The sequence below is a fragment of the Taudactylus pleione genome, unplaced genomic scaffold, assembly GCF_031769625.1.
Source record: "Taudactylus pleione unplaced genomic scaffold, aTauple2 ptg000095l, whole genome shotgun sequence".
NCBI classification, from domain to species: Eukaryota; Metazoa; Chordata; class Amphibia; order Anura; family Myobatrachidae; genus Taudactylus; species Taudactylus pleione.
Window position 1 is genome coordinate 22,199,081 of NW_028284497.1, and position 288,358 is coordinate 22,487,438.

At 42.5% G+C, this 288,358-nt stretch overlaps 2 protein-coding genes and 1 long non-coding RNA gene across 4 annotated transcripts; 2 read left to right on the top strand and 1 right to left on the bottom strand.

Annotated features, from left to right (window-relative positions):
- Positions 1-30,642: 30,642 nt before the first annotated feature.
- LOC148526672 (kelch domain-containing protein 3-like) lies at positions 30,643-119,300 on the bottom strand. Its single transcript, XM_088470260.1, has 19 exons — positions 119,098-119,300; positions 118,483-118,555; positions 107,828-107,900; positions 106,509-106,551; positions 99,800-99,878; positions 96,683-96,771; positions 89,872-90,018; positions 83,759-83,810; positions 83,564-83,664; positions 82,045-82,130; positions 78,722-78,803; positions 68,113-68,198; positions 60,122-60,209; positions 59,797-59,845; positions 59,130-59,214; positions 54,482-54,585; positions 40,493-40,577; positions 36,972-37,076; positions 30,643-30,968 (listed from the first exon to the last, which is right to left on the bottom strand). Exons 2-19 carry the CDS (start codon positions 118,542-118,544, stop codon positions 30,864-30,866), a joined length of 1,521 nt encoding a protein of 506 aa, XP_088326386.1. The 5' UTR covers positions 118,545-118,555; positions 119,098-119,300; the 3' UTR covers positions 30,643-30,863.
- An 811-nt stretch (positions 119,301-120,111) lies between these two features.
- LOC148526673 (uncharacterized) lies at positions 120,112-125,672 on the top strand. Its single transcript, XR_015878236.1, has 3 exons — positions 120,112-120,249; positions 120,354-120,489; positions 125,504-125,672. It is a non-coding gene; the product is annotated as an uncharacterized LOC148526673 (long non-coding RNA).
- Positions 125,673-139,371: 13,699 nt separating this feature from the next.
- LOC148526674 (solute carrier family 71 member 2-like) lies at positions 139,372-193,642 on the top strand. 2 transcript variants are annotated; one of them, XM_088470060.1, is made up of 12 exons: positions 139,372-140,023; positions 163,954-164,049; positions 165,291-165,353; positions 180,755-180,882; positions 181,240-181,354; positions 182,176-182,394; positions 185,730-185,843; positions 187,342-187,413; positions 187,826-187,938; positions 188,239-188,336; positions 191,369-191,529; positions 191,621-193,642. In XM_088470060.1, the coding sequence occupies exons 1-12, from the start codon at positions 139,952-139,954 to the stop codon at positions 191,831-191,833; spliced, it is 1,464 nt and encodes a 487-aa protein (XP_088326186.1). In that variant the 5' UTR covers positions 139,372-139,951; the 3' UTR covers positions 191,834-193,642. The 2 variants fall into 2 exon arrangements, with proteins under 2 accessions (XP_088326186.1, XP_088326187.1); XM_088470061.1 differs by having other exon boundaries at positions 139,866-140,023; positions 163,957-164,049.
- Positions 193,643-288,358: the final 94,716 nt, after the last annotated feature.

A 288,358-nucleotide genomic window follows, 5' to 3' on the forward strand; every position in this document is an offset into this window, starting at 1 on the left:
GCAGGGGCTTGCTTTCTCATCAGTTTAAGGAAAGCTGATCGGTCTGTCTCTGCAGATTTCTATGGTGACACATGAAGGCAAATGTGTCCGGAAGTAGGATGGAGTCTGAGCCCAATCCCAAACAGCTGAATGACACCCGCTTTGAGTCAAGCCCTTAGCTTTCATACATGCACTAAATCTGTGAAATTAGTTGACGTGTATTTTCTTCATTACTCTTGGGAAAAAGGATAGCCGCAAAATAAAATTGTACAGCTGGTGGAAGTTTTTGTGCTGAATATAAAGGTTTTTTTATTTTTTTACTTACAATAAAAGCAACTTCTAGACTAGAGAAAAATCTGCCTCCAAAACCATTCAAAGACCTCATTGCGTTTATGATGGAAGTCATTGTCACTAAGGAAGATCTTTGTTAGACATGGAGTTAAGAGAACAAGATCTCTTACAAGTGTGGATGTAAATGATAATTCTCATTCGCAATGAGATTTTTATAGTGAGGAGTCTAGTGAAAAGGAAGAAACCCTTAGAAAATCACTTGGAATATTTGCTGTAAAACAAATCTTTGGGGATGACTGAAAACACAATGTCCATATGCACAGATCTTCTTTTGAGGAGTGCAGCTCTAAGTACAGTTTTCTTGGCACATCCAGTGCTATTGTAATGGCTAAAAATTGAAAGCGGTGAAAAAATGTTAGTCTAATGCTATGATACTAGAATACATGTATCCATTTGATGAAGAGATGCAGAAATAGAGCCAGGTACCTAAACGAGATATAGCTATAGCATGTCTGCTGCAATTACAATTCCTATTCAAGATGGGGGTCTGCTTAGAGAGATCTTAATAAGAAAATGGAAATTGCTTTATTAAAAAAAAAAAAAACACTTGATTGGCTAATAAAGTATCCCCTCCCCTTTTCAGCTTTTTTGTTAACATTCCTTTTTCATCCATCTGAGGGATGCCATTACTTCTGGGTTATGCATAGTGAGGTGTGGAGGCTGACACTAGCCAAATGAAAACTGTTTCCCACCCCCTATATAATCCCTCCCCTGCCTTGGAGTAAGGCACTGGCTAGGTCCGAGCTTTTAGTTAGGTTTTATTTCTTTATTTTGATGATTGGTTTGGGTGCTTAGTTCTTTGCAACAGACGACGAGCACTAGCAGAGTGGGAGTTATATAGATTCGAGGTCTGTGTGAATTTGTATCCCACCCTAAAGATGACCCCTGAGAGAGTCGCCAAACTACAGAGTCCCTGTGTCTCTTTCCAAGCCGGGCACGCATCTGAGGGGGCCTCTGGCAAAGAGAAGGTAAGCTTATTTCATAATGCCATTCTGCCATCATGTACTGCTTCCTAGCACACTGATTTTTAGCAGATTGGCCAGGCTTGTTATTACTCGCATGCACTGTAGAGCCAGCATGTCTCGCACCTCCCCGGGGCTTCCACATCACCATGCTGCTTTGTCCCAGACAATTTCCTTGTTGCGCCTTCGGAGGGATTTTGGTATATCTCGCAAGTAATGGCATACCCCAGAAAGAAATTGAATTTTTACTCACCGTAAAATCTCTTCCTTGGAGTCCATCTGGGGGTTGCAAAGATTCCTCCCTTGTTTGGTTTCATACTAGATACCAGTTGGTCTCTGATTTCTCCTTCCATTTGTCTTTTTCCAGCTTTGTTAAACATTTAGACTGAGTTTATGGTGGAAGTGGAGGGCTTATTTAGGGGGTGGGAGCCAGTTTTCAATTAGCTAGTGTCCGACTTCACACCTCACTATACATAACCCAGAAGTATATATAACCCAAGGAAGATATTTTACGGTGAGAAAATATAATTTTTGCTGTTATAACTTGGAACTGTTATGTATTTTTATTTATTAATGCTATTCTCTAACAAACTACATTATGTGCCAAAAAAAAACATTTTCAATATTTGTAACAAAAAAATAAAAATATTGACCCACTGCTATATCCATATTGATGCCTCATGAATAAAACAATTTTTTTCACAAGTCAGCTATGGTAGTACAGGTTGAGTCTCCCATATCCAAAATGTTTGGGACCAGGGGTATTTTGGATATTATAATACTCAATATTTTGGAATATTTGCATAATGAGATCCTGGGGATGGGACTCAAATCTAAACACAGAAAACACTTATGTTTTATATACACCTTATACACACAGTCTTCAGGTAATTTTATACAATATTCAATAATTTTGTGCCTCAAACAAAGTTTGTGTACATACATGAAATTTATTTGTTTCATATACACCTTATAACCACAGCCTGAAGGTAATTTTATACAATATTTTTAATAATTGTGTGCCTTAAAGAAAGTTTGTGTACATTGAACCATTAAAAAGCAAAGTTTTCACCTTCTGTCATGTTAAATAATTCTGTTTTTCAGAATATCCATTATTTTGGAATATTTGGATATGGGAGACTCAATCAGTATTTTGGAGACCGCCTGTGTGCAGTTAGGCTGTGTTACATGAATGAGTCTGTCTCTGCAACCTCCCTCAGGTAAGTAATTTAATTCCAAACCAAGGGCACAAAATGAAAACCAACAGAACATTCTAAGCAGATCCAAGCAAAGAATATTTCCAAGTCCATCATAAAAAAAAAAAAGGAGAAAATGTGGAAAAACAGGCCATCCTCAAATGTCTGGGCGAGAATAACTGTAATAAGGGCAAGTAAATCTTCAGACTCTGGCCTGCATGCTGAGGCCAGAGTCTGAAGATTTACTGGCCGCGGCTATGGATGTGAGACAGCCATTCTGAGTAACCCGGCTGAACAGATCTTTAGTAAGAAATCGTCCTTTCCCAGTATTCAAATTAGTTACATGGCTAATTTGAGCGGTGGAACAATGAGTTTGGTATCATCTTCCCTGATAATATAAATGAGGATAAGGAACAGATTCATATTTGGGAGGAAGAACTCTTGCAGTTGAAACAGTGTCTTTTTTTTTTTTTTTTAACAGACCAGGACTTTGTGGGAGATGACCACATTCGAGAACTATATAAAACAGAAAATTAGCCCTAGGGGCTTGAGACCAAAGGTCTTTCCTTTTGTTTGAACTTGCCACTGAGAATTTAAAGGTGGAATGGGAAGATGTGCTGAAAGTGCACCCAAGAGCTCATGTTATTACTTATTAAGCCTGACCATTTATTGTTGGATCAATATACAAAAGAAATTGGACAACTGACCAATAGAATAAAAATGCATGAATAGGAAGCCAAGTTTCAGCAGACCTTTGAGAAGTATAAGAAAGAACTTGCAGTGTATGAATTAGAAATAACTGAACGCAAGAGAAATACATTTGCCCAGGATAAACGGGATTATTCTCTTAACCATGTCTTTAGATGAAATTCTAAGAGCATCAACAAAGCTGGGGTAGCAGTGAGGAAATCTGCACAGGGGTACAGTATACTTCCATAGACCAGGAATTGAGGGGTTCGATCATTCATTCCAACTGAGGGATAATGTACCCTCAACTTCCTTCAGGGATTTTTTAGATTTATGCCAAGGTCCACCATTAGATCAAAGATCTCCAAGCGAAAGATCAGGAGGGCAGAGAAATATCCAAAATCTGGACAAATGGGATATGCAAGAAACTCACAAGTACCAGCAACATACACAGGTGAAAAAGAAAATAGAACCTGCGGAGGATGGTCATGACAGATTGAGGATTGTTAAGGGTATGTTTATTCCACAGATTAATAGATGTCTTCTGGTAGGCACATTTATAGATCCGGGTATCCAGATTAGATAGGTTGGTGATAAGTTTACAATATTGTTTTTACTCAACAACTCAAGTAAAGAGGAACAAATAGCCCTTAAAGAGATCCAGTCATGGGATGATGTAGTGCTGAAACTTTCCAACAAGGTAGGGAATGTAGTGCTCTGGGCAAAATAATACAAAGTGGAGGCGATGAAACCACTGAAGGATATAACCTGTAACAGGAGCCTAACAACATTCAACTCACTGGAAGACTTCAAGAGGCAGTATGACAGCATCATTGACACAGCTTTTCAAAGGAGTTATCACTAAAGCGGAATATCAATTCCTAAAGGTGGAGGACCCAGTGGTAGCGACATTTTACAGGTTACCAAAGATCCATAAGAATGCGACCCTACCACTGGGACGTCCAATAGTGTCAGGAATTAAAAGCTTGACACAACAAGCAAGTCAAATCCTGGCCTCTCACCTGAGGAAATTTGTGATTAATTTGCCCTCTTATATACAGGACTCCATGGGCATAAAGGTGTCCTATTGGTGACATGCGACGTAGGTTTGCTTTATACGAGTATCCAACATAAGAGGGGTATACAATCAATACAGCACTTTCTTGAAAAAGAAAGGATGTCGGAATTTGGTCAATTCCTTTTAAACTTACTGACATTTGTTTTAACAAAGAAATTCTTTGTCTTCAATGATCAATTCTATTTACAGGTTAGGGACATGGCAATGAGGGCAGCTTTTGCCCCTACTTATGCTAACCTCTACCTAGGTTGGTGGGAGGAGTCTGTAGTATTCAGTGAGGTACAGCAAGAGTACACCCACCACATACTAATTTGGATGAGGTATATTGAAGACCTAATAGTATGGGATGGCCCTCAGGACAAATTCATGAAGTTCAACCTTCTGAATGATAACGACTTGTATCTTAAGCTCACCTACGAGATAAGTAATTCTGAGGTTACATTTTTGGACTTAATACGGAGGATGGCCAGATCTCAACAGATTTATATAGGAAACTAATAGTAGTCTTCACAAAACTAGTGCGTACTCCCACCCCACCGCCCCCCCCAATTTTGAAGGGGATTGCAAAGGAAAGTTCCTTAGTCTCAACGAATTGTTCCGACAATTTGCAATATTCCATCAGAACTGACTATTAAAGAGGGGTATATAGTAAAAAAGCCATCAACAAAGCATGATATGAAGCAAACCAAAGGAACAGAAATTCTTTCCTATATTCCAATAAGACTAAAACTAAGGAATCTGAAGTTATCAGATTTATAGGAGATTTCTTTAATGAATGGCAACATATCCAATACCTATAATACAGAAGTACTGGTCTGTACTTACATTGGATCCAGACCTCGTAAAAGCTCTTGGACCAAAAGCTTTGATTACTTGGACATGTTCAGCTAATATGAAAGATAAATTGGTCCTTAACCATTTCAGCAAGAGTAGGTGTAGGAGACCAACAGTGAAAGGGTCATTCAAATGTGGAGGCTACAAGGCCTGCAATTATGTGATGCATACCACAGAGTTCAGAGATAAGTACAACAACAGGCACATTATATGTGATTTTATTAATTGTAATACATCTGGGGTAGTTTACTATATCACATGTCCATGTAAAAAGCGATATATTGGTATGACTACGAGACCCCTGAAACAAAGAGTAGTTGAACATGTTGGTAGTGTGAATCTCTCCAAATTTGTCCTAGAGTTTCTCAAACAACTGCCTTCTATAGCAAGACACTTTTATCATCAACATCGGGGTATACACGGTGTAGAGAAAATACACCTAGGCATTAGAAGGGGTAATATCACCCAGGAATTGCGTAAAAGGGAGAGTCATTGGATTTTTCTATTGGGTGGATTACAGCCAATTGGACTAAATGAAAACATTAATTTTGGAGTATTTCTCAAGTAATTATGATCTTTTTATCAAACATAAGAATTTGACTCTTCATAATATATATTTGAGGAGCCTACATCTTAGATGATAATGTATGGAAAGGGGTTTATTAAACATATGAGTCACAAATTTAGTTGATTTAATCCATATTATTTATTAACACATTTTATTAGTGTGGTGATATAAGGTTTACACTGAGTGGTGTTTTAAAGTTTTTGCATGTATTTTCAATGGAGTAGGTTATGTACACTTGACTACATTAATTGTCACTTTTGACTATTATTAATCATTTATAAATACATTTTTTTACATATACATTGTATTATACAGTTTACACTTTTTTATACACTTAGTTTATATACATTTATTTCACATATAATTATAACTGTAATATTCCTAGTCACACTACACGTAGAAGGAATAATACTGGATACAATAATGGTTACATGTGTCACTGCCAAGGCTAAAGGCCATTACTCCTAATTCTTCTAGATATCTCTGCTGCTTTTGACACTGTTGACCACTCTCCTCTCGTACAAACACTACAATCTGTAGGTCTTAAGGACAAAGCTCTTTCTTTGTACTCTTCCTACCTATCTGATCACTCTTTTACTGTTCGTTTTTCTGATTCTGCCGCCTCTTCGCTACCTCTATCAATTGGAGTACCGCAAGGCTCTGTCTTAGGTCCTCTGCTATTCTCAGTCTATACCATCTCTCTTGGCAAAATACTCCACTCTATTGGATTTCAGTACCATCTGTATGCGGATGATACTCTAATCTACCTATCCTCCCCAGATTTATCACCATCTGTATTTGTTCACGTCACTGAATGTCTTTCTGCCATTTCATCTTGGATGTCATCTCACCACTTGAAACTTAATATTTCTAAAACAGAATTAATTATATTTCCACCGGCCAATAACAGTTACCAACCTGATCTCTCGATCACTGTTGATAACTTGACAATCCACCCTGCCCCACAAGCTCGTTGCTTAGGTGTCATACTTGACTCTGAACTGTCCTTTGTTCCCCACATTCAATCTGTCTCAAAATCATGTTACATACATATACAAAATTCGACCATATCTCACACAAGACACTGCAAAAACTAATCCATGCACTCATTATTCCCCGCATTGACTATTGCAATAGTCTCCTTACTGGTCTTCCCAGTCGCCTTTACAATCCATTATGAATGCAGCTGCGAGGCTCATCTTCCTTGCCAAACGTTCATAGTCTGCTGCCCCGCTCTGTCAGTCCCTCCATTGGTTGCTGGTTTTCTACAGTATTCAATATAAAATACTTTTACTTACACATAAGGCTATTAACCAAACCACACCAACATACATCTCTTCACTCATCTCAAAATATCTCCCAACCCGACCTCTCTGCTCAGCACAAGATCTGCATCTCTCATTCCCCACTCATTACTTGCTCCCATTCACGGTTACAGGACTTTCTTCGGGCTGCACCCACTCTATGGAATGCCCTACCATGCACAATCAGACTTTCCTCTAGTCTCCAATCCTTCAAGTGTTCCCTGAAAACTCACCTCTTCAGTCAAGCTTATCAGTTTCCAGAACCACCCACATTATCTTCATAGCTTCCATATCTAATTACATCCCCTTTCACAGTCCACACACAGCCTCACATATTGTCTTTTTTTCACATCCTCCTGATATTTGGCCAACATTCCTGTGTGACTGGATCATGCAGACCACCAAGAAACTCTGCATTCTAGCTGGACCAAAATGCAGTATATAGCACCTATCCGTGTGTATTAATGCCTATTTCCCTATAGATTGTAAGCTTGCGAGCAGGGCCTTCCTAACTATATATCTGTCCGTTATTTCCCAGTTTTGTTCTATATATGTTTCCAATTGTAATTGAATATGCAACAGAATATGGTGCACTATATATGAAACTATTAATAAATAAATGTTTAATTTGGAGCATTTTAACTAATCTAATGTCACAATATAGATTTGCAAATTCCATACTTAAGGGTATATGTATGATTATTAGTTATGATTAACTATTATATATCTGTAAACTATTTGGTAGGCTTATTATACTAATTGTAACAATTCAATATTGGGGTTATAAAATAAGACAATCCCCATTATAGGTGAATAACTATTAAGAATATATATCTTTATGTGACTGCACAATTGATATTAATTTTAGTCACAGCAGAGGATCACAATTGTTATCCTGGTTTTGTCACTAATTCTTAATGCCTACATAATAGTCACACTACAAAATAGCCAATCAGAGCGCTGACAGCACTCATTGGTTGGGTAAAGTATTTATTCTCTTGGCTGGATCTATACTATTGTAGTTCCCCTTTTTTGGTATCTTTATAATAACAATACAACAGCCAACCACAGCGCTGACAGGCGCAGCTCATGTCTTAGAGGCTGTCAATAGCTGGATACTTACCATTGTAGTTCCCTCCTCCATTACCTGTATCTCTATAATAGAAGGAGGATAGCCAATCAGAGTGCTGACAGGCAGAGCTCATTGGCTTAGAGAGCTGACAATAGTGGTCTCAGAGGCTGATTGGTGAGAAACCAGGATATAGACTAATGCAACCCGGTAGTTGGGTTGATCCAATGATTAAGCTGACATAGCGAAACGCGCATCAGGACGGCACGGGGCACGCGCTGCACAGTGTGTCCTGTGTGTTTCTAATTTGTGTTTCCACTAAGCCACACTAATATGTTGAACTGTCTAATGAATGTTTAATGCAGTTGTTGCTGATAGGGATAGATGCATCACCATACCCGCAATACTTATGTCAGGAGACACGGGTGATCTATGGTGTGACTGACATGCGTTACCCACTGACACAGATTTATTTAGATAACAAATCTGCAGGTGTGTAACTTTATTAGCTGCATTACCAGCAATTGGCGAGGATGGGACATAATAAGATTTTCATGTAACATCCTATCAGGCATTGATATATATGTATGTTTGAATAGCCCTATTGGGGCAACTACTTGCTCTCATCATATAAATAGTAGTATTAATCTGGAATTATACTGAATTTCAACTAGAAAGTAAATAAATGTGTGATTGATACAGGTTATTGTCCAGATACAATTTTGTTACAATTTGATTTTACAACTAGGTGTATTCATACTACCTATTCATATAGGCAATGTATGTGATATTCCTTGCTAAGTACTACAAGTGCCAGAATCTGCATTAACCCCCATGCACCAGCAGCTGTATAGGCAATGCATGTGATATTTCTTGCCATCCTGCAAACCACAACTCCTGATCTATATTTGCACTAATGCAAAAGTAGCTGGGTATTTAAAGTATGTGTATAATTTTGTGAATGGCCAAATATTCTCTGTAAAGCGCTGCGGAATATGTGTGCGCTATATAAATAACTGGTAATAATAATTTTGTACATGTTTGTAATTGGGTTTGTTTAAATGTATGGGAATGTTTTATGACTTGCTAGCAATAGTCATTACCTGTGTTTGGATGGGGATCACTGAAGCACAGTTTATAGTGTCATACTGCCTGTTTACTTAAACTTAGAGCAATGTATGTCCACTGATCAATTTGCATTTCAATCCAATGACCAATTGGCTCAGATTAGGGCAGTGTCTTAATCAGCCATACTAGTTCTTAACATTCAGTCTTAGGGCAGCTTGATGTGGTTATGCATTAAGTGTGGTTAAAATAAAGTGTGATTTCTGAACAGTTAAAAAAACAGTTGAAAAACAGTGAACAACATCTATTACCAGATAATTACAAAACCATTACTTAACATTGTGTTTTTTATATTAGGAGAAAAAAATGCTTCACAAACTTCTATTTCTTATCTCACTACATGGAATCATCTCTAAGGCTTACTACATCCTTTACTCTCCCTGAAGCTCATCCTTCTGGACATATTGCTACCTCATTAATCTTCTCTCCTCTTACAAACACACATGAGCTTTTAAATTATCTATACACATTGACAATGACATCCACAACCTGTCGCCATAAAAATCTATCATACAAATCCCACCAATATATTTATATCTCTCTCCTTCTGCTTCTATTAGCTGATGACATCAAATCCAGGCTCAACACACATGCCACACCCACAACGAGCTATAAATCCAGCTAACCTCATAAGCATTGCATGCCTCCCTTCACCCTCCAAGTCACTAAAATGTGCCTTATGGAATGCACGCTCTGTCTGCAACAAACTAACATCCATCCATGACCTCTTTTAATACTTCAGGGTCCATAGGGGGAACACAGGGTTGACCTTGGGGTATAGCTGGATCTACGGGCACCACGCAGTTAAAGCTTTAGCTGCTCCCAGGATGCACTTGGGTCCATCCTCCTCTATACCCCGCCCCCGAGCCACAGGCACCTCAGTTTGAGTTGGTGCCCGGCCGGAGTTGGGTCACCCTGCGCAGGGGGGCTGCAGGAGCTGCCCCCAAAAGCTTTTTTATTTATTTTTTTTAACGGCTCTTTAGTGGCAGCGAAGAGATGTCTATACAGATGCCCACGCTGCCGCTCTTATTCCCCGCTGACGCCACTAGACCACCAGGGATTTCAATGGCAAGCAGGAAGCCGGCAGCCCTGGGGTTAATTGCTAGCCAGGGGAGGAAGCCTTGCCTGTTTAGCGTCTCCTCCCCTCAGCTCAGCGTACCTTTCAGCACGTAGTCTGGCGTCACTGAGCTGCTAGTGACTTTTGCTAGTGCTGCCTGTCTGTGCTTATTTCTACTTGCTGTCAGCTTATACCTATCCCTTTACTTCTCCTACAAGCCCTACAGGTGTGTGGGGGAGGGGCGTTTCTACAGACCTCACCTATATAAATCACATATTTTTGAGGTCCGTCACATACAGTTGTGTGCTACACAGTACCATATTGTGGGCTGTTGTTCAGCACACTGGTGAGTGCGCTTGATTCGGCTCTGTTGCCAGATATATTTATTTATATAATATATTTTGTCATGTCGGATGAGGAGATTGAGCACTCCGTGGCTCCGGTGTTGGTCTCCTGCGGACGCTGTTCTGCAGGAGTGGATAGGGAGGATTTGTCACAGGATGGCCTGTGTAGACGGTGCCAGGTGGTTCCTGGCCCATCAACCACCACCTATAACGCAGGAACCACCATGGGCGATGTTTTCTCAGGTGCTGGTGTCTATTGCGGACCGTCTGTCGGTCCCGACTGCGGTTCCTGCTAGGGCGTTGCCCCAGCCGTCCCTCCCCCATTCCCCGGGTGTCCCGCAATTATTGCGTAGCCCCCCCGGGTCTGTCTGTTGGTCCTTATGCGGGTTGCCTATGTATATACAGGATTCCCCTGTGACGCAGCAGTCTGTGGTGCCCTTCCAGGCCCCTATGGCGGCTCCTCCACCCTGGGTGGATGTGCTCTCCAACTCCGTACAAAATTTGGCGGCCACGTCTTCGGCTTTTCAGTCAATGTTGCAGACTGACATGCCTTCTAGGGCATCAAAACGCACACTAATGGTGCAGGCGGCACATGTATCAGACTCAGAGGGGTCCTCAGATGATGGGGAGGTTCCTGACGACACTGACTCGGACACATCGGTCCAGGAAGTGGATACCAAGTCGTACATTAATGCGTGAGCACTGATTAGGGCGGTGTGAGCCATTCTCCTAATAGAGGATGAGGCACCAGCTCCTAAGTGGAAGTATCCTAGTTTTAAAAAAAACTAAGGTGGCTTCTGCGGTGTTTCCCCTGTCTGATTAGTTGACGGATCATATGGCGGTGGCTTGGCAGGCGCCCAGTAAGAGATTCCTACCTCAGAAGCGGTTGGCTTCTAATTACCCCTTTCCTGAGGCACACTGTAAAAAATGGGAAACTCCACCGGCGGTGGATTCTCACGTCACCCGTTTAATACGGAGCGCTACTTTGCCATTACCGTCTATATCCTCACTGAAGGATCCCACGGACAGGAAAGTTGAGACTTGCTTAAAGTCCATTTACTCCCTCTCGGGCAGTGGCCCGACCGTCCATGGCCATCTCCTGGGTGGCCAAGGCCATTGAGGGATGGCCCAATGCATTGGAGGATACCTTTCCGGACGACACCCCGGATGTCCAGAGGGCGTTGTTTGGACAGATGAGGGATGCTGCTTCCTACATTGGAGAAGCCTCTTTGGATGCTAGTCTGCTGACTTCTCGAGTATCGGCTGCAGCAGTGTCTGCCGATCCTTATGGCTGAGGTCCTGGAGAGCGGACTCAGATTCAAAGAAGGGCCTGGAGGCCTTACCTTTCAATGGAGAATTACTATTTGGTCCAGATTTGGACAAAATAGTGGATACCCTGGCTAAATCCAAGTCAGCTTTCCTCCCTTCAGCGGCAACACCTGCCAAGGTCCGGAGCTTGGCTTTTCGTTCCTTTCGGGTTCAGGGTAAGGCAAGAGGTCAGTCCTTTCCGAGACAGTCGGCGGCTAAGACCACCTCTAAACCCAAGAAGCAAGCCTGGAGTGCTCGGCGCCCTTCTTCCAAGCAGGAAGATAAACCTGCGGCCTGATGGGACGGGCCTCCCTCTGGGGGACCTCAGAGTGGGAGGCCGACTTCTCCAATTCGCCCAGTGTTGGCACAATACCACCACGTATGCCTGGGCTCGAGAAGTAGTCTCTCAGGGGTACGCCCTGTCTTTTCGGGTCAGGCCGCCCCACCAGTTTTTTTGCATGAGTTCTTCTCTGGACGAGACCAAAGCTTCCCAGATTCAGGTGGCTATACAATCCTTGCTACAAGCAGGGGTCATTGTTCCCATTCCGCATTCTCAACGCGGGACAGGGTACTATTCTACTCTGGGCTTCTGTACCAGAAACAATGGTTCTCATCGCCCTATCCTGAATTTGATGTCTCTGAACAAATACCTCAGGGTTCCCAAGTTCAGGATGGAAACGTTACGTTCCATCATTCTGGCGATGGAACCCGGGGATTACATGGTCTCCCTGGATATCCAGGACACCTATCTTCATGTGCCCATAGCAGCGGCACACCAGAGGTGTCTGAGGTTTGCTATCCTGCAACATCACTACCAGTTTTGGGCGTTGCCTTTTGGCCTTTCCACGGCTCCGAGGGTGTTCACCAAGGTGATGGCAATTATGGCTGCCCACCTTCGGGGCCAGGGCATACGGCTGATGCCGTATCTGGATGATCTTCTCCTGCTGGCGGGCTCCCCGGAGGTGGTACTTTGACATCTCCACCTGACCATTGCTTGTCTTCAGGCACACGGGTGGTTGATAAATTGGAAGAAGTCTTCTCTGATCCCATCACAACGGATGGTTCATTTGGGAGCCCTTCTGGATTCTCATCAGCAAAGGATTTTCCTGACTCCGGAAAAGGTGTCTTCCCTACAACTGCGGATACACAGTTGCCTGAGCAGTGCCAGGGTGTCGGTACACTCGGCCATGAGAGTCCTAGGGTCCATGGTGTCAGCTTTCGACATGGTGGAATTTGCCCAGTTCCATTCCAGGCCCCTGCAGGGGCAGATTCTATCAGAGTGGAACGAGTTGCCTCACCGGATCCGATCCCAGACACTGGTCTTGTCCTCGGAAGTGCGCCAGTCTCTAGCTTGGTGGCTTCAGCCAGCTCATCTCATCGAGGGTCGCCCCTTTTGGATCCCGGACTGGGTTCTGCTCACAACAGATGCCAGTCTCCGGGGTTGGGGGGCAGTGACTGGCACGTTGTCTCTTCAGGGCCATTGGTCTATGGAGGAAGCAGTTCTTCCCATAAACGTGCTGGAGCTGTGGGCCGTGTACAGGGCTCTGCTGTAGTCAGGCACCGCTCTTCACGGAAGGGCAGTGCGGGTGCAATCCGACAACGCCACCATGGTGGCGTACATCAATCACCAGGGAGGAACTCGCAGCCGAGCTGCAATGTCAGAGGTGTCTCAGATCTTGGCTTGGGCGGAGCACCTCCTTCCAGCAATCTTGGCAGTCTTCATCCCGGGAGTCCTCAATTGGGAGGCAGACTTCCTCAGCCGTCACGACGTGCATCCCGGGGAATGGTCGCTTCACCTAGAGGTGTTTCAACTTCTCGTGGACAGATAGGGACTGTCGGAGTTGGACCTGATGGCCTCTCGTCACAATTACAAGTTACCCGTGTACGGCTCAAGGACAAGGGACGCAGGCGCAAGCCTGGTGGACGCACTGACGGTGAAATGGACATTTCACCTAGCGTATCTGTTCCCTCCGATCTCCCTGCTCCCTCGGGTACTAAGAAAAATCAAACAGGACGGGGGCACGTTTCTGCTGGTGACTCCATCGTGGCCCAGACGTCCTTGGTACTCCGACCTCAGGAGCTTGTCCGTCGACGCTCCGTTCCTTCTACCTCAGCGTCGGGACCTGCTGTCTCAGGGGCCTTGCCTTTACCCAGATCTGGGTCGGCTGTCTTTGATGGCGTGGCTCTTGAGACAGCCGTTCTAAGGTTCCGGGGCTTTTCAAGCTCTGTCATCGGTACCATGCTGAGGGCGCGTAAACCGGCCTCTGCACGGATTTACCACAGAGTGTGGCACACTTATTTTCAGTGGTGTGAGTCCAGAAACTTTGATCCTCAGGTGTTCAGGGTTTCTAGGATTTTCGCATTTCTGCAGCCAGGTCTTGACCTGGGCTTACGTCTTGCTTCCTGAAGGTTCATGTATCAGCTCTATCTGTGGTTCCAACGTAGAATCGCTACACTGCCTGACGTTCATACCTTTTTCCAGGGTGTTCTTAGAATCCAGCCTCCCTTTGTGCCTCCAGTGGCTCCGTGCGACTTGGCAGTGGTTCTTCGGGTCCTGCAGGGACCTCCTTTTGAACCTCTTGAGTTGGTTGACCTCAAGTGGTTAACAATTAAGACTGTGTTTCTCCTGGCAATTGCTTCGGCCAGGAGAGTATCCAAGTTGGGGGCACTTTCCTGTAGTCCCCCCTTCTTAATTTTTCACCAGGACAGAGCAGTGCTTCGCACTTGTCCTGAGTTTTTGCCTAAAGTTGTCTCTAAGTTCCACATCAATCAGGAACTGGTGGTGCCAGCTTTTCAGTCCCCTGATCTTACAGCTGGCGAGGCTTCGTTGGACGTTGTCCGTGCTCTAAGAATTTATGTTGATCGGACCGCTTCTATTAGACGGTCCGATTCGTTGTTTGTCCTCTTTGGTTTTCATAAGAGGGGTTAGCCTGCCAACAAACAAACCTTAGCCTGTTGGCTTTGTTCTGTTATTAGGGAGGCTTATGTACAGGAAGGTTTACCTGTTCCAGCCTCTGTTAAGGCTCATTCCACTCGGTCTGTGGGTCCTTCTTGGGCTGCTAGACGTGGTGCCTCCGCTGTTCAGCTGTGCAAGGCAGCCACTTGGTCTTCCATTCAGATGTTTTTGAGGTTTTATGCGTTTGACACCTTTGCCTCTCAGGATGCATCCTTTGGGCGCAGGATTCTCTTTTCTGCACAGGAGCGTCCCCGCCCTTAGTTGAACTGCTTTGGGACATCCCCCAAGGTCAACCCTGTGGACCCCCTATGGACCCTGAAGTAGAAAACAAGAGATATGGTAAGAACTTACCTTTGTTATCTGTTTCTACAAAGTCCATAGGGTCCACAGGGCGCCCGCCCTGACGCACCTGGCTTCGAAAGGGCTGTGTTGCTGGTCACCGGTTTTCCGTCGCACTTTTCTGTGAGTATGGTTTTCTTGTGTGTTCCAGTCTTCCTTCTATCTGTTTAGTCTCCTCCTCTGGCCTGGGCTGCTTACCAACTGAGGTGCCTGTGGCTCAGGGACGGGGTATAGAGGAGGATGGACCCAAGTGCATCCTGGGAGCAGCTAAAGCTTTAACTGCTTGGTGCCTGTGGATCCGGATCCAGCTATACCCCAAGGTCAACCCTGTGGACCCTATGGACTTCATAGAAACAGAGATAACAAAGGTAAGTTCTTACCATATCTCTTGTTATTTCAACTAACCTCAACCTTCTTGCAATAACAGAAACATGGCTCACACAATCAGACACTGTCTCTCCTGCTGCACTTTCATATGGTAACCTACACTTCTCGCACACCTTCAGGCCTGGTAATTGTAAAGGAGGTGGGGTAGGAATATTACTCTCCCAATCTGTTTCATACACAGTTCTCCCACAGGTACCTTCACTCACATTTACATAATTTGAAGTACACTGTATCAGGACTTTCACCCCTTTCTCTGTGCGAGTTGCTGTTATCTATCGCCCACCTAGGCCACCTCAACAATTTCTGGAACATTTTTCTGCCTGGCTCCCTCACTTCCTATCATCAGACATCTCCACCATCGTTATGGGTGATTTCAATATCCCCATTGATAGTCTACAATCTCCTCATGCCTCCCGACTACTCTCTCTAACCCTCATCTCTTGGCCTCTCCCAATGGACTGACTCGGCTACTCATCAGGAGGGCCACTGCCTTGATCTTGTATTCACTCGACTATGCTCAGTTTCTGATTTCACTAATGCTCCTTTCCCTCTCTCAGATCACAACCTTATCACCTGCACACTCTTCTCCATTACATCAATGTCCTTGAAATTAACCAAACCTAAACCTAAAACCCACAGAAATATTGATGCTATTAACTTTCAACAACTATCTACCTCTCTACAACAACAACTCTCACCTATTTCTACATTCACTTCTCCTGAGACTGCGGCATCACACCTAAACCAGATTCTAGAAAAAGTTCTCGATGAAGTAGCTCCAGCTACCCATCACACACCACGTAGAGTTAGACGTCAACCGTGGCATTCTAACCTAACAAGGCATCTGCAAAAAAACTCATGTAAAGTTGAACGTCAGTGGCGAAAGTCTCATACTCCAACTGACTTCCTCACATATAAGACTATCTACAACTCTTATCGTGTTTGGACACTGCCAAACAAACACATTTCCAATCTCTTATCTCTGCTCAAGCCTCTAACCCCATGCGACTTTTTAATACATTTAAACTGCTTCTTACCCCTCCTTCATCCAAACCACCTGCTACTATCTGTACACAAGATTTTGCTTCCTATTTTAGGGACAAGATTGATGAGATCCGAAATGAAATGGTATGCTCTTCTTCAGCTAGTGACTTGCTCAATTCCCTACCTGAATTCTCTGGCCCATTTTCTTCATTCGATCTCACAAACAAAGTATCTTCCCTCTTCTCATCCTCCTACTCTATTACCTCTACTCTAGATCCTTTACCCTCACAAATCAGTAAAGCTCTGTCTCCTGTGCTTATCCCAACCCTAAGTAAAATCTGTAATCTCTTTCTCTCTACTGGCAACTTTCCATTACTGTTCAAGCATGCAGTGATTACTCCTATTCTGAAATAACAAACTCTGACCCCAACACACTCTCAAATTACCGTCCTATCTCCCAGCTCCCACGCCCCTCCAAGCTACTTGAGAGACTTGTCTACACCCGCCTCACACACTTTCTTAACTCACATAACTTATTGGACCCACTTCAGTCCGACTTCCGTTCCCAACACTCCACAGAGACCGCACTGATTAAGGTAGTAAATGATCTGGTCACTGCCAAGGCTAAAGGCCATTACTCACTCCTAATTCTTCTAGATCTCTCTGCTGCTTTTGACACGGTTGACCATTCTCTTCTCATACAAACACTACAATCCCTAGGTCTTAAGGACACAGCTCTTTCTTGGTTCTCTTCCTACCTATCTGATCGCTCTTTTACTGTTGGTTTTTCTGATTCTGCCTCCTCTTCACTACCTCTATCAGTTGGAGTACTGCAAGGCGCTGTCTTAGGGCCTCTGTTATTCTCAATCTATACCTCCTCTCTTGGCAAGCTAATCAGCTCTTTTGGATTTCAGTACCATCTGTATGCGGATGATACTCAAATCTACCTATCTTTCCCAGATTTATCACCATCTGTATTGGTCCGTGTCACTGAATGTCTTTCTGCAATTTCATCTTGAATGTCATTTCGCCACCTGAAACTTAATATTTCTAAAACAGAATTAATTATATTTCCACTAGCCAATGACAGTTACCAACCTGATCTCTCTATCACTGTTGATAACTCAACAATCCACCCTGCCCCACAAGCTCGCTGCCTTGGTGTCATCCTTGACTCTGAACTGTCCTTTGTTCCCTACATTCAATCTGTCTCAAAATCATGTTACATACAGCTAAAAAACATATCCAAAATTTGACCATATCTCACACAAGTATGGGACCTGCAGAATCCCTTATTGAGAGACAACAGTTCAATTAAATTTTCTGGATTTAAATTGGATACTCTGAAATCCAAAAAATCTTCAAACGACAGAATTAATCAGTTCCTAATGAGGGAGTAATTATATGCAGTATATCAACGTGTGGGATTTGTATAGTTCCTAATTAAGCATTATGGAGACAATGTAATATAATGCCTTAAACTGGGGGATAAATTTAATTTCTGAGAACAGTCTCTCATACGGTAGAATAAAATCAATTCCAGTTGTGGAAGTAATTAAGTGGATGTGAGGTATATGCATTATAAACCACCCACGGGAATGAACTCCTGAGGGAAAGAAGATGACTGAATATATGATCTGACACATCAGGCGGACGGGCATATGTTCATATTATTTGGTGACCACTATTCCATCAGTGGCATGTACTGTAGTCTGTTAAGCGTTTGTGAGCAAGAATAATGGTATACTGAGACCATATAATTTGATCACATTTTAAACATCCAACTTTAATTATTCAATAGTAAGGCACATACATTTATGATTGACAAATAAATTAACTGCAATTGTGGAAAACAACGGTTTTTAATTATTTTATTATACAGGTATAATAATATAAATATTTTGCTGACCTTATTTTAGGGATTCAATAAAGGTTATGTTTTAAATCTATTATGGGTCACTATATGATCTATAATTATCAGTCTGTGAGTGCCCCATAACAGGACAACTTTCTTTTTGCTTTAACTGTATCTATCTTTATTCCTGGGTCCACCTCCCCTTTAAATTAATCAGGTATCTAACTATAATTTGAATACTGGGGAAGGACTATTTGTTGTTAAAGGTCTGTGCGGATATTCCTTTGGTTTTTTTGTGGGCCAAGGCACTAGACAGGATGGAATGTGCTGGACAGGCACCACCAGAGCGAGCAGCTCCACTGGAAGGAGAATGGTACTGTAAGGGATCGTGACATGGAGAGCTCACCCTCCATGTGTTAAATACCATGATAAGAGCTCATAAGATTAAATATTTCTGTGTTTCTTACAATACCAAATCATCTCGTCTATAAAGGAAGTCCTCTTCAGATAGCACAGCTACTACATATATTGGCTTGGTAGAATAATAGCAATTAAAAATAATATATTTCTAAGACTTCTCTACCTATTCCAAACATTGCCAATAAGTGTACCAGAAGTTTTTTCTCAGCTTCATATGTTGTTTGGGCAGTTTGTGTGGGAGAATAACAAATGACAGTTGAGGTTTCTAAGATATTAAATCATATTTCTTAGCTGCTCATCTAAATCCGTCATAGGTTACCTCGACAGCCTGAGATGGGTAGAATTAGAGACAGCCACTTGCAATTTGGCCTTCTCTCTATGTTGAGAATTTCCCCAAAACAACGCCACTTGTTTGTCTCCTCGCATCCTGTATTCATCTTTACCTATAATATTTAAGATTACTGTTCTGGTCAATTTAAACTTGTCTCCTGTCCCTACCCCTCAGAGATACAATCCATTCTAACCTCTTGGGTTATCTGTACTCCACTGATTTGTGGTAGATATCCTGTAAGTTGACTCATCATATGTCTGGTGATTTTACAAGCGATAAGGAGAGGGGGAGAGTCCCTTTGCACTGGATAAATTCATTTGAACCAGAATCACTGAAAAATTCTAGAAAGATAAAATACTAGCTGGAGTACCCGGCGTTTCCCGAGATTTTAAGAATGTTTGTTTACACATCATCCTCCAACCAACCTCTCCTTAGGCAGGCCTCACGAAAAGTGTGACAAACTTCCCCATCAACAGTCCTAAAGTCTTCTAAGGAAGTAGGAGCTGTAACGGTGTAAAGCAAACTTCGGAGATAGAAGCATTCAAAATTTGTAGGATGTGCAGTGTAAACACGGTCAAGAGCATCTGTTGCTCTGATACCAGGATGACCATCTACAACGACTCCCTGTTTTCTGTGAAAAAAAACATTTTTCTAGAAGCGTTCCATGTGTAATATTTTGGCAGCTCATAGTACAGCAGGGTCCTTGTAAAGTCATCATTTTGATACAGTTGAAAGAAAGAAGTCAATGTTGTTGCGTAATTTGGTAGTCAGAGAGCTGAGAATGCTGGGAAAGCCTGCTAAAGCTCTCTTCGACAATAAACATTAAGATCATGACAACACAACACTTGCTCCGAGGGCCTACCCATATACCGTGAGGCCCCACAATGAGCATCCAGCAAAAATTGTGTTTTGTTTTGTTTTTTTTAGTTGCCTCCACCGTGTTTTAATACGCTCGTATGTAAAATGTCACGATCTTCGCTTGTAAACTGTGGATTTGTATAGAAAGACAGAAGGACAAATTTTCGCTTTTATATAGTAGAGAAGATAGAAAAGAAAAAATAGTAGATAAGCTAAATCCTTTTCTAATTCCGTACCTGAACTGTAGAGGGTGAATGCTATGCAAAAATTGTGGTTTTTCATTAATTAAAAATGAACCATAATTAATTTCGATTTCAAATCTTTTTTTTAGTTGCCTCTGCCGTGTTTTAATACGCTCGTATGTAAAATTTCACGATCATGGCTTGTAAACTGGATTTGTATAGAAAGACAGAAGGACACATTTTCACTTTTATATAGTAGAAATAAGGGTACTGGTTTTTGTGGTGCGCCCCTAGAGTTTAAATGCACAAAAGAAGAAAAAAAAAACTCTTTGTGGGGGCACTCTTAAAGAATATACAGTAATTAAAAAAATGACATTTATTGATATGCATTAAAAGCTATACACAGCATCACAATAGCGCTTTAAAGATTAAACACATACAAATAAAGTGAAATCAATCATATGAGGTAAAAAAATACCTCAATTAAGATGTCCATTCGGACACTCCTGCACTGATTGGGATGAAACCAACGCGAGATGGTCCAGTTGGATCCTGGCCAGGTTTTAGGGGGGGTTAGGAACTGCCGCTGGTGTGCGCTGGGCAGAACTTTGACCCCGGGAGTCTGTTCTGAACTTTCCACTGGATGGATTTAGATGAAAACTTCACAAAGTGGTAACATTGGATCCCAGAAGACATACTAGGGGCTTGAGGTCCCAGCCGGACCTGCTGTTTGTATAAGCTGGGCAGAACTTTTAAGCGGGGAGCTTGCTCTGAGCCTTCCACTGGATGGATTTGGATGAACACTTCACAGAGGGATGGCAATTGGTCTGAGATGTCTAATTGAGTGATTGAGGTCCAGGTCGGATCTCACTGCGGAGTGCGCCGGGCAGAACTTTGACCCAGGGACCTGTGCTGGGCCTTCCACTGGATGGATTTGGATGGCATCACATAATAAAACTCAATAACTTGAAGATTTAAACCTGGGCGACACCGGTTACTTCAGCTAGTATATTAATGAAAAAAGTGAAAGTCAATACAGGTTAGGTCTCCCATATCCAAAATGCTTGGGACCAGGGGTATTTTGGATATCAGAATATTCCGTATTTTGGAATATTTGCATACCATAATGAAATATCTTGGGAATGGGACCCAAATATACTCACAGAATGCATTTATGTGTTAAATACACCTTATACAATTTTATACAATATTTTTTATAATTTTTTGCATTAAAAGTTTGTGTACGTACATGAAATTCATTTATGTTTCATATACACCTTATACACACAGCCTGAAGGTTATTTTATACTGTAAAGAATAAACAAAGAAACGTATGGAAAATGGGCGATATCTCTTGTATGCACAAGGACTGCTCTTATGATATCAAAATAAATATTTATCTTCAAAAAATTAAAAAAAAATTTCTGTTCCTGTTGCGATTTTTGATTATTCAGCAAGCCCCGACGGTTTGTCCAAATATGTAATTAAAGAATAATGAACAATGTGTGGTATCCTTTATAGTAGAAACCTCTGAAAAAAAATATACTGTATATGAAAACAATGCAGATAAATATAACTTTTCTAGTTGTAATATATATTATTCAATGATTTACCATTTGAGACCCCATACAAGTGATTGTAATTTGTCCAGTGTCTCCACTTGTGATTAGATTAGGATATATTAACCTATACGAATATATCTATATTAAGTGTCGTTTCTTGGTAGCCAAAGATCTTATGTTCCAGATACAGATGTAGAAATAATGCCCAGGAAAATCACCTTCAATAAGGAATTGTTAAACTGGTCCAACTTGTCCGTCTGGATCGCCTTATTAGTATAAATACAGTAACTCAAGTAGATCACGTTAGGAGCACTTGTATAGAAATAGTTATTATGTCCTTCGCTTTGTCTGGACCACACATACTTGGGTGCAGAGCAATTCACGAATACAGCCCCAATGCTGAACGGGATGCTGATAAGTAATGACAATCAAGTAGCCGGCCAACCCGCACACTACTCACCGATCTCCCTGTTGGATGTATCGATCAGGTCTATTCCCAGTGTTGTTGGCTCAGAGTGATCACAAATGGGTCCGTATAATCTCCTGGTGATCCCCAGCCCGGGGTGATAATACACGAAAACCGGCAGTCCACAGTGGGGCAGATGGAAGGAAACATAGTGGCACGGATGCAGGATTGGTGGGGTGAGGGAATAACAAACTAGCACAGTTAGAAGACTACACAGCTGTAGGGTTTGGGGAAGACTTTTACGCCACCTTTCTCTATAGTGATGCCCTGGGGTGGCTGAGCAGTACTGGTTTGGGCAGGGGCTGGCTGGCAACTTTTAGCCTGGGGGGAAAATGCATGCAGGTGGCCCTGGCAGAGGAGTAGCGTGTAGCCAGGGTGCCCGGAGCACGTGCGTGCTACGGCGCCCCTCAAGTGTTCCAGGGAGGAGGTGGGTCCATATAGAATTAATGTAAAGTTAGAATAAAGATTAGGGGCAGCCTCCTGTAGTGGTGCCCATATGCAGTGCCCCCTGTGCCCCAGGAGAGGACCCCCTTATGCAGGCCTCCAGTAGTGATTCCCCTATGCAGTGCTCCTTATACAGTGCCCCCAGTAGTGGTCCCCCCTGTGCAGTGCCCCCAGTAGTAAGCCCCTTATGTAGTGCCCCCAGTAGTGGTACCCCCTATGCAGTGCCCCCAGTAGTGGTCCCCTCTTTGTAGCGCTCCCAGTAGTAGTAGTTCCCCCCCCCCCCTGTAGTGCCCCCGTAGTGCTCTCCCCTTGTACTGCCCCCAGTAGTGGTCTCCCTTGTAGTGCCCGCCTCCCCCCCCACTAGACACACTTAATAAAATAAATAAACACCTGAATCACCGCTCCTGCCGCCGCCGTCCGCTCCTCAGTTCGTCCTCCCGGGCCAGGCCGCTCTGCATTATGGGAGAGACGTCATGACGTCTCTCCCTTTACCCACTGCAGGAGCTGGAAGATGGAGCGGCTCCTGCAGTGGGCGCAGCAGCAGCTAATGAGAGTCTGGCACACTCTCATTGGCTGCCACTCAAAACAAACACAGCTGCCGGCGCTGGCGGCTGTGTGTTAGTCACTGTGTAGCGCTGACCGAACTCCGTCCGGTCAGCGCTACACCCGTGGTGCAGCTGTGTCACTAAGGCCTGGGGGGCACATGGCACCCTGCCCCCCGGCCCAGCCTGCCACTTTGTTTGGGGGTGTCCTGCACTCTAGATTTTAACCCCAGTATGTTAGGGACCTGCCCTAAAGAGGTTACCTGGATGTGGTGGGTAGGTCCATAACCTTGGCCATGATTATGCTAAAAACCTATTTATTTATTGAAAAATTTTATTGTAGAATGTATTATTTATATATAATTAGTAATGTTGGAGTTGTGCACTTGTAATTTTTCTTTTTCTGTCTTCAGTTAGGAGACTACAAAGCTGTAGGGAAGATAGAGTAGCATGGAGGCGCAGATAGTGTACATGCATAGACAGAGTATGATCGTTTTAGAAATTAGGGAGCTGAATGTGTATGAGATGGATGTATGGAGTGAGAAGGATGTTGGAACCCAGTGGGATTGTTGTGGTGAACGAATTGGAAGATTGTGGGCACTGAGTAGCATGTGTGTGCCAAATAATTGCTCAGACCTCAGTTGCATAGGCTGCATGTGTGTATTCCAATGAGTACACAATTTTGTGAATTAGCAGCTCCACCATTTTGTGAGTGACAGCAATCTCACTCTGTGAGAGTGCTGAATCTGCAGTTAACCACATGGTGTCATGGCGCACCATATCTGTATTGCGCAAGGTACATGTCCATTAAGGCGTCAGGGTAAATAATCGGAATTTCATTGCTTTTTTGAGTTTGAGTGGCAGAAATTCAGTAGGTTTTGTGAAAATTCAGATCATGTCTAAGCAGCCTTAATTGGACATGTGAAACCGTAAGGTTTTTTTTCTCAGTGGAATTTCAATGCTTTTTTTAAAAAATGTATTAACTATCAGGGTTTGGAGGAGCAAACCGGGCCACCTGCAGGGGAGAAAGGACACAATATGGTACACTAGCCCAAGTGGAGCAGGGGCTGGCACACAGGAGGTGTTTTGGGGGTGCAGGGTGAGAGACGGCTGCGGGCAGGGCTGCGGGTGTGCAGGGAACCGGAAGCAACAGTGGGCGACAGAGGGCTCACCAGCACTGGGCGTGCATCTGAAAAAAATAAAATCAATAAGACACAGATGCATGGATGTATCAGTGAGATCCATCTATGCATCTATGTTAAAAATTGAATGTGTAAAATAAATAAAGGACGTCACCCTCTTCCCCCTCCCCCCAAAAGGACAACCAGCTCTGAGCTTTTCACTGCCGGTCCTGGTTGTCAAAATACAGGGGACAAAAGAATTAGGGGTCCCCTGTATTTAGTGCAACCAGCACTGGTTGCACAGTATAGCCACCTCAGCCTTAACTAGTTTCTCTTCACAGCAAAGTTTCTTGAGATCCTTCTTTGCTGTGAAAAGAAACTAGTTAAGGCTGAGGTGGCTATACTGTGCGTTTGAAATTGGAGCAGCTGATATAGTACCTTGCTGGCCTTTGCTATCCATATCAAGGCTGAGGTGGTCAAATTGTGCATTTGCTTCGGAGCAGGTGAAAAATAACTTTGTTGGATACCGCATCCTAATTTTCTCACAAATAGGACATAGCAGTGACGGAGCAGCCGCCCCAATTGCATCTTACGGCGGCCAGCCGCAAGTGGCACGTCTTTGGATATATGCGAGTACCCTTTAGCACTGATGAGTGCGGGCAATGTAGGTTTGCGGTAGCTAAGGACAATACGGATGGGGAGAATCAGTGGCAAACCTTGAAGGACATCATTAATTGGGTCCTGAAAAACGTCTGAGGCACCAAATATTAATAATGGCCTGAGTGGGTATTAAACGCCATCTACCACTCCTTCCTCTTTCTGATGCATATAAGATTGTAGGCATCATAGAGATCACAAAGCATAGAGTCATCCTTGTGGTACTCTAGCACTAGGGACCAGATCAATGGTACAGTTATAGTTCCAATACGGAGGCAAGGTGTCACAACTCATTGATGGATAGTGGATGCAGCCCATTATTAGGAATTAGTGAGACTGAGTATAGTGGCACAGAGCCTAATGTCCTGGCGGTATTCACCAGGGACCCCCAAAGGGAGCTTTGAACCTTACTGCATCTGACACAGGTCACGGCCCTCAGACTTTGTTCCTTTGTACAGGTGCTTGTGTTCTCTGGATTACAGCGAAGTACAATGTAGTTGACCAGCCGGGTCAGAACCAAATGGACAAGACTATACCAGGGAGCAGATGTTAACAGGTCACGGAGGAAAGCCAAGGTAAAAACTGGAATACCCTATACCAGGGAGGAGACAGACTGAGGTCACAAATGAAGCCAAGGTCACAAAAGAGCAGTAGTAATCACTGGGACTACTGGAGTATGGTTTGGGAGTCTATACTCTGGCACCTGCCCAGGGACTCCCTTATATAGGGAGGAGCTCAATTCTAGCGCCAAATGTGACGTCATGATTGGCATGTCTATCCCTTTAAATTTCCTTGCAGTTCGGAGTGCGCAGTTCGGAGTGCAAAGCCAGGGCCACCTGCACTTGCAGCCACCAAGAAGGAAAGAGAGGAGATGCCAGGAGCCGGGACACTAGCAACAGGTGCCGGGGACTCCCCGTCTGCTGCCCTACACCAACCATGACCCCCAGCTCTGCCGAACCCAATAAGTGGGCGCCAGTTTCGGCCACGTGGTGACACAAGGCATTCCACCTTCCTTGTGGAGAAGACATCAGAAAAGTCATGGTAATGTGAAGGAAGACTTTTGGGTACCTGCTGAATTACCTTAACAGGTAAGGACAAACAAGAATCTGCACAATCTGTACTCCAACAAGTAACTTCTCCCAGCTTCCAATCTATGGTAGGGTTATGCTGAGAAAGCCACCATTGACAAGAGAAACTGTGGGACAATCAGGAGAAAGGAAATACCCTCGAAATGCAGTGACCTTATGGATAAGCAGATGGTTGGAGTATGATGCGTGATCATGCCAGCAATCAAAGGACTACCATCCAATCCACAAACAAACAGTGACAGCTGGATTTATTTGGATCAAGGAAATATTCAAGGTCTTAGCAAACCCGATGTCCACAAAATTTCCAGCAGCGTCATTGTCAATAAAGACTGAAATGTCGGTGGAACACTTGTAATGGATCTGAGCTGATACTAGGAGGGAGTTATTGGAAGAGATTAACTGTAAGTCTAAATGGACCTCCTTACTCATTAGGCTTGGTCTTTTCTTGGCTTGTTAGGGCAGGAACAAGTCCTATGACCCTTGCCTCCACAATATAGACAAAGGCCAAGAAAGCGTCTCCTCAATTTCTCTTCCACTGACAACCTATATGCCCTGAGTTGCATAGGTTTAGAAGAGTCTACCAAAGCTGGAGTGAAATAAATAAACCAAGTGAATGTTGATAATTCTTTCTCCAATTTTATCTTCTTTAAATGTCTATCAAATGTAATTGCTAATTGCATAGACCCCTGAAGGGAATCTGGAATCGGGTATTGCAGTAAGAAATCCCTAATCTGATCCGATAAGCCAATACAAAACTGATTTCTTAGTGCAGAATCATTCCACTCACATTCGGCTGACCAGTGCCTGAATTTAGAACAATACTCCTCTGCAGTTCTCCGGCCCCTTTTGAGGGAACGTAAGTGAGACTTGGCAGATGCAACCCGGTCAGGATAATCATAAAGTAAGCTGAAGGCTTGAAAAAATGCCTATGGACTAGAAGGCAGAGTGGGGCTTTAGCTGAAAGCCTGAGTTTCGGGGTCCCCCTGGAGTATGACCCAGAAGAAAGGGACCTCAATCTGAAATATAACTCTCTTTAAAGTTCCAAAATAATCTCTGGTCTAAAGAAGCACGATCCAGAAATTTAATTTTAGGTTCAATTATGAAACCATGGGATACTGGAGTGGATTTCATAGCTTCCTCTTGAGCAGCTAAATGATGTGACAGGTCTTGAATGACCCGAGACAATGTCTGTAGCTGATTCTTCAATACCTGGGCTGGATTCTGGGTTGGATCCATAGGGAAAAACACCAACAGTCAGAAAAATATGGGCAGTTATAATGTAATGCACACCTACAATAGATCACCATATTACTAATAATGGTTTTCACCTAGAACAGCCGCCTTTTCCGAGTGAAGTTCACCCAGAACTAGGATGCCACCAGGATTTAACACAGGTACAAAAGAGTCAATGTGGAAACTAGGCAGCATAAGGAATGGGTTGAGGTGGGAACAGAAATAAAGCAGAAGAGAATCCAGGTTCAGAAAAAGGTAGATTATCAGGCACATGCAGGACTGGCAAATACAGAGTGCAGACAGCGATTCCTAAAAACAGGAAACAAGTAGAAACTCAAGAATGGCGGTAAAGAACTAGAATACTGCAGCAGAGCAGGTGACTTCTGGCAGATCAAAAGCTATAACCGACAAAGTACCAAGACCTGACTGTGCTTTAACTATTCAGGGAGCCAATCAGAACCCCAGAACAGAGACAGGCCCCTTGCAATTCATTACACTGCAGCTAAGTAGCTGCACATACAGAGACAGGCACCTTACAATTACTTACATTGCAGCTGAGTAGCTGCACATACAGAAACAGGCACCTTACACTTACAGTGCAGCTGAGTAGCTGCAGGTACAAAGAATGCATCCCAGCTTTTTAATAACAGCCAGGACGAACAGGCAGTGTGGCCACAGAGAGTCTCTTTTGCTTAGCAACCATCCATTGCGACCTCTGTGACGTGATGTCCTGCTTGCTTAGCAACGACCAGGACCTACCAGATCTGTGAGCTTCTGTAGCACCTCCTAACAAAGAGTAGAGGTTTTTGGCCTGTACACTTCCCAGTGTTTTTTTTTTAAATGCCAAGGGACTGAAGAATGAAGGTTTAATAGGAACTGCAGCTTGTGGCAGGCAGAGTGAAAGAACGAGCTGGAGGTGTCCAAATACATTAGATCATCAATGAGAAAGTAAGTATGGATTACATTCTGAGATAGGGCGATTAAACAGTTTTTTAATCAGTTCTGTGTGTGATCCTAACATTATAATAATGGTCATGAACAGAGTATAATTTTGCTTGGTTATTGCTATATGTAATTGCTTCTCTCTTATCCAAAGGTTATATTTAAATAAGGAATAATTAAACTAACACTTATTTTCTGTTACTGATTTAGAGTCACACAAATTATTCCAGAACAAAGCAGACTTGTGGAAGGTGTGAAAATCCTAGTGTGCGACCCCTTTAAAGTGGACATTGCTCCCAAGGGTGAAGATAACATGTATCCTGGTAATTAGCTCGGTGACAATTGTACCTAGTGGTGCTGAAAGAAAAATATTAGAGGTTGTTTTTTTTTGTGTATTCTGGTTTTGCATGTAGTAAAGAAGACTTTGATCATATGTTTAGTAAATATAACTGTAAAATATTTACTGCAACAAGTGTGCTCCCCCATTAAGGAGCATAGAACCAGCTTTACTAAAGGACTATTTAAAAATCATCTTCATTAGGGGCTATAAATAAATATCTAACCATGCATTTTGCCGTAGTCTGCACTGCCGAGATAAAACTTATTGAAACTTAACGTAAATACACCAGTTTTTGCCACCCTAATACCAATTACATTTGTATACAGCCACCATCGGCAACTCTATTATTTGTGATCAATTGTACATTTCCCAAAATAAGAAACAAGTAGCTTGCCATTAATCATCAGTATGAAAGAATGCTTTTCTGTGTCAGTAATAAAATGTGATATGTGTACATTTTTCGGAATTGTTGAAATGTCGACATATGAAATGGCGAATTCTTAGGCTGCAGGATGGAAGGGCTAGGAGGAGGGTTAGTTTAAAGTTAGGGTTAGTGTTACTGCCAGAACCACCACATCATCAGCCGAAACTCACTGTAAGCTGTCCGCTGGACCTGCAAGTCACCAGGAACGTTTTGCCAACATTCTAATCCTATCGAAATTTCATCAGTGTTGACATGAGGAATGTCTTGGTGGTCATCATATCAACATGGTCATAATGTCGAAATATCTGGCATGTCGACATTATGACCATGTCGATATGATGAATTTTGTTAAAAAATATACCCAACCCAACTGGGGGCAGTGTTATAAATTCCTTTGGTTGTTGTGTATGATTTTATTTGTGCTTTGCAGTGTATAATCTTATGGTCGTTGATCTGAAGTTTGTCTATAGTTTTTATTTATGCTTTGAAATCAAATTGCATCTGAAATATCAGGCTGTATATGGAGTATTTACAATATAGGAACCAATAAATGCCCGATACACAAATTAAGCATGGCAACCTAGAGGAAAAGTCTTGTTTACCTACTGCTGGTCCTGCTACACTGTGGGGCAAATGTAATAGCCTGCACAATGAAAGCATTGGCAAGTTTCCGGCAAGTCTGCCTGATGTTTTAAAAGGGCCCCTGTCTCTTGCAGGGGCACAAGTTCATACCAGGAGCCTGGAGGCAAGATAGTTGTTGGTGTTCGCATTTATTACCAACAACCCAATCCAGCAGGATTTAGATACACACTCCTCCCATATCCCACATTCACTGCCAAGACCCCAGCACCTAGACACACTCCACCCCCCTCACTATCAACAGCACCCAGACATACACTGACCCCTCACCCCATTCACTGCTAACACTGCAGGAGCACCCACCCAGACACACGCTGTCCTCCTGCCAACACTCCAACAGCACCCAGAGACACACACTCACCCAATTAACTATTAACACCCCAGTACACAGACACTACCTGTTGCTGATCAGGGTCTTCTGGTCTTGCTTTTTGTTTATCCCACGACAACAGAAGAAGTAGCAGGTATCACGTGTGAGAGGTAAGAACCAACAAAGCAGGGAGGGAACATGGATTTCAGCCTCTGCCCCGCCCCTTTTATATACATTGGTGTGGTTTCCGTGCTGGAGATCCATCTCTAAGCTGGGACCAGACTGTGGGGTGGGGCCCTGGGAGAGGGAGGACTGTGTTACATGCCATCTGCGGTCCCTGCTGATTCCTACTCTGAAGCGCATAAAGCAGAACCTGGAGCAATGGAGGAGTTTAGGGTGTCTCCTTCAGGGCTCGTGCCCAGAGGCGACCACCTACCATTGTCTCCGGTTGTTGTTGTCCATTGTGTTCTCTGGCTAATATGAAGCCTGTTTCTAAAAAGGTTTAGTAACACAGTTACAATGGGCTAAATAGTCCCTGGACAGTCTTTTTCCAAAGCTTTATCCTCATTACATGTATTTAATTTAAAGCAAGAAGTAGAGTGTTTTCAGCCCTGTAATGTCTGTTGTGCATCATTTAACAAACACTACTTATTATGATACAAGTCTGTGAAAAACATACTGTTGCATTGGTGTGCTCGTATTTTTATTTTCTGTGCATACAGTTTTATTTCATTTTAAAAGGATTTCAAAATTGATGCTGCTATGAATATAAAATATGTAGCACAAACTGACCCTTTTTGGTAAGTGTTAGATTGATAAGAAGTACAAACCACACAATTTTTTTGATTACTATAAAGTAAAAAATAACGGAATTAACTTGCTGCCTTTACCACTGACATGAATGCGTTTTTTTCAAAGTCTTTACATTCCTTTGAACTGCTGCATGATTGAAATCAATTGCTGATTGCGTTTTTCAATCATTTGCTCTTCTTCTTTCAACTTTTTCTGTTGCAGAAGAATTTCCTCCTAAGGAGCAATTAAAATACATTTGTGAATTATGATATACTTGTATATTATACAGGCTGTGCAGCGTTTAAAGGTTTTGCATTTGTTTCCTTGTTACACACATGCACACCTACACAAAGTAGATCAGACAGTTTAAGAAAATGTACAGTACATCTCAAATATTCACAGCAGGGGCGTTTTATGAGAGGAGGGGACCTGTGTGCAGCCTTTGTGCGGGCCCCCTTCTCTCCTCTACGGCAGCGCAGTAGACTCTGGGTTGGTGCCATAGTCTACTGCGCATGTGCAGGTCTCTGGGAACATGGTCCCCGTGCTATGTTTCAGGAGACATCTATAGTGCGCCACCGCACCATTTTCCCTGTGACTTCAGTCTGCAGAACCGGTCAATGCGGGACTCCCAGAGAGGTAAGCAAACTAATTATATGGATGCAGGGTGTGCACCCATTATAGACATGCCAGTGATTCACAGGGGGTATTGTTATTAAGCCTTTTTTCATCCAATGATAATATATCTACAGTATAGGTTGAGTCTCCCATATCCAAAATGCTTGGGACCAGGGGTATTTTGGATATCGGAATATTCCGTATTTTGGAATATTTGTATAATACTGAAATTTCTTAGGAATAGGGCCCGAATCTAAACACAGAATGCATTTATGTATTATATACACCTTATACACACAGCCTGAAGGTAATTATATACAATATTTTCAATAATTTTGTGGCTCAAAGAAAGTTTGTGTACATACGTGAAATTCATTTATTTTTCATATTCATATACACCTTATACACCCAGCCTATAGGTCATTTTATACTATATTTTTAATAAATGTCTGCCTTAGACAAAGTTTGTGTACATTGAACCATCAAAAAGCAAAGGTTTCACTATCTCAGTCATGCTAAAAATATTCAGTATTTCGGAATATTTGGATATGGGAGACTCAGCCTGTACTACTATTACTACACACACTGATGCAGAGTTTGTAGCGTAACTTGTGTGAAATTGCACTCTGCATGCTCGTAAGAGCTGTTGCAGACATCCGGCACTTGCAACTCCTTAGTGGGGTAGGGGGCCACCCGATTAGTACTAAGGGTGTTTGCACACAAATGCAGCTCATGCATAAACACACATGTACACCCGATAGCAGGTATATCGTCTCCACTTGTTATAGGGCATGTGCAAAGACACTCTGATGATGACTTGGCACATATGCCCCCAACCTTTCCCCCCATCCATGGGCCTCCGTGTCCCTTGGGTGGGATGACAGGGCAGTACCAGAAAAAGCGGGACTGTCCCACCGAAATCATCATGTTTGGGGAGTATGCCACTGTGACCTGGCTGAAGTGCTCACCAATAGACCTAGCGACAGAGAGGTCTAAGGGGACACATGGCCCGGGCTTCCAAGAAGCCCTGGCAGAATCTTCCCCAGATCCCCATTAAAAAAAACTGCCAGCCGAGCTACCTGCTCTACACCGCGGATGCTTCACTTTGCAAGTGAGGAGCAGCACCGCGGTGACAGGCAGCAACAGCTGAGACAGCTCCTTCCATGCAGGGACAGATGGCACTGGGGCTGCTTGATGCAGTGCTTTTCTTTTCTTTATTATACAGTATCCGGGGGCCAGGGCTTAACAGGGCTGGCTCTGGTGTATTAACAGCCAACCTAGACTAGATATAGTAGTGCTATACTTTCTGGTGGCAGGCCCCTCCCCAGAGACCGCCACCTTACAGCATGATCATCCCTCTTCCTCCTATCCGAATATCTGGTGTGCACCGCTGCTTGAACTTCACCACAGGTGCCACTACTGGTAGGTAGTAATAGCCATGGCCAGATTAAGTCTTCGGGGGACCTGAGGAACTTAAGACAGGGGGGTCCTACCTCTCTTGTCAGCGCTGCCCCCCTGACTGTGCCCGCTGTTTGTCTCCGGCCCGCACGTCCATGTGGCAGCAGCAGTGCAAGTCCTACCTGCACTCCGAGAGGGAAACCGACATAATATATCCACAAATTATACTATAAAAGAAATATGTGTAACCTCCAGGTGGCGCTAAATCTAATCAATATGCAAACAAACAGAAATAAAACTATTACTTCTCTTGCAGAACGTTTTTTTCAAATGAAGTTTCAAACATGTAGGGAAAAACAGAAGACACAATATAGCGTAATATTGTAACACATATTAATAAATGTATTTTATCATTAGGCACAAATATAGCCAGCACATAAAAACATGAAAAACATAGCACATAAGATGGACAATAATATGGAGTAACCATAGGCCTGCGTACCGAAATCAAGATGTTGGAAGGCGTTGTGTATGTACCGCTGGCACTCCGGATAATGCCAAATACGGTGTCTAACAAGCAGAAGTTCTGGTCCATAGGTCCTTAGGCTCCCTCCCATAGTAATAGTAGTCCTGCAGTCCTTAACGCGTTTCGAGCCTGTAGGCTCTTCATCAGAAGAATCCTTCTGATGAAGAGTCTGACTGGTTGCAGAACCTGGGTGGAGGCAAGCTGCACAGGATAAGAACCTATACCAGCATGAACAACTCTTCTGAGGTCCTTAGAAATCTCCTTTGTTCGTGGCATGATACACTTCCACAAACGTGTTGTGAACATTAGACTTTGATAGATCCCTGTTCTTTTAAAAGACAGGTTGTCCACTCATACCTTTATTCATCCCATAGATTGAAAATACCTGACTTTAATTTCACCTGCAAAATATCTGCTAAGCCTAAAGTTTTACATACTTTTGCCACTCACAGATATGTGATATTGGATCATTTTCCTCAATAAAAAAAATGAGTATTTTTGTCTCATTTGTTTGATTTGGTTCTCTTCATCTACTTTTAGGACTGAAAATCTGTGGTGGTTTTAGGGCAAATTTCAGCAGAAAAATAGAAAATTCTGAAGGGTTCACAAACTTTCAAGCACCACTGTATACTGTGATTTGGGGGCACAGTGCATCATACAATGTGATTTGGGACACAGTGCAGCATATACTGTGATTTGGGGGTACAGTCAGGCTTGCCTACCCTCCCGATGTGGTCGAGAGCCTTCCGAATATCGGGTGCCGCTCCCGGCCCCCCGGAAAGGCAGGCAAGCCTCCCGGCAGCCGCCAACTCTCCCCCCAGATTAAACTAGAAACCCCTACAGCTGATTCACGTCATCATGGCCCCGCCCCCTGCTTCACAATGCCAGTTTTGATTGTGGATTGTAGTAAATAGGGGCCAAAGAGTCTTTTTCTTGTCAAATCCCCTAATACTTCTAACAGCTTAAAAAAGGACTAATACATGTATTGTTAAGTTATATTTATCAGGTTGATGTACCTTATTTTATCTGTCTGAGTTACCCCTCTATATTGCACTATTTGTATATTGAAGGTGTTGTATATACTCTACAGATATAGGGGCTAATTCAGAGATGTACGCTAACCCGATGGTTAGCGCACATCTCCGATTGTGCCGGTCCCATACTGTGCATGTGCAGTATTGGTCCTGCATGTTCACATGCAGAGCGGCAGCAGACTGTCAGTGATTGACAGTCTGCTGCCGTTTCTGGGTGGGAAGAAGGCGACAACACCCTCCTCTGTGTCGCCGCCACTGGGAGGGAGGGAAGAGGCCAGGATCTTCGTTGGCTGACGGAGATTTCTTGGCCTCTTTCGAGCAACTGCGTTCGTTGGCTTGAGTATCCCCATTGTCACTCAAGCCGGCAGTGGATCATGCAGATGTTGCAATGTTGTGTCCATGGACACAGATCAGATCAGCAATGCATGCAGAAGGTGTGATGCCTCCTGGTGTATTACCATAATAGTGCTATCGCAGCTGCTACCATGGTAGCAGCTACGATAGCAATAGCGTGGAACTTTGAATCACCCCTATTGTGCATAAGTAAAAAAAAAAAAAATTAAAGACTTTCCAAACTTAATCACTCATTACTGTTCCTATTCTGGGGTAAAATACATTACAGAATTTCATAAGAAAAACCATGGTGTTCTTAGTTTTAATGTATCTTTATTCATTCTCAAGTTTTAACTGAGTTTTCTTTTGCAGGTAGTGACATTAATGACAATGGCTGAGATTTTCTTGATATTTGAAAAACCAAGCACATGTGCTATTGCAAATGATTTCAACCAAAGTCACCTAAATAAGCCACCCATTACTTACAGTGAAGTTGTCAAACTCCTTGCCAAATTTAAAGAAAGCGAATCAGCTGTAGATTAACCAAAAAGTGGACGACCAAACACTATTACAGATGAAGCAACAACTGCTGTGTTGTCATAATTTTCAAAAAGTCCACAATGTAGCACTCGTTGTCTGTCTCATGAATGGGGTGTTAGTCGTACGGCCATTTTGAGAATTTTGTCTACACACAAATGACATCCCTACAAGATTCAGATTTTGAAAAACCTGACTGAGGATGACCCAGACTTGTGAAGTTTGTACAATGGTTAACACAGCAATTTCAACTGAACCCCCATTTTCCACACCAGGTATTGTCTAGTGATGAGGCAAATTTCTTCGTTAATGGTGAGGTAAACAATCAGAACCACAGGTACTGGTCAGAGATAAACCCTTACTGGATGGATGCCTGTAGGGTTGTAGCCTCGGCAAAAAAGTGGGGTACCTGTATTGTGGGTATTGTGAGACCATTCTTCATTGGTGGGTCATTAACAGCAGCACATTACAAGAGGTTGTTAGATGAAGAGATTTTTCTCTAATTGTTATCTGAGGATGGGTCATATCCTAATTTCTTTTAGCAAAATGGTGACCCACATCAATATGGACTCATTGTCAATGAATATCTTGATGCACAGTTCCCCCAAAGGTGGATTGGCCATAGAGGTCTAGCCCAGTGGCCACCAAGATCCCCAGATTTAACTCCATTGAATTTCTTTTTGTGGGGTTACCTGAAGGTACATGTTTAAACTGCGAAGATACAACATTGTTATCATCTGCAACAACTAATTGTTGATGCTTTTGCTCAGATTCAGTCAGACATGTTGGTCAAGGTTCATCAGGAATGGGAAAAGAGAATAACCTTAACACTGCAACATGGTGGACAGCATTTCAAACATATCCTATAAACTTTATATTAAAACTCAAGAATGAATAAAGATATGTTGAAACAAAGAACACCATTGTTTTCCTTATGACATTTTGTCACATGACTACCTTCCCAATTAAGAATTGAATCGAAGATGGCCAACTTCGAGATGACTGCCATACTGGTGACAAACCCTAAACAATTCCCCCCACTCCCATATGTGTAGACACAGGATTAATATATACTTACTCATTTACATTTTATAAGGGTGTTTCCACACTTATGAACCACCCTGTATTATGTATCTTTTTTTGCGAATGGGCAAAATAGCACTGCAAAACTATATGCATCATCAATTATCCCCACCAACACAGTTACCCAATTAGCCACTTGAAATGACCACAAGTAAAATATAAAATGCAGAACAATATAAAATGACATGCATATTATAGGCGGGATGTAGTCAGCATCCCAGCGTGCGGGTAGCTGACGGTCTAAATACTGGCTCCGGAATCCCGACAGCTGTATTCCGACCGCCGGCATCCCAAAGGTAAGTATTGGGGGTTAGGGTTAGGCACTGGGGGGAGGTTAGGTTTAGGCACCAGGGAGGGAAGGTTAGGGTAGAGGTCAGTGTTAGTGGTAGTATACTTACCTATTGGTGTCGGGATTCTGACTGTCGGGATGTTGCTGTCTGTATTCTGACCAGCGGCATCCCGACCGCCGGCAACCCGAAGGTAAGTATCGGGGTTAGGGGAGGGTTAGGTACTAGGGGGGGAGGTTAGGTTTAGGCACCGGTTAGGAAGGGTTAGGGCAGAGGTTAGTGGTAGTATAACTTACCTACGGGTGTCGGGATTCTGACTGTCAGGAAGCTGCTGTCGGTATTGTGACCAACCGCTGGGAACCCATACCCGTCCCTTATAGGCTAAATGAGCTCTGACAATAATATATTTAAAAAATCAACTTACTCTTAGTTTACAAATTTCTCTCCTTTCTTTGTCATTTTCATCTGCTCTTGCTTTCAGCCATGCTTCATTTTGTAGCTTATGTTTTTCCAACATCTCCTGGAATTCCTAAACATGATTATACTGTATGAATAAGTAACAGATATTTCTGGGCATAGAGCTTGACCAAATTATATACAGTATAAATAAATAATAACACTACACATCATTTTTCATCTCACAAATCACATACTGTATTTGTTTCTAAAAGATGTACTTTTCAGATATTATTTTTTTAAATCAGTTAATGTTAGTTATCATGTCACATGGCTAGTTGGAAGATAAACATGATGATATGTAATGATAAATAATAAATTTAAAATAAAACAGCCAAAGCAATAGTCTGTTTAAATTGCCAATTCCATGTCTCTTTATTTACTTGTATTCCTTTATGACATATGTGGAGTCAATCAGTCAATCACTGTACATGGGACGTAAAGGAGCCAATAATCAATCAAGCACCAACTAATGTCTAAATAACCCCCATATAGTGAAACCATGTGGTCCAAAGAAGGCAAAAAAGGGAATACAAGCCAGTAAGGATAAAGCTGTGCAGAGGAAATATATTAGATGTACACCATTTTATCCTAAGGTGAGATAAATAACCAAAAGTGTCAACAACCTGCAGTAGTCTTTCCACCAAGCCATCCGCATCAGTCAAGAACAGAACCATGTAGTCAGCATAAAGAGCTATGGTACGACAGCTTCATCCAGAAATGCAGGGATTAGGTCGGATCAGAGAAGCTAACAGTTCTGTGGCCAACACAAACAGCGTTGGGGAGAGTGGGCAGCTTTGTCTAGTACCCCTACCCAATCCGAGCCATAATATGACCATTAACATAGATTCAGGTAGTTTAGGCGGAATATAACAATTTGACCAACTGAATAAAGTTAGACCCAAGACTAAATCTATACAGAACCTTCAAAAGATAGACGCAATCCACTGAGTCAAAGTCCTTGGCACATTCAAGGACCCCACAACTGCCCCGTTCTAAGTTGCATCGGACATCTGTAGTAGGTAAAACAACTTGCGTAGATTCTGGGTGGTAGGTTTACCAGACATGAAGCCCTTTTGGTCATGACGTACAATTTACACAATAATGTTATTCAATCTAATGGCAAGAATCTTAGTGAATAACTAAACATTTGTAGAAAGTAAAGAAATAGGTCTGTATGAATCTGTCAGAAGAGGCTCTTTACAAGGTATGAGGGAAACAATAATCAAAGCCTCAGATATGGAAGAAGCGCACTGGCTCCATTGAGATCATGAAAAGTTTCCAAGAGGCTGGGGACAAAACAAATTCAAAATTTTTTATAAACCTCTGCAGGGACCCCATACACACCCACTGCCGTGGAATTTGGGAAAGAGGTCAGGGCCAAGTCTAGCTCCTCTAAAGTATGGAGTGCATCAAGATTTTTATTTTGGTCACAGATCCCCTCTTTATTGTGTAAGAGTGTTCTGGTGTACAATTGTTCTTCCTTCTCCTCTTTCCTTCTCCTGCCTTGAGGCCTGTTAACTAAACTGAAGTCCTATGGCTAGGGGCGGGGTATATATGGAGAAGGTCCTGGGGCATCCTGGGGGCTGGAGCTTTAACTGTTTGGTGCCTGGTCTTCCAACCATAATATCCCCTATGGTATCCCTGTGAACCCTATGGACCTCAAAGAAAAGGAGTTATCTAGGTAAGTCTACCATAACTCTAACTTTCCTCTGCAGACATGGCCAATCATCCCTATGTGGCACACTGTGAGAAGCAAGGAATCAATAATGTGGTACAAAATGTCGACATTCAGAATGTTGACGTGGTCATAATGTCGACATTACCTGAATGTATAACATTTGGCATGTTGACATAGCCCTAAAATTAAACACAAACATGGACTGTAGACATTTAACTTGTCAGCATTATGTCCATTCGCAGCAGTAAGAAATTCAGTTTCACCTGAGTGTACTGAAATACACATACAGTTACAGGTGTTCCAAAAGAAGCTCATTCATGCTATGTGTAAACAAGTAAAATGACCACAAAAGTGATAATTTCCCTCCTATAGCAGGAGCCGGGGCCATTCTGTGCATGCACATACAGCAGACCACTCATGTGCGGTGGCCATTGACAGGGTGGGTTCCTAAGGAACCCTCTCCCGATAATTTTTGCAAATTTGTAGCCCATAACTTACTATAGGTTACCATCATCTGGAGATGGCGTTATCCTATCGGGGCCACTTCCGGAATGCTTCACATTTGTCTATAGGCGGCTGCTGCTGGAAATTGAGGGACTGCAGCAGATATCGGAGAAGGGAGATATCCTTCACACATTCTGGGATCCTTAATATTTACAGATATCCCCTGAAAACAGGTGTTTTCAAGGAATATCCTGCAAATATTTGATTAATAGGACCCTAAGAAAGAATGTGTAAATGACTAGAGAAGGATGTGTTCAATTTCACTGGCAAAAAATATTCTTTAGTAAATTTTGGTTATGCCATGTGCAAATTTTTCTGAGAAATATATAACCACAATTATGTATTGCTCTATGTCCAATCTTTATCTTGTTACTATACCTTCAGACTTCTATATTTTTGTAACTATATGCCTATATATTCTATATGCTACCTAGTTTAAATAGCGAACTCTGTTGACTGGATTGTTTTCTGTTTGCTTATGACCTCCTTTGATTGTGCATCAAGTATCTTGAGTCCTCCACAATTCTTAATTAGCCCCAGTGTCCTAAACAATAGATTTATAGTTATTTTTTTCCGATTGTAAAAATTACCTTTATAGTCACATATTTTTCCTCTTTTAATACAGTACTCTTCTAAGAACATATCTTTTTTTCTTTGTAATGTTATGTGAATTTTCATTATTAGTGGATGGGAAAACATGGGTTGCCAGTTAATGTTTGTAATAATTCTACAGTGTAATTTTAAACAAGGAAAACATATCACCACCAGCAGGCCAGGTCTTAGAGTAATCTTTATCTCTTTCGGAATTTTGTGGCAAATATGTAGTATGTATTATTTTTCAACTTTAACTGTGCTTTTATTGCTGATACCTTTATCAATATAGAGTAGTCACTCTCACTCTCTAAATCTGTTTCTACTGATTCATGCCATAACAGATGTACTATAGGGTGACTATTGATAGTGATATTAAATTATTATTCTGGAGTATTCAAAAAAGGTTGAGTCATCAATCTATATCATCAACACCACCACCACGAGTGACTTCCACACTATTGAATAAATAGAAATAAAAGCATAGCCACACCACATTACATTTTATCAGCCTGGAACAGAAGCATGGAAAACTGCTTGTGACTGAATGGCCATTGAGAAGTCTCACTTATTGCTTGTCATAGTCGCTATTGCGATATCAGTTGCGATCCGTACTGAATCAGGCCCACTGTCACAACTCATTTTAAAGTACACAATTTTTAAAATTAGTGGTATGGCTGTTAATATAGTTGGATAGGGAAAAAACTACAAACCTGTTGCTGAATCTTGTACTGTCTGATGAATTCCTCTTTTTCTTGATAGAAAGCAGATTGTTCCTGTGCAAAGTTTGCTCTTTCACTAAAGGCACAATAGTAAAGGAAAATTGACAAAAAAGGTACTGTAAGTGTTTTAATATCCACCTATTTTATATTAATTAAATGAAGATACATATTCCTCTCTCTCGATATATTAATGACATGAAGATACATATTCCTCTCTCTCGATACAGATAGATATTATTTATTTTTATTTTACTTACTGCCAAAATAAATCTCAAGTAGGAACAATATAATTATCTTCAGGTGTCTCTCAGTGAAGTGAAAAATGTAGTAAGCTTGTTCAATGTAATAAACTTAGGGCTTACCGTATTCAGTTAGTCCCGCTTATCTAGGATTTCTTTTCTGGTCTCCTGAGACCCGAAAATAAATCCACTTTAACTATGCAGTTATCGGGTGATAAATGCCAGTTAGCGCACAGGTCTGTGAACTTATCACAGATCCTGTGCGTTAACACCCGATAACCTGTCTTAACGCACATGTTTAACGTGTGTTAACAAGGCTATCTAGCAAATGCGTGAGGCTAATTGAATATCCCCAGGCGTTAAAGCCGAGGCTACCTTCCATTATTACCTGCGGTATTTACAGCGGGTAATTAAGTTCTACCCCTATATCATAAAATTATTTATCAATGACACCAGAAACAAAAGAGAATGGACTAAGAGCCTGATTCAGCAAGGAATGCAAAGGAGAGAACGCACCCACTCGGCCGATGTTTTTGCACTGTGCAGGCGTATGCGTTGCACTGCCCGTGCGCAAACTAGCCAGTGCGATCGGGTTATGGTATGCAGACTACACGTAGTGTACGCAGACCCTCCGATATTGATTGACAGGAAGTGCTGTTTGTGGGTGGTGACGGGGGCTTGTCAGGCGAACGCAGGCGTTATAGCGCCGTTCTAGGGGGCGTACATAATTAAGGCAGTGCAGCGGCATACACAGCCATACCGTAAGCTGTACACAGGAAGCGGCCAAAGTCCTGCGGCTGGTCAGGTCAACCACTATTGTGAGTATGGGTCCCATGGTTCTCGGTGTTACTGATGTTTACGCTATCTTGCGTACTGATCAGGCTGTGAATAAAGGGAGATGGGCGGTTTAATATGGGGCTGGGAGTCTCCATCTTGTGCTGCACTCTCCGTGCGTATGCAATGTTAGCATATTCTCTCAGTGAACGGGTGCGTGAGTCTGCTAGCATGCGTTCCTTGCTGAATCAAGTTAATACAGCCAACAATTTACCTGGTCTTCCAAAGGAAGAAGTGTACAGCATGTATAGACATATCTTAGCTGTAAAAATATTTTTTTATTTCTAGTCCATGTATAAAAATAGATTAAATAAAGTGTGAAAAACAAATCTAACGGAGCTTGAAAATTCTGTCAGATACAGGAATACTTCAGTAAAAAATTTGCTAAAAAGCATAAACTGTATAATACATCATATAAACATTAGAATTATCTAAATTAAAATAAATCCTCCCTCCCCCATATGGTATAAGTGCAATGGGAGTAGTGGTTCAGCTATAGCTAATATAAATAATGACTAAATGCATTTCACAAAACTTCTCATTAAAATAACCACATAAGAAGCCTGCTTGAAGTGCCAAATAAAAAGGTCTACAGTCTGTTATTGGAAAAATTGTCTTGAATAACATTTTCTAAATGAGTCTGTCCAGTTGTTTTCTGTCACTTCTTGTTACCAGACAGGAACTAGGTAAAAGAGAAAACAGAAGGATGCAACCAAGGAGTATAGTAAGAAGAATGATGTGAGCTAGGATGTTAGGGCCTGATTCAGAGCCGGACGCTATTTGGGCTCGCTCGTTCAGAAAAAGGGGCCAGCTATTTACATTGACCGCTCGCTCTTTGCGGTCTGTTGACGCCTCTGTCTGAGCGAGCGAACGAAACATGCGCTCGCTATTTTGTAAAGACGCCCCTTTGCCGTTGGCATCAGATGTCATCTCCGCTATTTATTAGATTAGTCGAGTACATCGAAAGGCGTCTGAACTGCTCGCAGTGCTTGTGGTTGGATTTTCCTACCGCAATCATGCGAACAGTTCAGGCTAAGAGACAACCAAGTGACGTGGCCGATGACGCTGCTTTGTTAATTATGCACACCCTTAAAACGCCCGTTTTGACCGTTTGGCACGCCTGCGTTCGGATCACCACTCCCCGTTTTCAAGCACCTTCCCCTGTTACCACCCACAAACGCCTCATCCTGTCACTCAAATTAGCAGGCACTCGCTATTTTGCGAGCATACGATTTCCGACCGCACTGACTGGTTGGCGCATGCGCATTACGACCCATACGCATGCGCACATGTGCGAAAATCGCTCGGAGCGAACGAGCAGCCGCTTACGAGCGGCTCTGAATCAGGCCCTTAGACAGTAGCTACTTACAGCAGTGGATGTACCAGAGTGCAATGGTGTTTTAGACCCGTTATGGTAAGTTTCCACTAGAGCACAGCTGCTGGGTTGTGTCTTCTAAATGTGAGGTGTATATCTGTGCTCAACAATAGAAGAATATTCCCCGCAGATAAGTAAGAGGAGGTGTTTATTATCATTTAAAACATCTAGCATAAGACTGCGCCACATTTAGCTCAACATTCCTTAGTGTTTAACAACGTTTCATCATATCCAACGAATAATCTTCAGGAATGTTTGATGTGAGGAGGTACTGAGAAAAACTTCTTAACTATTTATCTTAAATACAGGACCATTCAATAAGTAGGTACAAAAAGTGATAGTTTCTCAAACAGATAAATCTGATCAACAACATGCATTAGGTTAAGTTTAAGTCTGTCCAATATTGGTTTCTCATCTTACTTTCCACCATCTCCACTAGAATCAAACAACCTGATGTAATAAGATGACCCATACTACCTGTACATTCAAATTAATGTGAGGCGCATAAAATGTATAAACTCCAGTATTTTATCTACTGTATTAGAGATACAGGCTATTGTAGCACACATACCCTTTAATGGAGGAAGCAAACAAATACAACAACATAAAACATAGATTTTGATAGTGCTGAGGAAATAGTTTAAAAATAAAATGTGTTGTGCACTGATTTTTAAATAATGAAAATACTAACTGGAAAATTTACGAAACAATAACAGTTTTCGAAAACATCAAATACCGGTAATACATTATTTATCTTGAAAAAACGGAGTGCCAGGCCTATAGGACACACAAGTATAGATTTCAGGAGAAAAACGGTTTTGCATGATCTTCTGAGTCCACCCAGCACTACAGACCGTGGTGGAATTTGCACGTGCTGGGCTCATTTGCAAATATATTCTTTGGGCCCCCTCTCTTATAGACCCACACTGAGGGTCTGATTCAGACCCGCTCGCGAGCGCTGAGCACTCGCAAGCGAATCGATGGTGCCCTAGTGCGCATGCGCACGACGGAGGGAGCTCCGCCGTGCGCATGCGCGAGACCCAGATAGCGACAGGCAAGCTGTCGCTCCAGGTCTCGCACCAAAGGGGGCGTGCTGTCGATGTTGAGTGACAGCACGCCCCTTTGGTGGGCGTGCCAGGGGCATGGCTGCCAGACAGAGGCGTTCCCATGGGAACGCCTACCGTCTGGGTCCGGCCCCACTGACATCACTAGTGATGTCAGTGGGAGTGATTTTGACTCTGCTAGAGCCAAAATCACTCCAGGGCTTGCGGTCACCGAGACCCTACCGCAGGGTCTCGACGCAAGCCCGATGGTCGCGATGGTCTTGACCATCGCAACCATCATCATGGATGCTCGCATAAGCTGTGGGTGGTAACCCACAGCTATGCGAGCGTCCAGGAGGACGCTCCAAAAAAAATAAAAAAATCCCTGATTCAGAGCGTCCGGCTCTGAATCAGGCCCTGAGTTCATAATATGGCATATGGTAGTGCACCATGTGACTGCCAAACAATACAGGCAGCATCCCAGTGTCTTATAATAAGCTGTGCCCCCTTTAATTAAATAATAATAGTTTGTGTCCTTTTTAATAATAAATTATTATTCAAAATATATTAATAATAATAACAATAATATAAATATGTGCCCCTTTTAATCAAATTATAATAATCTGTGAACACTTTAAACTCCCCAGGGTCTGATGTCAGCAGCACTGCTCGGAGGCTCCACAGATGGGTCTACTAGGAGAGGGTGACGGGCAGAGGTAGGGGGTGATGGGCAGACGGTGACTTAGAGAGGCAGGGGGTGAAGGGGAACGGGTAATAGACAGAGGCAAAGGATGACAGGCAGAGGTAGAGGGTGATGGGCATAGACTTATGGGAAAAGGCAGAAGGTGATGGGGAGAGAGTGATGGGCCGACGATGACTTGGAAAGGCAGAGGGTACTGGCGTGTAGCAGCCACTGACAGCCAACAGGGTGCCAGCTGCCGGCGCTGCAGATCATCAGTGATGATGATCTGATCGCTGGCAGCTGCACCGGCAGTAGTTCAGCCCCAGGCTCCTGTCCATCTAGGAATAATGTTTTTCTTGCCTAACTAGGTGGAGTATTACCGTGTTTGAGGAGCACACAATACCTGCACATTAGCAAAGCTCATACATAAAAACTTTAGTCATGGATTGATACACTAAAAAATGTCTGAACATTCCAGATTTCTATTTCTGTTGTGTTTCTACCCATAAGCATTCAGGGCTCCATTTAGAAATGGATTTCCCTGACTGTATAGACATGTAGATACATAGCCTATGAGCAGAGTTTAATAGAAACATTTTCATTGTAGCAACTACTGTACGATGACAATCAGTAGAACTAGATTACTGTTTATTTTTGAAACAACAAAACAGCATACTCCCAATATTGAACACAGAGGGACTGGTATGGGACCTAAATCATTCAAGCTATATTTTATTTAAAGGATTCTGTCTAATTAACAATTTACAATACGTAGAAAGTTAAAATACATCAAAATAATCCGGCCCTGCTATGGGCTGTGTCAAAAGCTGTCATGCGTGGCCACATCATTGCATACATATCTCGGAAAAATAAAGATCAGAGAGAAAAAATACTAATACTTAACCGAAATCTAAGTAAGGCCTACCACACATACTTACAGGACCCGAACGAGACAAATAAAACCATATACACTCAACATAAACAATTATTAGAGACCTTTATTTCTAATGAGGCTCAAATGAAAGTTTCTTACACCAAAAATAGATACTTCAGATGGGGAGGTAAGGCGGGCAAATTATTATCCTATATGGTTCGTCAACAAGCCAAAAGATGATATATTCCTAGATTAAAACATTCAGGAACCTACATCACCTCGCAGTCAGATATAACTTCTCAATTCCACTCATATTTTTCTACACTCTATACAGCCTCTCCAGACTATCCTCAATTATCAAAATCTTTACTTGCTGAAGCAAACCTTCCTAAATTAGAAACCTCCCAGAGAGATCTAATGGAGGCTGACATAAACAGCAGTGGAAATCCGTGAAGCCATTGGGGCCCTAAAACTTAACAAATCACCAGGGCCAGACGGGTTTAGTAGCGAATAATATAAACTTCTCTGTGATGAATTAACCCCAACCCTTATCTCTCTTTTTCAACTTATTCTAAAAGGACAAGCACATAATCCAAACTTTAATGAAGCCCACACCATATTACTACCCAAACCTAATAAAGATGAGGTACTAGTAGAATCATACCGCCCTATCACACTCTTAAATCAAGATTTTAAACTGCCAGCAAAAATCACTGCCTCCCACTTACAAACATTACTGCCTTCTCTCCTGACACACCACCAACTAGGTTTTACCAGCACACGTCACTCAGTGTCAGGCATTAGGTCAGCCATCTCCGCTATCATTGCCTCTAAAAACTCTAAATCTACACAAAACGTATTACTGAGTCTTGATGCGGAGAGGGCATTCCATAAAATAGCCTGGTCACATCTTTATCGTGTATTAGAAGAAAGGGAATTCGGACCATATTTTATTAACCTCATCCGATTTTTTTACACCAACCCTAAAACTAAATTAATAATTAATGACTCGATGAGTACTCCAGTCGAGTTGGCTAGGGGCACAAGACAGGGATGTCCACTGTCCCCCCTTCTGTTCAACTTGGCACTGGATCCTTTACTATGCATACTGCAATCTCTAAATAGCTTTAAGGGTATTTCTATAGGCTCCAATTCTCTTAAGATCTTGGCATTCGCAGACTATCTACTGCTTTTCTTTTCCAATCCCCAAGAAAGCTTGCAAGCAGTGTTTTCTAAGATTCCCAATTCGGGTTAATTTCAGGTTTCACAATCAACGTTCAAAAATCGTTAGCTATGTCATTATCTCAGGAATTATGTCCCCGTTGGGCTAATAATCTCAACCTTACATGGTCTCCTTCTTGTATCCCCTATCTAGGAATTCATTTACCAAAAAACATATCTCTTCTGTATTCTTTTAATATAACTAAGATAATATCAAAAATCACCCTAATTAAAAAACTGGCAAAACCTACAACTCTCCTTTCTGGGGCGTGCCCAACTCATAAAAATGATAACTTTTCCAAAACTTCTCTATCCTCTACAAGTCCTACCCTTGGTAATATCTAATAAAGATGAACAAGCATTAAATGCAGCTTTCCGCAGATTCATATGGAATGGTAATAAACCAAGAATTAGTCTTACAATTCTCCAAAAAAGTAAAAAAGAAGGAGGTATACATTTTCCCCACATTGCCTTCTATAACCAGGCAGCCATACGCCGTTACATTAAGGATTGGATCAACTCTACCAATCAATATGCCAACTCAGAGCTAGAACAACAGCTCATACCCGATACTCATCTGGTGACATTCTTACATTTGGCAAAAAAATACATTTCTCCCGATGCTTTGGATAACCCAATACTAACCTCCACAAGATCAGTATGGTTTAAAATAAGAAAATCTTGGAATCTAAATCCGTATCTGTCACTCTTCCTCCCATTATGGGGTAACACAGTTTTTCAAGATGGTCAGGCAAATTACCCTTTCCGTTCTTGGTCAAAAGCAGGACTATCCTCAATTAGATGCATAGTAGACTCTTCCCAGCACACATCATTAAATTTTTCACAAGCAGTAGAAAAATATGATTTCTTAAAACGCCAAACCTTTGCCTTTTTCCAATCCAAACATTATGTTGACAGGGTTCTTCAAAATCTCTCATTAAATGACTGGAATAACTTAATAGATTTAGCCTTTATCCGACCTAACCATGTCCCCAGATCGAGCTCTTCTTTTTATTCTCTCGTATGTGCACCCTCCTTCTCTTGTGAGCATCGCACAGGTATAACGGTATGGTTGGAACATTTTCCTCATCTACAATTATCTGACATATTAAACACTCTTTCATAATCGTTAAAGACATTACCAGCGACCACATATAGAGAAATGATATTCAAGTTATTCTATAGAGGTTATTTATCTCCTTCCCGTTCACATACAATTGGTTTGTCTAACTAGTCTTCCTGTGCCAAATGCAACACTTCTCCTGCCACCTTGTTTCATTGTGTCTGGGGCTGCTATCAGATTAAACAATTCTGGTTGCAAATAGAACAATTTATATCTTCAAATATCTCTCAAACATTTACTTTGACCACAGAATGGGCAGTGCTGGGATTTCTTGACCCTTGTACTCTCCTAACAATGGGTAAACGAAAAATCATCACTATAATATCCAACGTAGCCCGAAAGAGTATCTTGCAACAATGGCTCTCCCCTCATCCTCCTTCTCTTGGTATATTCAAAGACAAACTCTTTTTTTATATTTAAAATGGATTGGGTAGAAGCCTCCCTCCAAAAGAGCTCCGAGTACAAAAGTTCTTTGAAACATGGGAATATGTTATCTACTTACAACATAATGACATCAAAAACCTCATACTCACATGCTTCCAACCCACAAAATGGTTACAATCTCAATTAGCTAATGACAACCATAGATCTCAATCATGAAGTATGGCATGTGATTCCTGACTTTTTATTATCATACATCATGGTTAGTCCCGTGTCCTAGACCCGCCGCATCAACTTGACCTACCCTTCGCTCTTTCAATCACCCCTCCCCCCTAACTATATCTTTATTCCCTTACCCTATCCCAATCTCCTCCTCTTCTTTTCTTCCCTTCCTCTTCTTTTCCTTTTCCTCTTTCCCCCCCCCCAAAAAAACTTTCTTATCTCTAACAAAACAAAACAGTTGACCACTCAACTTATTCATATCTTTATTGATAAATCATTGTTTTTGTTATGCTTATCAACAAAAATTATAAAATTGAAGACACAGTTTAAAAAAATTTTTTCATGCTAACTGTTCTCATGAGGAATGTGTAGTAAGTCATGATCTTTTTCTTTTGGTTTGTTTGACTACTATGATAACACAAATTATAACAAAAGTTTATCAATCTTAATTTCATCTTTGTATACTGGTAATCTCAAATACAATATGATTATAGTCTCTGTAACTATAAGAGTAAGTTTATCCGGTATCATACCTTATTGAATGTTTTGTATCTTATATTTCCTCGTGAATGTAAAATTTTCTTTGTCTCAATAAAAAAAATATTGATATAAAGAAAAAGAAAGTTAAAATATAAAAAATTACCATTCTCATCAAATAAAGTAGTGATGTAGTGAAATGTCAATAATCCTGTCCGTTTTAATCAACGATTTCAATTAACAAAATGGCCAGTTGGTGGCACTAGAGGACAATTCTAACCATAAATTTAGTAAATTACACGTGTTATAAGAAAACTCTTTTTGTGACTACAAAATGCAGCAATGGATTCATGTATGCCTATATTTAGTTTGGATGTCATAGAACAGGTTTTAAGTAGCTAACAAAATCAAGTTAAAGTAACCGTACAATCTGAAAATACAGAAGTATTATCTATTTTGAAAAACTATGATATGCGATAGGGTCATCAATGTTTTTGATCCACCTTTGAGAATGCAATAAAATTAAGTCTCTTTGCGGGAAGCAAAATATTCTGAGGCCCTGGGTATATGGATGGAGAACTAGCTGGGAATCCAGATTTGCACAGCACGTACAGTACTATTGAAAATGCAACATTTTGTACACTCACAGACGCTGTCATTTTTATGTGCAAAATCTGTATGTGTCCCAAAAACCAGGCACATTTGTGTATGCAATAAATTAGATTTAATTTGTGGGTATTAAAGAGATTCAAGCTAAATATTGCATTTAGGATGTTCCCTGAAAAGATTTTAATCCTAAAGATTAAACTAGTATGAGTAGGGCCCTATGCCCTTTGTCTTCTCTGCATAATTATGCTAAATGTTAACTTTAATTATATAGCTATGTGAATTTATATATTGTCTGTATTAGTCTGTACTTATATTTCTTGTCCGTTTAATCCCCTTGTGCGAGCTACGGAACCCTAGTTGAGCCTTACAAATAAAAGATAATAAATTAAACAGTAATAATAAAAAGAACTTGATTTTTAAACATTGTATAAGGTTTAAATCAGACATCAGCATAAACTTTCAATGGACACTTTATGAACCTTTTAAGTGCACTTTTTACAGGACCTCATTTCAAGGCGCACAATGACCAATGTATTAAAAATTACACCTACAATTTAGACTGAACAGTAAAGGTGCACATCCACTAGGTGATTTTAATGAGCGATTGAACGATTACGACATCGTAATCTTTCAATCACTTATTAATCATGCACAAATCGTGGCCTATAATGTTGGAAACAAACAACGATGCGCGCTCCCGCTGGTCGTTTCCGACATCAATCATCGTCTGAACATGCCGGTCAATCTGCTGATAATGACAGATTGGCCATGTTCAGGGATGAGGGAGGGTGCCTACACTGAACGACATATCGTTCAGTGTAGGCACAGCAGGGGAAGAGGAACGACTGTACGATTACAATGTTGTAATCGTACTGTCGTTGTCCCATCGACTAGTGGATGTGCACCTTTACAGTGCTATTTATCAGCAGGAACATGCAGGAACTCAGGGCCTGATTCAGACCCGGTCGCAAGCGCTGAGCGCTCGCAACCGGGTCGATGGTGGCCCAGAGCGCATGTGCGCAACGGAGCCGGCTTCGTCGTGCGCATGCGCGAGACCCGGATAGCGACGGGCAATCCATCGCTCCGGGTCTTGCACCAAAGGGGGCGTGCTGTCGATGTTGAGTGACAGCACACCCCCTTTGCTGGGCGGGCCGGGGGGTGGCTGCCCAGACGGAGGCATTCCCATGAGAACTACTACCGTATGGGGGTGGCCCCACTGACATCACAAATGATGTCAGTGGGAGAGCTTTCAGCTCTGTTTGAGCCGAAAGCTCTCTGGGGCTTTCGGCCACGAGACCTTACCACAATGGTCTCGTTGCCAGCCTGATGGTCGCAATGGTCTTGACTCTTGACCATTGCGACCATCATCATGGCGGCTCGCATCAGCTGTGAGAGGCAACCCACAGCAATGCAAGCGGCCAGGAGGCCGCTCCATAAAAAAATAAAAGATGCCCTGATTCAGAGCGAGCACTCTGTCAGAGCGTCCGTCTCTGAATCAGGGCCTCAGTTCCTGAACCTCTCATTAACTATGACGTAATGTCCTGGGCCAATCCATGCGCAGTCTCACAATAGTAAGTGTAGATTGATTTTACAAACGAGATGACAGTATTACTTACTTATACATATATATTCAGAATTTTTTTTTTTTGCAGCCAACATTAGCTGCACTTTAAAAATTGCCTTTACAATACCTACAAAACAATTCCTTTTAAAGAAATACATTTCATAATCATGAGATGATTATTGAAAACAAGATTCTGTGGGAGATTTATCAAATTAGAGATCAGCTTCTAACTGTCATATTATAGCAGTTGCGTAACTAGGGCAGGGCCGCTGCGGCTCGTGCCCTGGGTGCCGTTGGACAAGCGGTGTGCCGCCGGCTTCGGTCCAGACACGTCCTAGTCAGCCAGTGTAGTGCAGACCTCAGTGCGTGCGGTCCACACTACACTGTTACACACACATTGCTGCCGGCGCTGGGAAGTACAGTCGTACTACCCGGCTACGATGTGTGTGTTTCAGCAGCCAATGTGAGTCAGACAGACTCTCATTGGCTGCAGCGCCCACTGCCGGAGCCGGGCTGGAGCTCACTCATGAGCTCCGCCTTCTGGCTCCTGCAGTGGGTGATGGGATGTCTCTCCCATAGTACCGAGCGGAACCCAGTGGGAGGACAGAGGAGCAGACAGCGGCGGTCGCAGCAGGAGCGAGGATTCAGGTAAGTGAAGTCAGTGTTATGTATGTGTATGTATGTCTGTCTGTGTGTTTTCTGCACTACGGAAGGCACTGTATAAGGGGCAACTCATAGGGGGATCACTACTGGGAGCCTTCATAAAGGGGTCCACTACTGGGGGCACTATATAAGGGGCACAGCATGAGGGGGGATCACTACTGGGGGCCTGCATAGGGGGACTCAATATTGGGGGCACTGTATAAGGGGTGCTACTGGGGACCTGCATAAGAGGGACCACTACTGGGTAAACTGCATGCTGGGGGTACTGTACAAGGGGCATTACTGGGGGCCTGCATAGGGGGACTGTATAAATTGCACTGCATAGGGGGGCACTGTATAAGGGTGCACTACTGGATGCACTGTATAAAGAGCACTACTGGGGGCATTGTATAAGGGTGCACTACTGGGGCACTGTATAAAGGGTACTACTACATGGGGCACTGCTACAGTGGGCATTGCAAGAGGGGCAATACTACTCAGGGCATTAAGGTGCATATGGAATGGTAAGGAATGTTCCCAGAGTGACGAGAAAGGGGTGTGTGCAATGTTGACACGCTCCATTTTCATGGCCACACCCCTTGTGGCATATGGCCACACCCAGTTTTTGGTGTGTGCACATAGGGGGGGGCCTCCATTTTTCAATTTGCCCTGGGCTCCATATACCCTACTTATGCCACTGTATTATAGGCTGTGCTAGAAAAATTACAGTTAGAAGCTGATTGGTTACTATGAGCAACTTCTCCACTTTATCTCTCCATGTATGAGTTGATATGATTTATCATAGACTGCCAAGATGTGTCTGCCATCCATCCATCATGCTGCTATAATTCTTCAGTGTGACATCACAAGTATGAAAAAAATTGAGTTGGAATTTGAATTGTATGTGTACCTCCTCCATTGCTCTCCACTACATGGATCTATTGCTCCTCCTCTCAATACTTACCCCAACTAACCCACATAGATTAACATCGCTCACATCACACAGCCATGTACCTGCTTAATTTAACTTCTCTCCTTTTCCTGCCACTTCCACCACAATTCTCTTCAAACTCCTCCTCCATTGAGCATATCGTTTCTTCCTCTGACATCACTATTTCCCACTCTCTGCATTCCTTCTTATCTGTATGCATCTATAAACTGTTTTACCGGCTGCAATGAACTTAACGCCCTACAAAAGTTGAAAAAAATCTCCACACAATCAATTTTTATTCTCGTTTGTTCTCACTCATTGTAATTATTGTTTGAAACTTAGCAGGCTCTGGGAGGTCAGAACACTCCAGGGGAGATCATTCTCCAATGCTGAGCTCATTCTTTGTCATGCTTACCTACTAATCTTGCTGACAATTTTTGCTGTATATGAAACTTTGGGTGGGATGTATCAATTTTCTCAAGGAAATTCCAATACATCACACTGTCATTTGCCTGCATATCGGCATTTTTGATCTCCAGTAGGCAGGAATACTTACCTTCCGGGACAGCTCTTGCAAATAGAAACCCATAGGCTTCTATAGGCAATACAATCTATAGAGAGCGTTGCCTATTGGGCAGAAGTTCCGTAAAGTTACGCTTTCAGGAGCTTGCTGCATATGGACACATTGCAGACCTAAACAATCCTGTGGGTCTTGCTGTGCCGCAAGTCCACTGTGGATTTCCCCAATTTCTGCAGCGGACTCTTTTTAATACTTATGGGGATCCATATGCATTACTATTTTTGGATGCTTTACCACAGTTTTTAAATTGATACATCTTGCCACTTGTGTTCTATTCCGCACCTCTCTACTATGTTCATTACCTAAATACTATTCATTTTACTATACTTTTCCGTTCTGCCCTATGACTTTCTGTACCGTGTTTACCCTCTCTGTTCAGATAAAGGAGCAATGTACAGTACTGCCATCTACTGTATGTACCTCTTGAACTTTTTGTCCCTAACTGTTTCCTTTACACCAGTGTTTCCTTGTAGAATCAAATACACCTTCAATCTCACATATCATCTCAGCATTAATGACACCCAAAACTGTCATTCCTCCTCCTGATCTATCCTTTCCTGTGTGTCCAGTTCTCTCTCTGCTATATACTAATGGATGTACTAACACTACCTAAATCTCAACATACTGTACCTAGCATCTCTAATTTGCTCTTCCTATATCTCTATCACAGTGGATAACATCACACTCTCCTAATGTCCGTTTTTAATCCACCCTATTTTTTACTTCCCAAACCTCTCACCCTCAACTACAAAGCTCTCAGCCACTTGTTCCTCCCTACATATCGGACCTCATCTCACTTCACATTCCCTCATTCCCCCTTTTATCAGCCTCACGACTCCCCATTAGGTTGTAAACTGTAACGATCAAGGTCCTCTGCCCTACTGTCTACTTGTCCACTTCAGCCTTTGTCCACCTATATGTTCTAGCATTATTCATCTTGTAATACGCTTTATGATTGAGCAATATTTTGCCTATTATACTTTTTTTGCATAAAGTCATCTTGAACTATCTGCATTTGCATGTTCTGTATTTTGCTTATAGAACCCTTACATTTTATGTATTAACTTCTATCTGCCCACTGAAAGGCGTTGCAGGTTTTATGACCCATTATAAGTAAACAATAATGCTAATGATATGGCAAAATATAGTTAGCAAAAATGTTACATATTAAAGTGATACTTACAGATCAAATTTTTCAAATTCAGAGTCTAACAAGGCAAAAGAGGATTTCATTTTGGCTATAGCTTGGCAGCGTACAAACATGAAACTGCTTTCTTTCTCTTCCCTCTAGAAGAATTTATATGACAAAGAAATATGCATGAAAGATTGCAAGAAACAAGCGTAATGTTCATGAACATAAATGTAAAAAAAATGTTTGTATACAATTTAAAAAATTAACCAAAATTTTAATTTGTGCAAATAAACCCACCTGCCCCAGAATAGCAAAACTACACCTGGCAAAAGAATGTCCAGGCCCCCACTGTGATAAATGCTTCCCCCTCCTGACAGGCTTGCTGTGTTACTCCAAAGCTTGGAGTTGAAGAGCAAAGCTGGGTACACACCTGAACGACGGATCGGAAGTCTATCTGGCGGGCCACTGATACAATGATTTGGTAAGTGATCTGCACATACAAATTGTGAGTACACACTCACCAATCCGCCTCCTGACATGTCTGGCCACAGGAACTGGTAGTAACGTCATTGTCGGAGGTACCTGTGGCCGGCATACGGGTCGGTCGGTGGGTCATTCGTACACACAGGCAGATGTACCGTTTTCTATCTGCAAGCTATATCTGCATCTGCCATGCTGCACAGCTGATGTGATAAGTCTATGAACAACATAATTCATAGACATATTGGCGGTACACACGAGCGGATATACTTAGCGATATATCATTAATCAGCTTTACAAGCAATATTTTGCAATATTTCAGTGTTTCCCTAAATGTGCGCCCTGGGTTCATGGTGTGGCCTAAAGAGGCCAGCCAGTGTATTGTTTTTGTCTGGAAAATATTTATTTTGCACATGTGGGAGAGGGGTTGCCGGCATGGAGTGGCAGGAGGCTAGCAATGCGCGGGGGAGGGCTATCACTGTAAAGCAACAAACAGCTGAGGCTGCCTGTTGCTGAATGGGATCCTACAACACAGTGCATTGTTGGAGATCAGACAGGAAGTGTCTGATCTAATCTGAGGAGCGATGCTGCAGAATGCTGCTGATGATCATAACTAAAGGTTAGTAAGGGGGGGACATGGAGAGGGGCAAATGGAGAGACATGGAAGGGGCAAAGGGAGAGACATGGAGCAGAGCAGTAACTAGACGGGCACTGTATAAGAGGAACCTACAAGTGAGAATGATAATAAACAGAAAATTGACAGGCCATGGTACAGGGCGCGCTACCCTAGTTACGGCTCTGACATAGAGGGGGCAATGGGAGATACATGGAGGGGGCAAATGGAAAGACATGGAAAAGGCAAAGGGTAGAGAGATGGAGGGGGCAAAGGGAGAGACATTAAGGGGGCAATAGGGAAGAGATGGAGGGGCAAGAGGAGAGAGACAGAGGGTGTAATAGGCACGAAAAGCACAGTTTTTTTTTTCTTTTTACTCTCTCTTTTAAATACTTATTATGTTATTTTGACCCAACTACTTAAAACAGTGCTCGACAAAACCCGGGGGCCAGGTCGCCATGGTGACCAGATTTGACTGCCTGGCAACCAGATTTGAGGGCAACCCCCTGCCGCCGCTAGTGTAGTGCAGACCGCGAGCGCGGTCCACACTACAGAGTAACAAACACACAGCCGCCAGCGGCAGGTGTGTGTTTGTTATAGCAGCCGATGAGAGTCAGACAGGCTCTCATTGGCTGCTGCATCCACGGAGGGAGCCGGCTGGAGCTACTCAAGGTCTCCGCTTTATGGCTTCCCCCACAGTGGGTGATGAGAGAGACGTCATTACGTCTCTCCCATAGTGCAGAGCGGGCCGGGAGGAGCAGATAGCGGCGGTCGGTGGCAGGAGCGGGGATCAGGTAAGTTGGGGGTTTTTTGGGGGGTTTTTTGTGTGTAAGGGGCACTGCATAGGGGGTTGCACTGAATAGGAGGGGTGGCCGCTACTGGGGCACTGTATAAGGGGGGGTGCTACTAGGGCACTGTATAGTGGGGACACTGCATAGGGGGACTACTACTGGTAGCAATGGGGGGGACTTCTACTGGGGGCAATGCATAGTGGGGACCACTACTGGGGGCACTGTATAAGGGGCACTACTGGGGTACTGTATAGGGGCACTACTGTAGGCACTGCATAGGAGTGCTCAAAGCATATTCTTGCAACTGGGTCCACCACTCTCTAGTTCGGCCACTGCTGGTGGTGGCTTTGCTTGCCCAGGGTATTTTGGCTGTGGAGGGGTGGTCTTTCTGGGGTTGGATGCCTGGAGAGGGGAGTTAGCTGCTCAGTAATGTGGCCATGGGGGTTGGTTGCCCAGGGCATAGGTGCTCAGTAATGCTGCCCCAGTGGAAGGGGGGGTCTGGATCCTACACTTTCATCCTGACTCCTAGATTTTAGAAACATTTGTCAAGCCCTGACTTAAAAAATGTTCTGTAATTATTTTGGTTTAGGGGTGCCTTGCAAAAATTATGGAGACCCTAAGGGTGGCTCCAATTGAGAAAGTTTGGGGACCACTAACATAGTGTGTACACAGCTTAAGTGTTTGCAGATGTTGATACACCATATCCAATCAACTGACAACTGACAACCTTCATCTGCAGAAGCATGCGTCCAAACTTACAAATGACCTAAACTACTACACAGTATGGTCTTTTATTCTGTATTCTGAGATATTCAAGGTTCAAACAGACATCAAAATTGGTGCATTTAGAGACCTGGGGAACCAACCATACAGATGAACTTTATTGCACACCATGCTTTATTTGAACATTTTATACATATCACACTTTAAATGCCTATTCCTTAATATTGTTTCAGATGGAAGTTACCAGTTTTTAACTGGCATTTTTAAGGGATAGAGGACCTGATTCAGACCCACTCGCAAGCAGCCGCTCGCTCGCGGTCGATATTTCCAATCTGCGCATGCGTATGCATCCCAATGTGTGTGCGCGAACCACTGCAAGTGGTCTGGTAGGGCTCGCTCGCCCAGCATAGACAGCCTATCTGAATGAGCGACAGGAGAGGCCATTTGTGGGTGGTAACAGGGGTACGGCACTACTATTGGGGTGGTGGAGGTGCGAACGCAGGCGTGCCTTAGTGTTGCAATGCTGTTTCAGAGGTTCACGTAGTTCACGTCACTTGGTGGAATTTCACATTGAAGTGCTCGCAGTGCTTGCGGCAGGCTCTATAGTCAACCTTAAGCGCTGCGAGCACATTCAATGGTGCTCGATGTACCAATGTTTTTAGGCGCTTCCAGGATATGAAGTACGCCAGTGGACGTTTTAAGAATGGATGGTGGGTGTCTACATACACGAAGTGATCTCACGGCAAGACATAGTGTGCGTGCTTATGTCTTGCCTTGCGATCGCTTGCCTTGCTGGGTGTGTGCCAGATTTGCATAAGCTGGAAGTGAACGATCGCATCTTGCGAGTGGGTCTGAATCAGGTCCAGAGTCATTAGGTTGACATTCACAATGTTGACAAACATAATGTCGACATAATAATATTGACTGTTATGATGTTGACATTGTTGAAATGTCGACATGCAACATATCAACATTCTAAGAATGTTGACATGATCACAATGTCCACATCTGAAATGTCGACATGTGAAATCCCATCATTCTCAGAATGTCGACATTAGAGTAAGACTGTAGATCGGGAAGGTTAGGCACTAGGGTGAAGTTAGGGGTAGGCTGATTGGTGGAGGCTATGCTGCGTGGAAGGTAGTTTTGGATTAAGCACTAGTGGGAAGAGATTAGGGTTATATATTGTATAGCACACCCATTTTTAAAGATGGCTGCGACCTCTGTATAGCAGGGAGTACTTTTTAAAAATGTATTTTTCACTGTTTTGTGTAATTTATTAATTATATAATATGTTATATTTATGTATTTGCACTATTATTTTCACTAAATAAGCACCTATCCCACCTGCTGGATGATGTCCTATAAAGGGTCTTATATAATGTAAGCAAATAAATAGATTATACTAATTTAATCAAAATTGTATTTTATAAAAAATAAAAAAACACAGGGCCTGATTCAGACCCGCTCGCGAGCCGGCACTGCACAGTGCTCACCCGTACTTCTTCCACACACCAGACCTTCTCAAGTGACCATGCCCCCTGATCACAAGGCCAAGCCCCCTTTTTTAACGGCCGCGTGCACAACATACCTCCCTACACGGGGTGACACCATGGGGAAGGATGCCACTGGTGTTTTTTTTCCAATATCTGACATGGTGCTAAAATTGGGACCACCCATTACCAGATCTCTAACTTCGCCTATGGAACCAGGTATGTCAGGGGCGTGAGGGGGGAGGTTAACTTACTTTTCCCCAGCGGCTGCTCAGTTCTGCAGGCGCTGGGTAGGGGATCCTGCTTTGCTGACCGATCAGCAGTGATCGGCAGAACAGCAGACAGACCGTTTGTTGAACAACAAGACTTCATGCAGATAGGCTAAATAGTTGCTTATTATGAAGGAGCCTTTAATATACTGAATTGTTTCTTGTTAAAAATCCAGCTATTGTACTTTATATTATATTATATATATTATTTTTTTTTCAGTCCTCTCTTTGATTAGGAACAGTCACTTATGATAGATGATGCACTCTTTATTCTAGCATAGGTAAAGTCAGTAATAGTAACAAAAAAATAAAATACTGATATGATCTTACAGTTACAGAGTGTAGAGAACATAATTTTGGAGGTTCCAGTCCACTTAACTGATATTTTACTTTGGGGATTTTAGTTGGCGTATATCTACAAAACATGAATAAAACAATAGATAAACAACAACATTATAATACATTTATTTAAATCCAACAGGCTGACTAGTGGCTTTTGCCACAGTGTCATATTTGGAATATTGTATATTATATTGTTTAAAAATAAAATCCAACACAAATTTACAAATGTATTGCAGTCTCACAAGGGAAGAGATAAAAATGTTAGTTATGTTGATTTTTACAGCTGATAACATTAGGAGCGAGTCACCATAGTAGAAAGTTTGTAAGATTTGTGAAAAAGTTGAAAACTGCTCTATTTTGTGCACCATTTGAGAACAGAACTAACTAAAGCTAGAACCGTTTAGTCTTGCAATCTTTTCTTTTTAAAATATGCTTAGCATTTTATAAACACATCTTTAGTCAACATATATCAAAGAAAAAAAAAATATGCTAAAGATAACTGAATTTCTGTATTATAATGATATATTTCAGTGTATAGGATTGAAGATGTACAAAATTATGTTTTTGGTAGGATTTGTACCTATATTATTGGGCCACAGACCGTTATTAACTTAATGGAACTTCAATTCGTACATAGAAAACAAGAAGTACATACCCATTGCTTATGCCTTGAATCCCACATTCCAAAAGGATGTCCTTCATTACTGCAAATAGTAAACATAGTTAAACTATTATCCTTATAAAGCTAATTATTTTAATTAGTTTGTTTAAACTCCATATCCATATATACATATGACAATCTTTTAGATGCTATAATTGATTTGATGTTTATTTATTTTACCTTCTTTTAGCAGTCTAGCTGCAAGAGTAGAGAGAACAGGGAGCATAACAATATCATTCATAATTACTGATAGTGATAACATAATTAATCCTTTATCTTCTACTATACAAAATCACAATACTGTATACATACAACTCACTAGGTTGCCTATCTGAAGGGTTTATGAGCCTCATTGCCATTACATCATTGAAGTCGATTTCTTCATTCCTTCCACCAAATACGAATAGCTTTAATTAAAAAAAAAAATACAAAAAACAGTTGATACATACTACTATTAAATATAAAACTAAGCATAATGAAAGCCAGTTCTTTTTCTGAGTAAATTTTCCAGATCTGATTCTTCCTGCATTGTCATGTCATGTCCCAGTCTGTGTGAAGTTACACATTTTGATATGTATGCTTGGATTATTGTAGCAACTGGCAATATGACTATATTGATTGTCAGAGCCGTAACTAGACTTTTTGGTGTCCGGTGCCAGAAAGAGCATTGGCGCCCCCCTCATTTTTCAAAGGGACATAATGCACCCAAAAAAGGGGAATGGCCTCATGGGGAAGGGGCAGGGAAGAGATAGGGGAGGCCAGGAGATGCTGGGGATGAAATAAGAGGAAGCTACAAGTGAGAGTGATAATAAACAGACATTTTACAGGCCCAAACAGCGCTCCCTGCCCTGTGGTGCCCTGTGCCATAGCACCGGCCGCACTACCATAGCTACGGCCCTGTTGATTGTGGTAGGTGAAAAATGTTACTCCTTATGGTTGATTGTATGTTCCAAGCAATATGCAGGATCCACGTATAAATTAAAAAAATGGAATTTCATTTTACAGGATGAGTAATGCAAATTAAATGATATGTAATAATTGTTATATAAATATATTGTGATACCAGAAACACATATTGTACATATGTTTATGAAGCCCAGTGTAGGAGTTTGGTCTGTGAAATGAGCATTAAGCCAATTCAAACTTCAACTTGGCTAAAACATTTTTATTAACATGCTCTTTTTTTAACAGCCTTATCAATTAAATGTATACTGTAATGCAGTGGCGTAAATTCTTCCCAGACGCCCGGAGGCAAGTTATAATTTGGTGCCCCCCCGTCAAAGCCGCTGACACTGTAATGTAGCAATTCACATGCAGACAGGCTATAGATAGACAAAGGCAGCAGCTGATGGTCTGTCATGGAGCTCTCCACCAGTGTATTGTGGCTTCTCATGTGCCGGGAAGGGGTGCCATGTATTGGGGGCATGATGGTACACTCTGGGTGCATAGTTACAGCCCTAAGTGGGGTGAATATGTTGTGGACAATGGAGGAGGTACCCCTTCAGAGCTAGAGCCCGGCGGCAGGCGCCTCCATTGTCTACCATACTCCTGCCCCTGCTGTAATGTTTAGTAATTGCAGATCCTTAAACAGAGATGAACAATTCTATATTAAAAAAAATTGTATATTTGTGTTGATATGTGTATATTAGATATTATTAGTAGACACTGGCGGATAATAGTTGGTAGACGTTCCAGACTTAAATGGCCTAACCATTACTTGACTTTGTGAACAATCCGACCAAAACCTCCTGGTTTTGGTCGGATTGTTCACAAAGTCAAGTAATGGATAGCTGGCAAGGACCAGCGATGCACGTGAATGCTGGGTCTTTGCCGTCCCCGACTGTCTACTGAACATTCCCGTTAACCTGACGATGCTCGTCAGGTTCGGCATGTTTAGAGATAGGAGGTCGGGCTCCTTCACTGAATGACGTTCAGTGCGGGCACCACACCTCGGCGACCAGAAGGTCTGAACGCTAGATGTTCACACTTTCAGGTCGCCTAATGGATAGGCCCCTTTAAACAGTAATTATTGTTTATTGCAATGCTCAGTGATAGAACAGCCGTACTCACAGTTCTGATACACAGACAGCGCTGATGGAGCGGAGCATACAACGAGGTCGTGCAGAGTATACATATGACCAGCTGGTCATGTAAGTAAGGCATGATCACAGTACTCACAAGTATACCGGGTCCTCATGGAGCATAGGGCCTGATTCAGAGCCACTCGTAAGCGGCCGCTCGTTCGCTCCGAGCGATGTTCACACATCTGCACATGCGTATAGGTTTTAGTACGCATGCGCGAACCATTCATTGCAGTCGGAAATTGTGTGCTCGCAAAATAGCGAATGCCTGCTAATTTGATTGACAGGATGAGACGTTTGTGGGTGGTAACAGGGGAAGGTGCTTGAAAACGGGGAGTGGAGATCTGAACGAAGGCGTGCCAAAAGGTCAAAATGGGCGTTTTAAGGGTGTGCATAATTAACAAAGCAGCGTCATCGACCACGTCACTTGGTTGTTTCTTAGCCTGAACTGGAAAATCCAACCACAAGCATTGCGAGCAGTTCAGATGCCTTTCGATGTACTCGATTAATGTAATAAATAGCGGAGATGAGGTATAATGCGAGTGGCCAGGGGGCGTTTTTTACAAAAAACGTCCGCATGTTTTGTTCGCTCGTTCAGACATAGAGGCGTCAACAGACCGCAAAGAGCGAACGGTCAATTTAAATAGCCAGCCCCTTTTTCTGGACGAGCGAGCGCAAATAGCTTCCGGCTCTGAATCAGGCCCTGAGTACTACACATGTGTGTGTACCACTGCGGTGCTCAAACACAGTGAACAAGATGGCGTTACGCATGCGCAGACTACCCACCTGCAGCCAGGGCCGGCGCTAGGCTGTACTGGGCCCAGCGCCGTCCTGTGTTGCTGCCCCTTCCCTCCTCCGCTCCCTCCCAGCTGAGCTTAAATATAGCCCATAGCTCTGGGAGGGAGGTGGGCGTTTCCTGCGCCCTCCGGAAACAGTAGCGCTCCGGGCGACGGACCGGCTTGCCCGTGCCTGGAGCCGCTACTGCCTGCAGCCATCTTGGTGCAAGAGAATGCTTCATATAATGGAGCATTACGGAGGAAAGCGCAATAGCGCACTCCATATATCAACAATTTGGTGGTTCAGAACGTTCAGTGGGAAAAGTATGACTTCTCTTTGGAAATTGCTATTAGGTTGCACAGTTCCTTATAAGTCAATGTAATTTCCCACAAGTTGCTTAAGCAGTACTCAAACACTGTGGTCCTACTGGAAGACAGGCAGCAGCTGTGTGTATAATAATTGTGGGAGAGAGCTACATGACATCCCAGCTCTACGTATAATGATTGTGGCAGAGAACTGCATGACATCACAGCTCTACGTATAATGATTGTGGCAAAGAACTACATGACATCACAGCTCTGTGTGTAATAATTGTGGCAGAGAAGTATAGTACACCATGCCTCTATGTGTAATGACTGTGGCAAAGAACTGCATGACATCACAGCTCTGCGTGTAATGATTATGACGGAAAAGTACATGACGTCATGCCTCTGTGTGTAATAATTGTGGCAGAGAACTACATGGTGTCATGCATCTGTGTGTAATAATTGTGGCTGAGAACTACATGACATCACAGCTGTGTGTAATGATTTTGGCAGAGAACTACATGACATCACAGCTGTGTGTAATGATTGTGGCAGAGACCTACATGACATCACAGCTGTGTGTAATGATTGTGGCAGAGAACTACATGACATCACAGCTGTGTGTAATAATTGTGGCAGAGAACTAAATGACATCACAGCTGTGTGTAATAATTGTGGCAGAGAACTACATGGTGTCATGCCTCTGTGTGTAATTGTGGCTGAGAACTACATGACATCACAGCTGTGTGTAATGATTGTGGCAGAGAACTATATGACATCACAGCTGTGTGTAATGATTGTGGCAGAGAACTACATGACATCACAGCTGTGTGTAATGATTGTGGCAGAGAACTACATGACATCACAGCTGTGTGTAATGATTGTGGCAGAGAACTACATGACATCACAGCTGTGTGTAATGATTGTGGCAGAGAACTACATGACATCACAGCTGTGTGTAATGATTGTGGCTGAGAACTACATGACATCACAGCTGTGTGTAATGATTGTGGCTGAGAACTACATGACATCACAGCTGTGTGTAATAATTGTGGCTGAGAACTACATGACATCACAGCTGTGTGTAATGATTGTGGCAGAGACCTACATGACATCACAGCTGTGTGTAATGATTGTGGCAGAGACCTACATGACATCACAGCTGTGTGTAATGATTGTGGCAGAGAACTACATGACATCACAGCTGTGTGTAATGATTGTGGCAGAGACCTACATGACATCACAGTTGTGTGTAATGATTGTGGCAGAGACCTACATGACATCACAGCTGTGTGTAATGATTGTGGCAGAGAACTACATGACATCACAGCTGTGTGTAATGATTGTGGCAGAGAGCTACATGACGTCATGCCTCTGTTTGTAATAATTCTGGCAGAGAACTACATAATATCAAAGGTCTATGTGTCATGAATGTGGCAGAAAACTGTATGACATCACAGCGATGTGTGTATTGACTGTAGTAGATAACTACATGACATCATGGCTCTGTGTATAATGACTGGAAGAGAACTACATGACATCATGCCTCTGTGTGTAATGACTGGCAGAGAACTATATGGCATCATGGCTCAATTTTTAATGACTGTAGTAGATAACTATATGACATCACGGCTCTGTGTGTAATGACTGAGGCAGAGAACTACATGACATCATGACTGTGTGTAATGACTGTGGCAGAGATCTACGTGGCAGAGAACTATATGGCATCATAGCTCTGTATTTAATGATTGTGGCAGAGAACTACATGATGATGCAAGCAGTAACCGTCTCTATCCTGTGACATCATCACCAAGTTTCTTGTAGCATGATTGGAGCAGCTTATGTTTTGGTTCTGCCTACAAGGATTTAATATTTGTCAGGAATGTAACAGAAATATAAATATGAAGTGTTTGTGTATATGAGTGGAAGGCACATTTCCCTAAAATAAAATAACAGTCCTTTTTCCAGAACCACCTAACTAAACTATATTACGGTGCAGAAGACTAAGATTGCTGATTCTTCTTAACTAAATCTCATGTACCATTTGAATCAGCAAATATGTAAATTTGGACTTAATAGATTTAAATGAACCACCTATTTTTAGAGAATTAAATATTGTTTCAATTATGTGCTGTAGACTGCACATTTTAGGAGGCATTCCTAATTTTGCAGGATTCCTAAAAAACTAATTAGCTTGGACGGGATCGGACGGGATCCCAGACGTCGATATACTGCTCGGCAAAATGCTAACGCCGCTATCCCGATTGAGATCATGATACCATCTGTCGAATAAGAAGTACAATACTCCAGGAAGTCACACGTGAAGTTCTTCTCAGAAATCCAGTAAACAGTCACAATAAGGCTAATTTACTATCATGGGGTCTCATTTATAATTACAAGCAAATACTCCTAAATGTAGAAACGTATATGTAACGGGCACAAAGGCTTTTTTATGCAGGGCAAATACTGCCTGTTACGAATGTAGCACTCACATACTGGGTGGTCTTATATTTAGACTGTAAATTAAAGTTGAAGTAGAACTTGCTCCCCCTACCAACTGTACATTGTATTAAATTTGTCCATCTTGCAGTGTGACAAGGTTTTGTACGGTGCAAAATTGCATTGTAGCTGCATTTACTCCTAACTCTAATTGAGACACATTTAGCTGCTAAATACGCACTAAACAAAGAATCAGCAACAACTTGTTATCTTTCTTGTGCGTGTTACAAAATGAAAGCAAGACTCAGATGCAATGCTTCCCTGCAAATTTCACTTAGAATTGCAATGTTAGTAAATTAATTCTTTTGACTCATGGGCATGCTCTCACTTTTGTGTTCCTCCATGAAAGCAGTAATAAGAGCAATTCATTTTAGTTAATTAATTAAGGATTTCATTAGGATTTAAAGAAGTAATTAATTAAGGCTGAATTAGGAGTTTAGGAAAGGTTTAATTGACGATGCAATCACTTATGTGTGAAATAGGTGCCAAGTCTTAGAATGTACATAAAAAAGAGTTTTAGAAACCCATATCATTATCATTGCTTATTTGTTAGATGCCACATACTGTATGTCGCAGCATTGGACAGTCTGTATATAGGGCCTGATTCAGTAAGGATCGCTATTGCAATCGCAGCTGTGAATTCATGCGGCATGCAGCAGCAAAAATATGCTAATGCTTTCCAAAGCTCATCCGGCATAAAGACGCCCACTACTGCTTTCTCACATCCGTACAATGTTGCTCTTCTGCATAAACATCGGTACCATCAACACACATCGAATAGGTATGCAGCATATACACCAAGTCTGACCAGTGGCAGATATTGCATGTCTCCTCAAACGCACTGGGCTCGCAAGCTGCGTATGCAATCGCAGTAACTAATTTATGCACAGCCATGCAACAGCGTTCAAATGGACAGGCACATTTTTACGTCACTCCCCTGTCACCACCACCAAATGCTCATAGCCTGTCACTCACTCTGCAATGGATTCCTCTGAGCGTCCGTAGTCACAGTGCGATAGTACTGCGTGCACAGTGCGGCTTATACGAATGCGCAATGCGATCTTTACTGAATCAGGCCCATAAACCACATACAGTAGATATATATTAAACCTAATAATGATAATGTGGGTACAAATTGCAAGTACAAATCCCATAATATATGAATATATAAAACTAATACAGATACATATAAGCATAGAACATGTACATATGAGATACAGTAGAGGAAGGAGGTGCAGGCAAGAGATAGAGGGTGGAGAGTACCCTGCTCATGATAATTTACAGTTTAGGGGGATGAGGAATGAGGAAACATCAAGAGCTAGTGGGACACAAATAAATATGACCAGTAGAGTGAGTGGTGTTGGCTATAGTGAATTCGATTTTGGTGGGGCAGGGAGCTCCAACAGAAGTGAGCAGCAGGTGAGAAGTGATGGAGTGATGGAGGCAGGGTGAGGTGGATATTATATGGGATGAGTGGAGAAGGACAAGTACGGAATAGAGGTTGAACTTGAGTGTATCTCATGACAATATCAGATGTAAAAAGGGAGCAACTGCAGTGATTTTTACAGGTGACGAGTGGTGAAGGTGACGTTAATGGGGAACTAGTGAAGGGATTTGCAATACCACAGTGGATGAGGAGAATTGAGAGAAGTAGATTAGCCTCTCCACTGCATATAGGATGGACTGTAAAGGAGAAAGTAGGGTGAGGGGAAGGCTGGCTAATCGAGGATATTGCAATAGACAAGGTGGAAAATAATGAGAGAACGGAGAAATGTTTTGCTTACATCCAGAGTGAGAAAAGAGCATCATCTGACAATGTCACAAAGGAGGAAACAACAAGATTACAAGAGGGACTATGTTTGAAAAGTGAAGCTGAGGGTAAAATCAATAATGATATCAAAACAGTGGACACAGGAAACAAGAAAATATGATGTTGTCAGCTATGAGGGAGACAAGGGAAGGGATAATGACATTAGAGAATTGGGAAAGGATGATGAGCTCTTTTTAGACATGTTGACTTTGAGATAGTGCTGGGACATCAAGGCGAAGAGTTCAGGGGAGTAGAGGTAGGTAGTGGTGGAGGCCAAAGGAGAACTGAAAAAAAGATGTGTAAATAGAGAAACACTGTAGAGGAAGAGGAAGTCAGCATCAGACAAAAATGGAGACATTAAAGGATCCATCACAGAAGTTGGAGGCAAACCAAAAAAGGACAGTTCTATAGAGAAGTGGAGCAGCAAAAGTGGCTGAGGTTGGTAAACTGATAAATCTATGCTACTATATTAATCTGCATTCATAACATTCTGAGACCCCATAAAAGAAACTGTGCTCATGATATTCACATTTTTCTTCACAAGCTCTTCCTTAGCACACTGGAAAGAAACAATGGAGATCATATATGACCACCAAGTATAGACCATTACAACACAATAGCAGAGACTGAGCTTATGTCATTGCTCTGCATTTTTCACATTTAGCAAGGTTAAATATTCCAGTCTTTGATTCATGGAAAGGCTTCGTCCCAGTCTAGGGAACATGGAACGGGCAGATATTGCAATGGGTGCAGGGGGGAGGTGCATGCCTCTCTCTCTCTCTCTTGGGGGAAACTCAACAGGAGCCCCACTTTTTAGTACATAGATAAAAGTACTTACATGATTTTGCAAAACAAATGCTGTATGCTTATATCTGCATGCTGGTGGAATCCCAAAATACAGAGGCATCTTCCATTTCATCTTTGCTGTAAAGTACAAGAAAATAAGTGTTACCTTTTTTGCAAAAAGTACATTATTCCTTTGCAAAATGTGCAAACAATGAATTTGTTTACTTTTGGGTGTATAATAAAGCTAACAGTTATGTGAACCTATATTCAGCTGTTCTATTACTAAAGATACAGTACATTGTGTTAGACTGTAAGCACTCATGAGCAGAGCTCACTTCCCTCAAGTGCTTTTAATTCCCTCACTTATATCATTATCTCCTCCCCATTGCCTACAATGGCACGTATCCCTTGGGTTCTGCCTCTCTGCTTAGTATTTGGGTATTACGAATGCTGATACTGAAATTTTTACAAACCATGTCCAAGTCTGTATTGTAAGTCACTTTTTTTCATACTGTTTATGTACTGTGTAAGTAGCTGTGGACCACTTGTGGTGCCATAGAAATAAATGATAACCTTATGGTACCATATATATAAAGGATAAATAATAATAATAATAATAATAATAATAATAATAATACTAGTGTAATTTGCTAGAATTCCACTAATGCAATATGTACTCTGCCCTATGAAAACTGACTGACTGATGATGGACATCTTGGATCTATAACAGGGCCCCAGATACATAGGATGTCCATATATACTGGATGGATGGACCTGTTTCACAATTTGGTTGAGAACCATCAATACTCATTCAGTTATATACTATATACACCTTTCAGAAGCAGCATATTGCAGCAGAGAAATATATACTGTAAAGATTTTTTATATTCATGCAGTTTGTATATTCATGCAGTGTTCCTTTGGGATATGAGCATGAGAAGCTGAAATTGGAAGTAACAATATTTTTTCAGAGGAAGAGGATACAGATTCCCAGGACTCGGAATTCAGGTTTCCAATTTTGTGTTTAAGGTTCTCAGTTTAAACTGAAGTTTGGAGCTGATTTAGGGTCAGACATGGAAAGATTGGAACATGTGAGTCTGGAATAATAATGCAGAGATATGAGTTGAGTGTATGACAGAGTTAATGTCGACCACAAGAAGAGGACTTAGAATGCAGATGACCCTGAGGGTAGTGAAAGAGAAACAAATATCAGTTGATTGTCCTATCATCAGTGTTTGGTCTAGAACCAGGTTAAAGAGTTGTCACATACTAAAGCCGCATACATACTAGACAATGTCTGTATGCGGCAATATTGTCAGTGGCAGGCCCAGCGGGGGTGCTGCCGATATACACACTTGCCGATTCTGACTATCGACGAATGACGGTGGGGGTGGGGAGAGGGGCCATTCAGCAGCATGGCATCGCTCACGATATCCCCAGATTGGGATGCATTTACAGCCGACTGGGGATATCGTTAACAACCCGCGGGAGCGCGCATTGTTGGTCATTCGGACCATACACACTAGACAATATGAATGATATATCGTTGAACAATATCGTTATCGTTCATATCGTTCAGTTTTATCATCTAGTGTACATGCCCCAAAAAAGCCTCATGATTGGTTGGATCAAAAGATGATTAGACTGTAAAGTACAGATGGGAACAAATAATTGATGTTATTTGATGCTAAGAGAAGAGGCTGTGTGTAGAGAATGTAAGTAAGTAAATACTGTAATGGTTGCAGGTTAGGGGCCTGATTCTGAGTTGGACGCAAAGTGGTTGTAGTTGCATGCAGCCACGGAAGTCAAATTTACTACCTTATGTTAATGTGAGATTCTGTTCAGCTAATGCGAGGATCAGTGTCTCCAAACGGAAAGTCGTGCTGCCCATTGATTTAATCGCAATTGTCATCATTAGTATCAGCACTTGCACCAGCCCCATGCGAGGTCCTTCAGAAACAGACTTCCCCTCCCTGTATGCATGACTCAGAATTGCATGAAGCTTTACATACATGCCCATGAGGAGAGAGTTAAGCTGTGTACACACTACAAGTGTACCTAGCATGACATCGCTGGCAATGGGACTCTGCATGCAGCAAATGCATACACACTTGCCAATGCCAGGTCCGACGGGGGTGGGGGGTCTGGGGGGAGCTACAATGTCATGCTGCATTCTTTAGCATGGTACTGTATCATTAGCGACCCAGAGGAGCGTGCATATCATGGGTACACACTAGACGATGTATCCGATATGTCACTTCAATCCACGGATATATCGTCTAGTGTGTACCCAGCTTTAGATTGTGCCAGACAGGAGGATCAGTCCTGTGTTACACAGAAGCAATAATTCTACATTGTCCAATTGGAGAAAGGAAAGAGTCTTTCCCTGGACAACTGGATCCAAACCAAATGCTGACTAGCTAGAAGGACATTAGTATTGAGAGGTATAAAGACATTACATTGGAGCAGTATGTGGTAAGCGGCTTAGCTGCCCATTTGTTAGAGAGGGGCCAAGAAGTAAGCATTTGCTCTAAATGCAACCTAGACTTTTTCTTTTAACTGGGTAACTATAGGTGTTTTAAGGTCATTTATGTTCTAAATGATTTGATGGCGAGCCACATGTCACCTGAACACTCTCATTGACTAAAGGCTGCTATCTTTGAAACTATTAACATCACAATACATATTGGACATCATTCAGAGCCGCTCGCAAAAAGCGAGCGCTCGCTCTGAATGAGGGCGGCCGCTTTTTTTTTTAAAAGCCGGCCTCCTGGCCGCTCGCTAAGCTGTGGATGACCACCCACAGCTTTTGCGAGCGGTCAGGTGATGGTCGCGATGGTCGCAATGCACAACCATCGATCCGCTTGCGAGCGGGTCTGAATGAGACCCATTATGTATTGATTAATATGACCTGGTGCCCATTATTATGAGTGATCTCTGTAGTTCACCTAGGAGACCTGGGATGGAAAAAGAGACTGAGCTACAGCTAAACATTTGACTCAAGGGTATCACCAGGGACATCTCACACTACCACATCACACATCCATGCAATCAGGGGTTACACTTTATAATACTACTGCTGTGTAGGACACCAGCAACATCAGATTTAATTTTCCTCCATGCTGACATTTACATCCATAGGACACTCCAAAGCTTTCCTTTGATGGTAGTGCAAGTGAAAAAGGACAGATGATAATGTTTGTGTGATAAATGCTGTGCTAGATCAATGACAATTAGAAGCTTATTAGTTGTTTTGGGCAACTTGTCCACTTTATCTCTATCCAAGGCCTGATACATCTCCCCCTCTGTGAGATATACTTGCAATCTGAATGTATCTAATAAATGACCTATTTAGGGTTTGGGTAATATTTACTCCCAAAGGTATTACAGTTAGATGTGGCTCTTGTTGTTATTTGTATTTAATAGATTTACATGTAGAAGCTCAGGTACAATAATTAGTGATCAATAACCGGGAATATCCACTTGTTCTCCTATAAGTAGATCAATAAAGCATGGTGAGGGCTGCATAGAGGAGTAAGAATGACTATTCTAGAGCTGGGTTTCTCAGCGCATAGCCTCATATAACTCATGACTTGAAAATTGGAACTAAAGCTACATCAACTGTTGTGGGACATTGGTTCTGATTCAGAGACGGGCGCTAATTCAATCACAGCTGTGATTTCACATGCATCGTAGCTGCGAAAATATGCTAATTGGTGCAAAGCTTACTCCAGCATAAAGATCCACTGTTGTCTTCTCATATGTGTACGACGTTGCTTACGTTCGTAAATATCGGTAACATCGATGGACATCGAGCAGCCACCTTGCCCTTGCGGAAGGTCTGACCTGCTGCAGCCTTGGGAGCTCTTCTGACACGCAGAGCTATGTATGCAATCGCAGTGGCTAATTTATATACACCCATGTAATGGCGTTCAAACGGACAGACACACTTGCGTTTTTCACACCACCACCCGTCACCACTCCCAAGTGCTGACAACCTGTCACTCACTCTACGATGGATTCCTCTGTGCATCCGTAGTTGCATTGTGAATCAGCTTTGAATCAGGCCTATTATTCGGGCGCCTATTTGTACATTATTGTTTTTTGTTTAGTCTTGCAAAAGGGTTTATAAGTGGCCTTTTATATGTATAAGGGGCAGACCAATATATAGCGCTGAGGAACATATCCAATTGTTGGCTCTCATACACTTATTGCTAACACAAACCAAACCTCACATAGAGTATTTCTAAACTCACATATTTTCTTAAACAACTGTAATAGTTGCAAAAATAAATATTAAAGGTTATGATTAAAGAAATGTATTATCAGAATTTACACCTACATTGGAAAAATGTGCACACACTATAAAACAATAACATTGTATTTTCCAATTTAATCTGTCATATTGTGCATTATTTATCACTGTGCCTCTGCTGTGGATACTCTATAGGAACAGTTTCAAACACATTGTATTGTGAAAGAAAGCTATTCAGCAGGTTTAAGTATTTCTAAGCTAGATTACAGTCATGTTATTAGTAATATATTAATAAACAACACAGCATAAATACTTAATGTATATAAATGAAATAGAGCTGACGCGCTGTCAATGAAGCTGCTGGTAAGGGAGCGTCAGTCCCAGTAAATGAAGGCAATAAATATATGTATAATTAAATGCCAGTGCTGATAAACTTAAACAATTAAGTAATATGAACAGGTTTCAAATTAAAATACAATTTTTTTATTCAACTATCACAATATCATATATTAAAAGTTCAAAACGTCAATGGCCACAGGTAAATGGCTAAAAAAGGAGAGATTAGCCTCTAGACTCCAGTGTAATAGGTATGGTGCTCAGACACTCTCCTTGTCTCCACAAAGTAGTGTAATTAGCAGCAAGATGTTTCCATTCTGTGGTAATGTCTGTTCCAAACCAAACCCTTTAAGTGCAGTGTAATGGGTCAAAGGAAAGTCCACGCGGTGATCGTCATGCGCTACAGGTTATAGTTCCAGAAGAAAGTATACGTCCTTCGATACACACACCTAACATCCAGGAGTCAATCCAAAGAAAGCTGTATGCGTTTTGCTGGGTTATTGTATTCCAGCTTCGTTAGGAGCATTAAGTAGTGTCTGGGTAGAGTTCCATTAAGTACCCTTCCTTTAAATGCAAATCTGCGGCAACTGTCTATTTAAATAATTGAAACCGTCTCATATATAACCAAATTTAAAAACATAGAATGGCAATCTTACTGTCAGGAACATCATATCTAAAACATTTCTCTAACATTATGTATCAAACTTACTCCTTATTGATAATATATATTGTTTAACCAGGATGCTTTGTATGGATGGTTTGTATATCATTCTGCTGTTAGTACAAACTAATCTCTTCTTTTACTGAATAACAATAAAGGCAAACAAATCATAAGGGTTTATTTACTAAGCAGTGTTAGGAGAAAGAGTAGAAAGTGATAAGGTGCCAGCCAATCAGCTCCCAGCTGCCATCTCACAGGCTGTGTTTGAAAAATGACAGTTGGGAGCTGATTGGCTGGCACCTTATCACTTTCTTATCACTTTTCACTCTGTCCACTAACACTGCTTAGTAAATAGATCCCATAGCCAGCAAAAGAAACCAAGTTAATAAGAATTGTTCTCATGTTAATCGGCACTATTTTCACAATCTAGTATAATAGGTTAGCAGCGACATGCTAGCCAAGTAGACAAAAAATAATTGTGCCAAATTATGATGGGTACACACAGAAAGACAGATTTAGAGCAGCCTCATTTCAAGTCAGTGAGCCTTAGGTGCTGGTAGCAATGGAATCAGTATGAATTACCGCCGGACGTCAGCCCGTCGGTTGAAATCTTGATTCCGGCAGCCCGATGGGTGAAAATCCAGACAGCGCAGGTAAGTATACTATCCCTATCCCTCCCCCCCACCTAACCCTATCTCTCCCTTAGGGGTGCCTAACACTAACCTCCTCCACCTAGTGCCTAACCCTAACCTTCCCCCCATTAGTGCCTAAACCTAACCCCCCCTCCCTGCACCTAAATCTAACCCTCCCGGGGGGCACCTAACCCTAACCCCCCCTTCCCCTAGCGTAACCCTAACCTTCCCCGGTGGTGTGCCTAACCCTAAGTCCCCCCAGGGGTCCCTAAACCTAACTCCCCCATCCCCGGCTAAGTGTATACTCACCCCCGGCAGAGGATGATCGGTTCGGCGTCCTCTCAGCGTTCTGTTGTCGGTATTAACATAGGTGTCGGTATTTCGACGCCTATGTTAAATCCCTTGCCGGGATTACAGTGTCGGGATTGAGACCCATAACTACATCCCGTAACAACACTGGGGCTGATTTAGAGTTACAAACATGTTGCACCAAAAATGCAAGTGTAAAATGTTACAGAGAAAAAATGCATTGTACTTAGCTTGCAGAGCTGGACACATTTCCAGTTACATCAAGCTCTGCTAGGGTAGCATAGGCGTCTGGTTTATGCCAGTAGTTGTGCCTAAACAATGTTAGTAGTAAATGCTACAGTAACAGTACCCAATTTGTATACAATAGTACTTTAAAGAAGTATCATATACATAGGATGGTCTGGACAGCGTTATCGATAAATACAAACTTACATTTACTATGTAAAATGCAATTAAATACATTTCAAAATACAAAATAAAAGTACTAATTAAGTTTAATAAATACAAACATCCATTGTCTTTCCATTAACAAACTACATGGAAATCTGATTTGTGCCATGGAACACTAGTAGGCAGGATCAAAACACACTCATCTTCAGTATGTTTTTGCAGCAGGGGCTCTTACTGTACTCGTCCAACTCTTACATGTCCACACCTTTCCCTGTTCCAGCTCTCTAAGCGTAAGGAGTTTTAAGAACAAAATGTGACAACATTTGCAAACTAATGAATGTGTAACAATTTAGGTGACTGTGCCCAGTACAAAAAATACACAAATTGCTGAAAAATTTTGCTCACGTGGAACTCTACATCACTCTACGCATTGGGGTAAATTTACTAAAGTGAGCGTTTTTAGAAATGGAGTTGTTGCCCATAGCATCCAATTACATTCTACTTAACATTTAACTAGCACCTTCTAGAAGATAATAGCTAGACTCTGATTTGGTTGCTATGGGCAACATCAACACTTCCAAAAACTCTCACTTTAGTAAATATACCCCATTGTGTCTCAAACAAATAGCATCAGCGTAAAGTAAGATGTTTCCTGTTTATTTTAATTATCTTTGGGAGTTAGAAATGTGCTCTGTATATTATTACGTATTTTGACATGATTGTTTAATTGTGTTTTAAGTGGACATACTGTATGTCACAGGCTAAATAGCTTGTGACACTATAAAATATAAAGTGGTCTGGAGCAGAAGTTGGGGAAACATGCATTTGGCCATAGTTCATGAGGAGAAGTAAGAACCAAACTCAGGCTACATAGTAAGAACACAACCTTTTCACATCTGTAGGATGTTGTCCTCACATGTTTGCTTTCCATATCATTAAATCACTATCTATTGCATGTATAAAGAAAATGATTTACTGGTCTAAACCCAAATATACTTTTCACAGACTACGAGATGAGTCACATATATTATTATTAATTCAGTACAATCTCACACACTGTACAGTACTGTATATTGATTTAAATTGTCTTTCCACATACTGTAGCACACTATGGGGCAAATGTCAGAGCCTGCAACTTGCATGTTTCAGCAAGTTTTCAGCGAGTTTGGACGATATTTTAAGGTTACAATAATTTAAAAGGTTGGTTTTGTATTTTAAATGATTGTCACTTTCAAATATTGCCAACAACACCAAACAAATCACTGCCTTTTGGTGCTCTCTGTTTAGTAAGGATAAATAAGGATAATAGTTTCTGCTTCTTATTAAGTGAGATCACACAGACTCAGAGGTATATATTTGGTTTTAAGTTAATCAGTATAAGTCATATATAAGAAATATACCTACAAATGCAGCAATACGACTTCTGTTCGCAGTACCCCTGGTAATTTTTGACTAATTGCCCTCCGCAACCAGCTCAAAGTGTCACATTAGTGGACAGCATTCAGAGTATCTCCCTTGGTGGGAAAATAAACAAGAAGCACGCTCTTGTGGGCCCAAAACACGGTCGGCATGACCTTCTTTGCTGAGGAGTTGTTTTGAATTTCTTTGAAGGTGGGGACGATAGCGTTTCCATGTCATGTATGGTTATTTCATCTCCAGTGTCACATGATGAACCCACGTTTCATTGGCTGTAACAATACGCTGAAGAAACTGCACTCTCTTCTCATGGTACCGCATCAAGTGCTCAAGAGACAATCTTATCCTATTGGTTTTGTGAACTTCTGTGAGTTGCTTCGGTTCCCAGCGTGAACACTTTTTCCTGTACCCTAGTTGCTAATTTGTGCACAGTATTCACTGAGATGTTCAGTTTGTCAGCAATATCACTAACTCAAATGCGTTGGTCTACCAGAATCAGACCTTCAATGCAACACAAATTGTCATCTGCAGTGGATGTGCTTGGCTGTCCGGATCCCTGCTCATCTTGAAAGTCTGTTCTGCCCTGATCAAAGGCAGTGCACCAAACCCAAACCTGTTGTCGTTATCACCGTACACATCGACAAGTTGCAGATGAATTTCAGCTGCTGGTGTGCCCTTTAGATGCAGAAATATTATTACACTACGCACCTCAATATCTGACCATGTTTCCACCAGCCCCGCCATCTTACAACTGATGTAGGGACAGTATGACTGATATGAGACGCAGTCTAATGGCGGTGAGGGGGAGCAGTGGCCTACCTGCTCTGGCCTGGTGGGAAATTAGAATGAAATAGAGAACAATAAACACATGAGAGGCCTTGTTACTTTACTTATTGAACCACCCTCATATACTGCATCTGTTAGTGTCTAACACAGCAAGTAGCAGCACAAACAAATCCCCCACTCCCCAGGATAAAGGACCATTCCTCATCTGGAAGAGTCCACAAACCAATATCACATTTAAAAAATTCATGAAAAATAAACAGCGCTGCTATCCTGTTCAACTCCCTTTTGTATCACATAGGCCCATATTCAATTTAAGACGAAAAGTCCAGACTTTTTGCCTGCTGGACTTTTCGCCTCCTTCGCCTGTTATCCAGGCGGAAAAGTATCGAGCGCGTGTGCCCGCTATTCCCCATATTCAATTTCAAAGTAGGCGAAATCGGGAACAGGTGAAACTTGGATCAAAGAAAAAATACAGGAATTTTTGGGAAATAATTGTAGGACCCCCCCTAAATATGTCCAGACCTGGGGGATCACTATGGATACCCCCGTTTTTGCCTGCAGAAGAAAGTCGGGTTTTTAAATAGCCGCGGCAGGTGCATAAATGCGGCTTTGAAGAAGGTGATGCAGAAAAGCATTTAGAAGTTTTTTTTAGGAAAAATAACTATGCCCATCAAATTTGGGGTACTTGAAAATGGGTGCAAGCATATTTTTAAGTCCCTTAAATTATTTTTTAAAATTCTGCAAAAATGCACCTGCTGCTACTCCTGCAATGAATAAAACACCTGCCACATATAAGGGAACCTGTCTGGACTCCATTCCGCTAATTTAGAAGTGTTTTCCCTATGTTTTTTTTTTTAAACCCCAAAATGTAAATACATTTTTTGGGGTGTCCCTTTTTTTTATTTTTTTTACTTTTTTTTAACACACATTATCTTTAGGGACCATTCCCAGGGGTGCAGGCAATTTTTTAAGCCTGCACCCCTAAATCCCAATTCTGCACTTTTTTTCGCCTGCTAATGGCAAGCGAAAAATTATCCCCGTTTTTTTACATTGACTTTTCGCACCGACATAAAGTCAATGAAATTGAAAACGGGGATAATGGAAATAGGCGAAAATAACTGACTTTTCGCCCCATATTGAATTTGGCCCTATTATAGTTTCAATTAAAAATGGGAAGAAAAAAAGTGCAAAATAAAGTGTTTTTTTAAAGAGAATCATAAGGGGAAAATTCTCTCTACCCTGGGACTCAGATGGGGTTAATCTCTGGAAACAGTTATTTTGTATCCACTTTCCATTGAGGCCAGTAATTAAATAGAAATGTATATTATCAAATATGCAGAGAGGACAAAAAACCAAATGTATTGAAAAAACTTTCTGTGTTCCAATCATCAGAAACTTCTAAGAACCCCGACATTCATAGCCAATCTTATTATGATTTGTACTCCAAACAAGGAATTATCCAAACAGTCAGATGCATGATAAAAAGACATTTCTCATTCATTTATTAAAAATCAATCCATAAAAATTCTCCACAAGGACGTGCATGTATCTTTTCTAATGGTCAAAGGTATGTCGATCAGACAGAATAACTTAGAGAGCTCACCGGACCTTTTAGGAGCCTGATGTTCTTTGCGGTGTAATCCCATTTTATGGGTAAATGTTTCTCTCCAGTTCCATACAGCTAAGGCTGCAAGCGCTGGTGTGTATCAAGGGGAGATCAAACCACTAGTATCATATAGCATAGTGAATAATATGAATAACCATATATTGGCTGGACTTTATTTATTTCCTTTTAAAATCACATAGTTTTACATGAATTCATGCTAACTCATCCCCATACCATCTACTGTAATCTACTTTTAATTGTTTTGCTTACCGAGACTTAATTTCATCAGATCACATTTCAACAGCTTAGTCTTATGCTCAGTCTCCACAAGTCCTCCAAACAGGTAGATATCCTATGAGGTGAAGGAATAACATTAATGGTGATGTTCTAAAAATAACTTTAATTATTTCATAATCAATGTTATTCAGTTGGAAGAGCAAGTTGGATGTGTTTTTGAGACCATAAATGTCCTGCCCCGTTTTGGTACGAGCCTTACATTATTACTCTGCGTTATTCCACTATCTTTCAGTCCTTGGCTTCCTGCTTGTCTCATTTCCCTTATCAAAATTTAGCACTGCCCCTGACACTAACATTATCCTAAAGATGGGTACACATTAGACGATATGTTGCCGCTCTGGTGGATCGAGCTGACATATCGTCCACATCTGCGAATGTGTACCCACTGTGGACAACCATGCTCGCTCCCGCAGGAAGTCCATCGGGGTCATTCCGTTGGCCTGCATGTTGGACCGACAGAATGATCCAGCTACCGATGCCCAGCAGGTGAATGGAGCCAGTGCCTGACATATTTGGGTGGCCAGGCACCAGATCATGTAATGTGTCTCGGCCACCCAATATGTCAGCCCGTCGGGCGTCGCGTAACAGGGTACAGACATCGGTAAGTGTGTACCCAGTTTAAGGCTGAAAAGTTCACAGCCTCCCATAAGTTTAGCACATTCGTCTTCTGTTGAGCTTACCAATGTGTGTACACAGCGATGCGACACCCAACGGGCCGATATATAGGGTGGCCGGTACACATTACACAATCTGGTGCCTGACCGCCCAATATGTCGTGCAGCAGCTCCATTCACCTAGTGTCAGCAGCTGGGTCCCTACATGCATTCACTGAAGTCAGTCAGCCAGTCTGTGAATAATCTCACTAGAATAACTGAAGAGGCTCTACCTAGCGGCAGAAACTACCAATAGAAACAAGCATCCCCAGAAGGACAGTAGGTGAAAGTGCTTAAACAACCCCCTGGTTGCCAGTGATTAAGTTTGGCAATATGGATAATAATGTAAGGTCATGAAAAGTACCTGAACACTGTGGGACTCATTTTTAAAATGAGTATATACTTCTCAAAAGAAGCATGCATAGGAATATATATATATTCACCGGTATGTGTTTGGCATCCCTGCGGTCTGGATGCTGACACTTCTATTACCGGCACCGAAATCCCGACATCAGTCAGAAGCCCGGTACCGTCATCCCGACCCCCGGGATACCAAAGGTTAGTACCAGGGTGTTGGGGTGGGTAGGTTTAGGGTGCGGGGTTAGGGTAGGCACAACGGGGAGGTTAGGGTTAAGCACCACGGAGGGGGAGGTTAGGGTCAGGCACTGGAGGGGAGGTTAGGGTTAGAGTAGGGAGAGGGGAAGGGTTTGCATACCAACCAACAATTGTCGGTATGTTAACCCTATCGAGATCCCGGCGTCGGGATTGTAACTGCCAGGATCCCGAGTGCCGGCATCTCATACCTTTTCCTATTCACCCATATGCAGAGTTCTATGCATTTGGTCTATATATTATTTTCCTGGTTTTTGCAACTTCATCAGGAGCGCTCCTGACGAAGTTGCACAATAAAACGCATTGAGCAGTGACCAGGAGGTGACTAGGTCTATTTGGGTGGAGGAGATACCAAGAACACAGGAGGAATCAGTATTGCTGAGGTTCCAGAGATTGGCTGGTAGTATGCTTAACATTGGATCCTTAGATTGATTACTATTGGTATTAAAGTTGTTTTTATTCATTTACTTTTCATTGTGAGCCCCCTTATCTGTTCAAACTTCTAGAAAATCTGAAGCCTTCTGGAAAGAGGCAAATTTAAAGGGGAGTTACCACCATACTGTTGATACAACAACTGGAGACGGATATGAATATTAAAGAACATTGGTCATATTGTGCAGGTAATTTATGAACATCTACACAAAATAGTCTGCAAAGATGGAATCGTATGTACAGGTTGTTAAGGTGAAACATTGTGTGTTTTCTCCATTTTATTATGTACAGCATTTCATTATAATAAATTTTGAATGAAATTAGAAATTAACTTAAATTAAAACATATTACCAGCAGAAATTGCTGCCAATCATTCCCACTAATGCTCAAATCAGATCTACCTTCTGTTTGTTTACCAACTGATACCTGTATATAGAAATCTGACTAGATGTTGAAGTTCAATGTGGAGCAGGAAACAGAGCTATTAGATAATAGTCTTATACCTTTTGTGAGTGGGACCTGGCAGAAGGATGGGAAGGAGAGAGAGGAAGGTACAGTAGTGCCCTAAATCTAGAGGGAGAAATATGAATACAAATACTTGGCACCAGATGTGGATCTGCACATAATAAATGCCACCAAATAGGACTCAAGGGGGAGATGTATCACTCAACATAAAGAGTGGAAAGGTGGACAATTAAAGAAGTTGCCCATATCAACCAAACAGCTTGAGGTAGCATTTATCAATTACATTCTATACAATGATATGTAGAAGCTGATTGGTTGCAATGGATAACTTCTCCACTCTTTACACTGCTTGATACATCTCCCCCGGCACCAGATATGACTCCTTATTGTAGACTTGACACCAGGTATATCTATGTTATCCCTTCATATCTGACTTAACTCTGAGTGTTTGGCACCAGATACTGTTCTGCACATTTTATCTGGCTGCATATAAGGCTCAGAGGTATATTTACTAAAGTGCAGGTTTAGAAGTGGAGTTGTTGCTCATAGTAACCAATCAGATTCTACTTATCATTTATCTAGTACCTTCTAGAAGATGATAGCTAGAATCTGATTGGTTACTATGGGCAACATCTCCATTTCTATAAACCCGCACTTTAGTAAATATACCCCTCAGTGTTTTATATATTCGACAGAAGATATGGGTTAGCTTTATGTACTTGACAACCATAGCTTGACGCATTTTACAAGCCACAAAATATGATTAGATTTGTATACATTATGTACTACATATGTCTTCTTGTCACCAAATGTTTCTAAAGTTACATTTGCTCTTATATCTTGGAGCTCCTATATTATAGACAAATGTATCATTATTATACTGTGAGTGACTCTGGAGTCTATCCTGCTGTTTATTGAAATGAAGATAAACTTAAGCTCCTATGCAAATCAGGCTTAGTGAAGATTTAGTAAAGTCGGCATGTGTAATGCATCTGGCAATGTGCTATGTAGATATAAGTGATTATTTGGCTGCTCAATATGGCTGACAATAGGACATGTGAAAGTGCAATGAGCCACTGGTCATTCACAACCTTCCCAGGGCCCCATTTTGTCTTAAACTAATTCTGACTTTACCTTATCATGGTGTGCTGTAAAAGAATGACATTGCCTTCCAACTGGGTTCTCTCCTTTGACCTCACAACATTGCCATGATAAAGAAGCTAAATAAGATAGAAGCAAAGATATGTAAATAAAATGATTACTAACATACACACATGGAATTAAGTATGTGTAAATACATATGCAAATCCTTTGCTCTGCCATTAATTCAAGTTACTCAGTAAATGACACAGTAAAATCCATCATAATATTCCATGTGATTAGACTAATGATGTGGTTCTCATTTTCATAAAACAATTAATAGGAAATACAGTCGGAGATAATTGGATAATTACAATTGATATCATGCCCTGATTCAGAGTAGTACGCTATTACGATGTTTGCGCAGTTAAGCAATTATCGGTGGTCTGCACATGCATCCCAGCCAAAATTCACATGTTCGGTGATTGAATTGTGAATACGGTTGCACTGAAGATTCAATCGCAAGTCATTGACAGGAAGCAAATGTTTTGTGAGAGGTAACAGGGAGTGACAACTAAAACGGAGGCATGTTCTGGTGTTTTGGGGGCATGTTTCTGGCAGTGTCTGTGATCCTGAATGCAGAGAACATGGCTCCATAAATTCTGCGCGACCATAGACTCACTCAAGGAGTCCATGCTTACCTGACCTACGTCCAGTGCTGCATACAGTATGTGTTGGCAATTGCAGACAGCTACAAAAGCTCTGGTGGGCTTCTCAATACAAGTTTCTGCAGCTGTTGCATTAGTATATTTTTGCAGATCCACAGCTGCGAAAACTGCAGCTGTGGCAGCATTAGCGTCATGTATGGATTAAATTCATCATCAGTGTGGAGGAATACAAGTACTGCCTTCACTACATGTGTTGTTTGTTTGTTTGGACAAAGAAATGCGTTTTTTCAACAAACTTCAAAACGCGTTCCTGTATTAGTACAGGATTAGACCCAATCTCTGCTACTAGGTGCAAAATAAATGTGCTAGCTTAAGAGTTAATATGACTAGTACACCTCTGAGTATATACTTTCTTAATTCCAAAATATACACTATTCACCCCTTTATCTTATTATAACAATCTCGCTCTGCAAAGTTAAATATATTTTTTGCACATCTCCACAAAAATAGGCTCATTACAGTGACATGCTTAACAAGAATCACCATCTTGTCACTCAAACCAATGCATTTTGGCAGAAATCTAGGCACAGAACTACAGCCTGAGCCTTGTGATATCACCACAGCAGAATTAGCACAGTGCTATGGCTGTTTGTGCTTCCTATATGAGGCTGAATGTGAGTAATTTACTTTTAAGGAACAAATGTGCAGAAACCACTAGTCTAACATATGTTACACAATTCAAAGCTATTTGCTAATTATTTGCTGGGGTTTACCACACATTTTCATTCTATTCCATGGAAAGTGGATCTTATAATGTTATTTTTATATCAATTTAAAATGTACAAGTGAACAATTCAAAGGTGGTTACATATTTTGTTATATTCAGTTTTGGGGTGAAATTTTACCTGTGTCCAGCATATACATATCACTATAGTAAACTCCATCTGCTGAACAGCCTCCAAACATGAATATCTGTTGTCCAACAGTAGCACATGCATGGCCCAACCTGAATATAACACAGGTACAAATATTTACATTGTCAGTAAAACATAAATGATTCTTTACTAATGATGGATATAATTATAATTGCAGATTTTTACCGTGCATCAGGCAGGGATCCAGAAGTTTTCACTGGAACCCATGTTTCAGATACTATATGAAGACATGAAAGGCAAAATGTATGTAACAGGGTAGCAAAAGATTCAAACTGTAATACTGCTTTAATTAGAATACAAATCCAACCATCAAAGTTACTTCAGTAATAATATGAAAATCTTAGTTTGCTCTGAGCATAAATAATATCCATGCTATTAAGATCATATTACCTAGTGATGATAAGGTAAGAACAAGCAAGAAAATTAGTTCATTCGTTTCTGGAATAGGAGTCCTTTAATTATTCTTTTTGATATAGGTGGCCGCAATTTCCTTTGTCTGTCTGCAGACCTCAGATTAGGTATCTTATTCAACAGCCACTATCACTAATTACTATCTTTTCTCTGTATCTCTAAAGTGCAGAAGAAGGTGGAATGTTGCTATAAATAAGATCATTTCGCAGCACTTTCTATAGCTGGGTACCTGACCTGCTGACCTATATGACAATTGGTAAGTTCAACTGGGTGGATATTTAAATTGCCCGCCCAGTTGAGCTATCAATCACCGCCGAGTCCCTGCAACATGTGTACGAGTGATTAGCGGGTCACCCGTACACATCAGCAGATGACCGATAGATCTTTCAGATATATCGGCCATCTGTTGTGCTGCATAGCACATTGGGTATGTCTGTGAACAATTTTGCATTGTTACTCTATTAGTGGGTCAGTTTCCTGGTGAAACAGGACTACAGATGAACATGCGTGCTTGGTTGGAACCTACACCAAGATCCACCCTCCTGCCAATCAAAGGGTGTGGTCACAACACACCCCTCTCACTTCCTCTTGTTGGCTGTGCGCTTTAGCATAATGAACACAGTTCCTGCCAGTGATAGGAATGGCATTGTAGCTCTGCATTCATTCACTAACCTAATTAAATCATCCCAGAAAAGAGCTTAGATAGCTGAATTTATGTACAATTACATGTATTTCACCTTTACTACACCTATGGCAGTTCTCATTGAGGTTTAGACACTGGCCGATCAGTACCAACATCCCCTATCACATGTACAGTGCATTAATGTGGTATGTATAGACAGGATCACCATAAGGTGCTTAATTACACTACTCAACAGCCATTTTGCATCTGACATGATAAATATCAATTTCTATGTAATTTTGTGCATATAACCCAAATATACCATCAGAAATTCGATGTCACGTAAGCTTTTTGAAAAATGGAAGTTAGAAATTTACAGTAAGTGCTCAGCAAAATTCCCTGCTGTCTGTGCTAGGGAATACGCATCCTGCCCAGACTCCTCATCTTTACGTCTTCAGAACCCCCCTCCTCATCTTCCTCATTATCTTCCATGTGCTGGTTCTGGGACACAACCCTCCGCTTAGTGCTGGATAACATGTTGCTTGCTGGCTCATGTTCCAGCACCCGGGTCAGCGTGCAGAGGGGGAAGTAAGCATGAAGCTCCCCAGACTGTACTATGACCGAGGGGTTTTATCACAGTGGGCTACTTCATGATGTAGCCTCCGTCTCTGTGTCCCAGCACTCTGGCTGATGGCAGATCACCATAAGGAGATATGAGGCCCTCACACTACTGGCAGTGATTTTATCTTTGTTTTCCTTTCTCCATTTAAATCAGGGGTATTCTTTTCTTGTATTCGTAATTTCTTATCTTTGCGAGTACATTTTTTATGCTTTTTGTAAGAACATATGAAGTAATGGCAGCCGCTAAAAAACATTTTCACCAAAAAGTGTAAGAAAGTAAGCCTATTAGCAGCTTGATAAAGACGGCTTATAAAATGTACTTTGACTATGCTCTTGGTGACCAGGATAAAATCTGGGCACCCCATATTTCTTGCATAACCTGTGCAACTAATCTGACAGAATGGTTGAAAAGAAATCTCTGTATGATGTCGTTCACTGTCCCAATGTTATGGTGTGAGCCTAAGGACCACCGCACTGATTGTTATTTTTGTCTAACTAGTATTGCTGGGCATTCCAGTCGAACTAAAGGCCTGATTCAGAGCCGCTCATAAGCGGCCGCTCGTTCGCTCTGAGCAATGTTCGCACAACTGCGCATGCGTATGGTTCGCAATGCGCATGTGCAAACCAGTCATTGCGGTCGGAAATCGTGCACTCGTAAAACAACGAAGGGCTGCTAATTTGATTGACAGAATGTACCGTTTGTGGGTGGTAACAGGGAGAGGTGCTTGAAAACGGGGGAGTGGAGATCCGAACGCAGACGTGCCTAACGGTAAAAAGGGCGTTTAATGGGAGTGCATAATTAGTAAAGGAGCGTCATCGACCACGTCACTTGGTTGTCTTTTAGCCTGAACTGCTCGCAGTGATAGCGGGAAGTAAATCCTACCACAAGCACTGCAAGCAGTTCAGATGCCTTTCGATGTTCCCGATTAATCTAATAAATAATGGAGATGACGTGTGATACGAACGGCAAAGGGGCATCTTTAAAAAATAGCGAGCGCATTTTTCGGACGCTCGCTCAGACATAGAGGCATCAACACAGCGCAAAGAGCGAGCGCTCAATTTAAATATCCGGCCACTTTTTAAGAACGAGCGTCCGCAAATAGCGTCCATGTCTGAATCAAGCCCTAAGCACACTATTAAATATCCCTCAAATACTGTATACTGTACAACATCAAAAATAATGTCTTCAATGCAAGACCTGTGCCTCATGGAAAAGGGCTGCCTGTTCCAGCACCGCCGCCATTTTTCCAGTGATTTTTGCTGCTCTGCAGCACTGACTCGGCGGCACGGGTAAGTCTACCGGCAGACACTGAAGCCATCCGGGACCCTAGCTGGAGAGCGGAAGGACTCTTCTTACACCAATGGCGATCTTGAAGGATCAATATCAAGTCAGGTACGGATTTGTGCAATTAACTCACACTGCACTTTGCATACATCATACACAGTACTGAGTCCATATCAGGAGAAGTAACGGACTGTAGAGACTGGCTGATTGCAGAGTGAAGACCACTGACTTGAGACCATTTGAATGTATACAGCACTATGTTCATATTACATGTAGTATTCTAATTAGACAGAAGGCATAAACTACCTCAATTGAGAACAATACCTGTTTTTCTAAGTATAATTACAGGATTGCACACTGCATCTTTTCATACTGCACGTTGCACTTTATGCTCATCATTGGGAAACACCTATATAAAGTGAAAGGGGAAGTAAAACGCTAGAGCGTATTCTACCTAATTAACTTGGTTTTTGAACTGAACCAGACTCTATATGTTTTAACTTATGTTTTATGTTGTTTTGTTAATGTATACCGGTATTAGGCTGCACGGTTTTATATAGAACTAATGCATACTAAAGTAGATTATAAGTACCTACAGTATATACAGAATACAAATGTATCATTTTTAAATATACAATATTGACTATTTTCTATGAGACAAGGTATGCGCTGACATTTTCTTTTTTTCTGATGTGCTGTGTGGGCCTCTGGACCCGTGTGCCCTGCACACCCTGCACCCATTATAGATATGCCCCTGGGGACATCAGAGGAAAGCGAGTCAGAAGATACAGAAATTACAGTGGAGTATCATCCCAAAACTCAGGGCAAATCACCTCACATCAACAGGAAGAATTAAATTATTTGGTTTGTTACTTGAAAATATCAAAACAACAAGTCAAACTTTTGGGTTTTAGGATGCAACAGTGGAACCTTCTTGCTCAAGGTATGACAATTTAAAATTTTAGAACAAGAAACTTTTCTTTGGCAACATTTTTTAAAAAGAAAAATTCAATGTACATGTATGTGTGTGTACTGATATTAACAGTTTAATGATTATGTTTGGTATTCTGCATAATACTAGTGAGTGGCGACTGTTTATTAATTCTTCAAAGAGTTGTCTGAAAACAGTATTACTCCATAATATGAACAAACTCCCTTCTGTGCCTTTGGCCTATGCAGTGGACATGAAAGAATTTTATGAAAGTATGGCTGTATTGTTCGAGGGAATCAAGTATAAGGGTCATGGATGGAATCTTTGTTGTGACTTAAAGATATTTGCACTGTTGTTAGATTTGCAAGGTGGAATCAAAAAGTACTGCTGTTTTCTGTGTTTATGGGACAGCAGAGACACTAAAAATCACTATATCAAAAAGAAGTGGCCAGAGAGAGAAACCGTATCTTACTGGAGAGAAAAACGTCAAGTACACTCCATTGGTGGAGCCGCATAAAATAATTTTATCTCCGCTGTACCTGAAGTTGGGCCCAATGAAGAATTTAATGAAAGCTCTGAATAAAGAAGAAGACCAGGATTTCAGTTATCTGTTAAGCAGAGCAAAGATAAAAAAAAAGGTATATTTGTTGGCCCCCAAATAAGGAAACTGCTTACGGATTAAATATTTAATGCTAAATTGATGAAATTTGAGTCTGCTGCTTGGTCCTCTTTCAAGGCTGCTGTGCGTGGATTCTTAGGGAACAGAAAAGAGGCCAACTACTTGTACATTGTGAATGAACTATTGGACAATTACAATAATATGGGTTGTAGAATGTCACTTAAAACTAACTTTTTAAATTCCCATCTAGACTTCCTCCATGACAACCTGGGTAGTGTAAGTGATGAACAGATGGAACGTTTTCCCCAAGACATTCTGACAAAGGAGCATCTGTACCAGGGATGATGGGACCATACAATGATGGGGGGCTACTGCTGGTTCCTTTTTAGAGAGACCAATGAGACACAGTACAAACGGAAAGCGTTAAGTGACTTTACATGTTATCCTTTATTAACAATTACATTACGGCTAATTTGCATTGTTAAAGAGTTTCTGAAGTTTAGTTTCTGTAGTTTAAGCATTTCTGTAGTTTTCTTAGCTTTTATAAAAGAATACGATAAGAATATTTAAATGAGATAATTGAAATTTTCACTTATCTTACTTTTTTCAGATATAGCTATTACTGCTTTTGTTATTTGTGTGTACCTATTAAAGTGTGAAGTAATAGAAAAAAATATCATATTTTTCCACTGAATATAACATCCCTAAATTAAGTGAATACACATATTCACATGCCAGATGCAGATATTTTTTTTACATTTTGTTGAGTAGCGTTATTATACATTATCATGCATGCACTATAATTCTATCTATCTATCTATCTATCTATCTATCTATCTATCTATCTATCTATCTATCTATCTATATCTATCTATCTATCTATATGGGCCAAGACTATGAACTCTGAAATGGTTTGTCAGGCTTCTGTAGTGGCTGGTCATACTCTCTCTGGTGGCTGGCTACACTTCCTAAGCACAAGATCCTACCACTGCATTCCCCTGGTGGGCTCTTCATATCCCAGTCTGATACTGTCCACAGGTGTAAATTAATCTGTGCGAATAATTGTTTGTTGATTTTAATTTGAGGAGTCACTTTAGATACATTTTAGGACACTGGATAGTTTACCGTTTGAAATAAATTCATGATCAGAATTACATTATAGATTGACCTACATTTATAGTTTAAAATAGGTAGATGTATAGGCTTGGATTCGATCTCAAGCTAACTTTATGTTAGACTTGATTTAGATTTATAGTTAGATTTGCATTAGTTTGTGAGCTAGTTTTATGGATTACAATTTAGATCTTGAGCTGGGTTATGTTTAGTGTTGGATTAGACCTTGAACTAGTATTATGGCTAAGGTTGGATTAAAAATGGAATATGAGGCTAGGTCTAGGATTAAAACGTTGTTTAGGTTTGAGTACTTTTTCTGCTATAAGGGCAATCTAGGTGAGAATATTTAAAGTCTAGTATTTATTTTGTAAGTAACATTTTGATTTTGAATTAACAGAGGAGACTCTCCCCTTTGAAGCAAGTGATATCCTAGGATGCCTGAGGGCTGATATTGCAGTTGTCCACTCCTATTATTGCCCTGAAGTGGCCCTAAGCAATTGTTTTCTTATTGAACCAGTGGTGGAAATTGACCCCACACTTGACTGGGTCAAGCCATGGAAAAAAAAATCTTGGAAAGAAAATACATATTTTCCTAGTCAGTGATAAACTCCATGACTAACACTAAGTACTATAGACACACAATCACACAGTGCATGTGAGGTGTAAAGTGAAATACCTGTGTTGAACATGCGCAGATCATCTACAACTGTTCCATGGCGAATACCACCAAAAACAAACACATTTTCACCGACAGTTGCAACACTGTGACTCAGGGTTTGAGGAGCTGCTCCATTTGTTTTTAATTTCTCCCATGTTAATGTTCCTGAAATATAGATGATTAGTTCAAATTTGTAAATTTATCTTCTCAATGCCAGGACACGGATACAGTATATGAAAGGTATACTGTATAAAGGTAGATAACGTGTGTGAGAATATGTACAGTAATATTCACTATTTATTCAGTGATAATGGAAAGGTTGTATATTGTTGCAGAAAACTCTGGACTGGCATTCATCTCCATTGTGAATTCATCCTAGTTTGAAATTTGCATGCATACTATACTTTTAGTCCCAAAATTAAGAACCTGGTATTATGGTATACTGGCATACTTTGAGTCTTATATGCCATATTGTTGCACATTGTAATATAGCTACAGTAGCTCCTCTAAGGATAACGTATCATGTAGGGACATGGCTATACCACAGATGTGTCCAAATACATCTTACTTCCTTGTGCGTTAAACAGCCCTTCTAGTAGCGCCATTTTGTTGCGTGACTCTGTAGCACAGAGCATCTTTTCATGCAACTTTTTATCTTTAAATGCATCTTATGCGCATAGTGATGCAAATAGGATGCATAAGCAGCTTCTGCTGATTAAAATGATATGAGGTATGCTTATATTCTGTGGGCCTGAGTCAGCACGGATCGCACAGCTGCGTTCGCATGCAGCTGGCCGATGTTTGCATTCTGCGTATGCATCGCAGTGCATGTGCGTGAACCGGCCGCTGCGATCGTGATGCGATCGCAGTGAGCACGCAGAGTCTTCACAGAATGATTGACAGGAAGTGACTGTTTGGGGGTGGAGAGGGGGGGTGGTCGGCGGAACCCAGGCTTGCCTGTGCGTTTGAACGCCCTTACAGAGGCATGCATAGTTGAGCCCCTGCGATTGCATACACTGGCAGAGGTTTAGATAGCGACAGGAAGTTTAGCAGTTTCTGCGGTAGGGTCAGGTCAACTACAATTGTGCGAATGGTTCCGATGTTACCGATGTTTTTGCTGATTTGCGGATGCATGTCATGGAAATTGGGCGACTTTATACAGTGATGGGCGTCTTGGTATAGTGCTGCGGTTGCCGTGTGATTATTTTCATTAACATGTTTTCACAGCTAACGCAGCCATGTGATCTGTGCTGAATCAGGCCCTGTGTGCGACTGCGGGTGTATCTGTATGCAAAATGCAGTGTAGCATTGCGAATAAGATGCATTTGAAGGTAAAAAGTTGCATGAAAAGACGCTCGGCACTCACTCGTTATGTTTAACGTGATTTGTAGCGCACTAAGGGTCTGATTCATTATGGATCACTATTGCGATCGCAGCTGTGATTACGCACACAGACACACTGCGAAAATATGCTAATGTTTGCAATCGCAATGTCCCCGCAGCGTAACATAAGGTCGCCCACTTCCCCTTACTCACATCCGTAATACATTGGAAGCCTGAGAAACCATCGGTATTATCGAGTACCATCGGAGCCTCATGCACAATTACAACAGGTCTGACCTTACTCAGAATTGCTAACCTCATCACACACAGTGGGAGCTCAGGCTGCGTATGGCATCGCAGTGGCTAATTTATGCGCGCCCCTGTAATGGCATTCAAATGCACTGACACGTCTGCGTTTCACCGACTACTCCCCGTCAACACCCCGAAGCGGTCGCTTCCTGTCAATCACTCTGCGATGGGTCTGCGTGATGCATACGCATGTGCAGTACGCAACAATTGGCCGTCTGCGTGCGTAATCGCAGTTTTGATCCGTAATGAATCAGGTCCTAAGATGTATGTGGTAAGATGTATGTGAACACATCTGTATTCAATTTCCTGCCACCTGAAAACACATTAAAGGGCATATACCAGTGTTGGCTAACCTTGACACTCCAGCTGTTATGGAACTACATAACCCAGCATGCACTGCTACAGTTTTGCTATTAGGGCATGCTAAAACTGTGGCAGGGCATGCTGGGATATATAGTTCCACAACAGCTGGAGTGTCGAGGGTAGCCAACACTGGCATATACTGTATAAACCACCAAACATGTGGATGTACAGACCATTTCATTTTCAGTAAATGCCTACATTTACACCTAAAACATAACAAGGAGCGCACTCATATTCCATATTTTGGAACTGCCCTGATAAAATGTTCTTCACATAAGTACTGTTTTAAATGTGCATAAATGTGTAAAAATGAAGTTCTGCCCAATAAAATCAGGGACATTAGGGCAAAAAAGGTAATAATGACATCATAAATTGCATTGTGTGGAAATCCTCTTAGAGATAGTACTATTAAAACCAACTACTTAATCTATATAATTTGGCAGAATTACATGTCCTGAGACTGACATGCTCAGTAGGTGTTGGATATTCCAAAACAATGGGGGTCATTCAGACCCACTCGCGAGCGGCAGTACGCTCGCAAGTGGGTCGATGGTCCCCACTGCGCATGCGCACGACGGAGGGAGCTCCGTCGTGCGCATGCGCGAGACCCGGCGAGCGAAGGACTTTCCATCGCTCTGGTCCTCGCACCAAAGGGGGCGTGCTGTCGATGTTGATTGACAGCACGCCCCCTTTGGTGGGCGTGCCGGGGGCGTGCCTGCCAGACGGAGGCGTTCCCATGGGAACGCCTACCGTCTGAAGCCGGCCCCACTGACATCACTAGTGATGTCAGTGGGAGTGATTTTGGCTCTGATAGAGCCAAAATCACTCCTGGCCTTGCGGCTGGGAAACCCGACCGCAGGGTTTCCCTCGCAAGTCTGATGGTCGCAATGGTCAAGACCATCGCGACCATCTTTTTGCACGCTCGTATATGCTGTGGGTGGTGACCCACAGCTATACGAGCGTCCAGGAGGACGCTCCATATTAATGGAGGAGGGCCCTGATTCAGAGCGAGCGCTCTGGTCAGAGCGTCCGGTTCTGAATCAGGGCCAATGTTTCAACTTTTGACATTTTCAGATTTCCTGTCTCTACCTGTTTTTTTTCTAGTTTTCCTGGTCAAATTCCCTGTCAAAATTTGTACTCAAAATGAAAGTGCACTTTATATGATATAAAGTCATTTCAGGAATGAAATTTCCTTGTCACTGAGAAAAAAATTGCCAAAAGAGAAAAACACTATGAACCCCATTTAATGAGATATAACCCCTTTAGCACTCACTATAGGGGTTATGTCCTCCTTTCAATATTTAACAAAGAGCGGTAAACTAAGATTACCGCTGTTTGTCACTGTATTGCTTATGCCATCTATAGAGAGCGATACGGGCCCCATTGCCGTCATTAGGGAACTAGCAACAGACTTTCTGGGTTCAGCGCAGCCTTCCAGGCACTGCCGAATCCCTGCTGGGTGAAAGTGTAATGCGCATGTGCAGATTGGCCGTCGTGCATGTGCACAACACAGCAGAGGTACGCTGCCAACGCCATACCCCAAATATTACCCGGGGTGTGGACCGACTCTCTATGGGCCTGGTAATGACATTACTGGTGAAAGAGGTCAGAGTTACTTATGCTGGCCATATACTCAAGGGTGTATCTAGTGATCCAAGCGCCCCTGGCAATGTAATGGACTGGCGCCCCCCCCATGCAGTGCCCCCAATAGTAATCCCCCAGTAGTTATTCCCCTCTTATGCTGCATTGCCCCAGTAGTAGCCCCCCTATACAGTGCCCCCAGTAGTAGCCCCCCTATACAGTGCCCCCAGTAGTAGTCCCCCCCATACAGTGCCCCCCAGTAGAGGACCCCATTAGTAGTCCACCCCTATACAGTGCCCCCAGTAGTAGTCCCCCCTATATAGTGCCCCCAGTAGTGGCCACCCCCCTAAATTGCCCCAGTATTGGCCACCCCTATACAGTGCCCCCAGTAGTGGCCACCCACCCCCTAAATTGCCCCCAGTAGTGGCCACCCCTAAACAGTGCTCCCAGTAGAGGCCATCCCCATAAATTGCCCCCAGTAGTGGCCACTCCTATACAGTGCCCCCCCATAAAGTGTCCCCAGTAGCTGCCACCCCCTATTTCAGTGCCCCCCCTGTAGTGCCAGGCTTACACACACACATACAAAGAACAAATGAAAATTCAACTTACCTGATCCCCGCTCCTGACGTGATCACCGCTGTCTGCTCTGAGTCCCGGCCGCTCTTCTCCTGCATGGGAGAGACATCATGACGTATGACATCTCTCCCATCACATGCTGCGGGGGGAGCCGGCACATGGAGCTCATTAGTGAGCTCCAGCCGGCTCCCTCCGCGGACGACGCAGCAGCAAATGAGAGTCTGTCTGACTCTCATTAGCTGGCTGCTATTACAAACACACAGCCGCCGCTGGCGGCTATGTGTTTGTAAATGGTGTAGGGCAGACCGCAGTGGGGCCGGGGGACTTGTTCACCCCTTGGCTACTGGTGGCACTGCCGGACGGTGCCCCCCCTTTGGTCGGCGTCCCTGGCAAGTGCCATCCTGGCCAATGGGTAGATACGCCCCTACATATACTTTCAGATTAAACTCACTATCCTACCAATTATGACATGCTGAAAACACCCAATATCTTCCTATACACTATCAGATTTCTCCTACCAGGTGGGTGATTATCTCATAAGCTCAGGGCAAGGGATGTGCGACAACACCCCCCACGAGACATAGACTATGACAGCCTCCCCTCAGCATTCCACTTCACCTGTCAGCCCAAAGCCATCCTCACGTACTCAACTCTCTCCCACTGTGTGAGCCAGGTCCCTGTGTTTGCTGTCAAAGTCCACTTGACTTGCTGTGTCCCTGGGGCGGCACTGTCCTCTCCGCGTTCCCATGCTCCCACAAGCTTTCATCCCTGGCCCCGAACATGTCTATCAGGCTCCGCCCACTCTGTGTCACAGCATGTGGCCACCATACACTGGGCAGCAACTGTGTCACACCTCCATATTATCATGTGACTTACAGTAGAATGCTGCAAACAGACTGTTAACTGGTATAGGGGGAACGTATGTACCGGTCCCGGACTCGGGAAGCCTGCTCTGTAAGTATGGTTTATGGTAAACAGGGCATACAGACAGGCTCCTGTAAGTACAGGAGGATATGTGCACCTTCAGTTACATCATCCTTTATTTAAAATACACATTTCTCAGACCCTCCAACATGACCCATTCCATTAGGTACAAAATGCTCTGCTCCTGGACTTCCCTCTTAATTTATGATTGCAGCCACCTGTGCTGAAACACATGTCTCATCAATTACCTAGTTCAACACAGGTGGCTGCAATCATACATTAGGTGGGAAGTCCAGGAGCAGAGCATTGTTTACCTAATGGAACGGGTCATGTTGGAGGGTAGGCATTTCTCAGCAATCACACCTTACACATGAAGCTATTTGCTCCTGCATAGGAAGCCTGGTAATTCTAATTATATGAAGCTAATTTTCAGTATAAAACCATTGCATCTAAAAAGATCTATGTAGCCTGCAGCCACACATCCAATGCCCTGCAGCCACACACTACACAGATCTGCTTAGCTGCAATGATTTTATAATGACCAATACAACTAGCTTCATATAGTTAGAATTACCAGGCTTCATGTGCAGGAGCAAATAGCTTTATGTGTAAGATGTATGACTGCAATGTGTGAGGATGTGTGGTCAAGTACCAGGAATGACGAAATTATTGAGAAATGTGTGTTTTAATTAAAGGAAAAATAACCAGGTGCTCACAAATCACACTGTCACTGATAGGCCTCAAATCGTGAATATAGTATAAGAGGATTGATGTTCAAATAGCATTCTTGAGTGTTCTGAAAGTCAGTATAGGTGTGCTATAAATCCATCATAGCATGTTCTGGGTGCCAGGGTTTGTTGGACCTTTGTGTCCAATGTGTCGGGGGTGTCATCTGTGTCACGGGTGATTGAGAATTTGGACCCGGGGTGGAACCAGGAGAGGTTTTGAGAACAGACTTCTGGTACTGGAAGGACGCTGGTTTGAGAGGAGTGTTGCTGATGGGTGGCCCGCTGGCAGAGAGTGGCTCTGACGGAAGTGTACCCAATAAGGCCTGCGGGGACGGACAACAGGTAACTGGATAGCTGGGGAGGAACACCGACAGTCAGGATATTTAAGCAGGAATCCCTCATGGGGTGGTTGCTGGAAGCAGCGCTGCTGGCACACAGAGGGTTAACGAGAAAAACTGGAACCTGGAGCAATCAGAGGTGTTATAAACTGGGCTAGGATTAGGTAAACAGCAAAGGAGCTCAGACAACTAGCACCTAGCTTGCACTGGGAATAATGTTGCACTGGCAAAGAAAGGACTGCAGCTCAGCCCTTAAATACCCAGAGGAAGTGCATCATGGTTGCTAGGACTCCTAACAATGCACTGACCGGATTGGCTAAAGTGTGTCACCTGATGCAATCCAAGATGGCAACACCCATGTCGTGCAGCAGCACTGCCACAGTGACCCATGCTCACACCAGCATCCAGGACACTGTGCCTCCAGGACCCCGTGGCATGCAGCGCAGATCTCCAGATGCCCACGCCCCCACCAGAGGGACCCCGCCAGAGTGTCCGGAAAGGTAAGGTTCACTGACCCCGGCCACACGCAGCCCTGGTCGTGAAAGGGAGGAGATGAGAGGGGGCCCTGTCTGTTCCATCTGTTCTGGGCATTACAATTTCTGATGGTGTTTAGTTGCTTACATACACTGTGCAAATATGTTTACCACATAATATCTAAATCCACTTTCTACATTCATTATTGCTCACCTAGGTCAAATGAGTACATTCCTGGGAGACATTCACCTGTACTTTTATCAGAGCAACCTCCAAATAGATATATCTTCCTGTTTACAACACTGTGAAATGGTGAAAATCATTATCAGTATGCTATATATTAATAGTTTAAAAATATGTGCCACCATTGGTATAATATATAAATGTACAATGACAATCCACTGCATCACAACTTAATAAGAGAAAACCTAAGTGTTTTAAAAAGTGACATCATTCAAAATAATCTTATAAAATTAATTGGTCTCTTTGTTTGTTTGTCTGTCCGGTTATGCATTCTGACACCCCTCCACCGATTGGGTGAAACCAATGCGAGGTGGTACAGTTAAGTCCTGGCCAGGTTTAAGGAGGGTTAGGGTCCAAGTCGGACCTCCCGTTGGTCTACGCTGGGAAGAAGTTTCACCCAGACAGCCTTTCAATGGATGGATTTGGACAAAAACTTCACAGAGTGTTAACATTGGATGCCAGAAGACATACTAGGGCAGGGGTAGTCAAACTTTTCTGACTCGGAGATCTACTTTCAAAACTAAAAACCTTTTGTGATCTGCCGAGCCTGAAAACGGGGAGTGATATGCGACTGAATCGCTTGCAGATGCATATGCTCAGATCTGACACATGCATATTTGCTTAGAAAAAGTGAGATCTGTCTGCAAAGCAGTCTTGCGTTCAACTCTGAATCAGGTCCTATATTTTCTTTACTGGCTGGTCCTAAGATAGTTTCCACAAATATGTTACACACTTGTTTGAGTGGCATAAAGAGATATTGCTCTGCTAATATTACAATTGCACAGCTAACGATCCATAATCATCCACACAGACTGTCTATAATGTATTATTTACAGGATTATTCCCTTTAAGATACTTATTTAAACTTTTATTGAATTTTTTTTAAATTGAATTGTGATGACAATGATTTAATTGAATTTAATTGTTATTTTTATTTTTTATGGGTGCCAAGAGCCAAATTTATCACAGGCATGTCACAACAATGAAGCCATTTCAAACAATACATATATCCTAAACCAAAATCAGTTCTGTATTATTAAATAATAGTTACATAAAATTATATTCTAAAAACTTGAATGCAAACATTACACAAAATATTACCTTAAATTTTAAGTATATAACACATAAATACAATGTAATATTATGCTGTATATGGATACTAAATAAACAGTTATACACAGAAGCATATAGCCAAAATAAGATAATATATTAATATTAATAATTAACTAAAATCCAGAAAACAAAGTTGAGACAAATATACTGTACTTCCTTTTATGTTCCAAATAAAGTTAAACAGGTATTATAATTAATTCCTAAGCATACTGTCAATATGGGTGCAACCGGGGTGTGAAGTATTGGAAAATAAGTATTATGAGTTAAATATTTTGTCTGGGGAAAATGGGGAGTGTTCTAAGAAATCTAGGACAGATGTAAGAACTAGATTAGAGAAGACTCAGTGAATATCAGAGATAACTGTATAATTACTACTTGTATAAGACTCAAAGCTAAATGTTGCTGGGAAAGTGCAAGACGTTCATCAGGAAGGTGATGATATCAGAACTGTTGGGCCTAAAAATACCAATTAATCTGTTAATGGTAATACAAAATAATGTTAAGATCTTAAGATCTGATTAATGAATATATAAACTGTATGAAATATCTATAACATTTTGATAATTGAATTTAAATTAAATTACAATATCCCCCATTATCTTCTAATCTGCTGCACAGTTCACTAATGATAAAAAAAATTGATATTATGAAAAAAAAATACAAATAAACAAAAACATGTTGGTAACTAATAATTAAGGACAGCAGAAGTTTACTAACTTAATGAAAATATCATTATACAGGATTATGTAAATATTTTTTTATATATTCTGGAGTTTATAAAAATATTTTCCAAATAAGAAGGCATTTATTTGAAATTATTTTAGTAATTAAAATACCCTCACAAATAGAAGTTATGTTCCTTTTAATAACATACAATATAAATATTAAAATAATTTTTAAATAATACTGTTCATAAAGTTTACACAACTTAATGGCCCTCTACAACAACATAATAAAAATGTATTAGACTCTAATAATTTATAAATAGTCACAGATTTGTGTCATAAATATAGTTATAAATTGGCAAATAATTTCAATATAATTTTACTATTTCTCTTGTGCTAAGGCCATAAATACATATAATCCCTCTGGTTAATTTGTAACTCACAAGAATGTATTGAAAATGAAAATCAGATATTGTAGTAGAAAACAAATATATAGGGTGGGATTTAATTAGCCCTGTTAATTGAATGGGTGCTAATCCCTGCTGATCTCCCCATGCAATCTTCTTATCCACTCCATCTATGCCATACCAAACGATGCAACAAGATGACCTCTCAAATGGTCCTTGGTTGTGGCCCCCAAATCATGAGGTTTGGTGAAATTTTGCAGAACTCATTGTTTTTTCCTGTTAAGTTTAGATTAACCTCTCCATAGATGTTATATTACTGTGACCCTTGAATCCAGCCCATCTGTGTCACCCATGTTTGTCTGCCCCTCCCCTTCAGAATGTAAGCTCTCATGAGCAGGGCCCTCTTCCCTCATGTTCTTCTCCTTCACTTGATTATACTCTAATTTACAACAGCACCCAACCCTTGGTTACAGACACCATGCTGCTTATTTAAGTGTTATGCCTATATGTATTTGTCCTCCATTGTTTGTACTGTTAATATCTGTTTTCTTGTGTGCTCATTTGTTTATGTACTGTGTAAGGCACTGCAGAACCCTTGTGGCACCATATAAATAAAGGATAATATAATAATAATAATAATAATAATAATAATAATAATTCATCACTGGCCCATATTCAATTACTTATCATGGATCCTGTACATTAACGCCCCATAACCTGTGTTAACACATATTTTTAATGTGTGTTAACAAGGCTTTTGGGCGAATGCAGGATACTAATTGAACAGCCCTGGGCGTGAAAGCCCGAGGCTACCTCCCGTTATTACATGCAGTAATTTACTGCAGGCAATTGAAATTCCCCCCATAATCTGAAACCTTACACTCACCAGACTTTATACTTACAAAATGTCATGCCCCTCTCTTGGTGTTGGTATGTGACCAGTCTGTGGTAGTAGCTCCCATGTTAAGTCACTGGGAGTAACTGTTGAAGAAAAAAACATTGTTTATTTATATCAATTTTCATTGCTTTTTATGCAGATTATAATTGTTAAAGTTTTTTTTATGGAATATATCAACCTATACTCATATATACACAGCAATCAGTAATGACAATCAAACAATGAATAACTACCTGTAAATGTTTTCAAGAAGATGGCAAAAATATAAACAACTACAATTATTAATAATAAACTTAAAAACCTCATCAGCTTTTTCCCATAAATCAAGACCTTTTAGTATAGAGCTGGTTGCCTGTCTAAAAAAAATATCCTGCAGTAAAATTGTACATAAAATACAATACAAATTAATTATATTAATATAACATATCCAAACTGTCATAACAATAATTTGCAAAGGTACATAATTTTGGACCCAGATTGAAATAATGTTGCAGAAAAAGTTTTGCAAAATCAGAAATAGTCCTTTCAATGTGAAAAATGTTGAATAATAAAAAATGTAGTATTACAATTTAATTATGATATTCAATATTGTAAATAAGTAAACAATAACCCTATAAAATACATTTTAAATGGTAAACAGGTGTATCATCCATCATCAGTATATGGTTTCCTCAGTGTGTTCTCAGAGTGTTCTGAGTAATATCACAAGTATTATGTCTGTATTTTTACTGCTATAATAATTTTCAAATTTTAACCATTGATACCATTGACATTCTACAAATTATTCCTTATGCATGGCTGTGACACTTTATTATACTACTACATTAATTTGTCATTCCTTGACCATTTTGATTTATAATAAGAATTTATTAAACAACCTGCTTCAACAGATATTTTACTTGAATTCACAACTACTTTATCATCAATCTTTAGACCTTCCCTTCTACCCTACTCCCATTTCATACCCCACCCCTGCATCCCTGAACTTTCTTATTTCTTGTTTGTAATCTTTCTCCATACTGTGCACAAAGTCTTCAGTAAATATTGGCACTAGACACACCAGTATGCACTTGCCGATGCCGGCACCCCCGCCGGGACCCACCGCGGACGTCATCATGCTGGGTACACATTAAGTGTGTACCCAGCATTAGTGTTTTAAGGTTGAATGCCCTTTTAGACAAGGTCCACAGCTCCAGTTATCTCTATCTTTATGTGAGTTTCTAATGGTAGTAATTTTCTGTATATAGCATACAGCTGTTCTTATGTAAAATACCTTGGAATAAAATGTTATAAAAATAAAACTGTATTTGGGAAGTAGCCTGCCAAAGCCTATTGGTGCCACACAGTTTGTAGAATGGTGAATGTGTAGATTTAGATGCTATAGGGTGGTGGTTAAAGATAAGCAACATTTTGTAAACTTTACTTCAAAATACTATGCTTTTCCCCAAGGTTATTTGTCCTTAAGTAGCCCCAGTACTGTCTCAGTGACACTACCCAGCAAAACTAATTATCAATATATCAGCTATGGTATGTCCTAAAAGCAACAACAAAATACGTAGCTCTCACTATGGGGGACATAGAGAAGGGATTCAGGAAAAGTGAGGCATGGTCAAGTGTAGGAGCAGATGACAGATCCCTCAACCTGGTACTTTCTGAGTCCTATATACTAGTTTATTTACTAACAGTTATTTATATAGCGCACACATATTATATAGTGTTTTACAGATAATATTACAGTCATTCACATCAGTTTCTGTTTCAGTGGATCTTACAATCTACAAGCAGTATCACATAGACACACACAAAGACTACGGTTAACCTTTTTGTCAGAAGCACTCGGAAGAAACCAGAGCACACACCCCGCCAAATCCATAACCAGACCTGTACCTCTCACCTGGGGCTGTCATCAGAAAAGTGGTGGAAAAATCAGCATGGGGTTCCCACTATTTTAAAAAAAACAGCACTGGGTTGAATCAGTCGGGGAGGGGGGATTGGTTACGCTATAGCTATAATTTTAACTAGCCCCAAACTGATCAGCCCAACGCTGAAATCCCTTGGGAAGTCAGACGCCTACCCAAAAAAATAGAGTCCCCCTCCTGAGGGGCAACCTACCCAAGGCTCTTTCCTACACCCAATGGGGGTGGGGGAAAATGTAAAAAATAGTGAAATAATATTGTTCTTTGTAGGTGGACTACAAGTCCCTGCAAGCCTGCCCTGGCATAATTGCAATCGTAGAACCATAAGTGCCAGCATGCTCAGACATTAAAGACCTGCTGGCGACTGTAGTCCACCTGTAAATAAAATATTAAAATAAACACAAGACACAGATTCCAAATATTGTATCCCTTTATTAAAAAACAATTCCCCCACACTTACTGATCTGTGCAGTGCTTTGAAACACAGATTGATGGTGGATTCATATTTCTCCGTCGTGCGCATGCGCGAGACCCGGATAGCATTGGGCAAGCCGTCGCTCCAGGTCTCGTACCAAAGGGGGCGTGCTGTTGATGGTGAGTGACAGCACGCCCCCTTTGGTGGCGTGCCGGGGACGTGGCTGCCCAGATGCAGGCATTCCCATGGGAACGCCTACCATCTGGGGCCGGCCCCACTGACATCACAAGTGATGTCAGTGGGAGTGCTTTCGGCTCTGTTTGAGCCGAAAGCACTCCAGGGCTTGCCGCAATGAAACTCTACCACAAGGGTCTCGTCGCAAGCCCGATGGTCGCCATGGTCTTGACCATCGTGACCATCATCCTGCCCGCACGCGATAGCTGTGGGTGGTCACCCACAGCTATGCTATGCGAGCGCGCAGGAGGCCGTTAAATAAAAAAAAATAGCCCGGCCCTGATTCAGAGCGAGCGCTCTATCAGAGCGTCCGGCTCTAAATCAGGGCCTTAGACAAAAAAAATATGATGGATATCACCTGCGCTTTGCAATAGATGCTCAAATATGATTGTTAGTAAATCCTCTATTTTTGGACAACAATCCGCCGGCAATGTCCAGAAGATTGTAATAGAAGAAAAACACAAATAATAGTAAATCCTCCCCCTCCTTCCCAGACATACCTAGAACAAGGGCCGGACTGCCCATCTGGCACTTCTGGCAAATGCCAGAAGGGTCGATGGCCAGATGGGCCAGTCAGGTGTCAAACCCTGGCTGAGCAGCTCCACCTCCCGGCACTCTGCTCAGTCAGGATACTGAAAGACGGGAGCGTGGCGCAAGGCCAGGCCCCAGAGACTCTCGGCACTCCCCTGTGGGGTTACGCCACTTTACTGGAAAGGCCATGCCCTTTTGTTGGCACATGTGTGCAGGGGGACTGCCAGGACTAATTAGCAGCCCTAGTCCGTCCCTGTCTAGGACCCTCAAATGAGTGTAAATCAAGGTCAGGTTTGAAAGCTTAGGACAACATGGTGGCACAGTGATTTGCATTGCTGTTTCACAGCAAAGAGATATATATTTTCCAACCAGGGTCCTGTCTGTATGTTCTCCTATTTTTCCATGGGTTTCCGCCATGTCCTCCTACCTCTCTGATCGTTCCTTCTCTGTCTCCTCTCATGACTCCTCTCCCCCCCCACTTCCACTAACAGTAGGAGTTCCCCAAGGTTCTGTTCTTGGACATCTCCTTTTCTCCCTATATACGTCCTCTTTAGGTGAACTCATAAACTCTTTCGACCTCCAATATCATCGCTATGCTAATGATACTCAAATTTGCCTATCCATCCCTGAGCTCTCCCCCTCGCTTCTTACCCGTATCTCCAACTGTCTCTCTGCTGTCTCTTGATGGATGTCCCAGCACTTTCTTAAACTTAGCATGTATAAGACTGAGCTGATCATCTTCCCACCCTCTTCCACTACCTCACTTCCCACAATTTCATTATCTATTGATGGCACAACTATCTCCTCTATCCCCAAAGTGTGCTGTCTTGGAGTTATCCTAGGCTCCTCCCTCTCCTTTAAACCACATATTCAGCACCTCTCGCAGTCCTGCCATTTCCACCTAAAAAATATCTCTAGGATTAGACCCTTCCTCACCCAGGATGCCACTAAAACCCTCATTCACTCGCTGGTCACCTCCAGATTGGACTACTGTAACCTTCTCCGTAGCTGACCTCCCAGTCTCTCACCTCTCTCCACTACAATCGTCCCTCAATGCTACTGCTCGGCTGATCATCCTCTCCAGACATTCTATATCTGCTTCCCCTCTCCTTCAAGCCCTACGCTGGCTCCCCTTCCCCTTCAGATGCCAATTCAAGGTTCTGACAATCTTCTACAAAGCCCTCACCAAGAGGGGAATTCAATTAGAGGTGAAAAGCCATATTCGCCTGTTTTTTTGTGAAAAATTCGCCTAAAAAAAATTCGCCAAATTCAATTCCAGGACAATTTCGCCTAAGTGGAAACAATTCTCCAAAAATGATTCTCCAATCAATAGCTGGTGAAAAGAAATGCAAAATCTTTATTTTGGGGTGCAAACGTGGGGAAACAACTCAGACTCCTTGGGACAGCCCCCCAAAGGACAAATACGCAAAAAACCCAGAAACTAAAACCTAAGAACACCCCAAAAAAGACATGTCATTTTTGGGGTGTAAATTTAAAAAGTGGGGGAATAAACATTAATAGTAGCGAAAAATACTTCTTGGGGGTCCACAAGTATGGGTCAGGTGTTTTTGGGATTGCAGGTGCATGCAGCAGGTAGATTTTTCACGGTTTTTAAAAGTTCACTTTAGAGACATAAAAACATGCTAGCACCTATTTTCAAGCACCCCAAATTTGCAGGGCTACTTATTTTCACCAAAATATACAGCTTTATGCCATTCTTCACCACTTTTACAAAAATGCTAATAGCAAGCAATTTACACAACTTAAGTACGCAAAATAGTTTTATTAGGGCTATTAGTACACATCTATAGTGATTCCCTATGTTAGTGCATCTTTTTCTGGGGTACAGACTGATTTCCCCAATTCTTTCAGTACTTTTCACCTGTTCTGTATTCGCCTAATTCCGTGTTCGCCTGTTTTGCAATTGAATTAGGCGAAAAGTGGGGACGAGCACGGAATAAGTTCGCCTCTGAAACAGGCGAATGAAGCGAACAGTCGGACAGGCGAAAACTTCGTTTCTAATTGAATATGGCTCCAAATTCTCTCTCACGTACATTTCTGACCTTCTCTCCCTTCACACTCCCGCCTGCCCACTTCGCTCAACAAATGCATGCCGCCTCTCTTGCCAACTGATTACTTCCTCCCACTCCCGTATCCAAGGTTTTGCCCATGCTGCTCCCTACCTTTGTAACTCTCTCCCTCTCCCTATCAGACTCTCCACCTCTCTACAAATCTTCAAACAGGCTCTCAAGACCCACTACTTCATCAAGGCCTACAGGCTCTCATCCTAACCCACTTCATGCTCTTTCCTCCCTATCTTCCCCTTCTGTGTCACGCCTGTCTGCCCCTCCCCTTTAGAATGTAAGCTCTCACGAGCAGGGACTTCTTCCCTCATATGCTTCTCTTTACATTTTCTTCTACTCGTTACTCCCCATAAAGGCACCTAGCACTTGATTGCCAACTCCCTGCTGCTTATTGTGAGTGCTTTAATCGCTATTGCAGCAATGTATATAAATCGTGTCCTTGTCATGCACTGTAATGTACTGTAAGTTACTTGTTTCTTGTACACTTATTAGTTTTATGTACTATGTAAGGCGCTGTCTGCTGATCAAAATGTATCCTAGTGTTTTTGTGTGTTTATGCTTGCGTGGTAGGGAATTTTGCCTGTAAGCGCCAATGGGGCAAGAAATTAGGTGAATGACACATAATCTTCTCACTCTACAATGTTGCCTAGTTGGTGACGCTATACAAATAAATGATAATGATAATAAGCTTCCAAGGATCTCCGTGGTATCAGGGTTACAATATAATTATACTCCACACTATGGAAAGACCAAGTAATTTTGAGTCATAGTAATTAATAGATCTGCAGTTACATCTATTCAGCAATTCACATCATCTGACAAATAAAATTCATACTTGCTGACATTCAGCTCCCTCCTCCCAGGAGGGTGTGGCCGCACAGTAATGTTGTTGCGGGGGCGTGGCCGTGAGATTGCGTCATTGCGGCCCCGTCCCCTCTTCACAATGCCGGAGTAAACGGCATTGTAAAGCGGGGGGACGGGGCCATGATGACGTGATTCAGCTTGAATAGCATCACCAGGCCCCCCCGCTGTGGGGGTTTTGATATTAACTCTGCGGGATGGTAGGGAGGGATGGCGGCTTCCGGGAGGCTTGCTTGGCTTTCCAGGGGGCCGGGAGCGGCACCCGGTATTCGGGAGGCTCCCGGCCAAATCGGGAGGGTAGGCAAGCCTGATAAAATTTCCACTAACCGCTGTATCACAACCAGGGCTGTAGCTAGGGTAGTGCGGCCGGTGCCATCGCACAGGGCACCACAGGTCAGGGGGCGCTTTTTGGGCCTATCAAATTTCTGTTTAAGATCATTCTTGCTTGTAGCTTTCTCTTATTTCATCCCCAGCATCTCCTGGCCTCTCCTATCTCTTCCATGGCCCTTCCCCATGAAGCCATGGCCCTTTTTGGGGTGCATTATGTCAATTTGAAAAATGAGGGGGGCGCCAACACTCTTTCTGGCACAGGGCACCAAAAAGTCTAGTTACGGCTCTGATCACAACATTTTGATATTCCAGTGTATGTATGCTTAAGGATCAGAATCTTACCTGTGAGCATATAAAAGTCATTAAAATACACTGGTTTCTCATCCTAAAAAATAAGGAAACCGAGGTTATTTGATAATGCATGGAACAATATATTAAATACACTTCCAATTCAAGCTGGAAATGTTTTTAATAGAAAACAATACAAAAATAGAATGTTTAATGGACTGTGGGGACCAGTGTATTTACTCATAAAAGTGCTTTGCACAAAGCCTGCACAATTAAATAACTTTTACCAATCAATAAGCTATTAGCTTTCTTCAGACTAGTACAATATTTCCCAACCATTATCAAGACACATGCATGTGTCATAGTGTCAAGCTGCATGTGTCACAACAATTTATAGATAACGTTTAGGTGAATAACTTGTCCCTAGCCATTTTTGCCATTGGAAATGCCACTGTTTTTCAAAAATGACTAACTGCACGGTACAATTTCTCCATTGTTGTAGAGTGGATCCAGTTATTATGTACTGTTTTTATTATCCCTGCTGTATATGCTAATATATATTCAAGAAGAGTAATTTAACTTAATTTATATTAAGTTCAGTAAATACATTATACTGGCTGTTTTATTACACCAAGGTTCCTTCTAGACCCTGACGCTACATCTTTATGAGCATAACAACAAAGTGTCCCAGGAAATTAGTTTATAATGTTGGCAATTACAGTATGCGAACTGTCCAGTGATGTTTAGAATATGGATACAGTTCTTGGGGCATGGAGACAAATTAGCTTGTACAAGGAGTTTTTTCACCCCTCTATACACTGGGGATAGCCATGCATGGAGATTACACCAGTATGTGCCATATTTTTAGGTTAGCACCTATTTACTGTATAAACGGCCTGATTCAGCAAGTATCGCATTTGCAAAGCTGCACGCAGGCAGCTGTGCAATTACGTCCTTGTTGATATGCAAATGCATCAGGAGGTGTATGACACCCCCTGCTGCATTTGCGATCCCAGCACTGCGACGGAGGTCGCAAGTTGGGATCACCATCGCGACCATTGGTGGTTGATGGTGGACGGCGCCGGGCCTCAGCTTACTCAGGTTGGCCGGCTTGCGAGCCCAGGACACTGCAACGCATGCCCCTCTTTCCGGGAATGCCGGACGCCCCCGCACCGCCCTTTATATGCCTCTCCCTGTCAATCAGGCAGAAGTATTGAAGGGCCAGCGTGCAACTACGCAGGACCCATTCTGCACACACTCACAGAATGGGTCCTGCACCAGCTAACAAGGAATCTGCGATCAACAGTGCACTGGCCCACAGTACAGTAAGTAGATATTAAAAGTTTGATCTAGTGACTGTGATTGCTACTTACCAGAATACTGTTAGTAGTGCAACCTCCAAATATGAATGCAATATTGCCTGCAACTGTTAAGGCATGACCATGCCTAGATATTAGAAAATGAGAAATTCAAGAAAACCTTTAATTGTACAAATGAAAATTGCAATTTAAATGTTAATGTAAAATAAACTCTTACCCTTTGCCACAATAAAATAGAGCAGTTGAATTTGTAAAGCCAATCAGAGTAAAGGTGGCCACACTGCGATATCAGTATTTTAACACAGAGCCAGCAGATAAACATGTAAGAATTTGCATCAGTGTTTAAGATTAGGACTATGGGAATCAATCAGTTTCTACCTATCACTTTATAGAATATACTTGATAAATGTTAGCTAGCAGCTGATTGGTTGTTATAGGCATCTTCTCCGCTCTTTAGGAAGCTGGATAAATCTTCCCCCATATCTGCTATAGACGTTTTCCATTTTGATGGAGAACAGCCCCAAGCCAGGTCAGCACGAGACTGGTGTCTCTGTGGGAAGAGTTGTACAAAGAAAAACAGTGTGGCCCCCTTTCCCAGAACCAACGATGAAAAGTGCTAAAGCTCTTCTTGATCCCCTGAGTTGCGTGAATATAATTCATTGTTTTTGTATTAGTTCTGCTTATGTTGCTACAACTAATGTGTATGCGGTTTCTTTCAGTTTCATCAGAACACAGTTTCCATATTTATTTCCTGTTTGTATCTAAGCAATGTAAATCACATTTTCCGTTGTAGTCAGAAAAATAGACATATTACGATATTCTCCTGTCTCAAACAGTTAATAGAGGAAGCACATTTAAAATAATTATGAGGGGTGCAGGATAGGGTGAGTGCTGCAACAGGTGATGATGTACTGTGTTTCTCCAAGCTCCAGGTAGTGCTTAATAGGAGACAGTAAAGTCATCATCATTTGAGAAAAATCACTTTGACTATTTTGTAAATAGACCCCTGTGTCAGTGGCGTAAATTCATCGCAGACACCCAGAGGCAAGTTATATTTTGGTGCAGTGTGCAATTGACACTGTGCAATTCGCATGCAAACCGGCTATAGATAGAAGAAGGCAGCGGCTGATGGTCTGACATGGAGCTCTCCACTAGTGTATGGTGACTTCTCAGGTGCCGGGAAGGGGTGCCATGTATTGGGCGGCCATGACAGTACACTCCAGGTACATAGTTACAGCCCTAAGTGGGGTGAATATGTTGTGGACAATGGAGGAGGTGCCCCTTCAGAGCTGGAGCCCAGCGGCAGGCGCCTCCATTGTCTCCCAGAGTTCTGCCCCTGCCCTGTGTCATGGTGTTTAGCACAGAGGGCAAAAATCAATGGAGCCTTTCCTATCTATAAGGAATTTGTACATTCTTGCCATGTTATTGTGTGTTCCTATAGTTCCCAGATTTACCCCATGGTACCTAAACTGGCTTCTGAATAATTCATCCACATTGCACATGCATTTGTTCTTGAGAAACTACATTATAAGCTACATTGGGACAGTGGTGAGGTGCCTAAAAATATCTCTGGTACTAATAATAATAATAATAATAATAATAATAATAATAATAATAATAATAATAATAAGCCTTAATGCAGGGGTCAGGGAACTTTATTACCTTTTACCCCAAAATATATTTAGATATGCCGAAGGTACCCCCTTGATTTGAACGGAAGGAAATCATATAGCAGTGCCCCCATATAATGCCAATGTAGTAGTGCCCCCATAGTTATGCCCCTGTAGTAGTGCCCCCATATAATGCCCCTGTTGTGCTGCTTATACAAAAAAAAAAAAATCACTTACCTTAATCCCCGCTCCTGCATCCGCCGCTGTCCTGTCCGCCCGGCTGCTCCTCGGAACTATGGGAGAGACGTCATGATGTCTCTCCCATAGTGCGCATGGAGAGAGCCGGAAGCTGGAGTACAGAAGAGAACTCCAGCTTCCGGCTAGTCCGGCGCTGCAGGGAAGGAGCTGGGCGCCCGCTGGTAATAACATCTCAGAGGGCGTCCAGCTTAGAGCCTCCCTGCGGCACAGCCGGGCATGCATATGAATCATTGATTCATATGCATGCCCGGCTGTCTGTCCATTACCCCCAGGAATTTCATCTTTATCCCATGTGGGGTAATTTACCCCTGTTCCCCGACCACTGCCTTAATGTCTTTGAGCATTTTGCCTTTTTTGTGTTGCTCCAAAATGTGAAGCTAAGTTAATGGGAACTTCTTTCAACACCAAACAAATTGAGGAAGCTAAGAAAGAAAAAAGGTCTAATAATATATGTTTTCATCTCTATTAAGATCAGTTTTGTAAATATCACATGCCAAAAACTGTAGGAAAAATACCAAGTAATGGAACATACCAAAGTAAAATGTGTAAATAGCAATGTATTAGCCACATAGTTGCACAGATATAATAATCTAGCTTGTCTCTCGACATCATAATCAACTGCAATATTCAGTTTAGTTTACTGCAAACAGGAAGTTGCCCTGTGCACCTTTTATAAATGAGTGCTTGTGAAAACGTCAGACAGAATAATGAGACACAAATGTCCTTGAGCCATTCCAATTCAGGAAGTATAACCTATGTACTCATTTCAGTAAAGATATTCGTTGTCTGGTGGCTATAAAATAGTCATTAAAAGTCACTGCTGGGAACAAAGGACAGGATGTAGACGTGAAAGAGATGACTACTTGAACAACACAAACTACTGTAAGTATATCAAAGATGATAAAGGGAAATGTTTTATTATCATACTTTTCTTGGTGTTAAGGTAACCCCCTTTTGTGATTCCAATGGGGCATGTAATATAACATAACTAATATAAGCAAGTTAAAACAGTTCTTTAGCAATATAAAACTATAAAAGTGTAACCTCATGGCTGACAAATATAATTATTAATCAATATAATAAAGGAGTTTGGGAAAAAGATTACTTGTGCATTCCATTCAGAATGTAAATAAAACAAAACCGGGACTTAGTCATATTTATCCTGTCCGGTGGTGAATTCATCAAGGCGGGTCACTCTGTCCCAGAGCGCTGTCACTACAGTCCTGAGGGCCAAGGGTGCAGCCATATTGAGACTGATCAGTAAGTGCTAGTATCCAGTTGCTATCGGTCTGCTGCACTCACATGACTGACTCCTCTTATCCCTTGCAAAACCGCTCTATTTAAAACTGCACCTGCCGCTAGCACATTGTCGGAACAATATGGTTCAATACCTCATTGCATGCTCACACACCAGTGTGTATGTGCCACCTCCAATCCGCTTTCTGATCCTGTGCTGCTATCTGCTGGATGTCTACAAGCTGCTGCTGGTTCATCTACTCTACAGTCCTGCGCTGTGTCCAAACTCCAGTCTGCAACATTACCAGCCTGTGTTCACTCTGCTGCTCTCCTCCGGTCCCATTCCGGTTCTGTTACTGCTATCACCGGTTCCAGCTTGGTTCAAGCCTCAGGTCCCATTCTTGTTCTGTTGTTGTTATTACCGGTCCTATGTCAGGATGCGGCCCGCTACTCACCTTTGCGCCGGCGTCCTTGGGCTTAGGTGCTCTGTTGTGAGTGGAGGTGAGTGGTGACTGAGTATTCTACCCAGAGTCTGCCAGGGCTTCTGTGCATTCTGGTTCCCAGGGTGTCGGGCATGGGCGCAGCCATGTTGGTCCATATCACCTGACTAGTCTCTCCCAGTGGTAGTCCTGCAGTCACTCAGCTGATCCTCTGATCCAATGACCAGCTACCTAAGGGTATTTAAGTCTGACTCCAGAAACAGGTAACTGCTGTTCAACTTCACTGTTCCAGTGTCTGTGATACTCACCAGTGTTTCAACTTAGTGTGTTGCTTCAGCCTTCTTGCTGTTCTCCAGTGTTATTTGCATCAGCTCCCATGCTGACTCCCAGTTTGTCACTTCAGTTCTCTCACTGAACTCCAAGTCTTTACATTACAGCACTTATGTTGTTGATATTGTGCTGTTCAGTTCCCCAGCTGCCTCCCTGTGTTACTGGTGTCAGCTTGCGTGCTGATTACTAGTTAGCTCTCAGCTGGATCCTTAACAATTCTCAGTGCATTCCTGTGTTATATTTCCTTGTGTTCTCAGTGCAAGTCAGCACCTGGATCCTTCACAATTCTCAGTGCATTCCTGTGTTCAAGTATTCAGTTCAAACTGTGATCTCCTGTGTTCAAGTATTCAGTTCATATGCTGCTCTCCTGTGTTCAAATATTCAGTTCATACGCTGATCTCCTGTGTTCAAGTATTCAGTTCATACGCTGCTCTCCTGTGTTCAAATATTCAGTTCATATGCTGATCTCCTGTGTTCAAGTATTCAGTTCATACGCTGATCTCCTGTGTTCAAGTATTCAGTTCATACGCTGCTCTCCTGTGTTTAAATATTCAGTTCATATGCTGATCTCCCGTGTTCAAGTATTCGGTTCATACTCTGATCTCCTGTGTGCAAGTATTCAGTTCATATGCTGATCTCCTGTGTTCAAGTATTCCGTTCATATGCTGATCTCCTGTGTTCAAGTATTAATTTCATATGCTGATCTCCTGTGTTTAAGTATTCAGTTCATACTCTGATCTCCTGTGTTCAAGTATTCAGTTCATGCACTGATCTCCTGTGTTCAAGTATTAATTTCATATGCTGATCTCCTGTGTTTAAGTATTCAGTTCATACTCTGATCTCCTGTGTTCAAGTATTCATTTCATACGCTGATCTCCTGTGTTTAAGTATTCAGTTCATACTCTGATCTCCTGTGTTCAAGTATTAATTTCATACGCTGATCTCCTGTGTTCAAGTATTCAGTTCATACTCTGATCTCCTGTGTTCAAGTATTCAGTTCATACACTGATCTCCTGTGTTCAAGTATTAATTTCATATGCTGATCTCCTGTGTTTAAGTATTCAGTTCATACTCTGATCTCCTGTGTTCAAGTATTCAGTTCATACTCTGATCTCCTTTGCTAAGTTTTCAGCTCACTAGCTGATCCCTTATGTCCTAGTTATTTAGTTCTTACACTGGACTCTAGTGTTTCTTAGTGTTATGACATCCCTACGGTTTCCAGTGTTAACTCTCGAAAATGTAGTTCCGGTCTTCCTGCCACTCCCAGGTACCTGTCCGGAGGGCCGTGACCTGCTCACTTGGTGCAGCAAAACCCATATCCCAACTGGAGGGGTCACGGTTCGGCCGCAATAGGTAGACCTAGTACTGTCACTCACCTGGTTGTTCCCTAGCCGCCCTAACCCCCTGGCTTTTGTCTTCTGCTGAGGAGCTTCCCATATGGTTCCTGACATCCTAGCCTAGTTCAAACCTTCAATCCTATTATGGTTCTGCTGCTACTATCTCAGGTCCCATTCCTATTCTGTTGTTGCTATCACTGGTTCTAGCACGATTCAAACCTCCAATCCCATTCTGGTTCTGCTGCTACTATCTCTGGTCCCAGTCCTGTTTAAGCCTCCAGTTCTACTCTGGTTCTTTGCTGTTACCTTTGGTCCCAGTCTGGTACGAGTGATCCTGACTTCAAGCAATCCCTCTGAATACAACTCTCTTTCTTATTGCAGATTCAAGTGGACTTCAGATTACTTTGTTGCTCAGCAGTTGTGTTGCCTATTCTAAGCATTGCAGCTCCTGACTTAGTTTTGTGACTCTCTACTCACCTTACCAACAGTATCACTATCGATGGTGGTGTTACAATGAGGGTCCTTTCTTTCAGTGTTAGGGTAGGTGCTGAGTCTCTGCTTAAGTTTTCACTGGGGACTGGATCTAGATTCCTCTTTGAGGGTGTAGGCTCCAGTTACCCAGCCCTGGTAATCTGTTTGCAGCATCTTCAAGCAGATTCCAGACGGGCTACCATTTACCTGTATTACTCACTGTTCTGTCCTCTGAGTTCTCAAACACAGGTTCCACACTTTTATCCCTAGTTCCACTCAATTGGTTCCAGGGGCAGACTGGGAGCTTTCCAGGTGTCACTGACCTCTCTGAAGTCACCAGGCATTTACCACATGGGTCACACCCCCGAGTAAACTCCTGATTCAACCACTACAATTCCACTATGACTCATCAGCCCAGTCCAAGAATCCTGACTTGGATTTGAAAACCCTAAACATGACACTGTGTATCCAATCCTTTGATAGTAGTACTAATGCAGTTGATACTAGTACTCTATAGCAGTTCAAATATGGCAGCTGAGCCAAAGTCCTGCAGGGAATATATATTCAGGTCACCATTATATGGGAGTCATAGTTACTAATAAGTCTGGAGTTGCACGAGGCAGTATTACAGCATGTACGGACACTGAAAGTGGGCATCTTATTCTGGGCATACACTGTACAATTATCTGTCCAATATCTGTCCAATCTGGCTGGTTGAAATGAAAACCTGGTAATGTATGGGAGCAAATGACAATTGACCATTTGCTCACAAACACTGGAAAACAGACAAAATTGGTCGTTCAGACAAATTGGTTAAAACAGACAAATTTAACCAATATGAAGAATAGTTTTTTGTCCGTTTTCCAGTGTTTAAAACCATATGATCAGTTGTCATTTGCTCCCATACATCACCAGGTTTTCATTCCAACCAGCCATATTGGACAGATATCTGCCATATTATTGTATAGTGTATGTCCAGCATTAGTCCTTGCACATTCATACGCACAGATGTACACCACGGAAAGACTTTGTCTGCATCCACCTCTGAACCAGCCCCAGCGTGTTTTGCACTTAATATTTCCAGGTGAAACCCGCAGTAAAGTGGTGGCTTGCAAAAGCTGTAGCTTTGTAAATCTAGCCAAAAGAAACAATACAATCTGGTAATCTTCAGATAAGCGTTCAGCATTAGTGCAATATTAAATAATATTTAAAATACCAGCTGTCATAAACAAAGACTGGTAGCCAGAGATGCGTTCTCCAAATCATCAAATGTAGTAAAAAAATGTGCTGAGGCTTGGGCTTTTGCATCCTCTCCTAAAGAAGAGGGGCCCAGTTTATCTCCATTCCTTGATCTATAAGGCTGTGGAGATAGAGAAAAAGATTTTTTGGATTCCCTTCTCTGAAGTTAGGGGAGTCTTTACATCCCCAACATTGGCCCCTGGAGCCAAAAGGCCCTTAGAAGGCAAGTTTATTTGTGCCCTTCTCTGCTGCATGGCTTGGAAAGGCTGATTTCTCTCAAAGGCTGGTTGAGGCATCCCGTTAGGAACAACTTTCCCATAAAGATATAGCCGTTCATAACTTGGTTGAGGGTGGACCATAAGGGTCTCATCCAAAACCACTCTAAAAGCCGTGACAAAAAACTCACAAAATAAAAAACATGAAAAAAGGGCATAGTTCATTAGTGCTAGTGTCAAATAAATAAATAAACAACTGCCATAAGGTTCTAGCCTTGCGTCCGGAGGATATAAAGAAATAACTGCCATAAGTTTCTAGCCTTGCGTCTTGAGGATATAAAGAAATTTCTTGTCCAGCAACAAAACTAGGACAAAGAAACAAAAAGTGTTGCCAAGATTACAAGTGCATAGTGGTCCCATGCTTTATTTTTTGTTGCGTGAAGGTGTACTTTCCTCCATCATACATTTTCAAGCACCCTTGGGCTCTGGTACATTGGGCTTCAAGCAACCGGACTTTCTGGCATCGATCATGGCAACCTGTCCATCATTCAGAAGCAGGTATGTGAACTCAAGGTAGGCCTCCCCTGTCTTACTCCCTCTTCTATCATACTCTCTGTCATGCTCCAGAGTTTTCATACAAAAACTGTGTTTTTATACGTGTGCCTCCCCAGCCATTGACCTCACCGCACGTCACTGTTCAGAAGAGTGTCGGCTTCCCCTGAATTTGTATTACTACACTTGATCTTAGCCAAATCAGATAAGCAATTTTTTATTCATATTCATAATACAAGATACGCAAATTATCTTTAGCTACTTTTCTTCTGTTAGAAAAATAAGCATTTAACTGTTTCTAACTTATCTACTCATGAGTTGGAAACAGGGTCAGTCTGGCCTGGTGGGAGGCAGGGGAGATCCCCAGGAGGCCCTTCTGTCTGAGGGACACTCCATCTACTTTAGAGGGGAGGGGCCCGAGTCACTGTCTGCCCCTCCCTTTCGGATAGACCCCACCTATATCGCCCTATCAGTGGCACCAGAGTGGGGTGGGTGCAGGGGCATGGCTTGTTAGCGCCAGCAGTGGCCCTTGCACCGGGCTGTTACTGTTACCTGTCTGCCCATCCATGCAGCTTATTGGATTGTTTACATATATGGTCTGCTGACTGGTGTCATGGCTGGGCCCTCCTCAAGCATTAAACCAAGGTTAATTAGTTCTTGTAAATAGTGTTTAAGAAAACCAATAAGACAGCACAGAGATGCAGGCATAGTGTATGCACTTGTTTATTTTATGACTATTTGCTTTGCTTAAGCCTATCCCTTTGTATAGAATTCTGTACTTTCATATATCAGTTGTGACATAATTGATATGTTTGTTATAGAATAAACGTAGCATTACTTCCTTTTTTATTGTAGTTAACAAAGCAAATGTTGTAACTTAGCCCATCATAAAAAAGATTAACAAACTAGAAAACTGAATGTATTAAAAACTGTAATTTCTGCAAACAGCAATAGAATACAATGTGCCCCACATAAACATACAACACAGCCTCCTCTGAACAACACATTGCAACCCCATGGCTACTACAGAACTAAATAAGTACTGTAGCTCCTAACGAGCATTAAAATGAATAATTCATTCCAGTTTATTTTACCTCCTCTTCATTCGGATGTCTATTCTGAGACTAGTGTTTACACCACAGATATGCTGTATTAATAGATAAGTACCACCTCTGCTGCAAGAAATGAACTTGAGGTAAAAGCATTTCTTTAGATACTCATCAATGAGTGAGTGCAATAGTTTCTAAATATCCTGATTGCTGTGTAATAGTTCTGAGGTTTGGCCAGATAAAGGGTGAGGTTGTGCAAATTATTATGTGCTTTTGTGTAAAAAAAGGCATGGTTGCTAAGAATAAGACTGACCCTATACTGTCCTGATTTAGCTGGATAAGGGTTGCCTGAAGTGCTGATAAATTTCAGTTTTACCTCCAGTGACCTGTGCGTTCCCGTATCATGGCTATTATTAAATTCAGCCCCATCTGCATAGTATTGAATGCAGCCAATCTGAAAACAAATAAACATGCAGACACATTTGACCATTTTTTTTACACATTGCTAAACCTCCAGCAGCAGTTCCTCCAGTGGATTCAGTATGATTTACCGCCCGGCGGGCAGTTCAAATCCCGACAGCGGCAGCCCGACAAGGATGAAAATCCTGATCGTCCTAAAGGTAAGAATTCACTAACCTAATTCCCCCCCCTAACCCTAACCCTCCCTTAGGGGTGCCTAACCCTAACCTCCTCCCCAAGTGCCTAACCCTAATCCCCCCTCTAAGTGCGTAAACCTAACCTCCCCTTCCCCGCCACCTAAACCTAAGTCCCCCGAGGGGTGCCTAACCCTAACCTTCCCCCGATGGTCCTGACCCTAACCCTCCCTTCCCCTAGCCTAAACCTAACCTCCCAGGGGAGTGCCTAACCCTAGGTTCCCCCTGGGAACCCTAAACCTAACCCTCCCCCCCGCGGCTGTCACGCTGTTACCTTTGATCGGTAAGCTGGGTGTCGGGCTCCCGGCGTAGGAAAAATGACAGGCATCGGGATTTCGATGCCTGTCATTTAACCCTTGCCGGGATTAGACAGTCGGGAAGCCGACGGTCGGAATTCCGTCCATCGGCTTCCCGACTGCTTCCTGCTCCAGTTTCAATTCTTCCTATAATGTAACTAACCACTTTTCTTTTATTGAATACAGGGTGTGTGTTTTGATATTGTAGTTTTACATTATATGCAAAATGCAGAATTTGAGTTTACAGCATGTATACACTGAATGCAGTCCATGCATTATATTACTGCAATGATCATATAATATGATTGTATTTGGTTGGTGACCAATTCAGATAGAATATTCAAATTAAATAATTCTGTTAGGAACAGTAACAATATTGGGCATCAATCAGAGATGTACGCTAAAGCTATCACAGCTGCCATCCCGTACGCAGCTGTTGTGCGAAAATATATCCATCTGCGTAAAAAGACGCAGCATTGGTCACAAATCATTTGATTATCGCAGTTCTAAGTAATCCTAAGGCTACTCAGAATGGCGGCGGAAACTGAGACTTCACTGCATACGGGTTCACAGATGCAGGCTGTGACATGCCCCAAAAAACAATCACGATACGCCTGCGTTCTTTGCCGCTCCTCTCCGCCACATGCCACAAATGCTCCTGACTGTCAATCACACTGTCAATCACACTACAAGTAAAAGGTATTGTACCTTGACGTATGCACAGTGCGACTTAGAGTTTACCGATAATTGCTCAACTGAGTAAGTATCGGCATTGCGTCCATCTCTAAATCAGGCACATTGTTGCAGAGGGTACTACTAACAGTGCCCACATAAACAGGTTAGGACATAACAGACTCAACATTTTTCTTTAATGTAGTTGGATTTCAGATGTGTCAGAATTGAGAAAATATTCCCTTTGCTGTTTCCAACTTTTATTCTATGCATGGGGATTAAACAAACAGTATGTGAAAGCACTATAGCATATACATCTGGATATTCTGTAGCACATCAAGTGTAACATACCGTGGTCTTGGTGGTTCTCCACAGATACTGCTTTGTATCCAGTGCCCACTTGCCAGAGCCATATCGTTGCAGCCTAATAAAGTCATAGATTTATGTACAGAAGCAGAATTATAACCAATAACCAATATCTTATCAGTAATTAACTGATATTTCAATTTTTAAAGCCATAAAAAACAATTCCCACTTCCTCATGTCAGTATTTCTTCCTACCATGCATTACAGTGCGGTAGAGGAAGGAACACTGGCAGTAAATATAAATAGTACTGACAGAAGCACCCAATAGACCACTTGATGTGACTAATTCTAGCACACTGAGGGACTGATGTGGATATATTTACAGGTCTGTATAGCCATTATTTGCTTATGCCCTCACTGAACCTACGTGAGAACGCCTCTTCCCACCCCAATTCATCCTCTATGGTCATAAGGGTGGATGCATCTAAAATACGCTCTAGCATCACACCAGATACAATACCCAAACAAGCATATGTTCAACTCTACATCAGCCCCTTTATTTGCATTACCAATCAACACAAAAACATTTACTGTTGTCATAATATTAATTGTCCATAAGTTAGTATATAACATATCAACTTATCGGAGTGCTTCTCTTACCTGACTTTGCCTCTTAAAGTCCCAGACAGCAGAGTAAAATTATATGCTTCACTGGACAAGTAACTGTACAGTTTTATCCCTGCTTGGAAATTAAAAAATAAAATAGAGGAGGTTTGCAGACTCCAACTTGCAGCGTTGATCAATGGTTTACTTTACTTGGCACTTGTTGCTATGGTTCAGAGCAAACAAAGACAGCCAGTAAAGTATGAAATTTGCATGAACGGTTTCAACATCAGTAGAGGAACACAGGACAGGTAAAGCTGATATGCTACACTCTTTGTTTCAGGAAGACCAGGAGATCGGATCACCTTAGTATGATGAGTGTCTTAGAAGCCAAAGCAGTAAAGTAGTGCTTCTCACATATAATATGACTTTCTGTAGATTGTGTACTTTTGAGTATCATGGAGAAATGTTAAGTGAATCTTATTTTTTTTGTAAGATTAATAGGCTTATTTAAGTGTAAGTGTATCTACAAGATTCTGGAACATTAAATAAAATGTAACCTTGCAACTCAAATATTGTAAATGTTACATCACTAAATTATTTCCCAGTTCATTATTTTTAAAATTGACATATATTATTAGGTGCACCTGCTTTAATAAAATAAAGATAAACCAATAAATAAAGTATTTATGATTTCTAAAATAATTGGAAAATTTAACTGTTTTCATTATTACAACAGAAACACCAAGTTATCATGGGAAGAAGGATTTTCCCTCATTTTTGTCTACCACTATCAAATATTAAAAAGGTACCATTGGGTTCATACAGTAACTATATTCAAACTCAATGCTACTTTTAGACAGGTAGAATTTTAGAGAAAGATATCCAACTTTCCCACTGTATATGTTTTGCTTTATCTGTATATTCCAGTTTTATACTATAGTGCTGCAGGATATTCTCAGGCTGGCTATGTATATGAAAGTTGGTGACACTGGAAGAATTAATTTTTGTTGTTGTAGACCTTAGATATTTACCATTTCCTTCATCCCATTTTAACTTAACTCATATGTTTAGTTCATTTTATGCCTCTGGGGTAAAGGAGCGTGGTAGTATCCATTTAAATAATAATAATAAATTTCCACATTGGTGGTTCTCTCTGCAGGTGCTAGAATCACTAGGCTGCTGGGGCTAGAATCACCAGGCTGCTGGGTGAGTTCACTCTCTGCTCTGTTTACCTCAGGGTTATTTTGTTGGTACAGGATTACTCTGCGCATATTTCGTTATCGCATTCTGAAAATGGTTCCTCCTTTTAGTGTCCATGTATCTGGCACGACATTTGGCAGGAGCCTACTTGGGGACAGGAAGAGGTGATGCCTATGAGAGGTGTGAAGCGGAGTCGGGCTGAGGGATGGGTGGTGTGGTGGACACCTCTTGAGGTTCACAATGCAGGTACGCATCATGATGGCTCTTAGAAAGGTCAAATGTAGCCTCCTGGCGGGGAAACGTTCAGCACCAAAACTCTCATAGAGCTCACCATTGTGGTAAACCTCGAAGATGAACTCAAACAGTTGCTCAGCCACCACCAGTTAGCATATTCCACCATAAGTAAAGGGTTGGGAAATGTTATGAAGCTGGTGTAGTTTTCCCCCTCACTGTCGTGGAACATGATGGAGAAGTCCTCCAAGTTGTCCACCACATGCCTCATGATTAGCTCATGTGCATCCCTAGCCATTAGCTGAGTGTCATACATGACATAGGAGAGGGACTGGAGCAAGCTGGCTCTGTCCCCTGTGATGGAGACAATGGCGTGCGGCACCATCTTCCCATTAACATTCAAAAACTCAATTGCCATGTTCGAAATCCAAATAGTAATCAAGTGAAGTATCGTATTACAATCCAAATTAAATTAAGTTTTCAACTATCCAAATACAAATCAAGTGAATTTACTAAAAAGAAAAAACCTAGTCAAAGTGTTAGGTTCTTAGCAGGGGCTTCTCCAGAGGTGGGGCTGCAGCGCAATCCAATATTCAAATAGGGGAGCCACACCAACTGTCACTCCAAATACTGTCAAATATCACTGGCAGTGATGATCACTAGGCACCTACCCCGACGTTTAGGGTTAGGCACCAGGAGGGAGGGTTAGGGTTAGGCACCAAGGGGAGGGTTAGGGTGAAGATTAGGGCTAGAAAAAAAAAACCATGTGTTGACAATTTCTGTGTCAACCATATGTGTCGATCTAATGACCTGTCGACCTTCAGTACCTGTCGACCTTACCAGTTGGCCTTTAGTGTGTCGACCTTCAGACCTTGTCGACATTGCCTGTCTAACTTCCATTGTCTACCCAAACATTGCCTACCTATTTACTGTAAACAGGGCCGAGACTAATTTATTTGGTAAGCATATATTTTGGCACCCCTTGGTGGACCACAACCACATAATATATATGTGTACACACATATTTACAAATGCATATGTGTAGCCAAAGGAAGAGGTGAGCAGAGAGAGGGGGTGACGAATATGTGATACCCCTAGCCTGGGACTATCATTTAGGTATCACATTATAAATTCATAGGCATAGTGAGTCATATATATATATATATATATATATATATATATATATATCAAAAGAATGGAGGGTATTAATGCAGGGTGAGGGAGAGGAGGGAGGATATTCATGCAGGGTGAGTGAGAGGAGGGAAGGTATTAATGCAGGGTGGGTGAGAGGAGGGAGAGTATTAATGCAGAGTGGGTGAGAGGAGGGAAGGTATTAATGCAGGCTGAGTGAGAGGAGGGAAGGTATTAATGCAGGGTGAGTGAGAAGAGGGAGGGTATTAATGCAGGGTGAGTGAGAGGAGGGAAGGTATTAATGCAGGGTGGGTGAGAGGAGGGAGGGTATTAATGCAGGGTGAGTGAGAGGAGTAAGGGTATTAATGCAGAGTGAGTGAGAGGAGGGAGGGTATTAATGCAGGGTGGGTGAGAGAAGGGAGGGTATTAATGCAGGGTGGGTGAGAGAAGGGAGGGTATTAATGCAGGGTGGGTGAGAGATGGGTGACTATTAATGCAAGGTGCGAAAGAGGAGGGAGGATAAGAATACTGACTAGTAAAAAGCTAGTATCAGGTTAAGGGAAGAGGCATACAGGATGGGAGGGCAGGAGAGAAATGCCGGCTGCAGGGACAGAGGTGCGTGTGGGCAGTGCAGTACTCACGCAGGGAGAGATGCTGGCATCCAGGCTTGATTCTCCCGGGCACCGCTGCTCTGTACGCCCTCGGTTACAGTTGTTGGGCCCAGTGGTGTGGTACTGTGACCCTGCATGTGCTGTTCCTGCCCCGGCCGGTGATCTTGGATGTTCTCCCCAGGCGCGGCTATCACTTCCTTAGCACCAGCTCCTTGGCTTAAAGGGACTGACACAGTGCAGCAATTGGTGGACAGCAGCGTGTCAGGACCAGTGGCAGCATTGTCTGCCTAATAGATGGCCCTGAGTAATCACCCCCCGGCATCTTCTGTTTGTGTTGTACCGGGCTGGGGCGTCCTCCAGGTGGCTCCGCCTCCCAGTACATGCCTCTGGGGTCCGAGCAGTGTCAAACCTACTCTGAGTAGAGTGGGTAAATATACTAAGCTGAGAGTTTGGGAGAGTTTGCAAACTTTGGAGAGTTTGGGCATTTTTTCCCACTCTCAAATTTACTAATGTCAAGCTCGGGAAAGAGATCTCCTTTGCTACGGGAAAATACTGGAGAGTTAGAAAACTCTCTTCAATTCACCATCGGTAAAACTTGAGAACCTTTTCACTATTGAAGATATTATTCTGGAATTTACCAAGCAGAGTTTCTGAACTCTCATGAGATGGAAAAACTCTCCTGTAAAAACTTGTGAAATAAATACACCTGCATGTGATCTGAGAGTTCGGCAGAAACATACACAGATCACTGTGATCCATGTATGTTTCTGCCTGTAAATATAGAAAAAAAATGTGAATATCAGAAAAAAATTACATAGGGTCCCCCCCCCAAAAAGCCTAACCAGCCCCAGGCTTGCCAGCCAGTCCTGGTTTCTAAAATTACGAGGAACAAAATGTGTAGGGTTCCACCGTAATTTAGAAACCAACACCAGGCTGCAGGGCCAGTCCTAGTTTTAAATATAGGGGGGGGAAATTGTGCAGGGTTCCCCCTATATTTAAAACCAGCACCAGACCCAAAACGGCTGGGCTGTAATGCCACAACCCGGAGACCCTTTCACCGGAGCTCTGGGGCCAAAGCATTATCAGCCCGAGCCGGTCAGGCCAATCCTGGTATCTCAGGGGAGGTGGGAACCCCCCCAAGAAGGGGTCCCCCCTGAAAGCCCAGGTTTGGTCTGAAGCCCAGGGCTCTTCTCCGCACCCCTGGAACATTGGGTATGGGGGTAATAAAGTGGGGAAATTTAAGTAAACTATTGTATTTTACAGAGGGACTACAGGTGCCAGCATGGCTGCCCTTTGGCACTTGTGGAACTACAAGTGCCAGCAAGCAGCCAGCACCTGTACCCCTACTGTAAAATAAATAGTTTAAAAAAGAAAAACACACACACCGTGCCAAGTATAACTTTATTACATACACCTACCCATTCACACATACTTACCTATACCAGATGCTTCTGTCCTCTTCTCCAGTAGAATCCTTAATGCCTGGCCCTGCAAAAAAGATTGCATACTCACCTATATTCTGGTGCTGGTCTCCGCAAGTAATCCATGGACCTTTGAAAAAAACAAACGAGTTTACCGATCCACGCATCGGTATCAGTATGTGTGATGCCACACATATTGATACCTCCCGAATACCAGCTGACGGGACTGCACGAGGCCTCTTCTGTTTGTGTTGTACCGGGCTGGGGCGTCCTCCAGGTGGCTCCACCTCCCAGTACATGCCTCTGGGGTCCGAGCAGTGTCAAACCTCCTCTGAGTAGAGTGGGTAAATATACTAAGCTGAGAGTTTGGGAGAGTTTGCAAACTTTGGAGAGTTTGGGCATTTTTTTCCACTCTCAAATTTACTAATGTCAAGCTCGGGAATGAGATCTCCTTTGCTACGGGAAAATACTGGAGAGTTAGCAAACTCTCTTCAATTCACCATCGGTAAAACTTGAGAACCTTTTCACTATTGAAGATATTATTCTGGAATTTACCAAGCAGAGTTTCTGAACTCTCATGAGATGGAAAAACTCTCCTGTAAAAACTCGTGAAATAAATACACCTGCATGTGATCTGAGAGTTCAGCAGAAACATACACAGATCACTGTGATCCATGTATGTTTCTGCCTGTAAATATAGAAAAAAAATGTAATATAAAAAAAAAATTACATAGGGTCCCCCCCCAAAAAAAAGCCTAACCAGCCCCAGGCTTGCCAGCCAGTCCTGGTTTCTAAAATTACGAGGAACAAAATGTGTAGGGTTCCACTGTAATTTAGAAACCAAGACCAGGCTGCAGGGCCAGTCCTAGTTTTAATTATAGGGGGGGGAAATTGTGTAGGGTTCCCCCTATATTTAAAACCAGCACCAGACCCAAAACGGCTGGGCTGTAATGCCACAACCCGGAGACCCTTTCACCAGAGCTCCGGGGCCAAAGCATTATCAGCCCAAGCCGGTCAGGCCAAGCCTGGGATCTCAGGGGAGGTGGAGACCCCCCCAAGAAGGGGTCCCCCCCCGAAACCCCAGGCTTGGTCTGAAGCCCAGGGCTCTTCTCCGCACCCCTGGAACATTGGATATGGGGGTAATAAAGTGGGGAAATATAAGTAAACTATTGTATTTTACAGTGGGACTACAGGTGCCAGCATGCCTGCCCTTTGGCACTTGTGGAACTACAATTGCCAGCAAGCGGCCAGCGCCTGTACCCCCACTGTAAAATAAATAGTTTAATAAAGAAAAACACACACACCGTGCCAAGTATAACTTTATTACATACACCTACCCATTCACACATACTTACCTATACCAGATGCTTCTGTCCTCTTCTCCAGTAGAATCTTTAATGCCTGGCCCTGCAAAAAAGATTGCATACTCACCTATATTCTGGTGCTGGTCTCCGCAAGTAATCCATGGACCTTTGAAAAAAAAAAAAACAAGTTTACCGATCCACGCAGAGGTGTCAGTATGTGTGATGCCACACATATTGATACCTCCCGAATACCAGCTGACGGGACTGCACGAGGCTTGCAGTCTCGCCAGCCAATCAGTGGCCGCTAACTGTAGAGCGGCCGCTGATTATCTCCAGCTACTGACAGTTCCCACAGGACAGGACTGTGATTAATCTCTCAACTGGTACGCCTTGATTACCTTATTTTTATTGGTGAAGTTTTTATTATATTGCATTATATACACATATAAATGTATTATATGTATGAGAATTTTGAATATATTGTGCAGAACTAAAACTTTATAGTATTGCACTATTTTTGGATCCCTTTTCTTCTCTCTTCTATGTCATTATATGGATGCAGAACATTGAGAGATTAAGAAGTGTCCAGTACGTTGAATTGACTATGATTGGAACCTTGAAAAGATATCCTTGTTTCTGAAAATCGGTTTGAAGATAGAAGAGTTTATATACCCTGTTGGGTGAACTTTATTTTATTGCATTCTTGAGTATTGGCATATGTGATACCTATCTAATATTTTGTTTCTCTTACTTATGTGGTAGCGCTTAGTGATATACCCTTGTTGTTACATCAAGAAATAGTATATTAAAAAAAAATTACCACATCCCATTTACCTGTAAGGGGGTTACATAAATTCTTAAGAAAAAACAAGAAGTTTAATTGTTTTTGACATATTTATTGTGAAATATAAAAGTGTAGATGATATCACTGTGTTTTTGTCTTAATTACATAATAAAATAACAATAAAATCAAACAATAATAGAAACAAAACCATAATTCTTGAAAAAATTGTTAATATCTTGTTTTTTTTGTCTTCAAACTTCGTTTTGTCGCTTTTCGCTTATAAGATTTTTCTGTGTCGTCTCTGTGTATCATCCAGCAGTAGTCAGCCATCATGCTGACGTCCCAATGACCCTGGTATCTTCTTTCTACATCTTTAACATCTTGGTGGAACCATTTACCCTGTTCTTCACTGTAGTCTCCGAGATTATTCGGGAAATGTTCAATATGGGAATTCAAAAAATGTACCTTTAAACTCATATTGCAGCCAAGGTTTCTGTAACTATTAAGCATTTCGCTTACAATTTATTTGTAGTTTGGATCCTTGACATTGCCTAAACATTTTTAAATCACTTGTTTGAACGAAGTCCACGCCACAAGTTCCACAATATTCATTACACGCCCCAAATGGTCATATTTTATTAACTTTCTAATGTCAGGGCCTGTAAAAATGCCTTCCTTCAGTTTAGCATTGGATAGGTTAGGGAATTTGGTGCAAAGATATTTGAAAGTTTCTCCATCTTTAGGCAGTGCTTTTACAAATTGTTTCATCAGTGCTAATTTTATATGTAGATGTGGAAGTAAAACTTTATTTGGATCTACTAAACTGGATTTGATGATATTATTTTTTTCCAATTTCTAAACTTTTTCGAACTGGCCAATTGTTTTTTTGCCAATGTAAATTGTTATCTCTGCTATTCCATTCACAGAGAAAATATGGGAATGTAGTGTAACCTTGTTGCTGGCCAAGTACCAAGCATAAAATTTTAAGATCGCCACATATTAACCAGTTGTGTCTTGCATATCCAATCAGTTCCTAAACAGTTTTCACATTTTCATATGTTTTTTTAAGATAGACTGAATGTGCTAATGGTATTGAGGCGTATGTGTTGCCATTGTGCAATAAAACAGCTTTTAAACTTCTTTTTGAAGAATATATGAATAACCTCCATCCTTCCGGGTTGTATTCAATAGCAAACTTTTGCATTAAGCCTTTGATATCATTGCAATAAACGATATTGTCCTCTTTCATAAAAAAATATGTAAATGCCTCTTCTCTTCATCGATACCAAAATATGTAGTGTCAGAATCTAATAAATTGTATACCTTCAAACGAGATCCAAGCAGTTCGGCTGCATCTTTGGGGAGTCCAAGATCCCTCACCAAATCATTTAGTTGATTCTGTTTCAGCGGTCACGGTGTATTACCCGAACATTCTGCATGAAATATTTCACCACTACTCGGCATATCATCAGATGAAGTTTGTGACAATATATTGTCAATATCTGTAGGTGGATTAGGTACTGGTAATTCAGGTTCACGTGGTATCGGTTTCGTAACTGATTCGACAACAGGGAAGGTGATTTTGTGCTTGGTTTTAGAATGATGTCTAAACATCAATTGAACAAAAATAGCAATTGTTAATGTGATTAGTTGGCTCCCTCCATATCATAGGAACACCAAAAGATAAAGCTTAATTCTTACCAGCAATCCATTTCCGTAGTATTTCAACATAAGCCGAACAAACTTTGGGCCTGATTCAGACCCGCTCGCGGTTCGATGTTGCCAAAGTACGCATGCGCACGACGGAGGCGGCTCCGTCGTATGCATGCGCGAGACCCGAATATGGGTCTCGCACCAAAGGGGGAGTGCTGTCGATGGTGATTGACAGCATGCCCCCTTTGGTGGGCGTGCCAGGGGCATGGCTGCCCAGACGGAGGCGTTCCCATGGGAACGCCTACCGTCTGGGGCCGGCCCCACTGACATCACTAGTGATGTCAGTAGGAGTGCTTTTGGCTCTGATAGAGCCAAAAGCACTCCAGGGCTTGCGGCAGCGAGACCCTACCGCAAGGGTCTCGTGGCAAGACCGATGGAACGATCTCGTTGCAATGGTCTTGACCATCGTGACCATAATTTTGGCCGCTCGCTATAGCTGTGGGTGGTCACCCACAGTTATGCGAGCGGCCAGGAGGCTGCTCCAAAAAGGAGGAGGGACGGCCCTGATTCAGAGCGTCCGGCTCTGAATCAGGGCCTTTGTGTGGAGCCCACTTGATGTAATATCTTTATTCCGAAATAAGTAAAATAGGCCTTTTTTATGAAATCACCTATGTTTCTTCTTTGTTTTTCTATAGTATATTGTCCACAAATATAACAAAATACATCTGCACTATTTTTACATTGTCTTGATGCCATCTTCAACTATTCAAAAGGCACAGATGAAAACTCAAGCATTAACCACTTGCCTGGCACAGTCATATCAGATACGACCATACCAGACTGGGCTTTACCTGCTATGGTCGTATCTGATATGACCAGTCAAAATGCCCACTGTGCGGCTTCGGGGAAGCTGATCTTCCAGCAGCCGCCTATATAAGATGGACCTACTGGTCCCTCTGCATCACTCGATACTCCCCCTGTGTGCCCTGATCACTGTGGCCAGCAGTGATCGGGCAGCGGGCGTGACCCCCCTCCCTGCGCGGCTGCCCTGCTGTGTCCCCGGCCTGGGCAGCCGGAGGGACCCCCTCCCCCTTGTCCCCTCTGGCGTGGTTTTGACTTATAGAGGCAGCAGCGGCGGCTTGTTAGCCGCTGCTGCTGCTCTGTTTCTGGGGAGACGGCGGCCCTCCCACCTCTTCCTACACCAGCACTGGCTGCCGGTGACATAACTACAGAAGCAGCAGCTGCGGCTCCTGTCAGCCGCGGCTGCCGCTCTGCTCTCAGGGAGCCGGCGGCTCTCCTACCTGTTCCATCACCGGCGCTGGCTGCCGGCGACATCGGAGCTACAGAAGCAGCAGCTGCGGCTCGTGTCAGCCGCGGCTGCTGCTCTGTCCCCGGGGAGCCGGCAGCTCACTCACCTCACCCACCTGTAAGAAAATGACAGAAGCAGCAGCCGCAGCGGCGGCGGCTACTACTCTGTCCCCGCACCGCGTATCCGGCAGCAGCCCACTCACTCCTCCCCAGGCCAGTTACCTAGTTTCCTGTCCCCGACCCCTCCTGCTGGCTGCAACTCCGCCCCTGGCCCGATCACTGCTGGACACAGTGATCGGGCTTTGTAAATACACACAAAAAAAAGAATCACTAAATAAATAAATATATATATATATATATATATATATACATTTATATAGTGATTCTTTTTTTTTAATGCGTGTGTGTATGTGTTTATATATATATATATATACACTATATGAATATATATATATATATATATATACATAAATATGCGTATATATGCATATATATATAAATATATTTATATATACATATATGCGTGTGCGTATTTATATATATATATATATATATACACCTGTGTAATATATACACATGTATATATACATATACTGTATGTGTGTATATTAGGGGTGTGCACCGGCCACTTTTCGTGTTTTGTGTTTTGGTTTTGGATCTGGATCTTTCTTCGTGTTTTGGATCTGGATTGGTTTTGCCAAAACCACCCTTCCGTGTTTTGGGTTCTGGGTTTTGTGTTTTGGATCTGTATTTTTTTGAAAAAAAGCATAAAAACAGCTAAAATCACAGAATTTGTAGGTTTTTCTGCTCCTATGCTATTATTAACCTCAATAACCTTAATTTCCACTCATTTCCAGTCTATTCTGAACACCTCACACCTCACAATAGTGTTTTTATGTCCAAAAGGTTGCACCGAGGTAGCTGGATGACTATGCTAAGCGACACGAGTGGGCGGCACAAACACGTGACCCATCTAGGCGTGAAACTGCAGTGGCAGACAGGATGGCAGTTTGAAAAACTAGGCCCCAAACTGTACATAATGCAAAGAAAAAAAAGAGGTGCAAGATGGAATTGTCCTTGGGCCCTCCCACCCACCCTTATGTTGTATAAACAGGACATGCACACTTTAACAAACCAATCATTTCAGCGCCAGGGTCTGCCACACAACTGTGGCTGAAATGATTGGTTCGTTTGGGCCCCCACAAAACAAGCTGGCAATTAATCTGTCCCTGCACAAACTGGCTCTACGGAGGCAAGATGTCATCCTCATCCTCCTCATCCACCGATTCCTCACCCTCTTCAGTGTGTACATCCTCATCCTCACAGAGTATTAATTCATCCCCGCTGGAACCACAGGTCCCTCTGTACGTTCTGGAGGCTGGTCTCCCTGGAAGAGTTGATAATTAATTTTATGAACATCATCTTCTCCACATTTTGTGGAAGCAACCTCCTACGCCTTTCGCTGACAAGGTTCCCGGCTGCACTAAACACTCTTTCAGAGTACACACTGGAGGGGGGGCAACTCAGGTAAAATAGAGCCAGTTTGTACAGGGACCTCCAAATCGCTTCTTTTTCCTGCCAGTACAGGTACGGACTGTCTGACATGCCTACTTGGATGCTGTCACTGATGTAATCCTTTAACAGACAGACGCACGCTTGTCACTGCTGCTTTGAGGATGCAAGTACGGCTACAGCCCACACAATTCACAAAGACAGAAAAAAAAAAAAGAATATTTTTGTTTGTGGAGCGCACTTTGAGGGTTACACCACCCTTTAACAGACAGACGCACGCTTGTCGCTGCTGCTTTAAGGATGCAGGTGCGGCTACAGCCCACACATTTCACAAAGACCAAAAAAAAAAGAACAATATTTTTATTGTTTGTGTAGCACACTTTGAAGGTGTCACCACCCTTTAACAGACAGATGCACGCTTGTCGCTGCTGCTTTGAGGATGCAGGTGGAATCTAGACGGGATTTGGAACCGGGGACACACTACCTCCATCAATTGTCTAAATCCCACTGCACTAATGGCGGATACCGGACGCACGTCTAACACCAACATAGCAGTCAAGGCCTCAGTTATACGTTTTGCTTCAGGATGACTGCTGTCGTACTTCATCCTCATCGCTAGGGACTGTTGGAGGGTCAATTGTTTAGTAGAAGTAGTGATGTTCCTACTTCCTCTCTGGGATGATGAACAACTCCCAGCAGCAGCAATAGCACTAGGAGGAAGTGGTTCTTGATCTTTCCCTATTTTATTTTTATCGGAGAAAGTTTGGTCCTCCATTTATGTTATATTGATATATACGTGCGGCTAAAGCGCACACAAACACAGAAAATATTTTTTTATTTTTGCTGGAGAGTAGTGCACTTTGTGGGTTACACCACCCTTTAAGAAATGAGCCAGCCGGCTCTTTACTTATGGGACACAGGCGCACGCTTGGCGCTGCTCCTTTGTTGATGCACGTGCGGCTACTGCGCACACAATTCACAAACACAGAAAATAATTTTTTTTTTGGTTTGGACTGGAGTGTACTTTCGGGGGTTACAGCACCCTTTAACGGTCAAGCCAGCCGGCCCTTTACTTATGACACAGGCGCACGCTTGGCACTACTTTGTTGATGCACGTGCGGCTACTGCGCACACAATTCACAAACACAGAAAATATATATTTTTTTGGATTGGAGTGTACTTTGGGGGTTACAGCACCCTTTAACGGTCAAGCCAGCCGGCCCTTTACTTATGACACAGGCGCACGCTTGGCACTACTTTGTTGATGCACGTGCGGCTACTGCGCACACAATTCACAAACACAGAAAAATTTTTTTTTTTTTTTGGTTTGGACTGGAGTGTACTTTGGGGGTTACAGCACCCTTTAACGGTCAAGCCAGCCGGCCCTTTACTTATGACACAGGCGCACACTTGGCACTACTTTGTTGATGCACGTGCGGCTACTGCACACACAATTCACAAACACAGAAAATATATATTTTTTGGTTTGGAGTGTACTTTGGGGGTTACAGCACCCCTTAACGGTCAAGCCAGCCGGCCCTTTACTTATGACACAGGCGCACGCTTGGAACTACTTTGTTGATGCACGTGCGGCTACTGCGCACACAATTCACAAACACAGAAAATAAATTTTTTTTGGTTTGGACTGGAGTGTACTTTGGGGGTTACAGCACCCTTTAACGGTCAAGCCAGCCGGCCCTTTACTTATGACACAGGCGCACGCTTGGCACTACTTTGTTGATGAACGTGCGCTACGCACACAATTCACAAACACAGAAAATAATTTTTTTTTTGGTTTGGACTGGAGTGTACTTTCGGGGGTTACAGCACCCTTTAACGGTCAAGCCAGCCGGCCTTTTACTTATGACACAGGCGCACGCTTGGCACTACTTTGTTGATGCACGTGCGGCTACTGCGCACACAATTCACAAACACAGAAAATAATTTTTTTTTTGGTTTGGACTGGAGTGTACTTTCGGGGGTTACAGCACCCTTTAACGGTCAAGCCAGCCGGCCCTTTACTTATGACACAGGCGCACGCTTGGCACTACTTTGTTGATGCACGTGCGGCTACTGCGCACACAATTCACAAACACAGAAAATATTTTTTTTTTTGGTTTGGACTGGAGTGTACTTTCGGGGGTTACAGCACCCTTTAACGGTCAAGCCAGCCGGCCCTTTACTTATGACACAGGCGCACGCTTGGCACTACTTTGTTGATGCACGTGCGCTACGCACACAATTCACAAACACAGAGAATAATTTTTTTTTTGGTTTGGACTGGAGTGTACTTTCGGGGGTTACAGCACCCTTTAACGGTCAAGCCAGCCGGCCCTTTACTTATGACACAGGTGCACGCTTGGCACTACTTTGTTGATGCACGTGCGGCTACTGCGCACACAATTCACAAACACAGAAAATAATTTTTTTTTTGGTTTGGACTGGAGTGTACTTTCGGAGGTTACAGCACCCTTTAACGGTCAAGCCAGCCGGCCCTTTACTTATGACACAGGCGCACGCTTGGCACTGCTTTGCTGATGCACGTGCGGCTACTGCGCACACAATTCACAAACACAGAAAATATTTTTTTTTTTGGTTTGGACTGGAGTGTACTTTCGGGGGTTACAGCACCCTTTAACGGTCAAGCCAGCCGGCCCTTTACTTATGACACAGGCGCACGCTTGGCACTACTTTGTTGATGCACGTGCGGCTACTGCGCACACAATTCACAAACACAGAAAATATATTATTTTTTTAGCACTTGGGGGGAGCGCCCCTGATGGACAGAGCACCCCCTGGACAACACTACAGCACCCCTTTAGGACTGGGACACTGCACAGGACTTTGGAGTGGACACAGCCCCTATGGAGAACTGACTGCACAACAGTCCAGCCAGCCCCTATGGACTTTGAAGTAGTGGACACAGCCCCTATTAACAACAGCAGCACAGCACAACACAGCCAGCCCCTATGGACTTTGAAGTAGTGGACAACAGCAGCATTACACTACACTACACTACACAGCCCTAACTCCCACCCTCCCTCTTCACTGTCCACAGCCGAGTGAGAAAATGGCGCAGACGCGGGTATCTTATATAAGATCCAAAACCCGCGAGACTCGGAAGGCGGGATGATGACGTTTTGCCTCGATTTCAGATCCGAGTCAGGCGGGAAAAGTCGAGCCTGACTCGGATCGGACTCGGATCGGGGGGGCTCGGATTTCAGAAATCCGAACCCGCTCACCCCTAGTGTATATATATGTATATATATATATATATATATATATACACATATATATATATATAGAGAGAGAGAGAGAGAGAGATTGTGTGAGCAGCCCCCCAACCGCTGTCAAGGAAACATCGGCAGATGGGCTCAAACAATCGATTGTTTGTTTCGATGGTTGAACCCATCGGCCATCGATGGAACAGTTGTCAATGGCCATCACTTCAGTATACCATAAAAATGTTTATTTTTATGGTACATGGTGTTTAAAAAAAAATGCGTTGGAATAGTTTTAAAAAGATGTTCTTGACCTAATTCAATCATAAAAAAACGACAATTTTGGAGCGGTTTTTGGAAAAAAAATCCTCAGTTAAGTGGTTAAACACGTGCGTTCGTTACAAAATGCTCCAGCACTCTCACCTGAGAACAGTGGCAGACCGTGCAGGCAGTGTGGTGGCCGCCCCTCCCTTCAGCTGTCTCCTTCTTCGGGGTCCTGAGCCTGCTACTCAGTCACAAGCTCCGCCCCAGACTACATGAGGAGCTGCTGCTGTTGCATGAAGCCTGCTACTGTAATTTGTTCTATGATGGCTGCTTGATGAGTAGCATCAATTAGTGTGTATACTGTACTGTGTGAGTGGTGTGTACTGTATATGTACTGTGCGTGTGTGTATGTGGTGGTAGGCAGGGGTTCAAATGAGTGGTGTGTACTGTATATGTACTATGTGTGTGTAGTGTGTACTGTGTGTGTATGTGGTGGTAGGCAGGGGTTCAAATGAGCCAGCACAGGGCAAAACTGTGTTGCATCTGTTATATTTGGTTCCATCTTCGCAGCTCACCTTGTAGTTGTAGTTGTTGTGTGTGTGCAATGTTCCTTTAGACAGTATGGGGTTTAGGCCCTTTGTAAATTTCAGCTCCAGGCCCATGTGGACCTTAATCTGGCACAGGGAGCGGGGGAAGTTTTATGAAGAAAACTGAATTACAGCGTTCTATTCTACCGACTGAATTCATTTAAGACAATGTTTTATAATAAATGTAGGCAGAACACATTTATTACTTTAAAGAATCTGAAAAAAATTACCTATTCATAAATACACGTTTTGCAGAAAAACGTGATGTGATACGCAAAATCGGGAGTCATTTTCATGTTTGTGAACTCCTACTGGTACTGTGGTACACTTACATGGAGTACCTGAATGTACTGTATCTCACCCCTTCTCGGTGATTCCCCTCTGTTCCGGCTATGGCGTGGGTATGGCATCCATGACCAGCAGGATCCCCGAATACTCGGGTGCTTAGCACAAAGTACCTGATGGAGGGAACACATATGGACAACAGGTGCAGTGCAATAAAGAAATGTTGGATGCCAGACCATCTCATGAAGCAATAACAGGAAAACTTTATTAACACTCTACTGATTCCTCCAGCACAGTAAGCGTAATGGTTACAACCGCCAACTTCCTCCAGCACAATACTTGCATGCTGTATTATAAGCTTAATGGTTACAGAAGATTAATTACGTTCCACTCCAAACTAACACCTCCAGCGCAGTCTTACACATATGACACAGCAGTAAAATAGTAGCACATACTGGTACTGCTGGGCTCAGTAGTTCTATGCATGTCAGTCCAACAAATACTTCATACAGCATACAGGGGACTCCAGATTCAAAGTTCATCGCACTCGTCTCAATCCTCAAGACTGCTGACGTGCGGCACGTCCCATTACACAGGGACCCCATCTCCTTCCATCACCCTGCATACACTTTTTTCAGGCATACTGACATCCTGTGTATCCCGTGCCTCTAATACACGTCCCATTAGCCTGGTATCTTTCATCTGACGTGCTGGCAACTTAATGCAGACCATTAACCCTTTCACTGCTGTGCTTCTCTACTTCAGCACATGGTTACACAGGATTCTTCCACAGGACTCCCCTCTAGCCACACTGCCATCTTGCACTGACCTCTCCCTCACTATGGGGCACTTCGCCAGGGGCCATCAACCAGGGATCCAGCATTACACCTCACAGACACTCACCCTCTCATCACAAGGGCTGTTTCTTCACTGGAGATCTCTCATCTTCCTCTGTGGCACCAGGCAGCACTTCCCCCACGATCTTCTTCTAATAAGGGAGTATCATTATCAATGGTGCTGCTCCTCATATTGCATCTCCCTTGCAGGACTGTGAGGAGAGGTAACTCCCCCCTTATCTGTATCCAGGGACCTTTCTAAAACCCCTTATTGCCTAGGGGCTTCTTGCAGGGGGGTCCTTACTGTATTACAGGGGCATTCCCCTGTACATATAACTTGAGGCTCATGGCAGCCACCATGCACCCTCCCCTGAATGCCAAAGTACCGCGGGACCATCCTCCTCCTGTCCCGAGGGCCGACCTCCTTCTCCTCCACGAGGATGCCGGAAACCTTAGTCTTTATGGGCTCAGGCCCCGACATCACAGGCTGCAGCATTGGCCGGGATGCATTCGTGCCTACCGCAAGGCCATTCCCCCTTTGATCACCCGTGAGGCCACACCCCCTGTGTAGTTTCCTTCCCCCTGCCCTCCCGGTGATTCATAGATGTCACTGGGAGGTGGGGCTTAATCGTGGCAGCGTTGGAAGGCGGGACTTAAATTGTGGGGGCGGGGCTTAAGCCTTACACTCCCAGGTATTACATGTTCAGAAGCGAAAAATCTATAAGTATTACATAAATTCGTTAAAAAAAGCTTTTTCATCACAGACCAGTGTAATTGGTATACTAAAACATGCCCCATTTCATGCACCAAGCACACTTTCCAATGAAGCCCCACATTTCTCTCTTCTAGGAGAAATAACTGAGGAGGAGTATAGAGCCTTACTGTAACAAAAATCTCAAAATTCACTTGTTTTCTTTCTTTGTCCCATCAGTAGCGGAAGCCGAGTCGTCCGACCCTCCAATGGCTCCTGCTGCTAGAGCGAGGGGATAGACCTCAGCCAGAGAGGAAGAGCAGCTGCAAAAAACAGGTAAGTGTACAGCTGAGGGACCATACGTGCCTACTTTTGAAAAAGCATTTCAGGAAGATTGTGAAAAAAGCACCAGAGCAGTAAAGTAAAGCAGTAGCGTGTACTCCTACATCTGAGAGGCATATCATAAATTTTACTAAAGGCACACATCCACTTGACGATTAAATTGAGCGATTGAACGATAACGATATCGTTCGATAATCGTTTGAAAATCGTTGGTCGTTTAGACATCTATCATCGTACAAATATTTTGTACAACCTGACGATATCGTCAGGTTCAACATGTTTGCAGATGATTGATGTGCCTTCACTGAACGACTGCTTGTTCAGTGAAGGCACATCACAGACAAACGACTGCACGATTACAATGTTGTCTAATGGATGTGTGTCTTTACATTCAAATGTAAACAAGCCTAAAAGCAGTTAGTAAGATCTATTTGTTGATGAAAACTGACTGATACTTTTCAGAAAATGCATGTAGCCATAGGGATCATTGTGCCTTTTAACCAATGCAGGAAAATGATACTAATGATCCCATTTGAATGTATATACAGCAAGGTGCATAAATATTGGGACATTGACGGAATTTTCATATTTTGGCCTCTATTCACCACCACAATGGCTTTGAAATGAAATAAACAAGATGTGCTTTAACTGCAGACTTTCAGATTTAATTTGAGGGTAATTACATCCAAATCAGGTGAACGGTGTAGGAATTACAACGGTTTCTATATGTGCCTCCCACTTTTTAAGGGACCAAAAGTAATGGGACAAACTAAACAATCCTAAATCTAACTTTCACTTTTTAATACTTTGTTGCAAATCCATTGCAGGCAATTACAGCCTGAAGTCTGGAACACATAGACATCACCAGATGCTGGGTTTCATCCCTGGTGATGCTCTGCCAGGCCTCTACTGCAAATGTCTTCAGTTCCTGTTTGTTCTTGGGGCATTTTCCCTTCAGTTTTGTCTTCATCAAGTGAAATGCATGCTCAATCGGATCAGGTCAGGGGATTGACTTGGCCATTGCATAACATTCCACTTTTTAGCCTTAAAAAACTCTTTGGTTGCTCTTGCAGTATGCTTCGGGTCATTGTCCATCTGCACTGTGAAGCGCCGTCCAATGAGTTCTGAAGCATTTGACTGAATATGAGCATATAATATTGCCCAAAACACTTCAGAATTCATTCTGCTACTTTTGTCAGCAGTCACATCATCAATAAATACAAGGGAACCAGTTCCATTGGCAGCCATACATGCCCACGCCATGACACTACCACCTCCATGCTTCATTGATGAGGTGGTATGTTTTGGATCATGAACAGTTCCTTTCCTTCTCCATACTCTTCTCTTCCCATCACTCTGGTACATGTTGATCTTTGTCTCATCTGTCCATAGGAAGTTGTTCCAGAACTGTAATGGCTTTTTTAGATGTTGTTTGGCAAACTCTAATCTGGTCTTCCTGTTTTTGTGGCTCACCAATGGTTTACATCTTGTGGTGAACCCTCTATATTCACTCTTGTGAAGTCTTCTCTTGATTGTTGACTTTGACACATATACACCTACCTCCTGGAGAGTGTTCTTGATTTGGCCAACTGTTGTGAAGGGGTTTTTGTTCACCAGGGAAATAATTCTTCTGTCATCCACCACAGTTGTTTTCCGTGGTCTTCTGGGTCTTTTGGTGTTGCTGAGCTCTCTGGTGCGTTCTTTCTTTTCAAGAATGTTCCAAACAGTTGATTTGGCCACACCTAATAATTTTGCTATCTCTCTGATGGGTTTGTTTTGATTTTTCAGCCTAATGATGGCTTGCTTCACTGATAGTGACAGCTCTTTGGATCTCATATTGAGAGTCGACAGAACTGATTTCAAATGCAAATGTCACACCTAGAATCGACTCCAGACCTTTTACCTGCTTAATTCATAATGAAATAATGAGGGAATGACCCACACCTGTCCATGAAATAGCTTTTGAGTTGATAGTCCCATTACTTTTGGCCCCTTAAAAAGTGGGAGGCACATATAGAAACCGTTGTAATTCCTACACCGTTCACCCGATTTGGATGTAATTACCCTCAAATTAAATCTGAAAGTCTGCAGTTAAAGCACATCTTGTTTGTTTAATTTCAAAGCCATTGTGGTGGTGAATAGAGGCCAAAATATGAAAATTCTGTCAATGTCCCAATATTTATGCACCTGACTGGAACTCTGTGTTTTTTTTATAGAACAGCTACATAATGGGGGAAAGGTGCAATCAGGGATATTTGCTGGACTCTTCAGGGAGACAGGGAGACTGCTACTATTTCAGAGTCTCCCTGACAATGAGGGAGAGTTGGCAAGTATGTGAGGGAGGAGGAGGGATAGAGCAGCGGGAGCAGTGCAGGATATATAGCGGGGGAGGGAGTATACCAGAGTGGTGGGCAGAAGGGGGGCGGGATGGAGCAGGAGACGGGACAGAGAGTAAAGCAGTCACAGTGGACAGAAGGGGGCAGGACAAAGCGGGGGACTGGATGGGGCAGGGCACCGGGCAAAATGAGTTGAACCAGGGTCCCTTTACTAGTTTTATTTATATGTGTATAAATAAATTAGATCATATGTAAGGGTACTATGTAAATAAGATCAATTTGTTTAGTACCATTTATTTATAGTGTAATTACAACTCCATTCCAATATATTAATAAAGTCGCTTGATGAATGCTTTCAGGTCGTGCCGTATCATAGTTGTATACAGAAGAATGTGTACCCCATATGGGATGTGGTCTGACAGGTGGTGAGTTATATAGAGATAGTTTAAACGACAGATGTCCAGCTGTACGTCAGCCTTGCTGGTGTCAGCACTGAGGTGCATCCCCTACTGGCCAGCACACGGACTGCAGCACCCCGAATGACGTCGCCTCCGTCAGAGTGTATCAGACAGCAGTGTGCCGGTGACGTGCATCCGGTGACGCTGGGGGAGGGCGCAGTCGGTGTTGCTGCTGCTGGAGAGAAGGTGGAGGCCGCGGCTGCCGGTCTGTGAGTGCATAGGTGGGCAGGTCCAGCTGGACCGGGATTGGAGTCTGGATCCGTCAGGGGACGAGAGGAGGCCGGGAGAGGGCACCGGAGCTCACCAGCCCGAGCCTCCCTCCGGAGCAGCGCCTCAGTTCGCCTTCCCGGACCCCGCAGCCTCTGGAGCACAGTGTGTGTCCCATCACTCCGCTGCCAGCTCGGAGGATTGTTCTGCCTGCTCTGTGCCCATCTACCCGGCACTTCTCACCCCTATTTCACTGGAGGCAGCGGGGATAGAGCCTCCTTACCTTCTGCGTCCAGTGCCCGGGTACCCCTGCTCCCAGCTACCCGCACACCTGCACTCGGAGCACCCCAGCAAAGCCGTACTGGTGGCCACTATAGACATCACCTCCTGCCCAGGTCTGCAGGCCGGGTGCTGCGATCCAGCCCTGGACACCGCGGACCCAGCTGCAGAAGGTGCCCTGATAGTGACCCGGGCATCAGTGGTGACAGCAGCAGCCATCGGGCAGGATGATGACGGCGGCGGCAAGATGAGCCAGAAGAAAAAGTCCAATAGCCGGATCATGTTGGTGAAGCGGATCCTCAGGAAAGATGGGGGCTCGGTGAGTAAGTGCCCACTGCTGGGTGGCCATGCCCTAATATGATATCCGCTCTGCTATCATGTGTAGTCACCCCACGGGGTGCTGCTGGCAGTGTCATATGTATTCTCTATATACCACAGTGGCATGGCACAGTCCTCTGCCAGGCTCTATGCCCAGAGCATTATACACCCTCAGCATCCACTGTACCTGCTGCAGCCACCAGTGAGCCAGCATTTCCCATGTGGCAGTAACACACACACACACACACTGCAGTCTTATACACTTACAGCACAACAGTCATTCCCTTAAAGTATAGCACTTTAGTTATTGTTCCTAGTTTCACATCAGTTATCCTTTTGCATACAGTTTCAGGCAATTGTATTCTAGCTTTCATTCCTGAGCCTTTGCTCTCTGAAGGGTGTAAGCGCTGCCTTGACAAGTTGTACATTCTTTAGATACTGATTTATGTCAGGCAGGCTCCATTCTATTGAGTCATTGTATTCTACAGATACATCTGGTTTAATTGCAGTGTAGAGACTACCAAGTTTTGTAAGAAAAAAAAAAAAAGTCTACTCTACAACACAGTGTAAGAATAATATGTTTCAGAGTCTATCAGAATATTTCAGACATGGCAGTGTGTATTTTTTAATAAGTGCATGTGTAAAAAATGTAGGTAAAAAAAAAAAAAGGCCTGGTTGACATAGATGAATGGTAGGAATTTTGGGACTGGCAGAAACGTAGGTATGCACAGACCCACAACAATGCTGAACCAAGTGACACAGTCATGAGAGGCCTACTCTGATCATTTGTTCAGTTCTAAGGGGGGAAATAGTTTTCTCACATCTGTAAGCGATGGGCATGAGTGCCATGGGCGCCCATTACTTAATGCGCATGTAGCGCCCAAATGCACCAAGTTTAGATCTCTAAAACGGCTAAACCTGTGCAAAGTGATGCTTAACTATTGCTGGTCACCTCAGGGTACGAGGAGAAATAATGGGCACCTGCAGCACTCGTGCCCATTAACAAACAATTGAATAATCTTTAGATGGTTGATCAGCTGCTGAAACACAGTTGCATCCCCTCCCTAAATTGCATTTAGGCCATATTTCTATAACATTGCAAAACAAAAGTGAACTGGAGAAATCATGATGATGTTGAATGTATTTCCCCTCAGTCCACTCCTGATGTCATTACAAATCACCTATCCAACAAAACATGTGTACATCTTAACTAAGTTATTTGCTATTGTCACAGTATAAAGAGCCAATAGAATGTAAAACATGGCATGCTAAATGTGTGCATATAATTTTTCATGTAAATTCTTACTGCTGTAGGAAGTTTAAATGCTAATTTTATAAGAAACAAAAAAAGGCGGTGGCAGCCAAGACATTGTGAACAGTACCTCAGTGATAGGTTAAAAATAAGTATTTATTCAGGCAATACATTAAGTGGAGAAATACATTAGAGGATTTCATTTGTGGGCAACATGATGGCACAGCAGTTAGTGCCCTGGAGAGAATTGAATTCAAGATTCTATCTGTGTGGACTTCTATGTTCTCTCTGTGTTTGTATGGGTTCCTCCCACAATTGTAATAACCAACTAAATTAACTTTCTTGTGTGTAAGTTTACTGTAAGCACCAGGAGCAAGGGACTGATGTGAATGACATCTGTAAAGCACAGTGTAATATGGGAGCGAAATATAAAAAAAATGTAAATAAATAAGGATGAAGTTTACAGAAAATGTTTCCCACTATGGGGTCATTCCAATTAGGTGCGAGTTTTTCATGAAACTCGCAGACGTCGCACGAATGCGCACACCTGAGACTTCTCCAATCCAATTAAGAATACCTATTCCTGTTACTTGCAGCGGGGGTTTGCAATTTGTCAGCCAAATGCGTTGAGAGAAGTGCATGAAAAAGTGGAGTGACCTTCCTGGACCCCAAAAAAACTGATCATTTCATTAGCAGAATCATGCAGAAGGCTGTTAAGAGGCATAAAAAAAGTATTGGAAGTATTTAAATGGTGGTAAATGGCGATTTTGTGCATTTAAAAAAATAAATAAATAAATAAAAAAATTATTTTTGTTAATTTTTATACGGAAAATGCAAAAAAAAGTAGGAAAATATGCTTTTGCGGTACTATGAGGTGACTAAAAATATGTAAGGCACTTATTTTTGAAAATAATAAATGCTCTAAATTTGGGGTGCATAAAGCAATGAAATAGTTGAATTTGAGGCTTTTCTTTTTTTAACCCCAAAAATTACACGTAATTATTGGACTAATTAAGCTAAGTGGAACTTAAAATTGCCTAGTTAGTCATTGGGTGGGTGTCCAAGGGGATCTGCACGGTGTCCCGACATTTAACTTTAAAATAGAGAGTTTCCGTAACATCTTAGTGATCCCACCAGAATGGGGGCGGGGCGCTGAGCTGCGGGCAGGGATTTACTGCACGCCAAAGGTGCACGTGCTCCTGAAAATGGGAAGTGATCTATCGGGGAAAGGGCGTGTCACACTTGGGGGCAAGCCCAGCACTTATGGAGGAGCTGGGCTTCCCCCACACTCTCGTTGAAAGGGCAGGATGCATTTTGCCCCTTTAAGATATGATAGGGCACAACGCCCCGCTAAAACAGCCTAGCGGCAACACTAATTTCTCACCCTCGGAGGTGCGAACAGAAATATGCGAGTTTATTCTGACTGGTTCAATGCGATTGCTAATTGGATTGCAGAATCAATTCGCAGAGTAAACTGCATCTCTCACCTAAATGGATTGACCCGTGTCTAACTAGGAGAGCCTTTTCTTACCTTATGAACATTGTTTTTCATCTGGAAAGCCCAGGATATTACAAAAGGCCCCATTGGTGAAAAGCTGTTGAAACCATTGGTTGGCAAGGTGTGTGTATATAGTCCCTTTAAGAAATAAGCCATCCTACTTATCTTACACAGACAGATGGCTTTATATCCTCTTCCCCTTTCTGTTTGCGTCAGTCCGTTGTTAAGTGTGCACTCTTAGGCACCATAGTTTTGTACAACAGGTGTAGGACAAATTGAAGCAGAACTCAGGAGCCACATATTGAAAAACCTCATGTTTAACAGATCCAGGGAACATTTATGCATACTGCCCCAAATGACATGCATTTGGACTATGCATTTAGGTTTGTTGCTCATGGCTATTTGGCATCTGGAATTTGCAGGTGTGGACAGAAGCATCTAACATTAGGCAGTTATTAACCATTGTTTTTATTAAGAATTTGGCATATATAGTGCTTCTATGTTACATAGTGTATTATATAGAATTTTCAGTCTTCACATCAGTCCCTGCATCTATAGAGCTTGCAGTCTACAGTATATTCTATACCATACGCAAACAGATTATTTTTTTTCAAAAAACCAATTAACCTACCAGTATAGTATTGGAGTGTGGGAGGAAATTGGAATAAATGGTGGAAACCCACGCAAACCCCAAGCATATAGTGCCCTGGTTAGTGTTAAACCTATGACCCCATAGCTATTGATGCTAACCACTGTCACTGTGCAATGTATGTATGGATTTGGTGCAAGAGGCAACACCAGGCAATAGGAAAGGTGATTGTGGTTGAATAGCAAGAAGGATGAGTTATGAAACTTGGTAAGAGAAGAATAAATAAGACCAGGGTACGTTCATTGTGATGTTGGGAGCTGACGTCCACTGGGGAAGACCATATGATTAAATCAGTGAAAGTTTTGAGGCAGCAGTAGGTAGGTTTTATTAGAGATGGTGAGATCTCCAAAAATCAGTGGAGTGTCAGGCTGTCGGTCGTTAGAGCTTAACGATCGACAAGGAGGCGGCCGTTCGGGATGCAAGCGGCCGCCCTGATTCAGAGCGACCGCTTGCATCTAACGACCGCCTCTGAATGAAGCCTTAAGTGTAGACAGCAGATAGGACAACGGGTAACAGTTGGGATAGAGTGGGTTAAGGTCAGGCAGCAGTTGGAGTAGAGCTGGTGGTTGAAGCAGGGAGCAGTTGGGCAGGGAGGGGGTAAGAGCATGTTGCAGTAGCAAGGGGGGTTAAGTGTAGATAGATGTTGGGATAGTACTGGGGACAAGCAGAGGGTTACGGACAGTCAGTGCTGGTGTGGAGAGTGGGTAAGCTGCTGGTGAAAGACACTAAAATGACAGTCGTGTGCTCTACCCTCTGGAACCCCCATCCCCGCCTGCCAGACACATTGATGCAGAGTGTTAGCCTCTGTGGCACCCCTTGACCCCACGATGTTTGTATTAATTATCAGCACCCCCACCGCATTAATAACCGCACCAAACCAACCATCACTATGTAACCCCTACCCACGGCGTTCACCACTTTAGCCTTACCTGTCTGTCCTCCAAGTGCAGGCCAGGGAGTGCAGCTTCTTGAGCAGTGTCTTGTCTGGTCTGCCATCTTAATGCTGGGGGCCGACACAGTCTTCATGCAGGGGCTGCATAAGTCTTGATGCAAGGGCCAGGACCGGGTTCACTCGGGAGCCGGGGCAGCCTGGATGTGGGGAGCCAGTGCTTGCTTCATGCCGGGAGCCGGGTTCATGTGGGGACCGTGGCAGTCTTGCTGTGGGACTGAGCAGCCTTCATATGTGGGGCGGCTTCACGCAGGGGCAGTGACAGGTACTGGCCTGGGGCAGTCTTCACCTGGCCAAGACTGGGCTCACGCGGGGCCGGGCAGCCTGGATGCGGGGATCCAGTGCTTGCTTCATGCCGGGGGCCGGGTTCACATGGGGACCGTGACAGTCTTGCTGTGGGTCGGAGCAGCCTTCATACGGGGGGCGGCTTCACGTGGCGGTTGGGACAGATACTGGCCTGGCGCATTCTTCACCTGGTGCCGCTGTATCAAGGAAGGCGCCACCAAGGGGATGGCTCCACCTTCTTATTATAGTCCTCCCTGCCGCTAGGCCAGGGAAGACATCAATCGTGTAATCAGAGCAAGGGCATTGGCCGCAGCAGAGCGCGTCCCAGGGGACCCACCCATTCTGCAAAAGTGAGTCTCCTGTCCTTTTTTGTGGGTAAAATACACGCTATAGCACGTATTTGCGATCACTGTGTGTATATATACAGTACTGTATCAGCTTTTGTCTTTACGACTTTTATCAACAATCAGTCGTATAGACTGAAATGTTAAACGCTGATACAGTACTCTCTGTAATTTTCATTAAAGCATCTGTGAGTGCTGTAGTTTTTTTTGGGAGGTATTTGACCATACTCCTCTGAGGGCACCTGGGTATTCAGTGATTATTTTTCGTGGAGTGCCGGCTTTGTGTGTGTATATATGTATGTGTGTGTGTGTGTATATGTATATATATAATGTGTGTGTATATATATATATATATTATAATTAGTGTGAACTTTAAGGGGGGAATTCAATAAGCCACAGGACTTACCACGTGCCAGCAGCGCCTGGGTTTATTGCAGCCTGTTTTCTCATGCAGTAGGCTAACACACAGTAACCTATACATTCTGGGTTAAATGGACAGATCTTTGGGTTAACTGCTGAAAGCCCAACAGGTTGTGGATATTGATGAGAGGCAGAAATAGGCCTATTTGGCTATCATGCTATAAGTATAATAAACATATTGGTGTTTCTTGAACATATTACAAAATTCATATTACTATAGCATGCCAACAAGATTTGTTAATCATCTGTGAAATTTCTCAACATTATATATTATGTCTTTAAACTGCAGAAATGGAACCCTTGGTTATTTGTGGTTGCTCCTGCTGCGTAGTAATTCTATTTGTATGCCAGTATGCATAAACAGGTCTGCCTGCAGAGTAATGCTAGGTACACTCACTGCAGTAACCAGGGCCGATGACAATTCTCGGCTGATTGACCAAAGTGTTGCACAGTGTGTGCACAGCACACGGAGATCTGGAGTGCTGTGCAATGTTCGTTGGACAAGACGAGCCGATGTCGTGCAGCAGAGGCAGTGCGTACAGTCATCGTCTGACAAACTGCACGTAAAAACATCATCTAAACAGTCTTTAGGGAAATGTATTGTTTATATAGAAATTATAAATGTGTGGTGTGTGTATATACAGGAAATCGGATGTTCTCTGGATTGTTTAATCTGTCAGGAAAATAAATAGTGGATCGTTCCTTTTATCTTTCAAGTGTGTACCTAGATCCCATTGTACATACTGTAGATGCCTCAATGTCTAATATATCAAAATAACCAAACCGAACATTGATTTTTTTTTTTTTTTTTTTGGCTGCAGCTTTCAACAGCTCTCCTTTATAGTATTCTTTTCTTGGAACTGAGCAGTGGTATTCTGCAATGTTCTGTTACATCTCATTCCATATGATCACCAGAGTATCAATTGTTAAAGAGACCTTTAAACCTGTTACAATGAAACTAAATGTTAAATGCGCAGGTTTCTTTTGCCCAGGGGATTGTTAACCACTGCTACTGTTTAAGAATCTAGGTCGCACTCTTGTCTCTATGTAAAATGAGTAAATAGCTCTGTTTTCGAACCTCTTTGGAAAGCTGGCAAGAGTTGTCTTGTTAATGCTGTGCTAATGTTCTCATTCAAGTGAGACATTTTTAACTTGTTTGTTATTTTTACTAGCAAGACTTTTACTATCATCTTTTGTAGACGACAATATACAATATTTGGGTACTCCTTTTGGGAGATAGAATCAATAGCATACTGAAAATGTTACTTAATCCTGAAATAAAAATAGAACTGGAAGCCATTTCATAAATACAGGTTAAGCCTATTTAATCCCAGATAATGCATCTTTTCTGGGAGGTGAAACAATGAAATAACTAAATATGACAAGCTCCATATATTATATATTGGGTGATTATAGCTGGCCTAAATATCATATTGTTTGTAGTTCTAAAAAAAAGACTTGGAATATATATATATATATATATATATATATATATATATATATATAATTTTTTATTTTATTTTGAACACTAGGTCTGAAAACTGATTTATACAATCTATAAAACATTAAAGGGGTAACTAAACGCTTAAGGGCAGATGTGCTATTATGCCCAACAGCTGTTTGCAGTGCCTACATGGCACCTTCCTCGAGCTCCTGTGGCTACTTGGTTCTTTTCATAAGGTCAAGGCCTAGGCTGGACTGCTTTGTAACCTAAATATAATATAATCTTTTTTCTGTTTTTTGATCATTCACTCAGACACACTTGCTGGGTAAATGAATGAAAACTAATACTTTCCTACCAGTGTCTAAGGAAACATAATTGACTTCTGACAAAATATGTGATAGAGCATTTATAATGTAAGTTCCAATAACGCCGGCACTACTGCACTGCTTAATATGGTAGTGTTTTTTAAATAAAAAAAACACAATAATAATATTATTGATATTATTAACATAAAGAATCTTAAAACCCTTCCCAGCTCAATAAAAGCATGCAATACAGTGTGTATAACACTTGCTGGCAATGTCCCACAGAATGACGATAATTACCATATGCAGCAGTGGTTTGAGCACCCCAATGTTTGTCCTCCCAGCCCTAACACTACACAACTTACATCTATCTTAAGATTTTGAGCACGTGGGAACATTGTATCTATGGAGGCCAATCCTGGGATTGGGATCGGCGTTATTCCGAGATTTTGGCCTAAAATTGGCAGGATTTAAATCCCGGGATTGGAGCCTCCAATCCCTGGATTTCGGGACTAGTGATCTAATGCGCTGCTTAGGTTTTTTTTATTTTATGCCGGGCAGCGCTGAGTACCTGCAGCACTCGCTCAGACGCAGCCTGGCTGCCCAAGCCCCCGGCTGTGCAGCGTGACGTGATGTCAGAGGTCACGCGGTACAGGCCCATGCCGGCCCACCCCTTCTGCCACGCCCGACCATCTAAATTGAGCATTTTTCAGGCTTAAAAATATGACCCGGGATTGACGTCCCTCATTTTATCCGTATACTGTGACAGCAAAGCATGAGGTTAAAGAAAGAATTAAAAATGAAAGAAAAAAAATACTCCTATTGGTATACCTAGCGTTCCCGCTAGGCTTTTTCAGCGGGGCGCTGCACCCTGCGATCCGGCACACCACCCCGCTGAAACAGCCTGCGGGAACGGTCCCCTCCCGCGGGACGCAGTGTCCCGCAGGTGGTGAAAACGGCGGTACATCGGTCACTGTCGGTGAATGGGTGCTGGGCGCATGTGCCTGGCATCCATTCACAGTGACCGCAATGCTTGGGAGCTGCCCGGCATGTTCGTAAGTGCCATGCACGCCCCTGAGAGTGACGAAAAGGGATGCCTAATAAGACGCCCTTTTCATGGCTACGCCCCCTTTTTGGGCACACGCAGAAGTGCTCTTTCTCCGGGTACGGCGCCCTGCCCGCACCGGACCTAGGGTTACACTATATACCTATAGTAGGGATAATTGGCTTGGTACACTTTTGCATACATGTGTGGGGCAACACGAATTGTATGAAGGTGACCAAGGGAAGAGCCATACAAAATAGAAATATTCTCCTATTTTTTACTGTTTTTCTCTAAGTACCCATGAAAAATATTCTACTTTTCTACTAAAAGAAATCTGTGTCGACTATGAAAAATCTACATAAAGATCACGTGTGGTTTATTTACTAAAGGTCAATTTTGATCAATTTAAAATCGATGAAAAGTGATAAACATCGATGTGTTTCTGGGTCTAAATCACACATTTACTAATGCATAAACAAAAATAAAAAATTGTGTGATTTAGCCCCGGAACACATCGATTCTCATTCATCTTTAAATCGATCAAAATCAACCTTTAGTAAACTTATCTCCACGTGTATACTTACAAGCAATATAAAGTTATTCCCTATGAGTTGACAAAACTCAATTTGGCCTGGTCACAAAGGGGCAAAATACCCCAAACATGTATATGTGCACACTGGTACTTGCAATGTGCCATTTATTGTGCTTGAAAAAATAAAAATACAATAGAAATTAAATTACCTATTCATTTGCATAGAAATGTGTCATGTAAATACTATTTAAATTGCATTTCATTTTATTTACAATGATTTCCCATTGAAATAGTTATTGGTTTAAGTGCACATAGACAAATGTGTGCTTTCCTATTTGCTAAGATGCTTTTTATTTTCACACGTTTACATGTGCTTTGCTTGAGTTAGAAATGCAATTTCAACTTTAGTTTACCGTGGTTCACTGAGTCCCAAAGTTTATTCAGGGAAAGCAGATAATATACGGACATCAGTATTTATTAATATACCAATCACTGTATTGGACCCCAGTTTTCCTGGGAAACATTTGAAGAGTGAGGGAATAGCCTTCTGGACAGAAGTGGGGGTGTGATTATAAACCACTACAGGTTGAGTCTCCCATAACCAAATATTCCAAAATACGGAATTATTTTGGCATGACTGAGATAATGAAACCTTTGATTTTTGATGGTACAATGTACACAAACTTTGTCTAAGGCACCTGCAGGCCGTGTGTATAAGGTGTATATAACATAAATGCATTCTGTGTGTATATTTGGGTCTCATTCCCAAGACATTTCATTATGATATGCAATTATTCCAAAATACGGAATATACAGTTATCCAAAATACTCCTGGTCCCAAGCATTTTGGATATGGGAGACAGTACAGCTAATCAGCAATGCTGTAACATTAACGTTATCTGGTATCACTGTTCTGTTCATTTTTTTATTTTTGAAGTTCTTCACACAGCACTGACTTACAACCCATAAACTTTATTGTAAGCAATTTGTTAAAGCTCATTTTCATTACCTCCTTTGCAAAATCACATACCACACTTCAAACAATTACTTTTTGTGAGAAGGGAATTGTCAGTAACCTAGAGGCTATAGTATACGAACCACATTACCTATACAGTTAAGGGGCATGTATCCTGGCTGCTAATGGTCTCCCAATTGAAATAAAATAACTGATGTTTGTAAAATGGCCACATATGCTTCTCACATGGGAGGGGGGGGGGGTCAGATGCTTCTTACCTAGGGCTTTAACACTGTGTGTATGATCTGTGTTAGCTATTCAGTAATGTAGCTCCCACTTAAGGATTGTGGCAGTGGAAGGTTAGTGCTAAGCCTGTAATGTAAGGAGCTGAGTGGTGCAGTTGTCCTGAAGACGGACATGAGCCTGGAGGTTTTAGACTCAGCTGCAGACAGTGACCGTTGGGGCTGAGGGCAGTTATTGTCGAGGTACTGGGGTGAGCAGGGGGTGTCTGTTGCAAGGTAGAGAGTCCAAGAGGTGATATCCAGGGTGGAGTCAGACAGAGGAGAGAAGCTGCTTGGTCAGTGAGCCCAGTGAGGTGAGGCTATTAAGGCTGCTGAGAGGAGGGGGTTCGGAGACAAAGGTAACTTGTCCTGTGGAGAATGTGAGCTAGTTGGCCAATGACAGGCTGGAGTCTGGCAGAGGAGAATACAGTTCGGCCAGTGAGAGGCAGAGCATAGGCGTATACACTAGCTCTCTGGCTGCATAGGAGAGCAGCAGCCTAATGAGGAGGGTTGCAGATAATAAACTGGTCAGTCCCTGGAAGTCTGTAAATATAATAAAGGTATTGGAGCAGTCAGGCACATATGTAACAGAAGATAGTTCTCCTGTGAGAGAAGAGACTCAAGCTGGCCATACACCAGACCAACTTTTCTCCAACCATCCAACTAGTTGGTTGAAATGAAAATCCGATAATGCATGGGAGCAAATGACAATCAGCCATTTGCTCCCAAACACTGGAAAACGGACGAAAGCTGTTGTTCAGACAAGTGTGTTAAATCAAACCGATATAACCAACTTGCCTGAATGACCTTTTTCGTGTTTTCTGGTGTTTGGGAGCAAATTGTTGATTGTCATTTGCTCCCATACATTACCGGATTTTCATTACAACCAACCAACTAGTTGGATTATTGGATGAAAGTTGGTCTGGTGTATGGCCAGCTTCAGGCAGAAATTCCCAAACGCGGTCCTCAAGGCTCACCCAACAGTTCAGGTTTTGGATATATCCGTGGTTGAGCACAGGTGACTTAATTAGTACCACAGTCAATTTGATTTAACTACCACTGTGCCCAACCATGGATATCTCTAAAACCTGAACTGTTGGGGAGCCTTGGGGACCGCGTTTGGGAACCTCTGGACTAAGGAGTATTACTCATCTTTCAGGCCTGATTCAGCCAAGATATTTTTTATTTTTTTTTAATAAACAAACATTGATGCTCCCCTTCTTACTTCAAAGGGATAATATCACTGGCACACACTCCTATTCAGTATAATATTGCCTTTTTATCATATTACCTAGTGCAGAGATACTAGTGACTATTAGCACTACATTCATTCCTACCAATCCCTCAGCCATTGCAGAACAAATGAAACATCCCTGGAGCCAGTGGGTGTGAGGTAGCTGTTATATTGACCTTGAGAAGTTTGTAATTGGAGTTTTATTTATTGTTGCACATTTAGCAACTACTTAAGGTACAAACCTTCATTTCTTCTGAATAACGCGGTCCTCAAGGCTCACCCAACAGTTCAGGTTTTGGATATATCCGTGGTTGAGCACAGGTGACTTAATTAGTACCTCAGTCAATTTGATTTAACTACCACTGTGCTCAACCATGGATATCTCTAAAACATTGTTGTTTCAATTGCAGGGAAGTTAGCAAAGGCTAATTGTGTGAAATTAACCTTGTTAATGTTAACCCAAGGATATCGGGATAATTTGTGCATACAGAAAAGGTTTGATTTATAAAAACCCCTGTATATCAGTGGTTCCCAAACTTTGTTGAATCACAGCACCCTAGAGTAATAGCATTCTTTTAACGACACCCCTAAACCAAAAGTTTGTTATTGAGAAATTCAGAAAGAAATGTAGTACAGTGAAGTAAATTGTGCTGACCTGTCATCCTTAGGTTTAGTTATGTGGTGGTGGACAGATTTACACTTCTGTTTGTGCACATAATTACATTACATTGACCATAAATAATTTGATTTGTTGCTGGACCACCATCCTGAGGCACCCCTGCAAGTGTCCCGAGGCCACAGCGCACAGTTTAAGAACCTCTGCTATACTGTATATGTACACATGAGAATTAGAGGTATTACTACCTAGTTTAAACAGTAACCTATTTGGTGTAAAAATAGTGTAACATTTTTACTGGTGTCAACTTCTTACCATCTTAGGGTTTTGGTGGTGGTGGGGGTCACCAAATTCCATTGATATGTCATAATGGTTTCCTGAGCTGATCCTATGAACACCCCTCTACAATCCAGAACACACAATCTGGTGGAGGCGCTGCGTAATAAAATGGATTAACCCGGAAGAGAGAACATGGAGTTTCTAGCAACCCTGTCACCCAGTCGTCCACCCTGTCGCCTGTAATTCAGGTGAACAGGTGTTATAGGCAGAATTTTTGACAATAGGGATATAGTGATTTAGAATTCATCCACTTGTCTGCTTTTGTTGCCTGGCTTGAAAAACAGTAATTTCTAATACTTCTTTTTTTTCCAATTTAAAAAGGCTTTCTTGATAATCTGACATATTTCACATTCTTCCCACAAATGACTATGCATGTGACTTGAGTTTGAGGCTCTATCCCTAATGACCGGCATTGCCCACAGGCATATTCACCATGCTGATTATTTATTACACATGATATTTGGTGTTTATTTATGTTACTAATATCAGTATACTGTGTAATGCTGTTTGCTCAATTACTTAAAATAACTCATATTTCACCGTGTTGGAGTTTATAAGATGCAATGCTGCAATATGTTGGAGCTTTAATTTAATTTTAAAATCCACTTACCAATTCATTTCTAATGAAGTTTTATTTGCACTAGGTTTGTTGTCAGACCTCTTTCATCAAAAATATTTTCTATTTTGTGGTTTAGTTGTTGTTTTTAGTTTCTCTTTTCATTGTTTTATAATGGTCTTTCATCAATAGTATTTTGCATAGATTATCTTATTTTTATATTGACAGTATTTAGCTTTAGTGGTTTTGCTAACGTTTTGTTCTAAAATTACATATAAACAAAAGGCCTGCATATACCCATGAGGTTCTGTAATACTACGAAATAGGTGATATCAATATACACAGATTTATATGTGATATCTGGTTATATCGGCTTATTTCCCAGTCTACACTCCGTAGTTTCAGGGAGCTAACGCTCACTGCTGGGCTGCATAAAACAATTAGAATCATTTCTAACAGTGTTGTTTACGTTAAATTATATCTGTGCTGGAGCTGTCAGCAGCAACAATAGGCAGCTAAAAAGAATGAAATGGGAAATATGCACTCATTACAAAAGGACGCACAACCATTTTTGTAAGGAATTTATTTTCCAATTAAAATAATTTGTAAATTGTAGTTCTAGTTTAATGTGTAAAGCGGGGGACTTGCAGAATATGAAAAACAATGTATACAGCATCATTGTTAGTTTCTAAAGATGACAATGAATATATTGCATTGAAAATATGCATTGGTACCAGTATCTGTAATGATGCTGAATTAAGTAAACCAGTTGATATTTGCTTTAGTCCTGGACTACCAACCCATGGCACCTCTTTAAATGTCCTAGTGTACCTCAGTTTGGGAGACTGTTCAATTCAGTAGTTACGAGACTCCCCATCTAAAGGTGTGCATATATCAGAGCTTGATGGCACACCAAGAGTGGTATGTCTGTATGTGTATATATGTGTGTGTATGTATATATGATATATATCAGTATTCCTACACAGACTCACCTCGCAATGGTGAGATGCGTACATGTAAAGGTTTCTTTGTTTTCTCTCTGGCCTTTATATGTACGCATCTCATCATTGCGAGGTGAGTCTGTGTAGGAATAACCACACACAGAATATCTGGATAGTGGCATGTGAGTGTAATAGACTATCTTGTTTTTCTTCCCTTTGAGATGGTGGAAGAGTCCAAACAGAGAGAATATCAAGGATAAGATACGGATATAAGGACTTTGCGCTTTTGGACCACTCATAATTTTGGTATAGGAGACCATGCCTGCCCCTCTGCTTCCTCCACAGCCACAGTATAAGGCAGCCATGGCTGCTTGGTCAGCTACACTGACTGATTGCCCTTACACTGCGGCTGGGGAGAAAGCAGAGGGGCCGGCACGGACTCCTGAGCCTGGCGGTTGCCAGACTTATAGAGCCTTTCCAAGAGAATACCTTAGCATGATCTGTGCACCTTGCTCTGCTCCACCGGACCCAAAGTAATAACAGAAACAGCAGAGAATGGACATCCACGTGCCGGTCAGGCTGGAGATGGAAAATGTTGTTCTACACTACAGACAACACTGGAGAGTGGCTAGACTCTTTTCTTAGCCAATGGAGAGCCATTGGCTGGGGAGTCAGTGAGTCCTAGGTGGAGGGTTGAGTGCGAAGTGCCGGGTGGTAGCTGGTTCTTGCCGGGCGATGCGCCCGCAACATACAGCCTGGGGAGAACACTGTATATGATAGACAAATGGCGGCACTACAGACGACTTTCAAAGATGCAAAAAAAATTATGCTCATGTTTTAATTCAATGTTTTGGGCACATGCCCGTCGTCAGGAATAATAATAGTGATCACCAAACACTTATACAGACAATAAATCATCAGGCAATAATCCCTTAAGGCTACTCACCTGAGGCGCCACTGCTTACAGACCGTACTCAGTAATGCGCGCCACTGATCCTTGGTGTTATCGTCCCGATGAGGTCATAGTGCCGCGATGCCTCAGGAAGTCAGCCTAACCTAGCCCTAATGGTTACCGCGGTAACCAAATAAACAAAAACAATTATGAAAAAAAGAACTTTTAAAAAGATGTTTAAAAGACAAAGAATCTAATGCTTAAACACTATAATCGTCAGAAATTACTTAGATTAACATATTAATTGCCTGTGCAATTATTCTCAGCACCAGAATACCTTAAATAAGTACTAATAATACTACATAGGCTCTCTAAAAGAAACCTCACAATACAGAGACCTCACAGTTCTAATGACTCATTGAGCCCCTTATGACATTGTATCTAATTTACTAATCCACCTACACTCCAATTGTTACAATTGTCTGGGTCTATTACCTCCTCTAACATCGGGGGGGCTATAATTCTAGATCGAATATCCTGTACACCATGTTTTGCTAATGCACAATGTCGGGCTTCCGGTTGTTCACTTGAACCACTTTGCAGTGCTGCCCGAATGGCCATTCTATGGAAAGCCATCCTCTCCTTGAACGGTCTCTATTTTGCCCACGTAGTGTAACCCACATGGGCAAGACAGAAGGTAGGTGACAAAAGTGGTACTGCAGGTGACTGGTTGTTTAATATAGATTTTTTTCCCTGTCTAGGGATGTGTGAAGCTATCACCCAAAATAACTGATCTGCATGTAATGCAGCCCAAACATCGATGGTATCCATGGGTTAAAAAATGGCCAGGTTTTACGTTTAGATTTAAGTTTACTTATATCCAGATTAACCAATTTGTCATTAAGATTACACCTTTGTGAATAACTCGGCATAACTCTAGAGTCTCGCAACTCATTGTCAAAATTAACTATCTGCCATAGTTTTTTCACAATTTTAGTAGTATGTGTGCTATTGATGGTAAATTTGTTCACCCATGGAACTACTGGTTCGGTAGCGGCTGATTTGTTCTGGACAGAACTAAACGTCTGCTCCCTGGGCATGGCTAGGACTTGTTCCTTAATCTTCTCCAAGGAACACGTCCATTAAGGTGTCAGCCTTAATGATTGTAATTTCATTGCTTTTTGAAGTTTGAGTGGCAGAAATTCAGTGGGTTTTGTGAAATTTCAGACCATGTCTCAGAAGCCTTAATGGGACATGTGAAACCGTAAGATTTTTTTTGTCTATGGAATTCATTGTATTTTTAAAATGTATTAACGATTAGGGTTTGGGGAAGCAAACCGGGCCACCTGCAGGGGAGTAGGGCAACACAATGGTACATTAGCGCAGGTGGAGGAAGGCCGGCACACAGGTGTTTTAGTAATGCACAGGGTGAGACTGCTACGGGGACGAGCTGCAGGAGTGCGGGGCAGCAGTGGAGCAATTCACAGGGGCATCAGCGGGCGACAGAGGTGCTCACTGGCGCTGGGCATGCATTTGAGAAAACTGGACACAGATGCATGGATGAATCAGTGAGATCCAGCTATGCATCTGTTAACATTTTAAGTTGTGAAATTTAAAAATGAAAAAAGAGAGTCTTGAGTTCAATTCTGCAAGGCATGAAGCAAATAAGATCTGATACTGATGCTACATAAACCTGAGAAAAGAACAGATGACGCAGGAAGGAGCTGTGGGCTCCAGATGAAGTTTCATTGGTCACCATGCTGCCCTAAAGCCATTGTGGTCACTTTGTTAATGCTGTGATGTTTGTATTGTGAATAGTGGGTCTATAAAACCTCTGTCCATTACACCAACAAAGTAAGTTTGAAATAATCAACAAATCAACTCATGATAATAAACTTTTTTTTTTTCTTTTATGAACAGTAAAGCCAGGATGTGATGGTTAGGGGAATTCAAAGGAAGGTAGCTTGTGGTATTTTGTGGTCCATTTTTGCAACTGAATTAAAATATCAGCAAATCGGGGTATACTAGTGATTGAGTTTAATGTTTATTACAGAACCTATATATTTTTGTGTGGGTGTATATAGCCAGTGCTATTTTTCAGCAGGAATTTAGGAGCTGATTTCAGACCCGCTCGCTAGGATGCGATCGCTCGTAGCTGGTCGATATTTGCAATCTGCACATGCATCGCAATGCGCAGGCTCGAACCACTGCGAAAGATCGGGAAGCGCTCGCTCGCTCAGCATAGACCGCCCAGCTGAATGAGTGACAGAAGAGGCCGCTTGTGGGTGGTAACAGGGGAAGGCAACTGGAAACGGGGGAGTGGATGTACGACCGCCGACGTGCCTGAGCGTTTCAACGCTGCTTCAGAGCCATGCATAATTAACAGGCAGCGTCATAGTACATGTCACCTGGTTGTATTTCACACTGAAGTGATCGCAGTGCTTGCGGCAGGGTATGGTGCTCGATGTACCAATGGTTTCATGCACCTCCAGGAGATGACGTGCGCAAGTGGGCGTCTTATGACTGGCTGGTGGGCGTCTGCATACACAAAGTGATCGCACGCCAAGAATTAGTGGGCGTGCTAATGCCTTGCCGTGCGATTGCCTGCCTTGCTGGTGGTGCGCTGGATTTGCATACCTTGCGAGCGACCGCATTTAGCGAGCGGGTCTGAATTAGCTCCTCAGTTCTTTAACCTCTCATTGACTATGACCTAATGTCCTGGGCCAAAATGTATTTTCCATAACAAGTAATTTTAAAATCCCTTCTGAGTGCCTCCTTTTCTAAATACTAAATATATATTTATATATAATATATAATATATTAATAATATATATTATATATTAAATTGTTTTTCTATAGCTCCACCCTCAGTAATTTCACCCACTGTTCCTGAACCTATTCTTCCCGAAAAATGTCAAAGTCTAGAAAATGGTTTAAAGCAGTGGTTCTCAGCCTCAAGTTTTGCCAACAGGTCACATTTTGAGGAATTCTGTCTGTGGAAGTAGGTGGGATATTGCTGACCCAGCAAAATAGACTAGATGGCATTTCATGCATTAATGCTGTCTCTCCGGATCTGCAGTGTGTAATTGAGGAAATCCGTTCTGCACATGTGCAGAATGAATCTCCTGCTCCGACACCCTGGTTGTGACAATGTCATCTGTGACCGCTGACATCACCCTTGAAATTGCACCCCAGAATGCAGTGTGTACGGCCCTCCGGGGTCATATGCGTCTAAACTAAAGGTGTGAAAAGGGAAACCCAGTTTCTTTCTAAGCACAAATAAGCTGACGTCTGGGTGTACAGAGATCAGCTGATGATCAGTCCCCTCTGCCCCATGGTCTTGTCTGCAACACTATGAAGTGGAGGGGGTATGCCACAGGGGGAGGGGTGTAAATGGGGTAGGGGAATGGATTATGCTCCATACAACATTTTTGGGATAGGGATGGGATGTATTAAAAAAAACACTGGAGGTGGGGGTGAGGCTCTGCCACTGGAATCTATTACCACTAGGGAGTGAGGGTTGATAATGCTGGGGGTCTATTGCCACTGGTGGGAGGGGATTTTTCTTATGGGGGGAAGGAAGTAATATTACATTGGGGGTCTATGAACAGTGGGGGGGCTGCAAACTCACCCTAGGTATATTTTTTTTAATTACATTTTTAAAAATACTTTCTAAAATTTTTAAGAAAAAAAACAACAAGCGGTTTTGGGACAAAACATTGGTCTATTAAGTGGTTAAGCCGTCTGTGTATGATTAAAGTAATCCACAAAACATGACCTGTTTGTACTTTAGGACTGGAGTTGAGAACCCTTAGTTTAAAGAGATGTTTGCCTCTAGATAAAACTCTATGGCTCATAATTAGAGGTATGTATGTCGAGTATGGTATACATTTTAGGCTGTACTAAATATAGAGTGAGTTATAAAAGTGTGCTAACCTTCCTGTACAGTAGATGAAGCCGGGCTTCAGTCCAAAGTTGCATTTCTAAATACAATATGAACGAAAAAGAAACCAGACGAGAGCAATGTTTGGTGTATTTTTCCTGTCTTATTGTTGCTACAGAGAAGTGAATAAGGAGTCTCAGGTAGCCAGAATCTGCTACATGTCAGGGAAATGAAGGAAGGGTTTTATTATTCTAAGCCAGGGTGGGGGAATAGGAAGAGAGGAAGGGTGTAGATGGAATATTTGTGTGGGAGGAAATACATTTCTATATTTATTGTCTATGTGAAAATTCTGTAGATGTATCCATGCCTGAATCCCAATATTTTAGGCAGTGGTTACTGTTATTATAATATATGTGGATATAAGGTTATGTCAGCAATAGCCCAATTTACTATTTAAAAAAAACAAACACTTTGGCATATTAGAATTACCACTTTTGGGCCTGATTCAGAGGTGCACACAATTCTGATGTTCACGTAGTTGAGCGTTTTATTGCAGAAAATGCAGACCCTGGCTTCGGCATATTTCAAAAAAAATAATAAAAAACTGTAAAACTGACCCAGTGGCTGTCCCCTACCCTGTCCCAAAATGAATTAATCAGGCCCTGTTTTCAACTAAAATTCCAGCTAATCCCACAGGATGACTGTAGAGGCTCAGTCACATGCATTTGCCCAGAGGGGAGAGAGAAAGCCGGCGATACACTGTGCTATTTCCTAACGTTAAGATGTGTTGTATGACTTCCCTTGTGATTCTTCCCCTGAAATTCCCTATACGATTTGGTCAAATGGTGTACGATACCGATGCGTCGTCTCTCACAATATAGAGGGAGGGAGTGGCCAAGGATTATGCAAGACCTCGTACATCGAAACAGTATACGATGTGTGTCACATCGTACACGATAGGGTGTAATCTTACCGTTTTTCCATAAGATCTACGATGCAGATTTACGACGGCGGGGACGCGCATCGTCATCGTACAAATACCACACACGATGTACACGACTGGACGTTACAATTGATCTAAATCGCCAATATCGTGCAAAAAATCGCACCGTGTATGGGCCGCTTAAGAGTAGGCTGGTGAATCATTGCTCTATGTATCTAGCTCTCCTTGTCAGACTTTAATGTGAGCTTTGTTTAAAATCCAATCTCCTGAAAAAGCTAGATATTGCACGTCCCTTCTTTATTTGTATATAGCGGAGTCATTTTATTGGGATTTTAATTCATTAATCAAAGTATTGAAAGTACATTAGCCCTTTGCTTTTAGAAATTCTAACACCACACCATACATTTCAGAAAGTAGCATTTTCTATTTTCAATGCATTTGTCCATGCAAGTGACAAATCAGAATTGTACGCACATTTTCAGATTAATTTTTTAAATCCATATCTGCGAACATAAGCCTTTATGTATTGGCAACTTTCCAGAGGGATGGTGTTTAAATACTCAAAAAACGACTACACATTTAGCAATTTGTTTATTGGCAACTGCAACTTTTAAAATACATTGTGTAGCTTTGGCAAGAGAGCGAAGTGCATTTAAATTAAAACTATCCTCCAGTATACTTGTTGCACAAGAAAGCTTGCTATGCAGAGGAAACTGATTTACTGCTGTAATCTACTTAGCTCTTATTCTGTAATGGTACCAGAAGCCTCTGCACACAGCCAAACTGACAGGCTGAAATGTCATGATTTGCACACTGGACTGGTATGTTCTGCAGTTTGCAGAATTATTATTGTGACTCAACAATGTATCCGCTTAATGCGTTTCCTAGTCTATAAAAACTGTTAGATTTAAATGTTTACATTTTTTGTCCATTTGACAGCTGATTTGTTAAGGACTATAATAAAAGTGTAATTATAACCACAATAGTCCAGTAATATATAAAATCTTGAGCACTTTTGTGAATTTTGTTTTCGTGGGTATTGGGGTTAAAATTATATTTTTCAAGACAGACTTTCAATGCTTGTTCTCTCTTTTTAAGCTATACCCACTGTAATGTGCTAATAAATCAAACTCATTTATTTGCTGTAAAAAGCAGAAGGATTTTCTCTATTTAAATTATGCTCTATAGTTTCTGCAAATGCTTAATTCAGTTGCAGTTTTGTATCTGTGACCATGTCGGATCTGAACAGTTTCTCAAAGTATTTGCATTAAGACCTACAATACATGTTTGATGGTGAAAAAGCCCCATGGGTGATGACATAACTTATACATATGTCCAATATAAATTGTGTTGACACCACTTGCACAGCTATCTCAGTCTGACTTGTAGGTCTGAAGTTGCACCTAAAGCTGGGTACACACTGGGTGATATTTTGCGAGTGCATTGGCGGTTCTGTATCCCCAATACGTCTGTGAACAACATAATTCACAGGCATATTGCATCTGCTCTGCAGCACAGCAGATGGACGATCTAAGCTGTGTGTTCCCTGACATTAGTTGTGATGTCAGGGAACACACATCAAGCGGCTGAGTAAGTGTGTGTATAGCTTACCTGACCAGCCACTGTTTTGGTGGATCCACCGTCAGTGTGTACCTAGCATTAAGCAGAGTACACGCTGGGTGATATATATCGGCCGTTCAATTGAATGATATAATTTTAGTCCTAATATTCAGTGGCACTCGAGGTCTTTAATAATCAAGTAGTTTATTGCTCCACCAACGTTTCAGGGCTACAATGCCCTTTTGTCAAGGTATCAAAAGTAAAAAGACAACCGTCTTACCTTTATGGTTACGGTTGTCTCTCCGTTAAAAGGCAATGCCTCCAAACCCTTTTTGGAATCAGCATCCGCCTTCCAGTATCGCAACCACAAAGTACGACAAGCAGCCACCGCTGCTGAAGAAATTCGAGACGCCAGGGTACTAATATCTAAGGCCGCTTCGTTGATATAAGTGGCCGAATCCCGGAGATTGCCTATCAACTCCGCCTGCTCAGCCGAACAGTCGGGATCGAAGGACACCTCCAACGTATCAGCCCAGCGCTCCATAGCTCTGGCAACCCAGCAAATGGCCATAGCTGGCCGTGCTGCCCCCCCTGCAAGGGAATAGACGGACTTCAGGCAGATCTCTACCTTGCGGTCCGTAGCATCCTTAAGGGAGGACATGGATGGCATGGGTAATGTGGCACTACGGACAAGGTGTGTCACATGAGAATCCACCTGTGGAGGTGATTCCCACTTAGCAAAATAATTGTCAGCAAACTAACACGCCACTGCTAAACACCTTTGAGGCTGATATCGTTTGCCTGGCTGTTTCCACGCTTCCTCTAGGTGGTCAACTAATTGTCCCGAAAGAGGAAACACTGTGGCATCTCCTTTAACCTCTTTGAAAAAGGCGTATTTGGACTTAGATACCGGAGGTTCCTCATCCTCAATAACTAAAAGCAGTCCGGACTGCACGAATAAGGCCAGGTATATACACCTTAGACTTAGCGTCCGACTCTTTAGGACGGGGAGGTTCCTGGTCAGAAAGATCCAGAATCTTCCCATCATCGGACGTCCCGTCGTCATCCTCATAATGAGCGGACTGAGACGCCACCAGCCGCTTGTGGGGCCACATCACAGACTCCCCCTGCAACACGTCTGACAACTGCTGTACAGAGCTTGTTAACGAATTAACCCACGCAGGCTCATGAGAGACCTGAGGAGGGGAAATAGGGAGACCGTGGGGTACCATTAATTGTCTCGGGAAACCCTGCATGGGTCACCGCACATTACTTCACCCGTGGGACACTGTGACCCGCGGGTGAAGACAGTTCCCGCAGGCTGTTAGGGCAGGGCGCTTTTTGCCTTCCAGAAAGAGGGCAGGGCGCCGCGCCCCTCTAAAACAGCCCAGCGGGAACGCTATATATAATGTATATATGTGTGTGTGTGTTGGCTAATGTGTACCCTCGATATCTCCGTGAACGACCTGCCGGTTCCTCCTTCTGTGAAGGCTCATTCCACTAGGTCTGTGGGTCCTTCGTTGGCAGCTCGACGTGGTGCCTCTGCAGTCCAGATCTGCAAGGCTGCTACGTGGTCCTCTGTCCATACCTTCGTGAGGTATTACAGGTTTGACACCTTCGCCTCTCAGGATGCTTCCTTCGAGCGGCGGATTCTCCTTTCAGCACAGGAGCGTCCCCACCCTTAAAGGATACTGCTTTGGGACATCCCCAAGGTATCCTGTGGATACCCTATGGACCCTGAAGTAGAAAATATGAGATATGGTAAGAACTTACCTTTGTTATCTCTATTTCTATGAAGTCCATAGGGTTCCACAGGACTCCCGCCCTGTCGCACCTGTACTGCAGATGGGCTTTACTCTGGTCACCGGTTTTTCCGTCTCCCTCTGGTGAGAATGTGATTCTTGTGTGTGTCCAGATCTTTTTTCTCTCTCTTCCTTCTCCTCCTCCGGCCTATGGCTTGGTAACTAACTGAGATGCCTTGGCTCGGGGGCGGGGTATAGGAGGGGGACCCTAGTGCATCCTGGGAGGACTGAAAACTTAACTCTATGGTGCCCGATGCCTGACGTCATCACCTATACCCCAAGGTATCCTGTAGAACCCTATGGACTTCGTAGAAATAGAGATAACAAAGGTAAGTTCTTACCATATCTCATATTATTGTCCAGTGTGAGCTGGGCTTTAGGGTGCCTTGAGGACCTGGTTTGGGAACCCCTGCAATAGACCATGGAAAATAGAACATACTGTAAGTTTTCCATGGCCTAGCCAGCGTTTAGGAGCACATTAGTAAAATATTTCCATAGGTGGTAGTGCAGCTGTAAAGGAGCTTTAAGTAGTCTTAGAGTATGTTAAATTGCTATTCTAAAATAGGTGAGTGGGGGGAATGCTGGGAGGCTGCAAGCTCCGTGTTTGAGACTTCCTGTTGGTCATGCGCCCACTTGCTGTCCATAGGACTGGCTTTAGCTGGTTCTGTGCTACAACAACACTTTATCACTTAAATAAATTTACTTAAAAATGATTTAAGCATGTTGAACCCTCATGGTATATCGTTAAAAAAAGATTGGAATAGATTGGATCACGATGTTTGTAATCCAATCTCCAGAACAACAAATGGTCATTTTCATCAAAATAGCAATTAAAGCATGTGTAGGCATTTCAGGGCACCCCCTCTCAAAAGCAGTTGGTTTTGCAGAGTCTTTGTTTATGTCAAAGTTGACATTTAATAAAGTTGAGGTTTTACTTGGCAAGTGACCAAAATTGCTACTTACTGAAATATTTGCTGGTCTATGGGACACCTGAAACTACCAGTCTGGCTGTGCTCTTATTCTTTATTGAGGATACAGTAAAAATATTAAGCTGCTATTTTAATACTTTGTTAGACCAGGCTAAATACTCCATATATGAAGTAAATTTAATCTTGATTGTGCACCAACTATTTTCTAGCTCTGCAATGTTTAACACATTTAAATGCAATGTTCTTAAATGCTGTGTATTTTGTTTTTCCTCCTCAGCAGCAAGGCATGGGAAAACCAAGTGTGTATCATGCTGTTGTGGTCATCTTCCTAGAATTTTTTGCCTGGGGCTTGTTAACGACGCCAATGTTAGTGGTGAGTATGACCGTTAAATATACTTCATATAGATGTACTCTTGTTGGGTTTAAGTAGTCTTTATTACTTGAGTATGTTGTCTCTGGAGATCATAGATAATACCTGCCTACATAAGTTACTGGTGTTTTGATGCAGCAAAGATGTAAAAATATTTTCCGGTATTATATACAGATTGCATTTCTCATAATAAGAGCGATTCAAATCAGCGCGCTCTGAATATCTCCAGGAAGGAGTTCCTGGAGCTATTCAATTCAGCGCGCTGTTAAGTCCGACTTAAGTCGTAGAATGCCGGTCAGCACGACTGAAGCTGGTTGTTTAGTCGCGCTAGCCGGCATTCTCCGACTAAAGTGCTGTCCACGAGGCTGTTAGCTGTACACTAAGCCGGAAAACAGCCTCGCGGCAGGCACTTTAGGAGAAATCCTTTAGTTGGCCTAACAGCACGCTGAAGTGACTAGCTCCAGGAACTTCTTCCCGACGCTATTAACAGCGTGCTGAATTGAATCGCCCACAATGTGTCCATCTCTTCTGAACAAGTCCTAAGATATACAATAGTTCTGTAGTGTACACCCCAGTTCTTTGGATCTTCATTTGTTGTTTTCACCCAAAATAATTAGATAAACCAGCATTTAACTGAATAAATATATATCAATTTAAACACCATTATCCAGCCGTGATCCATTGTATGATCCATGCAGCGGATGTCTTATATTGATTTTTCTCTATAGTCTTACTTATCTGTTCTTGCCCTCCAAGTTATGTTCCCATACTGTATTGCTCCATTATACAGTATACCACAAATGAATAAATGCTTTGTTCAAATTTGTTCTGTACATTCATGATCATCACAATAATAAAGAGAACTTTTATTCAATTGTATGTGGACATATTGAACAGAAGGATTGTTTACTTAATTAGGATGTGCCAACCTCTATCACTATGAAGGGTTTGGTTTGTCTCCTTCATTAAAGTTTTCTTTCCCAAAACTGAATACAATAGGTGCAAATTGTGAGAATGCAAGTTATATATTATATAATCTGTGTAATATATTGGACACTAGTGAGAGCATCAAAGTATCTTCGGACACTTTTGTGTACTGTAAAACATCCGTCACGTGAAATTTATTTAACAAAAAGTGTGTGTGTGTGTGTATATATGTGTGTGTGTGTGTATCTATCACACACATACACAATCAGAAAGTGTTTCTTTTCATTCTTGTGACTCACCTATCACATTTTCTGTAGGTGTTACATGAAACGTTTCCACAGCATACATTTCTAATGAATGGTCTTATTCAAGGTGTAAAGGTAAGAGAATCTCTGTACTTTTGTATTGCTTCTAAGTTTCAGCTACATATCACGTTAAATTGTTCATCAATGTTGTAAAAACAAACAAATAGAAATGCTAAACTTAACACTTCCAGTCATATTGTTAAAGCTCTGTCAGTTTTACAGTACAGGACTGGCAAATCCATTCCATTTACCTCTTTAAGGTAGTCTGAGTGGAATGTCACAAACTCTTGGGAACCACCCTGCCACTTAGATTTCCCACCCAGAACGCCTGTTTCTGCCTGTGGGTAAGTGCTCATTTTGTTGACGTCTGTTGGATACGTAAGTGCCTTAAAACTAAATTTAAAATCTTTGTTAAAATTAACACTAATACTACTACTTTCTATATTTGAAGTAGGGTTATTTTACATTTTTAAAGAACAAGTATGTGTTCTAGATATTTGCAGAAAATAAATATGACCTGTGTGAAGGAAATAAGTTTCTTAGAACAAGAGCAGTACACAACATAAGGCATTGATTTGTATATGATATATAGGAGGAGTACTATTTTAGATCAGTATGTAACAGATTCTCACTCAGCCTAGAGTACTAAACACATACTTAAAGGTATGCTGACCTCAAGTTCTCAAGGGAATTTTAGGTAGAAGTTCTACAGTAAAATCTATTACAGTATCATGAAGCTGTTTCCCAAAATTATGACTAAAACATTAACTAAAATTTGACTAAAATGAAAACTGATGTCCACTGACTAATTCTTGACTAAAACAAAGAAGAGAAACACACTACAATTTTTAATAAGCAACTAAGACTAAATATAAACTTAAAATCCTTGTCAAAATGAACATTGCTGTGGGTATGAGTAAAATGGAGGGGCGCATTACTAAAATTTTACAGAAGCAACTAAGGGCGAAAAATGTTTCTCTAGGCAATGCTCCCTCTGAAAAAATATTCAAATACTTTCCTAAAAGAGAGGGGACATCTACAAAATTCCCTGTGTGTGTTTTTACAGCATGACACAGAATATCCACCAACATTTCGCCCTGGTTTAGGTCTATCTCCTTCTAGTTTGCCTCTAGTAAAGTTGTGTTTTTTGCCATTTCTTTGTAACATGTTAAAGTAAAATACTTACAGTGAGTTGGGTATTTTTATACCAAGTGAGTCCATTTCCTGAGATCCCTTCCTCTATGCTAGGGGTATAACTAAGAAACTTTACATCCACAAAGAAGGACTCTCTATGCATGACTGGCAGCAGCAGACCGCCCCACTTTGTTGTACTACCACTTTTGGGTCAATTCAATTTGATGTGAGTTGGGTCCTGCGAGCTGCTCTCATGACGAACTCACACCACTAATTCCATTCCAAACTCGCATTGAATTTTCAGAGGATATTTCCTTTTTTTTTTTTGTGTACACCCCCCTGATCAGATGAAAAGTTAGGGAAAAATCTTTATTTTAAAGTTAAACTGTCGGGACATGGTACAGAACCTCTGATACACCCGTCCCAATGAATAATTATGCACTTGGACGGTTTTAAATAGCATAGATTGTAAGCTTGCAAGCAGGGCCCTCTTACCCTTATGTATGTCTTTTATGTATGTATATATGTCTTTTACAACCCAGTAAAATCTTAATGTTGATTCAAATTGTAAAGCACAATGGAATTTGCTGCGCTATATAAGAAACTGTTAATAATTAAAATAAATAATAATAATTTGCCCAATAAAGAGATGTCAGATTTCAAGTGAATTTCTCTGAAAAGCTCAGTAATGGGTTAAATGATATGGGACAAATAGAGGTGTTGTATTGATGGGGATTTTAGAACTTGGGGATGAGAGGTAAAAGTGTTTGTTTGTTCAAACTTTTTACAAATTTGTATAAAAACACTGAAAAAAAAGACTAAGCAGACATTTTTCTTTAACCCAAAATGCTAAAAAACACTTCTGTGCTATCATTATCAAAATAAGCCATTTGACACCTTTTAAGAACAGCCTTCTATATGGTCCTGCTGTCTCAGTTGCCAATTTTTTTGGACCCAGGATGGTTTGCCCATTTTTTTTCCTGCACTTCTCCCGGATCTCCATTTGTAGAAAAGTCGCACACCCTCGCCGCTAATACAACAAATTTGCATTTTTAATTGAATCTCGCATTTCTCTGGGTCTGCATTCATGGGATATACTGTGTGCGTGTTTCATGAAACAAATTAGTTTGCAACCTCGCTTCTAATTGAATTGACCCCTTCATTTGCTAGACTTAATCGGATTCCTGGAAGTGTAGCTATTGGATCTGTTTACAGGCCTCATTATGTTTGCTAACTGCAATGACTGCACACTGTACTAGGTGGTCTGGTGGCACACTGCACTAGGTGGTCTGGTGGCACACTGCACTAGGTGGTCTGGTGGCACACTGCACTAGGTGGTCTGGTGGCACACTGCACTAGGTGGTCTGGTGGCACACTGCACTAGGTGGTCTGGTGGCACACTGCACTAGGTGGGCTGGGGATACTTTGCTCTGTGGCAATTTTGCACACTGGGACTTCCTTTTGTGGTTTACAGTTACAAATGTGAATCTATCTAGTTTAAAATGTTAATTTCTTTCAATAACCTTTTGTTTCACATATCCCATTTTCCAATTTCAATGTTATCTTATTTCATCATTACCCTGATAAAACTGTTTCATTTACTCCACATACTCATAATTTTGTTTATTTAAAAGATACATTTAATCTCTTATAATAGTTTTACTTAAATTAATTGGCAGGAGCTTTAATTATGGCTCATGGTGACTATATATAGGTAGCTTTATAAAGGCGTGGAAACCTGTAACTAGTGATAGATCTAGAACCTTAAACTTTTCTGTGCTGCAATTGCTACAGGAGCGCATTCATTGGAAGAGCTGTAGAACCGCAAATTTTCTCTACTATCCCTGTTTATTACATTGGACCCACAAATGTTGATACTGTGTTTTGTTTCATGTTTATGTTGAATGTTTAGTGATATTTAATGCTCCCATCAGGAAAATGTAGTACTTTTGTTTCTTTATTTCTGTGACATGACTTGCTAAGTACCTCTCCTGAAATAATCAAATTATGTAAACAATAGTTATTTAAACCTGATCCAGTATCCACACATTTTGAAATTTATTTAAAGCCGTTTTATACAGTTAAAGTTAAACTATCTCTACACCCAGAGAGAGCAACCAGCAGCTGTAGGTGGGCATTCCTGAGTATCGATCATTATTGCTGCCTCGGGATGGAGAGAGACTGGGGGGAGACACGGCTACAGTGAGCCCAGGCTTCAGGGAGGTTCTCTTCTTACAGCCTTCGGTGGACCAATCACTGTGGTTGGTGGGATCTGCAATGATCCATCAGAAAATCTTCCTACAGCCACGGCCTGATAGATGAGGAGGAGACTGGGGGCAGAGCCATGGGTCAAGAGAGCCTGGCTAGGCAGTGCGAACACAGCAGCTATTGGAAGATTACCTTTAGCGGGGTATACACTAGACGATATGTCGCCTGATCCCACGGATCAGAGCAACATATTGGTACATAGTCTAGTGTGTACCCATGATATGTGCACTCCTGTGGGTCGTTGGCAACATCGCCCGTTGGCACTTTGCACACTACTATAAATGTAACTCAAGTTTTTTTTTTTTTTTTTTGCTTTCTTAAGAAGTCCAATTGCTTATCTTCTGACTCAAGTGAGGGCGATATTGACGTTTGGCCGTCTGGCGCTGAAATTCAATCTCCATTCATGACTATAGTAGAAGAATAGGTGTCACAACAAACTGTTTTTATGGTGTCCGGTCTTGTACAGTCCTTAAGAATTGCAATTTTGTATGGTAGTGTTCTATGAGGTTTAGCTGTATACTTATGTTACTGGCACATTGAGTTCTTTAAAATGCTTTTCTTATGAATAGTGTAGCTGGGAAAGTCTTATTACAACAAGTGAATGCAGAACATCTGTTGCTCAGTTCTTGGCACACAACAAAGTCTACATCACTGAACAAATTAATTTGTCCCAGTGCCAAAACTGTTCTATGCTATTTATTTTCTGGTAATGACACACAATAGTTCAACTACAGAACACATAAACAGATGGATCTATTGTACAGAATGTTTGGCCACCTAACTTACAACCTAGTAAGTTACTGTACTTCTCTAATTTCTGTTTACTGACCAATTAAGATAAATCTAATTTATATTTAGATGGTTGATGTCTTATACTAGATTCTTTAAAGGTACCACATCTGGTTTTCATCTCTAACAGTACCTAGTGCACTACTGCACGTGTTTTTATAAATGTATTAATGTGAAACTAATGTGCAGTCTACATTGGCGGGGATCTACCAGGGGGTATATTTACTAAAGTGAGAGTTTTTAGAAGTGGAGATGTTGCCCATAGCAACCAATCAGATTCTAATTAACATTTAGCTAGCACCTTATAGAAGATAATAGCTAGAATCTGGTTGCTATGGTTAGCATCTTCACTTCTAAAAACTCTCACTTTAGTAAATATGCCCCCAGTTTTCTAAATGTGGCTGTAATGTGTAATAGAAAGGTAGGTGGTAATATAACACCAGTCCTTATCATGCTACCTTTTTCTATTGCACTTGAAGAGGCAGAGGTTAGGTGGGGATTCATTTTGCAGCAAGTTTATCTGTAAACGAGACATAAATTGTTTTTTTAGAGGAGCAAATAAAAATGAACAAGCTTTTCCTCCTTAAGTACCCGCATTGCTCGCAGATTTGAGGCTGGAGCCTCAAACATAATTGAATATCACACTTGGGGGTAAATTTACTAAAGTGAGAGTTTTTAGAAGTGGAGATGTTGCCCATAGCAACCAATCAGATTCTAGCTATTATCTTCTAGAATGTGCTACCTAAATGTTAAGTAGTATCTGATTGGTTGCTATGGGCAACATCTCCATTTCTAAAAACTCTCACTTTAGTAAATAAACCCCTTACAGGGGTATTCAATATGGGTGCGATAACATCGTTTTTGCGTTAATATCGGAGGTATGACGTCATTATCGCAGGTTTTACTTTTACACCGTATTCAATTTCAAAGACTTATCGCAGTTTTGAAAAGTCTTTGATAAAAAACGGGGATAAGTTTTCACCATTGAATAGGTGTCGAAAAAAAGTGCAGAATTGGGGTTTAGGGGTGCAGGCTTAAAAAAAAAAATAGCCTGCACCCCTGGGACTGACATTTAAAAAAGAATTGTCAAAAAAAGTTTAAAAAAAAAAAATAGGGACACCCCAAAAAATGAATTTAAAATTGGGGTGAAAAAAAAAATGGGAAAAAATTGTTTAACAATAGGGATATAGGTTGAGGGCTATTCTGCAAGTATGCGGCAGATGTTTTCTAGAATAGATATATAGCGGCAAGTGCACAAATGCAGAATTTTTAAAAACTTACTTTAGGGACATAAAAATATGCTAGTACCCATTTTCATGTACCCCAAATTTGATGGGACCACTTAAAAAAACGAAAAAAATAACCTAAGTGCTCTTCTGCATCACTTCTTCAATGTCAGAAAAAAAAAACCTGCTGCGGCTATTTAAATCTCCGACTTTCAATTAAAGGCTAAAACGGGGGTACCCATAGTGATTCCCCATGTTTTTACAACTTTAGGGGGGTCTTACAATTTTTTTTAAGGAAAAATTCGTAACTTTACGCAAATCCAACTTCGGAGTTTCCCGTTTTCGTTAATTTTATATTGAATACGGGTATAAGCGGGAGCGCGCCCGATACTTTAACGCAGGTAAAAACTCCGATATGAAACGTTAACTTCGACAGTGAAGTTAACGTTTCATATTGAATACCCCTCTTAGGGTCTACAGAAAGGGCAGTCGCCATTATAAAGCCAGATACAAAGATATTTAACAGTGGCAAGGTATCTTTGTGCAGACCATCTAAGATGGAGCTGTTTTGATTTTCATTTTAAAACTGATGATTGTAAAAACGACATTTCCTATTACATGTTCTGTAAACTAGGCTAATTGCTACAGGCTGTTACCCCCTGTGTTAAACACAAGTGGGTGTATGTTTAGCTTCCCAAAATATTCCCTAGCCATCTATGAAGTTGAATGTAGCTGTACTAAAAGCAAAGATTCATTCTTGTATTGCAAAAATCTGTAACTATAGAATAATGTCCTTGGCAGCTGTCCTGTGTATGGCGAGGCGCTTTACAGTGCTGCACACACTTCTGTTCTAATAGAAATATGGCAAACTTGTAACCGTTTTGTTTTCCTGTTGTAGATTCTACATATTTTACTTTTCAACAGGTTGTACTTATTTCAAGGGGTACCAATAAAACAATCTTCACTGTCTTCATAGGATAAAAAAAAATGTTGTTGCCCCCCTGGCATGGACTTTTTTTTTATGATTTGTCAAAATAATAAAACAAGCTGGGAATGCAGTTGTGTAACTTTGTAAGGTTGATGTTATATTGACTAAAGCTGGGTAACCATCTATACAATTGTCAGGCCATTCTCTCGATGTCGTTTGAACGGCCGTTGGATTGTATAGGTGTTTATGCTGTCCCGATGCATGAGCGTTAGCCGATAAATGGCTTAAAACGCTCCGCAGCGGTCGCCCTCAGCTGCTCGCATCTCATGTACAGTTTAATTTTCAGCCGATATCGTATCAAGTGTTCGATCAATCCTCTTGTAATTATACACCTCCATCAGTGCCACCTCTGTGAGTGTTGCCTTGCTACATATTCTCATCTTCATCGCTACATCAATCAGCCATGTTGTAAATAATCGCCCTTTTTTCTTTTTACACTTTGTCATATACTAAACAAATTTATTATACTTTTATTACTAAACTATACTATGAAGCATGGTATGTTTTTTCATGTGGCGATGCAATGTCCCCTTTCCTCATATATGTAGTATGAAAATTAGCATAATACCTGGAACATTATGTAGGATAACTATATAGTGAATAATCACTCTACACATGTTATGGCATACTGCTATCCAGCATGTTATGTTTTTACATTTGGCTACACCTTTTCTCCCTTTCCTCTTAATATGTAGCCTGAATCGGGAGAGTGTGTACGCTGGTTCAGTCATTTTCTTTCGATAGTTTGTTATAGGTAAGTACACACGTGATCGGCACTGTGGTCGGGACGTCTGATCGGGAGTTAGGTCGATCGAACGAACCATTGCATCGAAAGCTTGATTGAATAGATGTGTACTCAGCGTTAGTAATGGGACTGGGAGCCACATACTGGTCAACCACTTGATCATGAACAGCATTGAAATCTCTGGTACAAACACCATAGAACTTTCCCCTTTTACATGGAGTAGCAGAGTTTTACTGTATTTAGGAGGGATATAGAAATGTAAAAACATGAGTATAAACTTTTTGGAACACTTAACACGAGAATGGACATGCTTGTGCATATAGCAAGGTGAAGTACCGTAGTGTAGAGGCCTATTTTAACTGGGGCAGATTCATTGCTTGCAAGAGTGCTTTTATGTTTTCAGCAGGACCTCACTTTACAGTGTTATTGTGGCAGATCCATTCTAAAATGTTTTGCTTTAAGTTTTTAGCAATAAAGAATGTGGTGTTTATTATGGAATGTATTGCTACCTTGATTAAGAAAATTATATATTACACCAAATTCTTTTTTTTTTTTTTTTTGCAGTTTATAAAGCATATTCTGAAACAGCTGTTTCTGTTTGGGTGTCTGTATCAGTATTTTATAGCAATCAGTAATCGCGCTCAGTGAAAAAATTGTGGGTCCCAGGGAACCCCAACTATAACAAAATTTGGGGTCCTACTCCACTGTTTCTGGGTCCCATCACATTATGCTTTTGAGCTCCCCATAAAGCATGAGACCACCCCACATGCCTTACACATATACGATGGGAAGTCAGTCATATTACAGTACAGATAATGTCTAGAATAATGATCTGCCTTGATCTCACATAGCCAACAGGTGCAGTGCTGGGGGCAGAGAAAGGGATGAAGGCAGGCAGCAGTTGGAACAGTGCTAGGGTCAAGTACCAGCTTGGCAAGTGCTGGGGGCAAGTATTTGGGGTAGAAGGGATTAAGTGCAAACAGCAGATGGGACAGTGCTGGGGGCGGGTAACAGTTGGGATAGAGAGGGTTAAGGGCAGCAGCAGTTGGGGTAGCAAGGGGGGTTAAGTGTAGATAGATGTTGGGATAGTACTGGGGACAAGGAGAGGGTTACGAGCAGTCAGTGCTGGGGGTAGAGAGTGGGTAAGCTGCTGGTGAAAGACACTAAAATGATAGTCCTGTGCAGAGTGTTGGCCTCTGCGGCACCCCTTGACCCCACCATGTTTGTATTGTTATCAGCACCGCCACCGCATTAATAACCGCACCAAACAAACCATCACACTAAACTAACCCCCACCGCACCTATGTAACCCCTACCCACGTCTCTCGACGCTTTAGACTTACCTGTCTATCCTCTGAGTACAGGCCAGGGAGTGCAGCTACACAAGCAGTGTCTTGCCTGGTCTGCCTTCTGAATATAGGGTGCCGTCTTCACGCTGGGGGCCGGAGCAGTCTTCATGCGGGGGCCGCATAAGTCTTGATGTGGGGGGCCAGGACCGGGTTCACGCAGTGAGCCGGGGCTTGCTTCATGTGGTGTTCAGGGCAGGCTTCATACAGGGGGCAGGTTCACATGGGGACCGTGTCAGTCTTGCTGCAGGGCCGGGACAGCCTTCATGCGGGGGCTGGGGCAGTCTTCACCTGGTGACCCTGTATCAAGGAAGGCGCCAAAGGGCTGGCTCCACCTCCTTCTTATAGTCCTCCCTGCCGCCAGGGAAGACATCAATCATGTAATCAGGAGCCAGGGGATTGGCCGCAGGGGACCCACCCATTTTGCAAAAGTGAGTCCCCTGTCCTCATTTGCGGGTAAAATATATGCGCTATAGCGCGTATTTGCGACTACTGGCAATACTACAACAGCAGAAACATGTAACATATAAAATACACAGCACTTTTATGTCTAATGCTGGGCATATACTGCCAGATAAAATGCCTGTCAGACCAAATATTTTATCTGGCAGCCTGTCACTCTACAGATATTGCGGGCATACACAGAGATATCTCAGTGTTTTGGCTTCGACATATGTGCTCCGCACCGGAGAGGAGACATTTCCCTGTTCCTTCCATGGGAAGGATCAGGGGAAATGTATGTCTGTCGGCCGTGGCTTGGCACACACTGGCCGATGCGGCTGACATTTAACATACCAAATATTGCAACAGACGGGCATTCTGGACAATCCGGCATGCCCGACCGATCGATATGTTGCCCTCGGTCACCTGCAATTATCGGGGCGGTCCGCTGATATCTGGCAGATCGCCCGGATAATTGTATAGTGTATGGCCGTCCTCAGACAAGTAGATTACTAAAATAATAAATATTATTTATATTTTTTAATTTAGGGCCATCCAGTTTGGTTAAGCGGTGCAGTTCGTTTTTGTCATATTGGATGCTTTCTGATATTTGCTGCCTGATTTGATCGCCGTAGTGAAACAGAATGCACTGTTAAGCAAGACATCTGGTCTAGTACTACTGGCTTTTTTCCAATCAAATATCTCTTTTGTAAGAGAATGGAAACAAACCAGCCTTCTGCATGTGTTCTCTGTACATCTGAAACCATTGCATTATCTGAGAAAGATGTTGCGTTCATTTAATTCCAGTTAATGCTTTGGGACTGCTTTTTAAATGTCCAGATTGAAAAATAGATGCAGGTTACTTATATATGCAGACTTGCAGTTCCAATTTGTTTGGTGGAACAGCAAAATAGTACTTATTAATCAATTTATTTTAGGATTTAATGGGATGGGTACGGGATGCTGGCGGTCAAAATCTAGACGCCAGCATCCCGACAGGGTTAGGATACCGACACCTGTTGTAAGTGCCCTGGCCTTCACCCTCTCCCTACCCTACCCTCCCTCCCCGGCTCTATGGAGCATTCAGTCATCTGCTCCTAGCCTGCCAGCACCGCCAGCTCCACGCTCCCGCTGACGAGCGGTCAGATCGCTACCTCCTCTAAGAGACCGCATTTGCAGCTTCTCCTTTGGGACACTTGGACACTGGAGAGACATATTGGTACCTATCCTGCATACACGCAAGCCATACTCCCGCTATCAGCGGTAGAGTCACCATCTCCCCATATCACCTGTACATAGATATTTGACCGTATCCATTCAGTGGCTACCGGCAGCAGTTACTTCAATATTGCTGGTTTCATACTATTGGGATAAACACGCTCATAACCAATATACTGCCTATTGCTGCATAGTTCAGGATCATTTTTCAAACATTGTTTCCATCTGGAACAGACTCATTATATCAGCAGCTTGGTTACATTAGTGTCCATCTAGGATGGTCTGAATATTGCACAGAATATTGCTCATTTGATACTCATGTTTATATTGTCATTTTTTTTACTTTCTGGTATTTATTCATTGTTCTTAAACCTTTTGTTCAATTTCTAAGTTGAATTGTTCCTTTCACAAACAAGCGCTCCTACACACCTTTGTTGTGTCGGAGACTATAGTATTGTATTTCAAATCTTCATTCATCTTACATCGGTAGGCAGGCATTTATGTGATAGCTGTATTAATTCAATTCCTCTGAGAATCTGTGTATATTAATAACCATGACACATTACTAATTGGTGAACTAGCTCAATACCAGACTCATTGAAATTGTGGAAGAATTTGTTAGGTGTAATATACAATTTTTTTTATTTTCAGTGTTTAAACGTAATCTTACACAATTGGCTTATTTTATCATTTACATTTTCTTAGGCTTTGCTGGTTATTTGGAACCATGTGGGCCAAAAAATTATCCCAAAAGCTGCGCTGTTCATTGATAACATTTTGTAAATCCATTCATTATTATTTTCCCTTTCTAATGTTAGTAGTGTTTTTTTCTGTTTGCATCTGACCCACAAAGAAATATATATCTAGCACTCTGCAGGTATATGAAAATCCTGGGCCGGGTGCCCTCCACAGCCAGCCTCACAGTAAGATGGATGATATATTCAGTCTTACTGTGAGGCTGGCTGTGAAGGGCACCCGGCCTATATACAGTATGTGTGTGTGTGTATATTTGTGTGTGTGTATGTATATATATGTGTGTGTGTATATATATATATATATATATATATATATATATATGTGTGTGTGTGTGTATGTATGTATAATTTTTTTTTACTTCTTAGTACATGGTCCGGCTCTCCCTGGAGAATAAAATGCACAGCAAACAGGTTAAGTGCAGCAATCATAGAACTCAGTCTTACAGCTGCATTTTAATCAACGTTTCAGTGCTTTATTTACAGTAGCACTTTCATCAGGACTAAAACACATGTACAAATAACTCGCCTTATAACCCACACCAAGTGCACGCCATACCCCGGAAGTGGGACTCGTTTCCCGGCCTGTGGCAATCAAAAATGTCATCACGCACAGCACGTGACGAGTCATTCTGTATCACCCATCACCATGGAAATAATTCAAACAATGAATGTAAAACACAGTAAACAGTAACAGAGATTGAAAACGATCACATCAGGGAGCCAATGAATAGCAATGGGATATCAACTTCATACACAATAAATAAATAAGTTCTGATGAAGGTGCTTCTGTAAATAAAGCACTGAAATGTTGATTATCATGCTGCTGTAAGACTGTGAGTTCTATGATTGCCAGGAGTGCTGCAACTTAACCTATTTGTCCCTATTTGCCCCTGCTTGTGCAGGCACCCGGCTGCTACTTTTTTTTTTCCAGGGAGAGCCGGACCATCTACTAAGAATTGTATTTGGGAGATATATAAGGCAACTATCTACCCTGTCAAGGCTCACCTGTGGCTTTAAATATACTTTAACGAGTGGATGTTGTTTCCTACCCCGGACCGTAGCTGTGGAGAATCCAGTTGTTTTTATGCATTTATATGTGTCGGTGATGGATTTATTTCATACAATTTTTTTTCACTGGATGCATGTCTTATGGCTGTGATTCCATCTTTGTATATTTTTGGCATTTTTCTCTATATATTTTGCACAAAATTGCTGGTTTGGTGGTACACAGAGATAGTGTTTAAAATCTGATTAAGTGACTGTACTATTTTGCACTAAGTTGCTTGTTTGCACAGATACACTAAAGGCATATTTTATTATATGATTACCGGCTACATTGAACACAATAGTCATGGCCGAATCTGCAATAGAGGACACTTCTACGTGCTATGTACAGGTCCAATATCCTATTGGGGACTTATTCAGTTATTCCGAATCCGAGGCGGACAGTATAAGCTGCCTCCATTGACTATGTGTATCGCGATCTGATTAAGCTAAAAAGAAAAGAAACAGACTTTTATTACCACTGTATTTCACTCAGTAATTATTTAAGAGTACCTAATAGTCCCACTGTTGGCAAACATGATCCAGCTTTTTGCAGAAGATGGGTGTCAAAACTGAACAAAGGCTCGATGGATCTCATCTTATTGATCATCAAGCAGTCGACTAAAGAAATGAACACAATTAAAGACAAAATTGTCGCCTTTGAGGGTATACATAAAATCAGCTTAGAAAGTGATACGAATACCGATTGGTACGGGAAATAAAATAACCAAATTCAGGCATATAAACACAAACTTATCAAGTTTAAACAAGTTAAACGGGTGAAAGTAGATGCAGTTTATGACAATCACAATGTCTACAGATGGACAGACCAGCGTAACTATACTGGCAGCCGAAAACCCTTCTTCAGAAGGAATTATAGAAGACCGAGACCCTGATTCATCTAACTGGTTTACATCCTCTGCTAGCGATTCTGTACATCGGCAAGAGCAGTCAAACAGGGGTCACCCTTTAGGGGTAGTCACACGAGCAACAAAGGCAGGAGGGGGCTTAGAAAGAGATCTTACACCAGACGGGGGCACCAATGGGCGAGGCAAAGGACATGGCAAAATACCTCCCCGTCCCAGGGAAGACCTAGTGGTTAACATCTCCACATACGAATTAACATCTATTGAAACTGGAAATAAACTGGAAATAAAGCACTGAAACGTTGATTATAATGCTGCTGTAAGAGGAATGGGTGGCAGTTGGATTCCCGTCAGCGGCAGCCCGACAAGAGCAGAGTTAGAAGCAGCGGAAGCCCGACAGCGCTGGAAATCCCGATCGTGGATAGGTAAGTATCTACTAACCTAACCCCCCTAACCCTCCTTAGGGGTGCCTAATCCTAACTTCCCCCCCAAGTGCCTAACCCTAACCACCCCCTTCCCCGCTGCCTAAACCTAAGTCCCCCCCCGGGGGTGCCTAACCCTCCCTCCCCCTAGCCTAACCCTAACCCTCCCGGGGTGGTGCCTAACCCTAACTCCCCCCCGGGAGCCCTAAACCTAACCCTCCCCAACCCCCCCCCCCCCCCCCCCGCGGCTTAACGCTCGCGGCGCCCGGCATCACTACGATCGGGATGCCGGGCGTCGGGGAAATGCGGACGTCTACATCTAGACGCCCGGCATTTCACCCTTGCCGGGATATGACAGTCGGGAAGCCGGCTGCCGGTATTTAGGCAGTCGGCTTCCTGATTGCTTCCCGCTGTAAGACTGTGAGTTCTATGATTGCTGGGATTGCTGCACTTAACCTGTTTGCTGTGTGTGTGTGTGTGTGTGTGTGTGTGTGTGTGTGTGTGTGTGTGTATATATATATATATATACACACACTCTCTCACTATGGCCCATTGTAAGATCGGACTCAGACCTTCCAGTCTTTAAAGGTATGCGACCTGTGGTGGCATTCCGCAGAGGTCGGAACTTTAAAAGATCGCCTCATGATCACTGACATCACGGGGAGAGGGAAGTGCCCCAAAACCCCCTAATGTATACGAGAAGCCTCCAGGTTGTTATAGTTGTTACAATTGCACCACTTGTCGTTATCTGGTTACAGAAAAGTTTTTTAAACATCCTCATTTAGACAGAAGGTATTCTATTCGTCATGTTCTGACTTGTACCCCTACATTTGTGGTATATATTATCTGGTACCCGTGTGGTCTACATTATGTGGGTCCGACTACACGAAAATTTCGGGAAGGATGGCATTGCATAGGTCGGCGATTAACCTGCCCATTTTAGGTAGAGATATAGATCAGCCAGCGGCTAAACATTTTAAGACCTATGGGCATCCTCTTTCGGCACTTAAGTATATGATCATTGATCATATTCCTACTAACCGTGCTAAAGCCCTTCTTTTACTTGAAGCACATTGGATCTTTAGGTTAGTTTGTGTTTCTCCTAAAGGTTTGAACGAAAAAATTTATTGGAATAGTTTATATTAATATTTCTTCCTCTTTCCAGCTTGATGATCTTTTAGCTTCTATATGCTCATGTATTTTTATGTCTATTTTTGATTTTTTTTTTCATTGTATTGATCAGTTTTTTGTTTTTTATGTTGTTTGATTATCCCTGTGGTTGTGCTTGTCGGCTGTTTTGTCTCCAGCTCGACACCACATACCCTTCCTTGTTGGACCGCAATTAGAGTGGTTGCCTAGTTACACATGCAAGCGGGACCCAGAGCTGTGACTCTTAATAGTCTGCTACAAACAGCTGAATAGGCTAGCTTCTGGTACATGTTTTCCGGCTATCTTGCCGATCAGTTGCCTCTGTAGTTGTATATGGGAGCACCTTTCTTGTTGGACCGCAAGCTTTCTGTGGTTGCTAGGGAATGCTTGCAGGCGGGACCCGGAAGTGTGTGTCTCGTGGAGCAGAGCTGGACACGGCTGGACGTGGTTAGCTGCGGGTTTGTGTTCCTCATGTATTTAGTTGTGGGTAAGTGTTCATTTCATGTTGTATGTAGTTAAGTGTGTCCTAACTAAGGAGCTGATGCCCTGAAACGTTGACGTTATAATACACTGTTTTTGCATCTTATATTGTGCCTCTGAATGCCTGTCTTCTTCGTTGGATTTGTACATATTCTCTGACGTAAGGACACCGAGGTCAGATGTTAGTGTGTGGGTGCCCTTCACAGCCAGCCTCACAGTAAGACACTCTGAATATATCATCCAACAGGCGTCACTCCAGACGAATAACGAGACACTAAAACAGCTTAAAGTGCACTTTAAACTGTTTTAGTGTGTCGTTATTCGTCTGTAGTACCGCCTGTTTGATTATATATTGAGAGAGATATGTGTGTGTGTGTGTATGTATATATATATAATATGGAGTTTAGTAAATTTAGTTTTAAGGGATTGTACACCCCCAATGTAGCACTTTTCTTAATTGGCAAGTATTAGATTCTCACATCTCCATATGTACATTTTATATTCAACCTATTATGTTGGGTCTATTAACACCATGTGGTTTGATAACTTTACCATGTTATTTCATTCATGTACTGTAGTAATTTTGTGTTTATTTTATTTTACAGGGCTTCCTATCATTTATGTGTGCTCCACTCATTGGAGGCTTATCAGATGTGTATGGAAGAAAATCTTTTCTTCTTATAACTGTTTTCTTTACTTGTGCCCCTATCCCTTTAATGAGGATAAGCCCATGGTAAGTGATCATGAAATGTATACTATACCCTATGCTAGATGCACTCAATGTTTTATATATATTGTATATGTTTGCAATGTATATGCTTGCATATATGCTTCCAATGTGTTTGTTTATTTTTTATTTTATTATGATGTCTTTTTGGTAAGGTTTGATTGTGAGTTGTTGATGACAGGTAGTGCTTCAGATTCCAGGTATTATGAAGTGAAAAATAGTGGCTGGGAGATTTATGCAATTAGTACATGTTTAAATGCATTCCATTATATTAATAGGACCAAATAATGTAACTATAAAGAAGGAATTTTTTATTTTGATAGCGGGAAAGTAGACCATTCTAATTGTACTTTTTTGCTACAGGTGGTATTTTGCAATGATTTCAGTATCCGGAGCATTTTCTGTAACATTCTCGGTAATTTTTGCCTATGTTGCGGACATAACACAGGAGCATGAAAGAAGTACAGCTTATGGACTGGTGAGATCATTATAAATTACTCATTGAAATGTAGAAATGCTGTTGCTATTTATGATTACAGATTAGATTAGTAGAATGAATATAAAAAAAATAAAACTATTCATTTTATCTAGTAGTAATTGACTTACTTGAAGCCATTGATTTCATTTTGTACTTAATAAAACCAAATAATTAAATTACTTACTTTAAGATATGTTAACCATTGATGGGTGGGTTGAATATTATCTTTTCTATTATTATTTTTTTATCACCCCATCTTGCTACTAGTTACTAGCGTGGTAGTCATGTAGATGCTAAATGCACTGAAAAGCCCAAACTGGAAAGAGCGGGTAAGGGGAAGACCCATTAAGTTTATGGATTCTACAGAGACCAAATGAACCTGTTGGGCTTATTTGTTGTAGGCCATAGCAACCAATTACAAGTTTTCATTCTGAACTACACCAGGAAAATGACAGCATATTATTAATATTTTTCTATGGATCCCAGCACATATAGATGTATGAACATAATCAAATTTAGGTTAATAGCTGATTATGGGGTCTACTTACTAAGCTGTGTTAGGAGAAAGAGTGAAAAGTGATAAGGTGCCAGCCAATCCGCTCCTAACTGCCATCTCACAGGCTGTTTGAAAAATGACACCTTATCACTTTTCACTCTCTCCTAACACTGCTTAGTAAATAGCCCCTATATCACATATTGGCATGATGACTCTGCAGAAACCGCTATCATATTATGCAGGTCTGTTATAATCCGTTTGAGCAGCAAAATATTTTGTCAAGACATACATGTTACAAGCACTGTTCTATTTATCACTTCTTAAGGTATCGGCTACATTTGCAGCAAGTTTGGTCACCAGTCCAGCTATCGGCGCTTACATCTCTACATATTATGGTGATAATTTTGTTGTTCTCCTTGCTACTGTGGTGGCACTGATGGATATCTGCTTCATTTGGTTGGTTGTGCCAGAATCATTACGTGAAAAAATGAGACCTACCTTCTGGGGTGCACCGTTTTCCTGGGAGCAAGCAGACCCATTTGCTGTAAGTTCTCTATGCTGTTTTTTTTGTTTTTGTTTTGCTTGTTTTTCTCTCTATAGAATTATGCAATTTTAAAGTCAGCTTTAACAATTATTTGTAGTACTTGCTATTCAAAGTATGGTTTAAATGTGCCTGACACTCTGCTCCATCAATGGAGCCTAGTCTATGTAACATTATATTGGCAGTGGAGTAGTAAATTGTAACTTCACTCTGTATAGCTGTGTCCATTATCCTACTTGATTATGGCACCAGAGCTATAGCACATATTTTATTCAAAATGGCAACAGGGGTCTCCCATGAAGAAAAAAAAGGCCCGGTCCCATAGGACGCCCTAATGCCTCTCATATAGAGAAGTCTAGAAAAAGGTGGGGATCCATCCGTCCCCGATCGTTGTGGCTCCAAGGGGCATACGGGGATAATCTGTTAACATAGAAAAGTATGATTGGCACTTACAGGGCATGCAAGGGTGGTCTTATGGCATGGCTGCGGTCTAATTGGCACTTTAGGGTATATGCTGGGCACATGGGTATGGCTGGATGATATGAAAAAGGTCTGATTGGCAGTTTAGGCACATGTGGGGGTTTTAGTGGGCATGTGGGTGTGATCTGATATCTTCAGCTGTGTGCTGGTTATTAACATCATGGATGAATTTTGAGCATCACCACTGACACTGTTCTGCCTCTACGTAGTTGTTGCTAGAAATACATTTTGCTCATCCTTTCCAGAATACACAATGGATGTAATCCACCCCTCCTACAGAGTAAGGACAGGGTAGAAAACATGCCTGTAGGGTATATACCGCTCTCCTCCCAGTCTCCTCTTTTATGCAATAGGCTAGATTAGTGTTTGTAATTTTGTTAGTTTTGGGGGATTAACTGCAGGAGTGTCTCTGCCAGAAGGAGCAGAGAATTATCGGCTCCTATTATGAAGTCCCTGCCGATGTAACTTTTGTGAGTACTAACTGGTCTGAAAGAGGCGGGAACAACCTTTTTAAAAAGCGTTGGCTTCTTTTGGAACTGCATCCTCTGATATTCCTCTAATAACAACAGTTGTGATCAGCAAACAAAAAAAAAATCAAAAGACAGATCATTTGCAGTTCACAAATGCATTGTTACCATGGCAGATATTAACAATAAAGGATGGGGTGCTACTTTTGAACATCTAACACAAGGTTAGAAACGAGTTGAAATAGCAACCTTGCTCTCAAACACGAGAGATGATATCATTGTTAAAGGCCTGTTTCAATGTCATGAAATTATTTTAGATTGTCATGTCTTAGTCCACACAAACATCTAGACAGGTGTCTTATATCAACCATCAAGGACGCACGAAGGGTCACAGCATGATGAGAGACGTGCGTCATTATACCAAAGATTTTGGAGACTAACCGTGCAGTAAGTTAGTGCGCTGAAAGGAACATAGAGCCAAGCAATACATTTGTGAGTTCAATAATGGGCTTCCTTTAAGATGTTCCTTATTATAGAATTGACAGACATTTCTTCTCATACAAGATACTTCTTAGAGCTAACTGTTTCTGCCCAAGGGGTTTCTCCAGGATATTATAATTTTTTGGATTGAATTAAATCAAGAAGATCTATTTATAAGTTATTCAACACAATTTTATTTAAAAAAATAAAATATATATATATTTTTTTTTTTTAAACACAACATTAATATAGATATTAACATATCGTTCGTCAAAATATCTTACTATCGATGATTGGACCATTGTGACTTTGTATTTCCCTAGAGACTGCTCCTGTGAGCAGCCGCCAGGGCTACTTAATTTGCATTTCCCCGCTGTCTGCTCCTCTCTGCAGTCGCCGTGTTGGGGGTCCTGCCATGCTGCCTGATCAGCAGTGATCGTGGTGGAGGAAGTCTGGGAGGCACCTCTGCCATTGGAGGCTAAGCGAATATTATTTTCTGGCTGCCGCCCAGTAGGCGTTTGACTGGTCGCATTGTTTGCGACCATGTCGGGTAATGCACAGCCTGGCGTGGTCACCAAAGATACAATCACGACAGGCAAGTGGTTAAACAAAAATCAAAAGCAAAGAAAATTGCATTGTTTAGATCTAGTTATAGCTATTACTTAAGTAGAGCAAAAAAAATTGAAAAACAAAGCAAATATTTGTTTCAAAGGCATCTGTTGCAAGATGGATAAAAACCTGCGTTTAAGAGGCGTATACATTCAAGACAGTGGATAAACTAGGAAGTTATCAGGGGACTTTCTAATAGATCTGTGGCTGTATCAAGGGTAGCGAGAGAATTAAAGTACTTCGCAAGAAGTTTAATATTCTTAAGCTTTGATTTGAAGTAAATATGTTAAAATGTTGCATCTTAAGGAGAACCATAAGACACAGGAAGGAGGGAGGTGTGGTCCTATATACCTACCAGGTATGTTGTCTTTCCTATCGTGACCGTGGGGGAGGTGTGGATTAACCCCATTGTGTATGCTGACATGGAGAAGGAGACGAGAATAGCAGGTAATAAGCTGCAGTTCTATGGTATAACACTACAGGGTCAATCCTATTAGGTGCGAATTGCAAGTAGCGAGTTTGTTTCTTGAAACTCACAGACCTTGCAGCGAAGCGCGCTCTCGAGAATTCTCCTATCCACTTAGAAATGCCTATTCGCACTACTCGCAGCGGAGTTGACTGCCAAATGAGATTTGAGAGAAACACATGAAAATGTGGGGAGACCATCCTGGACCCTCCAAAATGGATAATTTTGTTAGCAGGACCATATAGAAGGCTGTTTGTTTGATGGGCATTAGGAAGGTACTGTAGGATTTAAATGGTGTCAGATGGCAGATTTGTACTTTTTTTTTCTTTTTTTTTTTTTTTAAATGCAAGAAAATGATAAAAAAAGACAAACTTTTTTCCTAATTGGAAACTTCCAAATGCCTAATTAGTCATTAGGGGGGGTGTCCACGGGGTACAGCACAGTGTCCTGACATTTTAACCTTAAAATAAAGATTTTCTTTTCCATCTCTCTCCCTCAGGGAGGTGCGACTGGAAAGTTGTGAATTCAGTCTGACTGATACAGTACGCGTTGCTAATTGGATTGCAAAATTAATTTGAAGTGAAAATAGCAACTCGCAATTCGCACCTAATTGGTTTGACCCCTATGACCTCTTCTCTTAACACTTTGCTTCGATAATTAACTATTGTGTATTCATTCTATAGCAGTTTATAATGTTTTCTGAGTGCTATATTCTCCTGGCTGTATATTTGATCCTGCCTGTGCCATTATTTCTTTGATATTTTCTAATACTGTATTTAGTCATGTCTCTTATAGAGCCCAAAATGTTTCTATAAACCCCTTATTATTTCTTTCAGTCATTGAAAAAGATTGGAAAAGACTCCACTGTGCTACTCATTTGTATCACAGTATTCTTCTCATATTTACCAGAAGCTGGACAGTACTCTAGCTTTTTCCTCTATCTAAAACAGGTGGGTGTTTACAGGCATCAGGATTTTGTTTCCCATGGACAAATAAAATTCTACCTCTGACCTTAAGGAATGATGGCATTTTATATGACCAAATGTAGCAATTTCACATTTTCCACCAGGAAGCATGGCTTTATCATTGATACATATTAGGAAGTATATACAAATATTTAGCACTTTTTATTTGGCTTATATAGGGAAACACAGACGGAAATGTGTAAAATCCACATTTATCATGTAATAACCATTTTTATTTACACCACAAATAAACCTTTACATTATTTTCTGCAACTTCTAGTTAAATGGACTTCAAAGGAGGTTGCTTTATTAGAAGTTATTATTCCAGTATAAGCCATGGTTTTGTGTGTCTTGATCGGTTTCACTTTTTATTTTATTCCCAACTTTTTTTTATTGTACACATTTTTGTCAATTAGTTTTTTTATATTTATATTGCATTAACATTAGCTTAGACCTTATTGCTCTGCTTGTAGGCTGAAGAGCAGGAATGAATAGCTCTTCAACCACAGATGTTCTGAGAACTCTGTACTATTACACAGTTAGTGGAGGTATTTCCGTAGACCTATTTAATAGTTATATATTTGTGTGTATGGTTTTGGTTTAAGGTTACAATATGAACTTATTTTATAAATTGATTAACATGTATGTATCAGTAAGTTGTTTTTTTTTTTTCATTGTATGTTCTATTTATTATTCCCTCCCCACCATTAGCGGCACAGCAATAGCTTTAGCTGTATAGCATTTATTTTGAAGCTGTTTATTGACCGCATAAATTTACTAAAGGTATAGCTGAGAGCATGCAGGAGACATTACAGTGATGACCCTGTTTTCCTCCTGTTGCTCAGACATTGTCAGACTCAGCATAAAGCCCACTGGAGTAAACCAGTCACATGGGTAAGCTAGTGATTTGCATCTGCCCAGTTATTGGAAGCTACTGCAAAATGAAATTGCCATATTTGCAGTAGCCTCTGAATGGAGAGTACAAAACACATTTGAAGACCCTGCTGCTTTGTATATAAATATAATACAGTAGAGACCTTTCAAGTTTGTTTTTCAGCAGCTGCATGATATTGTACAAAACTGACGGGAACAATGTGATGTTCTCTGTTGGTTACGTATAACACTCCTGGACTGCAGAGAGAGTGAGAGGAGGCTGGGCACAAGGATTTTAAATCTATTAATAAATGGAAAAACAGTGTTTTGCATAGAGACACTGTGATTAGTGTTGGCTCTGTGAAGTAAACATACTACCATGAGGATTCATTCTTATTTTGCACTGTGTGCAGATCACAATTTCTATATAATTATACACTCCATCTATATCCTTGTAAAAGAAAATAGCAACACTTTGCGTTTTCTGTTTTTTTTTTTTCTTCATCTCAAACCTCACCAACTGGTAAAATTGATAGTATGCAACACATGACCTTTACCAGCTTGTTTGTATCTTTATTAATATGTAAATACCTTTTTATTTTTATTGCAGATCATAGGTTTCACTCAAGGTAGTATTGCTGCATTCATAGCAGTGGTGGGGATTTTATCCATTTTAGCTCAGGTATGTCCTTTTATTGTATATATTTATGACCTTTTATTACACATTGAAGAGAATATTTACACTCCAGTGATTTAACTTTTAGTATGCATTCTTATCAGCAGAGTCATTGGAGTCAACTTAACTATTGCATATACATGTTGATGAATTTAGTATAGAAACATTTAGTTAAATGGTCTTTTTCCCTAGTAATTTATTGGATATAAACATGACTACTAGAAATGTAGTATATTTTAAATTGCCATTTTAAATTCTCATCCCTGCCTTTCTTATATTTATTATTGTGTTTGTTACATGTATTTGTAAATGCTTTACTGTGGAATATGGATTTTAGAAACCTTAAAGAAAAACCCAAAGAAATTTGTATTGAAGTTGAATACATTTTGAACATGACTTATCTTGCTATTTTTCCCAGACCTTATTCCTCGGTATATTAATGCGATCAATTGGAAACAAGAATACGGTTCTCCTTGGTCTGGGTTTTCAGATGTTCCAGCTGGCCTGGTATGGTTTCGGCTCACAGCCGTGGTAAGTAATGTCTCTGTGTGCTATTAAACATCTGAATGTTTTCTATTTATTACTTTTTCAAACAAATTATAATTTATTGCTCCATTGTTTTAACTACAGTGTACAAAGTTATGAAATATGAACATTTGTTTACTGATATCAATAGTTTTAAGATATATGGGCATTGATTACTGATATAAAGCATCATAAATTGGTAAGCTGGGAAGTGTATGCTTTAAATACACAGAAAGCACTAATGGGTTGGATTGTACACCAATTATTGTTTACCACTCATTGCCAGTTATATTTGCTCATTTCCAGGATGATCTGGGCAGCTGGGGCTGTGGCTGCAATGTCTAGTATCACATTCCCTGCAGTTAGTGCTCTGATTTCCCGTAATGCTGAACTGGATCAACAAGGTAATTTTTTTATATTTTTTTACTACAACTTGGGACCTAATAAGTTTTTTGGATTTTCTGGTCAAAGCTGATATCTCTGCATTTGCACTGAACCTTCTGATGACTGAAAAACAGTAAACACTGTGGCACATGTGTGTAAAAGATGTCAGAAATAAAGGCCTGTATGATACATACAATGAGTATCATTATATAAGCTATCATGGGCAGAGCCCTATTTCCTTATGTCTGAACTTAGGAGGTCATTCAGACCCACTCGCAAGCGGCAGTACGCTCGCAAGTGGGTCGATGTTCCCCACTGCGCATGCGCACGACGGAGGGAGCTCTGTCGTGCGCATGCGCGAGACCCGGACTGCGACAGCCAAGCTGTCGCTCCGGGTCTCGCACCAAAGGGGGCGTGCTGTCGATGGTGACTGACAGCACGCCCCCTTTGGTGGGCGTGGCGGCCAGACGGAGGCGTTCCCATGGGAACGCCTACCGTCTGAAGCCGGCCCCACTGACATCACTAGTGATGTCAGTGAGAGTGATTTTGGCTCTGATAGAGCCAAAATCACTCCAGGGCTTGTGGCTGGGAGACCCTACTGCAGGGTCTCCGTCGCAAGTCCGATGGTCACGATGGTCAAGACCATCGCGTCCATCTTTTTGGACGCTCGTATATGCTGTGGGTGGTGACCCACAGCTATACGAGCGTCCAGGAGGATGCTCCATTTTAATGGAGGAGGGCCCTGATTCAGAGCGAGCGCTCTGGTCAAAGCGTCCGGCTCTGAATCAGGGCCTTAGCACTGTCCTTGCTCCATGTCTCTTGTATCCTAGTCCCATTCAGTTACTGACTCTGCATGATTATCCCTTCATTGTATACAGGCTCATTGAGGCTGAACTGCCTTTCCATCCCTGTGGCTTATTTTAACTTGTATTTATTCTATGATATATCCGTTTTCACTGTTACTTTGTATTAGGGATGTGCAGGCTCGGTTCTACTCGGTTCCGTTCGGTTCTTTTTACCGAATCTTATTGGCTATCCAAAACTCGTGACAGCTGAAACCCAATAAGATCCGGTAAAAAGAACCGAACGGAACCGAGTAGAACCGAGCCTGCACATCCCTACTTTGTATGTTTACTGTACGGCACAGTTTAAATTGTTGCGCCAACAAATAAAAGCTAACATCATAGCATGTAAGAGGTAATAAATGTACTTCGAGAGTTGGCATTTTTTTCTATCCCACTTTATTGCATTCACCAGTATTCACTTAAAAAATAAATAAAGCAAATACTGAATGTTAGTGTTATTACCTTACAGTAGGTGGGATTTATCTGTAGGAAACATAAATATGCCACCTTTATAATACCTAGGTTACACATTTTCTTTTGTAACGCATGTTAACCTCCTAATATATGAGAGATAGTGAAAATACCATACGTCTAGTAGTGTTCACAAAAAATTTAGTTAAAAGTTTAACATATCTAATGCTCGGCATACACTATACAATTATCTGTCCAATCTGGCTGGTTGGAATGAAAACCTGGTAATGTATGGGAGCAAATGACAGTCGATCATATGGTTTTAAACTCTGGAAAACGGACAAAAAACAATTGTTCAAATTGGTTAAATTTGTGTGTTTTAACCAATTTGTCTGAACGACCATTTTTGGCTCTTTTCCAGGGTTTGTGAGCAAATGTTAGATTGTCATTTGTTCCCATACATTACCAGGTTTTCATTCCAACCAGCCAGATTAGACACATTAGTTCTCTTGTTTTGTCATTGTAAGGTTCAAGTGGCTCCAAGGAAATCAGTCAGCAATATATACAAAGAAAAGCAACTTTATCCCAAATCTCTCCAGATCAAACATGTTCCTGAAATAGTTTTGGTTATATTTCATTCACTTAAATGACCTGCACAACCTAGAGAGATTTTACAAAGTATTTTTGCACCAAATATTTTGTTTGTACTTGACATGAATATTTCAGGACTGATCTTCTAACATTAGTGGCATATCTGAGAAGTTGGGACCATTTTTTGCTTTGCATTGTGCTTGTTCTCTCTTTGCTGAGTCTAAGTGCTGGGGAAAAAAGCCACATTTACTGAAAGGATCGGGGATTTCTGTTTTTGCAGTCATCCCAGGTAAAAGCAGCTTAATGCATTGATGGGGTACAGGCATGGCTAACCTCCAATGCGTGCATATCCTCAGTCCTATAGAATAACACCTTATTATGTTATGTATTATAAATCTATTACACTTTGTACCCATGATAATGTGCAGCATCCCTGAAGCAGGTAAACAAATACCAATAGTGTCTTTATCCCATATACAATTTAAAAAATATATATCTTTAGGCTTGATCTGGCGTGAGTTTATGCAAGCCACTGTGCTGCACCAAGACATTTCATGCAATGATCTTGTTTTCACACTGTACTGCTTACACCCTCCCTCTGACTATATGGAAGTAATACAATCTAATATTGTAACCTCACCTGATGCCCCCCCAGGGGGAGGACAATTACTGTCATTCATATAACAAACCCTTTCACTGCATTTGGGTGATGTAGTCTGACCTAGAGGCACAGAGACTGAAACCACTTTCAGCAAGTGGAAATGTAACATTTGGTTATACCTACCTGACACAACAAGGGAGACTACTATCAAAAAATGTGTTTTTTTTTGGTTGTTTCATTTATTTTTTACATGCTTTCCATCACATATCACGTTGCTGATGCTTTCTCTAATTTGGTAATCTTGCATAGCTACTAGGAATTACTATAATGCTTCAGAAGGTTCAGGGCGTTGGCCACATGTTTTATTTATTTCTGGCTTATCTACATATTTCGATCAGCAATATGCAAGTGATTTGGCAGCATCAACTGTTATGATTTGCTGAAGTTAGCCAAGGACCATTATTGTGTTTTCCTATTAGGACTGCAGAGATCTCAATATACACAGTGCAGCACACATCAGAACTGTTCTGCCCGCAATTGCAGATAACTTGGTGTGTTGTCATGTATAAGTGAATATAACACTTCTTGTTTGTTACTAATGCAGGTGTTGCACAAGGTATGGTGACAGGTATTCGAGGTTTATGCAATGGTCTGGGCCCAGCACTGTACGGTTTTGTTTTCTTTCTCTTCCACGTGGAACTTGGGGGATTAGTGCCAGTACCCAGCTCTGAGGACAAGACCACCAGCAAGGATCCTACAGATGAGGTATGTAAAATGTTGGACATTAGCTTGTGTATGAAAGCTGTTAATTAAATGTACATTCTAATTATTGTTTTTCTTTTCTTCCTAATTTCAGGGAGCAATTATTCCAGGACCACCCTTTTTATTTGGAGCAGTTGCTGTCCTCCTTGCTTTTATGGTTGCCTTGTTCATCCCTGAACACAGCAGTCACTCCATCAAAACTATTGGTGGCGGAAAGCACAGTAACAGCAGCAACCCTCAGACAAATAACCCAGACCGTGGCGGAGATGAGGACATAGAACCCCTGTTACAAGACACCAGCGTGTGACGCTTTCTAAAATGATTGCTTGGCGTCGCCTAAAGGTGAACTTGGAGAGAATGTACCAAACTCTTCTGATGAAAATAGAAATAGCAATTACGAGACTGCAACCACAAAACATGTTACATTGGATCTCCATGCAGACACTATAAAGACTGCCATTATTTAAGTTTTTTTTAATTTTTTTTTTTACTTGTCTAAAATATCGGTTATTACCTATTCACTGCATGGGAGGTTGCATGTGTAGCAGAAATCTCCAGCAGTAAAGCCGCTAAAGGTTTGAGATTGTGTTTTCCTATTTATGCTACCTCAAACCTTGTCATTGCGTATTTATATTGACTGTTGAAAAAAAGTCTAGATATTGCAGTGACAGAGAATCTAATCGTGAATGGTACATATGCAAAGAGAGCCGGTGTTGTGATAGCACCGTACAGTGCCTGCCAGTACATTTCTGTGTTTTCATTGTTGGTTTTGCCTTTCTTGTTGCATTATTCTGAGTAGCCTTGTCTCCTGAACTCGTAAAGTTATCAAATAACTTGTTTACAGAGACGCTAGTCCTACGATGAATAAAATGCTGCAGGAATTCCCAAACCGCCAAACTAATAGACATATCTTGAAAGTTATTACACGGACAACCCGCATAGATAATTCTGTTTACAGCTTAATTCGCTCTGTAAGAAACCGTTTAAGCAGCCACTGTTAAGTATGTTTTTCTTTAATATTGTGCCACTTTTGAACATCACTTATGGAAACAGATCGTGGGCTACCACATTTTTCTTGTCACATAAAGGCAAGTATTTATTTGCACAGGGAAGAATTAAGAGATTGTAAATTAAAAAGTGGCACAGTAGTGTGGTTTAAAAGACAAAAAAGAAAATAAGATGTACACTGATCAAAAGCGCTATGCGGAATTTTTACATGGCAGCTTTTTCATATCGTGTAATCCTTTGGCACAATGTACAAGCAAAACGTTGCAGAGTTACTTTTTGGCAGAGATGGTTTAAACAAGCAGCATCCTAAGATTGATCTTTTTTGAAGTAAACTGAAAATGACACCTTAATAATAAAGCACCTAAAATGATGCTAGTGGGCAGTGATTGTACAGGTGCACTGCCACCTTACTTGCACTTTACCTGTAATGGTAGGGTCATATGTTAATTATATCATGACAACATTCCTAATTTAAGGAGGCTTCCTAACATAATGCAGGTGAATGCTAAAAGCTAATATAGGTTCTTATTCTCTCTCCAGATATTAAAGGTCACCTCATTTATTACACCCCAGCCTTAACTGCTATGTAGAGTGTATTGGACACATATCATAGCCTTCATATAAGAAACTCTTCCTACACTGCTTTGATCAAAGATATATGCAGATTACTATTTTCTTTTTCTAACTCAAACTTTGTCACATCGGTTTTTTTCAAATGTCACTTGCTAAGATTGAGGATTTATGAGAATATACAGACATACATGTATTTTTCTGAAACTAACATAAACCATTAAAAGAAAAGATAAAATCTCTTTAACGGAGCATTGCTTTTAATGTTTTATATGTAGATATTTGTAAGAAACATATTTTCTTTTTCCCTACTGAGAGGCTGTGTATATCTTGTATTTATAACTGTAACAAGATTCTTGACAGAAAATATACTGCTTTTATATAAAGGATTATCTATGACTGAATATTTTTTTTTTTCTTAATATATATTTTGGGATGTTATACCTTCAACACAGATGGCATACATTTTGTATTATGCACTTGGTTTGTATTATAGCAAAGATCGTCCTGTAATAAATAGGGTATATTCTACTTGGAACTGAAGTATGGAAAATGTCAACTTTTTTTATTAGTTTAACATTGCTGGGGGTTATATAGGAAATGTGACCTGTTTTCTGGGTCTATAAGGTATCTCCACTCCAAATGAATCTTGCTTACCTCCCACTTATCTATCCATCTACGGTAATTAGATATGTTCCAATGTTCTGGTAAATCAACAAATTGTATATATCCGAGAGAAGAGAGAGTCAGAACTACACTTGTCACATAATTTTTTTTTTTTTTATTGTTGTAAATGTGATAATTTTTATGGTCTTCTGTTGAATGTCAGAACAGCTATAGTAAACATGTAAATACTGCCATATTTCTGGGAAAGTCTGTCTCACATTCTTAGTGACTGATTACGTAGGATTTCTTTTTACTTCTCTGCTTGACACATCACATTTTACAACAAAAGAACGACAGCGGGAGCTAAAACATCCATTTTTGTGCTAGTAACAATTGCGTACTATCAACCCTATACAAAAATGATAATTTTAGCTTACAGTTAGCAGAAGCTATGAAACCAGTTTGTCAGCATACACTATTCATTTTACTTTATTTTGTGTAAACTGATACCTTATTAATTAGTTTTTATTTTTTTAAATAGTCCTTGCCATTGCCTCAAATATATTCCTTCTTATTATCTTAGAACTTGACATTTCCAACTCAAGGAACTTGAAAGCTTTAGTAGTTAAAGTGAGACTATTCCCCGCATTGCCCATCCCACCTTCCCACCCTTGTGAGGTAGGATTTTTATTTTAAGACTTTTATGGTCAATGGGAACTTAAGGTTAACATCACCCAAGTTCTTCATTATATGTTGTAATGTCATGCTTATGACTGTTAGAGCTGGTTTGCTGAAAAAACACTGTAATCCCCAGGTAGAGTGACCAGGAATGAAGGTGAGGGTGGAGAAGGCTGGGAATAGGTAAAGAATATTGGTGTCTGCGGTTGATTATAAACCTGGATGGAATGGTGTGTACAGTATATACTCATTATAGTCACTATCTACTGTACCATGCTGTAAAAATATGATCGTGAATCTCCAGGATAGTTACAAAATATATGGCAACACTTTTTATTGGGGGCTATCATCATAGTGATGTCTATTTTAATATATATTTTTATATTGTTAGTAAAATTTTAGTACCATTTTACATTTTTTTAGATGATAAATTGTGATTTATTTTATTGCAATCCAAAAGCTTCAAAATCATATTTGTGCAGCATATTACTATCTACACTCCATTCCATTCAGGCTTCTAATCAAACACACACCAACACATTATTTACATCATTTGGTCCTCAGGACCTCAAACAATGCATGTTTACCAGGTCTCCTCACAGACTCTTTTAAAATGCCTCAGAAAACCTGAACTGTTTGGGTCCTGAGTACAGAGTTTGAGAACCACTGGTTTACATTATTTACCTTCCTACCCTTCTCATGCCACCTCTTCATTCCCTTTCTTGCGCCTGAGGAAATCTGTATTTTGGCAGTATTATTTAACATTAGATTGGAGTACTGAGTATCCTCACCTGGCTGCAACATTTACCTGTCCGTCCTTTCTATCCTTTTCTTGATCTGTGCAAATAATTCTCTATATACAGAAATGTTTAGGGATACTGACTGATGCATGTATCTATTAATGTGCTGTATTCCCTACTCTATGGAGAAAACAATTTGTAGTAGCACACTTTAAAAAAAAAAAATGCAAATGTAAACAACTTTGTCGGTGTCCATTTAATACTGATATAAAAATCCACTGAACCATAGGTTACAAAATTACCTGACCACATAAAAACGGGCAACATGGAGAAAAGTGTAACCAAACAATTCTTTCATACTTCTTGGTTTCTTTAAAGGCTTTTAGCATAATGGTTTCCATTTGTGCGTTTGCTGAAAAACTAAGGTGTTCTGATTATAGACTAATAAATGCAAGGCTTTTTTTTGTGGTTTGAGTGTTTTGTTACAGCAAAACTTAGTTGTATAGGGAAACCATTGGGAGGAAGAAAACAGGCTGGTAAGAATATTTCCTGCATTGATTTTCACTAATGTTGATGTACATGCCAGTATTTACAGATTAAATATTACATGCAATATGTTTAGTTTATATTGATCAAGTCAATTTTCTTTGACTTCTGCCTAAGAGGGAACATTTACAATATAAATTGAGCCATCACTAACTGGGAACAAAACCTAAACTTGGACCTATTAAAACCGTATGAAATTCAAACAATCTTGAAAAGCTTATGTTTTAGAAGATGTATTACATACAGAAGTACATATATAGGTAAACATCAGCAGTTTATCAGAATTGTTAAAATATCTGAGTTGGGCACTTCATGTAAATTGTAAGTAGCCTTTTATTTGTGTGAAGTTGTTGCTACAGTAAATGGGAACAATAATTTGCCCTCAGAAACAATGATGGCAGATAACACAATGACCCATTTAATCTGCTCCAATATGTGCTATTTAATACTTGTAGGGGTATTCAATATGGGAGCGATAAAATCGTCTTTTGCGTTAATATCACTTGTTTTAGTTTTACACCGTATTCAATTTCAAAGACTTATCGCAGTTTTGAAAAGTCTTTGATAAAAAACGGTGATAACTTTTCACCATTGAATAGGTGTCGAAAAAAAGTGCAGAATTGGGGTTTAGGGGTGCAGGCTTAAAAAAAATAGCCTGCACCCCTGAGATTGACATTTAAAAAAAGAACTGTTTAAAAAAAAATAGGGACACCCCAAAAAATTAATTTAAAAATTAGGGTGCAAAAAAAAAAATGGGAAAAAATTGTTTAACAATAGGCAAATAGGTTCAGGGCTATTCTGCAAGTATGCGGCAGATGTTTTCTAGAATAGAATTATAGCGGCAGGTGCACAAATGCAGAATTTTTAAAAACTTACTTTAGGGACATCAAAATATGCTAGTACCCATTTTCATGTACCCCAAATTCGATGGGACCACTTAAAAAACCGAAAAAAATAACCTAAGTGCTCTTCTGCATCACTTCTTCAATGTCGGGCAAATAAAAAAACTGCTGTGGCTATTTAAAGCCCCGACTTTCAATTAAAGGCTAAAACGGGGGTACCCATAGTGTTCCTCCATGTTTTTACAACTTTAGGGGGGTCTTACAATTATTTTAAGGAAAAATTCGTAACTTTACGCAAATCCAAATTCGGAGTTTCCCGTTTTCGTTAATTTCATATTGAATACGGGGATAAGCGGGAACGCGCACCATACCTTTACGCAGAAAAAAGCTCCGATATGAAACGTTAACTTCGCCAGGGAAGTTAACCTTTCATATTGAATACCCCTCTTAGCCTTTTGTCATATACAGATTTAGGATTTTTGGGAACTGTTAAGACAAAGTTGGAACTACAGTATTGTTTAGAACAGTGGTTCTCAACCGTCAAATTTTTACGAACAGGTCATGTTTTGAGGATGTCTGTAGAAACAGGTGGGTAAACTCCCCCCTTTGGCAATCACTGCTGGAGTACACAGTGCATCAGCCTAGTGCTGATGCGCTGTGTCTAATCGACTGGCCGGCTCCACAGGGCAAGCGCGGCATCTCGCAAGCATCGCAAGATTCCACTTGCAGCCACTGGAGCCTGCAGCTGCCGCAGCAGGGACAGTGGTGGTAGGGCAACCTATAGCTACAGCTATAGGTTGCCCTACCAGTGGCACAGACTGTTCATGCATAGATTCCCTGCTATAAATGGCATTGTATGCTACAGCATTAAGATTTCCATTCACTGGAACTAAGGCGGGGGAGGGCGCAGAGTGCTCTATTCCTAATGGGGGTATTGCATAGGGGGCACTGCATAAGGGGCGCCGCTCCTGGGGGCACTTCCAGTTGGCAGAGTGCATTTGGGCAGGTATCAATCTCCTACTCCAGGCCTGGCCAATCTGTGGCTCTCCAGCTATTGTGAAATTACGAGTCCCAGCATGCCCTGCCACAGTTTTAACATTTCCTAATAGCAAAACCATGGCAGGGCATGCTGGGGCTTGTAGTTTCACAACAGCTGGAGAGCCTCAGGTTGGCCAGGCCTGTCCTACTCTACTTTGTCCATTAGACTGTTAGAGAAACACATTGTCTCTGCTCCACTGGCTGTGTTTGCTTTACACCACTCCAGCCAATGTTTGGTGTTGTGCCTGGTGACCTTCATCTTCCGTGTGGCTGCACGGCCATGGAAACCCAATTCATGAAATTTTCTATGAATAGTTATGATGGTGTGACTTTCAGGGAATGTGTAAGACTCAGCATGGATCGCTATTCTGCTTATAAGCACGCAACACACTTGCTAATAGCAGTAATATGTAATTGTTTGCATTGCGATCACAGCCTGACATTAGGACGCCCGCTTCCCCTTACTTCCATATACTTGGCCAACATAGCAAACCAATCGGTAACATTGGACCCATACGCACAGTTAGGGCAGGTCAGACCTCAGTCAGGAACTGCTTACTTCAGTGCATGCTATGAGGCCTCAGGCTGCATATGGTATCGCAGTAGATCATTTATGCACGTCTCTGCAAATGCGTTGAAATGCACTGGCATGCCTGTGTTCGGCCGCCCACCCCTGTCACCACCCACAAACGGCACTTCCTGTCAATCACTCTGCCATGGGTCTGTGTATCCTCTGTAATTGCAGTGGCTAGTTCTCGCACTGTGATGCATGCGCAGAATGCAACAATCGGCCGATTGCATGCGTAAAAGCAACTGCGTTCCTTGCCCAATCAGACCCTCAGTGGTGAATGTTGCAACTGAGGATGCACTTCAGTTCTTTGTACCCATATTCTTAGATTTTTTTTTTTTTTTTTTGTTTTCCTCCTCCTTAAATTCAAACATTTTGCCTCCAAACATTAGTGGACTTTCCTTTTCAAACTTCATAAAACATTAGTTGACTTCTTAATCAGGTGAGTAGCGATAGGAAGAAACACCTTCAGATTTTAAATAGTGTAGTCTTCCCCTCAACTGTGCAAGGTAGTGTTTACTTATTTTTACCTAATGTCTTACCTGTTCCCAGGGAGTTTTGATGTTACCTCTGACACCGCTCAAGGAGTGTAAGTACGGACAGGGTGGCTTCCGATGGTTTGCAGTAGCAACTTTGGGGATTTGTCCATCCTGTTCCAGGTGAGCATTCTGGGATGGCACCAGAGCATACATAGGGCCTGATTCTGAGATGACCGTAAATCAAAAAAGAGCAAGTAACTGCACCTTGGCAATACCATGTTGCACTGCAGGTGGGGCATATTTTAAATCTGGGGATTATGATGGGGTTTGGGTGTGGATTATAGGACACTATTCCACTAGAAGTTTGAGTCATGCTGAAGGATTCTATGGATAGTAAAATGGATTAACATCTTTACCCCACTGCTATATAGTGCAAGTCCACCAATTGTGTACAGGATATGCATACTTTATTATTTTATTGCATTAGCAGTGTGAAACAGATTCAGTAAAAAAGAGACTGACACATGGCACAGTTTAGTTGCATTTTTGGTGGTTTGCCAAATAGGACTATTTGCTGAAGTATATTATTATTATTATTAGCATTTATTTATATGGCGCCACAAGTGTTCCGCAGCGCCTTACAAAGTACAAAAACAAATTGTATACAAGTGACTTACAGAACAATACAATACAGAACATGGATAATATACATTGCTACATTAGTGACCATATCACCCAGATAAGCAACAGAGCATAAGCAACCAAGTGTTAGGTGCCCTAGTGGTGAGTAAGAAGTAAATGACACTATAGTAAGGAGAAGCACAAGAGGGTAGATGGCCCTGCTCGTGAGAGCTTACATTCTAAAAAGGTGGGGGAAGACAAACTGGGTTGACACAGATGGGGACGAATGAGCATGTAGCAAGGAGTTAGAATGATAGCTGGAAGGCTTTGATGAAGTAGTGGGTCTTGAGAGCCCGTTTGAAGGATTGCAAACAGGTGGAGAGTCTGATGCGGAGTGGGAGAGAGTTCCAGAGGTGGGGAGCAGTGCGGGCAAAATCTTGGAGGCGGGAGTGGGAGGAAGTAATCAGCTGGCATGAAAGGCGGCGTGCATTAGTTGAGCGAAGAGGGCGGAGAGGAGCGTGAAGGGAGATGAGATCAGAGATGTATATGGGAGAAGATTGGGTGAGGGCTTTGTGAGCGAGCGTGATAACCTTAAATTGGACTCTGAAAGGGAAGGGGAGCCAGTGTAGGGCTTGTAGGAGAGGGGAGGCAGATACAGAATGTTTGGAGAGGAAGATAAGCCGTGCAGCAGCATTGAGGACAGACTGGAGAGGAGAGAGATGGGATTTGGGGAGGCCAGATAGGAGGAGGTTACAATAGTCCAATCTGGAGATGACCAGTGAGTGTATGAGGGTTTTAGTAGCATCCTGGGTGAGATAGGGTCTGATCTTAGAAATATTTTTGAGATGGAAACGACAGGACTGTGAAAGGTTCTGGATATGTGGTTTGAAGGAGAGGGATGAGTCCAGGATAACTCCAAGACAGCGCACCTTGGGACTAGATGAGATAGTTATTCCATCAATTGATAAAGAAATAGTGGGAAGTGAGGTGATGTGGGAGGGTGGGAAGATGATTAGCTCTGTCTTAGACATATTAAGTTTAAGAAATCGCTGGATCATCCAGGAAGAGACAGCAGAGAGACAGTTGGAGATACGAGTCCGAAGAGAGGGGGAGAGATTAGGGGAGGAAAGGTAGATTTGAGTATCATCAGCATAGAGATGATAATGGAGGTCAAAAGAGCTGATGAGTTCACCTAGAGAGGAAGTATAGAGGGAGAATAGGAGAGGACCAAGAACAGAACCTTGGGGAACACCTACTGTAAGAGGCTGTGGAGGGGAAGAGGAGTCATGAGAGGTAGGATGACAGCCAGGAGAGGGCAGTTTCACGTAGACCAAGGGAGTGAAGGATATTCAGCAGGAGAGGGTGGTCCACAGTGTCAAAAGCAGCAGAGAGATCAAGGAGAATGAGAAGAGAGTAGTGGCCTTGGGATTTGGCAGCAAGGAGGTCATTGCTGACTTTTGTGAGGGCAGTTTCAGTGGAGTGGAGAGAACGGAAGCCAGACTGAAAAGGGTCAAGGAGGGAGTGGGAGGAAAGAAAAGTGGTAAGGCGGTTGTAGACAATCCGCTCAAGGAGTTTGGAGGCAAAGGGGAGGAGAGAGATGGGACGGTAGTTAGAAAGAAGGTTAGGATCAAGGGTAGGTTTTTTAAGAATGGGGGAGACAAGGGCATGTTTGAATGCAGAAGGAACAGTGCCTGATGAGAGGGAGAGGTTAATGAGGTGGGCAAGATGGGAGCAGGCTGAGAGAGAGAGAGGAAGCGGAGGAGGCGGGAGGGGATGGGATCAAGGGGGGAGGTGGAAGGGGGGGAGGACCGGATGAGGGCCATGACTTCCTCTCCAGATACAGGGGAGAAGGATGTTAGAGTTGGTAAAGTTGATGGGGAGGGGTGACTAGGGAAAGGAGGAGGTGGAGAGCTGGGGGACTGATTGGATATGATGTCCTGACGTATGGAATCAATTTTAGATGTAAAGTAGGTAGCAAAGTCAAGGGCAGTGAGCAAGGAGGGGAGACGAGGAGGGGGTGGGCGAAGGAGGGATTTGAAAGTAGTGAAGAGACGCTGGGGATTAGAGGACTGAGAGGAGATGAGGTTCTTAAAGTATGACTGTTTAGAGAGGGAGAGCGCAGCACTATAGGATGAGAGCATAAATTTGAAATGGAGAAAATCTGCCTTAGAGGTGTCCTCAGTAACCTATCCTCAAATCATGCCAATTTGTTAGCAGACATATAGGGCCTGATTCAGAGATGGATGGATTTGCAGAACCGCACACAAGCGGCTGTGCGATTCCGTCCATATGAGATGCAAATGCAAAACAAGGTGTCAGACTCTCCTTGCTGCATTTGCGATCTCAACAGTGTGACCAACATCGCAGGCTGGTATCACCATCCCGATTAATGGTTGCTCTTTAGATTAAGTGGCAGGAGCTGAAGCTTCCCGCAGCCTGTCCGGATGCTGGTCACTTAAGAGTCCAGGAATCTGTGTCTACTGACGCAGACCCTGGCCTGGTACCTCCCAGAAAACTGAGGCAACACGCCTCCATTTCCGGGAAGCGAGACCAGGCACGCCCACCACTTCACCCCCCATCAACCATACTACAGCTTGGGGAGGTCTGCTAGCGTGATCGCAGGACCTGTTCTGCACATGTGTAGAATGGGTCCTGCGAAGTAGCATACCCCTCAACAACAAAAATGTACGTTCATCAGCGGCTGACCGTTCATCTCTGAATCAGGTCCATAATCTTCAGCTAGAACTGAGTATACTAAACCTTTATCTCAAATTACACACATGTCCCTGTCTGCTGGGTGTGAGGTTATATAACAACAATAAATAACCAATAGTTTAGATGTAGTAAACATTTTTTTTCTGTTAGGGTATTTATTCTGTGTACATTACTAAGTATGAAATAAATATTTATACTGAATTTTATATTAAACATTATTTATTTACCTTTTATATAGTGCCTGCATAGGAAACTGTGCTTAACAGATCATGTTTAGTCATTTATAGCTGTCTCTGCCCCAGTGGAATTTATAATTTATGGGCCTGATTCAGAGAGGGATGGAATGGCAGAGCCGCACTCAAGCAGCTGTGCAATTACATCCATCCTAGATGCATATGCAGAAAGAGGTGTCAGACACCTTAAAAAAAACAACAAAGAGCACAAAAAGGATGTGTGGTTTTGTTACACAGTAATGCTCTTTACAACACATTATGCCACAGTAATGCCCCTTACACATTATGCCATAGTAATACCCCCTATTGACAACAGCCCCCCCCAGAACTGACAGATGAAACACTATTAAAATCGGACTTTCACATTAAAATGGAATCTCCCAGTAAGCCAACTCCCCTCCTTTTACCTGCTGGGGCTGCGTGGAGGGTGAGCTCGGGTGGTGCAGGACGGGAAGGAGATGCCACATACCGGGGATCATCAGTGCTACTCATTCTAATGTGATGCCGGTCGTGAACTGATTGGAGCTCGCAGACCGGCAGCCACTGCTGATTGGCTGGTGACCGGCGTCATATTAGAATGATGGCTGCGCTGTTTCTCTGAAGGCCGGGCTGTAAGTGGCTGCCTGCAGGTCCCGGAGTGCGGCCCAAACCCACACGTGCAACTACCTGGGGCCGCCCCACCTTGGCAGCCTCTCGTCACTTCCTCAAGTCCAGAGCACGGGGCAAGTGCCCCTTTAGTCCCCCCTCCTACTTGCGGCTCTGTCCTTGCTGCATCTTTGCGATGCCAGCACTGCAACCGAGGTCACAGCTTGGGATCACCACTGGACGATAGTTGTGATTGTTGTCACTTTGGCCAGGCTGCGATTGCTGAAGCTTACCACAGCCTGACCGGGTCCCAGACACTTGCGAGGCCAGGAAGGCTTCATCCATGGACACAGCCCTGGCCTCAAGACTCCCCGTTTCCAAGAACGTAGTCCGGCCCGCCCCTGAAATGTTTCTGCCTGTCAATCAGGCAGAGTTTTGGGGAAACTCCATGTGGTATTGCAGGCCCCTCTCTGCACATGCACAGAATGGGTTCTGTGCATGCGCAGAGTAGGAAACATCGGAGATGTGCACTAGCCGTCAGGTTAGCATACACTGTGTCAGACTGGGGCATGAAGGGCCCACACAGGGATTGCAAAAGTAGGGGCCTGCTGAAGGGATATAACCATCTGCAACAATAGGTGTACCCAGTGAATAGAAAGGCGTGGCAATAATATGTGCAAATAGATGGAGAAGTTAATTAGCGATAGACCTCTAAAAAGCCAGATTAAAGTTCACATGGGCCTGAATTGGAAATGTATTAATGTCCTATTGTGTGCAACTACCGGGGGTGCGACCAGTGCTGTGTGGGTGTGGTCAGCACAGGGTATGTGGTTTGTGCCATGGGGTGTGGCTATGGCTGGGGGGGCATAATTAGCACCTACCTTCAACTACTTTAATTTGCACAATCTGAGATGCTGATTGTGATAAATATGCCCCTTGGTTATACCAAACATTGGACATTGACATAAAATCATCTTATGATGTAGGCAGCTGCAGCCCACAGATAAAGCAGAAGTCCCAATCACAGGGTTTCAGGATATTAAGCTTAAGATATTAACCCCTTAGCTGGCGATGTCGCATTTGATGCGACTGCAGGAAGCAGTATTTCATCTAGCAAGCTCGCAGCACATGTGACTGCGCTGCCCCGCTGCTTCTCTAGTCTTTTACAGAGGAGATCAGTTTTTTACTTGTGCAGAACAGATCTCCTCTGACTCCCCAGACCACCAGAAGCGATGCGGCTGTCTGTGACCACAAACTTCACTTTCAGAGTTTCTTCCTCTTCGTTCTCCTCCAAGCACTATTTGGCTAACCTCTGCAAGTGCAGAGATCAGCTTCAGCAGGGGGGACTGATCATCCCTGCTAACGCATGCTCCGCTGTGTTCTGCATATGGGGGGGTGTGCCCATGTTGGGTTCAGGGGTTACCAAAGGTGGGTGGGGGGGTAAAATAAAAAAACATATTGGTCCACAGAGCAGGAGGAGGAAGGTGGCAAAGAAGCAAGGCTTGCTACGGGGGGAGGGGGGGAAGGGTTGGTTTATAAACAGGTTTTTTATTTACTACTAATGAGGTGTTATTATTATTATTATTGGGATTTATGTTCACTGGGGGGAGGTCTATTGCCAATAGGGGGTGTGAAGTTATTTTAGAATGGGGGGTCTATGGATACGGGGGGGTGGGTAGTAGCAAATCACCCCCTAGATATATCCAACATGATTTCATAGAATACCTGCATATATTAAGTATCAGCCGCATGTATAAAGGACGGACCGCAGCAGATCTATCCGAAAGAAGCCGTAGCCCCCATAGGTTTCTACGGGGGCTGCAAAACTGTCAGGTTTACCATTCTAGAGTTTGGTCCCGGCAGCTAACACCATCTAAAGATGGCATTAGTTGCTGTAACCTTTGGGCTACAATTTGTAAAATTTATTGGGAGAGGATTTCTCACAGCGCATGCACAGTAGTGTGTCGGGGTCCTAATATAGTAGTGACTTGACAGCTAATGCGATCACTTCACTGCTAATACAGTGCAGGGATAGGCTCCTTTCGGAATCCCTGCCTGTGTTGTTTTTTTTTTTTTTTATACATTTAGGCGGTAAGAAAGTATAATAAATTTCAATTATCTGGTCTAAACCCCAATGATTGATAAATATGTTCCTAAATATTCTCAAAGTGCTAATGTAGGTGTTAAGATGTTATTTAAATAAAACATAGCAGTTTGTAGTAAAAATATATATTGTCAATATTAAAACGATTATAATACAAATCAGTGTTTCTCATGTTTCAAATAGATGTACATAATAATAATAAATACAGCAGAATTCCATGCCGTGGCGTTAAAAAAAGGCCACCAATGGCACAGCATCTCGCACCCCTGGCGGCCCACTCTGAGCCTGAATTTGCATAATTTTGCTAGGAGTTATGGGGCTGCGAGCGCTTTTATGCAAATCCGGTCTGCCGTCAAGCGTCCCACGATGCTGCTGCGTGGAATCATTTATTTAAAATACGCACTGTAGTCAAACATAAGTCAGGAACTTTCAGTGCTTCAGAGACCATGCCGGCTGCCGCTGGTTCTGTGGTCGGTGTAGCAATAAATTAATTTGTGTGTAGTGGGCCGGTGGTCAGTATTGGCAGCCTGGTCTCTGAAATAGCGGGGCCCACATCAGCCACCAGCTTTTATTTATTTTTTTCTCTCTCTCTCTCTCTCTTGAAACTGAGGGGAGGCCCACACAAACATGGTGAAAATAAAGAAACTCAGACACAAATAGGGGCTATTTCTGACTTGGGAGCAAAGCAAAAAAGAACAAGTATCTTTGCACCTGGACAAAATCATGTTGCACAACAGGTGGGTCAGAGTAACGATATGTAGGGAGATTTAGATAAATCCTATGTAAAAAACATATTTTCCCTGTCTGCAAAAATAATAAATAAATGTAGTTGCTATAGTCATAATGGTGACACCAAAATGTTGGCATTCTGTAGGGAGGCTATGGTTAGCAATGCTCACTGCTGGAATTGCCGCATGATCCACTGAAATTAATCAGGCTGTCCCTGTACCAGGTAAGTCACCATTAGACCACCGGGAACACTTTGTCAAGTCCCACGAATTGCAACTCGAGTCGACTCTGGGAATTATTCGGACCAAATGCTTGACCCAGCATATTTCATCTGTGTGAAAGGGGGGCCTGGCCTGGGACCGGGAACCGACCCATGCTCCAGAAGCCGGGAGAATGGCTTATGTGTGTAAGTGGTATTAGGAACATCATTATGATGTGTTATCATAGATCACATAGATCAAGGAATAGACCAGGATTGACTGCATCAAATATAAATTCTGCCTTTTTTTATTATTATTTGTTGTCCTTTAAGTTGTAATAATAGTGCTTTGTCAGTTATGAACTCCACAGGGCATGCTGATGTTTCAATATATGCTTCCACAGGCCTGCCAGGGGCGCCCATTGAAAATGCCAGTGATAGATGTTCCTATTCATTTTCATCCATATGTTACTGGATGTTAAACAGCTGGTTGGTATTGGCCTTTACAGCTTGTGTCAGGGAATTAATAAATTCATGCATATCTTCCTGGAAGATCTTTATCTTTAACTTTTTGTTCCTGCTCTCATGTCTTACTATAAAGCTTTCTAAATCGGCTTCTGAAGGCAGAGCTTTTCTGAGAGCACTATGTTTGTGCATCTCTGATCCCTTTGGGCTCAGAGTGAGGCCTGGGAGCAATTCAGAAGAAAAGTGTATCCTTGGGGAAGGTTCCTCCACAGAGCTCATAGAGGAAGCACACCGAGATATAGGCCCGTATTCAATTTGAGATGAGCCGCAATACTTTTTTGCCTCCCGGACTTTTCGCCTACATCGCGCTTTGCAGGTGGAAAAGTATCGCCCGCGTATCGCCGTATTCAATTTCAAAGTGGCGAAACTTAAACAAGCGGAAAGTCATGTCAGATTTGGGGAAATCAGCCTGACACCCCCGAAAGATGCTCTGACATGGGGGTTCCCTATGGTACCCCCTGATTTGGCTTGCTGAACGTATTTGGTGTTTTCAACCGGGTTCAATATCTGCTAAATAGCGTTTTTGTATAAGTGGTGCAGAATAGTATTCTGGAGGGTTTTTTTGCAGAAAATAAGTTATCCCAGCAAATTTGGGGTACTTGAAAATGGGGGCCAGCATATTTTAAAGTTGCTAAAGTTAAGTTAAAAAAATCATGAAAAATCTAATTGTCGCAATCCCCTGCAATGAAAAAAACACATGGGGCATACTTGGGGACCCCCCCAGAGTCAAGTTCGCTAGTTTTTAACTTTGTCCCCCAACATTATTTTTTTTGCCCCAAATTCAAAGTGATGCTTAAGAATTTTTTGACACAGTTCACCTTTGGGGGACTGTCTGAAGGCTACACGGGGGTTCCCGCAACGTTTCACCCCAAAACCCTGTTTCCCATAGGAAGCACTCAGATTCTAGCTATCATTTATCTAGTGCAGTCTATAAAATGATAGGCAGAATCTGATTGGCTGCAATAGGCAACACCTCTACTTGTCATTTTTAGAAGGTTTGATAAAAAACATCCCTTATAGATTAAATAATCAAGATTTATTTCAGCCAGGGTGGAAAGGACAATGGAGCCCGCAACCTTGGCAATGCCCAGCATACTAGACAAAGAGACTGGGGACTGGATTGCCACCTACAGGTGTGTAGGTGTATAACTATATAAGGCACTAGAAGCTCCATGCAAAGGTGAAATAGCTCCTTTAAGAGTTATTTCTGAGTATATAAGCTTCTGCTAAACACGTAAACCATTGTGTGCTATGCTGTTTGCAATACTCCATTGCTCCATCCCGCACAAGGAAGGCTGAGATTATCATTTGCATATTTCCACACTTACTATTGCGAGAGCGTCTGCATTACCAACTATCTCTGAATCAGGCCCTAACACTCCAGCTAAACCTCCAGGTCACTCTCATGCTAGAAAGTGGAGCATACTGTTCTGTCATCTAGGATTGGTGCAAACTGGGACAGAGACACATAAAGGAGTATGGGCTTTACTGCAAGTAGCACATACTGTAGGTCACAGCCCGCTACCCAGGTATCTGGTGGGACAGGCTGGCAAAACAAAAGCTAATAGGGAGTGTCAGTGTAACTGGTTCCGTAACAGAGAAATAACAAAAGGTATAAAAAGTGAATATATATATACAGTATATTAAGTGCAATGTGCTTACCTGAGAGATGATCCTTGAGGCTTGTCAGCTCAACTGTATATCAAAGATATTTTTTCCTATTAGTTCCTTATCGCTTCATAAGCCCTTCCAAACATAACAAAGAAGTGTGCTCACATAGGGGCATATTTATCACAATCCGCAGCTCCGATGCAGATGCGATGTGATCAATTTGCCAAAATTCGCAATGTTATAGTTTAATACATCAGGGAATCGGTATGATTTACCGCCGGACCTATGCCCGGCGGTTGGAATCCCGACAGCGGCATCCCAGCAGAGAAGGAAATCCCAATCATCCTAAGGTAAGTATATACTAACCTATTTCTACCCCCTAACCCTCCCTTAGGGTTGCCTAACCTGCAACCTTCCCCCCAGTGCCTAACCCTAATCCCCCCTCTAAGTGCCTAAACCTAACCCCCCCCCCTTCCCCCACCGCCTAAACCTAAGACCCCTGGGGGGGTGCCTAACGCTAACCCCCCCTTCCCCTAGCCTAAACCTAACCTCCCGAGGGGGTGCCGAACCCTAAGTCCCACCTGGGAACCCTAAACCTATACCCACGGCTCCCGGCGTATGTCTAATGACATGCGTCGGCATGTCGATGCCTGTCTTTAGACCCTTTCCGGGATATGACAATCGGGAAGCCGGCTGTCGGGATTAGGTCCGCCGGCTTCCCGACTGCATACCTCACAAAGATGTATCAAATATTGCATGGCGAGATAGAGCTTGCGAGAAAGCTCTGTCCCTGGTAATCCAGCCTCCGCACTTCTCTAAAAAAAAAATACCCTTCGAGTGTGACCTCCCCTCTCCCCCACTCCGCTAAGCTTACACTTACATCCGTTCAGGTGAACCAGTGGGCTCCTCAGTTATACTGTCATCTTATCTCCGGACTCCTGCTCTGAGACACTGTTTATCTGATATGTGCTGCAAACTGAGATGCATACATCAGATGAATGGGGTTACAGAGCAGGAGCCCGGAGATCAGATGACCGGATCATGCAGGAGTTCAGCGATCACTGGCCCCTGGGTGCAGGTGTTTTGTTTTTTTTGCTATTTTAATTTTTTTTTCTATTTTAAAACACAGGCGCCAGCTCCCAGCTCTGCTCTACATTCCTCATGCTGTAGATGTCACGCGAATGAGGTGACTTTCTGGCATCTTCTTTTGGAATGGAATGCCAGGCTGTGCACCTTTTAAGTAACCAGATATAGGACTGTGTCTGTATTACTTTACCTGCTTTGCCCCCCTTGATCCACTTATTTGTCTTTCTGGTTTCTCCCTTGAGGAATTGTTTAATATAATCTATCAGTATGTTTTTAAACTGTTATATATGGCCAAGGTTATTATAGCTCAGGCATGGCTTGGAGTGGATCCTCCTTCTTTTCATAGCTGGATCTCCCTGGTCAATAATACTGTTAATCAAGAGAGATTTATGTATACAGCTAGAGGATCTCTCCACAAATTTCACAAAATATGGTCACCATGGTACCAGGGGCATATTAAGAGAGGAGGGGGCTCCCTCCTCTGTCCCTGGCGGCCGGCATCAGTCTGACGCGTCTGACCGCAGCATTAGTAGACTGACCATTTTCGCGTTGATTTCCTCACTACGTCAGCGCAAAATGACGGAAAAATGGCCGCGACAGCCATTTTCCAGCATTTTGTGTAGGGCTGAGACACCCGACGTGGGACCCCGGAGAGGTAAGTATTAGATAATATGGGTGCAGGGTGTGCGGTACGGGCCCGTTGGCTGCCAGCACTTGTTATTGTATTGTTTTATTTGCTGCCACACTGCTTTACTATTATTTTGTTAATGATATATATATCGATATATATACAGTATAAATGACAAGAATTGAATATCATCAAAAATAATAATAATAATATCCGCCCGAGGATCTCTCTATCACCCTATTTCTGTATACCTTGAGTCTTTATTGAATCCTTACTCCAGTGTTTGCCATCTTACCTAAAAGACACTAATTCTTTGTTGTTAAGACTCAAAGATTTCAAAGTGGATAGGGGTACTTTGACTATGTGCACGGCGGACGTCACCAGCCTCTACACCTGTATCCCACATGGTGCAGGTGTGGAGGCTGTTAGACAACTTATTCGTGATGATTCTGAATACAGTGGTCCTTCTGTTGATTTTTTTTATACAGTTATTGTGGCTAGTATTGACCAGAATTTTTTTTTTATTTGACGGTAAATACTGTCTTCAAGTGTCCGGGTGTGCAATGGGGTCCTCTGTGGCCCCATCATATGCCAATGCCTTCATGAATTCTATCGAGCAATCCATGTTTTTTGAACATAAGCATTTAATATCTGAAGTGGCATTATATTTGAGATTTATAGACGACCTACTTGTATTTTGGTTGGGCTCTGAGTCTGAGTTGATTGAGCTGCTAGACAAGCAGAATTCCTCAGATAGTGCGGTAAAACTCATGTATTAGATGAGCTCTTCCAGTATTAATTTTCTTGATGTTCACATTTCGTATGATAGGGAATGTTTTCAGACATCCCTGTATACGAAGGCTACTGACAGAAATACTTTGTTAAGAAATGACAGCTTTCACCCTTATGCACTAAGAAAAGGGTTACCATACTCCCAGTTACTAAGAGTGAGACGCATTACCTCTGATGAAAATCAGGTAGAACGAGCTTTACAAGACATAATAGAGAAGTTCGTGTGTCGGGGTTATAAACGACAAGAATTGAAGATCATCAAAAATAAGGTGTTGAGCATGTCACGTGATGAGCTTCTGTTGCCTGTAAATGAGCAGTGTAAAATTTTGGATAAGAACTGCGTACCCTGGGTGAATCGATTAAGTACACAAAGCGCATATACAGTTAAATGTGCCAAGCAATGGTGGCCCATAGTGAGTTCAGATAAGGAACTGCCTGCATTACATAATTCCAGATTATTACCTAGTTTTTCGAGGAATGGGAATTTAAGGGACCAAATTGTTCATTTGGATATTACCAATTTGAGTTGTTCACAAAAATCGAATCATTTTTTAAGTACTAGAATTGGGTGTTTTTGTTGCCTGGGATGTGTGACATGCAGGTCTTTGTCATCTGGTACCTACTTTTGTCATCCCCATACTGGCAAAAAATATAAAATCAATTTTGTGATATACATGCTAACGTGTCCTTGTGGACTGTCGTATGTGGGGAAGACACAGCGCCAATTTAAAGAGCGGATGGCTCTTCACCGTACCACAATACGTCAGGTAATTGATAGTGGTGTAAGTGAGCAACCAGTTGCTCGTCATTGTGCTCAATTTAAACATGGGGTTGCGTCTATAAGATCTATGATTATAGACCATGTGCCTCCCCTTTTGAGAGGTGGGAATAGGAATAGGATTTTAATGAAAAAGGAGAGTAAATGAATATTTATATTAGATACCATTTCCCCTAGGGGTTTAAATGAGACACTAGGATTACAGTGTTTCTTATAATCTCTGTATGTGATCACTTCTTGATGTTAAAGTGTCTATTACATATGTCATTTGTATCACAAATAAGGTTTAACATGATCGAGGGTGTTGTATTACATTTGTGGATATGCTTTGTTTACATACCATTATTGTGATACGATTTAGGTATATGCCGCTAACAGTTTTTGGATGTTTCTATTTGTCTTTATGTGTTTTATATTTTTAATAATTTTATTAACCACTAATTTACCGTTGGCAGTTGAGAACTGCTTGATTGTGTACGTTGGTTGATATGTCCAAGCGTTGCTAGGCAACACTTATTGTTTGTCAATACTCCCTACAGGCGCAGGCTGATGACTCCTCTGTTGCTGGGCTGCTGCTAGTGACGCGCTGCCCGGGAGGTCTGAGACATGTGTGTGAGAGACTGTTTGATGACATCACGGGCGATGAGACGCCTCGTTGTAGTGCCCGGCGCGTGGAGCAGGAGGTGAGCGTGCTGCAGGTGAGCTGTATTGTGTTAATTGCAATTATTATTATGGCTATATATGTCTGTTTGTGATGATGTTATCATTGTGCTGCTGTCCCTGACGACGAGGGAAACCTGGAAACGTTGGATCAATAAAGGACCTTTTTATTGATGGAAGCCTATTGAGTGCCGTCCTGTGGGATCGTTATATATATATATATATATATATTATATATATATATATATATATATATATATATATATATATTATATATATATAGGTTGAGTCTCCCATATCCAAAATGCTTGGGACCAAGGCTATTTTGGATATCGGAATATTCCGTATTTTGGAATAATTGCATACCATATTGAAATGTCTTAGGAATAGGGCCCAAATCTAAGCACAGAATGCATTTATGATTCATATACATCTTATACACACAGCCTGAAGGTAATTTTATACAATGCTTTCAATCATTTTGTGCATCAAACAAAGTTTGTGTACATACATGAAATTAATTTATGTATCATATACACCTTATACACACAGCCTATAAGTCATTTTATACTTTATTTTTAATAATTGTGTGCCTTAAACAAAGTTTGTGTACATTGAACCATTACAAATCAAAGATTTCACTATCTCAGTCATGCTAAAAATATTCCGTATTTCGGAATATTTGGATATGGGAGCCAGAACCTGTATATAAATATATATATATATATATATATATATATATATATATATATATACACCCATCACTCCGGCACTCAAGGGTTCCATAGGTTACTGAGTCGGATGCCCTCCACAGTCGGCCTCTAACAGCAGGGAAAACTGAACATACCAAACACAGGGCGGCACTCCGTAACAAACATATCCAACAGCAGTAAGTAGTTGTGCAATGTTTCAGCGCTTTATTCGGCGCTTTTGTCAAGCATACAGGTTTATATATAGGTTTTTACAGAGGCAGCACTCTTCAATAGAAATGTGTAGGAACAACAATGAAAAAATGAATAAATACGTCGGTGCCTTCCGCTCTGACCGCTGGTGCAGGTAGCCTGATACACATAAGAATTTGGCGGCACTCGGTGATAATGAACACAGGACACTGTTTAGTGAACCAACGTTTCAATACCTCCAATCACGCATTTTCGTCAGGGTGTAAGTGATACAAAGTAGGAAACAACTTACCTAACTACTTGTGAGACCGTCCATGTCTCCACCTGCCGTAACCCCTGGCGCTTGTGAATGATGTAATGAGGATGCATTTGCGGGGACACGGAGACACCACATCACAACATGTGATAGAATCAGCCTATAGCAAGGGAACACATCGTTACTACAGTGACAACCAATAACCGTTAATTGCTGTCAACCTCATGCTCTAAATGCATACATTATGCTAAGTTTGAAGACCATAAGCGCAAAGTAAGAAAAAAATAATAAAAAATATATTAAAGATATATAGAAATACTAAAATTAAAAAAAAAAAAAATATATATATATATATATATATAGAATGTAAGCTCTTACGAGCAGGGCCTCTACCCTCTTGTACTTCTCCTTACTTTACTTTCGCCTACTTCTTACTCCCCTCCAGGGCACCTATCGCTTGGTTGCTTACGCTCTGTTGCATATCTAGGTGTTATGGTCACTTATGTATCAATGTATATTATCCATGTCCTTGTCCTATTTTGTACTGTAAGTCAGTTGTCAAATTATTTGCTTATGTACTTTGTAAGGCGCTGCGGAACACTTGTGGCGCCATATAAATAAAGGATAATAATAATAATATAGTTAACAGAGACATGGCGGCACTCACGGATTTGAGAAAAATAAGGACAACAGCCCGCTGCAAATCAACGTTTTGGTATTACAACCTTCGTCAGGAATGACAAAGGTTGTAATACCGAAACGTTGAATTGCAGTGGGATGTTGTCCTTATTTTTCTCAAATCCGTGAGTGCCGCTGTGTCTCTGTTAACTATCTATTTATGATCATATCGGAGGGCACCCGGTGAGGTGGAACTATAAAAATTGGAGTGCCGAACCATTACAATATTTTATATAGCCAAAACAAAGACATAAAGAAAAAAATATATTTATATACAGTATATAAATAAATAAATGTTAATTCTATAGAAAAAAACTACAAAAAACAAGATAGGCCCAAGAATCCAATCGAAAAATCCATAGATACTAATGTGCTGTTATTTAAATTGGATCAGGTCAAGCAGATCCCCATTGGTAGCCTTCTATGTAACATAGATGTGAAGGAGTTGTACACCTGTATCCCTCATGACCAAGGGTTGAGGGCTGTTCAAAAATGAATTACTGACAATCCCTTACATTCCTTACATTACTCAATTTGACATTGAAAATGAACTATTTTTTATTCAATGGTAGTCTCTACCTACAATTACGCGGCTGTGCAATGGGGTTTTTATTATTTTTTTTCTTACTTTGCGCTTATGGTCTCCAACCTTAGCATCATTTATGCATTTAGAGGATGAGGTTGACAGCAATTAACATTTGTATATTTACAGCATAATTTTTCCTTCTAGTAGCCAGTCATTTTTCTGTTTGTTTATTTGTTTGTCCACTGTCATTGGTCGTCACTATAGTAACGATGTGTTCCATTGCTATAGGCTGATTCTATCACATGTTGTGATGTGGTCTCTCCGTGTCCCCGCACACGCATCCTCATGACGTCATTCATAAGCGCCGGGGGTGACAGCGGGCAGAGACATGGACGGTCTCACAAGTATTTAGGTAAGTTGTTTCCTACTTTGTATCACTTACACCCTGACTAAAATGCGTGATTGGAGGCATTGAAACGTTGGTCCACTAAACAGTGTCATGTGTTCATTATCACCGAGTGCCGACAAATTCTTATGTGTGTATATATATATATATATATAATATATATACATACAGTATATATATATATGTATATATATATATATATATGCAAAACATATCTGTGTATGTATGTATATCTATATGTATGTGTATACTGCTGCATAACCGTATATATGTCATGTTCTTGTAGATGTTGTTTCTATTTAAAATTCAATAAAATGCACTTGATTCAGAGCAGAGCAGTGAAATGGGGGAAAGCCCTAATAACACCATCTCCAGGTGGTGTTATCACAGGGATCCCCCTATTTTACCATTAACTTTAGTAAATCTGAGCAAATTTCATTTCTCATTACAATTATGGGAAATGTAATCTGCTTACTAAAAAAAAATTTGTGATGATTAGGGCTTGGAGGAGAATTTAGCGAATTCTCCTACAATTGCCCTTTAGTACATTTAGGTGATATTAAAATAATGTGAAAACACCCGTTTTACCACGTTTTCGGGGTTTTTACCGCATTTTCATATGTACTAAGCCACGGCGCCCTATATTCGGTGCAGAGGGTAATGCCAGAAAAACCTGAAGTCTATGGGCTTCTTATCGCATTATGCTCCCGACGCTTTGCTGCCGTCCACCACTGGCCTCCACTCACCTCAGTCTCCTGGTTGCCGGCTGTGCTCCTCTGTCTCCTTCTCCTCCTTCCGGGTGCAGGGAGGAGGAGGAGGAGCCCGGGATTTCCTGCACAGGTCACCAGCAGGTAGCTTCCGGGGCTCGGAGGGGGCGGAGTCGCATGGAGACCCCCTCACCCGGTGTCAGCTGCTTCGCAAAGGGCAGCTCTTATTGCAAGAGCTGTCCTTTGTGATACTAATCGCATTTGTTAGTACATATGTGATTAGTCATTTTGTGGTGACTGGTGGGATGTACACCGCAAGGTTAGTACATCTCACCCATAGTGTGATATTGTATAATAAAAAACATCAATTTATTTCACACACACATAAAATAAAAAGAGATGGAGGTGACCCAGCATATGTTGAGTCTGTTATACTACTGTATATATATATATATATATATATATATATATATATATATATACTTTATACCAGAGGTTCCCAAACGTGGTCCTCAAGGCTCCCCAACAGTTCAGGTTTTAGAGCTATCCATGGTTGAACAGAGGTGGTTAGATCAAATTAACTGAGATACTAATTAAGTCATCTGTGCTCAACCATGGATATCTCTAAAATATGAACTGTTGGGGAGCGTTGAGGACCGCGTTTGGGAGCCTCTGCTTTATACACTATATTCATTTACACACGGTTTGAGTCTGGTACCTAAACAGTGGAGAATACTGGGAACCTCCTGGAAGTACCCAGTAAGGGCCAGTAGGTGACTTTCCCACGGCTGTACTGTGCTATCCCAGCTACCCTCTGGCCCTGATCCAAAATAGGAAAAGGATCCTTCCAGAGTAGCCATCACCCAAAAACAAATATTCCAGAAATCTGTACAGGAGCCTGGGTGTAGCGGCAATGACTATTCTACTACAGCTGGGAGCATCATGTTGACACACAGCTGATACTTACAAGCGATTATTTTGCCAAGTGGCACAAATGCTTAGCAATAGCAGGTTGTTGACAGTAAGTAAAACCCTAAGCAATCTGTAAACCTCCTACATGGTGGCAAAGTCCATTCTTTTCTATTCTTCTACAGTGTAACTACATACAAAATAGTGTACATGTGGCTGATAAATGGCAAAATGACTGCAGATGGAACATACAATAGAGATAATGTGACCTAAATGCCCATTAAGTGGTAGTAATCAGTTATAGCAAGTAGGCAAACAACACACAACAAAAAGCACAGTGCTTGGGTGGGGGTGTGTGAAAGTTACAAGTTAAAATCCGGGCTGTAATAAATCCCTGGTGATAGGGGACCGTCAACTAATAAGACAGATACCAGTGTAAGCGCCCTCAGTTCTAATCCAATCATTAGAGTGCGTCTGATATTCTCAACAGCCCACTAGCCCCACAGTGGAGAAGTAAGGCTGAATGAGGTAATCCAATTTACTGTACTTGAGACTACTGGAAGTGCTCTGCGACCTGCGCACTTCAATGACAGGAAGCTTGTGAGCTATGTGACAAAGATACCTTACTTCTTCATAGAAAATAATTTTCAATAAAAAGCTGCTAAGAATTTCTTTAACACTACTTAGGAAAGCCAAATAATGTGGACACTGGGGATTCTTATGTAAATATTAAAAAGTACAACTGAACTACACAGTTAAGTTAATTCATACTTACTGTAGCCTTCTTCTCCCACCTCTTACACTGGCTTGGCTTGTATCTTACCCAGTTTACCTACAGTATTTCTCCCTTTGAGACCTTGCTATCCTTGTCACTAAGGACAAAAGGAGTTTCCTTCTTTTGTACCTTTTCTAGACACACTCTAAAAGAGCTTCCATGTCATTGTAGCAGCCATATACTTAATATCCAAAACAGCTAGAGCCACATTGTTTCTTTCCTTAACCACTTAACTTTTTTTCTAAAAACCGCTCAGAAATTGTTGGAGTTTTTATTAATAAGTGAATTAGGTGAAGAACATCTATGTTAACTAATCCAAAATGATTTCCTAAAAAAAAAAAATATATAGATTTTTTTTTAATAGTTGTAAAAATAGTTTTTTCAAACATCGGAAGATTGGTTCACCACCATCGGAACAACGGAAACATTGCATCCGTCGCGACTTTCCTTTTCACAGCAGCTTCAGGCACCAGGTACACTGTAGGGGGTGATGGGGGGGTTTATTTACTTTTTCCCGGCTGCTGGTAATCTGCAGCCGCTGGGTGGGGGGTCCTGCTGTGCTGACCGATCAGCTGTGATCGGCAGCATGGCAGACACTGGGGGAGGGTGCAGGGAAGCAGAGGGACAGGAAGGTCCCTCTGAGAGCAGGAAGGTCCCTCTGAGAGCAGCAGCTGCGGGAAGTTTCTCTTCACTGCTACACTGTTTATCTGACTTGTTGTATTACTGCGACCAGATCAGATCACGCACAGCCTGGTGTGGTCAGAAAAATGCGACCATGTCAGGCAAGGGGTTAAAGACCAGACAACATTTTTTCCAAAATAAAGTTAACTTGGTCTGGGCCCCATGTTCATATACAGAAAGACAGACATCGCATATGAGTTCTTCTCTACTGAAAGCCTGAGAATCTCTATCATCCCTATAGCTACTGATCATTAGAAATAGCCATAAAAGTGGGGACAGCATTATAGGACAGGAGGATCTAGCTCCTGCCATTTTCCTTACCATACCCTTCACTCCCCCCCTTTTAATGACACCATTGAATCTTTTCTATTTTTTTCTTTTTCATTTTGCTTTTTGTAACAGTGTAAATGAAAACTCAGGTGTGTACGGTTACAGTGTCGTAATAAGAGTGTAACCCCTGTCATGCTAGGGGTTATGTGTATGAATCTGCTGTAGTTAATATAAATATTTGTTATGATATATTGTGGTACTTCAAATATATATTAGATATGTACAGTTATATATAATTGGGGGTGTGGGACAGAATCTGCCAAAGGGTTCTGGCTGCCTGTCAGCAGTTAGGGCCGGTGCTGGCGGCTGTGCACACGGGCACTGAGAGAAAAGTGACAGTTGGAGGGAGGAGTCAGTGAGAGCTGGGGGCACCTCAGGTAACAGAGGAGAGAGGGGCTTTGTGCTGTATGCAGGCACCTAATGGGCTGTAATTAACCCCACACTGACTACACATAGCCAGGAGACCTATAGGGGTATTCAATATGAAACGTTTACTTCACTGTTGAAGATAACGTTTCATATCGGAGTTTTTTTCTGCGTAAAGGTATGGTGCGCGCTCCCGCTTATCCCGTATTCAATATAAAATTAACGAAAACGGGAAACTCCGAATTTGGATTTGCGTAAACTTATGAATTTTTCCTTAAAAAATTGTATGACCCCCCTAAAGTAGTAAAAACATGGGTGATCACTATGGGTACCTCCGTTTTAGCCTTTAATTGAAAGTCGGGGATTTAAATAGCCGCAGCAGGTGTTTTTTTTCCGACATTGAAGAAGTGATGCAGAAGAGCACTTAGGTTATTTTTTTCGTTTTTCTAAGTGGTCCCATCAAATTTGGGGTACATGAAAATGGGTACTAGCATATTTTTAAGTCCCTAAAGTCAGTTTTTAAAAATTCTGCATTTGTGCACCTGCCGCTATAATTCTATTCTAGAAAACATCTGCCACATACATGCAGAATAGCCCTGAACCTATTTCCCTATTATTTAACAATTTTTTCCCATTTTTTTTTTTGCACCCCAATTTTTAAATTAATTTTTTGGGGTGTCCCTATTTTTTTTTTTTTACTTTTTTTGACACAGTTCTTTTTTAATTGTCAATCTCAGGGGTGCAGGCTATTTTTTTTAAGCCTGCACCCCTAACCCCAATTCTGCACTTTTTTTCGACACCTATTCAATGGTGAAAAGTTATCACCGTTTTTTATCAAAGACTTTTCAAAACTGCGATAAGTCTTTGAAATTGAATACGGTGTCTGATAACACTGAACACAGAGGAACATAACCACTTTTTTCTATCTGAGCAGCATTCTTAACAATACCTTGTGTCAGCTATTGCAGCCAATCACTTGGTCTTGGCAATGGCACCATTGGAAATAAATCTGCAAGGCCTTGGTGAGTGACCTAAGACACCTAGTGATCAATATTAGGGGAATTGGGAGGGGCGTCGCTTGCTGTGGAAAGGACGTGTTCCTGTCTAGCTTCGGCTTGGCGCCTACATTTTAGCGATATATAACCCTTATATTCCCTGGGGGGGACCCCTCCTGAGTCTCCTCTACTCCTGTGGTTGCCTTGCATGCAGGACTTGGGTCTGCGTAGTGGAAAAGTGTCCCCTGTGACTCTGAGGCTTGCGGCCCGCTACCTCCACTGAAGCCGGGTCCTCAAGTGTGAGTACCGCCCACAAACGGAGCTCCACCACCGAACCCACTTCAGCCCGCTACTTAGCCCCAGAAGCCTCACTGTGCACCACCTCCCCCGGCGCTACTCATGGGACCTGACCCGCGCTGTGCTACACCTGAAAGCCACGACGATCTCCTGCTGCTGAGCAAGGTGCATATACACTGTTGGCTGCATTTATCAGAGTTCCCCAGCTCTCTCCCTGTTGGCTGTCTCTCACTGTGCAGTGGGACGTCACTGGTGATTGCAGCTGCAGACCAGTCTGTTCCTGCAGCTCCCCAACCCCTATAACCCGCACATATCACAGGGTCACATATCGATCTACTGCTGTGGACCTGTTTATTGCCTGCATTCCGGACTGCTGTTTTCCTTGCCAGAGCAGGCTGCTAGAACTGCCCCATCTTTCATGTAAGTGGCCTCATTTCAGCCTTCACCAAGTTCCAAGCTATCTCTGCAATAGAAGATCACTACTATTTTGATTCAGGGATGTTTGGACTGTGTGTCCATAGACACGAGAGAACAACAATTACTACCTATATGTGCATATGAAGAATATACATCTTCTCGCTTTTACTCACATTATTCACTGCAGCTTTTGCCATCTTTGTAATTACGGCTCCACCTGTTGATATATACTTACAATTGCATCTTTCTATATGTAACACAATCTCATATTTTAAAGTTTGATCCCTGCTGGACATGTAATACCATTTTTCTAAGAGTCTAGTCCTGTGTGTGCTATCGATGCATTAGGAGTTACCCCTTTCCCTATTCGGTGTTGACAATCAAGTTTTCGCTTCCAGTTCCTTCTCATACCTCCACCATGCCTAAAGGGGAGAAAAAGGTCAGGATCTCATAATCTTGTTGGATACATTAAGAATTCTGCACTCTCATCTTCTCAAAAACCCTCTAATGCTTCACCTACTGACAAGACCTTTGATAGGGACTCCGACGAGGAAATCTCTTCAACACCAGCCGCTAAAGCTGACATTGCAAGAGTCTGAGCAAGAAGTAGCCCAAATCCGCACAGATGCGTTACTCTTAGCTGATAAACAGGAGGATTTGGACAATAGAGGCCACAGGAACAACCTCCGGATCCACAACATTCTGGAATCCGTGGAAGCGACCCACTGATCTGCCTTTTTCGGGTTCTTGCTCCCTCCATTTCAGATGACATGCTACTCCTAGAGAGGCCACATCAAGCCTAGATCTCTGGATGCCAACATGCCTAGAGATGTTATTTTGTGACTACAGTATTATATGGCAAAATACCAGATTTATATGAAGGCCCGACTATCCCCTGACATCACCGATGACGGTACCAGGCTTCTTATTTTCCAGGATCTTTCTCCCATCACATTGGCAAGATGAGGGGAAATGAAGGATATCACCGAGACGCTGAGAGAGAATAACATCAAATATTCTTGGGGCTTCCCCTTTGCCTTGCAGATCCGGTCTGATGGCAAAGTTTTGACTGCCAAGACACCTAATGAAGCCATGCAATTGCTTTGTTGCTTGAACCTCTCTACAGCTCTAACCACATCACAACGCCCTTCTCCTGTCAACATCCCCTCTTCCCGCAAAGCCCTGTCCCAGGACTGGCATAAGGCTGGGTCACCCTCGCATAAACATTCAGATACCTGATCTCATTCCTTTTTCTCACCTTAGACTGTATCTCCACGTAAATATTCCTCTGTAAACCCCAATGGGAATTTGGTAGACTACATGCTCTCCCCTTGACATGAGCTTTGAAGAGGGCCCTGGACTTTGTGAGGTACTTGGCCCTTGAGGCCCTCCATGCAGGTCCTTTTTGTGAGTTAAAATTTTTGAATGTTGGTACTACTGTTTGTATTTACCGTTAAGATATCGGACTCTTTAAGCTGATCTATACTCTACCTGGATGGCTTTCCAGAGGGCATGGCTCAGATTCTGCCACTACTATACACCCTTGTGTATACACCATTATAATTATATACTCGCTATAGAGTACCCGACAGCATGCGGAGGAGACACCGTAGCCTTGCCTTCTCTGCCCTGCATCTCTGGGTCCTCTATTTAGTTTTGTTTTGCTGCTAGTTTGTCTATATAAATATTCTAAAAGGGGGGGGGGATTTTAAATAAAAATTTATTAAAAATCTTTTTTTAGTGTGTTTTAGGTCACTAGGATATTTTTAGAGCTGTGATGCCTCACAGCTTCCCTGACTATGCTTACCGTGAACCATGTTTCTCCTCTCGGTGCAGCTTGTCAGAGTACTCAGTGATGCTAGTACACCAATGCATATGTATTTTTGTTATTTTTCTATAACCCCCTACCTTTCCTGGAATGTTCACCCTTCATTCCCCCCCCCACCCCATATCCCTGTAACTCCGCCTTCTTAATATGTTTAACACCAAGTATATTATAGTCGATTTTACCCATATATTTGACTTGGACTCTACTGTCTCCACATTTGTTCCTTCTCCGGATGACTGTGACCACCCCCCTATTCGGCCCATATGGCCGACATCGAACACATTAGGCTCCCTGGCCTATTTTTCCCCTGGGTCCGATCATGTGAGCAGATCCCAATTGCTAATCTGCTTTTTTTTTATTTTGTTTTTTACCTTTCCTCTTTTTGACCCCTCTTTTCTTTTCCTTTGGGGGCCCTGCGGTTTGGTTCTACATGTACTTTGTTCTGTAGATAAATGGTACTTAAGACTTTCTCCTTGAACACGAAGGGTCTGAATAACCCCCATAAGCATTCTCTGTTGTTCCATACTCTCAGACAATTGGGAGGCGATGTAGTGTTTTTACAGGAAACCCATTTTGCTGGGACACATCATCCTGAACTTCATTCTAAATGGTTCCCAAATACTTTTCATGCGTTGGACCCCAATCACAAAAAGAAAGGTGTTTCCATTCTATTTGCCCGTCACCTTACATTTACACCCTCAGAGATAATTAAAGACCCTGAGGGTAGATACCTGTTCCTGATTGGGACGTTGAATGGGATCCCATACACATTTGTGAATGTTTATACCCCTAATCAATCCCAGGCTGTTTTCTTCCACTCCATTAATAGTTTACTGGCCCTTCATAACGGGGCATAGTGGTTTTAGATGGGGATTTTAATGTAACTTTAGATTGCCACCTGGATAGGTCCAAACCTCTCCCTAATTCCCTACAACAATCCCATTCTCTTAACTCTCACTGTCTTGAATATTTTGTTATCGCACCACTTCTTTTCGATGCTTGGAAAGTGAAAGAACCCACTGCCCGAGATTATACATATTATTCTCCCCTGTATGATGTATACACAAGGTTAGACATGATTTTCTTGAGCACTGAACCAGCCCAGTGTATACTGGACACCTCCATATATATCCCAGCACTTGGTCCGACCATGGCCCAATCACAGTAGATGCACCCGGTCCTCGAATGTCCACCCGCCAGCCCTCGTGGCATTTAAATTATAGACTCCTTTTTAATCCCTTGCTCAAAGCTCAACTAGCAGAAGAACTGTCATAATATTTTAGATCTAATAAGCATCCAAATATTACCCCTATGCTATTATGGGATGCCCATAAGGCTGTTATACGGGGTCATTTGATTAGAGCCTCAGCCCATGCTACAAAAACTAGGACTCTCAGGAACTCTCAGAGCACATACGGTCTCTTTCTTTGAAATACAAACACTCAGGATCACCTGTGTTTTTTTCTGCTCTGTCTTCCACTAGAGGTGAATTGAACTTACTTTTAGCTGCTAAGGCCGAGAATAGTCTAAAATGGCTCAACCAATATTTCTACAAAGAAGGGGACAAAGCCGACAGGCTCCTGGCCTCTAGGCTGCAGTCTAAATTGACACAAAGTAATGTCCTTTCCATTCGATGCTCTACAGGTCAACTATCACGTAATCCCAGACTCATCACTGAGGCCTTTTTCCGCTTTTATGACAAACTGTATAATGCTTTTGGATCCTCGCAGGTCTCTCCTGGTTTTGAGGCAGAGATCCGGGATTTCCTATCTAGCTGCCAACTCCCCCGTTTGTCCCCGGAGACAGCTTCTACACTCAGTGATGAGATCTCGGCTGAGGAGCTTGCCGCTACCATTAAAACCCTAAAGATCAATAACGCCCCCGGGCCCTGGTGGCTTTACTGCTAATTATTACAAGACATTCTTACACCATCTTATACCCCACTTGTCGACTCTATTTAACAATATTTTGCAAGGTTCTCCATTTTCTAGCTCTGCTCTTGATGCCCGGTTTGTTGTAATACCTAAAGTCGGTAAAGATACAACAAATTGTGCTAATTATAGACCCATATACTTGCTTAACATTGATATTAAGATATTAATAGATATATGCTAAAATTCTGGCCTTACGTTTAAACGAGCTCTTGCCTTCACTTATACACAACGATCAATGGGGTTTATCCCTGGCAGACAGGCATGGGACAGTACAAGGCACATCATTAGCCTTATGCATTCTATAAATTCTCTGCATAGCCCTGCTCTTTTGCTTTCTCTGGATGCAGGGAAAGCATTTGACATAATTAGTTGGCCCTTCATGTTTGAGACTCTTCGGCATTTTGGGTTGGTGGCGACTTCCTCACTGGGATTCAGGCCCTATACTCTGATCCAATGGCTAGGATTTCTGTAAATGGACTAGCTTCTTGTCCATTGCAGATTACAAATGGCACTAGACAAGTATACCCTTTGTCACCCCTGATCTTTGCCTTAACCATTGAACCCCTGGCGGCACATATTCACATTTCAAATGACATCGCGGGGATCAACATTGGTGGGTCTGACTCTAAGGTTTCATTGTTTGCCAATGACATTCTTCTTTCCCTTTCCTCACGAGACACTTCCCTACCATATCTGTTTCGACTTCTCAGTGATCTGAGATGGCTATCTGTCGGGCTATAAAATTAACTGGTCCAAGACCAAAGCCTTGCCCCTACACATATCCTTGTCCAGTCTATCACTTTTGCAATCCAACTACAAATTCTCATGACACACCACAGAGATCCTCTATCTGGGTATTTTTATTACAAGTCGTTATTCTGCCTTTTATAAAGAGAACCCCCCCCCTAATTTTGACTATAAAAGTGGACCTGCACAAGTGGCAATCTCTTATCATCTCCTGGTCACATAGTGGTCCTAAAAATGAACATTCAGAACATGAAAATTCAGTTTAGCTCAATTACACACCTGGTTTCTTCGATTTGTCTGGAGGAATAAGATACCTAGAACGGGATTCTCGATCCTTCGAAGACCAGTGGTGGAGGGGGGAAGAGGTTTTCCAGACATCTGCCTATACTATCTTGCCTCTCATTTAAGCCAGGCTATTGCTTGGTTTGCCTTCTCCTCCTCTCTTAGATGGCTACAGTTGGAAACAGACCTGTGCCATGTTAACTCATTGGCCTTCCAACTCCTGATCCTCCCTAGGTCCAGGACCCCCTACATTAACTTACATCCAGTGCTTTACTTTACCTACCAGACCCAAGACTACTGTACTTGCCATTTCAAACTCCTCTCATCTGCCTCTTCCCCTACCCCTTTATGGGGTAATTGTATCTTTCCACCTGGCCAATCCTCATTTCATTCCCGTACCTGGTTACGCAGAAATATTTGTTACGTTCTAGATGTTTTGGATATTGGTGTTTGCATACCACTAACTGATATAGTAACTAAATTTAACTTACCGGAAGCGAACCCATTTACAGCAAGTACATCTCCAGTTGCTACCTAGTCAGACTGCAGCATCCCTTCTGTTCCTGCGTTTGCATCTTCAGCGAGTACACTTCCAATTGCTGCCTACACAGACTGCAGCATTCCTCTTCTTCCTGCGTGTACATCTTCAGCAAGTACTTCTCCAGTTGCTGACTAGTCAGACTGCAGCATTCTCCTGTTCCTGCATTTACTTCTTCTGCAAGTACATTTTCAGTTGCTGCCTATTTGCAATGCACCATTACTCATGTTCCTGCATTTACTGCTACAGTAAGTATATCTCCTGTTGTTACCTAATCAGACTGCCGCATTCCTCTTGTTCCTGCATGTATTTCTTCAGCAAGTACATCCTCAATTGCTGCCTAGTCAGAATGCAGCATTCTCCTGTTGCTGTGTGTAATTCTTCAGCAAGTACTTCACCAGTTGCTGCCTAGTCAGACTGCAGCTATCCTCCTGTTTCTGCAATTATTGCTTTAGTAAGTGCTAAATTATTGCTTTAGTAAATTGCTTTAGTAAGTTGGTGCATAGTCAGACTTCATCATTCCTCTTATCTCTGCATTTACTGCATTTAAGTAAACATCCAATTGCTGCCTAATCAGACTGCAGCTATCTTCCTGTTCCTGCATTTACTGCTTTAGTAAATATTTCTCCAGTTGCTGCCTAGTCAGACTTCAGCATTCTCCTGTTCCTGCATTCACTTCTTGAGCAAGTACATTTCCAGTTGCTGCTTATTTGCAATGCAGAATTTCTCATGTTCCTGCATTTACTGCTACAGCAAGAATATCTTCAGTTGCTGCCTAGTCAGACTGCAGCATTCCTCCTGTTCCTGCATTTACTGCTTCAGCAATTAAATCTCAAATTGAGGCCTAGTCAGATTATAGCTTTCTCTTATTCCTCCATTTACTTCTTCAGCAAGTACATTTCCAGTTGAGGTCTATTTGCATTGCAGCATTTCTCATGTTCCTGCATTTAGTGCTACAGAAACTTATTTTCCAGTTGCTCCTAGTCAGATTGCAGCTATCCTTCTAATCCTGCATTTACGTCTTCAGTGAGTACACTTCCAGTTGCTTTCTGCTCAGACTGCAGCATTCCTCTTGTTCCTGCTGTTAGAAGTTACGGTCACGACTTGTTTCCTTCCAGCAATTTACCTACTTCTGGCGGTGCTGTTCTAGTTCTGTCGCTTGCTAGGCGATTTGGACGCCGAAGGATGTCACGTGTTGTCCACAGCATGGCATGATTGCTTCCTTCCCATATTTGTGCACGCTGGCCCTTTGCCGCCTCGCTGACTATAGCATTCCTTTTGGATCTCTCGGCTCATCTCATCACCGGCTGTCCAGCCACACTACTGGCTCATAGCAGCATCTCACCACTGGCTCTCCAGCCACACTACCAGCTCTCAAAGCCGCATCTCACCACCGGCTCTCACGCCACACTACTGGCTCTCAAAGCCGCATCTCACCACCGGCTCACAAGCCACATTACCGGCTCTCAAAGCTGCATCTCTCTGCCGGCTCTCCAGCCACACTACCGGCTCTAAGCCACATCACACCACCGGCTTTCCAGTTACACTACCTGCTCTCAAAACCGCATCACTGGCCTTCAAGCCGTAGCATCAACTCCACAAATTGTACTACCAGCTTTAGCCGCACCATCGTTTTTTTAGCCGTACTAATGACTTTCCGCCCAGTTTACAGTATCTCCTGCTGTTCTCTGGTTTCCGAAGGTAATCAGTGTAAACCTCTACTACTTCGATTATTAAGTCCAGGTGGCCACTTAAGTACTGGTGGACATCTTCCAGCTCTAAGGGAACAGCAGGTGGCTGTTAGTGGAAAAGGACATTGCTAGCCTGGGTTCTAGAGGTGTACATTAAACAGCATAGGAATCTGTAACACCTGTGTGTACTTTTTCAGCATTTACACTTCCAGTTGCTGCCTAGTCAAACTGCAGCATTCCACTTGTTCCTGCGTGAACTTCTCCATTTGCTGCCTAGTCAGACTGCAGCTATCCTCCTGTTCCTGCATTTACTGCTTTAGTAAATACTTCTCCAGTTTCTGCTTAGTCAGACTGCAGAACTCTCCTGTTCCTGCATTTACTGCATCATCAAGTACATCTCCAATTGCTGTGTAGTCAAACACTAGCATTCTTTAGTTCTGTTCCTACATGTACTTCTTCAGCAATTACATCTCCATTTGAGGCCTAAACAGACTGCACATTTCTCCTATTCCCGCATTTACATCTTCAGTTGCTGCCTAGTCAGAATGCAGAATTCCTCTTGTTCCTGCGTGTACTTTTTCAACAGGTAAATCTTAAGTTGCTGCCTAGGCAGACTGCAGCTATCCTCCTGTTCCTGCATTTACTGCTTCAGCAAATACATCTCCAATTGCTGCCTAGTCAGACTGCAGCATTCTCCTGTTCTATTCCTGCTTGTACTACCTACCAATTATATCTTCAGTTATATTCCTGCATTTACTTTTTCAGCAATTGCATTTCCAGTTATTGCCAATTTGCAAAGCAGCGTTTCTCATGATCCTGCATTTACTGATACAACAAATATATCTCCAGATGCTGCCTAATCAGAGTGCAGCATTCCTTCTGTTTCTTCATTTACATCTTCGGAAAGTACAATTCCAGTTGCTTCCTAGTCAAACAGCAGAATTCCTCTTGATCTTGATTGTACTTCTCCATTTGATGACTAGTTAGACAGCAGCTATCCTCCTGTTCCTGCATTTACTGCTTTAGTAATTACTTCTCCAGTTGCTGGCTAGTCATACTGCAGCATTCACCTGCTACTGCATTTACATCTTCAGTTACTGCTTAGTCAGACTGCAGCTATCCTCATGTTCCTGCATTTACTGCTTTAGTAACTACTTCTCCAGTTGCTGCTATTCAGACTGCAGCATTCTCCTGTTTTGTACAGGCGTGTACTGTTTCAGCAACTACATCTCCAGTTGAGGCCTAGTCAGACTTGAGCATCCTTCTTGTTCCTGCGTGTACTTTTTCAGCAAGTACATCTCCAGTTCCTGCCTAGTCAGGCTGCAGCATTATCCTGTTCCTGCATTTCTTGCTTCAGAAAGTACATCTCCAGTTGCTGCCTAGTCAGTCTGCACCTATCCTCTTGTTCCTGCATTTACTGCTTTAGTAATTACTTCTCCAGTTACTGCCGATTCAGGCCGCACCATTCTCCTGTTCCTGCATTTTCTGCTTCAGCAAGTACAACTCCAGTTGCTGCCTAGTCAGACTTCAGCATTCCTCTTGTTCCTGCATTAACTGCTTTAGCATGTACATCTCTAGTTGCTGCCTAGACAGACTGCAGCTACCCTCTTGTGCCTGCATTTACTGCTTTAGTAATTACTGCTCCAGTTGCTGCCTATTCAGATTGCAGCATTCTCCTGTTCCTGCAGTTGCTGCTTTAGCAAGTATATCTCCAGTTGCAGCCTAGTCAGACTGCAGCATTCTCCTGTTCCTGCATTTACTGTGTCAGCAAGTACATCTCCAGTTGCTGCCTAGTCAGGCTGCAGCTATCCTCTTGTTCCTGCATTTACTGCTTTAGCAACTACTTCTCCAGTTGCAGCCTATTCAGACTTCAAAATTCTCCTCTTTCTGCATTTTCTGCTTCAGAAAGTACATCTCCAGTTGCTGCCTAGTCAGACTGCAGACTGCAGCTATCCTCTTGTTCCTGTATTTACTGCTTTAGTAATTACTTCTCCAGTTGCTGCCTATTCAGACTGCAGCTATCCTCCTGTTCTGTACCTGCGTGTACTGCTTCAGCATTTACATCTCCAGTTCAGGCTTAAAGAGACTGCAACATTCCTCTTGTTCCTGCATGTATTTCTTCAGTAAGTTCTTCTCCAGTAGCTGCTTAGTCAGACTGCAGCATTCCTCTTGTTCCGGCATTTACTGCCTTAGCAAGTACATCTCCAGTTGCTGCCTGATCAGACTGCAGCATTCTCTTGTTCCTGCGTGTACTTCTCCATTTGCTGCCTAGTCAGACTGCAGCTATCCTTCAATTCCTGCATTTACTGCTTTAGTAATTACTCCTCCAGTTGCTGCCTATTCAGACTGCAGTATTCCTCTTTTTCTGCATGTATTTCTTCAGCAAGAACTTCTCCAGTTGCTGCCTAGTCAGACTGCAGCATTCCTCTTGTTCTTGCATTTACTGCTTAAGCAGGTACATCTCCAGTTGCTGCATATTCAAACTGCAGCATTCTCCTGTTCCTGAATTTACTGCTTTAGCAAGTACTTCTCTAGTTGCTGCCTATTCAGACTACAGCATTCTCCTGTTCCTGCATTTACTGCTTCAGCAAGTAAATCTCCAGTTGCTGCTTAATCAGACTGCAGCTATCCTGTTCTGTACCTGCGTGTAATTCTTCAGCATTTACATCACCAATTGAGGCCTAGGCAGACTGCAACATTCCTCTTGTTTCTGCATTTACTGCTTTAGCAAGAACATCTCCAGTTGCTGCCTAGTCAGACTGCAGCATTCTCCAATTCATGCATTTACTGCTTCAGCAAGTACATTTCCAGTTGCTGCCTAGTCAGACTGCAAACTTCCTCTTGTTCCTGCATTTACTGCTTTAGCAAGTACATCTCCAGTTGCTGCCTAGTCAGACTGCAGCAACCCTCTTGTTCCTGTATTTACTGCTTTAGAAATTACTTCTCCAGTTGCTGCCTATTCAAACTGCAGCATTCTCCTATTCATGCATTACCTGCTTCAGCAAGTACATCTCCAGTTGCTGCTTAATCAGACTGTAGGATTCTCTTGTTCCTGCTTGTATTTCTCCATTTGCTGCCTAGTCAGACTATAGCTATCCTTCAATTCCTGCATTTACTGCTTTAGTGATTACTTCTCCAGTTGCTACCTATTCAGACTGCAGCATTATCCTGTTCCTGCATTTACTGCTTCAGCAAGTACATCTCCAGTTGCTGCCTAGGCAGGATGCAGAAATCTACTGTAACAGTAATTACTTATTCAGGAATTACAGCGCCAGTTGAGGCCTAGACAGAGTGCCACATTCCTCTTGTTACTGCGTGTATTTCTTCAGCAAGTAATTTTCTATTTGCTGTCTAGTCAGAATGCAGCATTTCTCTTGTTCCTGCATTTACTGCTTAAGCAGGTACATCTCCAGTTGCTGCCTAGACGGACTGCAGCTATTCTCTTGTTCCTGCATTTACTGCTTTAGTAAAGTCTTCGCCAGTTGCTGCCTACTCAGACTGCAGCATTCTAATGTTCCTGCATTTACTGCTTTAGCAAGTACATCTCCAGTTTCTGCCTAGTCAGACTGCAGCATTCTCCTGTTCCTGCATTTACTGCTTTAGCAAGTACATCTCCAGTTGCTGCTTATTCAGACTGCAGCTATCCTCCTGTTCTGTACCTGTGTGTACTGCTTCAGCATTTACATCTCCAATTGAGGCCTATTCACACTGCAACATTCCTTTTGGTCCTGCCTTTTTTTCTTCAGTAAGTTCTTCTCCATTCGCTGACTAATCAGGCAGCAGCATTCTCCTGTTCCTGCATTTATTGCTTTAGGAAGTAGATCTCTATTTGCTGCCTAATTAGACTGCAGCATTCTCTTGTTCCTACGTGAAGTTCTCAATATGCTGCCTAGTCAGACTGCAGCTATACTTCAATTCCTGCATTTACTACTTTAGTAATTACTTCTTTAGTAGTTACTTCTCCAGTTGCTGCCTATTCAGATTGCAGCATACTCCAGTTCCTGCATTTACTACTTGAGAAAGTACATCTCCAGTTGCTGCCTAGGCAGAATGCAGAATTCTACCGTTAGTGCGTTTACTGATTCAGCAATTACAGCTCCAGTTGAGGCCTAGACAAACAGCAGCATTCCTCTTTTTCTTGTATTTATTGCTTTAGCAGGTACATCTCCAGTTGCTGCCTAGCCAGACTGCAGCATTTTCCTGTTCCTGCATTTACTGGTTCAGCAAGTACATCTCTAGTTGCTCAATAATCAGACTGCAGCTATCTTGTTCTGTAACTACATGTACTGCTTCATCATTTACATCTCCAGTTGAGGCCTAGACAGACTGCAACATTCCTCTTGTTCCTGCATTTACTGCTTTAGCAAGTACATCTCCAGTTGCTGCCTATTCAGACTACAGCATTCTCCTGTTCCTGCATTTACTGCTTCAGCAAGTACATCTCCAGTTGCTGCTTAATAAGACTGCAGCTATCCTCCTGTTCTGTACCTGTGTGTACTGCTTCAGCATTTACATCTCCAGTTGAGGCCTATACACACTGCAACAGTCCTCTTGGTCCTGCCCGTCTTTCTTCAGTAAGTTCTTCTCCAGTTGCTGCCTAGTCAGACTGCAGCATTCTCCTGTTCCGGCATTTACTGCTTTAGCAAGTACATCTCCAGTTGCTGCCTGATCAGACTGCAGCATTCTCTAGTTCCTGCGTGTACTTCTCCATTTACTGCCTAGTCAGACTGCAGCTATCCTTCAATTCCTGCATTTACTACTTTAGTAATTACTTCTTTAGTAGTTACTTCTCCAGTTGCTGCCTATTCAGATTGCAGCGTACTCCAGTTCCTGCATTTACTACTTGAGAAAGTACATCTCCAGTTGCTGCCTAGGCAGAATGCAGAATTCTACTGTTATAGCATACACTTCTTCAGCAATTACAGCTACAATTGAGGCCTAGACAGACTGCAGCATACCTCTTGTTCCTGAATGTATTTCTTCAGCAAGGACTTCTCCAGTTGCTGCCTAGTCAGACAGCAGCATTCTCCTGTTCCTGCATTTACTGCTTTAGCAAGTACATCTCTATTTGCTACCTAATCAGACTGCAGCATTCTCTTGCTCCTGCGTGTACATCTCGAATTGCTGCCTAGTCAGACTGCAGCTATCCTTCAATGCCTGCATTTACTGCTTTAGTAATTACTTCTCCAGTTGCTCCCTTTTCTGACTGCAGCATTCTCCTGTTCCTGCATTTACTGCTTCAGCAAGTACATCTCCAGGTGCTGCCTAGGCAGAATGCAGAAATCTACTGTTACAGCATTTATTCTACAGCAATTACAGCTCCAGTTGAGGCCTAGACAGACTGCAGTATTCCTCTTTTTCCTGCATTTAGTTTTTCAGCAAGTACTTCTCCAGTTTCTGCCTAGTCAGACTGCAGCATTCTCCTATTCCTGCGTGTACTTCTCCATTTGCTGCCTAGTCAGACTGCAGCATTTCTCTTGTTCCTGCATTTACTGCTTTAGCAAGTACATCTTTAATTGCTGCCTAGTCAGACTGCGGCTGTTCTCTTGTTCCTGTATTTACTGCTTTAGTAATTACTTGTCCAGTTGCTGCCTATTCAGACTGCAGCATTTTCCTGTTCCTGCATTTAATGTTTCAGCAAGTAAACATCCAGTTGATGCTTAATCAGACTGCAGCTATCCTCCTGTTCTGTACCAGCGTGTACTGCTTCAGCATTTACATCTCCAGTTGAGGCCTAGAGAGACTGCAACATTCCTCTTGTTCCTGCATGTATTTCTTCAGTAAGTTCTTCTCCAGTTGCTGCCTAGTCAGACTGCAGCATTCTCCTGTTCCTGCGTGTACTTCTCCATTTGCTGCCTAGTCAGACTGCAGCTATCTTTCAATTCCTGCATTTACTGCTTTATTAATTACTTCTCCAGTTGCTGCTTATTCTGACTGCAGTATTATCCTTTTTCTGCATTTACTGCTTCAGCAAGTACATCTCCAGTTGCTGCCTAGGCAGAATGCAGAAATCTGTTACAGCATTTACTTCTTCAACAATTACAGCTCCAGTTGAGGCCTAGACAGACTGCAGCATTCCTCTTTTTCCTGCATGTTTTTCTTCAGCAAGTACTTCTCCAGTTTCTGCCTAGTCAGACTGCAGCATTTCTCTTGTTCCTGCATTTACTGCTTTAGTAATTACTTCTCCAGTTGCTGCCTATTTAGACTGCAGCATTCTCCTGTTCCTGCATTTACAGCTTCAGCAAGTAAATATCCAATTAATGCTTAATCAGACTGCAGCTATCCTCCTGTTCTGTACCTGCGTGTACTGTTTCAGCATTTACATCTCCAATTGAGACCTAGACAGACTGCAACATTTGTCTTGTTCCTGCGAATATTTTTTCAGCAAGTACATCTCCAGATGCTGCCTAGTCAGACTGCAGAATCCTCCTGTTGCTGCATTTACATCTTCAGCAAGTATATCTCGAGTTGCTGCCTTGTCAGAATGCAGAATTATACTCTTGCCGCATTTACTGCTTCAGTATTTACAGCTCCAGTTGAGGCCTAGACAGACTGCAGCATTCGTCTTGTTCCTGCATTTACTGCTTCAGCAGGTACATCTCCATTTGGTGCCTAGTCAGACTGCAGCTATTCTCTTGTTCCTGCATTTACTGCTTCAGCAAGTAAACATCTAGTTAATGCTTAATCAGACTGCAGCTATCCTCCTGTTCTGTAACTACGTGTACTGCTTCAGCATTTACATCTCCAGTTGAGGCCTAGACAGACTGCAACATTCCTCTTGATCCTGCGTGTATTTCTTCAGTAAGTTCTTCTCCAGTTGCTGCCTAGTCAGAATGCAGCATTCTCCTGTTCCTGCATTTACTGCTTTAGGAAATAAATCTCCAGTTGCTGCCTAGTCAGACTGCAGCATTCTCCTGTTCCTGCTTTTTCTGCTTTAGCAAGTATATATCTTTTTGCTGACTAGTCAGACTGCAGCATTCTCCTGTTCCTGCATTTACTGTGTCAATAAGTAGATTTCCAGTTGCTACCTAGCCAGGCTGCAGCATTCCTCTTGTTCCAGCATTTACTGCTTTAGTAATTACTTCTCCAGTTGCTGCCTATTCAGACTGCAGCATTCTCCTGTTTCTGCATTTGCTGCTACAGCAAGTACATCTCCAGTTGCTGCCTTGTCAGACTGCAGCATTCCTCTTGTTCCTGCATTTACTGCTTTAGTATTTACTCCTCCAGTTGCTGCCTTTTCAGACTGAAACATTCTCCTGTTCCTGCATTTACTGCTTCAGGAAGTAAACATCCAGTTGCTGCTTAGTCAGACTGCAGCTATCTTCCTGTTCTGTACCTGTGTGTAGTGCTTCAACATTTACATCTCCAGTTGAGGCCTATACAGACTGCAACATTCCTCTTGTTCCTGAATGTATTTCTTCAGTAAGTTCTTCTCCAGTTGCTGCCTAGTCAGATTGCAGCATTCTCCTTTTCCTGCATTCACTGCTTTAGCAAGTACATCTGCGGTTGCTGCCTAATCAGACTGCAGCATTCTCTTGTTCCTGCTTGTATTTCTCCATTTGCTGCCTAGTCAGACTGCAGCTATCCATCAATTCATGCATTTACGGCTTTAGTAATTACTTCTCCAGTTGCTGCCTATTCAGACTGCAGCATTCTCCTGTTCCTGCATTTACTGCTTCAGCAAGTACATCTCCAGTTGCTGCCTAGGCAGTATGCAGTAATCTACTGTTACAGCATTTACTTCTTCAGCAACGACAGATGCAGTTGAAGCCTAGACAAACTGCAGTATTCCTCTTTTTCCTGCATGTATTTTTTCAGCAAGTACTTCTCCAGTTGCTGCCTTGTCAGACTGCAGCATTCCTCTTGTTTCTGCATTTACTGCATTAGTAATTACTTCTCCAGTTGCTGCCTATTCTGACTGCAGCATTCTCCTGTTCCTGCATTTACTGTTTCAGCAAGTAAACATCCAGTTGCTGCTTAATCAGACTGCAGCTATCTTCCTGTTCTGTACCTGTGTGTAGTGCTTCAACATTTACATCTCCAGTTGAGGCCTATACAGACTGCAACATTCCTCTTGTTCCTGCATGTATTTCTTCAGTAAGTTCTTCTCCAGTTGCTGCCTAGTCAGATTGCAGCATTCTCCTTTTCCTGCATTCACAGCTTTAGCAAGTACATCTCCGGTTGCTGCCTAATCAGACTGCAGCATTCTCTTGTTCCTGCTTGTATTTCTCCATTTGCTGCCTAGTCAGACTGCAGCTATCCTTCAATTCATGCATTTACTGCTTTAGTAATTACTTCTCCAGTTGCTGCCTATTCAGACTGCAGCATTCTCCTGTTCCTGCATTTACTGCTTCAGCAAGTACATCTCCAGTTGCTGCCTAGGCAGTATGCAGTAATCTACTGTTACAGCATTTACTTCTTCAGCAACGACAGATGCAGTTGAAGCCTAGACAAACTGCAGTATTCCTCTTTTTCCTGCACGTATTTTTTCAGCAAGTACTTCTCCAGTTGCTGCCTTGTCAGACTGCAGCATTCCTCTTGTTTCTGCATTTACTGCTTTAGTAATTACTTCTCCAGTTGCTGCCTATTCTGACTGCAGCATTCTCCTGTTCCTGCATTTACTGTTTCAGCAAGTAAACATCCAGTTGCTTCTTAATCAGACCAGCTATCTTCCTGTTCTGTACCTGTTTGTAGTGCTTCAGCATTTACATTTCCAGTTGATGCCTATACAGACTGCAACATTCCTCTTGTTCCTGCATTTACTGCTTCAGCAGGTACATCGCTAGTTGGTGCCTAGTCACACTGCAGCTATACTCTTGTTCCTGCATTTATTGCTTTAGTAATGACTTCTCCAGTTGCTACCTATTGAGACTGCAGAATTCTCCTGTTCCTGCAATTACATCTTCAGCAAGTATATCTTCGGTTGCTGCCTAGTCAGAATGCAGAATTCTACTTTAACTGCATTTACTGCTTCAGCAATTACTGCTCCAGTTTCTGCCTAGTCAGACTGCAGCCTCTTCCTGTTCCTGCATTTACTGCTTCAGCAAAGTACATCTCCAGTTGCTGCTTAATCAGACTGCAGCTATACTCCTGTTCTATACCTGTGTGTACTGCTTCAGCATTTACATCTCCAGTTGAGGCCTAAACAGACTGCAACATTCCTTTTGTTCCTGTGTGTATTTCTTCAGTAAGTTCTTCTCCAGTTGCTGCCTAGTCAGACTGCAGCATAACTCTTCTTCCCTCATGTACTTTTTCAGCAAGTACATCTCCGGTTGCTGCCTAGTCATACTGCAGTATTCTGCTGTTCCTTCATTTGCTGCATCAGCAAAGTACATCTCCAGTTGCCGCTTAATCAGACTGCAGCTATCCTCCTGTTCTGTACCTGCGTGTACTGCTTCAGCATTTACATCTCCAGTTGAGGCCTAAACAGACTGCAACATTCTCTTGTTCCTGCTTGTACTTCTCCATTTGCTGCCTAGTCAGACTGCAGCTATCCTTCAATTCCTGCATTTACTGCTTTAGTAATTACTTCTCCAGTTGCTGCCTATTCTGACAGCAGCATTCTCCTGTTCCTGCATTTACTGCTTCAGCAAGTACATCTCCAGTTGCTGCCTAGGCAGAAAGCAGAAATCTACTGTTACAGCATTTACTTCTTCTGCAATTACAGCTCCAGTTGAGGCCTAGACAGACTGCAGTATTCCTCTTTTTCCTGCATGTATTTCTTCAGCAAGTTTTTCTCCAGTTTCTGCCTAGTCAGACTGCAGCTATTCTCTTGTTCATGCATTTACTGCTTTAGAAATTACTTCTCCAGTTTTTGCCTATTCAGACTGCAGCATTCTCCTGTTCCTGTTACTGCTTCAGCAAGTAAACATCCAGTTGCTGTTTAATCAGACTGCAGCTATCTTCCTGTTCTGTACCTGTGTTTACTGCTTCAGCATTTAAATCTCCAGTTGAGGCTTAGACAGACTGCAACATTCCTCTTGTTCCTGCATGTATTTCTTCAGTAAGTTCTTCTCCAGTGTCTGCCTAGTCAGACTGCAGCATTCATTCTGTTCCTGCATTTATTGCTTCAGCAAGTACATCTCCTGTTGCTGCCTAGTCAGACTGCAGCATTCCCATGTTCCTGCATTTGCTGCTTTAGGAAGTAAATCTCCATTTGCTGCCCAGTCAGACAGCAGCTTTCTCCTTTTCCTGCTTTTGTTGCTATTGCAAGTAAATCTCTTTTTGCTGCCTAGTCAGACTGCAGCATTCTGCTGTTCCTTCATTTACTGCGTTAACATGTACATCTCCAGTTGCTGCCTAGTCAGGCAGCAGCTATCCTCTTATTTTTGCATTTACTGCTTTAGTAAGTACTTCTCCAGTTGCTGCCTATTCCGACTGCAGCATCTTCCTGTTCCTGCATTTACTGCTTCAGCAAAGTACATCTCCAGTTGCTGCTTAATCAGACTGCAGCTATACTCTTGTTCTATACCTGCGTGTACTGCTTCAGCATTTACATCTCCAGTTGAGGCCTAAACAGACTGCAACATTACTTTTGTTCCTGCGTGTATTTCTTCAGTAAGTTCTTCTCCAGTTGCTGCCTAGTCAGACTGCAGCATAACTCTTCCTCCCTCATGTACTTTTTCAGCAAGGACATCTCCGGTTGCTGCCTAGTCATACTGCAGTATTCTGCTGTTCCTTCATTTGCTGCATCAGCAAGTACATCTCCAGTTGCTGCTTAATCAGACTGCAGCTATCCTCTTATTCCTCCATTTACTGCTTTAGTAATTACTTATACAGTTGCTGCCTATTCAGACTGCAGCATTTTCCTGTTTCAGCATTTTGTGCTTCAGCAAGTACATCTCCAGTTGCTGCCTTATCAGACTGCAGCATTCCTCTTGTTCCTGCATTTACTGCTTTAGCAAGTAAATATCCAGTCGCTGCCTAATTAGACTACACCTATCCTCTTGTTCCTACATTTACTGCTTCAGTAATTACTTCTCCAGTTGCTGCCTATTTAGACTGCAGCATTCTCCTGTTCCTGCATTTACTGCTTCAGCAAGTAAATATCTAGTTGCTGCTTAATCAGACTGCAGCTATCCTCCTGCTTCAGCATTTACATCTCCAATTGAAACCTAGAGAGACTGCAGAATTCGTCTTGTTCCTCCGAATATTTTTTCAGCAAGTACATCTCCAGATGCTGCTTAGTGAGACTGCAGAATTCTCCTGTTCCTGCATTTACATCTTCAGGAAGTATATCTCCAGTTGCTGCCTAGTCAGAATGCAGATTTATACTCTTGCCGCATTTACTGCTTCAGTATTTACAGCTGCAGTTGAGGCCTAGACAGACTGTAGCATTCGTCTTGTTCCTGCATTTACTGCTTCAGCAGGTACATCTCCAGTTGCTGCCTGGCCAGACTGCAGCATTCTCATGTTCATGCATTTACTGGTTTAGCATGTACTTCTCCAGTTGCTGCACAATAAGACTGCAGCATTCTCTTGTTCCTGCGTGTACTTCTCCATTTGCTGCCTAGTCAGACTGCAGCTATCCTTCAATTCCTGCGTTTACTGCTTTAGTTATTACTTCTCCAGTTGCTGCCTATTCAGACTGCAGCATTCTCCTGTTCCTCCATTTACTGTTCTGTACCCGTGTATAGTGCTTCAGCATTTCAATATCCAGTTGAGGCCTAAACAGACTGCAACATTCCTCTTGTTCCTGCGTGTATTTCTTCAGTAAGTTCTTCTCCAGTTGCTGCCTAGTCAGACTGCAGCGTTCATCTTGTTCCTGTGAGTAGTTTTTCAGCAAGTACATCTCCAGTTGCTGCCTAGTCAGACTGGAGCATTCTCCAGTTCCTGCATTTACTGCTTTAGCAAGTACATGTCAAATTGATGCCTAATCAGACTGCAGCATTCTCTTGTTCCTGCTTGTATTTTTCCATTTGTTGTCTAGTCAGACTGCAGCTATCCTTCAATTCATGCATTTACTGCTTTAGTAATTACTTCTCCAGTTGCTGCCTATTCTGACTGCAGCATTCACCTGTTCCTGCATTTACTGCTTCAGCAAGTACATCTCCAGTTGCTGCCTGGGCAGAATGCAGAAATCTACTGTTACAGCATCTATTCTTCAGCAACTACAGATCCAATGGCGGCATAGACAGACTGCAGTATTCTTCTTTTTCCTGCATGTATTTTTTCAGCAAGTACTTCTCTAGTTTCTGCCTAGTCTGATTGCAGCATTTCTCTTGTTCCTGCATTTACTGCGTCAACAAGTACATTTCCAGATACTGCCTAGTCAGACTGCAGCATTCTCTTCTTCCTGCTTTTGCTGCTTCAGGAAGTAAATCTCTTTTTGCTGCCTAGTCAGACTGCAGGATTCTCCTGTTCCTGCATTTATTGCATCAACAAGTACATCTCCAGTTGCTGCCTTGTCAGGCTGCAGCTATCCTTTTATTCTTGCATTTACTGCTTTAGTCAGTACTTCTCCAGTTGCTGCCTATTCAGAGTGCAGCATTCTTCTGTTTCTGCATTTTCTGCTTCAGCAAGTACATCTCCAGTTGCTGCCTTGTCAGACTGCAGCATTCCTCTTGTTCCTTCATTTACTGCTTTAGCAAGTACATGTCCAGTTGCTGCCTAATCAGACTGCAGCTTTCCTCTTGTTCCTGCATTTAGTAATTACTTCTCCAGTTGCTGCCTATTCAGACTGCAGCATTCTTCTGTTTCTGCATTTTCTGCTTCAGCAAGTACATCTCCAGTTGCTGACTTGCAGACTGCAGCATTCCTCTTGTTCCTGCATTTACTGCTTTAGTAATTACTTCTCCAGTTGCTGCCTATTCAGACTACAGCATTCTCCTGTTCCTGCATTTACTGCTTCAGCAAGTAAACATCCATTTGCTGCATAATCAGACTGCAGCTATCTTCCTGTTCTGTACCTGCATGTACTGCTACAGCATTTACATCTCCAGTTGAGGCCTAGACAGACTGCAACATTCCTCTTGTTCCTGCGTGTATTTCTTCAGTAAGTTCTTCTCCAGTTGCTGCCTAGTCAGACTGCAGCATTCGTCTTGTTCCTGCGAGTAGTTTTTAGCAAGTACATCTCCAGTTGCTGCCTGGCCAGGCTGCAGCATTCTCCTGTTACTGCATTTACTGCTTTAGCATGTACTTCTCCATTTGCTGCTATATCAGACTGCAGCATTCTCTTGTTCCTGCGTGTACTTCTCCATTTGCTGCCTAGTCAGACTGCAGCTATACTTCAATTCCTGCGTTTACTGCTTTATTAATTACTTCTCCAGTTGCTGCCTATTCAGACTGCAGCATTCTCCTGTCTCTGCATTTGCTGCTACAGCAAGTACATCTCCAGTTGTTGCCTTGTCAGACTGCAGCATTCCTCTTGTTCCTGCATTTACTGCTTTAGTAATTACTTCTCCAGTTGCTGCCTATTCAGACTGCAGCATTCTCCTGTTCCTGCATTTACTGCTTCAGCAAGTAAACATCCAGTTGCTGCCTAATCAGACTGCAGCTCTCTTCCTTTTCTGTACCTGCTTGTAGTGCTTCAGCATTTACATCTCCAGTTGAGGCCTAGACAGACTGCAACATTCCTCTTTTTCCTGTGTGTATTTCTTCAGTAAGTTCTTCTTCAGTTGCTGCCTAGTCAAACTGCAGCGTTCACCTTGTTCCTGCGATTAGTTTTTCAGCAAGTACATCTCCAGTTGCTGCCTAGTCAGACTGCAGCATTCTCCTGTTCCTTCATTTACTGCTTTAGCAAGTACATCTCTATTTGCTGCCTAATCAGACTGCAGCATTCTCTTGTTCCTGCTTGTACTTCTCCATTTGCTGCCTAGTCAGACTGCAGCTATCCTTCAATTCCTGCATTTACTGCTTTAGTAGTTACTTCTCCAGTTGCTGCCTATTCTGACAGCAGCATTCTCCTGTTCCTGCATTTACTGCTTCAGCAAGTACATCTCCAGTTGCTGCCTAGGCAGAAAGCAGAAATCTACTGTTACAGCATTTACTTCTTCTGCAATTACAGCTCCAGTTGAGGCCTAGACAGACTGCAGTATTCCTCTTTTTCCTGCATGCATTTCTTCAGCAAGTACTTCTCCAGTTTCTGCCTAGTCAGACTGCAGCATTTCTCTTGTTCCTGCATTTACTGCTTTAGAACGTATATCTTCAATTGTTGCCTAGTCAGACTGCAGCTATTCTCTTGTTCCTGCATTTACTGCTTTAGAAATTACTTCTCCAGTTTTTGCCTTTTCAGACTGCAGCATTCTCCTGTTCCTGTTACTGCTTCAGCAAGTAAACATCCAGTTGCTGCTTATTCAGACTGCAGCTATCTTCCTGTTCTGTACCCGTGTTTACTGCTTCAGCATTTACATCTCCAGTTGAGGCCTAGACAGACGGCAACATTCCTCTTGTTCCTGCATGTATTTCTTCAGTAAGTTCTTCTCCAGTGTCTGCCTAGTCAGACTGCAGCATTCATTCTGTTCCTGCATTTACTGCTTCAGCAAGTACATCTCCTGTTGCTGCCTAGTCAGACTGCAGCATTCCCATGTTCCTGCATTTGCTGCTTTAGGAAGTAAATCTCCATTTCCTGCCTAGTCAGACTGCAGCTATCCTCTTGTTCCTGCATTTACTGCTTTAGTAATTACTCCTCCAGTTGCTACCTGTTCAGACTGCAGCTTTCTCCTTTACCTGCTTTTGTTGCTATAGCAGGTAAATCTCTTTTTGCTGCCTAGTCAGACTGCAGCATTCTCCTGTTCCTGCATTTACTACTTTAATAATTATTTCTCCAGTTACTGCCTATTCAGACTGCAGCTATCTCCCGTTCCTGCATTTACTGCTTCATCAAGTACATCCCCAGTTGCTGCCTAGTCAGACTGCAGCATTCTCCTGTTCCTGCATTTACTACTTTAGCAAGTACATCTCCAGTAGCTACTTATGCAGACTGCAGCATTCTTCTCTTCTGTTCCTGCGTGTACTACTACTGCAATTACATCTACAGTTGAGGCCTATTCTGTCTGCAGCATTATCCTGTTCCTGCATTTACTGCTTCAGCAAGAACATCTCCAGTTGCTGACTATTTACAATGCAGCATTACTCATATTACTGCCTTTACTGCTACAGTAAGTATATCTCCAGTTACTACATATTCACACTGCATCATTCTCCTGTTCCTGCATTTACTGCTTTAGCAAGTACATCTCCAGTTGCTGCTTAATCAGACTGCAGCATTCTCCTGTTCTGTACCTGTGTGTACTGCTTCAGCATTTACATCTCCAGTTGAGGGCTAGACTGACTGCAGCATTCTCCTGTTCTGGGTTCAGTATGATTTACCACCGGCCTTATGGTTAAAATCCCAGCAGCGGCAGCCCGACAGAGGAGGAAATCCCAATCTTCCTAAAGGTAAGTATTAACTAACCTAATTCTACCCCCTAACCCTCCTTTAGGGTGCCTTACCCTAACCTCCCCCCCTGTGCCTAACCCTAATCCCCCATCTAAGTGCCTAAACCTAACCCCCCCTTCCCCGCCACCTAAATTTAAGTCCCCCGGGGGGTTGCCTAACTCTATCCTTCCCCCAGGTGTGCCTAACGCTAGCCCTCCCTTCTCCTAGCCTGAATCTAACATCCTGGGGAGGTGCCTAACCTAAGTACCCCCGGGAGCCCTAAACCTAACCCTCCCACCCCCGTGGCTGTCTGCGCCCTGCGCCCGGCATCCCTTCGATCGGGAAGACAGGTGCCATTCTCCCTGCATCGGTAAAATGACAGGCATCTAGATTTAGATGCCTGTCATTTAACCCTCACCGGGATTAAGCAGTCGGGAAGTCAGCGGTCGGCATTGCGTCCACCGGCTTCCCGAACGTAAACCAACTGTTCTTGCCTTTACTTCTTCAGCAAGTACATTTCCAGTTGCATCCTATTTGAAATGCAGCATTAAAAATGTTCCTGCATTTACTGCTATAGCAAGTACTTATCTTCAGTTGCTACATAATCAGACATCAGCATTTATTCTGTTCCTGCATTTACTGCTTCAGTCAGTACATCTCTAGTTGCTGCCTAGTCAGACTGCAGCATTCCTTCTGTTCCTGAATTTATATATTCAGTGAGTTCACTTTAAGTTGCTGCCTAATCAGACTGCAACATTCTTTCTGTTCCTGCATTTACATCTCCAGCAAGTATACTTCCAGTTGTGGCATATTCAAACTGCAGCATTAATCTTGATCCTGTGTGTACTTCTCCATTTGCTGCCTAGTCAAACTGCAGCTATCATCCTATTCCTGCATTTACTGCTTTAGTAAATACTCCTCCAGTTGCTGCCTAATCAGACTGCAGCATTCTCCTGGTCCTGCAGTTACTGCTTCAGCAAGTACATCTCCAGTTGCTGCCTATTCAGACTGCAGCTATCCTCTTTTTCCTGCATTTACTGTTTAAGTTATTACTTCTCCAGTTGCTGCCTATACAGACTGCAGCATTCTCCTGTTCCTGCATTTACTGCTTCAGCAACTACATCTCCAGTTGCTGCCTAGTTAGACTGCAGCATTCTCCTATTCCTGCATTTACTGCTTTGGCAAATACATCTCCATTAGCTTCTTTTGCAGACTGCAGAATTCTCCTGGTCTATTCCTGAGTGTACTGCTTCAGCAATTACATCTACAGTTGAGGCCTAGACAGACTGCAGTATTCCTCTTTTTCCTGCATTTACTACTTTAATAATTATTTCTCCAGTTACTGCCTATTCAGACTGCAGCTATCTTCCGTTCCTGCATTTACTGCTTCATCAAGTACATCCCCAGTTGCTGTCTAGTCAGACTGCAGCATTCTCCTGTTCCTGCATTTACTACTTTAGCAAGTACATCTCCAGTAGCTACTTATGCAGACTGCAGCATTCTTCTCTTCTGTTCCTGAGTGTACTGCTTCAGCAATTACATCTACAGTTGAGGCCTAGACAGACTGCAGCATTCCTCTTGTTCCTGCTTGTATTTCTTTAGTAAGTTCTTCTCCAGTTACTGCTTAGTCAGACTGCAGCATTCCTGTTATTCCTGCATGTACTTATTCAGCAAGTACATCTCCAGTTGCTGCCTAGTCAGACTGCAGCTATCCTCCTGTTCTGTTCCTGCATGTACTGCTTCAGCAATTACATCTCCAGTTAAGGCCTGAACAGACTGCAGAATTCTTCTGTTCCTGCTTTTACTGCTTCAGGAAGTACATTTCCAGATGCTTCCTATTTGCAATGCAGCATCTCTCATGTTCCTGCATTTACTGCTACAGCAAGTATATCTCCAGTTGCTACCTAATCAGACTGCAGCATTCCTCCTGTTCCTGCATTTACTGCTTTTGTGTTACTTCTATAGTTGCTGCCTAGTCAGACTGCAGTATTCTCCTGTTCCTGCATTTACTGCTTTAGTAAGTATATCTCCAGTTGCTGTCTATTTAGATTGCAGCATTCTTTATGTTCCTGCATTGACATTTCCATCAAGTACACTTCCAGTTGTGGCCTATCCAAACTGCAGCATTCATCTTGTTCCTGTGTGTACTCCATTTGCTGCCTAGTCAGACTGCATTTATCCTTCTATTCCTGCATTGTCTGCTTTAGTCAATTCTCCAGTTGCTGCATTTACTGCTTCAGCAAGTACATCTCAAGTTGCTGCTTATTTAGACTGCAGCATTCTCCTATTCTGTTTCTGCGTGTACTACTATTACGTCTATAATTGAGACCTAGTCAGACTGCAGCATTCCTCTTGTTCCTGCGTGTTTTTTCAGCAAGTACATCTCCAGTTGCTGCCTAGTCAGACTGCAGCATTCTCCTGTTCCTGCATTTACTGCTTCGGCAAGTAAACATCCAGTTGCTGCTTAATCAGACTGCAGCTATCCTCGTGTTGTGTACCTGCGTGTACCTCTTCAACATTTACATCTCTAGTTGAGGCCTAGACAGGCTGGAACATTCCTCTTGATCCTGCGTGTATTTCTTCAGTAAGTTCTTCTCCAGTTGCTGCCTAGTCAGACTGCAGCATTCGTCTTGTTCTTGTGAGTAGTTTTTCAGCAAGTACATCTCCAGTTGCTGCCTAGTCAGACTGCAGCATTCTCCTATTCCTGCATTTACTACTTTAGCAAGTACATCTCCAGTAGCTACTTATGCAGACTGCAGCATTCTTCTCTTCTGTTCCTGCGTGTACTGCTACAGCAATTACATCTACAGTTGAGGCCTATTCTGTCTGCAGTATTATCCTATTCCTGCATTTACTGCTTCAGCAAGAACATCTCCAGTTGCTGCCTAATCAGACAGCAGCATTCTCCAGTTGTTGCATTTACTGCTTCAGCAACTACATATTCAGTTGCTGACTATTTGCAATGCAGCATTACTCATATTACTGCCTTTACTGCTACAGTAAGTATATCTCCAGTTACTACCTAATCAGACAGCATCATTCTCCTGTTCCTGCATTTACTGCTTTAGCAAGTACATCTCCAGTTACTGCTTAATCAGACTGCAGCATTCTCCTGTTCTGTACCTGTGTGTACTACTTCAGCATTAACACCTCCAGTTGAGGCCTAGACTGACTGCAGCATTCTCCTGTTCTGGGTTCAGTATGATTTACCACCGGCCTTATGGTTAAAATCCCAGCAGCGGCAGCCCGACAGAGGAGGAAATCCCAATCTTCCTAAAGGTAAGTATAAACTAACCTAATTCTACCCCCTAACCCTCCTTTAGGGTGCCTTACCCTAAACTCCCCCCCTGTGCCTAACCCTAATCCCCCCTCTAAGTGCCTAAACCTAACGCCCCCTTCCCCGCCACCTAAATTTAAGTCCCTCGGGGGGGTGCCTAACTCTAACCTTCCCCCAGGTGTGCCTAACGCTAGCCCTCCCTTCTCCTAGCATGAATCTAACATCCTGGGGAGGTGCCTAACCTAAGTACCCCCGGGAGCCCTAAACCTAACCCTCCCACCGCCGTGGCTGTCTGCGCCCTGCGCCCGGCATCCCTTCGATCGGGAAGACAGGTGCCATTCTCCCTGCATCGGTAAAATGACAGGCATCTAGATTTAGATGCCTGTCATTTAACCCTCACCGGGATTAAGCAGTCGGGAAGCCAGCGGTCGGCATTGCGTCCACCGGCTTCCCGAACGTATACCACCTGTTCTTGCCTTTACTTCTTCAGCAAGTACATTTCCAGTTGCATCCTATTTGCAATGCAGCATTAATAATGTTCCTGCATTTACTGCTATAGCAAGTACTTATCTTCAGTTGCTACATAATCAGACATCAGCATTTATTCTGTTCCTGCATTTACTGCTTCAGTCAGTACATCTCTAGTTGCTGCCTAGTCAGACTGCAGCATTCCTTCTGTTCCTGAATTTATATATTCAGTGAGTTCACTTTAAGTTGCTGCCTAATCAGACTGCAACATTCTTTCTGTTCCTGCATTTACATCTCCAGCAAGTATACTTCCAGTTGTGGCATATTCAAACTGCAGCATTAATCTTGATCCTGTGTGTACTTCTCCATTTGCTGCCTAGTCAAACTGCAGCTATCATCCTATACCTGCATTTACTGCTTTAGTAAATACTCCTCCAGTTGCTGCCTAATCAGACTGCAGCATTCTTTCTGTTCCTGCATTTACATCTTTAGCATGTATATCTCCAGTTTCTGCCTATTCAGAATGCAACATTCTCTCTGTTCCTGCATTTATATCTCAAGCAAGTACACTTTTAGTTGTGGCTTATTCAAACTGTAGCATTCCTCTAGTCCCTGCATTTACTTTTCCATTTCCTGGCTATTCAGACTGCAGCTATCCTCCTATTCCTGCATATACTGCTTTAGTAAATACTTTTCCAGTTGCTGCCTAATCAGACTGCAGCATTCTCCTGCATTTACTGCTTCAACAAGTACTTCTCCATTTGCTGCCTTGTCAGACTGCAACATTCTTCTGTTCCTGCATTTACTGCATCAGCAAGTACATCTCCAGTTTTTGCTTTTTCAGACTGCAGCATTCTCCGATTCTGTTTCTGCCTGTAATGTTTCAACAATTACATCTCCAGTTGCTGCCTAGTAAGAATGCAGGATTCCTCTTGTTCCTGTGTGTTTTTTTAACAAGTACATCTCCAGTTGCTACCTGGTCAGACTGCAGCATTCTCCTGTTCCTGAATTTACTGCTTTAGCAAGTACATCTCCAGTTGCTGCCAAGTCAGAATGCAGTATTCTCCTGCTCCTTCATTTATTGCTTCATTAAGTAGATTTCCAGTTTCTGCCTAGTCAGACTGCATCATTCCTTCTGTTCTTGCATTTACATATTCAGCCAGTACACTTCCAGTTGCATCTTAATCAGACTGCTGCATTTCTTCTGTTCCTGTATTTACATATCCAGCAAGTACACTTCTAGATGTTGCCTAGTCAATGTGCAGCATTCCTCTTGTGCCGGCATGTACTTCTCAATTTGCTGCCCAGTCAGAATGCAGCTATCCTCCTGTTCCTGAATAAACTGCTTTAGTAAATACTTCTCCAGTTGCTGCCTAGTGAGACTGCAGCATTCTCCTGCCTCATCAAGTTCGTCTCCAGTTGCTGCCTAGTTAGACTGCAGCAGTCTCCTGTTCTTGCATTTACTGCTTCAGCAAGTACATCTCCAGCTGCTGTGTAGTCAGATGGCAGCATTCTCCTGTTTTGTTCCTGCATGTACTGCTTAAGCAATGACATCTCTAGTTGCTGGCTAATCAGACTGCAGCATTCCTTCTGTTCCTGCATTTACATCTCCATCAAGTACACTTCCAGTTGTTGCCTAGTCAAACTGCAGCATTCCTCTTGTTCCAGCGTGTACTTCTCAATTTGCTGAGTAGTCAGACTGCAGCTATCCTCCAGTTCCTGTGTCTACTGCTATAGTAAATACTTTTCCAGTTGCTGTCTAGTCAGACTGCAGCATTCACCTGCTCCTGCATTTACTGCTTCATCAAGTATATCTCAAATTGCTTCATAGTCAGACTGTAGCTATCCTCTTATTCCTGCATTTACTGCTTTAGTAGTGACTTCTCCTAGTTGCTGCCATATTAAGACTGCAGCATTCTCCTGTTCCTGCATGTACTGCTTAAGCAAGTACATCTCCAGTTGCTGCCTAGTCAGACTGCAGCATTCTCCTGTTCGTTCATTTACTGTTTCGGCAAATACATATACTGTTGCTCCTGTTTTAGACTGCAGCATTCTCCTTTTCTGTTCCTGCGTCTACTGCTTCAGCAAATACATCTCCAGTTGAGGCATAGACAGACTGCAGCATTCATATTGTTCCTTTGTGTATTTCTTTAGCAAGTACATCTCCAGTTGCTGCCTATTCAGACTGCGGCATTCTCATGTTCTGTACCTGCGTGTACTGCTTCAGAATTTACATTTCCAGTTGAGGCATAGACAGGCTGCATCATTCCTCTTATTCCTATGTGTATATTTTCAGCAAGTGCTTCTCCAGTTTCTGCCTCGTCAAACTGTAGCATTCCTCTTGTTCCTGCGTGTACTTTTTCAGCAAGTACATCTCCAGTTGCTGCCTTGTCAGATTGCAGCATTCCTCTTGTTCCTGCATTTACTGCTTTAGCAGGAATATGTCCAGTTGCTGCCTAATCTGACTGCAGCTATCCTCTTGTTCCTGCATTAACTGCTTTTGTAATTACACCTCCAGTTGCTGCCTATTCAGACTGCAGCATTCTCCTGATCCTGCATTTACTGCTTCAGCAAGTAAACATCCAGTTGCTGCTTAATTAGACTGCAGCTAACCTCCTGTTCTGTACCTGCTTGTACTGCTTCAGCATTTACATCTCCAGTTGAGGCCTAGACAGACTGCAACATTCCTCTTGTTCCTGTGTGTATTTCTTCAATAATTTCTTCTCCAGTTGCTGCCTAGTCAGACTGCAGCATTCTCCTGTTCCTTCATTTACTGTTTTAGCAAGTACATCTCCAGTTGCTGCCTAATCAGACTGCAGCATTCTCTTGTTCCTGCGTGTACTTCTCCATTTGCTGCCTAGTCAGACTGCAGCTATACTTCAATTCCTGTGTTTACTGCTTTAGTAATTACTTCTCCATTTGCTGCCTATTCAGACTGCAGCATTCTCCTGTTTCTGCATTTCCTACTTCAGGAAGTAAACATCCAGTTGCTGCTTAATCAGACTGCAGCTATCTTCTTGTTCTGTACCTGTGTGTAGTGATTCAGCATTTACATCTCCAGTTGAGGCCTAGACAGACTGCAACATTCCTATTGTTCCTGCGTGTATTTCTTCAGTAAGTTCTTCTCCAGTTGCTGCCTAGTCAGACTGCAGCGTTCACCTTGTTCCTGCGAGTAGTTTTTCAGCAAGTACATCTCCAGTTGCTGCCTAGTCAGACTGCAGCATTCTCCTGTTTCTGCATTTGCTGCTACAGCAAGTTCATCTCCAGTTGCTGCCTTGTCAGACTGCAGCATTCCTCTTATTCCTGCATTTACTGCTTTAGTAATTACTTCTCCAGTTGCTGCTTATTCAGACTGCAGCATTCTCCTGTTCCTGCATTTACTGCTTCAGGAAGTAAACATCCAGTTGCTGCCTAGTCAGACTGTATCGTTCACCTTGTTCCTGTGAGTAGTTTTTCAGCAAGTACATCTCCAGTTGCTGCCTAGTCAGACTGGAGCATTCTCCTGTTTCTGCATTTACTGCTTTAGCAAGTACATCTCCAGTTGCTGCCTAATCAGACTACAGCATTCTCTTGTTCCTGCTTGTATTTCTCCATTTGCTGCCTAGTCAGACTGCAGCTATCCTTTAATTCCTGCATTTACTGCTTTAGTAATTACTTCTCCAGTTGCTGCCTATTCAGACTGCAGCTTTCTAATGTTTCTGCATTTACTTCTTCAGCAAGTACATCTCCTGTTGTTGCCTAGGCAGAATGCAGAAATCTACTATTACAGCATTTACTTCTTCAGCAACTACAGATGCAGTTGAGGCCTAGACAAACTGCAGTATTCCTCTTTTTCCTGCATGTATTTTTTCATCAAGTACTTCTCCAGTTTCTGCCTAGTCTGTCTGCAGCATTTCTCCTGTTGCTGCATGTACTGCTTTAGCATGTAATTCTCCAGTTCCTTCACAATTAGACTGCAGCATTCTCTTGTTCCTGCGTGTACTTCTCCATTTGCTGCATAGTCAGGCTGCAGCTATCCTTCATTTCCTGCGTTTACTGCTTTAGTAATTACTTCTCCAGTTCCTGCCTATTCAGACTGCAGCTATCTTCCTGTTCTGTACCTGTGTGTAGTGCTTCAGCATTTACATCTCCAGTTGAGGCCTAAACAGACTGCAACATTCCTCTTGTTCCTGCGTGTATTTCTTCAGTAAGTTCTTCTACAGTTGCTGCCTAGTCAGACTGCAGCGTTCACCTTGTTCCTGCGAGTAGTTTTTCAGCAAGTACAACTCCAGTTGCTGCCTAGTAAGACTGCAGCATTCTCTTGTTCCTGCGTGTACTTCTCCATTTGCTGCCTAGTCAGACTGCAGCTATACTTCAATTCCTGTGTTTACTGCTTTAGTAATTACTTCTCCATTTGCTGCCTATTCAGACTGCAGCATTCTCCTGTTTCTGCATTTCCTACTTCAGGAAGTAAACATCCAGTTGCTGCTTAATCAGACTGCAGCTATCCTCCTGTTCTGTACCTGTGTGTAGTGATTCAGCATTTACATCTCTAGTTGGGCTTAGACAGACTGCAACATTCCTATTGTTCCTGCGTGTATTTCTTCAGTAAGTTCTTCTCCAGTTGCTGCCTAGTCAGACTACAGCGTTCACCTTGTTTCTGCATTTACTGCTTCAGCAAGTACATCTCCAGTTGCTGCCTAGACAGAATGCAGAAATCTACTGTTACAGTATTTACTTCTTCAGCAATTACAGCTCCAGTTGAGGCCTAGACAGACTGCAGTGTTCCTCTTTTTCCTGCATTTATTTCTTCAGCAAGTACTTCTCCAGTTTCTGCCTAGTCAGAAAGCAGCATTTCTCTTGTTCCTGCATTTACTGCTTTAGCACGTATATCTTCAATTGCTGCCTAGTCAGACTGCAGCTATTCTCTTTTTCCTGCATTTACTGATTTAGCAAGTTTATATCCAGTTATTGCATAGGCAGACTGAGCTCTTGTTCCTGTATTTACTGCTTTAGTAGTTACTTCTACAGATGCTGCCTATTCAGACTGCAGCATTCTTCTGTTTCTGCATTTTCTGCTTCAGCAAATACATCTCCAGTTGCTGCCTTGTCAGACTGCAGCATTCCTCTTGTTCCTGCATTTACTGCTTCAGCAAGTAAACATCCAGTTGCTGCTTAATCAGACTGCAGCTATCTTCCTGTTCTGTACCTGCGTTTACTGCTTCAGCATTTACATCTCCAGTTGAGGCCTAGACAGACTGCAACATTCCTCTTGTTCCTGCGTGTATTTCTTCAGGAAGTTCTTCTCCAGTTACTGCCTAGTCAGACTGCAGCATTAGTTCTGTTCCTGCATTTACTGCTTCAGCAAGTACATGTCCTGTTGCTGCCTAGTCAGACTGCAGCATTCCCCTGTTCCTGCATTTGCTGCTTTAGGAAGTAAGGGCCTGATTCAGAGCCGCTTGTAAGCGGCCGCTCGTTCGCTCCGAGCGATGTTTGCCCAACTGCGCATGCGTACGGATCGTTATACGCATGCGCGAATCAGTCAGTGCGGTTGAAATTCATGTGCTTGCAAAATAGCGAATGCCTGATAATTTGAGTGACAGAAAGAGGCGTATGTGCGTGGTAACGGGGGAAGATGCTTGAAAACGGGGAGTGGAGATCCGAACGCAGGCGTGCTCAAAGGTCAAAACGGGCGTTTTATGGGTGTGCATAATTAAAACAGCAATGTCATTGACCACGTCACTGGGTTAATTTATAGTCAGAACTCCTCGCAAAATTGTGGTAGGAAAAACCAACCCCAAGAATAGCGAGCAGTTCTTACCCTGGTCGATGTACTTGATTAATCTAATAAATAGCGGACATGACGTAGGATGCGAGCAGCCAGGGGGCGTATTTTTTCAAAAAACGACCGCAAGTTTGGTTCGCTCGTTCAGACCTAGAGGTGTGAACAGACCGCAAAGAGCGAACGGTTGATTTGAATAGCCACCCCTATTTTCTGGACGAGCGAGCGCTAATTACGTCCGGCTCTGAATCAGGCCCTAAATCTCCAGTTGCTGCCTAGTCAGACTGCAGCTATCCTCTTGTTCCTGCATTTATTGCTTTAGTAATTACTCCTCCAGTTGCTCCCTATTCAGACTGCAGCTTTCTCCTTTTCCTGCTTTTCCTGCTTTAGCAAGTAAATCTCTTTTTTCTGCCTAGTCAGACTGCAGCATTCTCCTGTTCCTACATTTACTGCGTCAACAAGTACATCTCCAGTTGCTGCCTAGTCAGGCTGCAGCTATCCTCTTATTTTTGTATTTACTGCTTTAGTAAGTACTTCTCCAGTTGCTGCCTATTCAGAATGCAGCATTCTTCTGTTTCTGCATTTTCTGCTTCAGCGAGTACATCTCCAGTAGCTGCCTTGTCAGACTGCAGCATTCCTCTTGTTCCTGCATTTTCTGCTTCAGCGAGTACATGTCCAGTTGCTGCCTAATCAGACTGCAGCTATCCTATTGTTCCTGCATGTACTGCTTTAGTTATTACTTCTCCAGTTGCTGTCTATTCAGACTGCAGCATTCTTCTGTTTCTGCATTTTCTGCTTCAGCAAGTACATCACCAGTTGCTGCCTTGTCAGACTGCAGCATTCTCTAGTTCCTGCGTGTACTTCTCCATTTGATGCCGAGTCAGACTGCAGCTATCCTTCAATTCCTGCATTTACTGCTTTAGTAATTACTTCTTTAGTAGTTACTTTTCCAGTTGCTGCCTATTCAGATTGCAGCGTACTCCAGTTCCTGCATTTACTACTTTAACAAGTACATCTCCAGTTGCTGCCTAGGCAGAATGCAGAATTCTACTGTTATAGCATACACCTTCAGCAATTACAGCTACAATTGAGGCCTAGACAGACTGCAGCATTCCTCTTGTTCCTGAATGTATTTCTTCAGCAAGTACTTGTCCAGTTGCTGCCTGGTCAGACTGCAGCATTCCTCTTGTTCTTGTATTTACTGCTAAAGCAGGTACATCTCCAGTTGCTGCCTAGTCAGACTGCAGCTATTCTCTGGTTCCTGCATTTATTGCTTTAGTAATGACATCTCCCGTTGCTGCCTATTCTGACTGCAGCATTCTCCCGTTCCTGCAATTACTGCTTTAGCAAGTACATCTCCAGTTGCTGCCTAGTCAGACCGCAGCATTCCTCTATTTCCTGCATTAACCGCTTTAGCAAGTACATATCCAGTTGCTGCCTAATCAGACTGTAGCTATTCTCCTGTTCTGTACCTGCGTGTACTGCTTCAGCATTTTTATCTCCAGTTGCTGCCTAGTTAGACTGCAGCATTCTCCTGTTCCTGCATTTACTGCTTTAGCAAGTACATCACCAATTGCTACCTAGTCAGACTAAAGCTATACTCTCGTTCCTGCATTTACTGCTTTGGTAATTGCTTCTTCAGTTGCTGCCTATTCCGACTGCAGTATTCTCCTGTTCCTGCATTTACTGCTTTAGCAAGTACATCTCCAGTTGCTGACTAGTCAGACTGCAGCATTCCTCTTGTTCCTGCATTTACTGCAGCAGCAAGTACATCTCCATTTGCTGCCTAGTCAGAGACTGCAGCATTCCTGTTGTTCCTGCATTTACTGCTTTAGTAATTACATCTCCAGTTGCTGCCTATTCAGACTGCAGCATTCTCCTGTTTCTGCATTTACTGCTTCAGCAAGTACATCTCCAGTTGCTGCTTAATCAGACTGCAGCTATCCTCCTGTTCTGTACCTGTGTGTACTGCTTCAGCATTTACATCTCCAGTTGAGGCCTATACACACTGCAACAGTCCTCTTGGTCCTGCCCGTCTTTCTTCAGTAAGTTCTTCTCCAGTTGCTGCCTAGTCAGACTGCAGCATTCTCGTGTTCCGGCATTTACTGCTTTAGCAAGTATATCTCCAGTTGCTGCCTGATCAGACGGCAGCATTCTCTAGTTCCTGCGTGTACTTCTCCATTTACTGCCTAGTCAGACTGCAGCTATCCTTCAATTCCTGCATTTACTACTTTAGTAATTACTTCTTTAGTAGTTACTTCTCCAGTTGCTGCCTATTCAGATTGCAGCGTACTCCAGGTCCTGCATTTACTACTTGAGAAAGTACATCTCCAGTTGCTGCCTAGGCACAATGCAGAATTCTACTGTTATAGCATACACTTCTTCAGCAATTACAGCTACAATTGAGGCCTATACAGACTGCAGCATACCTCTTGTTCCTGAATGTATTTCTTCAGCAAGGACTTCTCCAGTTGCTGCCTAGTCAGACTGCAGCATTCTCCTGTTCCTGCATTTACTGCTTTAGCAAGTACATCTCTATTTGCTGCCTAATCAGACTGCAGCATTCTCTTGTTCCTGCGTGTACGTCTCCATTTGCTGCCTAGTCAGACTGCAGCTATCCTTCAATGCCTGCATTTACTGCTTTAGTAATTACTTCTCCAGTTGCTCCCTTTTCTGACTGCAGCATTCTCCTGTTCCTGCATTTACTGCTTCAGCAAGTACATGTCCAGGTGCTGCCTAGGCAGAATGCAGAAATCTACTGTTACAGCATTTTTTCTTCAGCAATTACAGCTCCAGTTGAGGCCTAGACAAACTGCAGTATTCCTCTTTTTCCTGCATTTAGTTTTTCAGCAAGTACTTCTCCTGTTTCTGCCTAGTCAGACTGCAGCATTCTCCTGTTCCTGCGTGTACTTCTCCATTTGCTGCCTAGTCAGACTGCAGCATTTCTCTTGTTCCTGCATTTACTGCTTTAGCAAGTACATCTTTAATTGCTGCCTAGTCAGACTGCGGCTATTCTCTTGTTCCTGTATTTACTGCTTTAGTAATTACTTGTCCAGTTGCTGCCTATTCAGACTGCAGCATTTTCCTGTTCCTGCATTTAATGTTTCAGCAAGTAAACATCCAGTTGATGCTTAATCAGACTGCAGCTATCCTCCTGTTCTGTACCAGCGTGTACTGCTTCAGCAATTACATCTCCAGTTGAGGCCTAGAGAGACTGCAACATTCCTCTTGTTCCTGCGTGTATTTCTTCAGTAAGTTCTTCTCCAGTTGCTGCCTAGTCAGACTGCAGCGTTCACCTTGTTCCTGCAAGTAGTTTTTCAGCAAGTACATCTCCAGTTGCTGCCTAGTCAGACTGCAGCATTCTCCTGTTTCTGCATTTGCTGCTACAGCAAGTTCATCTCCAGTTGCTGCCTTGTCAGACTGCAGCATTCCTCTTATTCCTGCATTTACTGCATTAGTAATTACTTCTCCAGTTGCTGCCTATTCAGACTGCAGCTCTCTCCTGTTCCTGCAATTACTGCTTCAGGATGTAAACATCCAGTTGCTGCCTTGTCAGACTGCATCATTCCTCTTGTTCCTGCATTTACTGCTTTAGTAATTACTTCTCCAATTGCTTCCTATTCAGACTGGAGCATTCTCCTGTTCCTGCATTTACTGCTTTAGCAAGTACATCTCCAGTTGCTGCCTAATCAGACTACAGCATTCTCTTGTTCCTGCTTGTATTTCTCCATTTGCTGCCTAGTCAGACTGCAGCTATCCTTTAATTCCTGCATTTACTGCTTTAGTAATTACTTCTCCAGTTGCTGCCTATTCAGACTGCAGCTTTCTCCTGTTCCTGCATTAACTTCTTCAGCAAGTACATCTCCTGTTGTTGCCTAGGCAGAATGCAGAAATCTACTGTTACAGCATTTACTTCTTCAGCAACTACAGATGCAGTTGAGGCCTAGACAAACTGCAGTATTCCTCTTTTTCCTGCATGTATTTTTTCATCAAGTACTTCTCCAGTTTCTGCGTAGTCTGTCTGCAGCATTTCTCCTGTTGCTGCATGTACTGCTTTAGCATGTACTTCTCCAGTTCCTTCACAATTAGACTGCAGCATTCTCTTGTTCCTGCGTGTACTTCTCCATTTGCTGCATAGTCAGGCTGCAGCTATCCTTCAATTCCTGCGTTTACTGCTTTAGGTTTTACTTCTCCAGTTGCTGCCTATTTAGACTGCAGCTTTCTCTTGTTTCTGCATTTGCTGCTACAGCAAGTACATCTCCAGTTGCTGCCTTGTCAGACTGCAGCATTGTTCTTGTTCCTGCATTTACTGCTATAGTAATTACTTCTCCAGTTCCTGCCTATTCAGACTGCAGCTATCTTCCTGTTCTGTACCTGTGTGTAGTGCTACAGCATTTACATCTCCAGTTGAGGCCTAAACAGACTGCAACATTCCTCTTGTTCCTGCATGTATTTCTTCTGTAAGTTCTTCTACAGTTGCTGCCTAGTCAGACTGCAGCGTTCACCTTGTTCCTGCGAGTAGTTTTTCAGCAAGTACAACTCCAGTTGCTGCCTAGTAAGACAGCAGCATTCTCTTGTTCCTGCGTGTACTTCTCCATTTGCTGCCTAGTCAGACTGCAGCTATACTTCAATTCCTGTGTTTACTGCTTTAGTAATTACTTTTCCATTTGCTGCCTACTCAGACTGCAGCATTCTCCTGTTTCTGCATTTCCTACTTCAGGAAGTAAACATCCAGTTGCTGCTTTATCAGACTGCAGCTATCTTCCTGTTCTGTACCTGTGTGTAGTGATTCAGCATTTATATCTCTAGTTGGGCCTAGACAGACTGCAACATTCCTATTGTTCCTGCGTGTATTTCTTCAGTAAGTTCTTCTCCAGTTGCTGCCTAGTCAGACTGCAGCGTTCACCTTGTTTCTGCATTTACTGCTTCAGCAAGTACAGCTCCAGTTGAGGCCTAGACAGATTGCAGTATTCCTCTTTTTCCTGCATTTACTGCTTCAGCAAGTACTTCTCCAGTTTCTGCCTAGTCAGATAGCAGCATTTCTCTTGTTCCTGCATTTACTGCTTTAGCAAGTTTATATCCAGTTATTGCATAGGCAGACTGAGCTCTTGTTCCTGTATTTACTGCTTTAGTAATTACTTCTACAGTTGCTGCCTTGTCAGACTGCAGCATTCCTCTTGTTCCTGCATTTACTGCTTCAGCAAGTAAACATCCAGTTGCTGCTTAATCAGACTGCAGCTATCTTCCTGTTCTGTACCTGCGTTTACTGCTTCAGCATTTACATCTCCAATTGAGGCCTAGACAGACTGCAACATTCCTCTTGTTCCTGCGTGTATTTCTTCAGGAAGTTCTTCTCCAGTTACTGCCTAGTCAGACTGCAACATTAGTTCTGTTCCTGCATTTACTGCTTCAGCAAGTACATCTCCTGTTGCTGCCTAGTCAGACTGCAGCATTCCCCTGTTCCTGCATTTGCTGCTTTAGGAAGTAAGGGCCTGATTCAGAGCCGCTCATAAGCGGCCGCTCGTTCGCTCCGAGCGATGTTTGCCCAACTGCGCATGCGTACGGATCGTTATACGCATGCGCGAATCAGTCAGTGCGGTTGAAATTCATGTGCTTGCAAAATAGCGAATGCCTGATAATTTGAGTGACAGAAAGAGGCGCATGTGGGTGGTAACGGGGGAAGGTGCTTGAAAATGGGGAGAGGATATCCGAACGCAGGCGTGCTTAAAGGTCAAAACGGGCGTTTTATGGGTGTGCATAATTAAAACAGCAGCGTCATTGACCAAGTCACTGGGTTAATTTATAGTCAGAACTCCTCGCAAAATTGTGGTAGGAAAAACCAAACCCCAAGAATAGCGAGCAGTTCATACCCTGGTCGATGTACTTGATTAATCTAATAAATAGCGGACATGACGTAGGATGCAAGCAGCCAGGGGGCGTATTTTTTCAAAAAACGACCGCAAGTTTGGTTTGCTCGTTCAGACCTAGAGGTGTGAACAGACCGCAAAAAGCGAACGGTTGATTTGAATAGCCCCCCTATTTTCTGGACGACCGAGCGCTAATTACGTCCGGCTCTGAATCAGGCCCTAAATCTCCAGTTGCTGCCTAGTCAGACTGCAGCTATCCTCTTGTTCCTGCATTTATTGCTTTAGTAATTACTCCTCCAGTTGCTCCCTATTCAGACAGCAGCTTTCTCCTTTTCCTGCTTTTGCTGCTTTAGCAAGTAAATCTCTTTTTGCTGCCTAGTCAGACTGCAGCATTCTCCTGTTCCTACATTTACTGCGTCAACAAGTACATCTCCAGTTGCTGCCTAGTCAGACTGCAGCTATTCTCTGGTTCCTGCATTTATTGCTTTAGTAATGACATCTCCCGTTGCTGCCTATTCTGACTGCAGCATTCTCCCGTTCCTGCAATTACTGCTTTAGCAAGTACATCTCCAGTTGCTGCCTAGTCAGACCGCAGCATTCCTCTATTTCCTGCATTAACCGCTTTAGCAAGTACATATCCAGTTGCTGCCTAATCAGACTGTAGCTATTCTCCTGTTCTGTACCTGCGTGTACTGCTTCAGCATTTTTATCTCCAGTTGCTGCCTAGTTAGACTGCAGCATTCTCCTGTTCCTGCATTTACTGCTTTAGCAAGTACATCACCAATTGCTACCTAGTCAGACTAAAGCTATACTCTCGTTCCTGCATTTACTGCTTTGGTAATTGCTTCTTCAGTTGCTGGCTATTCAGACTGCAGTATTCTCCTGTTCCTGCAGTTACTGCTTTAGCAAGTACATCTCCAGTTGCTGACTAGTCAGACTGCAGCATTCCTCTTGTTCCTGCTTTTACTGCAGCAGCAAGTACATCTCCATTTGCTGCCTAGTCAGAGACTGCAGCATTCCTGTTGTTCCTGCATTTACTGCTTTAGTAATTACTTCTCCAGTTGCTGCCTATTCAGACTGCAGCATTCTCCTGTTTCTGCATTTACTGCTTCAGCAAGTACATCTCCAGTTGCTGCTTAATCAGACTGCAGCTATCCTCCTGTTCTGTACCTGTCTGTACTGCTTCAGCATTTACATCTCCAGTTGAGGCCTATACACACTGCAAAAGTCCTCTTGGTCCTGCCTGTCTTTCTTCTGTAAGTTCTTCTCCAGTTGCTGCCTAGTCAGACTGCAGCATTCTCCTGTTCTGGCATTTACTGCTTTTGCAAGTACATCTCCAGTTGCTGCCTGATCAGACTGCAGCATTCTCTAGTTCCTGCGTGTACTTCTCCATTTACTGCCTAGTCAGACTGCAGCTATCCTTCAATGCCTGCATTTACTGCTTTAGTAGTTACTTCTCCAGTTGCGGCCTGTTCAGATTGCAGCGTACTCCAGTTCCTGCATTTACTACTTGAGAAAGTACATCTCCAGTTGCTGCCTAGGCAGAATGCAGAATTCTACTGTTATAGCATACACCTTCAGCAATTACAGCTACAATTGATGCCTAGACAGATTGCAGCATACCTCTTGTTCCTGAATGTATTTCTTCAGCAAGGACTTCTCCAGTTGCTGCCTAGTCAGACTGCAGCATTCTCCTGTTCCTGCATTTACTGCTTTAGCAAGTACATCTCTATTTGCTGCCTAATCAGACTGCAGCATTCTCTTGTTCCTGCGTGTACGTCTCCATTTGCTGCCTAGTCAGACTGCAGCTATCCTTCAATGCCTGCATTTACTGCTTTAGTAATTACTTCTCCAGTTGCTCCCTTTTCTGACTGCAGCATTCTCCTGTTCCTGCATTTACTGCTTCAGCAAGTACATCTCCAGGTGCTGCCTAGGCAGAATGCAGAAATCTACTGTTACAGCATTTATTCTTCAGCAATTACAGCTCCAGTTGAGGCCTAGACAGACTGCAGTATTCCTCTTTTTCCTGCATTTAGTTTTTCAGCAAGTACTTCTCCAGGTTTTGCCTAGTCAGACTACAACATTCTCCTGTTCCTGCGTGTACTTCTCCATTTGCTGCCTAGTCAGACTGCAGCATTTCTCCTGTTCCTGCATTTACTGCTTTAGCAAGTACATCTTTAATTGCTGCCTAGTCAGACTGCGGCTATTCTCTTGTTCCTGTATTTACTGCTTTAGTAATTACTTGTCCAGTTGCTGCCTATTCAGACTGCAGCATTTTCCTGTTCCTGCATTTAATGTTTCAGCAAGTAAACATCCAGTTGATGCTTAATCAGACTGCAGCTATCCTCCTGTTCTGTACAAGCGTGTACTGCTTCAGCATTTACATCTCCAGTTGAGGCCTAGAGAGACTGCAACATTCCTCTTGTTCCTGCATGTATTTCTTCAGTAAGTTCTTCTCCAGTTGCTGCCTAGTCAGACTGAAGCATTCTCCTGTTCCTGCGTGTACTTCTCCATTTGCTGCCTAGTCGGACTGCAGCTATCTTTCAATTCCTGCATTTACTGCTTTAGTAATTACTTCTCCAGTTGCTGCTTATTCTGACTGCAGTATTATCCTTTTTCTGCATTTACTGCTTCAGCAAGTACATCTCCAGTTGCTGCCTAGGCAGAATGCAGAAATCTGTTACAGCATTTACTTCTTCAACAATTACAGCTCCAGTTGAGGCCTAGACAGACTGCAGTATTCCTCTTTTTCCTGCATGTATTTCTTCAGCAAGTACTTCTCCAGTTTCTGCCTAGTCAGACTGCAGCATTTCTCTTGTTCCTGCATTTACTGCTTTAGTAATTAATTCTCCAGTTGCTGCCTATTTAGACTGCAGCATTCTCCTGTTCCTGCATTTACAGCTTCAGCAAGTAAATATCCAATTAATGCTTAATCAGACTGCAGCTATCCTCCTGTTCTGTACCTGCGTGTACTGTTTCAGCATTTACATCTCCAATTGAGACCTAGACAGACTGCAACATTTGTCTTGTTCCTGCGAATATTTTTTCAGCAAGTACATCTCCAGATGCTGCCTAATCAGACTGCAGAATCCTCCTGTTGCTGCATTTACATCTTCAGCAAGTATATCTCGAGTTGCTGCCTAGTCAGAATGCAGAATTATACTCTTGCCGCATTTACTGCTTCAGTATTTACAGCTCCAGTTGAGGCCTAGACAGACTGCAGCATTCGTCTTGTTCCTGCATTTACTGCTTCAGCAGGTACATCTCCATTTGGTGCCTAGTCAGACTGCAGCTATTCTCTTGCTCCTGCATTTACTGCTTCAGCAAGTAAACATCTAGTTAATGCTTAATCAGACTGCAGCTATCCTCCTGTTCTGTAACTACGTGTACTGCTTCAGCATTTACATCTCCAGTTGAGGCCTAGACAGACTGCAACATTCCTCTTGTTCCTGCATGTGTTTCTTCAGTAAGTTCTTCTCCAGTTGCTGCCTAGTCAGACTGCAGCATTCTCCTGTTCCTGCATTTGCTGCTTTAGGAACTAAATCTCCAGTTGCTGCCTAGTCAGACTGCAGCATTCTCCTGTTCCTGCTTTTTCTACTTTAGCAAGTATATCTCTTTTTGCTGACTTGTCAGACTGCAGCATTCTCCTGTTCCTGCATTTACTATGTCAATAAGTAGATTTCCAGTTGCTGCCTAGCCAGGCTGCAGCTATCCTCTTGTTCCAGCATTTACTGCTTTAGTAATTACTTCTCCAGTTGCTGCCTATTCAGACTGCAGCATTCTCCTGTTTCTGCATTTGCTGCTACAGCAAGTTCATCTCCAGTTGCTGCCTTGTCAGACTGCAGCATTCCTCTTGTTCCTGCATTTACTGCTTTAGAAATTACTTCTCCAGTTGCTGCCTATTCAGACTGAAACGTTCTCCTGTTCCTGCATTTACTGCTTCAGGAAGTAAACATCCAGTTGCTGCTTAATCAGACTGCAGCTATCTTCCTGTTCTGTACCTGTGTGTAGTGCTTCAACATTTACATCTCCAGTTGAGGCCTATACAGACTGCAACATTCCTCTTGTTCCTGAATGTATTTCTTCAGTAAGTTCTTCTCCAGTTGCTGCCTAGTCAGACTGCTGCATTCTCCTGTTCATGCATTTACTGCTTTAGTAATTACCTCTCCATTTGCTGCCTAGTCATTTACTGAGACCTAGACAGACTGCAGAATTCGTCTTGTTCCTCCGAATATTTTTTCAGCAAGTACATCTCCAGATGCTGCCTAGTGAGACTGCAGAATTCTCCTGTTCCTGCATTTACATCTTCAGGAAGTATATCTCCAGTTGCTGCCTAGTCAGAATGCAGATTTATACTCTTGCCGCATTTACTGCTTCAGTATTTACAGCTGCAGTTGAGGCCTAGACAGACTGCAGCATTCGTCTTGTTCCTGCATTTACTGCTTCAGCAGGTACATCTCCACTTGGTGCCTAGTCAGACTGCAGCTATACTCTTGTTCCTGCATTTACTGCTTCAGCAAGTAAACAACCAGTTAATGCTTAATCAGATTGCAGCTATCCTCCTGTTCTGTAACTGCGTGTACTGCTTCAGCATTTACATCTCCAGTTGAGGCCTAGACAGACTGCAACATTCCTCTTGTTCCTGCGTGTATTTCTTCAGCAAGTACATCTCCAGTTGCTGCCTGGCCAGACTGCAGCATTCTCATGTTCATGCATTTACTGCTTTAGCATGTACTTCTCCAGTTGCTGCGCAATCAGACTGCAGCATTCTCTTGTTCCTGCGTGTACTTCTCCATTTGCTGCCTAGTCAGACTGCAGCTATCCTTCAATTCCTGCGTTTACTGCTTTAGTTATTACTTCTCCAGTTGCTGCCTATTCAGACTGCAGCATTCTCCTGTTCCTCCATTTACTGTTCTGTACCCGTGTGTAGTGCTTCAGCATTTCAATATCCAGTTGAGGCCTATACAGACTGCAACATTCCTCTTGTTCCTGCGTGTATTTCTTCAGTAAGTTCTTCTCCAGTTGCTGCCTTGTCAGACTGCAGCGTTCATCTTGTTCCTGTGAGTAGTTTTTCAGCAAGTACATCTCCAGTTGCTGCCTAGTCAGACTGGAGCATTCTCCTGTTCCTGCATTTACTGCTTTAGCAAGTACATGTGAAGTTGATGCCTAGTCAGACTGTAGCATTCTCTTGTTCCTGCTTGTATTTCTCCATTTGCTGCCTAGTCAGACTGCAGCTATCCTTCAATTCATGCATTTACTGCTTTAGTAATTACTTCTCCAGTTTCTGCCTATTCTGACTGCAGCATTCACCTGTTCCTGCATTTACTGCTTCAGCAAGTACATCTCCAGTTGCTGCCTGGGCAGAATGCAGAAATCTACTGTTACAGCATCTATTCTTCAGCAACTACAGATCCAATGGCGGCCTAGACAGACTGCAGTATTCCTCTTTTTCCTTCATGTATTTTTTCAGCAAGTACTTCTCTTTTTTCTGCCTAGTCTGATTGCAGCATTTCTCTTGTTCCTGCATTTACTGCGTCAACAAGTACATTTCCAGTTACTGCCTAGTCAGACTGCGGCATTCCTTCTGTTCCTGCATTTACTGCTTCAGCAAGTACATCTACTATTGCTGCCTAGTCAGACTGCAGCATTCTCCTGTTCCTGCATTTATTGCATCAACAAGTACATCTCCAGTTGCTGCCTTGTCAGGCTGCAGCTATCCTTTTTTTCTTGCATTTACTGCTTTAGTCAGTACTTCTCCAGTTGCTGCCTATTCAGACTGCAGCATTCTTCTGTTTCTGCATTTTCTGCTTCAGCAAGTAGATCTCCTGTTGCTGCCTTGTCAGACTGCAGCATTCCTCTTGTTCCTTCATTTACTGCTTTAGCAAGTACATGTCCAGTTGCTGCCTAATCAGACTGCTGCTTTCCTCTTGTTCCTGCATTTAGTAATAACGTCTCCAGTTGCTGCCTATTCAGACTGCAGCATTCTTCTGTTTCTGCATTTTCTGCTTCAGCAAGTACATCTCCAGTTGCTGACTTGCAGACTGCAGCATTCCTCTTGTTCCTGCTTTTACTGCTTTAGTAATTACTTCTCCAGTTTCTGCCTATTCAGACTGCAGCATTCTCCAGTTCCTGCATTTTCTGCTTCAGCAAGTAAACATCCATTTGCTGCATAATCAGACTGCAGCTATCTTCCTGTTCTGTACCTGCATGTACTGCTTCAGCATTTACATCTCCAGTTGAGTCCTAGACAGACTGCAACATTCCTCTTGTTCCTGCGTGTATTTCTTCAGTAAGTTCTTCTCCAGTTGCTGCCTAGTCAGACTGCAGCATTCGTCTTGTTCCTGCGAGTAGTTTTTAGCAAGTACATCTCCAGTTGCTGCCTGGCCAGGCTGCAGCATTCTCCTGTTCCTGCATTTACTGCTTTAGCATGTACTTCTCCATTTGCTGCTATATCAGACTGCAGCATTCTCTTGTTCCTGCGTGTACTTCTCCATTTGCTGCCTAGTCAGACTGCAGCTATCCTTCAATTCCTGCGTTTACTGCTTTAGTAATTACTTCTCCAGTTGCTGCCTATTCAGACTGCAGCATTCTCCTGTCTCTGCATTTGCTGCTACAGCAAGTACATCTCCAGTTGTTGCCTTGTGAGACTGCAGCATTCCTCTTGTTCCTGCATTTACTGCTTTAGTAATTACTTCTCCAGTTGCTGCCTATTCAGACCGCAGCATTCTCCTGTTCCTGCATTTACTGCTTCAGCAAGTAAACATCCAGTTGCTGCCTAATCAGACTGCAGCTATCTTCCTTTTCTGTACCTGCTTGTAGTGCTTCAGCATTTACTTCTCCAGTTGAGGCCTAGACAGACTGCAACATTCCTCTTTTTCCTGCATGTATTTCTTCAGTAAGTTCTTCATTTGCTGCCTAGTCAAACTGCAGCGTTCACCTTGTTCCTGCGAGTATTTTTTCAGCAAGTACATCTCCGTTGCTGCCTAGTCAGACTGCAGCATTCTCCTGTTCCTTCATTTACTGCTTTAGCAAGTACATCTCTATTTGCTGCCTAATCAGACTGCAGCATTCTCCTGTTCCTGCATTTACTGCTTCAGCAAGTACATCTCCAGTTGCTGCCTAGGCAGAAAGCAGAAATCTACTGTTACAGCATTTACTTCTTCTGCAATTACAGCTCCAGTTGAGGCCTAGACAGACTGCAGTATTCCTCTTTTTCCTGCATGCATTTCTTCAGCAAGTACTTTGCCGGTTTCTGCCTAGTCAGACTGCAGCATTTCTCTTGTTCCTGCATTTACTGCTTTAGAACGTATATCTTCAATTGTTGCCTAGTCAGACTGCAGCTATTCTCTTGTTCCTGCAGTTACTGCTTTAGAAATTACTTCTCCAGTTTTTGCCTATTCAGACAGCAGCATTCTCCTGTTCCTGTTACTGCTTCAGCAAGTAAACATCCAGATGCTGCTTAATCAGACTGCAGCTATCTTGCTGTTCTGTACCTGTGTTTACTGCTTCAGCATTTACATCTCCAGTTGAGGCCTAGACAGACTGCAACATTCCTCTTGTTCCTGCATGTATTTCTTAAGTAAGTTCTTCTCCAGTGTCTGCCTAGTCAGACTGCAGCATTCATTCTGTTCCTGCATTTACTGCTTCAGCAAGTAAATCTCCATTTCCTGCCTAGTCAGACTGCAGCTATCCTCTTGTTCCTGCATTTACTGCTTTAGAAATTACTCCTCCAGTTGCTACCTGTTCAGACTGCAGCTTTCTCCTTTTCCTGCTTTTGTTGCTATAGCAGGTAAATCTCTTTTTGCTGCCTAGTCAGACTGCAGCATTGTCCTGTTCCTGCATTTACTACTTTAATAATTATTTCTCCAGTTACTGCCTATTCAGACTGCAGCTATCTCCCGTTCCTGCATTTACTGCTTCATCAAGTACATCCCCAGTTGCTGCCTAGTCAGACTGCAGCATTCTCCTGTTCCTGCATTTACTACTTTAGCAAGTACATCTCCAGTAGCTACTTATGCAGACTGCAGCATTCTTCTCTTCTGTTCCTGCGTGTACTACTACTGCAATTACATCTACAGTTGAGGCCTATTCTGTCTGCAGCATTATCCTGTTCCTGCATATACTGCTTCAGCAAGAACATCTCCAGTTGCTGACTATTTACAATGCAGCATTACTCATATTACTGCCTTTACTGCTACAGTAAGTATATCTCCAGTTACTACATAATCACACTGCATCATTCTCCTGTTCCTGCATTTACTGCTTTAGCAAGTACATCTCCAGTTGCTGCTTAATCAGACTGCAGCATTCTCCTGTTCTGTACCTGTGTGTACTGCTTCAGCATTTACATCTCCAGTTGAGGGCTAGACTGACTGCAGCATTCTCCTGTTCTGGGTTCAGTATGATTTACCACCGGCCTTATGGTTAAAATCCCAGCAGCGGCAGCCCGACAGAGGAGGAAATCCCAATCTTCCTAAAGGTAAGTATTAACTAACCTAATTCTACCCCCTAACCCTCCTTTAGGGTGCCTTACCCTAACCTCCCCCCCCTGTGCCTAACCCTAATCCACCCTCTAAGTGCCTAAACCTAACCCCCCCTTTCCCCGCCGCCTAAATTTAAGTCCCCCGGGGGGGTGCCTAACTCTAACATTCCCCCAGGTGTGCCTAACGCTAGCCCTCCCTTCTCCTAGCCTGAATCTAACATCCTGGGGAGGTGCCTAACCTAAGTACCCCCGGGAGCCCTAAACCTAACCCTCCCACCCCCGTGGCTGTCTGCGCCCTGCGCCCGGCATCCCTTCGATCGGGAAGACAGGTGCCATTCTCCCTGTGTCGGTAAAATGACAGGCATCTAGATTTAGATGCCTGTCATTTTACCCTCACTGGGATTAAGCAGTCGGGAAGCCAGCGGTCGGCATTGCGTCCACCGGTTTCCCGAACGTAAACCACCTGTTCTTGCCTTTACTTCTTCAGCAAGTACATTTCCAGTTGCATCCTATTTGCAATGCAGCATTAATAATGTTCCTGCATTTACTGCTATAGCAAGTACTTATCTTCAGTTGCTACATAATCAGACATCAGCATTTATTCTGTTCCTGAGTTTACTGCTTCAGTCAGTACATCTCTAGTTGCTGCCTAGTCAGAATGCAGCATTCCTTCTGTTCCTGAATTTATATATTCAGTGAATTCACTTTAAGTTGCTGCCTAATCAGACTGCAACATTCTTTCTGTTCCTGCATTTACATCTCCAGCAAGTATACTTCCAGTTGTGGCATATTCAAACTGCAGCATTAATCTTGATCCTGTGTGTACTTCTCCATTTGCTGCCTAGTCAAACTGCAGCTATCATCCTATTCCTGCATTTACTGCTTTAGTAAATACTCCTCCAGTTGCTGCCTAATCAGACTGCAGCATTCTCCTGGTCCTGCAGTTACTGCTTCAGCAAGTACATCTCCAGTTGCTGCCTATTCAGACTGCAGCTATCCTCTTTTTCGTGCATTTACTGTTTAAGTTATTATTTCTCCAGTTGCTGCCTATACAGACTGCAGCATTCTCCTGTTCCTGCATTTACTGCTTCAGCAACTACATCTCCAGTTGCTGCCTAGTTAGACTGCAGCATTCTCCTATTCCTGCATTTACTGCTTTGGCAAATACATCTCCATTAGCTTCTTTTACAGACTGCAGAATTCTCCTGGTCTATTCCTGAGTGTACTGCTTCAGCAATTACATCTACAGTTGAGGCCTAGACAGACTGCAGTATTCCCCTTTTTCCTGCATTTACTACTTTAATAATTATTTCTCCAGTTACTGCCTATTCAGACTGCAGCTATCTTCCGTTCCTGCATTTACTGCTTCATCAAGTACATCCCCAGTTGCTGTCTAGTCAGACTGCAGCATTCTCCTGTTCCTGCATTTACTACTTTAGCAAGTACATCTCCAGTAGCTACTTATGCAGACTGCAGCATTCTTCTCTTCTGTTCCTGAGTGTACTGCTTCAGCAATTACATCTCCAGTTAAGGCCTGAACAGACTGCAGAATTCTTCTGTTCCTGCTTTTACTTCTTCAGGAAGTACATTTCCAGATGCTTCCTATTTGCAATGCAGCATCACTCATGTTCCTGCATTTACTGCTACAGCAAGTATATCTCCAGTTGCTACCTAATCAGACTGCAGCATTCCTCCTGTTCCTGCATTTACTGCTTTTGTGTTACTTCTATAGTTGCTGCCTAGTCAGACTGCAGTATTCTCCTGTTCCTGCATTTACTGCTTTAGTAAGTACATATCCAGTTCCTGCCTAGTCAGAAAGCATTATTCTCCTGTTCCTGCATTTACTGCTTTAGTAAGTATATCTCCAGTTGCTGTCTATTTAGATTGCAGCATTCTTTATGTTCCTGCATTGACATTTCCAGCAAGTACACTTCCAGTTGTGGCCTATCCAAACTGCAGCATTCATCTTGTTCCTGCGTGTACTCCATTTGCTGCCTTGTCAGACTGCATTTATCCTTCTATTCCTGCATTGTCTGCTTTAGTCAATTCTCCAGTTGCTGCCTAGTCAGACGGCAGCATTCTCCTGTTACTGCATTTACTGCTTCAGCAAGTACATCTCAAGTTGCTGCTTATTTAGACTGCAGCATTCTCCTATTCTGTTTCTGCGTGTACTACTATAGCAATTACGTCTATAATTGAGACCTAGTCAGACTGCAGCAATCCTCTTGTTCCTGCGAGTAGTTTTTAGCAAGTACATCTCCAGTTGCTGCCTGGCCTGGCTGCAGCATTCTCCTGTTCCTGCATTTACTGCTTTAGCATGTACTTCTCCATTTGCTACTATATCAGACTGCAGCATTCTCTTGTTCCTGCGTGTACTTCTCCATTTGCTGCCTAGTCAGACTGCAGCTATCCTTCAATTCCTGCGTTTACTGCTTTAGTAATTACTTCTCCAGTTGCTGCCTATTCAGACTGCAGCATTCTCCTGTCTCTGCATTTGCTGCTACTGCAAGTACATCTCCAGTTGTTGCCTTGTGAGACTGCAGCATTCCTCTTGTTCCTGCATTTACTGCTTTAGAAATTACTTCTCCAGTTGCTGCCTATTCAGACTGCAGCATTCTCCTGTTCCTGCATTTACTGCTTCAGCAAGTAAACATCCAGTTGCTGCCTAATCAGACTGCAGCTATCTTCTTTTTCTGTACCTGCTTGTAGTGCTTCAGCATTTACATCTCCAGTTGAGGCCTAGACAGACTGCAACATTCCTCTTTTTCCTGCGTGTATTTCTTCAGTAAGTTCTTCTTCAGTTGCTGCCTAGTCAAACTGCAGCGTTCACCGTGTTCCTGCGAGTAGTTTTTCAGCAAGTACATCTCCAGTTGCTGCCTAGTCAGACTGCAGCATTCTCCTGTTCCTTCATTTACTGCTTTAGCAAGTACATCTCTATTTGCTGCCTAATCAGACTGCAGCATTCTCTTGTTCCTGCTTGTACTTCTCCATTTGCTGCCTAGTCAGACTGCAGCTATCCTTCAATTCCTGCATTTACTGCTTTAGTAGTTACTTCTCCAGTTGCTGCCTATTCTGACAGCAGCATTCTCCTGTTCCTGCATTTACTGCTTCAGCAAGTACATCTCCAGTTGCTGCCTAGGCAGAAAGCAGAAATCTACTGTTACAGCATTTACTTCTTCTGCAATTACAGCTCCAGTTGAGGCCTAGACAGACTGCAGTATTCCTCTTTTTCCTGCATGCATTTCTTCAGCAAGTACTTCTCCAGTTTCTGCCTAGTCAGACTGCAGCATTTCTCTTGTTCCTGCATTTACTGCTTTAGAAATTACTTCTCCAGTTTTTGCCTATTCAGACTGCAGCATTCTTCTGTTCCTGTTACTGCTTCAGCAAGTAAACATCCAGTTGCTGCTTAATCAGACTGCAGCTATCTTCCTGTTCTGTACCTGTGTTTACTGCTTCAGCATTTACATCTCCAGTTGAGGCCTAGACAGACTGCAACATTCCTCTTGTTCCTGCATGTATTTCTTCAGTAAGTTCTTCTCCAGTGTCTGCCTAGTCAGACTGCAGCATTCATTCTGTTCCTGCATTTACTGCTTCAGCAAGTACATCTCCTGTTGCTGCCTAGTCAGACTGCAGCATTCCCATGTTCCTGCATTTGCTGCTTTAGGAAGCAAATCTCCATTTCCTGCCTAGTCAGACTGCAGCTATCCTCTTGTTCCTGCATTTACTGCTTTTGTAATTACTCCACCAGTTGCTACCTGTTCAGACTGCAGCTTTCTCCTTTTCCTGCTTTTGTTGCTATAGCAGGTAAATCTCTTTTTGCTGCCTAGTCAGACTGCAGCATTCTCCTGTTCCTGCATTTACTACTTTAATAATTATTTCTCCAGTTACTGCCTATTCAGACTGCAGCTATCTCCCGTTCCTGCATTTACTGCTTCATCAAGTACATCCCCAGTTGCTGCCTAGTCAGACTGCAGCATTCTCCTGTTCCTGCATTTACTACTTTAGCAAGTACATCTCCAGTAGCTACTTATGCAGACTGCAGCATTCTTCTCTTCTGTTCCTGCGTGTACTACTACTGCAATTACATCTACAGTTGAGGCCTATTCTGTCTGCAGCATTATCCTGTTCCTGCATATACTGCTTCAGCAAGAACATCTCCAGTTGCTGACTATTTACAATGCAGCATTACTCATATTACAGCCTTACTGCTACAGTAAGTATATCTCCAGTTACTACATAATCACACTGCATCATTCTCCTGTTCCTGCATTTACTGCTTTAGCAAGTACATCTCCAGTTGCTGCTTAATCAGACTGCAGCATTCTCCTGTTCTGTACCTGTGTGTACTGCTTCCGCATTTACATCTCCAGTTGAGGGCTAGACTGACTGCAGCATTCTCCTGTTCTGGGTTCAGTATGATTTACCACCGGCCTTATGGTTAAAATCCCAGCAGCGGCAGCCCGACAGAGGAGGAAATCCCAATCTTCCTAAAGGTAAGTATTAACTAACCTAATTCTACCCCCTAACCCTCCTTTAGGGTGCCTTACCCTAACCTCCCCCCCCTGTGCCTAACCCTAATCCCCCCTTCCCCGCCGCCTAAATTTAAGTCCCCCGGGGGGGTGCCTAACTCTAACCTTCCCCCAGGTGTGCCTAACGCTAGCCCTCCCTTCTCCTAGCCTGAATCTAACATCCTGGGGAGGTGCCTAACCTAAGTACCCCCGGGAGCCCTAAACCTAACCCTCCCACCCCCGTGGCTGACTGCGCCCTGCGCCCGGCATCCCCTCGATCGGGAAGACAGGTGCCATTCTCCCTGCGTCGGTAAAATGACAGGCATCTAGATTTAGATGCCTGTCATTTAACCCTCACCAGGATTAAGCAGTCGGGAAGCCAGCGGTCGGCATTGCGTCCACCGGCTTCCCGAACGTAAACCACCTGTTCTTGCCTTTACTTCTTCAGCAAGTACATTTCCAGTTGCATCCTATTTGCAATGCAGCATTAATAATGTTCCTGCATTTACTGCTATAGCAAGTACTTATCTTCAGTTGCTACATAATCAGACATCAGCATTTATTCTGTTCCTGCATTTACTGCTTCAGTCAGTACATCTCTAGGTGCTGCCTAGTCAGACTGCAGCATTCCGTCTGTTCCTGAATTTATATATTCAGTGAGTTCACTTTAAGTTGCTGCCTAATCAGACTGCAACATTCTTTCTGTTCCTGCATTTACATCTCCAGCAAGTATACTTCCAGTTGTGGCATATTCAAACTGCAGCATTAATCTTGATCCTGTGTGTACTTCTCCATTTGCTGCCTAGTCAAACTGCAGCTATCATCCTATTCCTGCATTTACTGCTTTAGTAAATACTCCTCCAGTTGCTGCCTAATCAGACTGCAGCATTCTCCTGGTCCTGCAGTTACTGCTTCAGCAAGTACATCTCCAGTTGCTGCCTATTCAGACTGCAGCTATCCTCTTTTTCCTGCATTTACTGTTTAAGTTATTACTTCTCCAGTTGCTGCCTGTACAGACTGCAGCATTCTCCTGTTCCTGCATTTACTGCTTCAGCAACTACATCTCCAGTTGCTGCCTAGTTAGACTGCAGCATTCTCCTATTCCTTCATTTACTGCTTTGGCAAATACATCTCCATTAGCTTCTTTTGCAGACTGCAGAATTCTCCTGGTCTATTCCTGAGTGTACTGCTTCAGCAATTACATCCACAGTTGAGGCCTAGACAGACTGCAGTATTCCTCTTTTTCCTGCATTTACTACTTTAATAATTATTTCTCCAGTTACTGCCTCTTCAGACTGCAGCTATCTCCCGTTCCTGCATTTACTGCTTCATCAAGTACATCCCCAGTTGCTGTCTAGTCAGACTGCAGCATTCTCCTGTTCCTGCATTTACTACTTTAGCAAGTACATCTCCAGTAGCTACTTATGCAGACTGCAGCATTCTTCTCTTCTGTTCCTGAGTGTACTGCTTCAGCAATTACATCTCCAGTTAAGGCCTGAACAGACTGCAGAATTCTTCTGTTCCTGCTTTTACTTCTTCAGGAAGTACATTTCCAGATGCTTCCTATTTGCAATGCAGCATCACTCATGTTCCTGCATTTACTGCTACAGCAAGTATATCTGCAGTTGCTACCTAATCAGACTGCAGCATTCCTCCTGTTCCTGCATTTACTGCTTTTGTGTTACTTCTATAGTTGCTGCCTAGTCAGACTGCAGTATTCTCCTGTTCCTGCATTTACTGCTTTAGTAAGTACATATCCAGTTCCTGCCTAGTCAGAAAGCATTATTCTCCTGTTCCTGCATTTACTGCTTTATTAAGTATATCTCCAGTTGCTGTCTATTTAGATTGCAGCATTCTTTATGTTCCTGCATTGACATTTCCAGCAAGTACACTTCCAGTTGTGGCCTATCCAAACTGCAGCATTCATCTTGTTCCTGCGTGTACTCCATTTGCTGCCTTGTCAGACTGCATTTATCCTTCTATTCCTGCATTGTCTGCTTTAGTCAATTCTCCAGTTGCTGCCTAGTCAGACGGCAGCATTCTCCTGTTACTGCATTTACTGCTTCAGCAAGTACATCTCAAGTTGCTGCTTATTTAGACTGCAGCATTCTCCTATTCTGTTTCTGCGTGTACTACTATAGCAATTACGTCTATAATTGAGACCTAGTCAGACTGCAGCATTCCTCTTGTTCCTGCGTGTTTTTTCAGCAAGTACATCTCCAGTTGCTGCCTAGTCAGGCTGCAGCATTCTCCTGTTCCTGCATTTACTGCTTCGGCAAGTAAACATCCAGTTGCTGCTTAATCAGACTGCAGCTATCCTCGTGTTGTGTACCTGCGTGTACCTCTTCAACATTTACATCTCTAGTTGAGGCCTAGACAGACTGAAACATTCCTCTTTTTCCTGCGTGTATTTCTTCAGTAAGTTCTTCTCCAGTTGCTGCCTAGTCAGACTGCAGCATTCGTCTTGTTCTTGCGAGTAGTTTTTCAGCAAGTACATCTCCAGTTGCTGCCTAGTCAGACTGCAGCATTCTCCTGTTCCTGCATTTGCAGCTTTAGCAAGTACATCTGCAGTTGCTGCCTAATCAGACTGCAGCATTCTCTTGTTCCTGCATGTACTTCTCCATTTGCTGCTTAGCCTGCAGCTATCCTTCAATTCCTGCATTTACTGCTTTAGTAATTACATCTCCAGTTGCTGGCTATTCTGACTGCAGCATTCTCTTGTTCCTGCATTTACTGCTTTAGCAAGTAAATCTCCAGTTGCTGCCTAGGCAGAATGTAGAAATCTACTGTTACAGCATGTACTTCTTCAGCAATTACAGCTCCATTTGAGGCCTAGACAGACTGCAGTATTCCTCTTTTTCCTGCATTTACTACTTTAATAATTATTTCTCCAGTTACTGCCTATTCAGACTGCAGCTATCTCCCGTTCCTGCATTTACTGCTTCGTCAAGTACATCCCCAGTTGCTGCCTAGTCAGACTGCAGCATTCTCCTGTTCCTGCATTTACTACTTTAGCAAGTACATCTCCAGTAGCTACTTATGCAGACTGCAGCATTCTTCTCTTCTGTTCCTGCGTGTACTGCTACAGCAATTAAATCTACAGTTGAGGCCTATTCTGTCTGCAGCATTGTCCTATTCCTGCATTTACTGCTTCAGCAAGAACATCTCCAGTTGCTGCCTAATCAGACAGCAGCATTCTCCAGTTGTTGCATTTACTGCTTCAGCAACTACATATTCAGTTGCTGACTATTTGCAATGCAGCATTACTCATATTACTGCCTTTACTGCTACAGTAAGTATATCTCCAGTTACTACCTAATCAGACTGCATCATTCTCCTGTTCCTGCATTTACTGCTTTAGCAAGTACGTCTCCAGTTACTGCTTAATCCGACTGCAGCATTCTCCTGTTCTGTACCTGTGTGTACTACTTCAGCATTTACACCTCCAGTTGAGGCCTAGACTGACTGCAGCATTCTCCTGTTCTGGGTTCAGTATGATTTACCACCGGCCTTATGGTTAAAATCCCAGCAGCGGCAGCCCGACAGAGGACGAAATCCCAATCTTCCTAAAGGTAAGTATAAACTAACCTAATTCCACCCCCTAACCCTCCTTTAGGGTGCCTTAGCCTAACCTCCCCCCCTGTGCCTAACCCTAATCCCCCCTCTAAGTGCCTAAACCTAACCCCCCCTTCCCCGCTACCTAAATTTAAGTCCCCTGGGGGGGTGCCTAACGCTAGCCCTCCCTTCTCCTAGCCTGAATCTAACATCCTGGGGAGGTGCCTAACCTAAGTACCCCCGGGAGCCCTAAACCTAACCCTCCCACCCCCGTGGCTGTCTGCACCCTGCGCCCGGCATCCCTTCGATCTGGAAGACAGGTGCCATTCTCCCTGCATCGGTAAAATGACAGGCATCTAGATTTAGATGCCTGTCATTTAACCCTCACTGGGATTAAGCAGTCGGGAAGCCAGCGGTCAGCATTGCGTCCACCGGCTTCCCGAACGTATACCACCTGTTCTTGCCTTTACTTTTTCAGCAAGTACATTTCCAGTTGCATCCTATTTGCAATGCAGCATTAATAATGTTCCTGCATTTACTGCTATAGCAAGTACTTATCTTCAGTTGCTACATAATCAGACATCAGCATTTATTCTGTTCCTGAGTTTACTGCTTCAGTCAGTACATCTCTAGTTGCTGCCTAGTCAGACTGCAGCTTTCCTTCTGTTCCTGAATTTATATATTCAGTGAGTTCACTTTAAGTTGCTGCCTAATCAGACTGCAACATTCTTTCTGTTCCTGCATTTACATCTCCAGCAAGTATACTTCCAGTTGTGGCATATTCAAACTGCAGCATTAATCTTGATCCTGTGTGTACTTCTCCATTTGCTGCCTAGTCAAACTGCAGCTATCATCCTATTCCTGCATTTACTGCTTTAGTAAATACTCCTCCAGTTGCTGCCTAATCAGACTGCAGCATTCTTTCTGTTCCTGCATTTACATCTTTAGCATGTATATCTCCAGTTTCTGCCTATTCAGAATGCAACATTCTCTCTGTTCCTGCATTTATATCTCAAGCAAGTACACTTTTAGTTGTGGCTTATTCAAACTGTAGCATTCCTCTAGTCCCTGCATTTACTTTTCCATTTGCTGCCTATTCAGACTGCAGCTATCCTCCTATTCCTGCATATACTGCTTTTGTAAATACTTTTCCAGTTGCTGCCTAATCAGACTGCAGCATTCTCCTGCATTTACTGCTTCAACAAGTACTTCTCCATTTGCTGCCTTGTCAGACTGCAACATTCTTCTGTTCCTGCATTTACTGCATCAGCAAGTACATCTCCAGTTTCTGCTTTTTCAGACTGCAGCATTCTCCGATTCTGTTTCTGCCTGTAATGTTTCAACAATTACATCTCCAGTTGCTGCTTAGTAAGACTGCAGGATTCCTCTTGTTCCTGTGTGTTTTTTTAACAAGTACATCTCCAGTTGCTGCCAAGTCAGAATGCAGTATTCTCCTGCTCCTTCATTTATTGCTTCATTAAGTAGATTTCCAGTTTCTGCCTAGTCAGACTGCATCATTCCTTCTGTTCTTGCATTTACATATTCAGCCAGTACACTTCCAGTTGCAGCTTAATCAGACTGCAGCATTTCTTCTGTTCCTATATTTACATATCCAGCAAGTACACTTCTAGATGTTGCCTAGTCAATGTGCAGCATTCCTCTTGTGCCGGCATGTACTTCTCAATTTGCTGCCCAGTCAGAATGCAGCTATCCTCCTGTTCCTGAATAAACTGCTTTAGTTAATACTTCTCCAGTTGCTGCCTAGTGAGACTGCAGCATTCTCCTGCCTCATCAAGTACGTCTCCAGTTGCTGCCTAGTTAGACTGCAGCAGTCTCCTGTTCTTGCATTTACTGCTTCAGCAAGTACATCTCCAGCTGCTGTGTAGTCAGATGGCAGCATTCTCCTGTTTTGTTCCAGCATGTACTGCTTAAGCAATGACATCTCTAGTTGCTGCCTAATCAGACTGCAGCATTCCTTCTGTTCCTGCATTTACATCTCCATCAAGTACACTTCCAGTTGTTGCCTAGTCAAACTGCAGCATTCCTCTTGTTCCAGCGTGTACTTCTCAATTTGCTGAGTAGTCAGACTGCAGCTATCCTCCAGTTCCTGTGTCTACTGCTATAGTAAATACTTTTCCAGTTGCTGTCTAGTCAGACTGCAGCATTCACCTGCTCCTGCATTTACTGCTTCATCAAGTATATCTCAAATTGCTTCTTAGTCAGACTGTAGCTATCCTCTTGTTCCTGCATTTACTGCTTTAGTAGTGACTTCTCCTAGTTGCTGCCATATTAAGACTGCAGCATTCTCCTGTTCCTGCATGTACTGCTTAAGCAAGTACATCTCCAGTTGCTGCCTAGTCAGACTGCAGCATTCTCCTGTTCGTTCATTTACTGTTTCGGCAAATACATATACTGTTGCTCCTGTTTTAGACTGCAGCATTCTCCTTTTCTGTTCCTGCATCTACTGCTTCAGCAAATACATCTCCAGTTGAGGCATAGACAGACTGCAGCATTCATATTGTTCCTTTGTGTATTTCTTTAGCAAGTACATCTCCAGTTGCTGCCTATTCAGACTGTGGCATTCTCATGTTCTGTACCTGCGTGTACTGCTTCAGAATTTACATTTCCAGTTGAGGCATAGACAGGCTGCATCATTCCTTTTATTCCTATGTGTATATTTTCAGCAAGTGCTTCTCCAGTTTCTGCCTCGTCAAACTGTAGCATTCCTCTTGTTCCTGCGTGTACTTTTTCAGCAAGTACATCTCCAGTTGCTGCCTATTCAGACTGTGGCATTCTTATGTTCTGTACCTGCGTGTACTGCTTCAGAATTTACATTTCCAGTTGAGGCATAGACAGGCTGCATCATTCCTCTTATTCCTATGTGTATATTTTCAGCAAGTGCTTCTCCAGTTTCTGCCTTGTCAGATTGCAGCATTCCTCTTGTTCCTGCATTTACTGCTTTACCAGGAATATGTCCAGTTGCTGCCTAATCAGACTGCAGCTATCCTCTTGTTCCTGCATTAACTGCTTTAGTAATTACACCTCCAGTTGCTGCCTATTCAGACTGCAGCATTCTCCTGTTCCTGCATTTACTGCTTCAGCAAGTAAACATCCAGTTGCTGCTTAATTAGACTGCAGCTAACCTCCTGTTCTGTACCTGCTTGTACTGCTTCAGCATTTACATCTCCAGTTGAGGCCTAGACAGACTGCAACATTCCTCTTGTTCCTGTGTGTATTTCTTCAATAAGTTCATCTCCAGTTGCTGCCTAGTCAGACTGCAGCATTCTCTTGTTCCTGCGTGTACTTCTCCATTTGCTGCCTAGTCAGACTGCAGCTATACTTCAATTCCTGTATTTACTGCTTTAGTAATTACTTCTCCATTTGCTGCCTATTCAGACTGCAGCATTCTCCTGTTTCTGCATTTCCTACTTCAGGAAGTAAACATCCAGTTGCTGCTTAATCAGACTGCAGCTATCTTCCTGTTCTGTACCTGAGTGTAGTGATTCAGCATTTACATCTCCAGTTGAGGCCTAGACAGACTGCAACATTCCTATTGTTCCTGCGTGTATTTCTTCAGTAAGTTCTTCTCCAGTTGCTGCATAGTCAGACTGCAGCGTTCACCTCGTTCCTGCGAGTAGTTTTTCAGCAAGTACATCTCCAGTTGCTGCCTAGTCAGACTGCAGCATTCTCTTATTTCTGCATTTGCTGCTACAGCAAGTTCATCTCCAGTTGCTGCCTTGTCAGATTGCAGCATTCCTCTTATTCCTGCATTTACTGCTTTAGTAATTACTTCTCCAATTGCTGCCTATTCAGACTGCAGCATTCTCCTGTTCCTGCATTTACTGCTTCAGGATGTAAACATCCAGCTGCTGCCTTGTCAGACTGCATCATTCCTCTTGTTCCTACATTTACTGCTTTAGTAATTACTTCTCCAATTGCTGCCTATTCAGACTGCAGCATTCTCCTGTTCCTGCATTTACTGCTTCAGGAAGTAAACATCCAGTTGCTGCCTAGTCAGACTGCATCGTTCACCTTGTTCCTGTGAGTAGTTTTTCAGCAAGTACATCTCCAATTGCTGCCTAGTCAGACTGCAGCATTCTCCTGTTCCTGCATTTACTGCTTTAGCAAGTACATCTCCAGTTGCTGCCTAATCAGACTACAGCATTCTCTTGTTCCTGCTTGTATTTCTCCATTTGCTGCCTAGTCAGACTGCAGCTATCCTTTAATTCCTGCATTTACTGCTTTAGTAATTACTTCTCCAGTTGCTGCCTATTCAGACTGCAGCTTTCTCCTGTTCGTGCATTTACTTCTTCAGCAAGTACATCTCCTGTTGTTGCCTAGGCAGAATGCAGAAATCTACTGTTACAGCATTTACTTCTTCAGCAACTACAGATGCAGTTGAGGCCTAGACAAACTGCAGTATTCTTCTTTTTTTTCCTGCATGTATTTTTTCATCAAGTACTTCTCCAGTTTCTGCCTAGTCTGTCTGCAGCATTTCTCCTGTTGCTGCATGTACTGCTTTAGCATGTACTTCTCCAGTTCCTTCACAATTAGACTGCAGCATTCTCTTGTTCCTGCGTGTACTTCTCCATTTGCTGCATAGTCAGGCTGCAGCTATCCTTCAATTCCTGCATTTACTGCTTTAGTAATTACTTCTCCAGTTGCTGCCTATTTAGACTGCAGCTTTCTCTTGTTTCTGCATTTGCTGCTACAGTAATTACTTCTCCAGTTCCTGCCTATTCAGACTGCAGCTATCTTCCTGTTCTGTACCTGTGTGTAGTGCTTCAGCATTTACATCTCCAGTTGAGGCCTAAACAGACTGCAACATTCCTCTTGTTCCTGCGTGTATTTCTTCAGTAAGTTCTTCTAAAGTTGCTGCCTAGTCAGACTGCAGCGTTCACCTTGTTCCTGCGAGTAGTTTTTCAGCAAGTACAACTCCAGTTGCTGCCTAGTAAGACTGCAGCATTCTCTTGTTCCTGCGTGTACTTCTCCATTTGCTGCCTAGTCAGACTGCAGCTATACTTCAATTCCTGTGTTTACTGCTTTAGTAATTACTTCTCCATTTGCTGCCTATTCAGACTGCAGCATTCTCCTGTTTCTGCATTTACTGCTTCAGCAAGTACATCTCCAGTTGCTGCCTAGACAGAATGCAGAAATCTACTGTTACAGTATTTACTTCTTCAGCAATTACAGCTCCAGTTGAGGCCTAGACAGACTGCAGTATTCCTCTTTTCCTGCATTTATTTCTTCAGCAAGTACTTCTCCAGTTTCTGCCTAGTCAGAAAGCAGCATTTCTCTTGTTCCTGCATATACTGCTTTAGCACGTATATCTTCAATTGCTGCCTAGTCAGACTGCAGCTATTCTCTTTTTCCTGCATTTACTGATTTAGATATTACTTCTCCAGTTTCTGCCTAGTCAGACTGCAGCTATACTTCAATTCCTGTATTTACTGCTTTAGTAATTACTTCTCCATTTGCTGCCTATTCAGACTGCAGCATTCTCCTGTTTCTGCATTTCCTACTTCAGGAAGTAAACATCCAGTTGCTGCTTAATCAGACTGCAGCTATCTTCCTGTTCTGTACCTGTGTGTAGTGATTCAGCATTTACATCTCCAGTTGAGGCCTAGACAGACTGCAACATTCCTATTGTTCCTGCGTGTATTTCTTCAGTAAGTTCTTCTCCAGTTGCTGCATAGTCAGACTGCAGCGTTCACCTCGTTCCTGCGAGTAGTTTTTCAGCAAGTACATCTCCAGTTGCTGCCTAGTCAGACTGCAGCATTCTCTTGTTTCTGCATTTGCTGCTACAGCAAGTTCATCTCCAGTTGCTGCCTTGTCAGACTGCAGCATTCCTCTTATTCCTGCATTTACTGCTTTAGTAATTACTTCTCCAATTGCTGCCTATTCAGACTGCAGCATTCTCCTGTTCCTGCATTTACTGCTTCAGGATGTAAACATCCAGCTGCTGCCTTGTCAGACTGCATCATTCCTCTTGTTCCTACATTTACTGCTTTAGTAATTACTTCTCCAATTGCTGCCTATTCAGACTGCAGCATTCTCCTGTTCCTGCATTTACTGCTTCAGGAAGTAAACATCCAGTTGCTGCCTAGTCAGACTGCATCGTTCACCTTGTTCCTGTGAGTAGTTTTTCAGCAAGTACATCTCCAGTTGCTGCCTAGTCAGACTGCAGCATTCTCCTGTTCCTGCATTTACTGCTTTAGCAAGTACATCTCCAGTTGCTGCCTAATCAGACTACAGCATTCTCTTGTTCCTGCTTGTATTTCTCCATTTGCTGCCTAGTCAGACTGCAGCTATCCTTTAATTCCTGCATTTACTGCTTTAGTAATTACTTCTCCAGTTGCTGCCTATTCAGACTGCAGCTTTCTCCTGTTCGTGCATTTACTTCTTCAGCAAGTACATCTCCTGTTGTTGCCTAGGCAGAATGCAGAAATCTACTGTTACAGCATTTACTTCTTCAGCAACTACAGATGCAGTTGAGGCCTAGACAAACTGCAGTATTCTTCTTTTTTTTCCTGCATGTATTTTTTCATCAAGTACTTCTCCAGTTTCTGCCTAGTCTGTCTGCAGCATTTCTCCTGTTGCTGCATGTACTGCTTTAGCATGTACTTCTCCAGTTCCTTCACAATTAGACTGCAGCATTCTCTTGTTCCTGCGTGTACTTCTCCATTTGCTGCATAGTCAGGCTGCAGCTATCCTTCAATTCCTGCATTTACTGCTTTAGTAATTACTTCTCCAGTTGCTGCCTATTTAGACTGCAGCTTTCTCTTGTTTCTGCATTTGCTGCTACAGTAATTACTTCTCCAGTTCCTGCCTATTCAGACTGCAGCTATCTTCCTGTTCTGTACCTGTGTGTAGTGCTTCAGCATTTACATCTCCAGTTGAGGCCTAAACAGACTGCAACATTCCTCTTGTTCCTGCGTGTATTTCTTCAGTAAGTTCTTCTAAAGTTGCTGCCTAGTCAGACTGCAGCGTTCACCTTGTTCCTGCGAGTAGTTTTTCAGCAAGTACAACTCCAGTTGCTGCCTAGTAAGACTGCAGCATTCTCTTGTTCCTGCGTGTACTTCTCCATTTGCTGCCTAGTCAGACTGCAGCTATACTTCAATTCCTGTGTTTACTGCTTTAGTAATTACTTCTCCATTTGCTGCCTATTCAGACTGCAGCATTCTCCTGTTTCTGCATTTACTGCTTCAGCAAGTACATCTCCAGTTGCTGCCTAGACAGAATGCAGAAATCTACTGTTACAGTATTTACTTCTTCAGCAATTACAGCTCCAGTTGAGGCCTAGACAGACTGCAGTATTCCTCTTTTCCTGCATTTATTTCTTCAGCAAGTACTTCTCCAGTTTCTGCCTAGTCAGAAAGCAGCATTTCTCTTGTTCCTGCATATACTGCTTTAGCACGTATATCTTCAATTGCTGCCTAGTCAGACTGCAGCTATTCTCTTTTTCCTGCATTTACTGATTTAGATATTACTTCTCCAGTTTCTGCCTATTCAGACTGCAGCAATCCCCTGTTCCTGCATTTACTGCTTCAGCAAGTAAACATCCAGTTGATGCTTAATCAGACTGCAGCTATCTTCTGTTTCTGCAGTTTCTGCTTCAGCAAGTACATCTCCAGTTGCTGCCTATTCAGACTGCAGCTTTCTTCTGTTCCTGCATTTACTGCTTTAGCAAGTTTATATCCAGTTATTGCATAGGCAGACTGAGCTCTTTTTCCTGTATTTACTGCTTTAGTAATTACTTCTACAGTTGCTGCCTATTCAGACTGCAGCATTCCTCTTGTTCCTGCATTTACTGCTTTAGCAAGTACATCTCCAGTTTCTGCCTAATCAGACTGCAGCATTCTCTTGTTCCTGCGTGTACTTCTCCATTTGATGCCGAGTCAGACTGCAGCTATCCTTCGTTTCCTGCATTTACTGCTTTAGTAATTACTTCTCCAGTTGCTGCCTATTCAGACTTCAGCATTCTCCTGTTCCTGCATTTACTGCTTTAGCAAGTAAACATCCAGTTGATTCTTAATCAGACTGCAGCAATCCTCCTGTTCTGTACCTGCGTGTACTGCTTAAGAATTTACATCTCCAGTTGAGGCCTAGACAGAATGTAACATTCCACTTGTTCCTTCGTGTATTTCTTCAGTAAGTTCTTCTCCAGTTGCTGCCTAGTCAGACTGCAGCATTCGTCTTGTTCCTTTATTTACAGCTTCAGCAAGTACATCTCCTGTTGCTGCTTAGTCAGACTGCAACTATCCTCGTGTTGTGTACCTGCGTGTACCTCTTCAACATTTACATCTCCAGTTGAGGCCTAGACAGACTGAGACATTCCTCTTGTTCCTGCGTGTATTTCTTCAGTAAGTTCTTCTCCAATTACTGCCTTGTCAGACTGCAGCATTCGTCTTGTTCTTGCGAGTAGTTTTTCAGCAAGTACATCTGCAGTTGCAGCATTCTCTTGTTCCTGCATGTACTTCTCCATTTGCTGCCTAGCCTGCAGCTATCCTTCAATTCCTGCATTTACTACTTCAGTAATTACATCTTCAGTTGCTGGCTATTCTGACTGCAGCATTCTCTTGTTCCTGCATTTACTGCTTTAGCAAGTAAATCTCCAGTTGCTGCCTAGGCAGAATGCAGAAATCTACTGTTACAGCATTTACTTCTTCAGCAATTACAGCTCCATTTGAGACCTAGGCCCTCATTCAGAGCCGTACGCTCTGAGCAGAGCGCACGCTCTGAATGAGGGCCGCCCTCCATAATTATGGAGCGTCCTCCTGGACGCTCGTATAGCTGTGGGTCACCACCCACAGCCTATACGAGCGTGCAGTTTGGTGGCCGCGATGGTCTTGACCATCGCGATCATCGCCACTGCGAGCCGGAGCCTGCGGTTGAGTTTTTCAACCGCAAGGCCCGGAGTGATTTTGGCTCTATCAGAGCCAAAATCACTCCCACTGACATCACTAGTGATGTCAGTGGGCCGGCTTCTGATGGTAGGTGTTCCCTTGGGAATGCCCCCATCAGGGAGGCACGCCCCCAGCACGCCCACCAAAGGGGGCGTGCTGTCAATCAACATCGACAGCACGCCCCCTTTGATCAGACACAACGAGCGATGGAAAGTCCTTCGCTCGCCGCGTCTGGTGCATGCGCACGACGGAGCTCCCGCCGTCGTGCGCATGCTCAGTGCACAACTACGACCCACTTGCGAGCGGACAGCCGCTTGCGAGTGGGTCTGAAACAGACCCCTAGACAGACTGCAGTATTCCTCTTTTTCCTGTATGTATTTCTTCAGCAAGTACTTCTCCAGTTTCTGCCTAGTCTGACTGCAGCATTTCTCTTGTTCCTGCATTTACTACTTTAATAATTATTTCTCCAGTTACTGCCTATTCAGACTGCAGCTATCTCCCGTTCCTGCATTTACTGCTTCATCAAGTACATCCCCAGTTGCTGCCTTAGCAATTATGTCTCCAATTGAGGCCTAGACAGACTGCAGTATTCCTCATGTTCCTGCGTGTATTTCTTCAGCAAGTACTTCTCCTGTTGCTGCCTAGATAGACTGCAGCATTCCTCTTGTTCCTACGTGTTTTTTCAGCAAGTACATCTTCAGTTGCTGCCTAGTCAGTCAGTAGCATTCTCCTGTTCCTGCATTTACTGCTTTAGCAAGTACAACTCCAGTTGCTACTTATTCAGACTGCAGTATTCTCCTGGTGTATTCCTGTGTGTACTGCTTCAGCAATTACATCTCCAGTTGAGGCCTAGACAGACTGCAGCATTCCTCTTGTGCCTGCTTATATTTCTTCTGCAAGTACTTCTTCAGTTGCTGCCTAGTCAGACTGCATTTTTCCTGTTGTTCCTGCATGTACTTTTTCAACAAGTACATCTTCAGTTGCTGTCTAGTCAGACTGCAGTATTCTTTTTGTTCCTGCATTTACTGCTTCAGCAAATACATCTCCAGTTGCTGCTTAGTCAGACTGCAGCATTTTCTTGTTCTGTTCCTGTGTGTACTGCTTTAGCATTTACATCTCCAGTTGAGGCCTAGACAGATTGCAGCGTTCCTGTTTATCCTTCGTGTACTTTTTCAGCAAGTACATGTCCAGTTGCTGCCTAAACAGACTGCAGCATTCCTTATGTTTCTGCATTTACATCTTCAGCTAGTACACTTCCAGTTGCTACCTGCTCAGACAGCAGCATTCATCTTGTTCCTGCATTTACTAATTCAGCAAATACATCTCTAGTTGCTTCTTAGTCAGACTGCAGCATTCTCCTGTTCTGCTCCTGCATGTGCTGCTTCAGCAATTACATCTCCAGTTGAGGCATAGACAGACTGCAGCATTCTCCTGTTCCTGCCTTTACTTTTTCAGTAAGTACATTTCCAGTTGCTTGCTAATCGCAATGCAGCGTTACTCATATTCCTGCATTTACTGCTATAGCAGGTATATCTCCAGTTTCTACCTAATCAGACTGCAGCATTCCTTCTGTTCCTGTATTTACTTCTTTAGCAATTACTTCTACAGTTGCTGCCTAGTCAGACAGCAGCATTCTCCTGTTCCAGCGTTTACTGATTTAGCAAGTACATCTCCAGTTGCTGCCTATTCAGAATGCAGCATTCTTTCTGTTCCTGCATTTACATCTTTAGCATGTATATCTCCATTTGCTGCCTATTCAGAATGCAGCATTTTCTCTGTTACTGCATTTATATCAAAAAGCAAGTACACTTCTAGTTGTGGCTTATTCAAACTGTAGCATTCCTCTTGTTCCTGCATATACTTTTCCATTTGCTGCCTATTCAGACTGCAGCTATCCTCCTATTCCTGCATATACTGCTTTAGTAAATACTTTTCCAGTTGCTGCCTAATCAGACTGCAGCATTCTCCTGCATTTACTGCTTCAACAAGTACTTCTCCATTTGCTGCCTTATCAGAGTGCAACATTCTCCTGATCCTGCATTTACTGCATCAGCAAGTACATCTCCAGTTTCTGCTTTTTCAGACTGCAGCATTCTCCGATTCTGTTTCTGCCTGTACTGTTTCAACAATTACATCTCCAGTTGCTGCCTAGTAAGACTGCAGGATTCCTCTTGTTCCTGTGTGTTTTTTTAACAAGTACATCTCCAGTTGCTACCTGGTCAGACTGCAGCATTCTCCTGTTCCTGCATTTACTGCTTTAGCAAGTACATCTCCAGTTGCTGCCAAGTCAGAATGCAGTATTCTCCGGCTGCTTCATTTATTGCTTTATTAAGTAGATTTCCAGTTGCTGCCTAGTCAGACTGCATCATTCCTTCTGTTCTTGCATTTACATATTCAGCCAGTACACATCCAGTTGCAGCTTAATCAGACTGCAGCATTTCTTCTGTTCCTGTATTTACATATCCAGCAAGTACACTTCCAGATGTCGCCTAGTCAATGTGCAGCATTCCTCTTGTGTCGGCATGTACTTCTCCATTTGCTGCCCAGTCAGAATGCAGCTATCCTCCTGTTCCTGAATAAACTGCTTTAGTAAAAACTTCTCCAGTTGCTGCCTAGTGAGACTGCAGCATTCTCCTGCCTCATCAAGTACATCTCTGGTTGCTGCCTAGTCAGACTGCAGCATTCTCCTGTTCGTGCATTTACTGTTTCGGCAAATACATATACTATTGCTCCTGTTTTAAACTGCAGCATTCTTCTTTTCTCTTCCTGCGTCTACTGCTTCAGCAATTACATCTACAGTTGAGGTATAGACAGACCGCAGCATTTCTATTGTTCCTTTGTGTATTTCTTTAGCAAGTACATCTCCAGTTGCTGCCTATTCAGACTGCGGCATTCTCCTGTTCTGTACCTGCGTGTACTGCTTCAGAATTTACATTTCCAGTTGAGGCATAGACAGGCTGCATCTTTCCTCTTATTCCTATGTGTATTTTTTCTGCAAGTTCTTCTCCGGTTGCTGCCTCGTCAAACTGCAGCATTCCTCTTATTCCAGCTTGTATTTCTTCAGCAGGTACTTCTTCAGTTGCTGCCTAGTCAGATTGCAGCTTTCCTGTTGTTCCTGTATGTTATTTTTTAGCAAGTACATCTTCAGTTGCTGCCTAATCAGATTGCAGCATTCCTTTTATTCCTGTATTTACATCTCCATCAAGTACACTACCAGTTGTTGCCTAGTCAAACTGCAGCATTCCTCTTGTTCCGGTGTGTACTTCTCAATTTGCTGCGTAGTCAGACTGCAGCTATCATCCAGTTCCTGTGTCTACTGCTATAGTAAATTTTTTCCAGTTGCTGTTTAGTCAGACTGCAGCATTCACCAGCTCCTGCATTTACTGCTTCATCAAGTACATCTCAAATTGCTTCTTAGTCAGACTGTAGCTATCCTCTTGTTCCTGCATTTACAGCATTAGTAGTTACTTCTCCAGTTGCTGCCACATTAAGACTGCAGCATTTTCCTGTTCCTGCATTTACTGCTTTAGCAAGTACATCTCCAGTTGCTGCCTAGTCAGACTGCAGCATTCTCCTGTTCGTGTATTTACTGTTTTGGCAAATACATCTACATTTGCTCCTGTTTTAGATTGCAGCCTTCTCCTTCTCTGTTCCTGCATCTACTGCTTCAGCAATTACATCTCCAGTTTAGGCATAGACAGACTGCAGCATTCCTGTTGTTCCTTTGTGTATTTCTTTAGCACGTACTTCTCCAGTTGCTGCCTATTCAGACTGCAGCATTCTCCTGTTCTGTACCTGTGTGTACTGCTTTAGCATTTACATCTCCAGTTGAGGCCTAGACAGATTGCAGCGTTCCTGTTTATCCTTCGTGTACTTTTTCAGCAAGTACATGTCCAGTTGCTGCCTAAACAGACTGCAGCATTCCTTATGTTTCTGCATTTACATCTTCAGCTAGTACACTTCCAGTTGCTACCTGCTCAGACAGCAGCATTCATCTTGTTCCTGCATTTACTAATTCAGCAAATACATCTCTAGTTGCTTCTTAGTCAGACTGCAGCATTCTCCTGTTCTGCTCCTGCATGTGCTGCTTCAGCAATTACATCTCCAGTTGAGGCATAGACAGACTGCAGCATTCTCCTGTTCCTGCCTTTACTTTTTCAGTAAGTACATTTCCAGTTGCTTGCTAATCGCAATGCAGCGTTACTCATATTCCTGCATTTACTGCTATAGCAGGTATATCTCCAGTTTCTACCTAATCAGACTGCAGCATTCCTTCTGTTCCTGTATTTACTTCTTTAGCAATTACTTCTACAGTTGCTGCCTAGTCAGACTGCACTATTCTCCTGTTCCTGCATTTACATCTTCAGCAAGTATATCTCCAGTTGCTGCCTAGTCATACCCCTTTTACATCAGCCAAATAACCCGGGTTATTGCCAGGTCGATCTGGGTCGAGCCTCAGTGTGAATGGCTCCCAAAAAAATATCTTGGGTTGATTTACCGGGCAATCTTACTCGGATTGAGAGCAGGGTTGAAAACGGGTTGTTCCCGGGTTATGAGGCAGTGTAAACGGGTTCTAGCTGGATTATTTGACCTGGCTAGCTCCAAAAGATGTTGATTGGAGCTTCTGGGGCACCGGCAGATGATGTCATTTGTCAGTGCTCTGAAAAGAGAGATGCACATGAAGCCATCGCTTGCCTGCCTAACCTCCTGCACCACAGCAGCCTGACCAGCAGCCACAAAAGCAGGCAGGCACACAGCCTGCTACAGCCAGAACTGCAGCCTGCACCACAGCCTGACCAGCAGCCACAAACGCAGGCTGATACACAGCCTGTCACAGCCAGAACAGCAGCCTGTAGCACTGCTGTAAGCGGTCTCCACCCCTCTCTTTTGTTGCCTTTTATGACCATCTTTGTCAGATCTTAAAACAGACCATTTTTAATGACTTCTATAGGGAAAAGCAGGGATTATCCGGGTTCAGTGTAAACGGGGCAAACCCGGGAACAACCCGGGTTGAGTTGCAGTGTAAACGGGGTCTGAAGCCGAG

What these genes read in the sequence shown, in the direction of transcription:
- LOC148526672 (XM_088470260.1), bottom strand. Translation starts at nt 118,544, where the DNA reads ATGGCTCTGGCAAGTGGGCACTGGATACAAAGCAGTATCTGTGGAGAA. An exon ending in AGAGAGGGGCATGACATTTT is followed by an intron (nt 96,772 to 99,799) that starts GTAAGTATAAAG and finishes ACCATTTCACAG; the next exon opens with TGTTGTAAACAGGAAGATAT. An exon ending in CCCTTCAGATAGGCAACCTA is followed by an intron (nt 59,846 to 60,121) that starts GTGAGTTGTATG and finishes TACTATTTGCAG; the next exon opens with TAATGAAGGACATCCTTTTG.
- LOC148526674 (XM_088470060.1), top strand. Translation starts at nt 139,952, where the DNA reads ATGAGCCAGAAGAAAAAGTCCAATAGCCGGATCATGTTGGTGAAGCGG. An exon ending in TAACGACGCCAATGTTAGTG is followed by an intron (nt 164,050 to 165,290) that starts GTGAGTATGACC and finishes CATTTTCTGTAG; the next exon opens with GTGTTACATGAAACGTTTCC. An exon ending in TTTTATCCATTTTAGCTCAG is followed by an intron (nt 187,414 to 187,825) that starts GTATGTCCTTTT and finishes TATTTTTCCCAG; the next exon opens with ACCTTATTCCTCGGTATATT.